Consider the following 234,398-nt stretch of genomic DNA (forward strand, 5'->3'; position numbering starts at 1 on the left):
CATTTTAACAATTTTGTAAAACTGCTATATTTTGGGGCCAAAAAGGGGTCTTACTGGGCCTACTCCTTTATCTGTGCATTCTATAAAGAAGGTTATCTAATTTAAATTTTAATTTTACTTCAGAATAGCTCAATACTGAACAATAATTAAAACCGAAATCTGTCTCCACCTATAATTATAAATTGTTTTTCAATAAGTACCACTTGTATCCTACAAGGATGTCATAGCGTTAATAAAATAAATATTTTAATGGAATGCAAAAATTTATATAGCCAATTACAGGGCGCATGGAGACAGAATGTGTGCAAACACATTAACTTGTTTTTGAGTCATACTGTTTTTATTATTAAAAGAACGCTGGATTATAAGTATATAAAAGACATGTCACACTGTGAGTACAAGACATTTACCGTTAAAGAATATCTAAAAATAAAAATTAACAAAAATGCCGAACTCTAAGGTAAATTTAAAAAGGGGAAGCTCATCAACACTGAAAAAATCAAGCGTTAGACTTTATCAACCATCGAAATTATTCGGATACACATAACCTCACATAACCTGACAAACTTAATAAAAAGCTAGCCTGATAAATACATACAACTAAACATAATACATATAGACCTACCTACCTGCGAACATAATGTTATGTACAAACACACCTGCATAAAATATCTACCTACCTACATACATACATACATACATACATTAAGCAAATTAAGGTATTGTAATTTGTTATCCGATGTTGCAGTCATTGAGACCTAAATATTTGTGATAATGTCATGATTTTTGTAATTTACCTTATGTTCTGGTTAAAACCATTAAATTATGATTACTTTTTTTAATAAAGAAAAAAAAAGAATTTTGATTTACTGATGTCTAAATGGCAAGCATACCATATCTCCTTATCTTCATAAAACAGTAATTTAAACGTGAATAAAAGGAGATGTTGAGTATAAGTGAATTACACAAACAAACCAACAAAACATAACAAAGACATCAAGATCGATGGTCTTTAACATAAGATATGTACATGTATAGTATGTCAGGTTCCTAATTGTTATGTACAGAGATTAAATGATAACGATTAACAAAATTATCCTTAAAAACCATTAAAATGTGATAATAGACAACTACTTGCGAAGAACTTGACTTCGAATGTGACATGCGCTTGTGGTAGGGTCGACATAATTTGTTTATTAATCTACACCCTCCCTCTTATTTTGATATTTTTTGTTTTGTTTTACATTGTTGTTAAACTGCTGTTTCGTGAATTTATAACCTTCATTTCGTTTAGTCACATTAACACAGGATACATTTTTCAACGTTTTGCACTTTATACACTATTAAAATCTACTTGCACCCGTCTCCTGTAACCCATGGACTGCCAATGATACTTGTGTTATGGTATTAAATAATCATTATTTCATATCTTAAGAGAAAAGACAAATTATCATGTAAACAGCTGTTGTGAAATCGGATAAATGTTATCCTCGATCAGGCGTTATTAGTTCATTTGTACTAGCAAGTGTTTTTCTTTACTAATGCCCATATTGCGTCTCTAATATTTTTCATTTCATTTAGTTCTTTCTTGTTTAAGGTAGCACAATACAAACATTTTTTTTTTACTTCCAATCTCCAACCTTTAAAATGATGTTACTTTCTTATGACTGCATACAAATTAATAAAAGAGGTATATATAGATAGATAAAAGATTAATCTTTTAAATGAATGCAATATTTTTGTTATGCAATCATTATGTAATCAATTATTATGCAATTAATGGCAAAATCTTGGTCAGTTCACTTGAATGAATCTAGCTCTGACATCTCTATAACTACACAAGAAATTTTAACGTTATTGTAATCAAAACAGCAGGAGCTACAAAAGGGTGTCTCAAATTATCGCTATCGTATTCCATTCTCTCATAAATCTGTAATTAGTGTAAATATCCTTACCACATAAAAGTAGAGATTATTTGATTAGGTGTAAAATTTTATCTATACATTCTATCCAAAATCTGAGACACCCTTTTGTAGATAATGGCTCTAGGAACAACATATTATAAAATCAATCCTCTCGGGGTATCCATGAAGAAGCTAATTTCAATTGAAAGTGGAAATTTCTTGTAAAATTTTGTAGACACAGTTAAAATTATAATTAATTACATAATTGTTGTATAATACTAACATTGCATTAATTCGAAAGAGTAATCTGTTAGCTATCACTAAATACCACTTTTATAAATTTTCAAGCATTATAAAGAAAGTTACAGCATTTTAAAACTGGGATGTTAGAGGTATAAAATCTTTGTATTGTGCTACCTTAAGAAGAAACTTCATATATTGATCAAAACATATGAATATTTTCAATCTTGTCTCTGCACTTCAACAATCAAAATTTAGTATAAATCACGTATAAAAAATCGGAGATTTGACTATGCATGAGTGATAACTTGTTGTTATCAAATTATTATTGAATGTGCTTTTTGAATATCACTTTAACTTGACTGCAAAAAATAAGATATTTGCTCTTGAATAAAAAGAACGGCCTTTGGAGCAGTCTATTTAGCTGGGCTGAGTTCAAAAATATACAAAACGCCTTCCATTTTAACAGCAATATGTGCTGCAGTGTCATGTCCGGTCAAAATGGGGACATTAAATCCAATGCCTCGTGTATAGGGAAGGTCACATTCTCTGCATATTACGGAACCCGTGCAACAACTTGTATGAGGGGCCCGTAGATAGTCTGTTGCCAGGCTTAATTGCCATTCCTATCAAATAAACCCTCAATTCCTAGTGGCTTTCGAAATTTTCAAATTTTTCATCCCAGTAATTCCCCTACAGGATCTATTACTTGCATTTATTAATAATTTTGTTTTCATTCTGAACATTTATGAAATATTTGCCCAGGTCTTAAAAACAGCTAAAATGATTAAGTGACCGAAATAATAAATATGGAATTATATAAAATTTAAACAAATACAAATTCATTTTCAATATAACAATAATTAAGAATTAAAATGTATAACTGTATTCAAAGACTTATCTCTGTCAAATCTTTCATTGAGGATGATTTTTGTCTAAACATTGAACTGTTATCCAATTCATAATAAACAGCTGCACCAAGATCGCATGACACGCCCTTCTTTTGCATATTAAAAATGATGCAAGAATAAAATGGGATATTTCGAAGGCATTTAATCACATGTTCACCAATTCCAACAAGTACGTAAAGTTTCCACTGAATCAATCAAAGCAAACATAAGTTATGGTATAATATGTGAAAAATGTATTAACATTTGAAATGTCCCATTACCATGGCGGACAAACCAGAAAATTAAAAAGATTAACGGGAAGCTTCATTTTGATCTATCCCAACAATAAAATAAAGTTTGTTGGAAATCAATTCAGGAATAATGGAGTTAGTGCGGTTTTTTTTAACATAATGCATTAAATGTAAGGGTCAAAGTTTATTAACACTAGAATTACACATCCTAAAATCAATTTAAATGATGTTTTCGGTTTGGCGGATAAAAACTTTTACATATTAAATAGTTTGGAGTAAAAGCGATTTATTCAAAGTGAAATTTGGGTTAAATAGTAGTCCATGCACAAATGTTTATGTAAGATATTATAAAGAATACAATTCATTTTGGGTGTGTCAATGTAAATTGCAGATCTTTGATCATTGATGTTTAATCATTCACAACATTAAATTTGACCTTGAAAAAAATAATGGACACCGTCTTCTTTTTTAAGATATTATGTTTAGCTGTGGATGGTTTTTCCTCTTTTTTGTGCCGTTGTGTATTGATCTCATTGATATATATTTCTTTAAAGAAACATAAACGAAAATCGTAGTGTCATAAATATATTGGAAATGATTTATTTAATCACTCATTCTGAAAGAACCGTAATACTGAGAAGATTCTCAAGATGTAGAGTACGGTCAAATGCCAGTACTATCAGAGGATAGACGAAGGTACCTAAAGGTTTCACTTCCACATAAATACAGCTGTTTGACAAACCACGCCTCTTTTGGGGAGATATAGAATATTATTCATAGATATTTTGTTTTGTTTACCTTCTGGTTCCCAGATATGATCTTTATTGACCATCTCATAGAAATACAACTTGGGAATTTTTACCACTACAAATACACATCGATAGCGGCCAAATTGAATTATGAGGAAGACCCAAAGTGAAGGGAGTGGTAGCACAGAATTTTAGTATAAGTTTATACTCTTAAAAGTTCGAGACATATAAATGTTGAAAATATTCCACACAGCCCTATATTTTTACCTTTGAAAAACATAGTAGCGCAAATGAACTTCTCATTCCGAGATATAATATTTTACGAAACGTTATAGCACAAGTGCCACAGTTTGAGCCGTAAACTGAGTTCTTATGGGAAACTGCATTGTCTATATTTACAGAAGTGCAACCTAAATAGCTTTATTAAAACCCCAATATTAATTCCTTTATTTTAAGATGATTAGTGTTTCAACTTAAAGTGAAACACTATTATTCCTTGTCCTTAAAGAACAATGAAAATTGACCCTCCATCATTGAATTTGTTAAAAAAAAATGTTTTGATTTGATTCATACAACTGACACTGTTCCGTAACGTTTTCAAACAATAATACTTATTTCATATTAAATTATTGTATGAACTATTATACATTTCATTAATGGCCTTTACAATCTATTTGAAATATTCCCTAGAATAGGAGCCATATTTGCTCGTTATTGAACATACATCAATTTCTCATACAAATTGTTTTAGCTAAACTAAATTCTGAAGTCAGTGTCGTTGAATAATATAATAATATATGAGCTAATAATAATTATATTTCCTAATATCTTCATTCAGAACCTTCTAAAAGACAAGAAGAAAAAGCACCTTGCGAAATTCTTTAATTTTACTTTCAGAAATATGGATGATGTCCTATCACTGAATAACCCATATTTCAGTCAGTACTTGCATCTCATATGTCCTAGTGAACTTGGAATTAACGATAATACTGATACTAGAAGGACTGCTTCGTACCTTGATCTTTTCCTCAATATTGATACAGATGGACGACTTCAGACTAAAATCTATGACAAACGGGATGATTTCAACTTCCCTATTATCAATTTCCTATTTCTCAGCAGTGACATACCCTCTGCTCCATCGTATGGTATTAACATATCTCAATTGATACGTTATGTTCGTGCATATTCACACCATACTAACTTCATATACAGGAATGTGCTCCGTACGCAAAAACTGCTCGAACAGAGTAATGAGGAGGAAAGATTAAAAATGACAATCCGTAAATTTCATGGACAACATCACGAATTGGTTGATCTATATATACGATGTGTCTGTGTCTAAACTAACTAACGACATATTTACCACGTCTTAGATTGTAGTTTACCATCTACGTTATCTGGTCTGCTAAGTACCGAACGTGACTTTTTCACGAATATGACTGTTTTGCCGAGTGTGAATTCGCATTGCTATACGACGTGTCTCGGTGTTTATACATCCAACATTCATGTATTTAGTTACGATGTTTCTTTTGTAAGTATGGTTGGATATTGTGTTATGTCTTATTGTTTATGGTATAAATTCTGTATTTTCGGTACATTTCACATATAGATATAAGAAGATGTGGTATGAGTGCCAATGAGACAACTCTCCATCCAAGTCAAAATTTATAAAAGTAAACCATTATAGGTTAAAGTACGGTCTTCAACACGGAGCCTTGGCTTACACCGAACAGCAAGCTATAAAGGGCGCCAAAAATTACTAGTGTAAAACCATTCAAACGGGAAAACCAACGGTCTAATCTATATAAAAAAACAAGAAACGAGAAACACTTATGAACCAACTCAACAAACGATAACTACTGAACATCAGATATCTTATTTGTCAGTATAGTCGAGTTACTCGTGGTTCCTCTACAGTGTTTTTGTCTCATGTTGTTTGTTTTCAAGTGTGTTTAATGTTTGTTCTTATACCATCTTGCCTCATATTACAGTTATTATATTTTCATTTCCTCTAAGAATAAAAATAAGAATAAGAACATTTATTGAATCCAATTAAAGGGCCCGTTTCCGAGCATATACATATATATATATAGTATTAATTACACAGTAACTTTTTAGATATATAGCATTAAAAATAAATGATTAAATAACTATACTCCATACCAGATGGCGTTTGAAAATAAATAAAATAGAATATTAGCCCTCTTTAATACTAGTACATAAGAAATAAACAACATTATTACTACATGTATATTTAGTTTCTGGAATGCAATTTTTCTCTTATTTCAAAACAAGTACTAATAAATCTTGAAATTTACATATTAACATTTTCAGACTCACAGGACATCAACCAAATAAACTGTTCATACTTTGAAATATAAGGGGAGTTTTTACTTTGAATACATGCTTCATTAAGAATAAAATTCCTTTCCTTTTCGTATGCAGTGCATTCCATTTAAACAATGAAACTCGTCTTCAACCTGCATATTTTTACACTGCCCACAAAATCTTTTGCCTTTTTCGATATTTTTATATCGACCTTTCTCAATAGCTAACTGATGAGAACTGATTCTAAATTGAGTTAAGCTTTGTCGATACTGAAATTTATCAACTTGACATGAATATGCTTCCCTTTTGAAGATGTTTTTAAATTTGAAATAAGTACGCAATTTTCCTTTTTTAACATTTGCATTACCATCTATAGTATTTTTCCAGTAAATCTTATATCTACCTTTTCAATGTCAAAACTTTTCAACATCAATACATCTTAAAATATATACAATATTAGAATACCAAGATGACTTATTACATTTGTGAGTGTCCATACTTGTGACCAGGGCTTGTTTTAGCAGATGATCTTCCTGTAAATCATTAATTCTTTGTAAAAATTGAAGAAGATAACAAATAATGTCAATATGCAATGGAGTACGACCTAGCTCTCCCATAACAGCTAAATTACATGACTTTTTATTTACCCCGAGAATGTATTTGTAGAACTTTAAACTTAAGTTATCGCAATCAAATTTACTTAACTTTTTCTCAATTTCAAGGAGGTTGTCTGTTTGACATTTCGAAAAATTAAAAGAACACGTTCCCCAAATTTCTGAGCCATATGTTAAAAACGGCTTTATTGTATGGTCAAAGATATGTAAACAACTATCAATTTTCGGGATGTTTTCACCGAAAGTACTTTTTAACTTGAAGAAAGCTTTTAACTCCCTTTGATACAAATCTTATCGAGCCGTAGAAAAACTTCCAGGAGCAGAAAAAATAACACCTAGATATTTATAATTTCTAACATTTTCAATTGGTTCATCATTAAAATAAAAGTTACATTTGATCAATTTACCACCTTTGTTAAAAATTACAATTTTTGTTTTCTTAAGTTTAACCTGAATACACCAACTTTTACAATATTCTTCTAATTTATTTAAACATCTACTCAATCCTGATTGACTAGTGGGAAAAAGCACAACATTATCGGCATACATTAAATAATAAAGTTTTGTACGTCCTATTTCAGCTGGTACACAGTAATCATCAAAAATACACGGCAAATCATTGACAAATATCATAAAAAGATTGGCACTTAGACTATCTCCTTGTCTAATTCCAGTGTTTGCTTTAAGTTTATCATTTAATTAACCATTTAATCTAACTTGTAAAAAAATATTATTATACATGTTCTTAATAATATTATAAAAATAACCCCCTATCCCAATGTTTTTGAGTTTTTACAACAAGGCTTCATGCAATTCAGAATCAAAAGCTTTCCTAAAATCTACAAAACATGTGTATAAGTAAGTTGTGTTTGCTATACACTTTTTCAATTAGAGTCCCCAAAATAAAAATATAATCTACTGTTCTTGGTTTTTTCTAAAAACCAATCTGTGATTCAGAAATTACATTAAACTTTGTCAAACAGCTATCAAATCTATTATAAAGAATGGAATTAAATAATTTTCCAATACAACTTATAATAGCAAACCTCTATAATCAGAAGGATCATATTTTTAACCTGACTTAAATATTGGTACAATATACCCTGTTTTCCGATGTTTTGAAAAAAAACAGTGCCTTATATACTATTAAACAGTTTTACATAACATGGAGGCAAAATTAACTCACTACATTTGAGCATTTCGTTTGAAATGCAATCTAATCCAGTAGATTTACCATTTTTTAATGCATGTATTGGCTTTGTCACTTCTTTCTCTGTGATTTCATAATCAAGCTCAGAAAAAAAGTCTGTCTTTGTTCTAAACTATAAAGCATATTCTTAAAATCTAGTATTTTCGATTGATATTTTGAAGAGACCGTATTTAATTCTTGAAAATGTTTAAACCACTCATCAGCTGAAATTGTACTATTACTTGGCAATTCATTTTCATCTTCATATTTTAGTTTATTTAAAAGTTCCCAATATTTTTGATGGTTTGTTTTCGAATAAATTATCCAACTTTTGAATTATATCCAGCTTATATTGCCTATACTATAACTTTCATTTTTTACTATATAATTTACGCAATTAAAAGAAATTTCCTCGTATAATTGGATCCTTTGGATATTTTGCTAGCATTTTACTTTTATGATCTAATTCTTTACGCATATTACTTAACCCCTTATCAAACCACGGCTTAGACTTAATGCCTTTAGGTCTGGATTTTGTTTTCCTTTTTAATGATTTATTAGCTGACATTTTTAAAATATCATGTAACGAATGTAATGCAGCCTCCACTTCATTTTGAGACTGAGTTTGAATATTTTAAAAATCTTGAATCTTAACATTTATCTCATCAGACTTAAGAGCATTTAAAAATAATTTGGGAGATATAGTTTCCTAATTGAAATTCATAGGGAAATCATCCAAATTCTCTTTTGAATAATTAACTTGAACTGAAGCCAATAGTCTTACAGAAATTTTTGCATGATCTGACAATCTAAGTATTGGATCATCAACAAAAAAATACAAAACATTTTCTATAAAATCCTCAGATACCAAACAGTAGTCAATTACACTAATGCCATTATATTGGTAAGATGTAAATTTACCTTCAAGTTGTTAATCTCCAAATGTTCTACCATTCAATAGACGAATTCGACTTGAAATACACATATACAATAATTCTTTACCTCTGGAACAGGACTTATTATCGTTACTCAATCGTGACTGCTTTATTTTATCCGATTCATAATTCCTCTATATGTATGTAAAAGTTCAGATAATAAATCAGCTATTTCATTTATATGATTTTAAATTTAAAGCTACCATATGCACAGGATTTTTTTGTTTATACACAGTTTTGATTTATGAGATGAACCGACATCGGTGTTAACATGTATATCTATTATACAGTCATTTTTATAAATTTACTGTTTGCAAAAGTATGAATTATTCTAAATACTAAGGATTTTCTTATCAAATAACCTTAGCCATATTTGGCACAATGTTTTGGAACTTTTGGTCCTCAATGCTCTTCAACTTTGTACTTGTTTTGGCTTTCGAACTTTTTTTATCTGAGCGTCAGTGATGGGTCTTACGTAGACGAAACGCGTGTCTGGCGTATTAAATTATAAACCTGGTACCTTTTGATAGCCATTATTTGTGTGTGTCTCTGTCCTGTATGTTCTCCCATTTATTTGTATTGTAGTCCTGTCATGTAATCTTGTCATTTTAATGATTTATTTAACAATGTCATAAAAGCGGGAGGTTTGGCTAGCCACAAATCCAGGTTCAACCCACCATTTTTTCTTAGAATGTCCTGTACTAAGTCAGGGAAATGGCCATTGTTATATTATAGTTCGTTTCTGCGTGTGTTGCATTTTAGTGGTGAGTTTCTGCTGTGTCGTTGTTCTCCTCTTATATTTGATGTGCTTCCCTCAGTTTTAGTTTGTAACCCGGATTTGTTTTTTTCTCAATCGATTTATTAATTTCGAATAGCGGTATACTACTGTTGCCTTTATTTAGAAAATACAAATAATAACATCATTACAAACACAATTCCATTTTAATACGCTTGTAATAGTTAAAAAATACATAAAATAACACCATTACAAACGCAATCCTAATTTTATATTCTTGTACGTGTCTACAATAAAACAAATCTATTCTATTTTTAGAAATTTACCTGTGATAATACAAACGTCACAAAATACGTCACTTTTTGTGGTGTTGATACATTCGTGTGACGCGCAATTTATACTTCGTTTATGGTGTACTGGTGTGGTGTACTGTCGTAAATTCATGGGAGGTGTCCGTTGTTATTCTGTGGTTAACATGTTGTAATGTACTATTATATTATTTATTTATGTATTTCTCTGTTCTAGGTGTTCTTGCGTTTATTTGTACTGTATTCCTGTCAAGTAATGTTGTCAGTTTAGCGGTATTTTTAGCATTGCCATTTAAACGGGAGGTTTGGCTAGCAATAAAACCAGGTTCAACCCACCATTTTTTCCTCAAATGTCCTGTACCAAGTCAGGAATATGGCAGTTGTTTCTATATATGTTGGCGTTTGTTTTTGTTTTTGTTGCAGTTCGGTGTTTCTGTTGCTCCGTTGTTTTCCTGTAATAGTTGACGTGTTCCCTCGGTTTTAGTTTGTAACCCGGATTTTTTTTCGCGTAATCGATTTATGACTATTGAACAGCTGTATACTACTGTTGCTTTTATTTAAAGTAAAATTTTTATTTTTATTTTGCTTTCGCGTTTTCACCTACTGGGTATATATATGTTTGATATACGGCATAAATGATATTAGCTAATCTGCATTAAGTTTTCAATGAAATATATAGCAAAGATTGTACTCTTATGTTTTCATTGTATAACTTGGCATTTGTCTCGAGTACATCCACCGTTACCCTCATAACAAGTTTTCCCTAATTAAAACGTAAACATTAATAAGCAAGACACTGAAAAGAGATGTCCACAAAGCGAGATAAATCATGCATGATTGTACTCAGCATAAGCATAGTATTTACCATGCCTTTGTAATTGCCAATGGGATATGTTTCAACTAGGGTTATCTCCCGTTTACCGGGAAAAAAATCTCATCTTACAAAAAACAAATGTAAAATACGTTCCATTGCAATTCTCTCCGGGCAAACAAAACAAATGGACTTATCACCTATCTAACTATTGTATGAACTTTTTCACATTTAGTCAATGCCCATTACAATCTGTTGGGAATATTCCCTATAATAGGAGCCAAATTGACGAGTTATCGAGCGTACATCAATTTTGCATGCATAATGTTTAAGCTCAAATAAATTCCGAAGTGAGTTTCGTTGAATAAAATAATTGATAATTATTGATGAACAATTTAATAATTCACTTTTTGAACTTATTTTTACAAAAAGAACTTTCCTTTCGTATCATTAACACATTTATTGATAGTTGTAAATTGTTTTGATTTTTTCGCTTCTCCTAAATAGTTTAGGGAGTTAATAATAATGATATTTCTTAATATCTTACAACAGTAATTATATGCACTATCTACAGAGTAGAAATATGATTTAAGACAGACAGTGTTAACATTTTTCAGTACAATCATGTTTTTTTGCTTTTGTTTTTTCACCTACTGTGTATGTGTTAGATATACGGCATACATGATATAAGCTAATCTGCATTACGTTTTTAATGAAAAATATAGCAGAAATTGTACTTTAATGTTTTCCTTGTATCACTTGGCATTTTTCGCGAGTAAATCACGTAACTCCAATGATTCTCTTCTCTGATTAAAACGTAAACATAAAATGACACGCCCTGAAAAGAGATGTCCAACGAAGCGAGATAATTCATGCATAAATGTAATTAGCATAAGCATAGTATTTACCATGCCTTTGTAATTGACAATAGGACATGTTTCAACTTGGGTTACCTCCCTTTTACCGGGAAAATTTCTCAACTTAAAATTATAAATCCTAAATACGTTTCATCGCAGTTCTCTCCGGGCACTCCGGCTTCCTCCAAGAATAAAAATTGGTCCCCACGAAATATTCAATAATGCAGAAAGAAGCGTTTAACACCAAAACAAAACAATAAATAAGTCAATCGAACCGCCTCGGTGGTCTCGTGGTAGCGTGTCAGCCTCGAGTGCGGGAGGTCGTAACCCCTGGAGGTCGTAACCCCGGCTGGGTTAAACCAAAAACTTTACAATTGTTATTCACTTCTTCTCCGCTAGTCACGCGGCAATCAGAATTAGAACAAAGACTGGTCGGCTTTGTTTTTCTTCAGAATAATGTGTACGGGAAGGGTAAAATGTCTCCTAGCGGACGTGAATTAGCACTTTAAAATCCGGCTCAGCGTGTCTATCTAGTATTCATGTTACAATGACATGTCCTAGTCCTAAATAGAGAAAAAGGAAACGGGAATGTGTCAAATAGACGAAAGAGCAGAAACAGCCAAAAGCCACCAATGGGTCTTAAACACAGCAAAAAAAAATCCCGCAACCGTAGGAGGGCCTCAGCTGGCACCTAAACAATAATGTATACTAGGTCATAGAAATGGACGCCACACTTAACTCCGAAACATACAAATGAACCACAATGAAAATAACACACAAGACTAACGAAGGCTAGAGATTCCTGTCCTTATACAGGCTCATAGGGGTTAAACATGGTTTGTGAGATCTCAGCCCTCCCCTTATACCTCTAGCTAATGTGGAATAAACAACACACAGTAAAACTCAGTCTAAAAGTAGTCCGAGTCCGATGCATTTAATTTGCCGCTTGATGCCACAACTACTAGTATACGGTCACATAAAGGGTTACTAGGGACTACAGTACACATTTTACGTGTGATTCATTAAAATCTGTCTTATGAATTTCTAAAAGAAAGCAACGTGGTTTTGGTTTACTTAAAGGACATTTCACAATTAATTAGTCAGACTGTTTTCATGCTTGACTAAATCTTGTCTGAATTTCAATGATGTATTACATTAAGTTCCGATTTTCAACCAATGTGTGGTTTAAACTTTAAATAGGTATACCCAGACAATCGTCTATTATAAACGAAACTAGTTTTATCACCAGTGAACGAAAAGTATTTAAATTTACTTATCTAAATAAAAACAAACTTCATTCAGACATATTTTGTGAAATTCGTCGTAGTTGAGAATAAATTATCTTTCAACTTACTCAAAAACAATATTGCATGTAAATGGGAGCCCTTAAAACGTTAAAGTGTGATCTGTGATGGTCAGCCCCTGTGTATGGAACACATATATGAACACAGAGAACTAAAATCAATTAAACTGTACAAATGGTAGTATTTATTCATGACAAAGAACGACTTGACGTGACTTAGAAGAAGCAACTTAATTTCAAAATGTTGACACACGTAATAACATGTAATACGCTCAACTGTTATGATATAAATTATTTACATTTAACTTTGGCATTTGTGTCGATTAAAATTAAAATTCGTTCAAACATTTTTTTATGTTTTTACCTAATCTGACGATGAATTTAAGAAACGGAAACATGATTTTGCCCAAAAAATCAGTGTCTACTTTTCGATTTGCATTTTTTCTTATAAATACTGTCATAAAATCCATGTATCATTACATTCAAAGACACTTTCTGGAAACATGTTGTAATTAGACAGATAAGGTCATTGTGAGATTAAATTATTTTTTGTATGTCCGTCTTTTTATGAGAACAGTATGGATTTTTTCGAGAAGGGTCCAGGTTTTATCGAGTGACTAAACAAAATTTCATCAGATTAAAATGTTATAACGAAACGCGCGTCTGGCTTATCAAATTATAAGCCTGGTACCTTTGATAACTATTTACACCACTGGGTCGATGCCAATGCTGGTGGACGTTTCGTCCCCGAGGGTATCACCAGCCCAGTAGTCAGCACATCGGTGTTGACATGAATGTCAATGATATGGTCATTTTTATAAACTCACTGTTTGCAAAAGTTGGAATTATTCGAAATACTAAGGATTTTCTTATCCCAGGCATAGATTACCTTAGCCGTATTTGGCACAACTTTTTGGAATTTTGGGTCCTCAATGCTCTTCAACTTTGTACTTGTTTTGGCTTTCTAACTATTTTGATCTGAGCGTCACTGATGAGTCTTATGTAGACAAAACGGGCGTCTGGCGTATCAACTAATAAGCCTGGTACCTTTGATAACTATTTACACCACTGGGTCGATGCCACTGCTGGTTGGACGTTTCGTCCCCGAGGGTATCACCAGCCCAGTAGTCAGCACTTCGGTGTTGACATGAATATCAATGATATGGTCATTTTTATAAATTCGCTGTTTGCAAAAGTATGAATTATTCGAAATACTAAGGATTTTCTTATCCCAGGCATAGATTACCTTAGCCGTATTGGGCACAACTTTTTGGAATTTTGGGTCCTCAATGCTCTTCAATTTTGTACTTGTTTTAGCTTTCTAACTATTTTGATCTGAGCGTCACTGATAAGTCTTATGTAGACGAAACGCGCGTCTGGCGTTTCAACTTATAAGCCTGGTACCTTTGATAACTAATTATATATTGATGCATTTACGTTACAAAATTTTTTTTTAAAAGTTCAAATAAGGACCTTTCAAAGACAACAACAAAACATAAACACATACATAAAAGTTACTTTAATAATGCTGTGTATTCACATTTCCTCCACAAGTTGTCGTTCACGTGTTTATATTATACTGTTTACATATATATTAAGTGTGTAGTTGTGTGCTTTTTTTTTTTACAGAAAACGAACAACAATTGTTATTTTTTATCTATCCAGCTTTGGAAAGAAGAACAATGTACAAATGTTATTATTGTGAAGTTGATTCCGAGTTGGCATATATAATAGTTGGTCATACTAACATGCTGAAATCGTTCATTTATATATTTTACGAAGTCATGCACGACAATGTAAATCGCAGAAGCTGCATATTCCATATATTTTCATAACCAGATGAGGGCAACTGAATAGGCAGCATACTAGAACTGGATATTTTTTATGTTATAAGGAAAATGTCAATGAGACAGCAACTAAACGACAAAATAACCAGAAAGGCATCTAGATGGGGGACAGTCAATCTTCCACAATATCCACTTGTCTATACAATATCTCTATAGCTCTAAATTGTCCCAGTTCATAAAGACAATAAATTTTAAAAAAGCAATTAGATATTTGGAATTAACACAATCATGTACTCATAATATTCGATGACAGTTGCATTAATCAATAAATGCAACACGATTGGCTTTATACTGTTGAGGTAGGAACTGCTGCCTCTTCCGGATAACATGAGTTAGTCACCTTGTTTTTAAAGATATTGTTGCTCAAGCTTTAGTTATCTGAATGTTATTTTTGTTCGTCTATTCAAGGTTCTCTTTTTGGCCATGGTGTCGTTGCTTTTCACGGAAATTAGGAACTTTATTTGTTGTCTACTTTCCGTTACAATTGACACAAAAATTTTATTCATTTCTAACCATTTTGAAGTTTTTTGTTTTTCAGTTAAAAAAACCAACTTGTTAATATGTTAATTCTACAGTTTCAAGCTTTTATAGCTATTTAGTCTTAAGTTCAAATAAAGTGAGTTATTTTATATCAAAAGTATACCTGATCATGTCTTGCGTTTAAAAAATCAACATACCTTTAATTACATATTTGATTTGAGCTCACTGTTTCCCGGAAGTTTGGAAATATAAAATCTTCTGAACTGAGCAACAGGTCAAATATGCCCGCCTTTCTTTATTCTATGTTTTTTATCATTCAAATGAAACTTTCAAAAAGGTTTTAAAGTGCTATGAAGTTCATAACTTTCATTTGAAACCAATATTACACGTACACGAAAAATGCTATAACAGAGTTATGAGGAAAAAAGACTGAAATCGATACGACAAAGTTTTACGATCACCTTCACGAATTGGTAGACCGATACGTGTTTCGATTTCTCAACTCACTAGCGACATGTGTTTGCGTTCTTAGAACTTTATATACCAGTAAAATCGTCTGATCTGTTATTTTACCGGTTGTTTCCTATTGCTGATTGTTACATTTTTGATTTAGTGTGATACAAACATCTTGCTCCTTTTTGAGTTCGTGTAATTCCCTCAGTGTCTGTTTTGTTACCTCACATTTTCTCTTCCTTATCGATGTTCGAGATTTGAACATTGGTAAACTACTGACGCCTTAAATTGACACAGCCATGCAGTCATATTTATTAACTTGATTTTCAGCTGCGCTCTTGTGTTTTCTCCTATTTTCCTGCACGTACTGTCGAATAGTTTCTGCACATGGTCCTGCTACCATCCATGTATAAATTCCCATGCATAATGTGTATGGTGAATATTTGTAGTCTAAATTCTACTTAAAAGGGCTACTTAAAGGCTTATTTTATCACAAATAAAGTTCTCGAATTTTGGACAAATAAATCGGTATATTACTTTATTCATTATATTAGTATAATCCTGTTTACTCAATCGATATTTCTTTCTTAAATATTCATAATACAATTTACATTCAGTATATTTAGTTTGGTGTACACAGAATCCATATAAAGACATCATTGTCTATCGACTTCATGTAATCGTACATGAAAACATTGCTTTTTTATCAATAGGAACGTAGTAGATTTTAGTTAATTTACTGAGGACACCAACACTACTAAATGATAGAGCTGGTTTTCTCATTCTACATATAAGTAATACATAATCATGTAGAAAGTATTACGTTCCTATTTAATCATTTTCTTTATATCGTTATGCAGGGAATTTGCAGAATATTTCCTATTGGACAAAAATATTAATGTATGACCAATAACAACCATTAGATGTTCCTAATGTGTTCCAAGTACTTTACATAGCTTTGGATAGAGAGATATTTTGCCAATTGATAACTCGATCATTCGAATAAGATACGTCATATTTACTGTAAATGTCCTTAACATCTTTTTTTCAATATCGACTTCTGCAACTTCCAAATAATATACCCGGTTTATTGTGTGAATGTTGATTATCTCTGAACATGTTACCATACAATCTTGACAGTGTTTTTTAAAGCAAGATAAAAACACATGCGACATCGTTTATTTGTGTCTTCGGGGCAAATATAAATGCTTGTTATAAGATTAAAGACATTTAAATTCAACATATCAGTTAACTTTCTTATGGTAAATCTATCTGATTTCCTATCTTTTATAATTTAAATGAAAATGAAAAGAGATGTCATTACGTGGAGAGCACTCTTTTATTAACCATAATACCAATAGAGTGTAAAAATCAATTCATTATATAATTTCATCCTGTCCCTACCATCATCAACATGGACAACTGGGAATACAAGACACATCCACATTTCTGGAACGAAAATACGAAAGTATATATAGATTTTTTCACAAAAAACTTGACTTATTATTGTCCCTCCGGTATCGTCTGCCTCTTTCTTAAATTATTTGTATAAACCTGTAAATGTGAATAATAGAAAATATGAGTTACAAATGAACTATCATATGCCTATCATTAAATGCTATCAGATTTTAAAAATAAGGGTTCTAGTCAATCAGCAAAACATTCAAACTACCAGTGAGTGTTACAATAAGACACCAAGAGTAAACATACCAACCCTCAAACATAATCAGGCATCTTACACCAAATAGAAATGATAAGAGAACGATATAGAGTAAAATAGTTCTGCTTGAACCACGTAAAGTTTGAAATGTTAAAAAACTTTTTTTTCAAATATACTTAAATTTATAATTTTGTATTTATTTGTTTACCCTAAAAATTGGTGTGTTAATCTAAGTTGTTTATATTAAACGAAGATTTGATATACTACAAAGACGAAGCTTCAGGTTGTAAGTGGTACAATCACGCTTTCATACTTACGCGCATTTAGCAAAGCACATATTTTTATATTGTATATTATCAGCACCACACACTGGAAATGGTAGCTCAGGGCATTTGCACAATTCACATGGGCAGGGTTTTTCACATTTTATGGTCACACCTCTAAAATATATAACAATTTAAGTGTAATTACAGGTGAAAACATATAAAATCATAACAGCAACATTCAAAACAAAATAAAGATAAGAACCATAAACTCATCATAGCTACCAGGCTTAAAATTTTGTTCTCCAGACTCGCATTTCGTCTATAAAACTCATCAGTGACGCTCGAATCAAAGAAGTTAAAAGCCCAAATCGTGTATCCTTTAAACCGAAAATAGCTACTGCCGAAGGAAAATTAGCCCCCTATATGATGTCCTTTTGCGTATCCATGAGGTAAAATATAAATAGTTCAGTTTTCTTATTTAATATTCCAAATTAATTTTTTTTGAAATTACAGGCATTATTTTTTTTTTTATATCTAAATTAATTGAGCCGTTGTGCGTCGTTATACCTATACGCATAAGAAAAGAACATCCCACTTTAATGTGATCGGTAAAATCGGATACAATTTCCTGCAAAGTTTTTCGAAAAAAAATATTTGTTGACGGTATATAAGTAAGATAATGCATCTTTTGAGGTTTGTCTTGTCGTATAACACACCTTGGCATGTCAGGGCTGTCAAAAAAAGGTTTCCCTACGGTCGGTCTTTCATATTAATAAGTCTGACATCCCTGTTGTGTTATACGACAAGAAAAATGCATTACATATAACTGAACTGCGTGAAACTTAATCATCGAAAAAAAACCGATTCTTCAACAAAAAAAGGAAAAATTTTATGTTTCATTTAGATAAGGGCTTTTGTATATACTTACGCACATCTAGCCAAACATTCGTTGTTGTAGGTCGTTCCGTCGCTTCCACAAATTGGTTTATAAGTGTCTTTACAGAAGGATATGCAAGATGTATCGCAAGGACATCGACTTTGACACTTTACTATAGCAAATCTGAAATAGTCAAACTTGTATTCGTTAATATAAAAAGAAAGCCATTTGTATATTCACTATTTGATAATCTTAAATAGGTGCTTAGTATGTGATTTACGAACGAGGTTTGTACTGCAACCTGATATTTCAATTAGTATACAAAATGTGTAATAGATCTAAATGCGCTCGGCATTTATAGTGTATGCCAAATTTGTTCAGAACATTAATATACATAAGGAATGATTGACTGAAAATTGAGTTCTTGTTCTGTAGCAAATATTGATACATATTCAGGCCGAATGGGAATTAAATATGAAATACTATTTTCTTTCTTTTTATCTACAAAATTGATTTATACTTACGCACATCTTGCATAGCATTCGTTAAAGAATGTTTTTCCATCCCTATCGCATACTGGTTGGTAAATATTTGAGCATACTGATGTACATGAATATTTACAGGGGCATTTCTTATTACACTCTATTCTTGTGTTTCTGAAAAGTATAAATTTATATTTATATCTAAAAATTATGAGTTGGTAGATTTCGAAACTAGAATGAAACTTGTTGCAACTCCCTGGGGCAAATGTCTTTGATGAATTATGCTACTCTGTTTATGTCCATTTTGATGCTTTTAGCGTTTCTACATATATATTCATTCCTGGTTTTCAAATATTTAGGTTTGAGCGTTCCTGATGAAGGTAAATCTGCATTTACCAGCATGGTACAGGCATTTTCTGAAGCATAAAATATTATGTGGTAATACGCTCTGGATCATCGAGAACATTGTATTATTTATGTTTGGAACGACACGATTTTTCGTGATTTAAGTGTCATCTTCATAATATTTTACATAAGTTACAGTGGAACTCATAAATAAACATCATATCCCTCAAAATGTCTTTTGAAATACTAAAGAATAAATGCAAAGCAAAAAGATATCAGACGTCAGTGGTCAATCAAAATAAATCGTATATAACCATCACCATGGCCAAAATAGAATATAAGGTAACAGTCATATAATATTCCATAAAACACTCCTGAGAAAAAGAATGACTGGGCAACAAACAAAAAACACAAACCGGGATAAAATTGGTTGCTCTAAAATAATCAGCTTAACTAAATTTACATCAGTTATGTTATTCCCGTTAAAATACATGTATACGTCATATTTGTAAGGCGGATAATATTAGTTATCTTGGTGTAATCAGGGGTGTACAGAATTTTACACCGTTGTTGAAAATTCATACACCCTGCGGCGCAGCCGAATGGGTGTATGAATTTTCAACACAGGTGTAAAATTCCGTACACCCCTGATTACACCAAGATAACGGATTTATTTCTTATGAACAATTCCTTTACTCATTTTTAAACCAGGATGTAAAATTGAAAAATTGTAATAAATAATTTCCAGTGTAACATTATTTCAACGTCGATGTTGCTGCGCATTATCAAATACTTTTTTCTTTATTTTTGGGAAAATTCAGAAAATTTTTGTGTTGTTCTTTTGAATTTTCAATTTTTGTCCTCAAATTTTTTTTTAATATTTTTTTTTTTTTTTTTTGGACATATTTTTTTTTTTTTTTCCTTCTTTATATTGGCCAAATTTTATTTTTTTCAATTTTTGGCCAAATTTTATTTATCCCGGGGTGAACAAGGGTGGGGTGTTATTTACACCGGTGTAATTAACCAATCAGATTGCAGTATTTTTGCAGCATAAGAAATAAGTATGTGTCTTTCTTCTATCCCAGTATTTACCAAATCAATAAACCATTGACAATTGTAATCATCTAACCTAAATACATGAACAAATGTTTGAAATGTATTAAATAAAAGTCTCGGTTTTTTTTTTACAAGACAAAGAATAAGCAAGATTGTTACGACTCGAAATAACACACAAACTGCAGAGCATAGCAATACGAACTCCTTCAGTTCAAATTTGCAAACACAGAAGCTCCTGAAGGGTGAGCAGTTCCTGCTCCATCAGTGACACTAATTGAAAAGCGCCGAGGATAATAAGACACCATTCCATTGCTTATTTGAATTTGTATTATCTGTAACCTTAAAACAACACCAAATATATAAACAATCAAGGATTATAAATCGTAATAGTCTTATATATAAACAATGTGAAAGTCTGAAGAAAAAACATAGGTTTTCTAGAAAACTACTGATAGATAGAATACAGACACTACAAAATATAATTTTACAAAATACAAAACAAAAGCAGAAAAATTTATAAAACTAAAGCTTAATCATTCAGAATCCCTTTTAAAAATACGGATGAACGTTGCGCTCCGTACGAGGTCTCAAGTTTTCTTAAATGTCAGTCTTACATTTACATTACCAAAAAAAAAAAACAGAAAAAGAATAACAAAAACAAATAACAAACAAATTATTTTATGGTATTTGCGGTAATATTTACTATTTTTCTTTTTTGTTAGATTAGTGGACCTAACAACTGCATTTAAGTGTAATGAATACGATTTTGTTTATTTGTCAAATATGGTTCTCAACGATTCTTTTCATACCAATCAAAATTCATTAAGCGAAGAAAAACAGACAATACCTGACCAAAAAGAAAAACGGCGAAAATACTCATGACTTATGATGTTTCAAGTGTCATTCGTACCCTAACATTGATTGATTGATTCATTTATTAATTGATTGAGGGTTTGACAGATAACTGAATTCCATACAGCGGGAAATAGTTCGTTCATACTAAGGATGATACCATAGTAATTAAATATGAATACTAGAACAACAAGTTAAGTAGAATTTTTAGTTTGGAAACTGGCAAGTTACAAGTGACAGTAAGACCATAAGACATATCACAGATCTACATAATGGTGCTGGCAACTGACTTGTGTCTGACCGACTGAAGCAGCGAATACCAATTTCAGTCTCTGGTTTGAACAGCTGGATTTTTCTACCCCAGGAAGGGATTACCTTAGCTGTATTTGGCTAAATCTCTCGGAATTTCAGGTCCTCAATGCACTTCAACTTCTTACTTTATTTGGTCTTTTTAACTCTTTCGATTCGATCGTCACAGGTGTGTCTTTTGTAGTCAAAACGTACGTCTGAGGTACACAGTTTAAGTCTCTTTAAACTACATAAGTCTACCATAATTTATACACTACCATAATACTTGAAAAATAAGACATGATTAACGCACATCGTGCAATTAACCTGTTCTTTCCTACATGTTCTATTATTGGATCCCTAAACAGGTTTGCATAACGTAGTAGATTCGTAGATAAACATGATTCATTATCATCATCCTCGAGTTTTTGTGGATAGTTGTCTCATTTGCAATCATACAACATTTCCTTCTTTATATTGATCCTAAAAAGGATATCAAGGACAGGAGATAATCCTAAGTGAAACAGACAAAGACAAGAATACGTATGATATTGCAATACATTTGAAGAAAGCATAATAATATAAAAAATATATTTGAAATAAAGTGCATTTATATATAAAATTATTTCTGAAGCATTATTTAGAAATAACGCAATGATAACGTGTTGATAAAAATTATTCTTCTTGTGAAATATTCCAAATGATCCTTTCCTACTTTTGCTGGAGTGCTGTTCCTTTTCCAAACTAAAATCGACGCATATTCTTTCTGTGTTGCCATGTATCTGTTCCTGACAGCGAATTAATTGACTAACTTAAAGGAAAAGTTGACCTTATGTGAATTTGGCTATTTTTGTACGTCTTTTGCGGTCATATAGATCTTCAACTGTTTCGGTTCTTATACAGCATTGGCTTTCAAATATTCGGCTTTGAGCGTTCCTGATGAAGGTAAATCCTTAAAAGCCCTCAGGACGCATGCAATTTATAACGTGTTGTTTTCATTTTTTAAAGGTAATCATCGTACTGAAATAGGACTTCAATAAATCAGAAAAATAAACGCTATTAGATTTATTGCAGAACATTTATCGAGTATAGTTTTTGGAGAAAAATGAATGAAGACCAACTGGCTTTCTTCTCTCCATCCTTATTTGTTACTCAAGTTGAACAACTGGTTAATTTCAAATGAAGAAGCAGGGAAAACAACAAAAAATGGAGAAAAAAAACAAAATAGAGGATGTATATCCAATGGATGTGTGTCACTAGCCAACCGGTTTTTTACAAACATTTATACTTACGCTCTTCTAGCAAAGCAGGCATTACGGTATGAGTTGCCATCTGCACCGCATACAAAGTTCACAGATGATGGACATGTTGGTACTGAAGCTTAAATATATATTAAACTCATAACTATAAAAATGAAGTGGATGTTAGCAATTTTATGCAACCGTACGGCCTTCAACAATGAGAAAAACCCATACCGTATGGTCGGCTATAAAAGGCCCCGACATAAAAAAGTAGGAAACAATTCAATTGAGAACACTATCGCCCTAATTTATAACAAAACAATTTACGAAAAACAAATTGAACCAACGACAACCACTGAACTACAGGCCCCTGACTTGGGACAGGCACATAACGAATGTGGTGGGGTTAAACATGTTTGTGAGCGCCCAACTCTCCCCTAACCTGGGACAGTGGTGTAACAGTACAACATAAGAACAAACTATAAAAATCAGTTTAAAAAACCTATATTCGGGTTTGTCAATAAGATTTATAAGATACACGTTTTATTTTACAGTATTTTAAATAACCTTCAATATGCGTAAGAACAATTTTTGTCTTCAGTGATATAAATAATCTTAGCTTTCTTTCAAAGATGACCTCTGCCGATTTTTTTTTTTTTTTTTTTTTTTTTCTGGTTCGGGTCATTGTTTGTTTTGACCTTCTTAAAAGTTTATTTATTCGCCTGATATACGTTTTGTCTTATAGTGAATAAACATGTATTGAAGGACCTGCATAACAATAGATATATGAAGTATAATCTGACTTTATTGGATCTTAGAAGTATTCTATATTAGTATTGAAAATAGTTCACTTAAAACCAAGTGATAATAAGAACAAAACACTGTACGAAAAACAAATATGACGGACATGAACCAACGACAACCACTGTACTACGTTACAGGCTCCTTACCTGGGACAAGCACTTACAGAATAGGCACATACATTTTCTGTTAGTTAGTTATGATTCAAACTTATAGATTCATATTCCAAAGATTAATCTCGTTTTTGTATTGAAATTCTACACATGAATTTACTTTAGCATTGTTCAAAATCGTTATTTCCTACACTTTTGATGACGTTGTTTAGTGATATGTACTCGGAACTTAAGCGGTTGGTATTAGCAGATGAAGTATTCACCATGCGGCTTGTTTTTTATGATTGTTAGCCGAGCATTCTTTGATGAATTAAATATGTTATCAAATATTGTTTATTCTTTTCTGTTTTTGCTGGCTTTGATATTGTTTGGCTGATGTCTCGGCGGCATGCACCTTTCATTCATAGTAAGTTGTCATCTTGAACACAACGAAACGAAAAGGTATGATTAAGCCACTTTTCTGTTTCGTGAATAATATTTCAATATCCGATCATACTTAAAGACATTTTTTAAAAATTTGGTGTTATTCAGTTACTCATGCGAAACTTTCTATTCGGAATATAAAGGGAACAAAATATCTACTCACGTGGCCAACGAAGTTGAGCTGATATATTTACAAAACATGAACACATAAGTAAAATGAACGCACACAGGATATTCATCATTATCATTAAATCAGTTCCTACAAAATAATTTACAATAAAAAATTGTTTATAAACATAACCGTATTTGTAAGGACTTATCGTTTTTTGCAAAATTATGCATTGGAAACAAATATGTAACCTTAAAGACCTCGTTTAATGAAAACATATGTGAACGTAGGAGAAAATTCATTGAATGATATCGAGCATAAATATATGGATTTACATGAAATTTAAATACATTTTTTAAAAGATGTTGCAAAATTTATCTTTTCTTCAAAGGAGTAGGTCCGGTAAAAAATTAATTCACAAAAATACTGAACTCAAAGGAAAATTCAAAACGGAAAGTCCCTAATCAAATGATAAAACACATCAAACGAATGGACAACAACTGTCATATTCCTGACTTGGTACAGGCATTTTCAAATGTAGAAAATGGTGGATTGAACTTGGTTTTATAGCGCTAAACCTCCCACTTGTATGACAGTCGCATCAAATTCCATTATACAACGATGCGTAAACAAAACAGACATAATAGGAAATACTGTCAAAATATGGCTACAGCAGTCATCACTGTGTCACAATCTCAAAACAAACAAACATTTAACAAAGAAGTGCAAAAAGCATCTATCAAATTTAACAATGTTTGACGCCAGAAAATGTAAGGGCTGATTTTGGCCTCAAAATTCAGGTTCATCTGATGAAAGATTTTGGACACTTTTTAAACACTTAAGTGTCTACTTCAGTCGATTCAATTAGTTTATGTGAAAGATTTGAACTGATTTAGTCATTAAAGACGCCCAAATTCAAGCTTAAATATGAAAAATCTATCAAATATGCCATAATATGTCACTTTTCAGATGATTTTTGTCAAAAATGAAAGTGGCCGCATCCGTGTTCATTCTCAACCTTTATATATGTTATGTATTATCATCAAATACAACCTATATTTAGATATTAAGAATGAACACAAATGCGGCCACTTCCATTTCAGACGGAAACCGTCTAAAATTAACCAAAATGCTAAAATTTCGAAGATTTCAGTAATTTAGCATGACTTAATAAGGCTAGTACCCGATACATGTGCATTGTATTGTCAAAAACAGCCCATATTTATGTAACAGAAGTATTGTTCTTTCCAATAAATAGCTAAAATTTTACATTTTAACAATTTTGTATTTTGGGGCCAAAAAGGGGTCTTACTTGGCCTACACTTGGAAAACATAAAAATCAAAGATATGTAGCATTACAATTAATGCAATGATTTATACTTTTTTAATATAGAAGTTTCAGTTATAAAACACGTAATGATACGTCCAGATTTGCGAAATAAAAACTTAAATCGAAACCACACAAGCTTGGCATTCACCATTACAAATTGGTTGACCGACACTTTGTGTCTGTGCCTCAACTCACAAAAGATATGTTCAAACTGTCGTATTCGTTCCAAATAGTCATTTGTCCTGAAAATTCCTGTCGACGTGCCATGTTTCGATAAGTTTTAGGTAACGCAACTTCAGCCGGCTTATTCTCTTTGTTTGTAATTTCCAATTTAATTTGGGACAAAGTTCAACAACTTATGTCTTTTGATTATAATATATATATATATATATATATGCGTCAAATGCGTTTTGTTAAAATATACTTTTTCACTTTTTTTGGTCTTTTGGAAATTGTTGTTTGTGCTGTATTTAGACCCCTCTAACAAGAAATTTGTTTTGCATGCACACGTATAAAAATTGCGGTTTTTATCCAACGCAATCATAGGTTTGAACGTTGTTTTCAATTTAGACTTGTATATAAATAAAGGCAACAGTAGTATACCGCTGTTCGAAACTCATAAATCGATAGAGATAAAAACAAATCCGGGTTACAAACTAAAACTGAGGGAAACGCATCAAATATAAGAGGAGAACAACGACACAACAAAAACACAACATTAAAATGTAACACACACAGAAACGAAGTATAATATAACAATGGCCATTTTCCTGACTTGGTACAGGACATTTTAAGAAAAAAATGGTGGGTTGAACCTGGTTTTGTGGCATGCCAAACCTCCCGCTTTAATGGCAACGTGAAACACAACACCAAAACGCCAACATCACATCACAGGACCACAATACAAATAAATGGGAGAACATATAGGACAAAGAAACACACGAATAATAGCTAACAAAAGGTACTAGGCTTAAAATTCAATACGCCAGACGTGCGTCTCGTCCACACAAGACTATCCAGTGACGCTCAGATGAAAAAAGCTTGAAAGCCAAAACAAGTACAAAGCCGAAGAGCACCGATGACCAAAACTTCCAAAAAGTTGCGCCTAACACGGCCAGGGTTTTCTGCCTGGGACAAGAACATCCTTATTATTTAGAATAATTTATAATTTTGCAAACAGTATAATATATATATGAGTCTAAAAGATTGTGTAACAATACCGATAAATAGATGGAAAACAAAACACTAAAAAGTGTTGAATATCATCGCACAAAGATGGAAAAACTGAACAGATGATATAAACTATACAATAATTGCAAATATTTCGGCTCAACAAATGGCCTTCCTCAGTGTTAAAAGTTTTAACAATACTGATATATAATGTATAAGGTGTAAACATAGATCAGTAATAATACAGGTAAGTTTTGGTCGATTGATTTTAATCCAAAATCTAATCTAACTTTGTTAATACATACAACAATATTCACCGTTGGATTTTGTCATCTAGACACTGAAATTATATTTGCCCCTCCTATCCCCTTTCTAAAATATTTAAATATTTAATCTCCAACTTTCTGCAATTATTGATTTGATAAAAGATCATTCACCGAACAAAAATCAGATGGGCTTAACATATATATATTGAAATACTTCCAATACTTAAGATACCTACTGTTGAAATCGGTGTTAGTGGTCGTTCTGAACCTGCAGAGTGGTGTGAGCTATTTGCCGAACAATTTTATATATATATTGCAAAAATGGTAGTTTATTGGATTGCATCGATAGTTAAAGTGTAATTGATGAGTACAAAACCATAACCCAATCTATGGAGTAGACATAATTTTAACTTTCTTACCTGCTAAAGTTGGAAAAGTTTTGTTTTATATATGCAAAGCTATGGTACACAAAATCGTTCAAATACTTCCTGTATTGATTGATTGATTTATAAAGCCGATCTAAACGTAAACCATTTTTATATGCAGATTTAACCATAAATGGTCTACATATGTTTATTTAAAATAAAAACTAGTAAGAATAATTTATTGTATATAAGATAGATCAATAGATGCAAAAATTTGTCAATAATAAAGCGAGTTTATGTCAATGGTCTTTGTTTTCGTTTCTTTTTTTTTTCTTCATATTTTTAACGAATTTATAGGCTTGAAATTTTTCTTTCTTGTTATATAGCTTTTAAAATAGTGTCCAGTCAAACTCTGGCATGCTAGAGTTAATTCTATGTTGTTATAATACCAATCATTATTGTTTAAGGTCTAAGAGTCACATTGTTAAGCAGCAGAACGGCTTTTTGAAATTGTAATAATGAAAATGACTTTGACAAATGATGATGGTACCGTAAAGTTACGTACAGAGAAACTAATGATGAACGTAACAATGATTTTATCGACACGTTTTCAATTGAATGATGATCTAGCCATTTTGAAAGGGGGTCCAATACCCGGAACACTATGAAACGTTCACATAATTACAAAACAAATCGGAAGACAAATGAAGGTTCCAACCCCCGGAACACTACCTTGGATCCGCCAATGCTACCTCACTCGACGATAATGTTTTGCATTTCAGAAGAACAGACTCAAACTACATTTCATGAATTAGAACGTCTGTATTATATTTATAGTTTTTTATGACATAGCGATATATCAACAAAAAAATGAGTCATATATTAGGATTTTCTGTTTATTCTAATTAAAATCAGAATCAGATTTTGAGGCAATACCAAAAGTCTTTAAAATTTTTGGCACTTGCTTCTTTATGAACCGGTCATATGCAACTGGTCTCCCAGAAATCGCCTTTTGATGGTAATCCTGTGGCTAAGAACATAATTTTATTCGTGTTATTCGATTTTGTCTTCGTTGTTTGATGTTTCTTCATTCACTATGTTACATACAATTGATGGTCTTGTACCGTTGTTGTGGGAGATATTTTCTCCATTGGATTGGCCGTCGCATATCGAGTGTGTGTCTTGCAAGGCTGATGGCCAGGACTACCAAACGCAGTGGCGGCAGTAGACGATACATCTCATGCAATTTATCTCCTCAAAATGAGCCACAGGAACAGTTTTATTCCGTACACATACATATGCACTGTCTTCACACCCAGGTTTTGATTGACAACCATAACCACATACGACTTGTACGCAGCGGTTTCCTGGGCCACCAAAATGATGCACAACAATTCAACTCGATGCCAGAAATAGGACAAGGACCAACTTGGTTTCATAGAGTTAATGTCGAACATTCTATTCGTAGACTTAAATGTTGCCACCTGGTACAATGTGGCGTCTTCCGCGCTGGAAAATAAATCAGATTGTTAGTCTTTGCGCTGGTTTGGTAGAAAGAGGGAACAATTTAATAGACTGATAAAAATAAAATCTTTACTTCATCATGTTTCATTTAACTTTACATAATGCATTATGTTATGATAGAAACAATCAGTACGTCTTTTGAGACGACCCCTTTCAAATGTTTATCGTCTCTCGACTCTCGTGTGTTTTTTGTCAAAAGTAATCATTCATCTAACACGTTTAATGGTCCATATTGCGTCGAGGAATATGATATTTACTACATATGTCGTACAATGGACCATATAGCAATCTTGTCTAACAGCAGAATATCAAGAAGTTGTAATATAAATAAGTAAACAGTTTACAAAACATAACCAATGCGAGAAATATAGAAAATACAGACAGACATGAAACACAATATATCTAAAATTTTGAAATAGAGTAACCAAATACCGAATTAATGGAATTTTATGTACCGGGAGGGTAAGCATTACTTATCATTACAGCAAATGTAACACAACTAATATTGACAATGAATAATCCAAACAAATATCGAGAACAGTTATAGAAAGTGAAATAAAAAAATATCTGAAAGACTTCTGACCAACAAAATAAACATATTAGATCAGAGGAATAGTAATAGCCTCCAGAACCCAATCACCTCTGGACCCGCTATTGCTTTGCTTTCCCTCACTCGTATTATTTCCCTTTCGTTTGCTAATTCACTGATTTTTTTGTAGAAAGTACTCATACTTTTTCGCAAAACTTTTAGCATTGTTTATTCTTGTGTCACTGAACGACTGAAACGAGCGACTAGCGTAAAACATTTTTAAAACTGGTATATATGATGACTTTATATATGACTTTAAAACGGGAAACTAATAACAGCTACCAGGTTTTAAATCTTGAGTTATCATCATCTGCAATATACTTTACAATAATCTTCGTTCTTTTTCAAAGAAGTCATTTAAGCTTTATTTCAATATCTTTTGTCGACTACTATTAATTAATACTTTTAGCTAATTGATTTGATTGTTGATTGATTTTTGGTGTTTTAACGCAACTTTTAGGCACCGCTTGTGGGCTATTTCGTGTTGGCCAGTTTTTACTGGTGGAGGAAGACGGAGTGCCCGGAGAAAACCACAGACCTTCGATAGGAAAACTGACAATCCTAGTCAATTAAGATTGCAGTCAAGTACACCACAAGCGGGGTTCCAACTCACAACCTCAGTGTTGACTGGCTAGTGATTACAGTAGTAACTACTTAGACCACTCGGCCACCGAGGACCCCTTTTAGCTTATCTGATTTCAAATTAATTTAAATAAAAATTTTGTGTATCTTTGTAAAAATTATAACGAACATGATGGAACATGAATGGGTGTATGGTGTAAACAGTATGTTGGTTTTCGGCGACTGTCATCTTGTAACAATAGTAACGTATGTTACTATTATGTCCAGATGGCAGAGTCGAAATAGGCTTGAAGTATTTTTCATCATTATAGTGCTTATTCAAATATTAAGCAGGCTGTAAATGATTATATGTTGGTATAATACCATTCATCATTGTTTTTGGTTTAATCTTTACTTTTTTAAGTAGAAAACATCTTTTTCTAAAAGAAATGCCAAATTCTAATCTAACAAAAGATGATCAAGAGGTTGATATTGGTAATTACACAAATGAAAAAAACATTATCAATCGGTAAAATAAACAATACACAAGAAACAATACTACGTGCCAATTATTATTTTGTGTGACATGGATTAAAAATAGTGTTTGGTTCCACAGGGGAGGGGTTCTTGGATCATATCTTTACCTTTTTTTCTCGGATTTGTATATTAAAAAAAAACATATTTTTTATTGATTTGTCTTGTTGCATAAAATATTTTCAATTTTGGTTTCTATTTTTGACCCTTTTTGCAACTAGTACTACTAAATTTTCAAGTTATTGTGATTTTAGAGGGGAAACTTGTGCAAACTTATCTTATGACACTTATCTTTCATTGAAAGTTGTAATGTTACATCAATATACATAATTTTTTTTTATTTTGGGTTGTTGAGTTGTATTTTGTAATTTACATAGAAATTTATCATTTATCAACAAAATATTCCGATGTTTGCAATTTAACCAGAAAAAGACAAGATAGTACAGCGATTCGTATTGCCATACAAAAGCAGTGAAACTTTGTCAATGTGAACACAGAAAAATAGACGCAATTAAGATTTCAAAAACATTTGCATTACATTTGGAGAATTCGATAAACTTACGAACATCTCACGAAACGTTGATAAAAGAAGATTTTTCTATCTAGTCCACAAACAGTCTTATTTAATTTTGAACACATTGACTTACAAGGACAACATTTGTTACACTTAGCTATGGTATTCCTGAAAAAAAAAACTTTTCTTATTAAAAAAAAATAACGATTCCTTTCATAAACTACAGAATAAGTCCGTTAATTTCTTTTTATGTCAGCATAACTGTTCCAAGTTATATTTTAATTTTTTGTTTTGTTGGCTTTTTTTTTTTTTTTATATATATATATATATATATTGTTTCCGTAGATATTGTAGGGTCGTCATCCAAAATAGACGATACTACCAAATGAACTGCAGTCCTAGATTTAGAAAAATTACAAAATTTCATAAATTAAAATTTATGAGAATGCATCATTGCAATCGTATCAGAACCGAGAGCTGGGCTGTCTTATATATGCACTTAACTTCATTCAGTATGTGATACGTATTATTCATTTTGCTAAGAATAGAAATACTTTCCTTTGAACAAAATCTAACGCTTGACCATATCAACAAACAGAACAAAAGGGAAACAATAAGCATATGCTTGACTTGGTACAGGTACTTGATAAGATCTCCTCGTCTGTCTCGTTTTCAGACTCGCTTTCATTTCATCATCATCGCCCTATATTTGATCAAATATCACTTTGCAGCTTTGCAGACCGACTCTTGGTACATATTAAGTGGAGGTGTACCACACTTATATGCTGCATTTCCTGACAAACAGTACGCAAACGAACACATTTTCAAAACGTGTTCTTCCACTCATATCAAATCCGTATTGCTTCCTTCCCGACAGATACCCCTTTAAATTTGGCTATGGTAAAGAAGGAACCATGTCTAAAGACCTTGACCCCACACAGGGACCGTATAATAAGACGACTCTGAATTAAGTGTAGTAATATGTTGCCCATGACGTAATTATGTTACAATTTCTCTGAAGATTGTACCGATATCTCAACATTATTGTGGTTTTGAAAGTAATTTTTGCTTTAAGTGGTAATGGTGTGAAAAAAATCAATCCCGAAAAATTTAATACCGAATTCCAGCTAAAATAATGTGTCCGTTCCCGCATCACGATATAACTATATCCCGAAATCCCGAAGATTATTCCCAATTCCCGCGAATTAAACGGCTCAATCCCCACGTCCCGAAAAAGGTCCTTCCGCCCTCATTAAAGGAATATTACAATGAAATTGTAATTTGAAATCATGGTATCAAAATTAGAAAAACATGGTTAAAACGTTAATGTAAGAATATAAGATAGACATATCAAAAGGAAATCGAAAATGTGCATAGTGTATAACAATCCAAACTTGAACATTTCATTTCGAAAATGACGATTGGGTGGAACAATGAGTATTAATATCAAATAACAAAGTTTCAATTAAGAAAATGAAAACGACTAAATTTTTAAATGTATAAAGAAATAAATACTATCACTAATAAAGAGGGTAGCTTTGGCTTCATATCGCATACAGTTAGTCAACAGTTCGAATCTTATAAATCGATTAAATCGATACAAGAAAAGGTAGCAAACGAATACTAATAAGGAAATCATATAAACTCCAAAGGGGCGAGACCCGGTGTGTCGACAGGGTAATTATCTCCTGCTATGCATGCATCACTTGACATGAAAATCCTCACTCAGTCAAATTATCACGGTAAAATTACTAATCAGACTGCTTTTATGGTACCTTAAAATCTAAGACCACGAAAAACGTCATGAGTTGAAACATAGACACATCGTATCGATCAACCAATTCGTGATGGTGACCGCAAAGCTTATATTTCGTTCTTTGTGACTTTATTCTAGTAGTTTTGTGTATGAAGCATGAACACTTTCATAAACAGTATCATTTGATTGAGAAAAGGACTGATGCAAAAACTTTGTTTCATTTATGAAATAACATTTTCAAGCGCAATATGATCTCTTGAAGGTGAACAATCAGATGGTTTCAGATATGGCGAATAATTCGGAAACCTTAATCAACAGACAGACAACGCTATGTTCAATGGCATCGGTTTCCATTGAACCTCTTGAAGAAAATCAAATATAATCAATGGTTTTTGAAACATAGAATTGAAAAGTTAACATATAAACCCCACTAAAATCAGGAGGCAATCAACGGCTTCAGAAAGGTGAGCAGTTCCAGTCCTATATATTGCACCAGCTATGTTGCTTGGGATGTTAGTCTGTTAATTTGATATCTACACAAGACCAGTAGATGAAACAGTTGGAGATATCAATAATCTAGCATTAATGCATGATCTGAGAATATTTGATCCACTTACACACATCTTGCTAAGCATCTGTTTCTTTACGTCTTTATAAATTTTCCGCACGCTTTTTTTTTATTCTTTCACTTATTCATGTTATGTGGTCTATATTGACAATTGTGACGGCGTTGAACTGTTAATACTGTGAATGTGGACAAATACACAATAGTGACATAGACTTTCCACCATTTGTGGATATTTATGAATGTATGAAAAGGTGACATGCTTTTAATATGAAAGGAAAAGCTATAGTTCATTTCAGCACATCGAGTGCAAAATATTTTGATGTATATTTGGCCATTCAAACCACATACTGGTCTGTTATTTCTGATAAACCCACAAGCTTGACGTATGTACCAGGACATTATCGTCTGAATTGTATAGCGACTCCTATGAAAAGAGAAAAAATATTGCATTACAACACTACAGATATATTGGGGCAAAAATTGTACCTGTTAAGAATGCATTGTGAAACCATATATTAAAGTAAAAAAGGAGATCCAAATGATTTAATTATGGGAGTCCAACTTATACAACTTCTTTAATTCCAAAACAATGATAAATATCAATATTAAAGAATAGAGTAGTGCCTTTATGCGAACTGCTTGTTATTTTAACCCAAAAAAAGATAGATAATTATTAAGATATAAATTCTACTTAAGAGGCTTCATAACTTCAAAGATTTTAACCGATCGGTCGTTGCTAATATTTTTCTGTGTAATGGTGGAGTTTTATATTTTTAAATACAGTGGGTACACAGGTCTGTTTATTTTGCCAGAATTTTAATGTACTGTACATTTTCTGTTGATGTTTTTTTTATTCTGAATTCAAGCAGTCATTGAAATGTGTACAACTATTTATATGATATATCCGAATAGTATATTTCAATTGCTGGGTGTAAATTTTATCAGAAAAATAAAAAGATACCAAGGGACTATCAAAATGCATAACCGCAATGCTCTTAAACTTCGTACTTTATTTGGCCTTTTAACTTTATTGATTCGAGCGTCACTGATGAGTCTTTTGTAGACGAAACGTGCGTCCGGAGTACATAATTAACAGCCTGGTATCTTTGGTTAGGTTTTTTTTATCTTAGCATCACCTGAAAAGTCAAAACAGTTAATTATTCAGTCATGTTCAGTCTTTAAGGCAATTCTCACACCTGTCCCAAGTAAGGAGCCTCTGGCCTCTGTTAGTCTTTTATGTTTTTTTTTTATTTAAGTTCATTTATATGTTTTGGAGTTTAGTGTGACGTCCATTTTCACTGAACTAGTACACATTTTTGTTTAGGAGCCAGCTTCAGCCAGCCTCCGGGTGTAGCATTTTCTGCTCTTTGGTCGGGTTGTTATCACTTGACACATTCCCCATTTCCATTCCTAATTTTATTATCTACTGCGATAAATTCAGTACTGTTCAGACAATTGCTTGCAGTCAATTCAGTATTGTTAAGTATAGCTTTTCAGACAATTCAGTATAGTGTTGATGTGTACAGTATAGGTAATTGCAACAACTGAAACGTCTGAGCATTGACTGGACAAATCTTAATTGACTGCTATCGATTGTCTCAAAAATACTGAATGTACCGAAGTGGATAAGTCTGATAATTGACTGGAAATAACTTGATAATATATTTTTCAGTCCAAGTCAGGAATATGACAGTTGTTTTCCATTCGTTTGATTTGTTTTCCGTTTTGAATTTTCCTTGGAGTTCGGTATTTTTGTTATTTTACTTTTTAAGAGGTATTTAAATTGAAATAACCGTTTAAGATCAAAATTGGTTTGCTAGTGTTGGTTTTTAAGTTTGCATTTATAAAATCATTGAGCAATCAACTCATATGCCATATAATCAGCTTATACGGTTTTTGCTCTTTGTTGTCTAAAAGTTTTGAATTTAGCAATCATATTTTAATGCTTTCAGATGAGTTGCTATACCATGCAGAGGAATGTGTCCTCGTCTCTTACATGCAAATTTTAGATGTAATATTTATAGACCAGTATACGGAGCAAAAAACCGAACCTACATTAGCAGATGTGTTGCTCAATTTGCCCAGTGATGACCTAGAGGGTTTATGTTATTTTTCAAAAAAAGGGGATATATCTGGAAGGAAAACACACTTTCCTGTGTCTGTGTTAATCGGAATAAATATTCCTAATCCACATGATATAAAAACTGAAAATACAATATATATCATATCATTAACCAGTGGCCAATACCATATCTTATAGAAAATAAGAATAAAAAAGAAAATCATATTTTTGAATAAAGCTAAAATTGATAAGAAAGTAGTCAAAACTATACTTCATAGTCATCCAGCAGCCTGAAAACATCGAATGAGACTTGTAATCTAATGTGTACTTACCGTGACCAACAAGACGGGTGCTGCATGTAGAGCAGAATCTGCTAATCCTTATGGAGCACCTGTAATCTAGTCAACTTTTAGTGGATTTCGTGTTGCTCAGTCTTTAGTTTCTATGTAAATAGTATAAAAAAAATCAAACTCAAAGTAAAATTCAAAACGGAAAGTCCCTGATCAAATGGCAAAATCAAAAACTCAAACACATCAAACGAATGGAAAACAACTGTCATATTTCTGACTTGGTACAATTATTTCCTCATGTAGAAAATGGTGGGTTAAACCTGGTTTTGTGTATTTGCTTGTCTTTTCTTTGTTTTTTGAGGGTTTTTTTCATGGCGCTGTCAGTATTTCTTGGACTTGTAAGTTTTGAATGTTCCCATTGTATCTTTCGCTTTTTTTTTTTTTTTTTTTTTAATCGAATAAAAAAATGCATACTGTTCACCAGATGAATTGTCATTAATTGAATGATTAAAAATAAACGGTTGCTACTTCTTAATTAAAAGTTGTTGGTAAAAATATTTTAAGTCAGTAAACAAATCTACTCACAAAGGTTCGACTGGTCCTGTGTCAAGTGAAAAATGAAAACAACAAAGTCGATATTATAAGAGACTTGGTCCGAAACATTCTAGGCAAATCCTTTTTTAATCTTTGACTCTTTCTTCTTTTGTTCTTATAATATCATTGGTTATTGATAGTACTTAAGTTCATAGACCGTTAAATACTCCATTGCAACATCATTCAATATACTGCAAGTGCACAATATGTGTGTAAATATTTGCATATCTCTGTTCAGTTAAGTTAGCATATCTTGAAAAATACATAATACTTAGTAAGAAAAATATAAGACTTAGTATGATTCAAATATATACACGATTACACAAGTTACGATCGAAACTTTCGGTTGTCGACATACACAAGTTTCAGATGTTGGTGAAATATATTTTTTATTTTAGTCTTATTGCAGATTATTTTAGATGCATTTTTATTGATATAGTATAAGGGATGACGAATAAAGATCGATCGGGCTGCACATTTACTATCTTGAGCTACTGAACTGCGCTGTAACAACGGTTATGAATAATTGCATTATTTCATTGAATGTTTAATCGAGATTAACCTTCATTTGGTACGCTCGATATCAAATGTTTGAAAACCAAAAGTTTTTGAGAGCTTAAATACAAAAAAAAGCCTACACAAAATATTCATAACCTTCCATGATTAACTTTTCTTTGGGGAGTTTGTAGTTTTTAACTATCGCAAACTTAAATGAACTGGAAACAAATCATAGCTGCTGCATTTACAATGTTCAACTAACCTCAGCATCTATGATTTGTGTACTTATTTATCAAATTTCAGACCAAATATAAAATTGAAAACAACGCTTTACAAATTGCATGTGTTCGAAGAGCTTTTCTGGATTTACCTTCATCAGGAACGCTCAATGCCGAATAATTGAAAGCCGAGGATGTATAAGAACTGAAACAGTTGAAGAACTATATGACCAAAATATTCATCTATCGTTTACTGCATAAATGTCTTTACATTATATCTAATAAGATTAAGTTATATTCTGAACTTCCGCATTACGAATGCAACTACTTATAAGCTTCTGTCAGAAAAAATATATTATTGATAAAATATATATTTATAAAAATGTTAATTTTTTACGTAAACGACAGATGTAAATACTTAATCAGATTCATGCAAAGCTAGACCTGTTCGCTTGTATAACAATTAGGAATTACAATGGGAGAAATTTAAACGAATGTTTACACAACTCTGAGATTTATGTAAAACAGTTGCAGGGAACAGCGTCTTTCTGAGGTAGGCTGTTGTAAATGTAAATATTAATGTTTAATCTGTATTTCACTCTACACATGCTATTAAATGATAATTGTTGTAAAAAATATCGTTACTCATGGCAAAAACAAGTACGGAATGAAACATTTTAGTACAATTGTATGTTGCACCTAAAAAAATATGAGATTCCTATAATAAATATGAAAAACGGCGGAGATACAGTTTTCTTTATTAAGGTGTCAGACCACCAATTCAAAATCCCTATCTATTCAACCAAATTTAGCAATTTTCACACTTTTCTTAATATTCTACCTCAAGTTTAACTTCATAGAAACCAGGTATATCCTGAATTGTACATGTATCACCTTTCTACATGCCAATTTTTAACCCAGGTTTAAAGTCATGTGATGAAATACTACCGTTCGAAAGTCAAGTACTACTAAAGATAACCCTTGGTTTTCTGTAAATCTTAAATAAGTATAATATGAACCCATCTGATGAGTTAAGCCTTTTCAACTGATTTTTATAGTTTGTTCTTATGTTGTACTGTAATACCACTGACCGAGGTTATGGAGGGTTGGACGCCCGCTAACATGTTTAACCCCGCCACATTCTGTATGTGCCTGTTCCAAGTCAGGAGCCTGTAATTCAGTGGTTGTCGTTTGTTTCTGTGTATCATATTTGTTTTTCGTTCATTATTTTGTACACAAATTAGGCCGTTAGGTTTCTCGTTTGAATTGTTTTACATTTGTCATTTCGGGGCCTTTTATAGATGACTATGCGGAATGGGTTTTGCTCATTGTTGAAGACCGTACGGTGACCTATAGTTGTTAATTTCTGTGTCATTTGGTCTCTTGTGGAGAGTTGTCTCGTTGGCAATTATACCACATCTTATTTTTATATGGAGCGCATCAATCCCCAATTTTTAATGCAACTCATGGACAAGTAAATTTTGACTTTGAAAGTACATTGAAGCGGGTGAATTGGTGGTCTGACACCTTAACAGTAACAAGGTTTCGAACCTGAAATTAAGAATATATCATAGAACAGGTAATTGCAGCGTTAAAAATACATTTAATTACAAAACAGCCAGTGACGCTTAATAGTTATTCTGCCAGAGCCTAGAACGTATTAATAAAATCGGATGAATTTTAAGCTAGATTTTAATTTATTTTGTATATCACATCAGTGATGATGTTTTGACAGTTAGAATATTAGTTATATATTTTTGGACTAAATGTTTAATTTCCCTTTCTTGTCATCTAGATATTTTGTTGTCTATACTAAGCTTAGTTTTTACTCGTGTTTACCGAAGATTTGTGATAGAATATTTAACGGTTTTGGTCTTTGTTGATTGTTAAAGGCTATACAGTAGCCTGGAGATGCGTAGGTAATCACATTTCCTACAAGATTTAACAATCTTTGATAAAAAGTTAAAGTCATCTTTATTGAACTTTGTAGTACAACCATCTTGTACTACTGTTGAAAAATACATTTGATTGTTGGCTTTGAAAAAAAAAGATGTAAATAGATATTTTTTGACAAAATAAATTTCCAGTTAAAGTATGAACCAGACTTTGTCTGTTTCGACTCTGTCATTAATTATCTATAGTTCATTTGGATTGACAAGAAATAACATTCTAAACCTGTATTGCTAGTAGCTAAAATTAAATTTACTAGCAAAACCGCTTATTTATTCATCAAAATCCTTTTTGGGCTATAAAAAATCCTTTTCTAATTTATGAATTATGTGGTACGGCTTGTATAATTGCATCACTAGAAATTTTCACTACGGCGGAATTTAATAGTTCTGTTATTATTTTGTTTTGTGTTGTTGGGTTGTTGTCGCAATTTTTAATCTAACCCACATTTTCATATACGTGTAACTATAGGTTTGTATTTTCCATAATTGTATTGTTGTTCTATATATCTTAATTATGTCATGTTGCAACGCTTTATAATACCTACATTAATGTTGTAACATTTGTCAATTTAACCGAAGTGTTATTCAATTATTTCTTATTGATATTGGTTTTACATAAACTTAACTTTATATTGTATTTATTTTCAAAGCTGATTATACAGATTGTATATATATTAAAGTACCTTTCATGCATTTATATGATTGGAAAATCGACTTGTGAATATCTATCATCAATTTGAATATACACAGTTCATCCATTCCGTAAGAACTCTTGTCGAATAATAGCACATTCTAAGAAAGACACACAAATTGTCCCATAAACTTTTTAGTTTCGAACAATGTATTTGAAAAATTAGCAAAAACAAATCATCTAACGAAACTAAATACTTGAAAGTATCGGGAAAAACATCTGATGCCCATCACGAATTTCTGCGCACGACACAATTTTCTTTAAAAGCTTAATCAGGTACGCCCGCGGCTATAAGCCAAGGAAAGCCAAATATAAAACTTTAATGAACAATAAAACCAATATGACTGAACAAAAATAGCCAATCCCTTCTGAGATTATCGTTGGCTAATGGAGTTGTAATCTCTGTTTTATTATAATCAAAAAATTATTTTGTAACTGAAAATGTATCATTTGAATCAATTAGTATAGGACTATCGGTCGGATGGTACCCGTGTGTTACTAGAGTGGTGGTAACCTCCAAGTTATCAGACCTGTAACTACCTTTTGCTTTCACATAGTCTTAAAGTTGTAAGCAAATTAAAAGGATAATTAAAGACAATCTAATTGAAATTAGTTCTCCGCACTTGCTCCTCATTTTCGTTCGGTTGTTTATATGTCGAAAATATATGAACGAACATGAGGAGCCAGTGCGGAGAACTAATTTTGATTAGATTGAATAAGGGAGCAATTGGTTTTAATTCTGAATATGCCTTTTCTATTATTTTTTTAGAATAACAAGTATAGCCTGAAATCTTTCGCATTGGTTTATGCCCTACGCATCCTTTTATTCCTATGGATAACTATCTTTCAATAGTTTAAAAATTTATTATATATACATGTAACTTTACAGGCCGTTATAAATAGCAGCACCAGAATATAATGTATTGCATTGGCTTAATTCTGCTCATCAGCTGTAGATTTGGTCTTTCACAGCGTAAGTGTTGTATCAGTTATTTACCTATAAGACGTTCTGTGTGTTGGTTGTGAACTTTTTCACATTTGATAAGCTTGATTAACCATTTTAAAGATAAATTACTAGCTGCTCAGAAGCTGAAGATATGAAAATATGATTTTAGAGATTTGCCATTACTTACGGTCATCTGTTGTCAAGATTTTGTTTGTATTAAAACAATTATCTGACATTTCTATTTACGGCCCATCTACGGTAGTTTAGTTCGAGCGGGGTCCGGTGTCCTATGGATACATATCCTTCCAAGTTGTAATTTATCTTCTAAATCATCTTTTCTTGCGAACTTACAACTAAACAAGAATTTTTTTACCGAACTAAATTCGTTACCTTTTAGATGGTCAAGTTATTTGGACTGTTATAAAAATAAAATGCATACAGTGAAGCCCCCTGTGTCCTAGCGGCCGGTAATATCGCGCATTACCTGATTTCGTCATATCGACAATGTAACACAAACAGAAATGCGAGTATCTGCAGCATCGTTGTAAATAAAACGCTGAAAGGAAGCGTTCACTGATTCGGAAAGGAGTCAAGAACGCCGATATTATCGGAAAGGAAGCGTTATGAATATACACCGTGATAATGATAGCAGTTGCTGAACAGCATGATTGAACTTTTTGCTTCGCATTTAGTACTCGTCAATTTGCCAAGGAGTTTGTGCTTGTAATGATTTTAATCTGATGTGAAAACGGGAGTGTGGAGGGAAATATGTCTTCAACCATTTGTCAAGTACTAGATATTTATTGTGTTTAACCTTATTATCAAAACTTATTATAAAAGGCACTTACCCTCCTCAATATCCTTATACTTTATATTCTCTCGTTGCCGAGGAGTATAACATGTAATGCAGGCGAATGGAAGAGATTAATACAAGTAAATTTTAACTCCACCACAGTATAAATGTGCCTGTCCAGGTCAGGAGCCTGTAAATCAGTGATTGTCGTTGTTTACTGTGTATCATTTTTGTTTTTCATCTATTGTTTTCTACATATATCATACCATTGGTTTTCTCGTTTCCTTTTTTATGTCGTGGCTTTTTATATCTTAATATAACGGTAAGGGTTTTGCTAATTGTTGATGCCCGTACAGATTTGAAATTTGCGCAAATAATATACTGTGTGTGGCGCAATCAAAAGACTTTTGTAGTGCAAATAAAAGACTAATTCGAGCAAATGTAAATCGCCGAAATATATAAAACAAGTAAAAAATGGCATAAACAGAACAGCCGAAACCATTTATGGTCACCTTTGCCTTATGGAGGTTCAACCTTAGATATAGTATAAATCAATATATTTAAACTGAAAATGCAATAATATGGAACGCCGTAACTGTCTTATAGTGTAAGTATTAAAGGTGTTTTTGTTGCTTTGTATTTACGTCCTGTCATATCTTCTTTATGTTATGTGTAAGTGCCTTTATTTCATGACACTGCATCTCTGTGTTATGTCAAATTAATTATTTGTTTTGTCAAACTATTGTATGATATGTCATTGTTATTCTTTGTTGTGTGCAATATGCATTACATTATGTTGTAATTACTGTATATTCTGTGTTTACCTCTAAACTTTATGATCAACCACATTAACGTTCTTTCACATTTCCTCTATGTTATGTTGAATGTTCTTAACGTTTTCTTTTGTCACATCTTTGTTCCATAAAAACCTCATGATATTATATTTTAATGGCTTTATGTTGTGTCTATACATATGTATCTTCTGTGAAAAATATGATATATCATGGTATAGCTTATATGCGTTTTGCCAAACAATTGATACTTTCTGGTAACATTCAATATGTCATGTGAATCTACTGGTACGTTATGTGCAAACACGTATTACATTATGTGCAAACACCTATTACGTTATGTGCAAATGCCTATTACATTATGTGCAAACACCTATTACGTAATGTGCAAATACTTATGACATTATGTGCAAAAACCTATAACGTTATGTGCAAACACCTTTTACGTTATGTGCAAACACCTTTTACGTTATGTGCAAACACCTATTACGTTAAGTACAAATACCTATTATATTATTTGCAAACACCTATTACGTTAATTGGAAACACCTATTACGTTATGTGCAAACACCTATTACGTTATGGTAAACGCCTTTTTAACACAGATTAAAACAAAACGCACCAATGATATATACCTTTACAGTAATCGAAAATTAAGGAAATCAAAAGAATGTAAATGCTAAAAAAAAAATCCAACCGCATTTCTTTACGGAGAATGTGAACGCAGAAAAAAATGATGCTTTTTTTCACGTTCGCCAACCGGGTAATTATATAGGTCGCTATAGTTTGCATACATACTAAATACATATGGTTTTGGAAGGCGGCTTACTTATATATATAAATATATAATAACTGCGCTTTAAATTCATAAAATATGTACATATACGTGGATATGCATATTATGTGTAGCCTACCTTCATTCCTCAGTATGGTTTTAGTATTACTGTTAAACATTTTCACGAGGGGGGAGGGGGCGGGGGGTCTCAACATGAGTTTTTTGGTATAGACGTGCAGCCGGGATTTCAAAAACACCCCCATTCATATATTGATGTCTTGTGAAATCACGGCCCATAAAATTATTTCATGGCAAAATTAGTACCCAATCATATAATCCTCAGGTCGACTGCGTTACTTTACAGTGAAAAAGCAAAATAAAAAACTAAAAACAACCAAAAACAACTTCAAAAGAAAAAAAAACAAGCAAAAAAGTACCAAAAACAAATGATAGGTCTTAATGAAATGTAAATTATTAACTGATAGATATTTCTTGAGTTCATGATATTGTTTAGAAATTGTATCATGTTGTTCACCTTGTGTCGTCCGTGATATAATTATAAAATTAAAGCATATATGGATAAAACATTAGAATAAAGGTCCCTTTTTGAAAGATTTCTCAGTCTGTAAAATCCTACTTTTAATTTTGGATGTCTATACTTTATCCTGGTAAATGTTTTGCGGTAGTTTCCAAGAATTGAAGCCGGAAGAAACAATAACAATTCCCATTGTTTCTCCCGACTGCACCCCCGGACAAGAAATATAACGGGTGTAAGGATAATTTAGTATTTAAGATTATTGATTATTGGTGAATAAGAATTGAATATGGCCCCTAAATTACCATCCCGGTAGGCTATTCTAGCAAGAAACGTGTGCCAGTTTAATGCTACCAATGCAATGACGTCTCCCACGATTGATGTAGCAGATAAGAATCCTATAGAGAATTTCGATTTTTCTACCGTTCATTTCCCATAACAGTCGTGTATATTATCCTGTATAACATTTTAAAGACATACTGGTATTTGGTGATTCCTCCGTCCCTGACGAGGAAAAATAAATTCTATCATCAGAGGCGTATTGAAAGGGGGCCAGGTGGCCCGCCCCCTCATATCATGGACTTTTTTTTAAATTAACAGGGAGTTTTGGCAAAATTTGGTCCGAGCCCACCACCCACCGAATCCAACTGCTTATAGGACCAAAAAATGTAGCGCCCTCCCCCTTTTCAAAAATTATAGTTCTGCCACTGGTCATTGCCTGAGAAATCACCTATACCTACACCCGTTATCGCCTATTTAAATAAATATACATGCAATAAATATAGAAGCAAAAAAAAAAACAGAAAAAAAAAGAATGTTCGCCTCTCAGTTTCAACATAACAAGCTTTTCATTACCCTGTTATTTATTGATAGGGGCTTGATAAAGGAGCAATTAAACAAAACAAAAAATAATATTGGTCCGTGTGTTTGTTTTCTAGATATTAGCCAATGATAGTTAAGCGGGAAAAATGTTCTCTCTTCATTTTTCATATCTTTTTCATTGACACGTTTTAGTTCTCAAAAAGTGTTAAAATATAACAAGGATTTTATTCTTTTTTACAAATGTCTTATTATCCTTGTTATATTTTAATACTTTTTGAGAACTAAAACGTGTCAATGATAATATATTGTACATGTAAAAGATTTTTGAAAAGAAAACTGGGAGTTAGCGGGTAAAATTTTTTATGGCACTTAAACGGATAAAACAAGAGGATTTCGAAATTCTAACAAACTTTCCAAAACATGACACGACCATCCTTAATTTATAATCAGTAGCAAGAAAATGAAATAGGAATTTAAGCCTTCCGTTTCGTCTTTAGAGTCTGTCCCAGTCATCTTTTCGTTAAATAGGTGCATTTTTTAAAAGAATTTTGCCAAAATATTTCGTCTATTTCAAGGCGATCCAGATTTCATCAATTTAAGAGGGATTGCGCCTTTTTAGGATAATTTTGGATTGAATCAATCGGACTAAATGCCTCGCTAGCTATTAAGATATTTTTTTCACACTTTAACGGCAACCGAGAAAAGAGGGACAGATATTTCTAAAGTTAGCAATATTTAACGGAAACTGTCAAAACAATGTATATTTTAGAATGATAACATGTAGATCCAATAGAATATATTTGTATGATAATTAATAAAAATTTAGTTGTTTCAAAATTTGTACTCTTTAAAGTCAGATTTCCCAGATGTGCAGCAAATCCCTTATATGAAATTTTGCATAAAAATGTGTATTTAGCTAAATTTGTCAAACCATTCGCGTTCATAACTTAACGCATTGAAGCTAACCGTTAATACCGTATCCGGCAATAATATTCATTAAATTTATGACTCTCTATTCGGAAAAGTACGTAGATATTTTAAATTTAAACAACGATATTCGTTGAAATGATGAACAAAAAGATAAATTAATTTCAACAACGGTGGAAAAATGTCTTGATTATATATAAGCTATTTATTGATTTCTTAATTAAACGAATAAAATTATTTAACTGTAACCTTTCTTCTAAAAACTTGATGAAAAATGAATTGAAGTAAAAAAATAAATATATTAGCTGACTATGTGGTATGGATTTTACTCATTGTTGAAGGCCGTACGATGACCTATAGTTGTTAATTTCTGTGTCATTTGGTCTCTTGTGGAGAGTTGTCTCATTGGCATTCATACCACATCGTCTTATTCTTATAGTCAACAAAAGAAACGATATAATACTTTTATAAAAAAAAATTATTTTACTGTTTGGTAGAAAACAATAACAATTAGATAGAATATGTATTTTTTTATTCATCTCTCGTTAGTTTTGTAGTAATAGTATTTCACATGGCATCTTCCGCTTGTTAATTAATCACGTAAACGTTAACTACATTGTACGTGGGAAAATGAAGAGAAAATATCTGGCTCAGAGCAAAAGACCAAGAAAACCAAATTTGACAACTTGTACTTTGAGGTGAAAAAACACTTTAATAAAATTGAGAATGGAAATGGGGAATATGTCAAAGAGACAACAACCCGACCGAAGAACAGACAACAACCGAAGGCCACCAATGGGTCTTCAACGCAGCGAGAAAATCCCGCACCCGGAGGTGGTCCTCAGCAGGCCCCTAAATAAAATAGTGTACTAGTTCAGTGAAAATGGACGTCACACTAAACTTCAAATTAAATAACATACAAGACTAACAAAGGCCAGAGGCTCCTGACTTGGGACAGGCGCAAAAATGCGTCGGGGTTAAACATGTTTTGTGAGATCTCAACCCCTCCCCCCCCCTTTAAACCTCTAGCCAATGTATAATAAGGAAACACATAGTAATACGTTTATTAGAAAAAATAATGTTCATATACTAAAACAAATGAAAGCAAAAATTAAAAAAAGTAAAATAACCAAAATACCGAACTCAAATGAAAATTGAATGTGAACAATCCAAAAAAACTTTTCCGAACGGAGAGGCATAGATTTAATGAATATTATTGCCGAATACGGTATTAACGGTTAGCTTCAATGCGTTAAGTTATGAACGCGAATGGTTTTATAAATTTAGCTAAATCTAACTTGCAACAATATAAATTTTGAAACAACTAAACTTTTATAAATTTTCATACAAATATATTCTATTGGAGCTATAAATATACATTGTTTTGACAGTTTCCGTTGAATATTGCCAACCTTAGATATATCGGTCCCCCTTTTCTCGGTTGCCGTTAAAGTGTGAAAACATATATTAATAGATAGCGAGTCATTTAGTCCGTATTATTCAATCCAAAATTATCCCAAAAACGCGGAATCCCTCTTAAATTGATGAAATCTGGATCGCCTTGAAATAGACGAAATATTTTGGCAAAATTCTTTTAAAAAATGCACGTATTTAACGAAAAGAAGACTGCGACAGACTCTTAAGACGAAAGGGAACTTCACGGCTTAAATTCTTATTTCATTTTCTTGCTACTGATTATAAATTAAGGATGTTCGCTTGTCATGTTTTGGAAAGTTTGTTAGAATTTCAGAATCCTCTGATCTCGTTTAATCTTTTGCCCGCCAACTCCCAGCTTTCTTTTCAAAAATCTTTTGCCTGTACAATATGTCATTGACACGTTTTAGTTCTCAAAAAGTATTAAAATATAACAAGGATAACAAGGCATTTGTGAAAAAGTATAAAATCCTTGTTATATTTTAATACTTGTTGAGAACTAAAACGTGGCAATGATAAAGTCATGAAAAATGAAGAGAGAACATTTTTTCCGCCAAATTTACTTGGCTAATATCTCGAAAACAAACACATGAACCTATATTTATTTTTTATTTGTTTTGCTCTTTTGTCAATCCCCTATCAATAAATAACAGAGTAATGAAAAGCTTGTTGTTTTGAAACTGAGAAACAAACATCCTTTTATTGTCTTTTTTTTGGCTTCTATATTTATTATATGTATATATATATATTTGAATACACGATAAAGGGTGTAGGTATGAGTGATTTCTCAGTCAATGACCAGTGACGGAACAAGAATTTTGGAAAGGGGGAAGGGCGTTACATTTTTTGGTCCTATTAGCAGTTTGATAGGGGAAGGGGCGGGGGGCTCGGAATAAATTTTGCCAAAAATCCCTGTTAATTCAAAAAAAAGAAGACCCAGATAAGAGGGGGGGGGCCACCTGCCCACCTCAATAAGCCTCAGATGACAGAAATGTTTTTTCATCGTCAGGGACGGAAGAATCACTAAATACCAGTATGTCTTTGGAATGTTATTCAGAATGATATACACGACTGTTATGGGAAATGAACGGCAATAAAATCTAAATTCTTTAAAGGATTCCTTATCTGCTACAACATTCATGCGTCATTGCATTGATAGCATGAAACTGGCACACGTTTCTCGCTAGAATAGCCTACCGGGAGGGTAATTTAGGGGCCATATTCAATTCTTATTCGCCAATAATCAATAATCTTAAATACCAAATTATCCTTACACCCGTTATATTTCTAGTCCGGGGTAGCAGTCGGGAGAAACAATGAGAATTGTTATTGTTTCTTCCGGTTGCACTTCTTAGAAACTACCGCAAAACATTTACAAGGATAAAGTATAGACATCCAAAATTAAAAGTAGGATTTTACCGAGAAATCTTTCAAAAAGGGACCTTTATTCTAAATTTTTATCAAGATATGCTTAATTTTTATAATTATATCACGGACAACACAAGGTGAACAACATAATACAATTTCCAAACAATATCATGAACTCAAGAAATATCTATCAGTGAATAATTTACACTTCATTAGGAATTATCATTTGTATTTGGTTGGGGTTTTTTTTATTTGCTTTGGTTTTTTTTTCTTTGAATTTGTTTTTGGTTGTTTTGAGTCCGTCATAGTTCATATAATTACTCGCCAAAAAGGATCGTCATTTCACAAGACTACAAAATATGAATTTTTGTGTGAAATCCCGGCTACACATCTGTACCAAAGAACTGTTGAGACCCCCCCCCCGTGAAAATGTTTAACAGTAATACTAAAATCATATTGAGGAATGAAGGTAGGCTACACATAATATGCATATACACGTATATGTACATGTTTTATGAATTTAAGGCGCAGTTATTATATATCTATATATAAGTAAGCAGCCTTCCAAAAACGTATGTAGTATGCATGCAATATATAGCGACCTTTATAATTACCCGGTTGGCGGACGTGAAAGAGAGCATCAATTTATTCTCCGTTCACAATCTCCGTAAAGAAATGCGTTTTTTTTTTTTTTTTAACATGTGACATTCTTTTGATTTCCTTAACTTTCAATTACTGTAAATGTATATATAATTGATGCGTTTTGTTTTAATCTGTGTTAAAAAGGCGTTTACCATAACGTAATAGGTGTTTGCACATGGCGTAATAGGTGTTTGCACGTAACTTAATAAGTGTTTGCACTTAATGTAATAGGTGTTTGCATATATCTTAATCGGTGTTTGCACATAATGTATTAGGTATTTGTACTTAACGTAATAGGTGTTTGCACATAACGTAATAGGTGTTTGCATATTACGTAATAGGTGTTTTCACATTACGTAATAGGTATTTACGCATCGTAATAGGTGTTTGCACATAATGTTATATGTGTTTGCACATATAATACCAGGGGACCTCGGTGGCCGAGTGGTCTAAGTTGTTATTACTTTAATCACTAGCCAGTCAACACTGAGGTTGTGAGGTGCGGATGCACTTGACTCCAATCTTAATTGACTAGGATTGTCAGTTTTCCTATTGAAGGTCGGTGGTTTTCTCGGGGCACTCCGGGCTTCCTCCACCAATAAAAACTGGCCGCCACGAAATAGCCCAAAAGCGGTGCTTAAAAGTGGCGTTAAAACACGAAGAATAAAATTAAATCATAACGTACCAGTAGATTCACATGACATATTGAATGTTACCAGAAAGTATTAATAATTATTGTTTGGCAAAACGCATATAAGCTATAACATGATATATTATATTTTTCACAGAAGATACATATGTATAGACACAACATAAAGCCATTATAATATGATATCAAGACGTTTTCATAGAACAAAGATGTATCAAAACAAAACGTTTAGAACATTCAACATAACAATCCCATTTGAGACAGGACGCAATTATTAACTGACTTACTTAAAGGAAATGTGACAGAACGTAAAGGTGGTTGGTCATAACGTTTAGAGGTATTCACAGAATACACGATAGTTAATACAACATAATGTAATGCATATTGCACATAAAAAAGAATAGCAATGATATATCATACAATTGTTTGACAAAACAAATAATTAATTTGACATAACACAGAGATGCAGTGTCAGGAAATAAAGGCGCTTACACATAAAATAAAGATGATATGACAGGACGTAAATTATACAAAGCGACAAAACACATTAAATATTTACACTATAAGACAGTTACGGCGTTCCATACAATAACGATGTATCTTTTTTATCATGTCAACACTATTCAAATAAGGGGACGACCATTTGATATTCTGGGGGGGGCCAGGAGGATTTTGAAAATAAATAACTCAGCCTTGATAATCACAAAAATAAATGGTTTGTTCTGTGGTAGTTTGAAAATAAATAACCTGACTTGCAATGTATTAAAAATAAATAACTCGGCAGGTCTATTTGAGAGCATGAGATTGCACCAGATTCTTCCTAAAATTCAACTTTTTTAAAAAAAAAAAAATCGGGAATCACTTCCCAAATCTTTGAATAATAAAAGTATAAAAATTATTTAAAATACTTGAAATGTCTGAAAAATGGGTTTCATTTAACTTGAGGTATATTGTCTCAGGAACACTTAACTCACTTTTATTACATATGGCAGTAACTACATTCAGGCAAATGCCTCATGTAGGAAATTTCAAAACCAAAAGCTTGTCTTCATATCAAATTGTTTTTGCGGCAAGAAGCAAGTTCTGTTCTCCCTCAGACGTAGCTCCTGTTTTTTGGGGATCAATGTTTCTTATTTATTTGTCTTTTGTTCATTGATTGCCTTCTGTATTCTGTTAGTGTTGCATTCCTTTTGTAATTTAGTAATTTTGTTATTAACTTGATCAAGAGTTTAAAAAAAAACAGCAGCCACATACTTAACTATGTGAATTAAATTTTTGCTTTATCTTTGTCTTTTGATGTTGTTCCTAAAAACTTAAGTCTTACACTGAATCTATACATGTTGCTTTGAGACCAAAATTTGTCAAAAAATTATTAAAACAGAACCTTCATTTTCAGATTAATAAAGGGTATGGGAAACACATTTTGCATAATTAGTTCTATAGCAACTTGGGGACTTCAGCGGCTCCAAAACCCTTCAAACTTTTTTTAGCCTCGCTCCGCTCGGCATACATCAATTGGAATACTTAAAAGACGCTAATTACAGCCAATCTTTAATATCTTGTATGTATGCAATACATGTATATGCAGTTGGGAATTCAGAAGATTCATTTCTACAGATGATGATGATTAATTCTGATTAAATGGTACATTATGATTGGACTATTCATGTATAATTTATAATAAAAAATGAATTTAAAAATTGTATGTTTTCAAATATTATAAATATAGTTGTGAAAATAAATAATCAGTCCCTTGCTTTAATGAAAATGAAAAATCTTGCTTCAACAGTGCAGAAAATAGATAATCTGTCCTCTTAGTTTACAAAAATAAATAACCGATCAAAAACAAATCCTCCTGGCCCCCCCCAGAATATCAAATGGTCGTCCCCTAAGAACACTTTTTTTTATTCGTAATTTCAGTTCCGCATGTCGATCCCGGTAAGCATATTTTTCTGAATGATACATGTATTAACAAAACTGAGTCAATATTTTTAAAAGCTTTTGAAATAATAAAGCATAGAACAAATAAGTCTATGAAACATATATATATGACTGCATGAATATATTAGGATATTGTAAATATGCATTGCACACTATATTTTATAATGTTGGGATTGTAAATGAAAATATGATGTACATCAAGATTTATACAAAATAGGTGTATAAGGAATAAAACCACTAACTCATAGCCCAATTGCTTTCTATATTAAATTCTGCCATTTCAAGCATTCATAGCTATGGTGTCTGAAGTTCAAATAAAGTGACATTTCATGTCAAAACTATACTTTATTCTGGCTTGTGCTGAAAATTCAACATATCTTTAATTGCATATATATTAGAGCGCACTGGTTCCTGGAAGTTTGGTAGTACAAAAACAGGTACTTCTGTTCTGAGCAACACGACAAATATGCCCTCCTATTTAAATTTCAATATAATTTTTTTATTATATTAAAGAAATTTTCAACAAGGATTCTGCAGTGATCCAAAGTCCTTAAGCTTTTATTTGATACCAAAATTGCCCAAATATTTTACCTATTGACAAAGTTACAGCTATGCGTAAGGATTATTTTGTTTAACATATATATTATGTACTACTTTGTATGTTCTTTCCGACTGGGTCGAATAAGTGATTGTATACCATATACCAAGTATTTCTGGCTGTACCATCAACTAGTATATAATATGTTGTTATTCGCTTTCTTTTTCATGTGACTACTTTTGGTTATCTATTGCTATCTTTTTCTTGTGATGTCACTTGCTGATCTATAAAAATAAGAAGATGTGTTATGATTGCCAATGAGACAACTCTCTACAAGAGACCAAATGATACAGAAATTAACAGCTATATATATATATGTCACCGTACGGCCTTCAACAATGAGTAAAACCCATACCGTATAGTCTGCTATAAAAGGCCCCGAAATGACAAATGTAAAACAATTCAAACGAGAAAACTAACGGACTGATTTATGTACAAAATAATTAACGAAAAACAAATATGAACTAAATATAAACTATTTGTGAAATTAATAGAGAAGTTTAAACGAAACTACTTGCCAGTTACAAATGTATTACATTTTGACAATATTTGAATGTTTATATGAATAAAAGGATATTAGGTGTATATTTTGTGCGCATAAGGCTTAAAACATAAGTTTAATCTTTGAAATTTTCAATATGTTTGTGTTTGAAAGTCACTAGATATACAAGTGAGTAGGTTGAGATTAGGGATATAGGTCAATGAGACAGGACCCCGACGACACAAAAAAAAGACATTCAGAGGTCAACAATAAGCAAGCTCTAAATCACCCCGAGTATAAAGGGTTGTAAAAACATTTAACAACCCAACAGAGACTATTAAAACTTTGTCATGAAAACCACAAAAAATATTAAGATTTTACAAACAACGGCCACCTGACCCGTAACAAGCGCACGAAAATGAAGCGGTGCCAAACTAGAGCTTTAAAATCTCATCCCTCTCCCTTTTAATTTCGATCAGTGGTGTACGCTTAATGAGTTATCATATTCAAATAATGTTATTTTTATTATTATTATCATTATTAGACTTAACTGTAAATTATAACCACTGATAAAGTAATCAATAAATATACCCCTTTTCCCCCGCAGGAAACTGCGCGTTGCCAAAATAGCTGGTTGGTATGTGTATGAACCAAAAATAACCCTTCTTCCCGCGGAAAACTTTGCTTAGGCAATATAACTGTTCTGGTAATGTACACGAAGTGAAAGTAACTTTTTTTTAAATTTTGAGTGCGTTTTGCACGTCGAAGAAATATCTAGTAGTCTAGTTAAAATGGCGGCGACCAGAAAATTCGGTTGCAGTTTTGATTTAGACATCGAAACAGATAGACTTTAAAACACAAAACATGTTACAAAAATAGCATTACCTTATATTTAGTTCAACATAAAACATTTATGGCCTTCATGAAAAGTAAAATATCAAAATTATTAAATCCCGAAAAGATTATTTTCCGTCGGTCCTGCGGACCTTGGTGAAAAAATAGCCTTTTTTCGATTCAACTCAATGAATTTGAATATTAACTGTATATGATTTTTTTTGGTACAATTTGTAAAAGAATGTTACAAACAAAATTTAAAATGACGATGTTCATCCTGTCGTATATATTTATAAAACAATGCATTAAATATTCAAATGCAAAAATGCATTGTATTTGTAATTTCAGGTCCGCCAATCGGTCCTGGTAAGTATATATTTTATTCTGAATCATTGACTGACAGTCGATTGTTTCTTATTTGTTTCAGACTTTCAGTATGCATGGAAATAGGTTTTTGAAATATCTCGTAGTTTGATTAACCGTTGTGTAACACCTGTGTTACCGATGACAACGGAGATGTTCCAATTGTCATAGCCAAAATTCCGTCCCCTTTTCCTCAATTCTCAATTAAGACACGTGACTTATTGATCATATTTCAAAATCGCCGGGTATAATGAATAAAAATATTCCTTTTTTATTCTCTCTGTCGTGGTATTTGCAAAAACGGATATATAAAACAAGGAGATGTGGTATGATTACTAATGAGACAACTATCCACTAGTGTTCAATTGAAGTGGATGTAAGCAGTAATAGGCAAAAAATGTGTGTCTTTTTTAATGGTTTCGTAGTAGATTTGTTCGCTTTGGGTAAAGGGAAACGTATATTCTAATATCCTTAACGATCTTCTGGTTAAAATAGCTATTTGCTACTTCTCCGCTATATGCAACTTTTAGGAGTATGTCGACTCGGAGTGAGAACAGTGTATCATAGAGGGAAAACATATCATCACGAGGACTCAGATCTAGCACGTTAAAAACGTAAAAATCCGAATTAGCGTATGGACAGTGTACAAATTCAGGTACGCTCAGATGAGATGACGATATCATTTTACGGATATGCATCGTTGTTTGCTGTGCTTCATATGTAGACTAGCATGATTATATTGGGCGTATCTAAAAACCAACCTTCAGTGATTACCGCCTTTGAGTGGTTAAAGTTTTATCGGTAAAGCATATATTATCATTACATGTACCAGAATCATATAACATTTTAGATAAATTATTATAATTATAACTTTCTGCTGTATCAGATTTTCTTTTTAAAGAGTATGGATGTATGATGTCTGTATTAGGTTTACAGAGAATAATGGACCAAAAAATAAAGAAAAGACAAAAATGACCAAAACATATGTTGAAAATAGAATTCAATAGGGTGAAAAAATACCTAAAATATTAAAGAATACATAAATAAAGCCCCCCATCCAGATCTGCATGAACTATCCTTTTGACTTATTTATTGGTTTCCGTAATTATTCAACTGAGAATCAAAGCATCATATCTGTGTTATTTCTGTGTAATTTCAGGTCCACCAATAGGTATTCCACCTCCTTGTAAGTATAACCACCAATAGGTATTCCACCTCCTCGTAAGTATAACCTCCAATAGGTATTCCACCTCCTCGTAAGTATAACCTCTTCTAAATGACCAATCAATTATAAGAAGTCGAGATTTCAACTTTTAAAAGAAGAGATATTATTTCAAGTCAAATCGAAGTAGAAAATGTTTAAATTAGTTGAGATCTTGAATTTATCTGAATTTGAATTTCAACATTTTGAAGGGCAAAATTTCTATTGAAAACAAAATCAAAAAAGCATAATAAAAGATTGAAAAGTTAGAAATTGTAAGTAAAAGACGCATCGACTTATTTTTTTTAACTTAAATGATGCCTATTCGCTCTAGCTATGTCCTGTTCTGCACATGCTTCCTTATGTATAACTGTGCTTTGACACTTGGTTTATCTTTTATTCTTTTCTTCGAGGGGGGAGCGGAGTACTTTATGCTGTAATGTTATTGTGTTGCTGCATTTATAATTCACGTATTACATGCGTTTCCTGTTGATATTCATATTAGTTATATTTACTTCATGATTATATTGCCTATATAATTACTGTTTCAGTGAAGAAATGTTCTAAAAATGCACGACCTGTTTGTGGTGCTGATGGAATCACACATTTAAATCTATGCGTAGCCAGACGATTGTAAGTGTTTGATGTATGGGTTCTGTTGATTCATCCAATTCTTCAAATTCCATTTCTATCATTGTGTTACCTTCAACTTCCATGACAATAGATGAACACTATGGTGTATTATCTGATTCTCGATATTTATTAAGTGAAAAGTGTAGGTAGTATGCAACTAGAATAATTCATGCCCTCGTCGACTCCGATTCTCTAAACCTTTCCTGTAGGTGGATAAAATTGTCGCTAGTTTGTTCCCTCGGTGAATTACTGCCCTCGGGAAACCAAGAGTATTCCTGCCACTGTTGTTCCTACAAAATAGGATAGTGAGCGGATTAAAACGACTGGATTATTCCAGTTAGTTAGGATGACGATACCATCCAATCACATTACGTCCAAAACAAAGGTTTCAAGTCTATCAGGCAAAGTATGCCTTAGGCAATCGCATGTCTTAGACGAGAGAAATAATGAGGTGACCTTCATTTTTCCTTTTGAATAGCGGGTTTCTGAACAGATATAGCATGATTGACATCTAGCTAAAAATTCGCTAAAACCAGTGCTTAAGGATCCGTCTTGAACTTGCAGCGAGGTATGAGCATGTGTTCCTTATTAAAGACTTTGAGTGGAAGATCAGCAATAAGACGGCTGTTCTTTTGATTTTAATTTTGTCAAGTGTGTGTAGTGAGTTTGTGTCATGTTTTTTAGTACGTGGTCGTTTCTGGTATACATGTTAATGAATATCGGTAAGATATTATAGCGTAGCTTTGTTATGAATATATGATTGATTGATTGGTGGTAAAGGCCACTTTCAGGAACTGTGATAATTCGTGGAGGTCAGTTTTTATTTGTGGAGGAAACCGGAGGTGCCGGAGAATCACCGACTTTCGGTAGGGAATACTGACAATCCTAGTTATTTAAGATTGGAGTCGAGCACACCTGCCACGCTCGGAATTGGAACTCACAACCTCAGTGTTGACAGGCTAATGATACAGTAGTTCGACTACTTTTTTCATGGACATCTAGAGGTTATCATACGGCTTAAGGACAACAAATTAAAAATCATCAGGAAATCTCTAGAAAAAACAATCTATTTCCTCCCAAGGAGAACAAAACTGTGTGATCCTTCAGCTCCGACAATAATAGACACAAAAAACAAAAAATTAACGATTTATGTAAGAACGTTGAATAAGTTTTATTAAGATAATGTGTACTTTATATTAGCTGTTATAACCTAATGTAAGCAGAACAATTTTCATGATTGCAGTAAATTCATGAACCATCACGGATTGCTGTTATGTAGAACAAGTTAATATTTGCGTTAAGACAGAATGTCAAGGTGCACTTACTCAATATACAAACTTTATTTGTGTGCTTGTTATTCGCTTGAATATATTAAAACAAAAAACAAGCAAACTATATGTGCATTATAAAGCTACAAAAATATTTTACAGCTTAGATAAGGACAACAAAACGGGATAGATATATTGGTAAATACACGTCATCATCTCTCATTATTTAATGTTATTGTGTCTTGCCTTCAGTTGGAATATTGGAGCATATTTATCGTTAAGTTACTGTTTTCAGAGGAATACCAGTACTTTGCAGAAAACAATGTCCGTGTCCCTGTAAATGCAACACCAGTAGTAAACCAGTGTGTGGAGTTGATGGCAACAATTACAAAAATAGATGCATTGCTGTACGCTGCAAGTAAGATTTATTTTAAATCGGCATCTCGTATATATTCAGCTGATCTGTAACAATTCCATCTTCATGCCTTATATATCATGTACTGTGTTATGACGCTAGATTAAAACTGACGAGGAAAGGTAACACCCGGCCACCGAAAGCTTAATTGTGTAGACATAGGTGGTCTGCATATTTACAGATCTAACATTGTTGGGCTGTGTTTTAGACGAATTATATATACAGAATGTGTTTTCAACCTTGTATCACCATCACTGGTGAACCGATGGATAAAATCTGTTGTAGAGTCGTCACTGGTTCAGACGTACTTATGATATAATTATTTCTGTGACTGCATCTTACATCAATTTGTAGGATCCTTTACAATAGATAATTCAACTGATCTGTAACAATTCCATCTTCATGCCTTATATATCATGTACTTATATCTATAATTTTATTTGTGTAATTGTATTAATCTCTGTACTGATTAATCTACACACTCCCATAGATTTGTATGTCATGTGTTGCTATTTATAGGCACTTATATATATATATATATATATATATATATATATATATATAATTCGTCTAAATAACAGCCCAACAATGTTAGATATGTAAATTTGCGTTAGCAAATTTTTTTTTGCTCTTCCCTGGCCGGAATTCGAACTCATGCTACTGAGATATCGTGGCCCCAAATCGCCTTGCACTGTGCCCGGCGCGCTAGACCACTCAGACACCCAGGCTCTACATAATAAAGCTTTCGGTGGCCGTGTGTTACCTTTCCTCGTCAGTTTTAATCTAGCGTCGTAACACATGTTAAAAGAAAAGTAACAGTTGAAGAAGCTGGGTTGAACAGTTAAAAAGAATTTCATTCCAACGGCTCATGAACCTTTTGGATTTATGTCCCGGTGCCTGGGGACTCACTTTGATGTTTAAACCTTTTGATACAGTTTTACTTTGAATGTAACCATCCATGGACGTGTCTTCTTTATATACCAACATTCCAAAAGACGAATGAATAGCAGCGTGTGAAGAGGCATGGAACACTCGTAGTGAAAAAAATCCTCCAACTGAGTGCCTTGTTACACTTCTGAAACTAGTGCTGGAGAACAAAAACTTCTCTTTCAGTGACAAACACTATCTCTAGATAGACGGCACTAGTATGGGCACAAAAATGGCCCCGTCATATGCCAACATATTTATGGGCCAACTTGAAAACGCCTCTTGGCTAGTGTTCCATACCAGCCATTATCATGGTTTCGATTCATTTGTTTTTAAATGGACAGATTCGCAAGACCATCTTAATGAATTTCTAGAACACTATAACTCTTTCAACCATTCAATTAAATTTACATACGAAGCATCTATGGAGAAAATAAACTTAAAATGATACTACGAGTTACATCCAGAACGGAACCATTATAACGGACCTTCATACCATAAAAACGGATAAACATCAATTCCTTTCTCCTAAAAGTTGCCATCCTAAACACTCTCCATTGGTATCCCATTCAGCCATGCAGGCATTGCGAATCAAGAGAATATGCTCTACTGAAAATAAGAAAAATGCTAGACTTGGACAACTACGTAAACATCTAGTTGTTCGAGGATACAATAGCAACATCATTGATACAGCTTTCGAAAGAGCAAACAAAACTATTCGCTAAGAACTTCTAGAGTACAAGGATAAGAACAAAGAAGTCAACAGAATACCTCTTGACCTCACTTACCATCCTGATTTTAAAAATGTGTCATTCATTATTCAGAAGCATTGGAAAATTATAGAAAACGAATCAAATCTAAAAAAGTATTTTCCTCACCACCAGTCATGGCCTTCAGAAGACCTAAAAACATCCGTGACAAATTAGTGACATCTGTATTAGCAAAGCAGCCTACTCCACCTCCCGGTTGCTACAAACAATGTGGTCGAAGGAATTGCTTATGTTGTAAAGCTGCCAATACAAGCAGTTCTTTCATCAGCTCCGTTACTAAACAAAATTATACCATCTACTCAAATTCCAACTGTAAAACGGAGAACTCAATTTATATATTAACATGTAACACATGTGGCATTCAGTATGTGGGAGAAACAATGGATAAATTCAATATTCGGCTCAATAACCAACGTTCATGGTAAAAAAAAACAACAAAAACTGTCCTCTCACAAGACATCCTCGCTCAAAGAAACATCCTTTTGATAATGTTACTTTCCAAATCATAGAAGTCAACACCGAGTGGGACACCACGGCGAGAAGGAGAAGAGAAAACTTTTGGATCCACCAGTTCCACACTTTAGAACCGGATGGCCTTAACGAAAAAGACGTGAAGAGATACAGAAAAGATAAAGAATAATTTAATACACAGCATCGTCCTTTTTATCCTTTAATATTGGCCAATGGACGTTGCAAACTTCAACCACCAATTTTGTAGATAATCTTGAACTTCATCCGAATTATGTATTATTTACAAGGCAGCTAAATTCATGTGCAACATGTACATTGAGCTGCATATTTCTTATCATCTACATCCGATTTCACCTGGATAGATGCACGCTTGATAAAGCTAGTTTGTCTAGCAAAATATTGCGTTTATTTTTATCGTTTTGTAAATATTTTACATACTAAATAGTGTGTTAAAATTACATTGTTAGGCAATCTATATATATATATATTTATATATTATAAGAAAAGAAAAATGACGAAAACACAAACGGCAGTAAAAAAAACACTATACATAAAACCAAATGTTAGCAATACGAACTCGTAGAAACTGGATGTGAGTTTTAGTAATTTTGTCGGTAAATTGATTTTCTTATTAATCGTTCATCTGTTTTTTTTAGAAAAGTCAAGGTGCAATGTAGAGGACGCTGTCCATGCAAAAACAAACCATGTAGAAAGTGCTCAAAACGGAGAAGAGACCCTGTATGTGGTTCTGATGGAAAGACGTACCGGAACGAATGTAAAGCAAAATGTCAGTACGTAAAAATTCTCTACACCTTTAAAAAAACGAACAACAACTCTGCGGATGTATTCTACGTGACCTGATTTAAGGCAGTCTGATTCTTCTTTATACCTTTGTTTATGTAGTACAGTAACTTAAACCTAGTCAAATATATTTATTTCATCTGTAATTTCGTGAGATTGCAAAGTTGCACATTGCTCGAAAAGGACAAGGGGTGCCAAAACTGAATTTTGAATGAATGACATTCAAAAATGTACTATTTGATTCATAATTAATGCTTATTGGCTGAAACACTTCACGAAAGGACAACTGAAACTCTAAATGACTAAATAGAGAAATATGACGTATAGTTTAGAATTGAGAATGGAAATGTGTCAGAAAGACAACAACCCGATCTAAGTGCAGAAAACAGCCGAAGGCCACTAATGGGTCTTCAACACATGCCAGCTCCAGACCTCAATTAAACTGATTGAAAGATTATGTCTTCATCATATGAAAATCAAGCACAATCCCTCCCGTTAGGGGTTTAGTATATACATCATAAAATATATGAGAAGAACATAACCCATATCATGCCAACATATGGTTTTAGAATAAATGTGTTTATTTCCGATGCAAAGACCCTATGAGTGAATCAATATTTATACCAAATTATGCCATCTATAATGACCTGACAACAGTATCGTAGATATATCCCTTCTGAATAAGTCTGTTTAAAGGTTTGGTTAGCTTTTGGGGTGAATGTCGACATTGTTTTGCTTTGTATAGAATATTACCATAAAATATTGGATGTGAAATACCTGAACGTATAAGATGTCTGCATGTTGATGTATATTTACGAATGATGTCCTTGTGCCGATGATAAAATTTAGTAAATGTTTTGACTAGTTTGTGATATCGAAAACCCTGGTGTAATAATTTTTCAGTAATACAGAGGTTTCTTTCGTTAAAATCAAATACGTTGTTACATACACGAGCGAATCGAACAAGTTGAGATATATAAACACCATAAGATGGTGACAAGGGAACGTCACCATCTAAAAATGGATAAATAACAATAGGAAATGAAAAATCATCTCTTTTATCATAAATTTTGGTATTAAGCTTCCCGTTAAAGATATAGATATCAAGATCCAGGAAAGGGCAGTGTTCTTTGTTAGTATTAGCTTTATTTAAAGTCAGTTCAGCAGGATAAATCTCTTTAGTGTAGATACTGAAGTCGTCATTATTGAGAGCTAATATATCATCCAAATATCTAAAAGTGTTATTTAATTTTTGTATCAGATGTTGTTTCGATGGGTGTTTGCTGATTTAAGTCATAAATTGTAACTCATAACAATACAGAAACAGGTCCGCAATAAGTGGTGCACAGTTAGTCCCCATTGGAATTCCGAAAACTTGACGATATACGGAATCTCCATAGCGAAAAAAAAAATGTTATCTAGTAGTAAAAATTCAAGGGCAGTTATCGTATCAAAGCAGGTCCAATTGACATAGTTCTTTTGTGTGTTGTTACTAAAACATGACCTAAAAGAGTTAGAACATATATATTCGCATTCTGACTATTTAAATGCCCATTTAATTAGGTGTGTGAAGTTTTTCTTAATAAGATTATGAGGCAAAGTGATATATAGGGTAGAAAAATCAAAACTTTGAACAGATTCGAAATCACCAATATAAGCATGCAATTTATCAATTACTTCCAACGAATTTTTAACACTCCAAAAGTAATTAATTCCACTATTTTCAAAGGCCTTATTTGAACAATTTATTGCCAGGTTTTTGATTTTACCAAGTGTACTAGTAAGTAGAATAGACAGTTTAGTAGTTGAACAATGTCTTGAAGACGAAATAAATCTATATTTGTAAGGTGTTTTGTGCAGCTTTAGAAGCCAGAACGTAGTTGGAACTTTCATTGTATTTGGTTCTGCTTGTAAAGAGGTAGCTAAAAGTTTATGTTTGCTACTGATGTCATTTTCCGAAAATGGAGTCAGTTTGAATGTTAGTTAATTCGTGATTTCCTTTTGCAGAACCTCAATGTAAAATTTACGTCAAACAATAATGATATTATTAGCAGCCTTATCAGCCGAGACAAAAACAAATTCCTTGGCGAGTTCTTTTAGCTTATGTTTGATATGAGAAATAGGGCTATTATGGTTGTTGTTAGGAGTAAAATGTTCTTTCAAATGTTTAATACGAATATCAACTATGTTCATTACTGAATTAAAAAAAGAATCTAAGGATTTTTTGTCAGCCTTTTCTCCATGTTCTCGTTTTATCCATTTTGAGCAGTAAGTACGGAGTGAGTCGTAGAGGATGTTACGATACTCATTCCAATTAATAATTGACGGGGGACGATATTTTGGTCCTTTACTGAGGAATGATTTCAACTCTCGGTCATGAACGATGTTAAGGTCTCCCGTTATAACATGGGAACTGGGGCCATACATGTATTCGGAATTACTGCAATTTCATGACGTAGGTGTATTGTCACTGATATTAACATCTTTACACACATCGCTATAATTAAACACATATTTCCGGATAGAAAATAAGAGGGAGTTCAGTATTATCAAAATAGCCAGGAATTTGTTCTTTAACAGAATGATCATTAAAAATACCGGCAATATTTACAAAATCAAAACCTTTATTGACATATTTGATTTTGATAAAATGTTTTTTATGATCTTCAATGCGATCAATTTTGGGAAACAGTTAAGAATAACAATATGCAATAATTTTAATTTGAACGATTTCATACTTAGGACTGCAATATGGAATTGTGTTGCAATCCTCTAAAATTTAATGTATTTTATTAACAGGTAAAGAACTTATGATATATTGCGATCAGGAAAAAAACGTGCACGTTTGTCTGTCCTAAATATATTTAATTTCAGGAATGTCAACTTTCAGTTTCCAAAGTTAGGCCGAACATATCTTACAAACTTTAATAAAAATATTTGATGCCCTTGTCCTTTGATCGCTGTCTGGCCTCTAGAGTTCAGGTATAGTATGTATTCAGTTTCCGTTCATTATCCATGAAAAATATGTTTTGGTAAATTTCCTTAACGTTTCTAATCTTCAAACAATTGTTTGATCTTAATGCCGTTGAAATCGCACACTGATCTCGAATGCAACGAAACGTTTACTTATCATTCTTCAAACAAAAAAGGCGCTCCAAAAGCATGCGTCAGTACCTTAGAAAATATCGCGCAATCATTTATTAGATAGCTTGCCAAGAGAGCTATGATTTTATAAAAATTATGCTGAAAAGTGATCAATAAATATTTTGAATACAAATAGAGATATTTCCTGATAAAATAGAAGACTGAATTAAATGTTAAATAAACACAGAAAAACATGTATAGGATATAAATGAACACTTTCTATCAATTCACTAATAAATGAAATAGCTTCCAAAAAAGCTTGAATGACCTCAGAAAAAAAATTGCCTGTTATCGCTTATTGATTCATTGCAAAACTATACAGTTCTATGCCGTAACTTGACCAATAAACATTTCAGCTTATATTGATAGTTATGTAGATTGATTTTAAAAAAAGACCAACTGCTGGAATTTTGCAAGTTTGTTTTAGAAAGCTTAAACTTAGTTAACCTTCAAATTGTCGTTAAAGGAAAGTGGAAATTAATTGTCAAGGGCCATGTCCGTGTCGTTGCTCACGCCTCTGTCCTCCAATACGTGATCCTGTGTGTGGAACTGACGGCAATACTCATGATAACAGTTGTGTGGCTATGAAATGTCGGTATTTAAAAAGTACAGCTGTTTGTGTTAAAATGCAAAAATTAAAAAAAATGTGCATAATGTTCAATTTTAATCATTTTTTTATAAAGTTTCATTCAAGAACTATGGAAGGTCTTTTTTGCCGAAGGGTGTGTTTTCCGTGCAGAAAACGTTGACCTTTTCGGAACTCATGAGTTCACAATTAGTTTTTGAAAGTTTTCTTTAGTTTTCTGTACTGTATGGTGTTATACAAACTGTTTCGTTCGTTTGTCTGTTCGTCATTTTTGCCATCATTTTTTTTCTACGATTCGCAGTTTTGATTGCCTCTGCAGTGTCTCTTCCTTTTTCAATGGAAACATGAGGCTCCTTCATTGATGTTTTCTTGTGATTTCATTTTATTGTCTGTTTTTTTAACTTCGCCTAGCTTTTGTTCCTTACTATTTCTTAACCTCACACACACCCTTTGTGTTAAAGGTATATATATGTTGTAAGAGCGTTAAAGGTTCATGCTTATTGTTAACTATATTTATGTGCAGACTCTTGATAAAATACACCTATTTTTTACTTACATACTTAGTTCAATAGGTATGGAAGATTAACTACAAACAAATCAAAATTCAGACAATCAAACAATTAAATAAAAAAAAAAAAAAAACCAATACAAAACAGGTAAATTTCGATATGTACGTAGACACTTAGTGTTCGAAATTATAAAAAAAAAACATAAGTTACGTGATTTGATCTGTCTTGGTTCAGTTAACAGAACTTTTCATAGTGGTAACGATTGGCCTCGGTGGTCAAGTTGTCTATGTAGTGCTGAAAGTGGTGTTAAAACACCAATCAATCAATTAATCATAGTGGTAAAGTTCAGAGCAGAGAAGAGTGTGTATGGTTATTAATATGAAACTGGTACATTCTTATAGAAAAGTTAATGTTAAATGCAAAGGACGATGTCCATGTGGGAAATGCGACAACTGTCCAAGGACAGTGGACCGTGTTTGTGGAACAAATGGAAAAACATACCAAAATGCATGTCAGGCAAAATGTGCGTAAGTAAGAAATTGTTGTTTAAGTTTCTCTCAATTATTCAAAATACAAAAAACATACTAACTTTATCAATGATCAAATTTTCAAAACCATATAAAACCTCCTTTTATTTGTTATCCAAATGTATAGGAATTTTAGAAACAAATACATCCTTTAAGCACGTGTTATTATTACCTTCATTTTTTCATTTAATTATCATGTAGGGAATAATCAGGAAAATTAATCAAATTTATTTTCATTGAATAAAAATGTATCAATCCGAGCTTAGATATAAGAAGATGTGGTATGAGTGCCAATGAGACAACTCTTCATCCACGTCACAATTTGTAAAAATAAACCATTATAGGTCAACGTACGACCTTCAACACGGATCCTTGGCTCACACCGAACAGCAAGCTAGTTTGAATAAAAAAAAATCGGACTTTTTGCTCTGTAAATATGCGATACAATTTGTTGCCGCTTAAAGAAACGGACCACTTACAATTCTGTCCTATAGTCAGCCCCTGGCCTTTTGAGATAATGTCCCGGTACTATGGCGTTGACCTTCAATTCATCAGCCATTTCTGTTTCTGACTGACAGTATTAATTATTAAGGGTAATCGAAATGGCAACACGCACTATGTTTCGAATTGTTTTGGTGAAGATAAAATTACACTATAACATCCTCTTGATTGATTGCCGGATTTTCATTTTTGTTTGCTAAAACATTTTCTTTTAAGAGAAACAAATTTGCATGTAATATTATACATATTATCATTTAGTTGGACATATCTAAAAAGCTAATTTTTCGTACAGACAAGGCAAATTTAAAAAGAGGAAAGTCCATAAAACCTTTCAAAACCAAACGCAGGAAAGTTGCAACCTTAGTTTTAACAACTTTAGTAATACTTCTTTAACACTAAAAGACACACAATAGATTTTTATTCTATATCTATTATGATTCAACTTAATGTAGTTAAATTTTCAAGTTTTAAGGCACAAGGCTGGTCAAACATTTTGAATATTTGAAATTTGAGTGTAGAGAAATGTCGTATAGCATGAGATGCAAAAATATTGGTAGAATGTGTTTGACATTTGACCTCAATTTTTACTTAAGTAGAACTGAGAACAAGTTAACCTTATTTTTTTACCTGCGTCGCCAAAGGCTAAAACAGGTCGGGTTGCCACTCGACACTGATCGTTCGTCCGTCAATCTATCCGAATGACCTTGGGTAGAAAACTTTCGTTTTGATCAACACACTTTTTGTATAAGTATTTAATCATTTAAAAATTAACTCTATTGACCATAAGGGGCTCATTCAAAAGGTTATTGAAACACATCATGTGATGAATATTAGTTTATAATATGCGATCAACGTGTATTGCCCTTTCCGACAGATCAGAGATATGAGACGAATACCATTATATACTGGAATGCCCGGAACTAAAAACGCGAAAGCAAATTGTGATTACCTCCGCATTTTCATGTTATTAGAATGTATTTAAATGGAGACAATTTCTATTTTTAAAAGACCGTGCTAACTGATGGAAATAATAAGGGAGCAACCATTAAACTTCAAGGGGTTTTCTGTCTGAGTCAGAAATTTGTTTTCGACGCTATCAATCAAATTATTTTTTTTCTTCAAAATTTAACACTAAAAGGTATGGGGAAAATCTGGATTCAGAATATTGTTTTTTTGTAATCTGCTTGACCACACTATTTATTTTTATCAAATTGGGGACCAGAATATTTTTTTTAGGAAAAAACCATAGCCCCCCCCCCCCCCCCCCTTTGCCCCCCCCTTTAAAGTTAAATGGTCGTTCCCTAAACGAAACAATCAGTCCTCCTGGCTAAACCACATTACCATGATGCTTCATATCATATCTCTTACTACATTAGTGTTTACTCGCCTTTACTTTAATATGCATTATTTGTATATCTTTATGCATATCATTCCCTTTACCTGGATATAAAGTTATACTTTTAATTGTCAACCTGGCTGTTAAGAAATTTCTACATTTGGACGTACACATGTATGTTGTCATGTTAACATAGTGTGTATAGACAAGTGTCTGCTGTTGCAGACCATGGTTAACCTATGCCTGTTTGTTTTGCGTTATGTTAGTGGTTTTCTTTCTCATTGACGTATACCTTTATTCTTAATAAGAATTAATACTAGAACACACCCGCGACATCCGCGGTCCGTGACTGCATCAAAGTATCTAATTATATATAAGCCTTACTTTTTCCTGGATTTTTAGTAGTCGTATTGTCATCTGATAAAGTCATGCTGATTATAAGATACACAGTTTTCTCTGCTCTCAAAATCTTTCTGTTTGAACCCGTCGATCTGGAACTTGTTGATTATTGGTAATATTCATTATTTGGAAAACAAAAGGGCCTGGAATGGTGTAATTTTTAATCAACACCATTGTCCTATTTTATTTATATATAAAGCTTATTTCTTTGATTCGCTGTTTTTACCTCATGTCGGCTAACAAATTGGAAACTACCTTCGCCGTATATATTTTGTTCTGGATTTTTAGTATTCGTATTATCATATTATGAAGTCATGCTGATTAAAATAATACAAACAGAAACTACATGTGCAAATTCCAACTACACCGTTTGGTGGTGCGCCTGACAGAGGCGAAACGTACAGATTATGTAATAGGTATCAGGTGACATAGACTGTTGGTATCGGTATCGGATTCGACCCGGAACTTGTTAATTATTGCTCATATTGGTTAAGTGGAAAACAAAAGGACATGGAATGGTGTAATTTTTAATCATCACCATTGTCCTATATTAGTTATACATAAAGTTGAATTCTTTGATTCGTCGTTTTTACCCCATGACGGCTAACAAATTGGACCTCTGTGTATTATAGATATATTGTTTTTGAAGGAATGTAAAGATTAAATGCAATAAAAAGTGCCCATGTGGTTCCACCACGTGTTCCAAGCGTGATTGTCCTTTTACTAAGCCTGTGTGTGGTGTTAATGGAAGAACATATGATACTATATGCGAAGCAAAGTGCAAGTAAGTCATTGATAACATGCTTATACTGTTGATACATTGATTTTCGTGTGTTTTGGGATTTTTTTGTTTTTTTTGTATCCACGAAAATAAATGAATTCAACGTAAAATAGTTTGAAGATAAAGATGGCAGATAATAACAATGATGATATTAAATATAACAACATTGAAGAACATTTTAAATAACCGTAAATTCCGAAAAGTTGTGCGAATACCACTAAGCAAACATTATTCAGAAAGGTGCAGGTTTTATCGTTACACAATCGCAACTGCTTTCAAGTAAATAAAGGTGCTCCGCTCCAACTCGTCATAATTATGACTAAAAGTGAAAACATAGGGTACATACACAAAGCCAAACACAAATATGTTTCTGGTATTATGATTAGAATCTTTTAGATATCTTTTGTATTTTTGTGTCATTTGGTAGCTGTCTCATTGACGTATTCTATGTATCTCCTTTTTCTGATATACATGTTTTCTAGTTTTACCGCAAATTAAGATGCAATTAGAATTGAAGTATTACAAATTGAGGTTATTTTGTTTAAAGACAATTGATATATATATATATATATACGTATGTGCAAATTGTTGACCGAAAAGAATTTCATATATTATTGATATTCATCGATATTTTGCGTTCGAAAAACAGCATAACTTTGTTTTTTGTACCCCAAAAAATTTCGTACTAGTATTTGGTATTCATAAATATGAGCACATGTAAAACTCATTAAATATTTACAGGAAAGGTGTTAATCCTATAGGCAAGAATCTTGGTAAATTATTCAATTGACAATTACATGCTACCTATATCTGCGGATCGAAAAGGTAGTTGAAAATTCAAAATAAATTAAAGCATTTTACATAATACTGCGTGGAAGGATCTTTTCAATGATGTCATAAATACATTTATCATGACGCCATTATCCTGTTTTTCCATCTTATATTGTCTCATCTTTAAAATAGGCATGAATGAAAATTTTGAATAAAAAGTTAGATTTCAGTGACAAAGTAGATCGAATAAGGCCCTTATCACAGATGGATCTTTAGCCGTCTAAGGTCAACATTATCTGTATGACGAAAGCACCTAGAAAGTACCAAATAGGCTGTTAAAATAAACAATTTTTAACTTTGAGCAGTACGAAATCCCACTAAAACCAAGAAAAGTATTGTCAGAAACTGAGATAAGTTGATATTCCTCAATGTTGGCTACTCGAGAAGAGAATATCTACTGCGGTAAGCATAACAAGCGTTATTCGTTCGATATTTATCACCAATAACTTCTACCAAAATCATTTTTAAAGCATAGCAATACATTCGTTTTCTTGATTAAAAAATGTAAATATATGTTGGCCTTAATGACAACAGTTACCAAGCAGTACATGTGACATGCAATCCTGCTCTTCGTTATGTAATACATTTATTGCAGGAGAGTCATGCATTTGCAAATAGACAAGTTTGTAATAATTAAGTCTCTGTGTGTTCACGCTACAACTATATGCATAGGGGTTTTTATTAAGGACATAAACGGTAGATTTATCAGCTAGTAAAGCATGCAAGTACTTTTGGTTTTTATTCTTTACTCGAAATGACTTATACTTGTAACAAGATACTGTATTAGAAAATAATTTAATGACTTGTAGTACATTGTCATGCATTCTAATAAAGGGGATCAATGAACGTCTAATACTCCTTTACAAACATGAAATTGTATACAAAGTACAACATCATTTCATTCTTTCTTTTAACGTAAACATTAAAAATAATTTTAAATATGACTAAAAGGAGATGCGGGGTAAAGCTAACGAAAACTAACCAAAATACATCCAGAGGTCAACATACATGTTTCCTATAGAGATGTCTATACAATATCTCAAACAATACATCGCCCCTAATCTGTCAAGAGGTCAACATGCATGCTTCCTATAGAGATGTCTATACAATATCTCAAACAATACATCGCCCCTAATCTGTCAAGAGGTCAAAATGCATGCTTCCTATAGAGATGTCTATACAATATCTCAAACAATACATCGTCCATAATCTATCAAAAATTTGAATGAAAGAAACAGAAACGATAAAAGATGTGCCATCAACTCCAAATTATTCAAAAAAGTTATGACGTAAGACAATCACATACAAGGTTCATGACAAAGCATGTTGGGCACTCCTGTTGAGGTTCATGCGATTTCCTCAGTTTTGTTTGTAACCATGATTTGGACCTTCTTAATCGGTTGATGAGATTTGAACAACGTCCGTAAACTACTGTTGCCTAAACTTATCACAGGCATATGAAAATGTGACAAGCTTGAACTGTTTTATATTATCACATCCTATCCCTTTTAATCTTAATCAAATCCGTTTTGGTAAGTCATGCCAAGATCCTACAAAATAATGTAATTTTAATCATGCTAATCATTATGTCCACTTCTAGGAATGTCAAAGCAGCATGTACTGGTCGTTGTCCGTGCAGGAAATGTAAATGTCCGAAATTGAAGTTTCCGGTGTGTGGATCTAATGGTAGGACCTATGATAATTACTGCAAAGCAGGGTGTGCGTAAGTATCTAGATATATATTATAAATTGTTCCATCGTGTTTTGGTTTATAAGAATGCATTCCATTCGTTGGTATACAAAATTATCGAATTCAAGACATTTGTTTTTTTAAGTAAAGACTTACTAGTAGTTCCTTCCTTCCACAAGGTAGATTTGTGTCTTTATAGGTCCTACGTTTTAGTTAGGCAAAATTATTATTTTTCAAACTATCCAAGAAATTATGCGAATTTTTATGTCATCATAAGTGGAATTGTTTTCTGCAGACATAAATAAAACAAAACGTGTTTTCTTGTTTGAAGAGTAGTTCAGGGGAAGCTACTCCTGCTACACAGAGGTAACTAAAAGGGTTTTATATTTGACAATTAAGAATTCATCACTTTTAAACGTAATGTGAGAACATTTATTTTTTTAAAGCAGGGTTAAGTATTTTTAGACAAATAAATCATTTTAGCAATTTCAATAATCTATTTGTAGTAGCAATATTCAGAAACAGCAATTTCACAAACCTTGGTTTCGAAAAAAATGAATTTTGCAAATTTTTCAAATATTCCCCTCCCAATTTTTGGTATTTTGATTTATTAATGGTTGAACTATGAAAAACTTTTTTACCATGTCTGAAAAATCTGGGTTGAAAATTCTCAAAGCTTTCAAGTAGGGTAAAATTGGAATCCCAATCCACAAGGAAATTGACACATTTTTGGGATAAGGTCTTGACATAACTGTTGAATAATATTTTTGACTGAATACATATTTTCAAACCAAACTAAGTCACAACAACAAAAACAATTTTCTTTTTTATTCTCTAAAAGACAGAATAAATTCAGTTGTATTGCATATTTTAAGCCTTTTTTCCCTAAAAACAATGGACCATAAAGTGCCCAAGCAGTTGTAAAAGCAACAAAAAATTACAAGTTTGAAACCAATTCTGTGATATATTATGTCCACATCATTTTGATGCTAACAGACAATGACTCTCAATATTCATGCACGTAGAAGGGGCATTGACTGTATGTACTCTAAAAGAACTTTGGATCGGTCTTAATCCACATCTAATTACTAGTTGTGCCAGTTTTGATTTGTTGATAGGATATGCTAGAAAATTAAATAAAAGTTTCATTGTACATTTGTCAAATTGAATAATTCAGCAATCTGATACTCTTATACAGATAAATCAAATTTTAAGATGATTATACAGAATGAAAATGTACGATTGGCTAAGCGCATTAATGACAATCTCTGTACAACAAAGGAGTTAATTCTTAACAAACTAAGTATTGGTAAAAAAGGAACACTATTTTTAATCTGATATTATCAAAATTTGTTTCTTTTCAGGAGAACAAAAACGTCATGCTTTGGTCGTTGTCCTTGTCGACGTGCTAAAAATTGAAACAGGCAAGTTCCTCAATATACAATTAGGTATATTCTTATTTTCTTTATATTTAGCAAAACTTGTGTATTGCTACTGTACCACAGCAAGAAAAATACAGGAATTAAAATAATTCTTTTTCATCAAAATGCACATTCTATTACAATAACAAGTGATTTTGAACATCAGCACTCCATACAAACATGTACATTTTGCCAGACAAAGCTTTTGATGGGACGACTAGCTTTGTAGTTTTAGCTTCCAATTTGTCAGCAGTAACATACCCTCTGTACCATCGTATATTTACATTTCACAAATGATACATTACACTGGTGTATGTCCACACTATACGGACTTCATTTCCAGGACTGCATGTGCTCTTTACACAAATACTGCTTAAACTGAGTTATGATAATTAACGACTGAATTGACGCTATATAAGATTTACCTTTACCATCACGAATCGGTTTACTGATACGATATGTCTGTGTCTTAACTCACTAGCGACATGCTTTCGCAGTTTAAGATCTTCCGATATCGGAATAATCGTCTAATCTGTAATTTTACCGGTTGCGTCCTTTTCTCGCTTGTGAGATTTTTACTAATCCTGGACCCGTATAACGGATGATGCATACACAACAAGAGACGCTTGCTTACCCTGTCGACCAGGGATGGGGGACTTGTAATCTGTTATCGTAATAGATTGTAGTTGATTACATTTTCTTTCAAAATAATCGACAGTTTTACTAAGTAACCTGTAATTGTTCAAATTTTCGATTACATGTAATCGTGATTTAATCGATTACAGCAAGCCAAAAAAACATGATGTAATCATCGATAACTTTTCGATTACATTTCGATTACTTTAGTAAAATAGTTTGATGAAATATAACCTAATTGAAGTGAAAATAGACAACTCCATGTTTTCTTCAGTTTATGATAGCTCATTTTAAATGTACAAATACAATAGAATAAATAAATAAATGAAATAGGTCTTGAGAGATCTATCTTGACAATCATTCAATGCCCTTCAACATGTTCAACTTCGTTCTTTTTTTTTTACCTTTTATAACTTTTTGTTTCCAGCATCCCTGATGAGTCTTTTGTAGACGAGGTCTCGCATACAAAATTTTAATCCTTGTATCTGAGATGAGTTTATTTAAGTCAAGACCTTTTATATTAACAATAAATAGTAGTCTAGGTTAAGATCTTTACTACAATAGAGTAAAACGCTTGATCGTATTTAAATTTCTTAAACCATAACAGTTTAAGTTTAGAAATCATGATGTTATGATATGATACAAAGTCCTTGTGGTACTAATAGATACATAATTATAGATTCCTCTTTGACATTAAAAGTATATAATTGTTTTAATTAAAGAGGAAACATATAAAGATCTCCACTTCCTTCAAGTCTTTACTGATTAGATAATCAAAGACTTTTAAACAATTATATGTAGATATATTAAAATATATATGTTTATAATGAGTACAAAACAATTAAAGTTAAGTCCGCATGTCAGCATGTGCAAAATATGGAGAAATTGATCCCAAAAACAGAAGTGAAAGCGCAGAAAATTGTTTACCCCTACCTCATCATTTTCGTATTGAAAACCAATATTTTAAGTATTTTGTAATTTATTTTGGTATAAGCATTCATCTAAAAAACAACAACCTATACCACATTTGAAAATAATGCCTTAAAAGAGGGACGAAAGATACCAGAGGGACAATCAAACTCATTGATCGAAAACAAACTGACAACGCCATGACCAAAAATAAAAAGACAAATAGACAAATAATAGTACAGATGACACAACATAGAAAACTAAAGACTAAACAACACGAACCCCACTAAACACTGGGGGGGGGGGGGGGGGGGGGGGGGGGAGAGGAGGAGGAGGATCTCGGGGGCTCCGGAAGGGTAAGCAGATCCTGCTTGTAAATGCATGATGTTTTTGTAAAGTTTTAATTTCCATTAAACTATGTTGAGCAGTATAATTCGAATTGTATATAATTTTCTTTACTTATCTTTTTTTTTATTTTGTATCATGTAATTTACAGTAATAGGAAAGTTATGTCATTACTTGGGATAAAGTAATCGATCGTAATCGATTACATATAAAAATCAAAACAATCGATTATTAATCGATTACACAAAAATCTTCCAAATTATGACTCAATTTCTTTTGACAGTTATCGTTCCAATCCCTTCTGTCGATGCACCCAGTCTCGCTCCTTTTGGAGTTCATGCTTTTCTCTAAGTTTATCATTGTTACCTTTATCGATTAATCGATTTATGAGATTTAAACATCGGTAAACTACTATTGCGTGTAAATTCGTGAGAAGTTCGATCGTGTTAAGGAAGTTAGCTTGTCATGTTTTGGGATTTTGTCAGATTTTCGGAATCCTCTGGTTTTATCCATTTGAATGCCTTTAAACAATTTGCCCCCTGACCCCCATTTTTCTTTTTAAAAATATTGTACATGCATAATTATAAGCCATCTGTAAAAGTCTTATAAAATCTTAATTATCTTTTAATAGTTTTTGATAACTTTAACTTGTCAATGATACAGCTATGAAAAATCAAGAGTGGTTATTTTCCCGCCAAAATTTCAATGGCTAATATCTCGAAAACAAGCACATTGACCTATATTTTATTTTTGCTCTCTTTGTTCCTTTATTGATCCCCTATCAACATATACTAGTGTTATGAAAAGCTTGTTATTTTGAAACTGAGTAGCGAACTTCCTTAAGAAATGATTGAAGTTTCTGTTGCTGAATTTAAACAAAATGTAGACTGAAAGTATCTAATCCTTAGATAACCACAAGGTATCTTTAATGTAAGATTATATTTGATAAATGTATATGCGGCTCTAAGAATAATATGATAAGTAAACTGTAAATACGTGGATTTTCCATAAAGAACTGTTGAATGGATACAAAAACAAAAAATCAAAACAAACATTCATTTTAAATTAAATACTCGTGTTTTGTTAACCACAATTGACTTCAAATGACTTCAGTGTTGTCTTTTGTTTTATTTGCTGACTCACTAACTCTACGCTATATCTACTTCCATTCATAGTATTACGATTAAGGCATCATTACCATAATTCTGGAATTTTAGGTTCGATATACTTGTAGAGAGCAATCGATGGTTCAAAAAATTAAAATCTAAATAAAGTGGGTTTTATTCCAAATTGAATATGGATCGAGGTTTTAAGAGGTAACAAAACCAATAGTGTAGCTTTATAAATAATGAACATAAGTGTTGGAACGAAATGCTTCAAGTCAGATATATCAGGATTCGTGTGTAACGCCCTAGTTTTATACGTTTTTCTAAAGCAATGTTACGGTTTACGGTCGCATTAAGCATTCATTTACCTTCATTATGACTTTCATGACGAGATTAACCAATATCAAGATCTTGCAGACAGAAATTTCATTAGTAGACGTTATAGTTTGTCGAACAGAAAGTTGAAAGGATCGTTCCCAAATTCCTGTTGATGAAGCGAGATCAAGATCCGTATTTCAATCAAAATTGGTATAACAGGAAGTAATAAAAATTGTTCAGATATCCATTTTGTTATTGTGATGATTAATACTATGTTTTTATTTTATTTCAGGTTATGTTGGAATTTCAGATAGATTAAATAAAGAATTGACAACGCAATAATTTCAGTATTATAATGATCCTTAATAACGTGATATGTTTTATATAACTAAAGACAGCAACTGACGAGGTTAAACTAGTTTAACGACACACAATAATCCCCCTCTTAATTTTAGTGAAATGAAGTTATGAAGAAACGCGTCTTGTTTCATTTAGGTGTTCCTGGTGAATTTTAGCTTCGAAAATAACATGAATTGATCTCACACATACATACAAACAGAAACTGCACGTTAGAAAATCAGTCTTCAAGTTTATTTTGCTTCCTGGTACCATATCGTAAATATCATTACGGTCAAATAATATTTGTTCGGTAAATGTGATGTAATTGGCATCAGGACTTAAATGTACAAAATGTATTAAATTACTTTCCACATATGCATTAAACCATCACAATGTTTCAAATTAAAAATAAGGAAAACATAAAATGAAGAAATACAGACAACATTCCACAGCGGTCTAGCAACTCATTAAGGCGTCCATAAAATTATTGAACAGATGACTTTAAAAAATTAACACAAAACGTTATAGATTTCATGCGTTTAACTGTACCATGAACACGAACACTAAATTTTGTTTTGTTAACTAAAAACTCATAAGTCGAAATAAACTGACAATGCCGTAGCAAAAAAAGAAGACGACCGAAAGACAAATAAATCTAAAATAATATAGAAAAACTAAAAACTAGACAACACGATGGCGTCCATAAAATTTAACTGAACCAAGTGGACATTCAAAACTCATAAGCCGAGATGAACTGACAACGCCAAGGCAAAAATAAAGAAAGGCGACAAAAGAAAAACATGTCCTCAAAACACCACATAGATAAATAAGGACCGGACAGCTAGAACCCCACCAAAAACGTGGGGTGATTGGGTACTCCCGAAGTTTAAGAAGATCCAACTCCACTAGTGGCACCAGTTGTGTTGCTCATGATAATTACACATTATGTGATATAACAATCGTGGAAAATAAAACTTGATTGTGGCTACGACAATTGGAACATATCAGTGGTCATCTATGACACAGATATCCCCAAAACGGCCAACCAACTCTTGATTGTGTCAGTACAACTTTCGAAGAGACGGATTCACATATACCACTTGGAAACCTAGGTTCAATAGCTTCATTGTAAGCAGCAACTGTCTATCAAGGAAATCGTTATAGAAACTCATGCTAGTATATCGTATATACACCATATACAAGGGATGCTACATAGAAATGGAAAGTTCAAAATTGGAAGGCTAAAATCATCCCATTTGTCGTATAGTTTTAATTTCAATCGTCCCTCATTGTCAATTTCTGATGTAAGTCAAGATATGAGGCAGACTTATCTGTATCTGTGGTATCCTTTATTTCATGATCTATGGGATAAATGCGTTTAACACAATCAGCAGACTTTGAATTATCTATTGAGAGAGCATCATCTAAATAGCAGAAGGTGAAATTATTTATTTTCCTTCTTTCTGAAAAGCTCTTCTATGAAGTCTGCCTCATATCAATAAAGGAACAAGTCGGCAAGACAAGGGGCACATTTGGTTTCAACAGGAACGCCGATATTTTGTTGAAATACCTGATCTGATGTCAATAATAAACTAAGCATTTTGATGATGTCATTCCCCGAAGATATTTGTATGATTCAGAATGTTTTACAAAGTCTGATTATCCCTTCCTAAAACAAGAAAATTGTATTTAAGTATGTAATTTAGTTTTGTTTTGTATTTTTATGAAACAGTATAAATAATTCATTCAATCTGTCTTTAAGTTTGGAATGGGGAATACTAGTGTAAAGAGTAGAGAAGTCAAAAGTTCTAATCTGTTGCAAGAGGAGAGAGACTAAGATGTATGTACTCTAACAGATCTTTGGAATTTGATAGTACCGATATCTGATTGACACCTCCCCTATAGGAACTTTTAGAGTAACTCGGAAACTCTGTTTTGATTGCTGATAAAATTGTTGTTAATAGTTATGAAAAAGGTTTCGTTGAGCACTTGGAAGACACAGCAATATAACATTGTTTGTTTCTAATGATACCTGTGTAGTGTAGTGTTTGGTATCCAGTATAGTGAAGGAAGTTCCAGTTCTTCACCTTTGGTTGAAGTTCAAATGAAACATGTAACAGACTATGTAGTCCAGTCTTTGTTTTTGTAAGATGTTTTCCTGCTTTGTGTCGATCTGACGAGTTCATTCCTTTTCAACTGATTTTTATAGTTTGTTCTTATGTTGTTCTATTATACCACTGTCCTGGATTGTGGGAGGGCTGGCGCCTTTAAACATGTAAATCCCCGCCCCATTCGTTGTGTGTATCCCAAGTCAGGAGCCTGTAGTTTAGTGGTTGTCGTTGGTTCATGTCTGTAATATTTGCTTTTTTGTAAATTATTTTATTATAAATTAGGCGGTTAGTTTTCTCAATTGATTGTTTTATTTTTTTCATGTCAGGGCTTTTTATAGCGGACTGTACGGTATATGTTTTTTTTTTATCATTGTTGAAGGCCGTACGGTTGCCTATGATTGCTAACATCCACTTCATTTGAACTTTAGTGGATAATTGTCTCATTGGCAACCATACCACATTTCCTTATTTTTATATTATGATTGTTTAGGATTTCCATTTTTAAAAGTGTACTGAAAGTATATGTTGAGTTTCCAAGTGAGTTGTCGACATCTAATTTCCATTATATGATTTCCTTTTTTTAAAAGTGTACTGAAAGTTTATGTTGAGTTTCAGAGTGAGTTGTCGACATCTAATTTCCGTTATATGATTTCCTTTTTTAAAAGTGTACTGAAAGTATATGTTGAGTTTCCAAATGAGTTGTCGATATTAAGTCTCCGTTATCAAACAGTTAATGTAAAGTTACAAACAATGTGGTTTTGGGCTTTTTCTGCGGGACTACAAGATATTTGTCATGAAGACTGGATAGTTGCTTAGCATCTTTTTTGTATTGAAAAATGATATGGCATAAGTGTTCAAAGACCAATTCTATTTCTTTTTTTTAAATTTTAATTTGTAAACGACTTCACAGTCTTAAGGTTCATCATAACATTTTGGCTAATATGGCTGTATTTACACCACACATTTTACTGTACAGACCAACCTGCGCACCTGGAAAAGTTTTAAAGCATGGCAGGAACTAGATAATTAAAATAAAATCTTAAATCCATTTTATGTTTCAGAAAATTATAAAACTTTCTGGATTTTGCGATATATTCTTTTTTCATTCCTGCAGAAGGTGCCAATATAAACTAAGTTGGGAAAGAGGTTTTAGAAGCTCCTTTCATTTAATAAATGTTGTGAGTAGTATTGATTTAAATGGACAATATATGCACAATAGACATCTGCAAACAATTGGTGATTTAAACTGCGTAACTGAGTGGACCGTATCAAATGAAACTCATGCTTTGGCCGCACGAAACTTACAAAGTGTTATTTTCATTTGTTAACAATTGCAAGTAGACCTATCGGACTGTCAATTGATATACATCTTATCTCAGACTTGCAATTATATCACTATGCAGCTATCGTGTTGCTTCTGGTTTGTCTCGTTCTTATAATGGTCGATTAACTGTACAGTATTCGCATTCAAATAATCAAGCATGGTTTTCCGAGCATTTATGGGGTAACAATTTTCACTTCCTAATTTTTAAAGCCATGGAGCATAATCGAAGAAAAGTATACATGAGTGTTTTACCATGTTTACTGATAAAAATAAGTTCCTAAAATAATGCTGAGATAAAGCCACACATAAAAAAATATCCATAAAAGTCAATTGTGTCATTAAAAGATTTTTTTTGACAAAAAATTCAAATTTAACAATTCATTTTAAAATATGTTATAAATTGTTCAATCGTATTCAAAACAACTTCCCGTTTGTTTCGGTAATACTAGATAGTTGTAGTGTTGCTCCTGTAATATATCTCCTGCATAAGGTTTTGTTTACCAGGTCTTACTTAATCAAATGTAAGAACTATTTGCAGTTCTAAAACATTGCTTTTCTACGATAAAATAATCGTATCAACTGTAACTTAACAATATTTTAGTTTTCATCTTTTTCACTTTCATTTTCATCTTCTAGACTGATCGTCTCCAAGTTGCTTTCTGTTGAACATTCTGAACCCATTGTCTGTGATTCTTGGAAAATATCTGTGACCAACCTATCAGTTAAAGCCTTGAACCTACCTACATCATTTGTGGACAAGTGTTTCCCGTTGCCAACCTCGTCATTAATTATCTCAATATCTATATCTGAGCTATCCATTTGATTCTGATATGATGGCTCCCTTACTTTTTTCTTCTTATGTTTATAAGAAATTTGGTTTAACATTCCGTTAAGACTGCTTTTAAATTCTTGTAGCTTCGGGACAACTATCTCAATTGTAGGATAATGCCGCATGCTGTCGGAAAGTAAGTCCTTCCATTGTAAGTGTTCCATAATACTTTCGGTAGTAGAGATCTGAACATTGGATGAGTCTTCCGATAGATCTTCTTCAGAACAAGACGAGAGTGTGCTGTTCGAGTCATCTTTACACGTTTCCTTATGAGCTCTCTTTCGCAAATTATATGAAGGTTCTATACTTCGGTGTCTGGTTAGAGTGTCAAATTGAACACCATTTCTACGTTCCCCCTCAAGTGTTGTTTTTGTAACGGTCTGTTCTTTAGTATTTGGAATTGCAGACAAATTTGTGTGTTCATTTGAACATGACGAATCGATGTTAGCAGCTGTCTCCACTAATGCGTTAATACGATAATCAAAATCAGACACGTCTGACCATGGACTCGAACTTCTTCTGTGGTATGTATACTTCGCAATTAATGCAGTGGGGTCGTTATCATCATTGTTGTTGCTACTTTCAGATTCTTCGCCTTTATTCAATTTCATCCATATTTCGTCGTCTTCATCAGACGATTCTGATAAAATTACAGATAAATCATCCGATAAATTAAGAATTGAATCTGGCGGTGGTGTATTTGATTCAGAATTTCGCAACTGCAAAGCTTCTATTTCGCGTTCTTGCCTTAATTTCTCATTAACAATCGCCGATAGATTATCACTTTCTAATTCTGAAGCATTTATAAGTATTGAGTTATTCGCGATTTTAACTTGCCTGAATTCATTATCATTTGCATCCACTATTCGCGGAAACAACTGAATCAGGTCCTTGATATCTGTTGGCAGCGGTGTACTCGTTTGCCCTGTTGAGTTATGAACCATATTTACGAACAAAACATTTTTTAATAACGTCATTATCTCATTTGTCGAAAAATCAAGATCTGTCAATCCTTTTTTATCACAGTCATATATCTGATTAACACAATTATCATTTTTGTTTCGTTCCTTTTCTTGCTTGTATTGCTTCATAATCTTTCCTTTTGATATTTTATTGCAGAAATCGGCTACAACCATGTCTCGGCATTCTTGCGTGCATGCCTTTATTTTTTTTGTATATATCTTTGTTGTCTTCCGACAGTTTCTTAATGAATCCAGAACAACAAAACATGGAGCACTTAATTTCGGGTCTATAAATTCTTTACAATTTCTAATGCCATACAATTTCATATTCCGTTTAAACTTATTTATAAAATATGAACGTTGTCTTTTCAAAAACCATTTACAGTGTAAAAGGTCGTCTTTTGCTTTGTCCGTTCCATTAGATAAAGAATACACTGATTCTACCACAATATTCAAATCAGCTGACTCTACTTCATTACCATTATGTAAAACATTTGACGGCATCGGGCCCTCATATCTATCTGCACAACATGTCTTTAGTCTATCTAAAACAAGTGGGTTTGTTATTGTGTACTTTCGTTTCTTCCCTGGCATGCGATATGATGAAGACGATTTCCACTTCTGCATATTTCCTAAACAATTTGGACGCCTCAGATTTTTCCAATTTATCTTCGGTCGTAACAGTTGCTCTTGTGTAACATTGTTAATCAACTTTTGTAGTGTTTCATAGTTAGCGTGATGCGGAGTTCCAATAATTTTGTCTAAGCTTAAATCGCCAATACTTTCATCTGGTGTATTCATGCCTGCTTTTGGTGCTGAAGAGTGAGTGGAAGACTCTGTTATTGTACCATTTAGCGTGAAATCTAAAGGTGAATGTTTTGCTTCACACTTTACTTGTGAATCATCTAAAGTCTCTTCCAATGGTAACTGACTGGAATTGTTTTGTGATTGTCCTGCTAAACCTTGTGACAACTGGTAATTTAATATTTTTCGATTTTCTGATGTAATTGAAAAACTGTCATTTGGCAGTGAATGTTTATGGTTATTTGCGTCAAAAGAAAGCGTGTGTGCCATGTTCCCAGGTGATACCTGAAATGACGGAATTTTAGATAAATGTTCCTGTTGGACGCTATTACCAAGTGAAAAAAAATTTGGTTGTAAGCCTACCGTATTTGATAAATATCCTAGGTTATTTATCGAATTAGGATGTATTGTTGGGTTTACAGGGGTACGGTTTACTACAATAACTTCTGATGAAGTATTCAACCTTTGTTCATCTGCTATTTGTTGCAAGTTTTCGCTAGAAAATGTTACCGGATTTGAGTGAGCTGACGATACCGGAAAATGCATACTGCCGAGAGGTAGCTGAGTTATAGCTGATTCCAGCGGGACAATCAAAGGAATATAAGTAATGGGCTGCATTGTAGTAAATAAATTGTCTGGTAGCATACTGTATGATTGGTTTTGACCCAAAAGAACTACATTATTCTGGAGTGAGCTGTGTGATAAAGCAGTCGGTAGAAATTGTAATGAAGACTGATTTGCATCTTGTTTTGCAGAGTCTTCGTCTGGATTTGAATACTGAGGAGGATTGTTTATTAAACTCGCCATGTCAGTTGCAGGTGCTGTTGGTAAATTTTGAATAGGAAGAGTTGTTGTACTTGCATTAGCTGCATTTTCGGGTAAGACATTTGGAACTGGTTTAGGTAGTATGCTCACGAGGTTCTTCTTTTTATAATCAGGTATCCGAGTCGGTAATTTTACAAATTCTGAACGCGCAAGTTGTGAATCCTTTCTTTTATTTCTGTCTTCAATATACCTTTTTTCTGCACTATTTTCGACATATACAATTCTATTGTTTTTGGAACCTTTTGATCCTATATCAGTTTGTTGTATTATCCTTGGAGTATCATGGTCAAAACTTTCTGAGTACATTACGATTTGTTCAGGGCATGGGACAAAAGGATCCGATGAAGTTTTTTGGCTCACAACTTGGTTGGCAGCGCTTCTATTAACTTTATCTAATAATACATTATCAGTTACTTGGCCATTTTGAACTTTTCCTAAACCATCTTGTAAAAACCGCTGTTCTACTTTCGTGATTGGTTTTATTTTCCTTGGGGCAGAACTACACTTCGGTACCTTGGTATGAGTTGGTTCCGATATGTTCTTATACCCAATATTCACTTTCCGTCGATGATTAAGAATTGATGGCCGTGACTTTTCTGACAAAAGCTTCCCAGTATTATTTGTGAACGTTTCAGAAGTACATGTACCAGGTGTCAAATGTATTTTATCGGAACTTTTAGAACTAAGATATCGTTGACGCATTTGACTTCTTTCATTATTTCCTGTGTTTTCCTTAAGTAAATATTGTACACTTGTACTTTTTTTAGGATTTTGATTTAGATTTGTCCTTAATCTTTTTAAAATGTCCGATGCTGATGTTACATTTTCTTTCTGTTTAATATTGGGGCAGGTCTCATTTTCATTTACTTCGTTTTCTGTGAGCTGAGATGAAGCATTCACAACATTGCATGACATTCCTGATTTGTCGACCTCCCAAAACTCCAGAACTACGTTAGATATTGGACCAGAAGAATGTTGGACCTTACATTTTTCTCCTTTGTTTTGCTCATCATATCTAGATACAGAAAGGTCCTGAAACAAATCTGTCGTTTTCGTATCAGTTGGAGCATACTCAGAAGATATTATTGGCGCATTTTCATTTGAAATTTCCTCCTCCACTTTATTGATCTGATTATTGTAAACAGTACTCTCCTGTTCAAAATTGTTAGGTATAACATCACTATCTTGTTCAGCTTTGATTTTTATTTGATTTATATTTCTTTGATTTAGATAATTACCAGTACTAATTGATAATTTAGATGCGTTGTTTAATGTATCGTTATATCGCACGAGATTACGCGCATCATTATAAGAAAAAAGATGCAAAGGTCTTAAAATCTCAGTATCTGAATTGTTGGTTAATTCGGAAGTAGTTCCATATCCTATATCGTTACTATGATCGACATTTTCTTCTTTTATACTGATGTTGATTACATTTCCGTCTCTAGAATCCATTTTGTAAATCCTTTTTTTATTCCGAATCTATGTCTTTCCTGTGCCAAAGATTTCTGTTCGCCTGAAATGTTAAGAGAACTATCAGTGAATGCATAAATTGAATGTGCAAGATTGACTGTGGGCTATTGTTTACTATTGAAACTGACCGCTTTAAGTATTCGTTAAACAGGATGAATGAGCGATTACTCTTCAAATGAATAACACGTTATAGCATGCTCACATAATGCATGATACCTAATTTCAAGAAGCACTAATTCGGAGCTGTTGTGAAAATTCCGACGAAAATTATATTGGACGGACGGACAAATATGGATAAAGTAGTTACCCCTTCATTGAAGCAGGGGTATAAAATGTTCACAAATAGTCTATCATGTCGTCAAGTAGTCCCATAAAAATTTAATCGTTTGCCGGTTGAAAAGAAATATGTCACACCACCATTCATTACATAAATCGTTTTATACTGCAGATAGAACACTTCCTGCTGTCTTTATCTACCAAATATAGTAACAAAGGGATATTTCGTGCAATGTTGATTTCATGTCACGTCACTTTTTCACAATTTGGGGTTCGTTAAGGGATGGATAATACGATTTATTTTTATTGTGTAAACATTTGCATAACTTTTTGCAGCCATTTTTTGCTGCACTATAAAAACACTAATAGGCCAATGTCAGAAATATATCAACTTTTTTTGTATTTGGCAGGAAAAAGTAGGTCTCGGTAAACCTGGCCTTTCCCCAGTTTCTAAGCCTCGTACAAAAAAGTTGATATTTTTCTGACATTTACCTACTTTTGTATATATTACCGCGAGTGTATCGGAGGCTAGGAATCATGTGCTGGCATAACATATCGTTGATGCGATGATTCTCTTTTAATCTTGTTCATAAAATTAAAATCATTCAAACATCTGTGCTCCTCCACGTGTCTTCGTAACTGGTGTTTTTTTCAGCTGTTTTGTTTCAAGCGATTCTGATGAATCTCATGCAGACAAGACGCGCGTCTGACGTATTAAATTATAAGCCTAGTATTTAAAAGTGCAATCAATCTGTTATCTTATATTTAAACTTATATAAACCCTAATCTTTGACTTATTTTATATGATCGTTGCCAATGACTCTGCCTTTTAAATAACCATTGCAAAAACGATCGATCATACCTATTTTCCAGTGAGAGTAAATATTTCCCACCCTCTTACAGGTCGACCTTCATATATTGTTTAAGATGTTTATTAGTTCTCGTACTAGATATCATAACATATTTGTTTGTCGACGTTGAGCAAGAAAACAATCAATCAATCATACAGCGTCATTATTAAATTATATTTTCAAAATGATTTTTCAATCTGCTGACTATTACATGACTTTTTTGTATATATGAATGGGGAAGTAGAATATATTTCACTAGGATGTTTAAGATCCTGCAGCACGTGTGTTCAATTGAAATTTTAGTTGCAATAGGGGTGTTTAAGGTATAAGGTATGATAGGGAAAGACTGATCTTTAAACATGTTAAAGTAGGGATGTTTTTATTTCGATTAAACGGATTTATTATAAAGGATATCGTCCAAGAGAAAAAATAGTTGCATCTTCTGTAATGCCAAGTGACAACCGTCTAATAAAAAAAGAATGTGGCGGGCTTTATCCGAGAAGATAGCTGAACATTTGAATGGTTATTTGTGACAGGTTTATTTCTAGCATTAGTTCTACCGAGAATGGAGTTTCAAAAGGGGTAGTAAATATAGCTTCGTGCGGATGTGATAAATGTCCACCAGCGTCTGTATAAAATGACAAAAGGTCGTTAATGGAAACGTCATGGAGAGTAGGTGGTGTAAAATGAGGATTGACCACAGTTGCATCTATATCGAGGAGCTGAGTTAAAACAATATATTAATCGCATTCACTGAGCTGAGTATAGAACACCTACAGTGGCGGATCCAGAAATTTTCATAAGAGGGGGCCCACTGACTGCTTAAGAGGGGCCCGCTCCAGTTCCCTATATAATCAACCAATTTTTTTCCACAAAAGGGGGGGGGGGCCTGAAAACCCCTCTAAATCCGCCTCTGACCTTTACCATTTTTGTCATTGCAAATATAGGGTTTAGCAGTTCCCAGTTCTCGAATCTTGTATACTTCTTTTTAGCTCACCTGGCCCAATGGGTCAAGTGAGCTTTTCTAATCACTTGACGTCCGTTGTCGTCGTCGTCATCCGTTAACTTCTCCTCTGAAACTACAGAGCTAAATTCAACCAAACTTGGCCACAATCATCATTAGGGTATCTAGTTTTAATAAAATGCTCCGCTGGGCGCAGCTTGATACGACCGCAGATGTCGAATCCTCAAAAGTTAGGGCAAGTATGGACACAACATTCAAGATTGACACAGCTCTGAATTTGGATTGTGATTAAATATTTGACACATCATAGGTTTCTGACACAGAATGAATGTGGTCTAAGAACTTAAATTTTTTTTATTTTACCTATTATGGTCCAATATCCAAAATCTAAATACATGGTTAGATTCAGCATATGAAAGAATCCAAAGAATTCAATTTTTGATGAAATCAAACAAAGTTTAAATTTGGACCCTTTTGACCTCAATGTGGACCAATTTGATAACGAGGCCCAAAAATCAAAATACATGGTTAGATTCAGCATATCAAAGAACCCCATATATTTAATTTTTGTTGAAATCAAACAAAGTTTAATTTTGGAACCCAACTTGGACCAACTTGAAAACTGGGCCCATAATCAAAAATCTAAACACATGTCTAGATTCAGCATATCAAAGAACCCCAAGAATTTAATTTTTGTTAAACTCAAACTAAGTTTAATTTTGGACCCTTTCGACCTTAATGTAGACCAATTTAAAAACGGGACCCAAAATTAAAAATCTAAATACACGGTTAGATTTGGCATATCAAAGAACCCCAATAATTCAATTTTTGATGAAATCAAACAAAGTTTAATTTTGGACCCTTTTGACCTCAATATGAACCAATTTGATAGCGGGGCCCACAAATAAAAAATCTAAATACATGGTTAGATTCAGCAAAGTTTAATTTGGACCCCAATTCGGACCAACTTGAAAACTGGACCCAAAATAAAAAATCTAAATACATGTTCAGATTCAGCATATCAAAGAACCCCATATATTCAATTTTTGTTAAAATCAAACTAAGTTTAATTTTGGACCCTTTGGACCTTAATGTAGACCAATTTGAAAACTGGACACAAAATTAAAAATCTAAATACACGGTCAGATTCGGCATAACAAATAAATAAATGTGGTCAAAGTTTTTCAAATCTACTGCGCCATACTGTGCAATTAAAGATTACTTCTTGAAATTTTTCAATATTTGAAATTTGAAAAAAAATTATATTTGAAGAATAATTCTTTTTAATTTCTGAAATCTGAAATGAGAAAAAATTGACCCCCCACAATTTCTCCCCCCCCCCCCTTTTTCCCCCCAAAAAATCTTTCCCTCAAGATATGGTCATAATCTCAATTCAAATTTCCAATGGAATTTGCAACCATAATAACCCATTTAAATTTACCATAGTGCTTACTTAATCTATATAGAATTTAAAATATGGTGCCAAATCTTTCATATAGATTTTTTGGTAGAAAAAAAAGATGCAACATTTGCAGATATTTTTACTGGTCTTCCTTTATATGCATTTCTTTAAACATAATTTAAAAGCAGTGTAAGGGAAGTAATCAAAACGTTGTATTTGGATTACCTCCCTTACACTGTTTTAAATTGTCTTAAATTGTTCATTAACCATTACTTTATACATAATTTAAAAGCAGTGTGAGGGAGGTAATTCAAATAATGTATTTGATTGATCTCCCTTACACTGCTTTAAATTATGTTTTGTACTAAAGTATTTGTCCATTAACCAAGACAACCTTGTTTTCTCCCTTTTTTGCCCCTAATTCCTAAACGGTTTGAGCCATAACCCCCCAAAGCAAATCCTAACCATCCCTTTGTGGTATGGAAACTTGTGGTATAATTTCAGAGAGATCCATACACCGTTCCACAAGTTATTGTCTGGAAACTAGAAAATGCTTATTTTTGGCCCCTAATTCCTTAAGTGTTGGTACCATAACCATCAAAATCAATCCCAACCTTCCTTTTGTGGTATTTAACCTTATGGTAAAATTTCATACAGATCCATTCACTTAAACTAAAGTTATAGTGCAAAAACCAATGTGTCTTCGGACGACGACGACGACGACAACGACGACGACGACGACGAAGCCAACGTCATACCAATATACGACCGCAAAAATTGTTTGCGGTCGTATAAAAATGTGTCCGATGACCCTGCCTGCCAAACAACATGGTCAAAAATAGGACATAGGGGGTAAAATGCAGTTTTTGGCATATATCTCTGAAACTAAAGCATTTAGAGGAAATCTGACATGAAGTAAAACTGTTTATCAAGTTGAGATCTGTCCGCCCTGAAATTTTCATACGAATCAGACAAACCATTGTTGGGTTGCTGCCCCTCAATTGGTAATTTAAAAGACTTTGCAGTTTTTGGTTGTTATCTTGAATATTATTATAGATAGAAATAAACTGTAAACGGCAATTATGTTCAGCAAAGTAAGATCTACAAATGAGTCAACATGGCCAAAATTGTCAATTGATCCATTAAGGAGTTATTGTCCTTTATAGTCAATTTTTAACAATTTTACGTAATTTTTTGTAACCTTTACAAAAATCTTCTCCTCTGAAACTACGGTGACAAATTTTACCAAACTTGGCCATAATCATCATAAGGGTATCTAGTTTAAAAATGTGTCCGATGACCTCGCCTGCCAACCAACATGGCCAACATGGCTAAATAGAACATAGGGGTAAAATGCAGTTTTTAGCTTATATCTCTGAAACTAAAGCATTTAGAGGAAATCTGACATTAAATATAAATGTTCATCAGATTTAGATTTATCTGAACTGAAATGTTCAGACGAATCAGACAAACCGTTGTTGGGTTGCTGCCCCTGAATTGGTAGTTTGAAGGAAATTTTGCAGCTTTTTGGTTATTATCTTAAATGTTATTATAGATAGAAATAAACTGTAACAGCAATAATGTTCAGCAAAGTACGATCTACAAATAAGTCAATATGACCAAAATTGTCAATTGACCCCATAAGGAGTTATTGCCCTTTATAGTCAATTTTTTCGTAAATTTTTGTAATCTTTTACAATAACCTTCTCCACTTAATCTACTGGGCCAAATAGAATTAAACTTAGCCACAATTTTCCATAGGGTATCTTGATTGAAAAATGTATCCGATGACTCTGCCATCCAACCAACATGGCCTCATGTCTAAAAATAGAACATAGGGGTTTACTGTAGAAGAGGGACGAAAGATACCAGAGGGACAGTCAAACTCATAGATCGAAAACAAACCGACAACGCCATGGCCAAAAATAAAAAGACAAACAGACAAATAATAGTACAGATGACACAAAATAGAAAACTAAAGACCAGGCAACACGAACTCCCACCAAAAACTGGGGGTGATCTCAGGTGCTCCGGAAGGGTAAGCAGATCCTGCTCCACATGTGGCATCCGTCGTATTGCTTATGTTATTACAAATCCGGTAAATAGTCTAATTCGGTAGGTCACATTCGTGAAAAGGGAAGGATATTGTAGTTACGACATAAGGAACATATCCGATATCATCTGTGAAACGGTCAACCAACACGTGATGGCGTCCGTAAAATTTACGAAGGGATGATTTCAACTTCCCCATTTGGAACTCTTGGTTTAATAGCTTCCTTGTGAGACAGACTTAACTGTATCTGTAGTATCCTTTATCTCTAGTTCGATGGGATAGATTCGTTCAACATAGTCACCAAATTTTGTATTATTTAGTGAGAGAACATCGTCTATATAGCGGATCGTAAAGTTAAAGGATATTGCTAACTTCTTATCTTTCTTCCTAAGAAGTTCCTGTATGAAGTCAGCCTAATAATAACAAAGAAAAAAGTCGGCAAGAAGAGGGGCACAATTGGTTCCCATTGGAATTCCGACAGTCTGTTGAAAAACACGTCCTCCAAACGTAACAAATATGTTGTCAATCAAGAAATCAAGCATCTTGATAATGTCAGTTTCAGAGAATTTTTTGTTTGAATCAGAGTGATTCTTTACAAAGTAGGATTAATCCCTCCCCAAGACATGATACTTGTATCTACGTTCGCCATTCTTTTTAATGAAACAAAGTAATACCAACTCTTTCAATTTGTCTTTTAGTTTGGAATGGGGGATACTTGTGTAAAGTGTAGAAAAATCAAATGTTTTAATACTATTGCAAGATGACAGAGTCTTAGATTGTATGAACTCTAAAAGATCTTTGGAATTTTTTAGTATCCATATTTGATTCACGCCACCTCTAGAATAGGCAGTTTCACAATAACTTTGGATCCCGGCTTTGATTGCTGATAAAATAGATGTTAATAATTTAGAAAGAGGTTTCGTGGAGCACTTGGAAGACCCAGCAATATACCGTTGTTTGTCAGGACACTTATGTAGTTTAGGTATCCAATACAGTGATGGAAGATCTAGTTCTTCATCTTTGGTTGAAATTCCAAAGGAACATAGAACAGACCTATGATTATCCAGGATTTCCTCCTTGGTAAGTGTCGTGAGGGTATATGTTAGGTTTCCAAATGAATTGTCAATACCTAATTCATTTATCAAGCAGTTTATGTAATGATATTTACACACAAAAACGATGTTGTTTGGGGCTTTATCTGCGGGGACAACAACATATTTGTCATGGAGGTAGGACAAGTGCTTTGCAACATTTGGATCTTTAAAATTTGACGTAGCGTGGGTATTTAGCCCATTGCCTGGCATAATCCTCGACTGAATCCATCAGTATTTTGAAGTTGTATTTCCAATTGATGGATTTAGGCTCACGATATTTCGGACCTTTGGATAACAAATTTCGCAGGGAAGTGTTATTGACAATGTTGAGGTAGAAGTCTAAGGAAAAATTGCCAAAAAAAAAAACCCAATTTCAAATCATTCTTTCAATCTCGTTAAGTGTAGTTTTATGGTTGTAATGGATAGAACAGTTGATTTGACCCGTCAAAAACATGTAATGTTTTATTTATTGTGTATACCAAATACAATTGTCCTTAATCTCCTAGTAACTAACAAAATGACATAGGCGAGGAAACTTAACGTTGTTCTTCGAATATTTAAATTTGGACAGGGGAACATAATTCGCAAACGAACAGTGATTATACGGACTATATAAACTGACATTCTTCTTGTATAAACTGCGAAAATGGTCTAATAATTATATCAATATTGATCGCTGAACAATAAATATGAGGTCAGGGTCTAATGACATCGGTCAGACATGTAGTCCTTGCAACAACAGTATACAAATTACAGATAAGCTATTACTCAATGTAAATTAAGGCGATAGTAGTACCAATGTTTAGATCACGTAAATCGATTAAAAAGAGACAAATCAAGGTAACCAATAAAAACTGAGGAATTCGCATGAACTCCAAGATGAGAGAGACGTCTCCTGCAATGCATGCATCACTCGCCATGCAAATTAACACTCGGTCAAAATGTCAAAATCTATAATAGTACACAATCGGTAAAATTACAGATTAGACGACTTTACTGGTATCTGAAAGTCTAAGACCACTAAAAACATGTCATCACTAAACTGAGGTACCGAGACATCATTTTGGGCAACCAAGTTGTGATGGTGACTGTAAAAATAATGTAAAGTCGACTTCAGTCGATCTCTTTGAAAAAAAGATCCAGCTCATGTAATTTCTGTTAGACTGGCGTGTACAACTTACACAGCCATTTTAAAAATTAAAAAAGGTTGACCTATATTGCCCTCAGTCCGAAAAAAAAGCCATAGAAATCGTTATAAAATATGGCATGTCAATTTCTTGTATTAGTTTCCTGCCAAAGGCCGGTGATTCTCTCTGGTACTCTGGCTTCCTCTGATAAATGCTGACCGCCATGACACGTAATATAACAATTTGGTTGACCTGGATTCAATTTTTGTATAGATAATTAATACTAGTATTAAGAGATGCTCTCACACTGTCTTATATGTTGTAAGGCATAACTAACTGCATGCTGATGAACTTAAATCCAGAAAATGCGATTGTGACGCACGAAAATTACAAAGTGTTATTTTCATTTGTTAACAACTGTTATCTTTCATCAATGCAGCATTTGGTTCTACAACGTTTTTAGTCTCAAGTAGTTTGAAAGCCAAAATGACTGACCTATCGGACTGTCAATTGATATACATCTTATCTCAGACTTGCAGTTATATATCCATGCAGCTATCATGTTGCTTCTAGTTTTGTCTCGTTCTTATAATGGTCGATTAAACTGTACAGTATTCGCATTCAAACATTCAAGCATGGTCATGATGGTTTTCAGAATATTTATGGGGACACATTTTTTTTACTTCTTAATTCTAAAATTCATGGAGCATTACCGAAGAAAAGTACTGTAAATTCAGAAAAGTAAGTTTTTATTAATGCGAATAATGCGACTGAATGGGTATCGCAATAATAAGAACTCGCACTCTGATACCTTATTAATATAACTGCATACACATTTTCCTAAATTCGCAATAATTAATCTCGCACTTTAGTTTGTTCTTCTAAATTCCCAATAATAAATGCACGCAATAATTTCTGAATTTACAGTATATATGTGTTTTACCATGTTTACTGACAAAGTAAGTTCTTAAAATAATGCTGAGATTACGCCAGACATAAAAATATATCATTAAAAGTCAATTATGTCATAACAAAATTTTTTTCTGACAGAAAAATTGAAATTCAACAATTTATTCAAAAATATATTATACATTGTTCAATCTTTTTCAAATTTTCCCGTTTTTTCGGTAATACTAAATAATTGTAGTGTTTCTCCGGTAATATTTCTCCTGCATAAGGTTTACGTCTAGCAGGTCTTACGTTAATCAAATATATAAAACTATTTGAAGTAGTGACTTGTCGATTTTTTTTTCTAAAACATTGCTTTTCTACGATGAAATAATCGTATCAATTGTAACTTAACAATATTTTAGTTGTCATCTTTTTCACTTTCATTTTCATCTTCTAGACTGATCGTCTCCAAATTGCTTTCTGTCGAAAATTCTTAACCCATTGTCTGTGATTCTTGGAAAATATCCGTGACCAACCGATCGGTTACATCCTTGAACGTACCTACATCATTTGTGGACAAGGGTTTCCCGTTGCGATTGTCAGCTACGTCATTAACTATCTCAATATCTATAACTGAGCTATCAATTTGATTCTGATCGGATAGCTCCCTTACTTTTTTTTCTTATGTTTATAAGAAATTTGATTTAACATTCCGTTAAGACTTCATGCTTTTAAATTCTTGTAGCTTCCGGATCGGGACAACTATTTCAACTGTAGGATAATGTTGCATGCTGTCGGAAAGTTAGTCCTTCCATTAATTGTAAGTGTTGCATAATGCTTTCGGTAATAGAGATCTAAACATTGGATGTGTCTTCCGACAGATCTTCTTCAGAACAAGACGAAAGTGTGCTGTTCGAGTCATACTTACACATTTCCTTATGAGCTCTCTTTCGCAAATTATATGAAGGTTCTATCCTTCGTTGTCTGATTAGAGTGTCAAATTGAAAACCATTTTAACGTTCCTCCTCGGTGTTGTTTTTGTAACGTTCTGTTTTTTTAATTAGTATTTGAAATTGCAGACAAATTGTGTGTTCATTTGCACATGGCGAATCGATGTTAGCAGCTGTCTCCACTGATGCGTTGCGATAATCAACACTAAACACGTCTGACCAGGGACTCGAACTTCTTCTGTGTATCCGTACTTCGCAATTAAGGCAGTGAGGTCATTATCATCATTGTTGTTGCTACTTTCACATTCTTCGCCTTTATTTCATCCGTTTCGTTTTCAACGTCAGACGATTCTGATAAAATTACAGATAAATCATCCGATAAATTAATAAAATGCTTCGCCGAGGGCAGCCTGATACGACCGCAGAGGTCGAACCCTGAATAGATGGGGCAAGTTTGGACACAATATTCAAGTTTGATAGTGTCTGAATTTGGATTGTGATCAAAATTTTGACATAATATACGTTTCTGACAAAAAATAATGTGGTCAAAGATCTTAAAAATTTGAAATGAGACATTTAATTTACCTAGTTTGGACTGATATCCAAAATCTTAGAACATGATTAGATTCAGCACATAAAACACACCAAAAATTTAATTTAAGTTGAAATCAAACAAAGTTTAATTTTGGACCCTTCAAACCTTAATATGGACTATTTTGAAAACAGGGCCCAAAAAAAATTCTAAATGCACAATAAGATTCAGCATATCATAGAGCCGCAATAATTCAGTTTTTGGTGAAATTAAACAAAGTTTAATTTTGGACCCTTTGGACCTCAATGTAGACCAATTTAAAACTGGGGCCCAATACCCAAATTAGTAATACAAGGTTAGAACCCCCAAAAATTAAACACTTAAAATTAATTCCACTGAAATTGGTTAAAAGGTTTGTATTTATTTTCAAATTGAAGATTTCTTGCTATTGCTCAATACCGTGCTATTGTGCAATACTTAGTTAATCTGTTATAAATAATAATTTACACAACATGTTTGGAGTGTATTACTTGCCATATCAGTATTTGTTGCTTTTATATATAAATCAGAAATAATCAATGTAAAAATCGAAGATTTTTTTGGGAAAAAAAACAAAACATTTATGAAAAAAAAATCCACCCAAAAACTTTTTTACGGTCGTATAAAAATGCGCTTTGGACGAACGAAACTTACAAAGTGTTATTTTCATTTGTTAACAACTGTTATCTTTTATAAAACTAAAGTTATTATCCGGAAACCAAATGCGTCTTCGGACGACGAAAAAGTCAAAAGGTCGTATAAAAATTAAATCTGGCGGTGGCGTATTTGATTCAGAATTTCGAAACTGCAAAGCTTCTATTTTGCGTTCTTGTCTTAATTTCTCATTTACAATCGCCGATACATTACCACTTTCCAATTCTGAAGCATTTACAAGTATTGAGTTATTCGCGATTTTCGCTTGCCTGAACTCATTATCATTTGTCTCCACTATTCTCGAAAACAACTGAATCAGGTCCTTGATATCTGTTAGCAGCGGTGTACTTGTCTGTCCTGTTGAGTTATAAACCATATTTACGAACAAAACATTTTTTAATAATGTCATAATCTCATCTGTAATAATATCAAGATCTGTCGATCCTCTTTTATCACAGTCATATATCTGGTTCACACATTATCATTTTCGTTCCGTTCCATTTCTTGCTTGTAATGCCTCATAATCTTTCCTTTGGATATTTTATAGCAGAAATCGGCTACGACCTTGTCTCTGCATTGTCGCGTGCATGCCTGAATTTTCTTTGTATATATCTTTGTTTTCTTCCGACAGTTTCCTAATGTTGTCTTCCGACAGTTTCTTAATGAATCCAGAACAACAAAACATGGAGCACTTTATTTCGGGTCTATAAATTCTTTACAATTTCTAATGCCAAACAATTTCATATTCCGTTTAAACTTATTTATAAAATATGAACGTTGTCTTTTCAAAAACCATTTACAGTGTAAAAGGTCGTCATTTGCTTTGTCAGTTCCATTAGAGACATTAGATAATGAATACACTGATTCTACTACAATATTCAAATCAGGTGACTCCACTTCAGTACCATTATGGAAAACATTTGACGGCATGGGAGCTTTATACCAATCAGCACAACATCTCTTTGATCTATTCAAAACAAGTGGGTTTGTTATTAATCTATCTAAAACAAGTGGTTTAGTTATTGTGTACTTTCGTTTCTTCCAAGACAGGCGATATGATGAAGGCCATTTCCGTTTCCATCTATTTCCTAAATATTTTGGACGCCTCAGATTTTTCCAATTTATTTTCGGTCGTAACAGTTGCTCTTGTATTACATTGTTTTTCAACTTTTGTAGAGTTTCATAGTTAACGTGTTGCGGAGTTCCAATAAGTTCGTCTAAGCTTATATCGTCAATTCTTTCTTCTGGTGTATTCATGCCTGCTTTAAATGTTGAAGAGTGAGTGGAAGACTCTGTTACTGTATCATTTAGCGTGAAATCCAAAGGTGAATGTTTTGCTTCACACTTTATTTGTGCATCAAAACTCTCTTCCAATGGTAACTGATTGGAATTGTTTTCTGATCGTCCTGTCAAACCTTGTGCCAACTGGTAATTTAATAATTGTCGATTTTCTGATGTGAGTGAAGAATTGTCATTTGGTAGTGAATGTTTATGGTCATTTGCATCAAAAGAAAGCGTGTGTGCCATGTTCCCATGTGATACCTGAAATGACGGAGTTTTAGATAAATGTTGCGTTGGACGCTATTACCAAGTGAAGAAAAAGACAAATTTGGTTGTAAGCCTACTGTATTTGATAAATTTCCTGAGCTATTAATCGAATTGTGATGAATAGTTTGGTTAACGGGTGAACGTCCTACTACAATAACATCTGATGAAGTATTCAACCTTTGTTCAACTGCTATTTGTTGCAAGTTTTCGCTAGAAAATGTTACCGGATTTGAGTGAGCAGACGATACCGGAAATGGCTTACTGCCGAGAGGTAGCGGAGTTAATGCTGATTCCAGCGGGATAGATTCTAGTGGGACAATCAAGGGAATATAAGTAATCGGCTGCATTGTAGTAATTAAATTGTCTGGTAAAATACTGTATGATTGGTTTTGACCCAAAAGAACTATACTATTCTGAAGTGAGCTGTGTGATAAAGCTGTCGGCAAAAATTGTAATGAAGACTGGTTTGCATCTTGTTTTGCAGAGCCTTTGTCTGGATTCGAATACTGCGGGGAATTGTTCATTGAACTCACCATGTCAGTTGCAGGTGCTGTTGGTAAATTTTGAACAGGAAGAGTTGTTTTATTTGCATTAGCTGGTGCATTTTCGGGTAGGACATTTGGAACTGGTTTAGGTAGTATGCTCATGATGTTCTTCTTTCTATAATCAGGTATCTGAGGCGGTAATTTTATTAATTCTGAACGCACAAGTTGTGAATCCTTTCTTTCATTTTTGTCTTGAATATACCTCTTGTCTGCACAATTTTTGACATATACAATTCTAGTGGTTTTGGAACCTTTTAATCCTACATCATTTTGTTGTAGTAGCCTTGGAGAATCATGATCAAAACTTTCTGAGTACATTTCGATTCGTTCAGGGCATGAGACAGTCGGTAAAAACTGTAATGAAGACTGGTTTGCATCTTGTTTTGCAGCGTCTTTGTCTGGATTCGAATACTGAGGGGGATTGTTTATTAAACTCACCATGTCAGTTGCAGGTGCTGTTGGTAAATTTTGAACAGGAAGAGTTGTTTTACTTGCATTAGCTGGTGCATTTTTGGGTAAGACATTTGGAACTGGTTTAAGTAGTATGCTCATGAGGTTCTTCTTTCTATGATCAGGTATCCGAGACGGTAATTTTACAAATTCTGGACGCACAAGTTGTGAATCCTTTCTTTTATTATTATCTTCCATATACCTCTTGTCTACACTATTTTTGACATATACAATTCTAGTGTTTTTGGGACTTTTTGGTTCTATATCATTTTGTTGTATTATCCTTGGAGTATCATGATCAATACTTTCTGAGTACATTGCGATCCGTTCAGGGCATAGGACAGAAGGATCCAGTGAAGTTTGTTGGTTTGCTACTTGGTTGAAAGCGCTTCTATTAACGTTATCTAATAATACATTATCAATTACTTGGTCATTTTGAACTTTTCCTAAACCATCTTGTAAAAACCGCTGTTCTACTTTCGTGATTGGTTTTATTTTCCTTGGGGCAGAACAACACTTCGGTACCTTGGTTTGAGTTGGTTCCGATATGTTCTTATATACTATATTGACTTTTCGTCGATGTTTAAGAATTGATGGTAGTGACTTTTCCGACAAAAGCTTCCCAGTAGTATTTTTCAATATTTCTGAGTTACATGTATCCGGTGTCAAAGGTATTTGATCCGATCCTTTAGAACTAAGACATCTTTGACGCATTTCATTATTTCCTGTGTTTTCCTCAATCAATGATTGTGCACTTTGTTTTAAATTTGTCCTAAAACATTTTAAAATATCCAATGGTGATGTTACATTGTCTTTCTGTTTTGTTTCAGGGCTGGTCTCATTTTCATTCACTTTGTATACTGTGAGCTGTGATGAACTATTCACAACATTGCACGACATTTCTGATTTGTCGACCTCCCAAAACTCCAGAACTACGTTAGATGTTGAACCAGAAGAATGTTGGATGTTACATTTTTCTCCTTTGTTTTGCTCATCATATCTAGATACAGAAAGGTCCTGAAACAAATCTGTTGTTTTCGTATCAGTTGGGGTATCCTCAGTAGATATTAATGGTGCTTTTACATTTGAAATTTTCTCCTCAAGTTTATTGTTCTGATTATTGTAAACATTACTCTCCTTTTCAATATTTTTAGATATAACATCACTATTTGGTTCAGTTTTGATTTTTATTTTACCTGTATTTCCTTGATTTACATAATTACCAATTAATGTAGATGAGTTGTTTAATATATCGTTAGATCGCACGAGATTGAGTGCATCATTATGAGAAAAAAGATGCAAAGGTCTTATAATCTCAGTATCTGAATGCTTGGTTTTTTCGGAAGTAGTTCCATATCCTAAATCGTTACTATGATCGACATTTTCTTCTTTTATACTGATGTTGATTGCATTTCTGTCTATCGAATCCATGTTTAAGTCCTTTTTATTCCGAATCTGTATCTTTCCAATGCCAAAGATTTCTTTTCACCTGAAACGTTAAGAGCACTTCAGTGAGCGCATAGATTTGATGTACAATATGAATTGTGAGCTATTGTTAACTATTGATATCGACCGCTATAAGATCATATAAGTATTCGTTAAAAAGAATGAAAGAGCGATGACTTTACACGAATCAGATAGTATAGCATTCCTACATAAGACATAATACAAAATTTCAAGAAGCAGTGATAATGAGTTCCCGAGAAAAATCCGACGAATATTATATAGGACGGAAGCAGTATTCCCCTTTCTTTGAAGCAGGGGTATGAAAATTATCAAAAATACCCTTTCATATCGTCAAGTTGTCTGATAAAAAATCATGTCCTGGCAGAAAAAAAATAATTCACACAACAACGATTTATTACACGTGAATGTATCAAGGCTAGCATTTATGTGCTGACATAAAATATCAATGGTGCGGTGATTTTCTTTTGTTTTTCATAAAATTGGAATCATTTAAACTCCATGTATAGATGGCCTTAGCAAGATTTAGCATAATTTTTTTCGTGCTCAGTTCTCCTTAACATCGTAACTGATTTGTTTTTCCAACTGTTTTACTGATGAATCTAACAGTGACAAATCACGCGTCTGACGTATTAAATTATAAGCCTCATGTTTTTGAAAACGTCTTCAATCCATTATTTTAAAAGATCGTTTCAAAGGACTTTGCATGTTAAATAACCATTGCAAAAAACTATGATTCAGACCTCATATTCCAGTGATAGTAAATATTCTCCACCCTCCTCCTGGTCGACCTATTTGTAGAATCTACTTATTGCATTATATGTTTATTTGTTCTCGTCCTAGATATGCAAAACATTTTTGTTGATCGACGTTCAGCAAGATAAACTGTTATCACAGAGATAAGTCTCGCCTTATTGTAATTTTGATAATGCAAATGTTGAAATTAAAATAGCAATACTTTAACATGTAAGTTATGCAAATATTCAAAGTCGATGAACCATGACTGAAGGTACATGGCTAAACAATATCCATGGAATGAGATGTGCCAATGCTAATACAACTGCATACCAAATACCATTGACTTATTATAAGTCGTTCCCTTTAAAACAAACCTAAACACAAACATTAACTTGTAAACTATGTAAAAGTTTCAAAGTCAATGCACCATGATCAGGGTTGGAGCTTTATAATAAATTTGCATACCAAATATCATTGACTTAACATTAACAGTTCATCTTCAACTGATCTAATCACAAACTAATACATGTAAACTAAGCAAAAGTTTACAATTAAATTGACCATGACTGAGGGGGCGGGGCCAAATATTATCCATGGAAATGAGATGTGCTAATGCTTATACAACTGAACACCAATCAACATTGGCCTACCACTAATGGTTCCCCTTGAACTGACCTAATCACAAACTAATACATGTTAACTTTTCAAAGTCTATAGACCATGACTAAGGGGGCGGAGCCAAATAATATCCATGGAAATGAGATATACCAATGCTTATACAACTGCATACCAAATATCATTGACCTACCACTAGTGGTTCCCCATAAATTGACCTAATCACAAACTAATACATGTAAACTTAGCAAAATTTTCAAAGTCTATAGACCTTGACTGAGGGGGCGGGGCCAAATAATCTCCATGGTAATGAGATGTGCCAATGCTAATACAACTGCATACCAAATATCATTGACCTACCACTAGTGATTCACCATGAACTAGACCTAATCACAAACTAATACATTGTTGACGCCGCCGCCGACGACGACGCCGGAAACAGCATACCTATGTCTCGCTTTTTGACTCCGTCAAGGCGAGACAAAATCAATCAATCAATCATATGAAATCATTATTAAATCATATTTTCAAAATGATTTTTCAATCTGCAGACTATTAGGAATTCCATAAAAGAAGGTAATTAAAAAGATTGAAATTTCAATATTTTGAGGATTCATTACGACGAAATAAGCTTTGACGTAAGTATAAAAAAGAAGATGTGGTATGATTGCCAATGAGACATCACTCCACAAGAGACCAAATGTCACAGAAATTAACAACTATAGGTCACCGTACGGCCTTCAACAATGAGCAAAGCCCATACCGCACAGTCAGCTATAAAAGGCCCCGAAATGACAATGTAAAACAATTCAAACGAGAAAACTATATATACAGATCACATTCACGTTCGTTATACATCTGTGACGTTTTCAAAAACTTTTGGCTTCCAACGTTCCTGGAATATTTTACTGCAGTAACGCAGGAATGTTCGTAATATCGTATCCGCCCATCCTTTAACCTAGTATATTTATATATGTCATCCGTTAACATTCTCCAATGTAGTACTTCATAGCTCATTTGGAAGAGAGGTGGCTAATAATTAATATGGAGATGGTCCCTTCTTCGACAATAGGTTTGTACATAAACAATGAGCATAGCAAATTCATTTGTATACTAGTATATATGGTTAATGGGTGAGAATCCTAAATACCTCAAATCTCCTTTTTCAGACAAAAACTATGTATGATACACTTAAAAGGCCTCGTCATGACAGGTTAGAATATATATACTTATAAGTCTGGAAATTTAAACAGTGTTTGATATATTTAACCTTTTACGATTAAAGGCCTATGTCATGATCCCCAATGGACAAAATTTGTACCAGTTTTGCCATGACAATTTAGAAAAATATATTGTTAAGGGTAGGGAACATGAACCGTTATCAAAATATTTAACAAGTAATGGAATGAAAGAGACAGGTAATGTACCCAGGTGTCAAAATCAATAATGAACAAGAATCAAAGAGCTGATAGCTCTGAGGTGGAAGAATGTGCATCTCACGGTAACTTGAATTACAGTGAAAGCAGCCCACACCAACCCAGCCTGCTCTGTCTCATTATTGCTTTCGACGTATTTTTTTCTTCCAAAAATAATATTCTTTAATAATACTCATGTCTCAACCAAAACTGACTATATTAAACTAAAAAATCTACCAATACTATAGATTCAATAAATGTTCTATAATTCCATACATTCGTCTCAGCATGGTCAACTTGATGCAAGCAATTATACTAGTAATTGATTAGGTTTCACTTGAACATTTTTCTGTAAAAGTAGATAGAACCACTAATTTTCTGTTGTTAATAATATTTGTTTTTCATCTAACATGGCTAATATTTTTACACAAAATTACGAGGGAAGGAATGCTCTTTTCCGTTAGGTGTCAAACGGTCATTTTCTGAAATGTTTCATGAATGATTGACGGCAACGAATTATTGGTTCCATACTCGAGGGTCGTAATGGGAGTACTTTCATGACTAATAACGGTAAAAAGCTGTACAATTTATATGTTAAATCCCGTTTTTGATCACTTAAAACTTTGAAACGTAAGGCAATGAAGGTAATCATTGGGGACATTCCGACAATGATTGACATAAAATCTGCGTACTTTTGATATTGATTCCGTCAACTGACATTAGTTCGTACATTGATAAAACTGACAGTGCATTGTTTGAAGCGAAAAGCACCAGCAGATTTACGTGTGCTTTTGACTTTTTATTATCGCAATAACATACTAAAATATTCTAACTTTCGTTTTAAAAAAAACGCATGTTTTCTAAAACCGGAATATGCCTTGGTTGCGTTAAAGATCTAAACACAGACGGAACAACTAAATCCGCGTATTTTTGTCAAGCATCATTGAGTTGAAGTCGTTCCTCGTAGATACTTGAAATTAACATAAGATGCATTGTTTGAATTAATGAAAATTCTGTTTATCATTATTTTGAAACTTTTGGATGCACAATTAAATTTCCCATTTATGTACATGCGCAGATACGAAACCAACGTGGTTTGGATTAACCCGAATAATCAAGTTGTTTAATTCCGATTACTCCAACGAGAAACGGCGGTGGATTGAGGGCGCTGAATCATTCGACTTAGTTTCTGATAATAATTAAATTAACGCATGCGTACTACCAAATCTACTTTAAAAACCTCCGGTTACAAGTAAATAATAATTAACGTACATGTAAAATGAGATGAAACCTTATAATTGACATAATAAAAAGGCAGATATAAAAACATGATTGAGAAATTATAACACTAACGATAGTGTTTGTTTTTCAAGTCTTACTGTACATTTGGTTTATACAATGATGCAGATGATATTTGACAAACTTGAACTGTTGAAACCGATCATGTGTATTAAAACATCGGTGTCAAGATATGGAACGGAAGTTATGAAATAGTAAAGAACGGAAAAGAATACGGCAACACTCCTGGTGACGGTTCAATGATTTGACAGTCGGCAGTATAAGGTTTCAGAAGACTTCAAAGTCTTCTTCCACCAAAAATCTGATCAAGACAATTTCATGTGCTGTACCAATGTGCTAAATATCAACAGCCCATGTTAACGATAACATGATGAGCATGACGATATGCGACAAATCGGCTTATGGTGATACACCTGCATGCCAAATAACATAACCCAGTTTCAAAAGATAAAAGTTCTTATCTACACAAAGTTCGTTAAGAACAAAAGGAAGAAAAAGAAGTACTACTAAAAACATAATGTCATCAGACATAATTAGAAATGTATGTCATATCCAAATTATTTTTATGCTGCAGGTTGTGTGAAATATCCCTTCTTTATAAGGAATATCCTTAATTAGTTTGTACATGTTGTATTGTATGCCTTAAACACGATAGTATGTTTGATAAAAGGATACCACAGATGCAGCAACGTCTCCTTAAAACCTCACTGCTCATTTAGTGATTGGTAGAGATGATTGGCGAAGACAATTATATGGTGTGTGACGATAATTATACTTAAAAGACATGACTTCAGTTTATTCATTGCGAAATTTCAATTTTCATGTAGCAAATATTGCAGCAGAAACTGAATATGTCTTCCAGATTATCCTATCTATGCAAGCTGGTGTCACCTATCAAACTTTTTTTTAAAGGGGATTTCTGTTAACAGAGTAGGCACAGAAGCAAAATTTTTCTTAACAATAAAGTTTTATAGATACATCGGAAATCCTTTATATAATTATGCGGTTATTTAAATCGCATCTTCATTTCGTGACTCGTGACTTAGAGGGGCAATATAGCTACAAGATATAAAAAAAATAAAATATGATTTCTTTTTGTTCAATCATTAATGAAAGTGAAATAGTGAAATAATAATTCGCTTTTAGCAGCCAGTTTAGTTCAATTTTGTCAAAAATAAGTTAAGAAACATCGCCGATGAATTATTCACTTGCAAGTGAATAATTCGACCTCAGTGAATCCGTCTTCATGTGACCTTCAATTTAACCCATTAGCTAGAGATTGGTTACTCATGTATTAGCCGTGTTCAGTCAGTGAAACCAGGAGACCGAGCCAATTCATTTTGTCGTAGATGAAACCAGTTGTTCCACACCAAATGCAAAACCGCCACCATCTCCAACAGAGTCGGAATGTACTTCTCCACTATTAGTCTCATCAAATGACTTAGAACCTACATCTTCAGACAATAACATAACGTTCCCAAAACCAGACAACATCAATATTTTACAACATGGGAAATTGTTGTCAGCTTTAGATTGTTGGAAAGCAGTCCAAGAGAAGTCACATGTTTTTGAAGATGCGCCACCTGGAAATAAGTCAAACACATGGTTCTTAGTTACCAATGTTGATAACATAAGTAGAAAGACAAATTAGCGTCATTCCAAATATTGTGATGATTGTGGCATATGGGAATCTTCAAAAGGGAAAGTCTTCCACCAAGACTACTTATTATCAGACAATTTCCGGACCATATTTCTAAAAAATGACCAATATAGCACAAAAGTTAGACAGGGTGGAAAGACATTATTTGTACCTATAACGCCTCAACCAGAATCTAAATCCATTGTTACTATGCACCGATATAGTACAGTATTTAAAGATAACAATTCTTTTATAAAACACGTCAAATGGTTTAATTCGTCCTTTGCAAATGATTTACCATCCATTGCAGTGTATGAATATTCCGGTACCTACTCTTTAGAAAATGCAAGAATTAACTAAGAACCCACCCAAAAACGTTAGAAAAAGTAGTTGACGAATGTGCATCAAAAGATAATAAAGAGGTTTTCATACAGATGAATAGAGACAATTCTATACATGCACCCAGAGATACCAAACAAATAAGAAATGCCAAGTATCGAAATAAACTTAAAACACAGCCTGCTTATGCCAATGTTGCGGATGAAATTCTTGCCGTTGTCGGGTTGCTCGATACACATCCGTTTGTACAACAAATTATCCACAACAAAAATCAAGTACCAGCAATAGTGTGTTACACAGAAAACCAAATAACAGATTTGAGACATTTACTAGCACAAACGTCCGAGCATCCTCTGGGTGTTGACAGAACATTCAATCTCGGAAGCTTTTATGTCACATCCATTGTTTACAAGAACCTGCGGGTAAATAGAAAAGAAACCAAAGACCATCCAATCTTTGCAGGACCAATGCTTCTACACAAGGATGCGTCATACACAACATACAGAGCCTTCTATTCACACATTTCTGCCACACTGGAACTAGCCATTAATGATGTAGAACTTCGTCTCCATGAAAATATAGAGTTCGGCAGTGATGATGAAAAGGCGATGACCAAGGCGATAGAAAAGGCATTCCCAACCGCCAAACGAAGATTGTGTACGAAACATTTAACAGACAATGTACAACATTACCTTCAAGATCGTGTTGGTGTCAGCACCCAAGAAAGAAAAAACATCAACACAATCTTTGGAGATCACGGAATTGCAAGTGCAGACGACACATTGCAATTTGCAAGGGCAGATTCAGAACTCAAGGACTTATGCGCAAATTATCCTCAGTTCCTGAAGTATTACGAACAAAGTATTAAGCCTAGAGTTCAAGAATTCGTTAATGCACCTAATAGGCGTTTGGGCACCAAACAATTGTGGACGAACAACAATGAAGAATCCATGAACCGGGTGATGAAAGTGGCAGTCATCTGGAAGCCCCAACATGCCCCAGATTTGGTTGATAAACTATTTGACATGGTGGACTTCCAGTTCATTAATCTTCGGTCGTCCCTTCATCATTCTGGGGACTACATGCTTGTTCATTCATACAAACAGTATACTATAGCTGATGCCATCTGGAAAACCAAATCAGATGAGGAAAAACGAAAGCTCTTCACTAATTTCCTACAGGACAGTAAGAAAAGAAAACATGATAATATCATAACTTCCTCAGATGGACTTTATTCTGTTGTCAACAAGGCTAAGTCAATAGCCAGGAAACCTATGCAGAGAAAGAGACCAAGAACAGAAAGAGCCGAAAAAAGACATTAATCACCTTAACCATGTATTTATTGAATTGTTTTGTTATTGATGTTATCAAATTAAAATTTTCCAATTAAATTTTATCTCTCTTATTATTGAAATTTGACCACAGACAAAGTTTATCTACACTTGTTTCTTGAATTTTACACTTGAAATTTGAGGAAGATACACACACACACACAAATGGAAATCAGTCTTCGAATTTTCAACAATTAAATACAAATACATGTAATCTATAATTTATAGGTTATTTAAAACATTATAGTGGTAAAATTCTTTGGTTTTCTCGATGATTGGTCTTACATTAATTTTTAGTATGGACCCAATTAAAGGCCAAGTCAATTGGGGCGTAATGATAGTGAGTCGACACTAGATTGAAAATTTTAATTTATTTGAATAATAAAAGTCATATTATAGACATAATTAGAAATAACAACAACTATAATGTCTGAATTGTTACTATTTCGGAGTTCTGTGGTATATTTTTAGTGTTCTGTGGTATTCTGTGGTGTTCTGTGGTAAAAAGACGCTCCCAGGATGAACCATTTTGTTGACTGATTCGATCCACAAAAAAATTATTCTTATACAGGTAAAAACGATGATTAACTTATTTTTTAACCTATAACATGAAATTAAACAGACCTAGAAAAGTCCAATTGCATGAGGTCGCTATCCATTTATATTTATGTTTATGATTATATCGGTTTATGTGACCGTCGGCAGTCTTCTTCAGAGGTAATCTCGATGGTTAATTAGATGGCGTCTAGACTAAAATACACACGAAATGCTGATATATTATCGAATACGTGCATTGTTAATTGTTTATTTCAGACTTATTGTAATTTGGATATACGTTTTAGTATGTTATAAATCAAATATGAGAATTTAATTCAAATCGGTGAACATGAATTTGACAGCTAATGCTCCTTTGAACCACATTTACGTTCGTATAAACTTCCCTATGTTTATAACAAAAGTAATCCCTACCTTGATGGGCGGTAACATTTTTGCCGTGAGAATCAATTTATAATATAGATTTTATCATTTTACTTCTAATCCAAAGAGTTACCATGAGTACGATCTTTCAATTCACCAGTTGCGGATTCAGCTGTACGTCCCCTTTCGTCAGAAAAGTTTTTTGAATAAAATCGTAACAATTTTTTTCGGTATATACCATATATATAACATTTTTGGAAATTATATGATTATTACAATCATCCCAATTACAACTCAACACATAGAAGCCCGCTTGCAAAATTGATTGGAAAGAACAGATATAAAGAAGTCATAGGACTAGAGGTCGTCAAGGTTTTTGTAAAGACGTAACTGATGACATGTCAGGTAATTCTATCCTATTCTATATTGATAACCCCTCAGTTAGTTTTACCTCTTCTTCAAATATTATAGTTTTATCAGTTAACTGGATCTGATCTTTTTGCTGGCCGAATAATGAAATCTAAACGTTCAATCTAAATAGTTAACTTTTTACTAAAGTATGTACTGACCTAATCCCGAAAATTCAACATCCAAAGGTGTACAATGAAAATATGTTCAGTCTGTTAAACCCTGTCGAAGCGACTTTAAAATGATTCTGTAGATACATTTCGTTTAAATGTAAACAAAAGGCTCCCAAGAGCCTGAATTGCTCATCTGGTAAAATAAAATTCTATTTTGGTATTAATTTTTTTCATTTATTGTAATCAGTTTTGTTTGCTTATTTGTAGATCTTATTTAGTGATGATCATTTTTATGGTTTACAGTTTATACCTATCTGTTAAAGTTTTTGAAATAAAAAAATATCATTTCATGGCAATAAATCCTGGTATCTAGTGTGACAATTTGGTTATGCTGTCTTACTTGTAGATCTTGTTTTGCTGATTTTTTTTTATTATTTATTTTTGATTTTTTTAGTTCTCTCTAACATGTCTAACTCCTATAGTTTTTGACAAAAATGATTAAAAAAAGGATAAAAATCATCATTCAGGGGAAATAACTTCTGTAAGGAGTCCGTTGACAATTTTGGCCATGTGACTGATTTGTAAATCTTATTGTGCTCAGGAGTTTTGTTTTTTCTGTTTCTCTCTATCTATTATAGTTTGTACAAATACTGCAAAAAAATTTAAATCATCTTTCAAGGGAAATTACTCCTTTCAGGGGTAAACTGACAATTTCAACCATGTTGACTTTGTTTGTAGATTTTATTTTGCTAAACATTTTTGTTATATATTGTTGCTCTCTATCTACAATGTATCTTTGTTTCTGCAAAAAAAAATATCATAAAATGGGAAAAAATGGTCTTTTAAGGGCAATAACTCCAAAAAGAAGTCAGTTGACATTTCGTCAATTCCGACTTATTTGCAGAAATTGCTGTGCTTAACCATGTTAACATCTTTGCTATTTACAATTTCTCTCTACATATAAGGAGTTCTACAAAAACTAAAAATGGATAAAATCTTCTTTCAAGGGCGATGACTACTTTAAGGGATCAATTGATAATTTCTACAAATTTGACTGGTTTGTAGATATTATTTTTCTAAACACTTTCTATTACAATTTGTTTTTTTTCTTTTAAAGTTTCTGCAAAAAAAGAGCACAAATATGAGAATAAAATGCTTTGCCGAGGGCAGCCTGATATGACTGCAGAGGTGGAACAGTTGGGGCAAGTTTGGACACAATATTCAAGCTGATTTTGGATTGTGATCAAATTTTTGACATAATATAGGTTTCTGACACAAAATAAATTTTGTCAAAGATCTTAAAAATTTGAAATGGGACATTTAATTTACCTAGTATGGTCTATTTTCCAAAATCTAACAACATGGTTAGAATCACCATATAAAAAAACACCAAAAATTGAATTTCAGTTGAAATCAAACAAAATTTAATTTTGGACCCTTCAAACCTTAATATGGACTAATTTGAAAACAGGGCCCAAAATTAAAAATCTAAATGCACAATAAGATTTAGCATATCATAGAGCCGCAATAATTCAGTTTTTGATGAAATCAAACAAAGTTTAATTTTGGACCCTTTGGACCTCAATGTAGACCAATTTATAAATGGGGCCCAATATCCAAAAAAGTAATACAAGGTTAGAACCCCCAAAAATTAAAGACTTTAAATTAATCCCATTGAAATTGGTTAATAGATTTGTATAATAATTTACACACCCTGTTTGGTGTGTATCTCCTGTCATATCAGTATTTGTTGCTTTTATATATAAATAAATCAGAAATAATCAATTTTAAAAATGGAAAAATTTTGGGAAAAAAACCCAAAAGTCATAAAAAAAAATCCCCCCAAAAAATGAGGGAAACTAGAAAAATGCTTGTTTTTGGCCCTTTTTTTGCCCCTAATTCCTGAACATTTCGGGCAATTACTCCCCAAACTCAATCCCAGCCTTCCCTTTGTGATATGGAACCTTGTGGTACAATATCAGAGAGATCCATACACTTACACACAAGTTAATGTCTAGAAACTACAAAAAATGCTTGTTTTTGGCCATTAATTCCTAAACTGTTAGTACCATAACCCCCAAAATCAATCCCAACTTTCCTTTGTGGTATTGAACCTCCTGGTAAAATTTCATAGAAATCCATTCACTTAAACTATAGTCATGATAGTTATTGTCCGGAAACCAAATGTGTCTTCGGACGACAATGACGACATGATAGCATTATACGAACGCAAATTTTTTGTTGTCGTAAAAAAATAAGTCTTTAAAGGTCAATAACTCCCACAAGGGGTCAATTGACAGTTCGTCCATGTTGTTATATCGTATTTTGTTGAACATTTTACTATCATAAGATTCTTTCTATTAATATAAATATAAGGAGATGTGGTATGATTGCCAATGAGACCAATATCCACCCAAGTTCAAATGAATAGCAACAAGAGGCTCTCAAGAGCCTGAATTGCTCACCTGTAATTTTTTGCTTAAATCTTTAATCAATGATTATTTTTGCTTTTCAATATATATTAATGAATGGCTTAAAACTTCCATTGAAATGTTCTTTGTACCTGTCATATTTTCTTCAAAATCAAAGAAATGCATTTTACCCCTATGTTTCATTTTAACCATAGTGGCTATGTTTCTTGATGTTCAAGAAAATAAAATTCAAAATTCATACTAAATACTCTGAAACTCATTAACCCTAAGTTTGGCTGAAATTGATTCAGCAGTTTCAAAGGAGAAGATTTTTTAAAGTAAGCAAACTAAATGAACAAATTGTGAAAAACTTATTTTAAAAGGCAATAACTCCTTAAGGGGACAATTGACAATTTTGGTCATCTAACTTATTTGTATATCTTACTTATCTGAACATTTTTGCTGTTTACAGTTTATCTTTATCATTAATAATGTTCAAGATAACCAAAATCTGGTTGTTAGATTCATCTGAAAATTTCAGGGCTGACAGAGCTTGGCCCAATAAACATTTTTACCTCTCATTAGATTAGCTCTAAATGCTTTAGTTTTTGAGATATAAGCCAAAAATTGCATTTTACCCCTTTGTTCTATTTTTAGCCATGGCGGCCATATTTTTTTATGAAACAGAAAATAAAACACAAACTTGATTATAGATACCCTTAGAATCACTCAGCTTAAGTTTGGTTGGAATTAGTTAAGTAGTTTCAGAGAAGAAGATTTTTTAAAGTTAGAAAACATGATAAACAAATTGTGTAAAATTGTACTTAAAGGGCAATAACTCCTTAAGGGGTCAATTGACAATTTTGATCATTGAACTTATTTGTAGATATTACCTTGCTGAACATTTTTGCTGATCACAGTTTATCTTTATCATGAATAATATTCAAGATAATAACCAATAAAATGCTTCGCTGGGCGCAGCTTGATACGACCGCAGAGGTCGAACCCTGAACAGTTGGGGCAAGTATGGACACAACATTCAAGCTTGATACAGCTCTGAATTTGGATTGTGATTAAATATTTGACACAGCATAGGTTTCTGACACAGAAAGAATGTGGTCTAATAACTTCAATTTTTTTAATTTACCTATTATGGTCCAATGTCCAAAATCAAAATACATGGTTAGATTCAGCATATCAAAGTACCCTAAGAATTCAATTTTTGTTAAAATCAAACTAAGTTTAATTTTGGACCCTTTGGACCTTAATGTAGACCAATTTAAAAAACGGGACCCAAAATTAAAAATCTAAAAACACGGTTAGATTTGGCATATCAAAGAACCCCAATAATTAAATTTTTGATGAATTCAAACAAAGTTTAATTTTGGACCCTTTTGACCTCAATATGAACCAATTTGATAGCGGGCCCACAAATAAAAAATCTAAATACATGGTAAGATTCAGCATATCAAAGAACCCCATATATTCAATTTTTGTTGAAATCAAACAAAGTTTAATTTTGGACCCCAATTTGGACCAACTTGAAAACTGGGCCACAAATAAAAAATCTAAATACATGGTAAGATTCAGCATATCAAAGAACCCCATATATTCAATTTTTGTTGAAATCAAACAAAGTTTAATTTTGGACCCCAGTTTGGACCAACTTGAAAACTGGGCCAAAAATCTAAAATCTAAATACATGTTTAGATTCAGCATATCAAAGAACCCCATATACGGTATTCAATTTTTGTTGAAATCAAACAAAGTTTTATTTTGGACCCCAACTTGGACCAACTTGAAAACTGGGCCCATAATAAAAAATCTAAACACATGTTTAGATTCAGCATATCAAAGAACCCCAAGAATTCAATTTTTGTTAAAATCAAACAAAGTTTAATTTTGGACCCTTTGGACCTTAATGTAGACCAATTTGAAAACTGGATCCAAAATTAAAAATCTAAATACACGGTTAGATTCGGCATAACAAATAAATAAATGTGGTCAAAGATTTTACAAATCTAATGCGCCATACTGTGCAATTAAAGATTACTTCTTGAAATTTTTCAATATTTGAAATTTGAAAAAAAAATAATATTTGAAGAATAATTCTTTTTAATTTCTGAAATCTGAAATGAGAAAAAATTGACCCCCCACAATTTCTTTTTACCCCCCCCCCCCTTTTTTTCCCCAAACCATAATTACCCATTTAAATTTACCATAGTGCTAACTTAATCTATTTTATAATAGAATTTAAAATATAGTGTCAAATCTTTCATATGGATTTTTTTGTAAAAAAAAAAGATGCAACATTTGCAGATATTTTTACTGGTCTTCCTTTATAAATATGCATTTCTTTAAACATAATTTAAAAGCAGTGTAAGGGAAGTAACCAAAACGTTGTATTTGGATTACCTTTCTTACACTGTTTTAAATTATCTTAATTGTTCATTAACCATTACTTTATACATAATTTAAAAGCAGTGTAAGGGAGATAATTTCAATAATGTATTTGATTTATCTCCCTTACACTGCTTTAAATTATGTTTTGTACTAAAGTATTTGTCCATTAACCAGGACAACCTTGTTTTTCCCCCTTTTTTGCCCCTAATTCTTAAACGGTTTGAGCCATAACCCCCCAAAGCAAATCCTAACCATCCCTTTGTGGTATGGAAACTTGTAGTATAATTTCAGAGAGATCCATACACCGTTCCACAGTTATTGTCTGGAAACTAGAAAATGCTTATTTTTGGCCCCTAATTCCTTAACTGTTGGTACCATAACCCCCAAAATCAATCCCCACCTTCCTTTTGTTGTATTGAACCTTATGGTGAAATTTCATAGAGATCCATTCACTTAAACTAAAGTTAGAGTGCGAAAACTAATGTGTATTCGGACGACGACGCCGGACGACGACGACGACCGACGACAACGACGACGACGACGCCAACGTCATACCAATATACGACCACAAAATTTTTTTTGCGGTCGTATAAAAACTGCAAAATTTCCTGAAAATTACCAATTTAGTGGCAGCAACCCAACAATGGGTTATCAGATTTAACTGAAAATTTCAGGGCTGATAGAACTTCACCTAATAGACACTTAAACCCCATGTCAGATTTGCTCTAAATACTTTGGTTTTTGAGAAAAAAGCCAAAAACTGCATTTTACCCCTATGTTCTATTTCTAGCCATGGCGGTCATGTTATTTGACGAACCAGTAAATAAAACACAAACTTTATTCTAGATACCCTAAGCATCATTCAGTTTAAGTTTGATTGGAATTGGTTCTGTAGTTTCAGAGGAGAAGATGTTTAAAATAGTTTACACCAGACTGACGACGATGGACGCCAAGTGATGGCAAAAGTAAAAATGTAATAATAACAAGCATTCTGTGAGTATTTAATGGCAATACATAGTTGCCTACCGGTTAAAATTTATTGTATTGGAACAAAATTCTAACTTGATCTATAACTTGTCATGGTGTAAACTACATGTAAATAACAAATATCAAGTCAATATCTTCAAGCATGACGAAAAAAAGCGTTGAAAACTGATTATTTAAGTGAATTTTTTAAGTCCAAGGACCATAACTCTGCACAAAATCATTAGACTGGAACAAAAATTCGAACTTGATCTGTATCTTGTCATGATAAAATAGTACACCAAATATCAACTCAATATCTTCAAGGATGAAGAAAAAAAATGTGGAAAACTGATTTGCCGCACAGACAGACAGACAAACAGACAGACAGAGTGCAAACCCAAAAAAAACTGTTAGTAGACAGCTCTCTCACATGCAAAAAACTCCTAGCTGTAAAATATAGTTTGCTTAAAAAATGCAATCAGCAATGGATTCTCTCCAACATTGCATGTAAACTAGAATAGAATTCATGACGAAAATATCTCTTTGACAATCTTGTATTGCTGGTCTTTTTTTATGTTAATGGTTTCTCTCTTAGTCTATCTTCTTTTACTTTTTGCCCAACTACAAAAAAGGTAAAAAAATCTTATTTTTGGGCAATCACTCCTATAAAGAGTATATTAACGATTTCGACAAAATTTGATTCACTCGTAGATCTTGTCATGCTGATCATTTCTCCTATAATGCATATTTAAAGTGTCTATCTATCCTTTACAGTTTTCAAGATAATAGGCAAAAACACAAAAATTGGTAAAGATGTTCATTAAAGAGCAAGAACTCCAATTCAATCCATCTTGACTTATTCGTAGATCGTGTCTTGCTGATCCCTTTTGCTTTTTACCGTTTCTATCTTATATATCTGTTACAGTTTCAAAGATATTAGGCAAAAATGCAACAAAATAGTAACAAGAGTGCACATGCTGAAATGTCTCGCCTTCTTTACTAACCATTGATTTTATGTTGATAGTCCTAAATATAAAGCTTTACTACAAGTAACACATAAACTTAACATGATCCAAGAAAATGAGGTCAAGGTCACATAAACCAAACGAGAAATACATGTACACCTTACAATCATTCAATAAACCAAACATAGTTGACCTATTGCTTATTGTTTTAGAAACAGTCTTAACCAAGAAAACTTAACTTAACCATGAAAATGAGGTCAAGGTCAGATGAACCATGCCAAACAGACATGTACACCTTACAATCAATGTATGCATTCAATATAGTTGACCTTTTGCTTATAGTATCTAAGAAACAAACTTAACCATGAAAACTTAACATTGACCAATGAACCATGAAAATGAGGTCAAGGTCAGATGATACCTGCCAGACAGACATATACACTTTACAATCCTTCCATACAACAAATATAGTTGATCTATTGCTTATAGTTGAAGAAAAACAGACCAAAACACAAAAACTTTACACTGAGAAATGAACAGTGAAAATGAGGTCAAGGTCAAATAAACAGTCAGAGATATAACTCTATAGGGTTATTACAGGAAATAACTTGCGTGTGTTATTACAGATACTTTCATGAGTTGTCTACTCTTTATTCCTTAAATTTTCTAAATCTGCAATAACATATGTTCGTTATTTGTAAAATATATCAAAAATATTTAAATTTATAATGGGCTCTAGGGAACTCTTGAGACTTTGCGCAGAAACTAAATGCATAGCCTTGATAATGAATTTTTTATTTTGATTAATACATTTTTGATTAACCATGGTAAATCAATGAGACGGGGCTTTTAAGGGATAAACTTAGCTGTAATAACATAGCTTAGTTATTAAAGGAATGTAACTTATTATATGAGACACTTGGGAATTACTGGGAAGCTTGCGCAGAACCTCATTACATGCTCTGGTCATTATTTCTTACAATAAATTAAAATACATTGTAATTAAGCATGATGTATGTCTGAAAAAATGCTTTGGAGTGATATAGAGAAGCTGTGATAACACCCTTTAGTTATTACAGGCATATTTTTTCTGTAATAACATATAGGTGTACTATGCAAAATTGGCAAACTATGAACTGTTATATCTTTCTATAGTTAAGTATACATAAAGACAATAGTAATGTCAATAGAACTTGTATGCATTTTAACTAAACTAGTGATGTATATTGTACCTTTGAAACATGTAACATACATATGTTATCACAGTTCTTTGATTTTTTAGTCCACAATAACAAATGTATGTTATATTTCTGTAATAACCCTATAGAGTTATATCCCTGACTGATAAAACCTGCGAGACGTGTACATCATAAAATATTTCCATACACCAAATATAGTTGACCTATTGCATATAGTATTAGAAAAAAAGACCAAAACTCAAAAAACTTAACTTTGACCACAGAACCATGTAAATGAGGTCAAGGTCAGATGACACCTACCAGTTGGACATGTACACCTTACAATCATTCCATATACTAAATATAGTATACCTACTGCTTATAGTATCTGATATATGGATTTGACCACGAAAAACTCCGCCGGATCACTATCCCATGTCGAGCTTTCTGCAACAAAAGTCGCAGGCTCGACTAAAATCGTTATTAAAGGGCAAAAAACACAATAAAAAGTTGCAGGTCAATTTTAGCTATGTTGCATTATTTCTAGATTTTGTCTTGCTCATTAGTTTTGCCAAAAAAAAGGTTTCTGACTCTATCTGTTATAGTTTTCAAGATAATAGGCAAACATAAAGAAAATAATAAAGGTCGTCATTTTAGGGCAATTACTCCTATAAGAAATTGTCTGGCAGTTTTGATGTATATAGACAGTAGGTAGATCTTAACCTTCTGAACATTTCTATCCCCGTCAGAATTTTTTCATTTATAGAAGTTTTCACGATAATAGACACATTTAGTATATACCCCTCCCTATGTTCTATTTCTTGCCATGTCGGTCGTTCTGGTTGGCAGGCATGGTCATCAGACTAGATATCTTAATGATGATTGTGGCCAAGTTTGGTAAAATTTGTTCCAGTAATGAGTATTTTCAGGGGAGAAGCTTTTGTAAAAGTTAACGAGGACAGACAATGATGACGGACGCTCCTGGAGTGATGAGAACAGCTCCCTTGGTACTTTAGGTCAGGTGAGCTAAAAAGGGTAAAGATCATCATTTAAAGGCAATACTTTCCATTTCTATGTGCAAACATTCAAGCAGCGCCTGCATACGGAGTATATATCTTTCAATTGATAAGATATTCCCGGGCTCAGTGTATTTCCTATCATGATTTCCTTGATAGAGGGTTGCTGCTCACAAGGAAGCTCTTAAACCAAGAGTTCCAAATGGTAAAGTTGAAATCATCCCTTCGTTAATTTTATGGACGCCATCACGAGTTGGTTGACCGTTATGGAATAACCGTTTCACAGATGATATCGGATATGTTCCTTATGTCGTAATTATAATCCACTTCCCTTTTCACCACGAATGTGACCTACCGAATTAGACTATTGACCGGATTTGTAATAACATGAGCAACATGATGGGTGCCACATGTGGAGCAGGATCTGCTTACCCTTCCAGAGCACCTGAGATCAACCCCAGTTTTTGGTGGGGTTCGTGTTGCTTAGTCTTTAGTTTTCTATGTTGTGTCTTGTGTACCATGTGTTCTATTATTTGTCTGTTTGTCTTTTTATTTTTTAGCCATGGCGTTGTCAGTTTATTTTATATCTATGAGTTTGACTGTCCCTCTGGTACCTTTCGCCCCTCTTTCCTATAAACGGGTCATTTGACGATTTCTGCCAAGTTGACCTATTTGTAGATCTTATTGTTTTTACGGTTTAAAAATTCTTTAACTTTAAAATTTATAGCTTAGAGATACTACATGTAACCAAAAACAGCAAAATCATTTGCAAAATAAAATGACATTTTAAGGGGCAATAACTCCCAAAATGGGTTGTCTTGATTTTTCTGAAAATTCAGAGATAGACAATTGACCTGCTGATCAAATCTATCCTTACCAAATGTACTTCAGTTTTTGACAAATAAGCCAAAACCGTACGACTACAGGCAGGAACTTGAAGGCATTAAACTGAGTTATAAACATTGATAAACAGACTCAATTACTTTAAACTTAATGTTGAACAATGATCCTCCGAAAAATACGGTTAAGTGTCGGGGTAACCCAGGACAACGGACATATCCACCTTACAATTATTATAAAGACCAATTAAATTTGACAACTACATATATATAACTGAAAGTGGTCCAATCAGAAAACCTAACGGTTAATCAATTGCCAAAGCGTCAGCATCGTATGAAGCCCACGGTCATATAAACCATACAACGGTTTTAAAGACTAGAGAGTTTACATATATATATATTTATATTTTGTAGGACTTTGCCTCCAGCAGAGCTATAGAAAAACAGTACAATAACGAGTGTAACATCCCAGCTCATTTGTTCTACCAGGGGTGATCTGAGCCGGATCATCCCTACCAGATCACCCCAGCTTGAGGTCCTTTGTTTTGCATGCTTTCCTTTGTTCTGAAACATTTTGGCGGGAATGCCTAATCCACAATAAAACTTAGAAATATTTATTGAGAAAAGACACACTCTCAAAATTTATGTAGAAAAAATCCATTGTCTATGCTGGGATTCGAACTCAAGACCTTTGGCATATCAACTCACGACACATACCGCTACACCAGGACAACTGGATACCAACTCTCAGTAATTTAACATATTTAAAGGAAGCAATATATTTTCATAAGTGGGGCAAGTTGGCAGACCTTTATTCAGTGGGATTTTAACCCTTTTCATCACTAAGGCGAGTTGTCAGACTGATTGCTCAATGGGATTTTATTCTTTTTCATAAGTGGGGTGAGTCGGTAAACAAGAGTGGGGCGATTTTTTAGAAAGTGGTGATTTAGTGTGGGCTGATTGGCCAGTGGGGCGAGTTGACATGGTTTCATATTTAAACATCATGTTAGGGGGTCATACAGGGTATATATTATATAGTAATATATAAAGTATATTATAATGGTTGTGTGGCGTTCTAAACTAGATTTTATGAATTGTAAATGGTTTTTCGTCTTATCTAAAACAGCTGGGATGTAAAATAGTTATCCTATTCGGACTTGGTGTGTCAGTGTTAGATCACCCTCTGGCCTCCGGGGTGATCTTACACTGACACACCGCATCCTCATGGGATAACTATTATTACAGGACACTTTGTATGAATAGAGTCACTCATGCATTCAGTGAGTTCATAGGCACTTTATCTACACCTTGTGACCTAATTACCTTGTTTTACAAATTTATATAATTTATATGAAAATGTTCATTAATATTATGTTAATAAAATAAGCTAACTATGCCCCAAAATACTGAAATTAAATAAAGTGTCTACGAAGTTACTCACTGCAAGAGTAACTGCAAACAAATGTTTCCATGTTTCTTCATGTTCAAGGAATTTGCTTAAGTCGAATTCTGATAGCACAAAATCAGTTTCAACGTCAATAAATATCCACCCATTTTTGATATATAGGGATGGAAAATGATCCATACTTGGGTCTTCTGGAACAGTCCAGGCAATTACTGAAAACTGTAATATTACATTAAATTGTAATATAACATAATCTGTAATATTACAAAAAACTGTAATAAAGGGTTTATATTACTGAAACTTGTAATATTATAATATTACTGAAAACTGTAATATAACATCAATATTACTAAAAACTGTAATATTATTGAAACTTGCTATCTTATCAAAAAATGTAATATAATACTAATTCCCATATATCTCATGAAATTTATGTTCCTGAGAGCATTTGGGTATCAAATTACATAGCCTATAAATAGTGCTGCAGGATTCATTTCATCATTTTGTTATAATAAAACACCCATGCAACCACGCATCCCATATTGCATGATAGGACCCGACACTACTTTAGTGTTTCAGCAGTTAAGCTTGGGATGGTCATTTTAAGAGGCATTATTTGAATATAATCAAATATGAAAGTTATTCATGTATATATTGATATATTTATATTTAAATTCTTCTTCAATAGATCTAGTTATTATGACAGATCTGCCATCATCAGGGGTCCAACTGTCAATTTTATGTTTAAGTCTTTAACTTTGATCTACAAAGCAATGTTATCATGGTTATCTCCAACACTTTTGTGTTTGCTATACGCAACTATTGGTGCTGTATTGAATATTTGTACACATTCTTCGTCAAACTGTAATAAATGCCAGTGTTTCATTATACGTTTCTTTATTTTACGTATATATGGATTATATTTAGTTATTAAAACTAATGGAATAATTTGTTTTTCTTTTGATTTGTTTTGTTGTAGTAATTCAGTACGGTCAATTGATAAAGCATCAGTAATACTATCATCTATTTCAACGTTATCATAACCCCTATCTAATAATTTCACTTTGAAATTAGTTAGATTGTTTATTAATTTGTTATGGTCACTTGTGTTTCTAATTTGCTGTATTGCTTCACCTTTAATAAATCCTCTGAATACATGCTGTGAGTGAGTAGAAACAGATAAGAATTGGTTTCTTTAAAATGTATTTCAAGGTCAAGAATGCCATGTGTTGTAAATCCTTGACTTTTAATTACATCAACATCTAAGAATGACATTTTATCGTTTGAGATTTCATAAGTGAACTTTAATAAGGGGTTATAACCATTTGCTAGATGAAACAAATCTATAATTTCATCTGATGTCCCATCATATATTATAAATCCATCGTCTCTATATCTGCCATGATAAAATATTTTGTCTTTATGTTGAAATGCAGAAATAATTTGATTCATTATTTCAAACATAAGTATGTCACAGATTTCCGGTGAAGGAACTGCACCAATTGCTGTACCTATTATTTGTTTATAAATTTTTCCATTAAATTCAAATACATTGTTTTCTAAAATGATTCTCAACAAATGTATTAATACATGGACCGGTGGAGCACTGACTTTGAAGTTTGATTTGTTAAAACTGTCATGATAGGCTAGTTCAACCGCACTCAATAAAGCTTCTTGAGGAAGATTAGTAAACATCTGTGTTATATCATACGAAACCAACAGGCTATTTGCCATAGGTTTTAATTTCTCAATGATATTAATGAACGATGTAGTATCTTTTATATATGTAGACTGATTTTGAACTATTGGTATAAGAAAATAGTCAACGTAATGACCTTTAAGTTCAGTTACAGAACCACACTGTGATATAATTGGTCTGCCAGGTGGAATTATATTTAATTCATTTAATCCATCATGTTGTATTTGTTTAAACGTCTCAGTTTCAAGGGTGAATTTTTTGGGAGAATATAAATTCTCCCTAAACGTGCATCTCTTAATTTTTGACCATTTGTTAAAAATTTGAATTATATATTGTCGATTATGCCTTGGTCTATAATGATTTAACATACTCAATGACCTGGATTTTCAGTTCTGCCATGTTAAATGAATCTAATTGGCAGTAATGTTGAGTATTTAGTTGTCTTGTGACTTCTGCTATGTAGTCTAGCCTGTCTAAAATAACACAATTTGAATTTTTATCTGCCTTATTACTATTGTTTCATCATTTTTCAAATTGCGTAGCACTATTCTTATGCCCTTAGTAAGATTGTTTTTTATATTTTTTTCTATTGGTAGAAAAGACAATTCAAGCTTTGTTAAATCTATATAATCTTCCAACGTATATCACGTAGAGGCAGGTTTATATCTTGTATTGCTACGAAATGGATGAAGGTCAGTTTTTTCTTGACTGAACATATACCGACATTTTTCGCCAACAGGATATATTCCTGATTTCATATGTGGAATGTCATATTACAGTCATGAGCATGAAATTAAACAAAACAAAAAATATGATTCCAAAATAAGTGGATCAAGAAATTTAAAACGAGACAAAATAAATTATTTTTCAATGCATGTTATTCCCCATAAAAAAGAGAAGCAGTTTTTTTTTTTATTATTATTTATATATATCTTATTCTTTATTTTATTGATTTTGACAATATTTATACATGTTGTATAAAAATTTAAGTTTGTCTGATTATTCTTTCTTATTTCATTTGCATAAGTCTTTGAATTTTTAAATGTCTTAAACATTGTAAAATCTGTTATTCATTTAGTTTTTTTTTGGTTTGTTTCTTTTTTGTTTTGTTTATTTTTGGGAGGGGGGAGGATTTGAGCTGGGGGAGGGGGTAATTACAGCGTGCGCCCCATCACACTTTCATAATGAGGGATGGAGGAGGCAAAACATATTTCTTTGTTTCACTTTGTTTGTATGAACATATGTACATGAATGTATGCTTTTTTCTTAGTGTGGAGGGATATATACATGTATAAATGCATGGGTGTAGGAGTCAGGAAAAGGGACCATACCCGCTTTACACATTTGCAAAGGTGAGGCAATTTATTGTGTTATTAAAATATAAAGTGGCTTCGAAAGTGGACATTAATTTATTTCTAGACTATGAGACTATTATGATAGAAAGTATAGATTAAAGGTCTTTTTATTGCTTTTTTCTTGTCACTTTAAGAATTTATCCCCTCCCCCCAATTTCTCAACTTTTCAATCTACTCCTACTTCACTTACATAGGCGGATCCAGGGGGGCCCTAGGGGCCCGGGCTTCCCTTTCGTGGGAAAAATTTGGTTGATTATATAGGGAATCACTGAAGCGTGACTGGAGCGGCTCCCCCTTAGGTCAGTCAGCGGGTCCCCCCTTACAAAACGCAAAATCCCTAATAATTAAAGACTAAATATCTCCAAACATCGTGGTACATAAACCGGTATGCACATTTTTTGTGTTCAATCTGTTTAATCATACAATGTCTTAAATGCAAAATGTATTACTTTCTAATTAAAAACGTCGTACAAGTCAGATACAAAACAATAGTAACATAAACTGTTATCACAGAGATATGTCTCGCCTTTTTGTAATTTTGATAATGAGATGTGCCAATGCTAATACAACTGCATACCAAATACCATTGACTTATTATAAGTCTTTCCCTTTAAACAAACCTAAACACAAACATTAACTTGTAAACTATGTAAAAGTTTCAAAGTCAATGAACCATGATTAGGGTTGGAGCTATATAATAAATTTGCATACCAAATATCATTGACTTAACATTAACAGTTCATCTTCAACTGATCTAATCACAAGCTAATACATGTAAACTAAGCAAAAGTTTACAATTAAATTGACCATGACTGAGGGGCGGGGCCAAATATTATCCATGGAAATGAGATGTGCTAATGCTTATACAACTGAACACCAATTAACATTGGCCTACCACTAATGGTTCCCCTTGAACTGACCTAATCACAAACTAATACATGTTAACTTAGCAAAATTTTCAAAGTCTATAGACCAAGACTAAGGGGTAAGGGGGCGGAGCCAAATAATCTCCATGGAAATGAGATATGCCAATGCTTATACAACTGCATACCAAATATCATTGACCTACCACTAGTGGTTCCCCATAAATTGACCTAATCACAAACTAATACATGTAAACAATGAAAAGTTTCAAAGTCAATAGACCTTGACTGAGGGGGCGGGGCCAAATAATCTCCATGGTAATGAGATGTGCCAATGCTAATACAACTGCATACCAAACATCATAGACCTAATCACAAACTAATACATTGTTGACGCCGACACCGCCGGAAACAGCATACCTATGTCTCGCTTTTTGACTCCGTCAAGGCAAGACAAATATAAAGCAGATGGTAACAATCAACCGTATAGTTTTTCTGCGCTTGTATTCAGGTCAAGGTCCTTGGCTTTCGCCTTGGACTTTACCTGACTACTCGTGCAGAAAAACTATACGGCAACAGTTGTTACCAGCTTGTTTTTTTTTTGTTACCTTTGGTTCTGTATCTAACGCTTACTACATGTAACTTGAATTATTGATCTAATCACCCAAAACTAAATTTTTACATGTGACGACCCTTGTATTTGATTTATCTTTGTTGTCATATTACGTGTCATGCATGCATGACACGTATCTCATCAGATCAGCCATGTCTATTACGGCTCTTTGTTTAATTCTAAAGTTGTTGGGCGGTCAACTTTTAGTTACAATTATACGTGACTATTTTACCTTTTGACCTTTATCAAACATGTAAAAGTAGGTCATATGGCATGTATGGTCACATGATCATTTAGTTGAAAACCTTGTGCTGCTTACTGTTCTCAAGGAATAACTGCAAAATTAAAAGTTAACCCTACCTTTTTTTTGGCCTTCATGCAGAGTTACCCCTCATTTGATCACCATGCACAAACAAAATATTCTAATGCATCACCTAAGCATCTAACAAAAAACTCTTACGTACATCTGACTTGTAAAACTCAATTGTTGTTGTTACAAATAAGTTTATCAAAAAGTCTTTTGCACTGAGGAGAGTGGACACCACACCTGCATAATCACTGAGACTACTTATGATAACCCTATGTGTTATAGTAGTCTCAAATAATCATCACTAGTTTTTTGGGTTTTTTTTTTTACTATTGGTATATATATATGATGTTTAATTAATATTTCATAATGTTTGCATTGTGTATATTGTTGTATTGTTTGCCTTCAACCCCTCAGGGTACAATCAGGGGTACTACTTGTACAAATCATTTTTTATATACTTGAAGAAGTAAATATTAATATACTTATATAAGTAAATGTGTAAGATACTTATACAAGTGTATTTTATTTACTTGTATAGGTAAATTATTTTATTGGCTTATTTATGTCCCTTAGACATTCAGATTATTTACTTATAAAAGTAAAAAAGTCTACTACATTGTACTATCTCTTTTCTTGATTTTCTCCAGACTTCTTTGCTCTAATATAACAGACTCCCAGGCACTTAGTTTTTCAATCATTTTAATGTCATTCAATCAATGTATAATGAAAAAAAAATTAAATTTCAAAATGGTATTAGCCATGACTTTATATCAACTTGTGGAGTAAAACAATGGATGTACTTAGCCCAACTTCATTTAACCTCTATATAAATGGCCTTGTCAATGACCTTAATCATGCAAACACTCAGCCAGCTGTAATAATGGATGTTAAACTAACATCATTATTATAAGCAGATGACATTATTTTATTATCAGAAACCCAAGAAGAGCTACAGAATGCACTTAATGAGCTAACTAAATATTGTTCCCTTTGGAAACTTGATGTCAACAAACAAAAATCAAAAATAATCATATTCAATTCTAATGGGAAATTACATTGTAATTATTCTATTAAAAGTAGAAAATGGGCATCTTGAGACTGTTAATTCTTATTGTTACCTTGGAATAACAATAAATTATTCAGGCAATTTAAGTCCTTCCAAAAAAAATCTTTTGAAAAAAGGAAGAAAGGCTTGGTAAAAACTTAAAATAAAAAGCTTCGCTGAGCGCAGCTGGATACGACCGCAGAGGTCCAACCCTGAACAGTTGGGGTGAAAATGGATACAATATTCGTGCTTGATACAGGTCTGAATTTGGATTGTAATTAAATATTTGACACATAATAGGTTTCTGACACTGAATAACAGTAGTCAAAGAACTTAGAATTGGTTATATGATTTGAATTTATATTGAATCTTTTGCTTTTGAGCAATACACTATCCTGTTGCGAATTGATCCCCACCCCCAAACATAAACAACAAAAAATTACCCCCCCTTTTTTTTTGCTTTGAGAAATACACTTTGCTGTTGCGTATTGACCCCCCCCCCCCCCCCCCCAAAAAAAAAAAAAAAAAAAAAAAAAAAAAAAAAAAATACCCCCCTTTTTTGGCAAAAAAAAAAAATTTGAAGAAATTTTCTTTTTAATTTCTGAAATCTGAAATAACTTTTATTTTTGGTACTTTCTGGAGTAATGAAAAAGGTGCACCGTAAAAGCCAGTTAAGTTTTTAATTTTCTAAAAGAGAAAATGTATTTGAATTTTATTTATCTAGAGCATGCTATGCCTTAAAATTTATCCAGATATTCAGGTTTGTCTGTACTCAGAGGTGAAATTGCAGCCATTTAACCCAAAGGGTCCACATGAACCTTAAGCTGATCGTGTATGACATAGTTTACCTTGTACGCCTTACCCACGTGGCCTTACCATTCATTTAAATCTCCTAAATTCTATAATTGCTAATCAACTTATTAATCTAGTATTAATAAAACAAATTGAAAAAACTTACCTTCATCACCCAAGTACAATCGCTTCGGTCCCTTGTTTTGTCCTCGCTAAGAGTACATCGACTCCATTATTGATCATTTTAAAACAAAGCCAATCGTGGTCATTTGAACGTTTGTTTACAACAGCTTTGAAGGCGGTGAATAAATCAGTTTTATAGTTTACCACTTGTATTAAAATACTTTGAATTTTTGTTTATGTATAATTATGAATATAATTGTGCTGTTTGTTAATTTCTATCGTATAATGTTTATATAATGCTTGGAGAATAACCCACGATTAATGATGTATATAAGCACTTGTGTGACAATCGTCAGTAATAATCTATTTTTTCATTGGTAGATATTTTTAACTTGCAGTGAGCTGTTTCCGTGGCGGGGTATTCAAACTAAATATTCGACATAGGTATATTGCTGTTTCTTTTCTTCATTAAAATAGAGGATTCATTTGCAACAAAAGTTTAATTTATTTCCTTTGTGCAACATTAGGCCCAATTAAGCTAGACAACACGTACGCAAATGGGTGAGCTCGCTGGTTTTTTTAAATTTTAGAGCACACTAACCAGAGACCTATATACACATGTTTATATATGTATCTGTACGAACCTGCCACACAGTGAGTATCGAAAAATGATCTATGTCAATAAATCTATTTTTTATACATTTCGAGATCAAGCAAAATTAATATATAATTATATTTGCGTATATCTACGCAGGGACTTTCTTTTATATACAGGACTTTCTATACTAACGTTAGTATAGAAAGTCCCTGATCTACGTTATTATTTTTATGTGTAAAGAATACCAAGAGCATTATAACTTATTATAAAAAATCATTTCGTAGATAAAGGATTTTAATTGTTTTTAGTTTTTAGTTTTTGTTTGGTTTTTTTTTCTGTATATAAAAATATTTCGTTAATCTGGGACATATTATATTGTTAGTTATATTATTCCCAGCGTACATAGAGCTGAAACATGTATGATCATGCATGTATGGTAGTATCTATGTCTCTGCATGGATACAGTTAGAATTCAATTTACGTATGTACAGAATTATTTTTTGGGGTTTATACAATAATTATTTCTGTATTATTATTAATGTTATCAGAGACATATAATAAAAATGTATCATATGTCTCTGATTGAATGTGTATAATTATGGTACAATTGTACATGTGCATAAGTCTTTTTTTTCACCTTGATACCCCGCCATTATAAGTGGGGATATCAATGTTAAAAATATATGAAGAACAAAACCTATCGCATCATTTCAAGGCCGATTGTTTTATGGTGTTCTCTTAATCGTCCATATTTTCAAGTAAGAGATGCATATGTTAAAATAAAAACAAAAGAATAATAAACAAACCTCTTTCCAGTATTATTACAATAGAGTACAATAAACTTATTTTATCACTAAATTTCGCATAGTTGCCAATCTCTTGTATTACAATGTATATGTTCCGGACCATATAAGTATTTGGACCATACGCGTACATACTCATATGGTCCGACCATACGCGTATGGTCCGGGTAATTGACAAGATGAACGTCGAAAAGGTGTCGCATAAATTAAGAGTTTCGAAAAATGAAATTTTGACTTATTCAATCATATGGTAGTCATATTTACATGATAAATTTAGTAGAGTGAATGTTACTTACAAGTAAGAATTATAGTAAAATTGATAATTTTAACATGGTCATTATCGATTTGTTCATACGAAAACGCAATATGTCGACTTTGGAAAATTACTTCAAGAAAATTAAATATCTAAATGAACTGTTAAACAATAAGTAAATCGCTTAACTCACAGGCACTTTGGTCATTCGTCTTTTGGTGTTTAAATTTGTTTTATTAAATTATAATTTCTTAAACATTTCTTATTGTTTTTAGTAAATTTGTTCATGTGTTCTAATCTTGCTCCTATTCATACGATCTTACAATGACAGTAAGATGGTATGAATAGAAACAAGAACACATCAATTTAATGAACATAAGTAGAAATAAGAAGAAATTTTGTTTCTGAAATAATAATTTAAACACTAAGAAAACAGAAAAAAATCCATGCCCCAAACGCATGTGGTTTCGACGAATATCGGCAGTATAAAGGAGATTAATTTGAATTGACTCTTAGCGAATGCAAGATATCAGACACACCAAGATTTAGACCATATGTAAAAGATAAAAGAATTCAGATATTAACTTGTTTCGTTTTTTGTTCAGAGAATGAGCTGTGTGTACCTGCAAAGAAAGATAGAATTATTCGAAAAATATCCATATGGTCTTAATACTCGTATGGTCCGGCCCGTTAATAAAATCTAATTAAAATATAGAACTCGGATTTCGTTATACTCGTATGTAGTATAAAGAAATCCGAGTTCTATATTTTAATTAGATTGGTTAATAACCAAACGAGTATAATACTCATATGGTCCGACCATACGCGTATGGTCGGACCATATGAGTATACGCATATGGCCATGACCATACGCGTATGCAGGCGTAGTTACGTTTACGTCAAAACGCACGGGCGTACACATGAATTTTGGGGAAAATATATTTTAATCTAAATACATTGAAAGATCTGGCTTAAAGCACATGAGCCTTGTAGTTCTTGATCACTGACTTGTAATTAAAGATAACAGTCGGAAGAAATTTACTTTTTAATCAAATGGTATCATATTATTTATTTGTTCGTTTCTGTCAAAATCTTAATCTACTGTGAAGTATCCTCCCTTTCCTATAGTTTAAAGCAATTCATTATCTGCTGAGATACGATATGCAGTTTTGTCGAGCCTGCGAGACATAGCAATCCTAGATTCCGTAATCGGCGTTGGCGTCGTCAATATTTATGTTCAGCCTGTAGTTAATTTTTTTTAAAAACATCAATAAATTTTGTCAAACCTTCATGAAACTTTACAGAATATAGGCAGAAACATTTTTATGATCAAAAGAGTATCCAGACCATAATTTACTTTAAATTTTTCCGCATTTTACTGAAAAGAACATTGTTTTTATTAGTTAACAAGTAGATACCGTTTGTTACGCATCAATTACTTTGTCAAAACTTCATCGAATTTTATGTAAAAATGGTAACACCAACTGAACCATTTTTTTTGCACCAGATGCGCATTTCGACAATTAATGTCTCATCAGTGATGATCGAGGCCGAAATATTTGAAAACCCAAAGCCTAATAAAACATCGGAAGAGCGCGCTAGCTGATCAAAATAAAACGTACCTAAAGTATAGCCAATTCCGGACAAAGAATCAGAGCTTTGCATGGGAGAGATATATTTCTTTATTTTAAAATGATTTCAAGACTTTTATAACAGTCAGCAAATTTCAGTCTAAAAATTATATATTTTTTTATTTTTTAGTATTTTACCATTTTTTTGGAGGGGGGGGGGGGGGCAATTAACAGACGGTATTGGATTAAATATTTTTCACCTGCTACGTACATTTGTAATCTTTCATAGATTGTTATGAAACTTGGACAGAAGCTTATCTTCCAAGATCAAGAAAAAACATTTAAAGAAAAGTTTGATTTCTTTTAAATCCTGTATTTGGCTGATAAAGTAAATGGATTCACTTTTTACAGTTTAATTTTTTAACCGACAGCAGCAATCCACGGAACCCATTGAGTATGTTCATATCACACCTGACCATCTATGAAAATTTATTATTGCATGTGTACATTAACGAAATTTGCGCATAAAGGGGAGAAAACTAGATTAAGTCATAATAATCAAAAGAACGACACCCTTGCTTATAGTGCTTTATTTTGTGCTATGTAACTTATTGCATGTGTATTAATTGTTATGTCTTGTAGTATGTCGGTTAAACACTCATTAGAGCCACAGACACTTGTCTCAGAAAAAGGTATATAGGAATTTTTTTTCTGAGACAAGTGCCTGTGATTAGAGCTTATGTTATGTCCGTATTTGTCATTGCGGCGTAGCTTACGTTGAGGCAACCGAGGCAGTTGCCTCTTTAAAAAAAGTATAAAAAAAAATAAAAATAAAGAAACTTTTCTTTATAATCTTCTAAACAATTTTCACAAAATGTAGCAGACTCGTTACTAAACGCTTACACACCGACTTGTATTGTCAGTCTTGTTGCCGTTATTGATTCATACCCTTTGCAAGTTCAAGACTTATGGAAACATTTCCCTCCTCTTAGTCTTATCAGAGACATATATACACACTCTGTGTATATATGTCTCTGGTCTTATCTCCTTGTATGAATCAATAACGACAACAAGACAATTTGGTGAAAATTGTTTTGAAGATTATAAAGAAAAGTTTTTATTTTTATTTTTTTCTTATATTTTTTTTAAAGAGGCAATTGCCTTGGTTGCGTCAAAGTAAGCTACGCCAATGTCATCGCGGCCTATTTGCATATGAAGACTAATTTCCTGGATAAAACTTTAAAATGGGTGGGCTTCAGGCGGCCGAATAGAGAATAAAGGGCAACTGAAAAGGGGGCTCCAGTAGGGTGTCCCGTTAAATCACAATGTCACGTTTAAAAATTGCTTCAGTTCACTATTATGTATATAGAGTTCTAAACTGATCTGTTTCTCGATTTCGACCATTTTAACTGAGCTACGTCACTGGTTGCAAGTAAGCATGTCGGATTTAGACATATTGAAACCACAAAAAGAATAGACAAAAATAAATGATGCAATAAAGTCCCAAAACATAACTTGAAGAATAGAGACGGGGCAAAAAAATAAAGAAGAAGAGAAAAAATGTCCCACAAAATTAAAGAATATAGAAATGAAGACCCATCGTCTCCATCCTGTCCAGACCCTCTTGCACATGCACTTGCATGTCTCTGAAAGAAATACATATACACCTTTATATAATAGACATCAGGGTGTAACGTGGGTCTCATTTGGGTCTAAGCGTGACCCGGGATTGCCGATTTTTTGTAAGCGTGACACGTGAAAGTCAAATTATTGTGCCGTGAAAACGGGAAATGAAGTCTAGCGGGACACGGGAAATTACAAAAAAATGAGAATTGCTTACGTACATAGTGTAAGCGGGATACGGGAATCTGACAAAACAGTAAGCGGGATCCGGGATCAGAACCCCCCAATGAGACCCCCTGTATAGAGAAAAACTTGTGTCTGTCGTATTCTGGTTAATTTATTTTCACGGAATGTTTGCCCGTTGCCGAAGTGCTTTTTAAATTTTCAAAAGGTAAGTAGAAAACAAGGTCACAGAGACAGCTAGTCACAGAAATGATCAGTTGAAATAGAACGTTGTATTTCTTAGTTAATCACTGATAAAAGGTACTAAAGGTTGATTAAATTTTAATTACAATGTATCCTACGCATACGATTGTAAACAATGCTTTCTGTTATTTACGGATACGATATTGGATGGGGTTTACAATTACAATAGTCAATAGACAATAGACAATATTTATTAGCACAAACACATTTACATTAAATGGTCATGGCATACAGTATTGAGACAATAAACTGACAATTAAATTGACTATAATTATATTAGAGTGACGGGGGTATTCACAGGGGAAAAAAAAAAGACCATAAATATGTGTGTATCGACAGTTATTTAACACTTCATGTATAAAAAAAAAAATTAGGATACATATTTAATAAAAGAAATATGAGTTATACAGATGTTCTCAATAAAAAACAATCATTAATATACTTTATGGTCATTTTTATAATGACTGGCAGACTGCTATTTAAAAGTGCGGTCATAATAAAGCCTCAGTGTTATAATCTGACTGAAATTTAATAAAATTGAAATTAAGATTTTTATTAATATTTTGTATATAGGTGTCCCTCAATGATATATAGCATGGACACGCTGAGAAGAAATGGTATTCATCCTCAATTTCTTGTCTATTACAGGATAAGCAAATGCGTTTACTAATCTTTCGATGTTGGTATAACACCCCCTTTCAATTGCTAGGGAATGGGCACTGAGTTTAAGTTTACTGAAAACTGATCTGTCAGTTTTGAATTTACATATATCAATATACGGGGGCCTTTTTCCAATTTTTTTAGTCTTACAAAAAAAAATTAACTTTTCACATTTATGGATAGAACAATTCATAATTTGATATGCCTGGTCAAAGATTCTTTGTTGGATAGTATTTATGTAATATTTTAAATTAATAGTATCAAAAGTAAGATGGCCAAAACCTAATTTATTTAACCAGTCTTTTACAATGTTAACCCATTTACTTGTTTTCTCTACATTATTATATATGTTGTAGACTAAAGAATTAGGTGAGTTCACAATGTGGTTTAGAAATTTTATAGCTGAAAGCTGAAATTTAAGTACAAAGGGGTTCTGTTTGTCTAAGCTAGACAAGCTACATTTGTTGTTTTGCACTGTACCCCTAAAATTTCTTTAATAAATTCGTATATTGGTATGACGTTGGCGTCGTCGTCGTTGTCCGGCGTCATCCTGCGTCGTCCGAAGACACATTGGTTTTCGCACTCTAACTTTAGTTTAGGTGAATGGATCTCTTTGAAATTTTACCATAAGGTTCAATACTACAAAAGGAAGGTGGGGATTGATTTTGTGGGTTATGGTAAAAACAGTTAAGGAATTAGGGGCCAAAAATAAGCATTTTTGTAACTTTCAGACATAACTTGTGTGTTAGTGTATGGATCTCTCTGACATTGTACCACAAGGTTCCATATCACAAAGGGAATGCTGGGATTGATTTTGGGGGTAATTGCCTCAAAATATTAGGAATTAGGGGCCAAAAAAGGGGCAAAAAACAAGCATTTTTCTAATTTCATGACAATAACTTGTGTTAAAACGTATGGATCTTTCTGAAATTGTACTACAAGGTTCCATATCACAAAGGGAAAGCTGGAATTGAGTTTGGGGGTAATTGCCCGAAACGTTTAGGAATAAGGGGCCAAAAAGGGGCCAAAAATAAGCATTTTTCTAGTTTCCAGACAATAACTTGTGTTCAAGTGTATGGATCTCTCTGAAATTGTACCACAAGGTTCCATATCACACAGGGAATGCTGGGATTGATTTTGGGGGTAATTGCCTCAAAAGTTTAGGAATTAGGGGCCAAAAAAGGGGCAAAAAACAAGCATTTTTCTAGTTTCATGACAATAACTTGTGTGTAAGTGTTTGGATATTTCTGAAATTGTACTACAAGGTTCCATATCACAAAGGGAAAGCTGGAATTGAGTTTGGGGGTAATTGCCCGAAATGTTCAGGAATTGAGGGCCAAAAAGGGGCCAAAAAAACACATTTTTCTAGTTTCCAGACAATAAGTTGTGTTCAAGTGTATGGATCTCTCTGGAATTGTACTGCAAGGTACCATACCACAAAGGGAAGGCTGGGATTGAGTTTGGGGGTGATGAATCATAAGGGGGTTCAAAAAATTTGGGGGGGAGATTTTTTTTTTTCTCCTTTTTTTTCTTTTTTTCCTTTTTTTTTTCTTTTAAAATTTTCCATTTTAAGTTGGTTATTTCTGATTTATATTTAAAAGCAAATAATAATGATATGGTAGGAGATACACACCAAACAGGATGTGTAAATTATTATATAATAAGTATTGTGCAATAGCAAAAAATTTTCAATTGAACAGTATTGCACAATAGCAAGAAATCTTCAATTGCACAGTATTGCGCAATAGCAAGAAATCTTCAATTGCACAATATTGCGCAATAGCAAGAAATATCCAATAGCACAATATTGCGAAATATCAAGAAATTGTCAATTGTGCAGTATTGGGCAATAGCAAGAAATATTCAATTGCACAGTATTGTGCAAAAGAAGATACTTCGTATAAATTGCTTATTTCTTGACCAATTTCAATGGGATTTTATTCTTGAATTCTTGGGGTTCTTTAATATGCTGAATCTAACCGTGTATTAAGTTTTTGGATTTTGGGCCCCGTTTTTAAATTGGTCCACATTGAGGTCCAAAGGGTCCAAAATTAAACTTTGTTTGATTTCATCAAAACTTGAATTATTGGGGTTCTTTGATATGCCGAATATAACCGTGTATTTAGATTCTTAATTTTTGGTTCCGTTTTCAAATTGGTCTACATTAAGGTCCAAAGGGTCCAAAATAAAACTAAGTTTGATTTTAACAAAAATTGAATTCTTAGGGTTCTTTGATATGCTGAATCTAAACATGTATTTAGATTTTTGATTATGGGCCCAGTTCTCAAGTTGGTCCAAATCGGGGTCCAAAATTAAACTTTGTTCGATTTCAACAAAAATTGAATATATGGGGTTCTTTGATATGCTGAATCTAACCATGTATTTAGATTTTTGATTTTTGGGCCCCATTATCAACTTTGTCCGCATTGAGGTCAAAAGGGTCCAAAATTAAACTTTGTTTGATTTCATCAAAAATTGAATTCTTGGGGTTCTTTGATATGCTGAATCTAACCATGTATTTAGATTTTGGATATTGGACCATAATAGGTGAATGTCAAATTTAAAATTTTTAAGTTCTTAGACCACATTCATTCTGTGTCAGAAACCTATGCTGTGTCAAATATTTAATCACAATCCAAATTCAGAGCTGTATCAAGCTTGAATGTTGTGTCCATACTTGCCCCAACTGTTCAGGGTTCAACCTCTGCGGTCGTATCAAGCTGCGCCCTGCGGAGCATTTTATTATTTTATATGTAAATGTTCAAATGGATCTGAATCTTTGAACACTTCGCTTACACCCAATACTTCACTTCCATAAAGAGTGATTGGGACAACTAAAGTATCAAATAGTTGAACTTGTCAGAAGAGACTTGGCAAAATGAAAAGAGAATTTAGAGAAAACTAGGCAAAATGGGCAAAACAATGAAAAGAAAGGACTATTTAAAATAAAGCATAGGGAAAATGGGCAATAAATATAAATAATGGATAAAAATTCTGAACAGAAATGAAGACCCAACTCAGATTTAAAACAAAGAAAATATGCAAATTTTGGTAATTTTAAATAACACACATTACTTGTTCTTAATTTACCAGGAATAGCTATCTGCTTTCTTGCAAGCAGGATGAAATCTATCACTCTTTCTTGTTCACACAGGTTGGCGAAGGGCATTAAGGGCATAAGATACAGTTACAGGGGAGGTAATGATGTTGCTAATGAAAATGTTATTTATGCGACGACAAACTGTGACATATCGGGTAAAGATGCATTTTTCGACTGATTTTTATCATTCAGACTGATTTAACTTTAAAACGAGTTCATGGACCCCTCTATTTTAAAATGACATTAGGTTTGATTATGTATGAAGATCATTTGTACCAATTTTTATGAAAAAGTCACTGATGGAAACTTTTTAAGTTAGATAAATATACAGCAAAAATGATGTTTTTTTTTCTAAAATCATGAAACTTTGATAAAAATTAAATATTTCCAAAGAAATTTTATACAAATTTAGAGCATATACTTATGTAAAGAAGATTTTCTAAATGTTTTTACAAAAATCCGCTTTTGTTTATCTTTTGAAACAAAAAAGTTAGGCATGTCTATCCAAAGGATAGAAATGTCAAAAAAACTGAAATTTTGAGTAAATGTATAAAATTTTGACCCCATTTATCTCTTAAAGTAGCACATAAAGGTATATTTTTTATTACATATTTGAATTGACTAGGTGAAAAATAGATTGTATGCCAATTTTCTTAAAAAGATCACTGTGGGATCAAAGCTGTATTGTATGCCCTTAAATGAGTATTATCCCCATTTATGGGTTTTCCCATACATACTCTGGTACATGTATCAATTTTCAGTAATAAAAGTTTGAAATTTGAATTTCAAGATATTTGCTGTCATGAGGCAAACATTCAGGTAAATGACAACATTTCGCCCAAAGACACCATGACTGAAATATCATCTGGACAAGTTCTTTATTTATACATCTTCAAAAAGTAGGATTTTTGGAGGTCATTTTCTTTGTATTCAGTGATTGATCATTTCAACTAGGGTGACTTTTTAAAGGAGAAATGTTGCCATATACATAAATGTTTGCACCATGACAGCTTTTATGATGAAATACAAAATCTTATGATTTTTTTTATCACATTGTAAGTTGATACAAAATGTACAAATCAAATCAAATAAAATAATTTTATTAGTGTAAATTCCAATACAGGAATGATATCAGCTGACATTTACAAAATACAATTACTAAAATGAGCAAAGACAAATATACAGAGGCATATTTGTACATGATTTTGGGTCAAGGATCCGGAAATTTTTTCACACAATTTCGGTCATTTTTAGATGATTGAAAAGTTGGTGCCCCTTTTCAAATAATTTTGTCGTCATCAATGTCGATGTCAAACTAGATTCATAGCATCAACGAACTTGAATTGCTGTCATGTGTTTCATCGCATTTACAACAAGTAAATTTCTTACCATTTTTCTAAAAACCTTCAAGAACAGTTTAGGGAATGCAACAGTTTAAAATAGAAATGATTTTAATGACTCAAAATGGTCAATTTCTCAGACATTGCTACCGTTTCTTTCGATTTGACAAAATTAAAACCGGAAGTGAACGATAATATTAAAGTACGGAAATTCCGGATTCATTTCCGGGATTCGTTTTGTTTATCAAATTGACAGGAAATCACCGGCTTTTTAATTTTATTACCTGTAAAAGTGTTTGAATATAACAGTTAATAGTTGCATTCGTTTACTTTAGCATGAAATCAATTTGCATTTTACGATTAAATATTTAATTTGCTGAAGACAACTTCACGCATGCGTATTACATAGTAAATAAAGCATGTGTGTTACTCGTGAAAAAAATACTTTTTTCTACTAATAGATAAAATTAAGGTTTAATTTTAAATCAGAATTGATGATTGTCTTTGCTGAAAAGTAATTAAATAATGAATACACTTGTCAAGGAATTTTAATTTCTTTAAGATATTATTCTGAGCTTGTGGTCAATGTCAGGTGTGAATTAAAAACTCAGGTAAAAAGTAATTAGTGATCATTAGCCAATGTTTCCCGGAGGCATTGATATAGTTACAAATGTATTAGGAGGGCCCTCAGGATTATCAAACTATACTGGAGTGGCAGTTTTATTACAGGAAAGGGATTATAAACAAAAACAAGTGATCACAAGTGCAAAATGGCGATTAAGAAATCTGATTTAAAACATTGAGTCAATGAAATGACCGAAATTATTTCTGTTAAAAAATGTGAAATTTGTCCTAAACCCCAATTACTCATTTAGGACAAATACTTTCAGTTTAGGACATGACTGGCAAATATGACCGTTTCCGGACCCTTATTTTGGGTGTAATGTACACATAGAATGGGACAGTAACCATTTATGACGATTTTCCCCAACCTGTTACATTATTTACATATATATACTGATGACAAATGGGGGAAGAAGCTGTAAGGACAGACAACCTTGTGCACCGTTAACGTTTACACTGAAACCAAATGATAAAGCAATATTCAAGACTTAACCACCCTAAAGCAATGATGAAATCTGTGGTTCTGGAAGTTGCATTAGCCATTACACAAAATTCCTAAGTAACACATAAAAAAAACAATGGAGCAAGGTTTTAATTGCTGTTCTTCATCTGTAAATAGTAAAGAAAAGAAATCATATCTCACTTTAAGTTCAAGATCAATCAAAAGCCTTTAGCCTTTAGCATTACATGCATGATTCATCAATTATAAAGACAACTTAACACTTTATTAGAGCAATTAGTCAAGAAATGCAAGAATATATGTAGAAGAAAATATTACTTTCCTACTTATATCCTGTAGTATTCAAATACAACCTAGATGACTAAGGGAAATAACTCTGCCTCAAAATTTTAGTTACCAGACTACCAGTACAAAGTAGGAAATACATTTACTTGTACAAGTCTTACCACTGAGTTACTGTATTGTTTTGTTGTTATTTAAAGATTGGCAATTATGCATATACTTTCTTAGACCATTATCATTAAAAAGTACCATCATTTATTTTGTTAAAAAAAGTAATTACTGTAAATTCAGAAATTATTGCTAGGTTTTTATTAATGCGAATAATGTGACTTGGTGATTAGAACTTGCATTTTCATATCTGATACAAATATCTGTATGCAGATTTTCTTGAAATCGCAATAATTGATGTCACATTTTTTTACGTTCTACAAAAATCACAATAATAAATGCATGCAATAATTTCTGAATTTACAGTATATGAGTGTTTACATATTTCATTTTACATAGCATATATTTGTGAGAGACACACAAAAAACTATGATTATAACATATTTTTTATTTTTATTGCAGAAGGTTACTGTTCATTTTTTTAAATTTTTTGTCTCATGTCCAATTTATTGAATAAGCCAATCTGAAGAACAAATTTTTGAACTAAAATGACTTTATAATATTTCTGAAATTACTTGTGCTTTCCTGTCATATTTCAGAATGTCCAGTGATGTTCAGGAAACAGATACAGAACCTCTTCTTCCGCATCATGAGCTCACAATTGGTGCTTCAGAAATATCAATTAATGATCCAGACTCCAAGAAGCAAAATCTGTGTTCACAAGTTTATACTTTTGTCTACATAAAGATAAAAAGTATTCTATTAACAAAGTATGTGCTGTTAAATAATTCAATGTAAAAATAAGAAGATGTGGTATGATTGCCAATGAGACAACTCTTCTCCAGAGACCAAATGACCAAGGAGTTAGAAACTATAGGTACAGCCTTCAACAACAAGCAAAACCTATACTGCATAGCAATTTAAGTAAAGATAGATTTGCATGGGTTATCTCCCTTTATATGTAACACTGATAACTTTTCTTGATTACCGGTATCTTTTATATCTATAGAATTTCTGTAACAAATGGCAAAAGCATATTTATTGCATACAGGTCACACTGTATTCATAGATTTAACAGAGACTAGCAAGGATCACCTTCAACACCAAATTCTTCAAACATATTCATGAGAAGATTTTAATTACCATGATGAAAAATAAGCTATTTAGCACCTGTTTATTAGTCCCCTACCGACGAAGTTGAAGGTGACTTTAGGTTTGCACTCTGTCTGTCTGTCTGTCTGTCTGTCCAGCAAATCAGTTTTCCACACAAATCAATTTGATATTTGGTGTATTGTTTTGTTCGGGTCTGATGATTTTGGGCATAGTTACGGTTCTTGGACTTAGAAAACTCACTCAAAAAATCATTTTTTCTCACTTTTTATACGACCGCAAAAAAATTTTTGTGGTCGTATATTGGTATGACGTCGTCGTCGTCGTCGTCGTCGTCCGGCGTCGTCCGAAGACACATTGGTTTTCGCACTCTAACTTTAGTTTAAGTAAATGGATCTCTATGAAATTTTACCACAAGGTTCAATACCACAAAAGGAAGGTTGGGATTGATTTTGGGGGTTATGGTACCAACAGTAAAGGAATTAGGGGCCAAAAAGGGGCCAAAAATAAGCATTTTTGTAACTTCAAGACATAACTTGTGTGTTAGTGTATGGATCACTCTGACATTGTACCACAAGGTTCCATATCACAAAAGGAATGCTGGGATTGATTTTGGGGGTAATTGCCTCAAAATTTTAGGAATTAGGGGCCAAAAAAGGGGCAAAAAACAAGCATTTTTCTAGTTTCATAACAATAACTTGTGTGTAAGTGTATGGATCTTTCTGAAATTGTACTACAAGGTTCCATATCACAAAGGGAAAGCTGGAATTGAGTTTGGGGGTAAATGCCGAAACGTTTAGGAATTGGGGGCCAAAAAGGGGCCAAAAATAAGCATTTTTCTAGTTTCCAGACAATAACTTGTGTTCAAGTGTATGGATCTCTCTGAAATTGTACTGCAAGGTACCATACCACAAAGGGAAGGCTGGGATTGATGATGGGGGTAATTGCCTCAATATTTTAGGAATTAGGGGCAAAAAAGGGGCAAAAAACAAGCATTTTTCTAGTTTCAGGACAATAACTTGTGTGTAAGTGTATGGATCTTTCTGAAATTGTACTACAAGGTTCCATATCACAAAGGAAAAGCTGGGTTTGAGTTTGGGGGTAATTGCCCTAAACGTTTAGGAATTTGGGGCCAAAAAGGGGCAAAAAAACACATTTTTCTAGTTTCCAGACAATAACTTGTGTTCAAGTGTATGGATCTCTCAGATTTTGTACTGCAAGGTACCATTCCACAAAGGGAAGGCTGGGATTGAGTTTGGGGGTGATGAATCATAAGGGGGTTCAAAAAATTTGGGGGGGGGATTTTTTTTTTTTTCCTTTTTTTTTTCTTTTAAAATTTTCCATTTTAAGTTGGTTATTTCTGATTTATATTTAAAAGCAAATACATGTAATAATGATATGGTAGGAGATACACACCAAACAGGATGTGTAAATTATTATATAATAAGTATTGTGCAATAGCAAGAAATTTTCAATTGCGCAGTATTGCACAATAGCAAGAAATCTTCAATTGCACAGTATTGCGCAATAGCAAGAAATCTTCAATTGCACAGTATTGCGCAATAGCAAGAAATATCCAATAGCACAATATTGCGCAATAGCAAGAAATTGTCAATTGTACAGTATATAGCAATAGCAAGAAATATTTAATTGCACAGTATTGTGCAAAAGAAGATACTTCGTATAAATTGCTTATTTCTTGACCAATTTCAATGGGGTTTTATTCTTTAATTCTTGGGTTTCTTTAATATGCTGAATCTAACCGTGTATTTAGTTTTTGGATTTTGGGGCCCGTTTTTAAATTGGTCCACATTGAGGTCCAAAGGGTCCAAAATTAAACTTTGTTTGATTTCATCAAAAATTGAATTATTGGGGTTCTTTGATATGCCGAATCTAACCATGTATTTAGATTCTTAATTTTTGGTTCCGTTTTCAAATTGGTCTACATTATGGTCCAAAGGGTCCAAAATTAAACTTAGTTTGATTTTAACAAAAATTGAATTCTTAGGGTTCTTTGATATGCTGAATCTAAACATGTATTTAGATTTTTGATTATGGGCCCAGTTTTCAAGTTGGTCCAAATCGGGGTCCAAAATTAAACTTTGTTTGATTTCAACAAAAATTGAATATATGGGGTTCTTTGATATGCTGAATCTAACCATGTATTTAGATTTTTGATTTTTGGGCTGCGTTATCAACTTTGTCCACATTGAGGTCAAAAGGGTCCAAAATTAAACTTTGTTTGATTTCATCAAAAATTGAATTCTTGGGGTTCTTTGATATGCCGAATCTAACCATGTATTTAGATTCTTAATTTTTGGTTCCGTTTTCAAATTGGTCTACATTAAGGTCCAAAGGGTCCAAAATTAAACTTAGTTTGATTTTAACAAAAATTGAATTCTTAGGGTTCTTTGATATGCTGAATCTAAACATGTATTTAGATTTTTGATTATGGGCCCAGTTTTCAAGTTGGTCCAAATCGGGGTCCAAAATTAAACTTTGTTTGATTTCAACAAAAATTGAATATATGGGGTTCTTTGATATGCTGAATCTAACCATGTATTTAGATTTTTGATTTTTGGGCTGCGTTATCAACTTTGTCCACATTGAGGTCAAAAGGGTCCAAAATTAAACTTTGTTTGATTTTATCAAAAATTGAATTCTTGGGGTTCTTTGATATGCTGAATCTAACCATGTATTTAGATTTTGGATATTGGACCATAATAGGTGAATGTCCAATTTAAAATTTTTAAGTTCTTAGACCACATTCATTCTGTGTCAGAAACCTATGCTGTGTCAAATATTTAATCACAATCCAAATGCAAAGCTGTATCAAGCTTGAATGTTGTGTCCATACTTGCCCCAACTGTTCAGGGTTCGACCTCTGCGGTCGTATCAAGCTGCGCCCTGCGGAGCATTTTATTTTCATCATGCTTGAAAAAATTTATTTGATAATTGGTATATAGTTTTATCATGACAAGTAACAGATCAAGTTCGAATTTTGTTCCGGTCTGATGATTTTGTGCAGAGTTATGTTTATTGGACATAGAAAATTCACTTAAATAATCAGTTTTCCACACTTTTTTTATCATGCTTGAAGATATTGACTTAGTATTTGTTATAAAGTTAACACCATGACAAGTAATAGAACAAGTTAGCATTTGTTACAGTACAATGAATTTTTAACCGGTAGGGGACTATGTATTGCCATGCAATACTCTCAGAATGCTGGTTATTATAAAAGTGAAAACAGTCATTTAATCAGGAAAAAAACTTTGAATCATTTACATGTATATCGATTTATGTGTATATTATCAAAAGTATGGGTAATGCATGTAAGTGGTATTTGTTTTTAGTGAATTATGTACAGGCTGCTAAAGTTATTCACAAATATATCGCCATTCATGCATAGCCTACTACATGCATTGGTATTATTTATTTCACAAAATTCTGAATATTTTCCTCACAAACAGTTCTCGTCTTATATTTTCACAGAAATCAACAGGATTTTTAAAAACTATACCATATTGAATATTAAAGTATACATGATTAACACTCTATCAAAGTATCTACACTTATGTTTATTTACCAACATATTTGTAATAAATATTAGGAACTAAATTTGTAATATTTTTTTATTTTTCAGATATTTTTGGAAATGTGTATTACTTGGACAATTTATTTCCTTGTTATTATGTGGAACAGCTGTGACAAGTGGACTGTTGTCTCGTAAAGGTGTTCATACACCCACAGGTTGGTCATGATATTGTTCTTCTATGAAAAATGAGACTCATCATTTACACTTGGTCAGGATGGTAAAGGAACATTTGCTTCTGAAAGTCAAAATAACTTTCACAAATAAGCAAATAATTTATTATACTCCACAATTAGTGAAAAATTAATATAGGATTATGTGCTCCTTGTAAGAAATTAGCATTTGAAAAATTAGAATAAGCTGGATTTGTCATATGAAATCATTTATGGACAGATAGGAATAATAAACTTGTTTTTATACAACTGCAAAAAAATTTTGTGGTCGTATATTGGTATGACGTTGGCGTCGTCGTCGTCCGAAGACACATTGGTTTTCGCACTCTAACTTTAGTTTAAGTGAATGGATCTCTATGAAATTTTACCATAAGGTTCCATACAACAAAAGGAAGGTTGGGATTGATTTTGGGGGTTATGGTACCAACAGTTAAGGAAAAAGGGGCCAAAATAAGCATTTTTGTAACTTCCAGACATAACTTGTGTGTTAGTGTATGGATCTCTCTGACATTGTACCACAAGGTTCCATACCACAAAAGGAATGCTGGGATTGATTTTGGGGGTAATTGCCTCAAAATTTTAGGAATTAGGGGCCAAAAAAGGGGCAAAAAACAAGCATTTTTCTAGTTTTATGATAATAACTTGTGTGTAAGTGTATGGATCTTTCTGAAATTGTACTACAAGGTTCCATATCACAAAGGGAAAGCTGGAATTGAGTTTGCAGGTAATTGCCCTAAACGTTTAGGAATAAGGGGCGAAAAATAAGCATTTTTCTAGTTTCCAGACAATAACTTGTGTTCAAATGTATGGATCTCTCTGAAATTGTACTGCAAGGTACCATACCACAAAGGGAAGGCTGGGATTGAGTTTGGGGATGATGAATCATAAGGGGACTCAAAAAATTTGGGGGAGGGAATTTTTTTTTCTTTAAAATTTTCCATTTTAAATTAGTTATTTCTGATTTATATATAAAAGCAAATAATAATGATATGGTTTGAATAGGTAAATTAAAAAATTTAAGTTCTTAGACCACATTCATTCTGTGTCAGAAACCTATGCTGTGTCAAATATTTAATCACAATCCAAATTCAGTGCTGTTTCAAGCTTGAATGTTGTGTCCATTCTTGCCCCAACTGTTCAGGGTTCGACCTCTTCTGTCGTATGAAGCTGCGCCCAGCGGAGCATTTTTTATAAATATAGAAATATCAAAATTTCAAAATGATTTATAAGAAATTTATTTTAGTTGAAAGTTGGCAAACATTGGGGTTTGCTAAGTATAATATTATTGCAGTCGTGTCACACCAGCTTATTTCATTAATGTGGGTACTGATTTGGATTTTTGGATTAACTAATATGATGTCATGAAGATCAATTGAAAATTGAAGTCTTTATATAAGAAAGTGTTACACTAAAGAAAGGTTGCAAAAAATTAAAACTCCTCATGTACTTGTGAGTTGTGAGTTGTTTCAGATTTTAACAGGCATTTCCTTAAAAACATGTAGTGTTGTACAGGTTTTTTGTTTAATTGGTAAACATTGAAGAAAATTTCCAAAAAAGAATTCCAGATGTCTTGACTCATTGTTGACTTTTTACTTCTACTGATAAAGCAACTAAATGACAGAATGTTTTAATAAGCATGGAATTTTTATGAGTTTTTTAATAGCCGATTGATTGATCAACTGTTGGTTTTTAACACCACTTTGAGAACACTTGGCTACAAATGTAAATCATAGCAACCAGCTGTTTTTGGTGGCGATTGCGGGAGTACCCAAAGAAACCACCCACCTTCAGGAAGACTGGCAATCTTGATCGATTAACATGAGAGTCAAAGGAATCTGGCAGAAACTGAGTTTAAACTCACAACCTCAGTGTTGACTAGTGAGCACTGTAGATGTACTGCTCAGACCAGTCGGCCACATAGACCCCTTTAGCTTATAATTGATTTAGCTGATGTTCAAATTGAAACTTATAATAAAACAACATAGCATTTTACATTTTGGCCCAAATAATGCAATTAACTCTCTTAAAATATCATGTTAAAATAAAATCACAAATTGAAAACAGTGAAAAGATACAATTTTGATATCTTGTTTTTTTTCCGTCTTAATCAGAACCAGAGCTGTTGAACTTAAAGCTATTTTTGTATCTATTTTCAGCCCAGTCTTTTCTGAATTATGTATTATTATGTCTGATATTTACTGTAAGCCTTGCTTGTCGCCGTGGTGATAGATCTTTAGGATACATTCTGAAGACCTCAGGATGGAAGTATTTCTTCATTTCATTGGCTGATGTTGAGGCTAATTATCTAGTCGTTAAAGCGTATTCCTATACAACTGTTACCAGTGTTCAGGTAATGTAATATACTGTAAATTCAGAAATTATTGCAAGGTTTTAACTTATGTGAATAATGCGACTGGGTGAATATTGCAGTAATAAGAACTCCCATTCTTATGTTCATACATATAACTGTAAGAAATATTTTTTAAATCGCAATAATTAACCCCGTATTTTCATCCTTTCTTTAAAAATCTCAATAATAAATGCATGCAATAAATTCTGAATTTACAGCATTCATATACTATATAAGACCTTAATATATCTGTAGGTTATAACCCAATGTTAGTGGTATTATTCCTCTATAATGAAAATGAACATTATCAGAATATAAATCGATTGTTCTTATCAGTTTAAGTTTGCCATATACAGTAACAGATATTGCATGAGTTGTAGTATTTGTGAACATTAGTGCAACTACTCATGTATACTGCCTGTGTAAATATGTAGGACAAAAAGTCATGTGACAAAAGGTCACAATTCAGTTTTGAGATTATTTTTCTTTGAATAAGAAAATACTTATTTTTTAAAACATTTTTGTATTTTTCACGAACTATTATATATACTGGTCAAGGACCAGTTACCATCAGTTACCAGCTACTGTCACCTTGCATTTTATGCAATAACGGATGTGTTGCATAAATACGGCATACTGCTATTATTTTTATAAAAATACTCTTATTTTATTTTTAAAAACTTGGTTTTGTTTGATCAATCATCTCTTAGAAATCTTGAATTTTTTTTTCTTTTACCATGCCTTGGGAGGATACGTGTTCAGGGACATTAGACTTTAGAAAACTGACCGTTTTTAGATAAAGTAATAGCAAAGCTTACTTTGGACATAAAATTTTCTTCAAAAGAATAAAAAAGGTTTCTTAATTTTAGAATCAATTTCTATGATACACTTCAATGCAGTGTAACTTTAATTTCAGGTGAAATAAATTCGAGATAAGTTCAGATTGATCGAAAGTCCGAGATATTCATAATTCACGGACAGAATGACAATATTGTTGGTTCATTTGACAAACCTCCATCTCTGTTTGCCCTAAAACTGAAAAATGTAACAATAATTTTCTAATTAATATGTCATTTCTATGATTTAGGAACTAGATTCGTAAGTGACGGTAACTGGTCCTTGTATCTATGAAATTTCATGCAAAAATTGGCATAAAGTCCTAGTCTATGGTCTTTGATCTAACTTTTGATAACCCTTTTTGTGTTAAAAGAATATTTCCATCAGTAGTTCCTGTTCAAAATAATTCGAGAAAAACTGTGAATTTCTGACAGTAACTGGTACTGCACCAGTAAAGCAACTTTGGAAACAAAATTTATTTTAAAAAAAATCAATACTGATCAAATAACTGTTAAGAGAAAAATTTGTTAAAGTTGCTTGGTACTTAAATGGCTTCATGGTGCCAAGAAATATATCCTTTTCACAATTAATATTCATTTATGGAGAACAGGAATAAAAGCCCTGTTCATTGATAATTTTCTATGTTTTCTATGTATTGTGTGCGATTTTGTCCCATGTACATTTACTCCATATCCTTTCATTTTCTATTTTATGAACAATTTCCTAAACTGTAAAATGAATATATGTAATAAAAAGAAATTATTTCAAGAAATTTCTCTTAAATATTCAATAAATTATAAGCAAATTATTTGTGAATTTTTGTCCTGTGACTTTTTGTCCTATCGAGTTTGTGACTTTCTGTCCTGTGACTTTGATCTGTGACTTTCTCTCCGCTTACCTAAATATCAGGTGTTAAAAGCAAAATTGCTCAGGTTGAACTTAAGTGAATCTAAGTTGATGACACCCTAATTCAAAAGAATACAAGAAAAATCTAAATTGATTTTTGTCGAGCCTTCGACTTTTGTCGAAAAAGCGAGACATAGCGATCCTACATTCCGTCGGCGTCGTCGTCGTCGTCGTCGTCGTTGTCGTCGGCGGCGTCCACAAATATTCACTCTGTGGTTAAAGTTTTTGAAATTTTAATAACTTTCTTAAACTATCCTGGATTTCTACCAAACTTGGACAGAAGCTTGTTTATGATCATAAGATAATATTCAAAAGTAAATTTTGTAAAAAAAAAATTCCATTTTTTCCCTATTTTACTTATAAATGGACTTAGTTTTTCTGCCAGGAAACATTACATTCACTCTGTGGTTAAAGTTTTTGAAATTTTAATAACTTTCTTAAACTATCCTGGATTTGTACCAAACTTGGACAGAAGCTTGTTTGTGATCATAAGATAGTATCCAGAAGTAAATTTTGTAAAAAAAAAATTCCATTTTTTCCGTATTTTACTTATAAATGGACTTAGTTTTTCTGCCAGGAAACATTACATTCACTCTGTGGTTAAAGTTTTTGAAATTTTAATAACTTTCTTAAACTATCCTGGATTTGTACCAAACTTGGAAAGAAGCTTGTTTGTGATCATAAGATAGTATCCAGAAGTAAATTTTGTAAAAAAATATTCCATTTTTTCCGTATTTTACTTATAAATGGACTTAGTTTTTCTGCCAGTTAACATTACATTCACTCTGTGGTTAAAGTTTTTAAAATTTTAACAACTTTCTTAAACTATCCTGGATTTGTACCAAACTTGGACAGAAGCTTGTTTATGATTAAAAGCTAGTATCTAAAAGGAAATTTTGTTAAAATATTTTTCCATTTTTTCCGTATTTTACTTATAAATGGACTTAGTTTTTCTTCCAGTTAACATTACATAACAGTTTAAGTTTTTATTTAAAACATTTATTAGATTCATAAACTATCCTGGATTTTTACCAAACTTGGACAGAAGCTACTTACAATCAAAAGATAGTATAGAGAGGAATATTTTTATTAATTTTTTTCCTCATTTTTGTTGAGCCTGTGATAAACAGCAGAAGTAGGCGAGACACTAGGTTCCGCGGAACCCTTACGAATTTTATTGATTTTTGCCATATGTTTGGCAAAAAAATTTCTGAATTCACAGTTCTGTGAATTCATAAATTTTTGGGAGGGTTTCATTAAGGCCAATGATACTTCTATGGGTATCACAATAATAAAAACTTGTATTCCGATGTCTGATACATATATCTGTATGCAGCATTTCCTGAAATCGCAATAATTAATCTTACATTTTGCATTCTTCAAAAATCGCACACAATAATTTCTGAATTCACAGTACCTTAACTGTTACATTTCAACATAATGTAATAACATTTGTTCATATGATGATAATCAACTGCAATCAGCTGACTAGATACTTTTTCTGAAGTTGACCATATTTAATAAATGATTGTATAGAAGTCCTAACTGCTCCATTACTTTTAATTCCTAGGATACACTTTATGAAATATAGGAGATAAACTCTGTACTTTTTGATATATATATTTCAGCTGTTGGACTGTTTTAGTATTGTTACTGTACTGTTGTTGTCGTATTTTGTGTTGCGTGTGAGATACCACTTTGTGAATGGTGTCGGTGTGGTGACATGTTTCCTAGGACTGATAGCACTTGTTTTAACAGATTCATTAACAGGGAATAATAAAGATACTGATGGAGGTATAATTCTGGTAAAATGTATTGCCTTTAAATGAAATCAATAAAACAATAATCTTTCCTGGATCTTATTCATAAGAGAGATAATCATCAAAATCCTGTTTCTAGGCTTAGCCAGGATCTGACACTGTTGTCTTTTAGTTTCTATTCCAACAACTTTTTTTCAGGATCAATAGGATTTGCCATGATGTAACATACTTTGAAAAATTTCATTGGTTGAAGCAATATTATTATTGCAAACCAAATGAAACTTTTCCCCAGATTCATCTCCTATTAGTCAATCTATTTAAACTTTTGTCAGCTCTATTGTCCCATTGAATAAATACAATAGCTATTGATCTCTGTGTAGTTTATTAACTGGAACCATTAAATTTCTATAAGAGAAATCCATCACTCATTGATTAATTTACCTGAATAAAAAAATTATCCTCTAAAATATTAAAATACATGTTTTAACTCACAAAACTGCATGTCATGTTGTATTTATTCAACATCAATAATATATTTTCAATCTGTACAATGTAAACAGTGATTCAAACATTAAAAGTTGATTTCTGACAAAATTTTGAAAATTAAGAAAAGGCTTTCCTATTCTGACATCGGACTCGGACTTCTCTTATACTGAGTTTTACTGTGCATACTGTTGTGCATTTGTTTTTACTACATTGGCTAGAGGTATAGGGGGAGGGTTGAGATCTCAAAAAACATGTTTAACCCCACCGCATGTTTGTGCCTGTCCCAAGTCAGGAGCCTCTGGCCTTTGTTAGTCTTGCATCATTTTAATTTTAGTTTCCTGTGTATAATTTGGAGTTTAGTATGACGTCCATTATCACTGAACAAGTATACATATTTGTTTAGGGGCCAGCTGAAGGACGCCTCCGGGTGCGGGAGTTTCTTGCTGCATTGAAGACCCATTGGTGGCCTTCGGCTGTTGTCTGCTCTATGGTCGGGTCGTTGTCTCTTTGACACATTCCCCATTTCCATTCTCAATTTTATTTAATTTTGAAAAGACATCAACACAATAGTTTAAGTTAGAGACCCAATGGATAAGCATTGATTCATCCCAACCGATTGTGAAAACATTGTTCTCAACACTAGTGAAATAACTTCTCGGCAAATGATTGGTCGAAATTTAATGACGTCAGACACGCGAAGCAATGAATGTGGGTCTTAATTTGATAGATGCTTTTGTGCTTTTTTTGTAAATATTTGTTTGTTTTGATATTGTAACACAGTGATGACTGCTGTACCCATATTTTGACTATTTTATTTATAATGTCTGTTTTGTTCACGCATCGTTGTAAATATAACGAAATTTGATAAGACTGTCGTACAAGTGAGAGGTTTAGCGCTATAAAACCAGGTTCAATCCACCATTTTCTACATTTGAAAATGCCTGTACCAAGTCAGGAATATGACAGTTGTTGTCCATTCGTTTGATGTGTTTTGTCATTTGATTTTGCCATGTGATTAGGGACTTTCCGATTGAATTTTCCTCGGAGTTCAGTATTTTTGTGATTTTACTTTTTATGACGTCAAATTTTCTTGGTTTCTTCTGAATTTCCTATTGTGACGTCATGAAAAAAAGCGACCATGCCTGATGACGTTACATATAATGAACACAATTTTCTGCAAATCTTTGAAAAGGAAGGATAAAAATCATAAGAGAAACAGTGATTACAATATTTCTCCACTCTCAACAGTTAAATTTTAATTATTTAAAAAGCTCGGCAAGCCTCACGTTTTAAATATTAAAATTTAACTGTCTCGAGGGAGAAATATCCTAATACACTTGTTGCAGTGGTGAAATCTATATATCTATAATATACATATTCATGTGCAAGTATGCAAGGTATGACCACAATTTTTTGCAGAAATCCTTAAAATGCTTTCTTTCCATGTAAAGACAATTTTATCATAAAGCATTTTGGACTACTGCAAAAAATTTTGGTTATTCCTGGAGATACAACATGCAGATTTGTTGATGACTGTTGAAACATTATTTTTGTTGTATTTTCTTAATTTATATCTTTGGACTAACTTACCTATTTCAATAATTTGTTTTTGTGTTTAAGAATTTTATTTTATACAAATAGTTTTAAATAGTTTTATTGACATTTCTTGTTATGAAACTTAATTTTAAATAACTTTTCCTGAACATATTATGATGTATATGTGCACAACTGACATCAGTATAAGTATATTTTTGTATATAAAGGGAGACAATTTGAATTGTTTTGGGTTACTGAGAGATAATTCTTTAACTTTCAAAGAAGAAAAAAAGGCAATATTTACATTAAGGGAGACATTTTTAATCATTTTCATTAGTGTATTATAATCTTCAATTATCAAAACAAGAAATTCTAGTGGGTTTCTGATAATGCACAGAAAAAAAGCTAAAATTAAGCCAATGATATTGTGTACCTATTATGGGTCAAAGTACCCTTTTCGAGTGACGACATCACTATGTCGTAGATGTAGATGTACCAATATTTGATTATTCAACAACAAAAAGTAAGGTAAAATTATAATTCATTTATTAGATTTTGAACTACAAAAGCCAATTTGTATTACTTTTTTAAAATTTTAATCTGAAGTTCTAATTTCAGCTTCCGACAAGGTTCTTGGTGATATTTTTTGTGTGTGTGGTGCTTTTTTATATGGAGTGTCAAATGTGGCAGAAGAATATGTTGTGAAAAACTTTGATAGAACAGAGTTTCTGGCTATGCTTGGATTGTTTGGAAGTTTTATAAATGGAGTCCAGTTGTAAGTTCATGTCACAGAATTTAAATGCATATCACTGAATTTTAGTTTTAATAAAATATTCGGGGTAATTAAAATTTGAATCGATGAGTTTTTAATTATCTTCAAGTAATCTAGGTTAAGTTGATGAAAAAAACAGTGAGCTATCAATGCTTAATTTTGGCATGCTCACACATCTAAAACATATACATTCTGTCTCAATCCCCAAATTAGTAAAGGGTAGCTCATCTTTTTTTTTATAGTAAAACCACCTGAAAGGTAGATTTGTTAACCACCAACGCTTAAATTTTGTTTACGAGTCTGTGAAGATGAGATTCAGGTAATAATTATAAAAGTACTTAATGTCTATTTGTCAAACAGTTTTCTAAACAAATTGTATACTTGAAAATATTTGAGGGTACTATCTACTCAAGGATTTTTTGCAGAAGATCCCAAATGTTAGATTTTTGATAAAAATTGAAAGTTTTCAATTTCATAATAAACTTTTTTTTTATTTCAATACCTAAAGCAAGCCAACATTATACACTAAATTAAAGACATCAAATAATCGATTGATCACCAGTTTGTAATGAATAGCTTATGATGACGACCTATTCTCAAGAGGAATATTTGATTCACTTTACATGTTTGTATAAAACGTCTTGTAGAAAAATATTTTTTTGGGTAAGGCCATAAAATTAATTCACTCATATCTAAATATCAATAATAAAATAAAGAGAAAGAATTCTTGCAGTTTTCAAAGTTTGCATGTAATGCAAGAAGTCCTTTAGACATAAATATATTTGGCTACAAGATGTTTTGTACAAAGGTGTTTGATGAATCCGATATTTCTTTTAAGTAAATTAAGGCAACAATATCTTTCATTTTGCAATAAGTTTTATCTAAGCTAAATGAGTCTTTTCATCTTTCAAATTGTTTACTAGATGTAATTTTTGTTCAGAACTTAAAATAATTATGCAATTTGGAACTTTATATTTGTACAAAAAATGTCCATTTTCACTTCTGAACTATATTTTGTTTAAGCAATTATTTAAACTTTATGTCTAGACATACAGCATGATATTCATATGATACACATTTTTCTAGGACATTGTATAACTCAACATAAATTGATCATTTGAGTTTAGACAAGTGAATAGTATATCTTATGTGCCAAATAATGACCTTCATTTAATATTGTAGTGCAGTATTTGAAAGGCATGAAGTTGAAAGTGTGAATTTTTATTCAGCAGAAATTGGTAATTATTTATATTTTTAATCAGTATTTTAAAAAAATCATCTCCAAACCAGAATATGTTGTTCCTTTAACTTTGTACTAGAAAAGATGAAAAAAATTTGGTTAAAACTTATGACATTCCAATGCCAGAAAGCACATAGAAAATTTCAATCCACCACTTTTCAAAACAATGCTAGTGATATTCAACTGTTTTTGTTGTTGGATTGTTACACTACTGTCCCATCTTAGATTGCTACCGGGTTAATTCAGTTATATATTCCTTTTCAGAGTTGGGGTCAATCTCAATAAAAATTTTGGTTTCACACAATTCCATTATTTTACTCTTCAAGCATTTACTTAAGCGATGATAAAAAAAAAAAACTGTGTACCATCCTCTTTAATAGACATATTAGAAAATACTAAATCTATCTCCCCCAAGTCTTTCTTCATATTTTTATATGCAGTTTGCTTTATTTTCAGTTTATTATCTGAAAATACTAGACATTATTTTCAAGCCATAAAATGAAAATAATACTTTATGAATTTGGGTTCGCCCTAAGCACTTGTGGATTTACCTTCAAGCTAAAAGAATTGAAAGATGTATAAATACCCAATTAAATCAGGAGCTATATGACCAAACAGGGCCCGAAAAGAATAGTCAAAATTTTCTCGGTCAACTTTGCCTGGGGGAGTTGAAACCTTAGTTTCTGAATAATTTCTAAATTTATCAAAGTAGAATTTAAGACAGTATGTTATAAATCATGTCAATATAGAAACACTAACTGTTCAGAGCTGATGATACCGTCAGGGACATACAGTTTACCAGCAGAGGTTTCAAATCAGTGCTAGAAAAACCAAAATAACACTATAGATATGATTTATTAAAAGTGATTTTCTTCATCAACAACAACATTTCTTTAGAACAAGTGGACAAATCAATCTTTAATTTTGTGTTTCTTAATGTTTTTCTATGGAAAGAGTTAAATAAAAGACTTTTCTTCAGATCAGACAAGTATTCTATTTACAAAGGTTTAAATACTTCAGAATATCCTTTGTGTGTTCTGATATAAAATATGAATAATAGACATGTGGTATACGTACAGGAAACAGCAAACCAAGAGACACATATAACCATAAGACATCTGCATACACTCACAATACAAAATGTCAAGCTCTAAATCGTCTGAAAATGTTTTGAATAAATTAAACAAAAATTATCAAAGATCTGCCGTCATTTACACATGATTAAAGATTGTGTTTCCAGTTACAGAAAATGTTTTGCTTCATTTTATACAGAAAGATTTTACTGTAATAATATAATAATAATTTCTTTTGGTATTTTTCAGTTATATGTTTTGTTGGATTTACTATATGTCAGTTTGCCTTGTATACATGTATGACTATAGTTATACAACAGACCAGTGCTACAACAGTCAACATATCACTCCTAACTGCAGACTTCTATACATTGCTCCTTGGACTGTTCCTTTTTAAATATCAGGTAAGGTCATTGGGTCAGAGAGACTTACATGTAATATTAGCACTTTATGGGTTATTGGGATGAAATGTAGTTAAATCAACTTGCAATAGTTGTTGAATAATATGTTTTGCAGTGGATGTTTCTTGAGTCTGCAGCATGAACTAAAGTTTCTTCTTATACATATAAACAAAGCTCTGGTTAGTGCCTTAAAGCTGAAAGGTAACAGTAAGACTAAAAAAATCTTTAATTTTCTATGCCAAATCTGTTAACAAATTGAGTCTTTGAACATTTTTATACATATAATCTGAGAATTTTCCCTTTGGTGTTAAAATTTCAAGTAACTGGTATCTTATGTAATTTTAGACTGAAACTTTGGGAAACTTGTCTCATAAAAGATCTAAGCCAGATAAAGATGATTTATTTTGTAAAATTGATTGTTTGCTTAATGTTTAGTGGCAAATATTTTAAACCTTTTCAGGACAAGAATCAATTGAACAATCAATTACATTTGTATATGCTGCAATCTTTTTCTGTAATTTGTACTCACTAGAAAAAGAAGTTATGTTGTATATTGATGAACAATTTTTCCTTGCAACAGGATACCTACAGACTTCTCAAAGAGTTTGGCAAGCAGAGAGTATGGCACTCTCCAAAAAAGGCCTGGAATTTAACCTCCAATACTGCCTGTATATCTTAAACAGCAAAATGGATACACCTTCAACATAGGTTTTGCTGCCAAATGGGAGAAATCCAGACACCAATATTTATATATCCAAGTCATTCTTGTGGTCAATTTTTTATAACCTCACACTTGAAAAGAGTAATTGATGACACACTCTTATATAAGCACAAATATCACATCATTTCAAATTTATTGGTAATTTTAATTTCTATTTTGTTACTTTTAAACAAGCTTTAATTAATATTTATTTAAAATCAACATTTAATCATTTATTTTTCTGCTTCAGTTCCATGGTTTATATTTTGGATCATTTGTGGTAGTTTTACTAGGAGTTGCTATTTATGCCACAAAGGAACCAGAAAGAAAGATTGAAGAACCAGATAAAACAAACAAGGAACCTGTTATGACAAACAAGGAACCAGTTACACAGTGATATTATTATTCTTATATTATAGTCAATTTTGTATGTTTACTAATTAACAAAAAAGTCACAATACTGAGTGCTGTATAACAGTTTTTGAAAGATGATCAAACATAATAACTGCCATTTGGCCCAAAGAGTCATGAATGATTAAAAATGTTATACAAATAGGGTAAATTGTTTAAACAGTCATATTTTATTTTTTCTGTCTTATTAATACAAAGTATTTTAGTGATATAATGTTGATGCTTTAACACTTGGTACAGAATACTTGAAAAATTAAAAGCAAATTGTTGTTATGGAATACATGGAAGTGAGAATATTTTTAATATTATGAAATATTTCATAATTTGCAGGCGATTTTTCTGAAGAAATTTTAGATTCTTTATTAATCTATGTTTCAAAAATTTCTTGTAATATTCATTCATAATATGAGCTGTGTCCGATAGAAATCGACCTTATGCAAATGAATATCAATACATCTGTTAATTAATTTTGGGTTTAAAAAATGTTTATGCAAAGTCTGTAACTGCATGAAAATTGAGTTGATATAAGAACCTTACCAAACAAACCAAAATTCATCTTTTATTTCGTATTTGAATGTTCAAAAATCAATCAAAGTCTCATATATGTACATTTATATGTGCACATGCAAATGGTCGATTTCTATGTGACACAGCTCATATTATGATATAATATGATCAATGACCTGTTGCTGTATTTATTAAGCATACATAAAGCAGTATATCAATAGATAATAAGAAGCAAGAAGTGATAAGTTAAATACCGGTATTTCTGGTAGAATGCACTTATGACAGACGGCATTGTACAATAAATTTTCTAGTCCGTCTGTCCATCCCTGCTTGTTAGCGCTCTCACGGGTACAATTCTTGCCAGATTTTTATAAAACTTATACTATAATTTAATATCAGCAATATCTCGGACAAGTTCTATCATGGTGGCGGATCGACTTTTTTTTAAAGAGTTATGCCCCTTAGAAATATTAAATTTATGGAAAATGGCCTCGTTAGCACTCTCACGGGTACAATTCTTGCCAGATTTTTATAAAACTTATACTATAGGTTAATATCAGCAATATTTCCGACAAGTTCTATAATGGTGGCCGGTCAACTTTTTTAAAAGAGTTATTTCCCTTGGAAATATAAAATATGTGCAACGCGGGGGACATTGGAACTCTGTTCTTTTATTGTTTTTATAACTATGTTATACATAAGACTATAATGTATTATCATACTTCATGTCAAAATGCCAGATTTTGATCTGTTAATACAAGGGAGACAATTTACTCTATCCCATGGCGAATACTCTATTCCCCTTCATGGGGACGTTTTTTTGAGCCTTTTAATAAATAAGAATGATTGTTATGTACAAGACTTCATAGTTTATATTACTTTGAATTTGAAATTTGATAGACAGTAATAACAGAACAGTCAGTTTAATAAATTAAATAACACATATCTGAGACGGTGATAGAGCAGATTGTTACCCCTCGAAAAGACATTGTCAACCTTGGCTTTGCCTCAGTTGACACTGTTTTCTCAAGGGTAACAATCTGCTCTATCACCCTCTCAGCTATGTGTTATTTATATATTGATGTATACATTCCTGTATAAAAATATGTTCTCAAGCTAGCTTGGCAACATTTGACAACTTTTTTAGCTTAATATTGCAATTATACTATTTTTTGCTATTTTAAGGTAAATTATGTTTATTTTTTAAATCCAATAGTTTATTTCATTATACATTTATTATGGACCAGGGGCCAGGTTAATGTGAAAAGAAAGATATCTGAATTTCTACTATATTCTGCTTTTGTGTGCTTCTGCTTTTATATATATATTATATTATAAATAAGACTAATAATTGTAAACTATGTTCAGAAAACTTTGGATTCAGTTATGCTGAAATAAATCATATCTATCCTAGAATCTCAAAAGAGTCTTGCAGGAAATATCCAATTCCTTATGAAATCTAACTCTGTGATGACCTAGACTTGGAAGACATTCTAACTGTAACTGCAAAGAGTAAAAATCCAACAGTTTTTATCCTGGATATATTTTTAATATGCATTGGACAGTTTTCTACACATGCATTGGACAGTTTCAGTTGCAGATCCAGAACTTTTTATAAGGGGGGCCATCTGACTGCCAAAAGAGGGGGCCCGCTCCAGTCATGCTCAGCGATTCCCTATATAATCGACCAAATTTTTTCCACAAAAGGGGGGACCAGGGCCCCCCTGGATCCGCCTATGAGTTTTCTACTTATGTATTTTTAATATACATTGGACAGTTTTGTACCCATGTATTTTTAATATGCATTTGATTTTCTACCAACGTATTTTTGTTCCCCACGTAACGCGTTGCGGGGGACATGGAACTAATGTCCGTCTGCTGTCCCGTCTTGTTAGCGCTCTCACTGGTACAATTCTTGCCCGATCTTTATAAAACTTATACTATAGGTTAATATCACCAATATCTCAGACAAGTTCTATCATGGTGGCTGATGGACTTTTTTTCAAAAGAGTTATGCTCCTTGGAAATATTAAATTTATGGAAAATGGCCTCGTTAGCGCTCTCACGGGTACAATTCTTGCCAGATTTTTATAAAACTTATACTATAGGTCAATATCAGCAATATCTCGGACAAGTTTTATCATGGTGGCTGATCGACTTTTTTTAAAGAGTTATGCCCCTTGGAAATATTAAATTTATGGAAAATGGCCTCGTTAGCGCTCTCACTGGTACAATTCTTGCCAGATTTTTATAAAACTTATACTGTAGGTTAATATCAGCAATATCTCGGACAAGTTCTATAATGGTGGAAGATCGACTTTTTTTAAAGAGTTATGCCCTTGGAAATATAAAATATGTGCAACACGGGGGACATTGGAACTCTGTTCTTTCATTAATATGCATTGGAGTTTTCTACTGATGTATTTTTAGTATGCATTGGACAGTTTTTTATCAATGTATTTTTTAATATGCATTGGACAGTTTTCTACAGATGTATTTTTAATATGCATTGGACAGTTTTCTACAGATGTATTTTTAACATGCAAAATGAAAGTTAACTGTCAAATTTTTTCTAACCAAATTTCTAATCTAAGTGTGAAAAACTAGCATGTATATTGTATACACAATGTTCAGTCTTTACCACATTTGAATAAGGAAGATGAATATAAAACCAATAAAACTGTTCTGTGAGAGGAGTTCAATCTCTTTAAATCATATCTGGTGTATACTGTTAATTCAGAATTTTACAAAGTTGTCATTATTGCTAAAAAACTGAAATTAAAATTTTGATACATTTCTTAATATCGCAAATAATTAATGAAAATCACAATAAAAGCAAGCAAGAATTTCTGAATTGACAGTAGTTAAATTAGTTGATTTATAACACTTACATGTATATAACTCTTGTACCTTTGATAATTTTATTATTTGTGAATGATTTTGTTTTGATTAAATATATTAAGGAATAATATATAATATGATATAGTAACAAGTATCATAGTCTGTAAATTCAAAAATTAATGTATGTGTAATTTCATAATTTTTTTTCTTTTAATTATAATAATAATTAACGAAAATAATCCTTTCACATACATTTTCCACTTAACAGTTAGTCAATATTAGTACAAATAACTCTGTAGTGTACTGTAAATTTAGAAATTATGGAGTGCATTTATTATTGAGAATCACTGATTATTGTGAGGTCTAATAAATGTGATTGCAAAAATTTTGTGAAATAAAATCACTACTGAAATTATGAATGCAAGTTTTTATCATTGCCAACCTGATATTGTAGCATTTTTCGCAACAATTTCTGACTTTACACTATCTGAATGGAGATTTCAAAGCAAGAATGTGCTATAATATAATCTTTGTGATATTTTTGTAAAGTAAATGATAAGAAAACTTGTTCATTGAAATTGCTAGTTGTTAATGTTTGCTTGTAACAATTTTGCTTTAATCTAGTTATTTTTTTTTTTACATAATGTTGAAATATATTGAATAAAACATTCCTTCTTTAACATTTTTATTTTTTGATGACAGACTCAGGATTTATAAGTGAAACAATCTTAGGAATCAGACATAATTATAATGGATGTATTGTGGTACGTAGAAAAACTAATTAAAAGCCTGTTTGTCCAAAGTCAGGAATTTAGTCAGTGGTTTGCTATTGTAATTTCTTACTGTTTTTGACCAGAGGTTTTTTAGTTGATGCAGATCTTATACAATTTTTCAGAACTTCTGCATGATTCCGATGAATTTCTATTTATATTTCACTTTTTTTTTATAATAGACACGTTGATGTTGAAGACCATATGATGACAAAACTTTCTCTGAACAAAATGTGATTCAAGAAAATGGGGCTATTGGATTCAGATAAAATGAAGATATTATTATCACAAACACATGAAGTATCTAACAAATGTTTGGTTCAATTTATCATAAATTTGTTGGTCAGGTCAACAGGCGTCCATTTTGTTTTCTTATCTTCATCTGGGTCATTGAGATGCTGTCAAATACACCTTATCGCTATTTGTCCACCATTACTGGACAACACGAAGGTTCCCGTAAAATTTTGACGTCACAATAGAAAATATGTGACACCACAATGGAAAAGTGATTGTTGTATGAAGTCAGAAGTTCAAGCGGCACAGATTTCCAAATAGCGATAACGTGTATATGCAGGTACACCACATCAAATAACATCTTACACCTTCAGAATTTATATGGGGTTGACTTTCCCTCATTATTATAAAAAGTTAGTAAAGGGTTCCAACTTCATTCAAGCTAGATCAGGTCTTTCATTCTGGATCATATACAGATGTTAACCTCTGACCTTAACATGGAAAATTATTAGGGACCATCAAGATGGTACCAAAGTTTTATCAATGTTGTATAGATTTCATCTTAAAAGAGGATTTTCCATTTAAGACTATCATCTGTACATGTCTTTAGTTATATCTTTAATTTTTTGGTCATTTGAGAAATTTAGTGTTGATGGTAACTCTTTGATCTGCGTCTTTTAAAAATTCATTCACAACAAATTAAGGGCAAATTATAGCTTTACATATTGTCTAGAAATGGGTATATTATTGAAGACTGTATGTTAACTCTAAATGTCTTTTGGTTTTTTTTTGTGTTGAGTTGCTATCAATGTGCACCCAGAATTTCACATCTATATTACCAGACATTGACATGCCTTTTAAATCTGATCTTTAAAGAGGTCATCTGCTTTTCATGATGATAATCATTACATCTATATATATACACAAGAGTGCACATGCTGAAATGTCTCGCCTACTAAACTGACCATTGATTTTATGTTGATAGTCCTAAATATAAAGTTTTATAAGTATCATCTTAACATTTATGATCCAAGAAAATGAGGTCAAGGTCAGATAAACCAAGCCTGAAATACATGTACACCTTTAATACAATCATTCCATACACTGAATATAGATGACTCATTGCTTATAGTATAAAAGAAACAGACCAAACCATGGACATTTTATATTGACCAATGAACCATAAAAATTAGATCAAGGTCAGATGAACCCTGCCAGACAGACATGTACACCTTAAAATCATTCCGTGCATCAAATATAGTTGACCTTTTGCTTAATGTTTAAGAACAAGAGTGCACAGGCAAAAATGTCTGGCCTACTATACTGACCATTGATTTTATGTTGATAGTCCTAAATATAAAGTTTTATAAGTATCACATTAACATTTATGATCCATGAAAATGAGGTCAAGGGCAGATAAACCAAGCCGGAAATACATTATACACCTTTAATACAATTATTCCATACAACGAATATAGATGACTCATTGCTTGTAGTATAAGAGAAACAGACCAAACCATGGACATTTTATATTGACCAATGAACCATAAAAATTAGGTCAAGGTCAGATGAACCCTGCCAGACAGACATGTACACCACCTTAAAATCATTCCATGCATAAAATATAGTTGACCTATTGCTTATAGCATCTAAGAAACAAATTTAACCAGGAAATGTGAACATTGACCAATGAACCATGAAAATGAGGTGAAGGTCATATGAAACCTGCCAGACTGACATGTACATCGTAAAATATTGCATACAGTATTAGAAAAACAGACCAAAACACAAAAACTTACTTTTACCACTGAACCATGAAAATGAGGTCAAGGTCAGATGACACCTGCCAGCTGTACATGTTCACCTTACAATCATTACATACACCAAATATAGTAGACCTATTGCTTATAGTATCTGAGATATGGACATGAACACGAAAACTTCATATCATAAGGCATCTATATATAAAGTATGAAGAATCCAGGTCTTCTACCTTCTGAAATATTAAGCTTTTAAGAAGTTAGTTAACGCTGCCGCCGGATCACTATCCCTAAGTCGAGCTTTCTGCGACAGAAGTCGCATGCTCGACAAAAACTGGGTAAACAATGATCTATAACTCATACAGCATGTGTCAAGTTTTGTCCCATAAAAATAAATGACACAATTTATCAAATGGGTTTTATTTGTACACTGGATACGGTGTAGATGTTTCAAGCTTTATTTTTATAACTTCACAGTTTTGACAAAGATCCTGAAGAAATGACAGTTAAAATCTTCACTAAAGATAAACATTTGTAAGGGTCGGTGGAACCCAGTGTCTCGCCTACTTTGGCTGTTAGTCGCAGGCTCAACAAAAATGGGGAAAAAATTATTAAAAATTTTCCTCTAGATACTATCTTTTGATTGTAAGAAGCTTCTGTCCAAGTTAGGTAAAAATCCAGGATGGTTTATGAATCTAATAAATGTTTTAAAAACTTTAACTGCAGACTGTATGTAATGTTAACTGGAAGAAAAACTAAGTTCATTTATAAGTAATATACGGGAAAAATAGGATATAAATTTTACAAAATTTCTTTCTAGATACTAGCTTTTGATTATAAACAAGCTTCTGTCCAAGTTTGGTACAAATCTAGGATAGTTTAATTTATTAAAATTTCAAAACCTTTAACCACAGAGTGAATATTTGTGGACGCCGCCGACGGAATGTAGGATTGCTATGTCTCGCTTTTGCCACAAAAGTCGAAGGCTCGACAAAAATACCTGAAAATTTGGAAATAAAATGCTCCGCAGGGGGCAGCTTGATACGACCGCAGAGGTCGAACCCTGAACAGTTGGGGCAAGTATGGACACAACATTCAAGCTTGATACAGCTTTGCATTTGGATTATGATTAAATATTTGACACAGCATAGGTTTCTGACACAGAATGAATGTGGTCTAAGAACTTAAAAATTTTAAATTGGACATTCACCTATTATGGTCCAATATCCAAAATCTAAATACATGGTTAGATTCAGCATATCAAAGAACCCCAAGAATTCAATTTTTGATGAAATCAAACAAAGTTAAATTTTGGACCCTTTTGACCTCAATGTGGACAAAGTTGATAACGGGGCCCAAAAATCAAAAATCTAAATACATGGTTAGATTCAGCATATCAAAGAACCCCAAATATTCAATTTTTGTTGAAATCAAACAAAGTTTAATTTTGGACCCCGATTTGGACCAACTTGAAAACTGGGCCCATAATCAAAAATCTAAATACATGTTTAGATTCGGCATATCAAAGAACCCTAAGAATTCAATTTTTGTTAAAATCAAACTAAGTTTAATTTTGGACCCTTTGGACCTTAATGTAGACCAATTTGAAAACGGAACCAAAAATTAAGAATCTAAATACACGGTTAGATTCTGCATATCAAAGAACCCCAATAATTCAATTTTTGATGAAATCAAACAAAGTTTAATTTTGGACCCTTTGGACCTCAATGTGGACCAATTTAAAAACGGGGCCCAAAATCCAAAAACTAAATACACGGTTAGATTCAGCATATTAAAGAACCCCAAGAATTCAAGAATAAAACCCCATTGAAATTGGTCAAGAAATAAGCAATTTATACGAAGTATCTTCTTTTGCACAATACTGTGCAATTAAATATTTCTTGCTATTGCGCAATACTGTACAATTGACAATTTCTTGCTATTGCGCAATATTGTGCTATTGGATATTTCTTGCTATTGCGCAATACTGTGCAATTGAAGATTTCTTGCTATTGCGCAATACTGTGCAATTGAAGATTTCTTGCTATTGTGCAATACTGTGCAATTGAAAATGTCTTGCTATTGCACAATACTTATTATATAATAATTTACACATCCTGTTTGGTGTGCATCTCCTACCATATCATTATTATTTGCTTTTAAATATAAATCAGAAATAATCAACTTAAAATGGAAAATTTTAAAAGAAAAACAAAAGGAAAAAAAGTTAAAAAAAGTTAAAAAAAAAAATCCCCCCCCCCCTAAATTTTTTGAACCCCCTTATGATTCATCACCCCCAAACTCAATCCCAGCCTTCCCTTTGTGGTATGGTACCTTGCAGTACAATTTCAGAGATCCATACACTTGAACACAAGTTATTGTCTGGAAACTAGAAAAATGCTTATTTTTGGCCCCTTTTTGGCCCCCAATTCCTAAACGTTTTGGCAATTACCCCCAAACTCAATTCCAGCTTTCCCTTTGTGATATGGAACCTTGTAGTACAATTTCAGAAAGATCCATACACTTACACACAAGTTATTGTCATGAAACTAGAAAAATGCTTGTTTTTTGCCCCTTTTTTGGCCCCTAATTCCTAAAATTTTGAGGCAATTACCCCCAAAATCAATCCAAGCATTCCTTTTGTGATATGGAACCTTGTGGTACAATGTCAGAGAGATCCATACACTAACACACAAGTTATGTCTGGAAGTTACAAAAATGCTTATTTTTGGCCCCTTTTTGGCCCCCAATTCCTTTACTGTTGGTACCATAACCCCCAAAATCAATCCCAACCTTCCTTTTGTGGTATTGAACCTTATGGTAAAATTTCATAGAGATCCATTAACTTAAACTAAAGTTAGAGTGCGAAAATCAATGTGTCTTCGGATGACGCCGGACGACGCCAGACGACAACGACGACGACGCCAACGTCATACCAATATACGACCACAAAAATTTTTTTGCGGTCGTATAAAAAGTGGTTTTTTGTTGGTTTTTGACATCAGATAGCATCATGAAACTTTTCGTATTATGCTTTATATTTCAGAAGGTGGAAGAGCTGCATTCTTCATATTTTGTATACATATACTGTGCTTATTTCATGGTTTAGTGATCAACCTCAAGGTTTCATGATTAATTTGGTCCGTTTCAAAGATCCAATAATTAATAGGTCAACTATGTTGTGTGTGTAAAAAATTATTGGAAGGTGATGTGTCTGCCTGACAGGGTTAATCTGATTTTTGTCCTCAATTTTATGGTTATTGATAATGTTAAGCTTGTGATACCTGTAGTATAAAGACTCCATCACAATGAGTAAAGCAGGTGAGATATTGCAGTAATGTCAATTGGTCAACATGTAATCAACTGGCCAATGATGAATGCAAATTGATGACAAATGTCTTAAACCATGAAAGTTGAGATGGGTATGGAGGTAGGAATGTAAAACTCATTTTGCAGTTGGTTTAATATTTAGAACTGCATGCATTTTTGGCTCTTGAATTTCCTGGGTTCAGTACATTTTGCAATACATGAATTTCTAATTAGATTTTCCTCTCTCACATTTACAAAAAAAATCCTCTTCAAATGTATAACCTAGAAGTATGTCTGACATAGTCCAGTTTTTAAAGCCAACACAACACTATAAATAATTAACAAACAGTTCACTTGTATAAGCTTTATTGTACCCATGTACATAATCATATACAGAAGTTGGCTCAATTAATTTATAATTAACAAGCTAACAGTTCAAAAACAAGCACGTCTCATATTAACAGCATGATTTGAAAATACAAAATCGAATGAAAAAATCAATTAATGGAAAGTGAAGATGACATAGATAAATATATCTACATAAGTGAATTATAAATAGATTAAGACAATATTTTCTTAATATTTAAAAGCTGATAATCTGATTGAATAACTAATATTTCCTTTTTTTCCACATACCACTTGGAAATCAAGAAAAATGGCAGCTAGATCAATATAAAAATGCTGCTACTATAAATGTCCATCTAAACATCTTAATCATATCTGGTAGCCTTTGTAATATCTGGATGTCATTCAACCTGAAATGATTATGCACCTACAGTACCCACTGTCCATTTTTAGAACTAAGCCAATGTTAACATATCCAAAATGGTTGCAACATTTACAACCGTAACTTAAAAGGTTATCATATCTCTATTATTCTTGATTTATTGAACACAAACATCATCAAAGTAAATATGCTATAAATAAAATTGTTCAATTATCAGCACACTATTTCATTTTACAAATTCCATTGAATCGAAGTACTTGTTAGTCAAGAAACACATTTTGGGGAGATACTAAATACAGACACAATAGGTACAAGGTTTTTTTATGATTTCTTTGTTTTATCAGTCATGCTTTTAATATTTCAAGCACACATATACCATTCATTTGCTATGCAAAAAGTCTGAAACCACAAATTAAAAAACCCACAAAATATTTCAATAAACCATGTAAACTTTCGACCAAGAAACAAAGATACTTTGGATTCATTAATTTTCGAGAGTACCAATTTTCGTGGATTGAGGAAAAATTGCATGTTCGTAGATATTTGATTTCGTGGTTTTGCCCATCTTTGCATACAAAGCCTATAGAAAATTTGTAATTCGTTGAACATTTGAATTCGTGGTTTACCTGTACCAACGAAATCCACGAAAATTGGTATCCAACGAATAATGTTGAATCCACTGTACTTTCACAGTATTCATACATTACCCTCAGACTACTAGAAGAAAACTATGACAGTCTCTCTTCAGTATCTTGGATACGGAAAATATTCAACGTCACCATAAGTGAGTTTAAATATAGTAAAAATTGTATTTTAATTAACTTCATTATCTAACATTCCAGCACTAATATTCAATTTTAAATGATATTTCTCAACATCTTAGATCCATGATGTGCATGTGTATACCATGTTTATGCAAAATCATACTTTAAAAAATGTGCTTCGCCGAGCGCAAAGGTCCAACCATGAACAGTTGGGGTAAAAATGGACAATATTCAAGCTTGATACAGGGCCCCTTTTTGGCCCCTAATTCCTAAACGAATGGGACCATCACCCCCCAAAAACAATCCCAACCTTCCTTTTGTGGTATTGAACCTTTTGGTTAAATTTTGTAAAGATCCATACACTTAAACTTAAGTTATTGTCAGGAAACCAAATGTCTTGGGACGACGCAGATGACGACGTGATAGCAATATACGAATGCAAATTTTTTGCAGTCGTATAAAAATTAACAAACACACTACCATAACATATGGCTTAATCAATTATAAAAATGAAATACTAGAAATACTATGCAAACATTCAACTTGTACATCAAAATACAAAATAACTCTGATTCCAGGAAATATCAAACAAGGAAGGATTTACTACATAATTCATGGAATTCAATAACAGCATTTTAAACATGCAATTTAAATACATGTCTTCCCCTTTAGATAGACAGGATTCCAAGATGGTTTTGTTGGTACTATATATGTATCAAAATTTTGTTGTTTTTTCCTTCATTTTTCAGTTGTAAAATGGTATCTCTGACAAGGAACAAACTATTTCTAAAATTTCAAACAGTGAAATTGAATTGGCTATGGTTCAAGTGTTCTCAGTTTGAGATTTGAATCTTGTTAGACACCTGTATATCTAGATGAGTATGGTACGTGGTTTAATTAATAAATGGAACAATTTTTCTTTCACCATTTTGCCTGTATAACCTCTCCCTAATACAGTTAAATGGAAGAAATAGAAACAAACAGAAAATTTGTCCATAGTAGAGACATGTGCATATCTTAAAATCAAAATCATATAAGTGTAAACCAATTTTCTTGCAAGTGACATATTATGTTAACTTTATAAAAAAAAAATTCCAAACAAAACTGCTATTAAAAGTGGAATTCAGCACAATCAAAAGTAAAGTCACCTAAAGCAGGCTGTAACCCCTGAACAATACAGATATATTACCTAACAAACAGTTGAAAGAGTTCTTAATAAAATTAAAACTGAATTGACCAGTTGAAATATCAATGAACACTTGTACAAGTTAGGGTGTAATAAGTGAGCAGTTTCAGAAAGAAATATATTGTTATGGAACTGTTTATTAATATAAAAAAATTTGTAGGTAATAAATTTCAAACACAAGTTTGTAATTTATTACTTACCTGTTCACATATTTATATACAATATTTTGCACCACAATATACAAAATTTTTTTTTTATATAAATTTCATTTTTACAATTAAATGAACATATACAAAAGTGCTAAGGGGAGTTACTAGATCGAGCTGCCTTATTTTTCATGGACATTAATGCCTTTTCTCTCAATTTACGCTCTAGTTCTTCTGGATTCTCATCTTCATCATCATCCTCACTGCCAGACTTCTGAAATATATATACATTCATTAAGATATAAATACTGACAACATCATAGAAATAAACTCATAGATACCAAGATTTGTTTGTACCCTTAACACATGTTTCTTCTATAAAAGACTAATCAGTGACTCTTGAAAGAAATTAAGTTTAAAAGGCTAAATAACGTATGAAGTTGAAGAGCATTGAAGACCTAAAATTCTGAAAAACAAATTTGTTTCTGGTGCAATTCCGGCATCAATTCATATACATTCATATTGACTGCTGATAAGAGTACAGACTTGTTCAATGAAATATTTTAATTAATGTTCACAAGACTGTAATTCTGTCAGATATATTTTTATTTTTAAGTGGATCTTCAATTAAAAACTTAGGTTAGTATGGTTGGCTGGTCCAGGTGTTTCCCTCCTAATCTTAAGAACTGTTCAATCAACCCTTTCCAAAAATAAAATATGTTTTGCAACTTATAACAAAATGGAGGTCAAGTTGGATTTTCAATATTTTTACTTTTGTCATTCAGGAGTGATGGTCCTTGTTAGATTAGAGCTATTTTCCTAATGCTTGTAGTTCAAAAGGTTTGGTTGATTTGCTTGCTTTGTTTGTATAAATATGTGTTCAAGCATTGTAATTAAGTGCCAATCTGCCTAAGAATCAGGCAGTGGTGAAAATATGACAAACAAAAACCCACTCAAGTTGACATTAATTTTTGTTCCAATTGTATAATTGGGCACGAATATAACATTCGTTTCCTTTTTCTGTTCTGGTAATATAATTTAGTTGAAATGCATTAGAAATTAAAAACTAAGGGGAGCTAACTCTGTAATCTGCTATCATTCTAACCAAAAGTTATCGAGATTTCTCGAATTACCAGACAAGCAGAAATGAAAGACCTACCATTTCTAACTCAGGATGAGGGTAACTTCAAAATAGGATGGTTAGGTAGGTGGTTTTTTTTCGATCATGTTTTGAATTTTTTCTATAAATTGCCCAATTCTTGCAATGACTGACATCAGCAATCAACAGATAGGTGGGGCTTTAGCTTGTAAACATTATTTTTAAATGTTATTGGATGTTAAGTATAATGAAGAGTATAATGTATACAATCTGAAGCCCCACCTGTCTATTGATTGCTGATGTCAATCTTAATTACAATGCTTGAACAAACATTTATACAAACAAAGCAAGCAAGTCAACCAAACCTTTAAACTACAAGCATTAGGAAAATAGCTCTAAAAGAGATATATAATTTCTGAGTTGTAACTTGAGATATATCATTTCTGAGTAGTAACTTGAGAACCTATCAACCAATTCTTTTAAGATTTCCATATGCTGTTTTTTTAATGACAAAATGGAGATTAAGTTCCATTTTTCCAAAAGATGTCTCAAAAAGTGATGATGTGAGAAAATACTAAATTTGATTAACTGACTTCCAATCTAATAGCAAGGCATGAAAAGGGGATGATCATGACATGATAACTGCTATAACAGAGATTCTTACCTCTTCTCCTTGTCCCTTGTCTTTCTTATGTTTATGTTTCTTGTGTTTCTTATGCTTCTTGTGCTTTTTCTTTTCTTTCTTTTTTTTCTTCTTATGGGCTACATCTGATTCTGAATCCTAAAAAAAAATATTCTTTAATCTTAAGTTTCCTTTGTTGATCTCCTTTTCTACAACCATCAATGAGTTATATTCATTTATACTTTTTCTAAATTAAATTCTTGAATAAACTAGTGATATACATCAATTTGATCTTCCCTGACCATAAAAAGTTTAATACAGTCGAACCTCTGTGTGCTATAAAATCTGGGATGAGTCGAGATAATTTCTCTCCCTGCCGGTAAAATTCCTGTTTGATCAATGGATTTTGACCTCTGATGAGTCGATTTTGGTTGATTCGAATTATGGGTAAAGTCGAGTAAAATTTATAGTCCATCAATGTAAAATTAATGTAAATTGGACCCCCAATGTGTTGCAGTTAAAAGTAAAAAATTCTGAAAAAATAAATAAAATAGGATGTTTTTCTTGTGAAATCTAATTATTTTCATAAGTTATGAAAGCTGTGTAAGCATATTTGTATAACAGTCAAAATGACATGTATATGATGACGTGTAATTAAAACCTTTGTTGGTCATCCAAGCAGAACTTTATCGTGTCACCTGATTAAAACGAAACGAATGAACCAAGCCGAGATTATGTAAAACGTTAGAATTAAAATTCATTGATTGCAATAATTAAAAGGATTAAGACAAATATGAAAAATATACAATAATTGAATGCAAAGTAGACAACCCTCATCAGTGATATTTAAGGACTTTGTTCAGCAAGTAATTCCATATTTTAGAGTGACTGACCTTTGTATATATTTGTGTATTGATTTTATTATTAGTATCTGTACTTGTGTGTTTAATTATGGGACTAAAAAATATAGAGCTTGAATACACAATTATAAATTGTTGTATTGAAAATTATATGGGGAATGTGTCTGTGGGACATAGATGATGCCCCCGTTTGCATATAACGTCATAAAGGGACATAACTCAAGAACAGTAAAAGTGACACCACCAAAATTCAAACTTGATCTGTGTTGTGTGGTAATAAGCATTGTGTATAAGTTTCATAACATTTGGTTGAGGCAAACTAAAGTTAGAGAACAGAAACGAAAAATTCAGCAGTTTTTCCATTTGTAAAGGGGCATAACTCTATAACGGTAAAAGTGACGCCACCAAAATTCGAAGTTGATCAGTGTTTTGTGGTAATAAGCATTGTGTATAAGTTTCATAACATTTGGTTGAGGCAAACTAAAGTTAGAGAACGGAAACGAAAAAATTCAGCAATTTTTCCATTTGTAAAGGGGCATAACTCTAGAACGGTAAAAGTGATGTCACATAAATTCAAACTAGATCTGTGTTTTGTGGTTATAAGCATTGTGTATAAGTTTCATAACATTTGGTAGAGGCAAACTAAAGTTAGAGAACGGAAACCAATTTTGGGACGTATGGACGTACGTACAGACGCACAAGGGTAAAACTTAATGCCCCTCCACTACGGCGGGGCATAAAAATGCACAATGTTCAAAGTATCTAGTTAACACATATTTCATGCTTTCGAAATTGATGACAACACACACAACCTCGGATGAGTCAAATCTTTAATAAGTTGAATATTTTTGTCAGTCCCTTTGAACATATGTTCAACTGTTAAAATTTGTCAAATTAAGGACACAAAAACAAATGCTTTACACATCTAAATATTACTTGGACATTTTTTGATAATTTCAAGAAAAATCATTTTTCAAGCTTTTGCATATACATGTATGCATTTTTGTGTTGCCTCAGCATTATAAACTATTGGATCAAGCATGGATTCAACAAAAATAGGGAGGTAATTAATCAGAATTTCAGTAATTTTTACATGATTTTATTAATTCTGAAAAAAGGTGGTTCCACCTCCTAAAGCAGAGATCATTATGTATTTCTATGAGGAACAATTGGCGGCTGAACTAAGCCGATTACTTTTTTTTTTTTTATTAATAACCATACCTCTGAATCACTTTGAGAAACATCTTTCTTCACTTTGACTTTTTCCTTCCTTTCTTTGTCTTGCTTTGAAGTTTCTCTGTCTCGAACTGGACTCCGTTCTTTTTTAACAGATACTACTCGATGATATTCCTCTTCAGCAGGTTGTCTCTTATCAGGACTAGGTGATGATTGTGATCGTTTAGAACCAGTAACATAATCTGGACTGACATCTCCACGACCACGTTTTTGTGGTGTTGGATGCCGTAATGAATCTTTGGACACTTTTTTAGATGGCGGTGGTGACTGTGAACCTTCAGATGAACTACTAGGGCTGGTATGTTTATGTTTTCTAGATTGTGCAGGTGAAGATGATGGTTTTCTATTGCGGGGTGATGGTGATCTATGTCTTTGAGATGGGGGAGGTGATCGTCTATCTCTCTGACGTAACTTATTTTCTCTTGAGTCTCTTATATCTGCAAACTTTTCCGGAGAAGATTCTGAATGCGGTCTCTGCCTTGTGTAATTTCTTTGTTTCTGTCGTGAGTCATACGAGGATTCAGAGTCACGCTTGGGTCGACGAGGTGACATCTGATCCTCTGATTGTCTATTTCTTTTTGGAGGGGGAGACTGTTCAAAAGATTCACGCCCTCTTCTTGGAGGCTGAGGTTTTCTTTGTGGTGAATTTTTCTTCTGTTGTGGATGACTTTCTTTGGCAGCTGGGGATTCTTCTCCTGAGGATTCATTTTCAGAACCAGAGTCAGATTCAGATTCTGATTCAGACTGCTTTTTACCATCAGATGTGTTACTTTTTTTTAGAATTCTGTTATTTCTTTCAGGTTCTTGCTCCTCTTCAGAATCTGAAGGTGAAGGACGTTTAACGTCATCTCTTTTTTTCCTTGGTCTTGACTCAGGAGATTCCTCTCTGAAGCGTCTAGCTGGAGGAGGTGGGGAACGTCTCCTTGGTGGTGGAGATTGAGATCCCCTTGAAGGACGTCTGCGTTCAAAATTTCCTGGAGACCTCCTTCTATAGAAATCTGGAGGAGACATTCTCCGCCTGGGCGGTGGAGGAGATTCAGACCCTGATCTCCTCCTCATCCTCCTAAAACATACACAAAAAAACATAAAACAAGATGTATTCTCAAATTTTTTACAAATCCATTTTCTTCTTTATACAAATTTATATGACAAAAAAACCAAAAAAAATGTTTTTAACTTATTCATACAAAAGAGGTATCATTTGAAAAATGAATGATTGTGATTTATCCTCTTTATGGAATCAGTTTATACAATATGTTTTTCATTCCTTAGTGTCATCAGTAAGCCATGCATGAATGACTAGCCTTTTAAAGAAATCAAATAATAAATTGCTTCGCCGAGCACAGCTGGATACGAAGGCAGAGGTCCAACCCTGAACAGTTGGAAAAAATACCTTATTAACAGGAAATGTTTTTCTTCTCAATATATTTGAATATGTTTAATTACTTTAATTATTAATGCTTTTGTATTTTGTACATTTGTGCACATTTTGTCAACTTAAACTAGTTTCATTTTTATGATATATATTTGTATTGATTTGTTATTTTCAATTATTTTCAAATTAATTACTACAAGAGATATCTGAAATTTCAAAAGCTGAATTTAAACTTCATGTAATTCTTTAAATTATTCCAATGCACCCAAGAAAATATAATTTCAACATCTAAAATATTCTTTTTAATAGGTCCTAATAAAATTGAAATAGATAATTTAGAATTTACTTGCAAGAATATTTGTTCACACAATGTTGATGATACATCTGTTGGTTCAGTTAAAATGGCCATTCGGGCAGTCAATAGTTAGCCATCATTTTTTTACCATCTTAAATGTTGTGTTAGGTTTACTGTATATTCAAGAAGCAATTGGTACTAGTAAAAGATTGAATGTGTTCCATTGGACCAAGGAAAGGGACTTCAAAATGTCAACAATGGGTTCTTGATATAAACAAAATTTTGCAGTGAAAATGTAAAAGTAATTCTATAAATAACATTAGTTGGTTACCCCCATTTTCAAAGTGCCTTCCCTGGGTACCATGTATGTTTAAATGGAACAGCCTTAAGATTTTAATCTTTCTTTTTTAGATCAGATTTAATCATAAGAATAATAGGTTGCTCTGCTCTCTCATGTATAATATTGAAAACACTAATGAGATAGAGACCTTGAGAGGAATCATACCTTGGAGGGGATCTCCTGAACCGTGGAGGGCTGTAATAACGTGGAGGACTTCTCCTGGGGTCGGAATATCTGAAAGATATAAAAAGAAACCTTAAAGTGGCTTCCTGATGAAGAAGATTCTCTTCAAAATACAGTAGACTCCAGCAAATTCGATACACAAAATGTCAGCAAAAAATATCCCATTACCTGATATATTCAATTAAAAGATAAATGTATATTTATTGAATATTCTGCAAAAAAAAAAGGGTTCACCTAATTCTGAGATGCAACTAGCCCTGACCACTGCTGTAGAAAAGGGTGAGGGTGTTTTTTCTTGATTTTTTTCAGGTACAACACCACAATGTTTGAGTAAAAAATTGATCAGCTGGTTATGTAATACTATATGTTTTCTGCTTTTGAATCCTTTGTTTATTTAAATAAATCAAATTTCCTAATTATTTATGTGAATAAACATCTACCATCCATAGTTTGTGTCTTAATTTGTTTCATAAACGAAGTAATATCCATATTCATGCATGTCTATTTATGAAGTGACAACACAGGTAACTTGCTATAAATAGCTACACCAATTTCTCAAAAGTACAGCAAAATCTTGCTCACACTCTTTGAAATTTTTATCAGCTTGTCTTATTAACATGATGACTAATTAAACTATTTCTTCTTTGATATTTAATTAAAAACTAATTTGTTTCTATCATTCAATAGAAACGATATGGAAAGAGGCTTAAATTTAGATTTAAAATGATTACATGTCTGAAGTTCAGCAAATTATTTTTCCACTATCATTTGTCACAGAGTCTCTAAACTGAAATCTTACTTGTTATATATTTTATTTCTTTAAATTACGAAATTTAGTTTGTTTATCAATGAAGATAATAAAGATTGATGAATAAATAATGCATCAAGTTTAAGTTTTCTAAAGATTCTGTTATTGTTCAGCTCATGGTTCTCGAAGCTACACATTAAAATGTAAACAAGGGAAAATGGCGTCCATGACATGTGGTCATGCACATGTTACATAATTATATCTGACAAAAGTCAGATTTCTCTGTTTAGAAGGGATTTAAATGTATATTGCAATAAATTATTCAGAAGGAGGTACATTCAGTTTAAAATTATATTTCTGATTCCGTGAACACACAAGTTTTATCAAAATTTCTCCCAATGTACTGCACTGGTATTTTTAAATAAAATTCATCCATTGTAAGGGCATCTTATTCACATTACAAAGGAAGACAATGAATAAAGACAACAATTTTATTAGGAAATAGTCCCTTTTATTAAGCAGAAACAAAAATTTCTTGTCTGCAAGATTGTACTTGCATAACTTCCGGCCTCATTTTCTGTCAGAAAAACATTGAAAATATCTGATTGTGCATGGTTTTGACAGATTCTTATGAATATTCCTATCCAATTTGCCGACATATTCTTATATCAGATATTCGTTTACCCGATAAAATTTACATTAAACATATAGGAGGGGGGTTTGGTGTTTTGAAATAATATTACAATAGCCGATATATTCATTTAGCCGATATCTGATTAGGTGGAGTCTACTGTACAACATAAAAACTTACCTATGTTTAAAATACTGAAATATTTAAACAAAAGCTTACTTTCACAGATGGAATTTGTTAAACAATGAGACACCTGTTGGACATTGAAATGTTCTCTAAAAAAAAAGCAAATATCTCTCTTTATCTAAAATGTTGCTACAGAGGTTCATTTTAAATATAAGAAAAAAAAATAGTACCTCTGTCTTTGTTCTGGAAAGTATCTTCCCCCTCTGTCATTATATCTGTTATATCTTGGTGGTTCCCATCTTGGCGGTGGGGATCGCCTGTCTCTTCTTGGAGGAGGTTTACGTCCTGTAAAAAAGACAGGATCCTTTTTTTTTACTGTGAAAACTAATTAACACCAATTATAATGTAATATATTAAATGTCATTAAAAAATGTTTGCAACCTCAAAATACCATAACACTTTTTATCTTTATGATGATTGATACTTGTTTCAACTACATATAAGTGTTATTCCAGAAAATGCTATGACCCACCTAAACAGTAAGGTGGCGACAATCTAAAATTAGCAAATATCTGTAGATTAAAAAACACCAACCACACTTAACAGATTTGATTGAATGAATGTTCTTTGTTGACATTACAGAGTTCTCGATAAGTGGTGGTCCTAGGGATTTGACCACCACATTTTTGGGAAGGACCAACACAATTTTGGTAATTTGCAATAGAAATGATGGTGAGGACCTTCATATTTTCTTCAAGAACCACCAAGCAAAAAAAGATTTCGAGAACTCTGTTATTATTACAATATAATCAGAACATTTATTCAAAAGAAATACCAGATCCTGCTCATTGGCCTCATGTCGCAAGATGGCAATGGCAAAATCTGACAATGAAAAAGTATCAAATATGATTGTGAAGTCCTTTCAGGTAATACCCAATGAATTTAAGCAGCAGAATTCAGATAAATACTGTAAATTCAGAAATTATTGCATGCAATTATCATTGGGATTGTAAAGTAATGGACATAAATGCAAGATTAATCATTGCGATGTCAGGAAATTCTGCATACAAATATTGCTATGAAAATTGATAATGCAAGTTTTATTTTTATCCTAACATGATTTTCGCAATAATAAAAACATCACAATAATTTCTGAATTTACAGTAACTGAACAAATTTAGTTCTTCTATTTGGACTCTGGTGGATAGTTGTTTCATTCACAATCATACCACATCTCCTTATATTCAAATATTTGTACAAGTTTAACACATCATTTGCCCAATCAATAAGCTGATGTGACCTTGAGAAATTTGCTTTTTCAGGTGTTCCACAATGGAAGTGGGCACTTCTTCCAGCTTGTCCAAACCATCAAACTTCATGGAATGAACATGCTGTTTCCTTTGTTTTATCAAAAGTCTTTCACAATCTATTGATATTATATTAGCAGATAAACATTGTTTTCAACAGTTCTTCAAAATTAGACAGATAGACGTGAGTTGAGATGGACGAGCTGCTAAACATGTTTAGGTGGAAAATGTTTAATCCACAGGTAATACTTACCAACTGACTCTCTTGAAGAGGAAGAAGAAGAACCTGAAGAAGAGTCAGAATCGTTACTTTCCTCATGCTTACGATAGTTTCTCTTAGCCTGGACACCAGTCTTCTCTGGTGATTCCTGAGTACTATTCTCCGTCTGAAAAAAGTACACAAAAAAAAAATCAATGTAAATACTCCTGTAAGCTAAGTGTCCTGTATAATTTATCATTGTATAAACAGTAAAATAAATCAACCTCTCAACATATTTCATTCTTCAATCCTTACTAATAAGCTCCTAGCAATAGATCATAAATTACAACTTTCACTAGATAGTAATTTATTAACTTTGACATAGTTGCTAACCTTAACAATCAGAAAATCATGTGATGTCAAAATGAGTGTTATATTTTTTAATAGGTTTTCTCAATAGGTTCTCATTCTGTTTAATTTTTAAGATCTGGGTACAAAAAATTGGTAGTAGCTTAGGATAATTTTGCCAAATTTTTCCCGCAATCAGAAAATAAAATGCTCCGCAGGGCGCAGCTTGATACGACAGCAGAGGTCAAACCCTGAACAGTTGGGGCAAGTATGGACACAACATTCAAGCTTGATACAGCTCTGAATTTGGATTGTGATTAAATATTTGACACAGCATAGGTTTCTGACACAGAATGAATGTGGTCTAAGAACTTAAAAATTTTAAATTGGACATTTACCTATTATGGTCCAATATCCAAAATCTAAATACATGGTTAGATTCAGCATATCAAAGAACCCCAAGAATTCAATTTTTGATGAAATCAAACAAAGTTTAATTTTGGACCCTTTTGATCTCAATGTGGACAAAGTTGATAACGGGGCCCAAAAATCAAAAATCTAAATACATGGTTAGATTCAGCATATCAAAGAACCCCATATATTCAATTTTTGTTGAAATCAAACAAAGTTTAATTTTGGACCCCGATTTTGACCAACTTGAAAACTGGGCCCATAATCAAAAATCTAAATACATGTTTAGATTCAGCATATCAAAGAACCCTAAAAATTCAATTTTTGTTAAAATCAAACTAAGTTTAATTTTGGACCCTTTGGACCTTAATGTAGACCAATTTGAAAAAGGAACCAAAAATTAAGAATCTAAATACACAGTTAGATTCGGCATATCAAAGAACCCCAATAATTCAATTTTTTATGAAATCAAACAAAGTTAAATTTTGGACCCTTTGGACCTCAATGTGGACCAATTTAAAAACGGGGCCCAAATATCCAAAAACTTAATACACGGTTAGATTCAGCATATTAAAGAACCCCAAGAATTCAAGAATAAAACCCCATTGAAATTGATCAAGAAATAAGCAATTTATACGAAGTATCTTCTTTTGCACAATACTGTGCAATTGAATATTTCTTGCTATTGCGCAATACTGTACAATTGACAATTTCTTGCTATTGCTCAATATTGTGCTATTGGATATTTCTTGCTATTGCGCAATACTGTGCAATTGAAGATTTCTTGCTATTGCGCAATACTGTGCAATTGAAGATTTCTTGCTATTGTGCAATACTGTGCAATTGAAAATTTCTTGCTATTGCACAATACTTATTATATAATAATTTACACATCCTGTTTGGTGTGCATCTCCTACCATATCATTATTATTTGCTTTTAAATATTAATCAGAAATAACCAACTTAAAATGGAAAATTTTAAAAGAAAAAAAAAAGGAAAAAAGAAAAAAAAGAAAAAAAAAAAATCCCCCCCCCCAAATTTTTGGAACCCCATTATGATTCATCACCCCCAAACTCAATCCCAGCCTTCCCTTTGTGGTATGGTACCTTACAGTACAATTTCAGAGAGATCCATACACTTGAACACAAGTTATTGTCTGGAAACTAGAAAAATGCTTATTTTTGGCCCCTTTTTGGCCCCCAATTCCTAAACGTTTCGGGCAATTACCCCCAAACTCAATTCCAGCTTTCCCTTTGTGATATGGAACCTTGTAGTACAATTTCAGAAATATCCAAACACTTACACTTAAGTTATTGTCATGAAACTCGAAAAATGCTTGTTTTTTGCCCCTTTTTTGGCCCCTAATTCCTAAAATTTTGAGGCAATTACCCCCAAAATCAATTACAGCCTTCCCTTTGTGATATGGAACCTTGTGGTACAATGTCAGAGAGATCCATACACTTACACACAAGTTATTGTCTGGAAGTTACAAAAATGCTTATTTTTGGCCCCTTTTTGGCCCCTAATTCCTTAACTGTTGGTACCATAACCCCCAAAATCAATCCCAACCTTCCTTTCATGGTATTGAACCTTATGGTAAAATTTCATGGGGATCCATTCACTTAAACTAAAGTTAGAGTGCGAAAACCAATGTGTCTTCGGACGACGACGTCGACGCCAAAGTCATACCAATATACGACCAAAAAATTTTTAATTTTTGCGGTCGTATAAAAAGGGATAAAATGAATCATCTTAAATTTGTGTAATCATTCTATTAAGTCTCAGGAATCTGGGTTGAAAACTACAGGAGTTTACACAAAATATTTACCCACTTTCCCTTTCCAACAACTCCCCTTAAATCACCATACTATTTATGAGCTTGTTTCGAATTCTGACTCATCCATTCCAGCCAAAAATGGAGAAAGGTCTATCATACTTTTATTATTTCAAGTCTTTAACAAGTTAAAAGATCCTGACCCTTACACCTAGTTTACCATATTAAATTTGAGGAATGACTAATATTTTTTCTGTCAATGAAGAAATAACATCAAAAATGAGGTGCACACTTACGCAGGTTATTCAAAAGTGTGCACCACATTTTTTAGGTTATTTCGAATAGACAGAAAAAATATAACAGTCATTCCTTGTAACTTAATTCTAAATTCCATTTTTAAGGAGTAAATTTTTGGTGACGTCACGGTCACATAAAAAAAATTATGTCTATGAGCTGATAGACAAATAAATCACTTTGAGCCAATCAGAAGACGTGTTACATCCAAAATTAAATTATTAAGAAATATTTGCATTCTCCAATTTTTTTATGTATAAACTTCATATATTTTGGTATTTAAAAAAAATCTCTAACAAAAATTCTTACCACAGGTCTTTTTTCTGCATTGCTGTCATCTGAATCAGAACTATCTGAGCCACTACTTGAAGAGCTAAAAAAGAGTTGATTGCATAACAATAAAATAACTATTACTTCAACAAGAGTTCACACACTGAAATGTCTCACCTATTTTACTTCATCCTTCATTTCATGTTGTAAGTCTGTAATATGAAAGTTTTACTACAAGTATCACATAAACGTAACATCATCAATTTTCTATGAAAATGAGGTCAAGGTCAGATGAACTATGCCAGACAGACATGTACACCTTACAATCATTCTATACACCAAATAAAGTGGTCCTATTGTTCATTATACATGAGAAACAGATCAAACCAATAAATCTTAACAAAGACCAATGAACTATGAAAATGAGGTCCAGGTCACACAAACCCTGCCAGACAGACATGGACACCTCACAATTGTTTCAATACACTAAGTATAATTGACCTATTGCTTATAATATCTGAGAAATAGACCAAACCATAAAAACTAAAAATTGTTCAATGAACCATGAAAATGAGGTTGATGTCAGAGGAAACCTACCAGTTGGACATGTACACCAGACATGGGGTAATTGAAATATGTAATTGTAATTGACCGTAATTAATTACAATTTCTCAAGTAATTGAAAGTAATGTGTAATTGAGCATTTTTTCAATTACAAGTAATTGAAAGTAATGAATTACAAAGCCAAAATTGTCTGTAATTGACAATTACTTTTCAATTACAACTCAATTACATTTGAAATTTTGGAACAGAAAGATTGAATCTTGTGTTTTCTCAAAAAATGATGACATAATATAGGTTTCTTAATTTATGTAGTCAAAGAACTTGAAATTGGTTATATGAATTGAATTTATATTCAATTAAAGATTTCTTGCTGTTGTGCAATACACTGTGCTGTTGCCCAATACTTAGTAAATCTGTTGTCAGACTATTAACAAATAAAGTTCAATTAATTCTCAATGTCATATTAGAAATTTATGAAAATATAAAGGGAGCTTACATCAATAGATATAAACAATTCACCAAAGTTTCATGAGAATTGCTGAGAGCATTTTTGAGTTACTGTCAGAAAACTGGAAAATCCCCCCTTTTTTAATGAATAAAATCCCACAACTCAGAAATGTAAAATCTAAAATATATAAAAATCAAAAGGGAGCTCATGTCAATAGATATAAACAATTCACCAAAGTTTCATAAGAACTGCTGAAAGCATTTTTGATTTTTTGTCTGAAAACTGGAAAATCCCCCTTTTTTTATGAATAAAACCCTGTAACTCGGAAACGTAAAATCTAAAATATATAAAAATAGAAAGGGAGCTCATGCCAATAGATATAAACAATTCACTACAATTTCTTGCAAGTTGGTGAAAGCATTCTTGAGTTATTGTCCGAAAACTGGAAAATCCCCCTTTTTTAAATGAATAAAACCCCATAACTCGGAAACGTAAAATCTAAAATTTATGAAAAACGAAAGGGAGCTCATGTCAATAGATATAAACAATTTACCAAAGTTTTATGCAAATTGGTTGATGTCCGACATGTTGACGACGGGCGGACAGACAGACGGATGGACAGACGGACAACGGTATACCATAATACGTCCCGTAAACGGGCGTATAAAAAAAGTCAAATGTAATATGTAATTTAATTGAAGATTTGTAATTGTAATTGAATGTAATTAATTACTTTCAAAAGTAATTGACCCCATGTCTGATGTACACCTAACAATCATTCCATACACTAAATAATGTTGCCCTATTGTTTATAGTATATGAGAAATAGACCAAACCACAAAAACTACATTGTCCAATTAACCATGAAATTGAGGTCAAGGTCAGATGAAACCCGTCAGTCGGACATGTACACCTTACAATCATGCCATACACCAAATACAGTTGACCTGTTGCTTTTAGTATCCGAGATATGGACTTGACCACTTAACTTTAACCTTGATCACAATTCCATGGAAGAAGGTCGAGGTCAGGTGAACCCTACCTGACCGACATTTAGATGTTGCAAGGAACCCATATACCAAATATAGTTATCCTATTACTCATAATAAGTGAGTATTTCACTTAACAAGAAAACTAATTTTTTTTCAAGCAGTCACTGAACCATGAAAATGAGGTCAAGAACAATGAACTGCCATTTCCAAAATGATAATAAGAAAAGAAATATTGAAGATCATGTTTTGGTATTTGAAACCAGTATATTTACTTCATAATATTGTCTTATCAGATGATGAATATTCCAAACTTTCTTGCTGTGCTGTTACAGTTTTTATAAGTTACAGCATGCATGTAAATGACTTGTTACCAAAATTTTTACTTATAGTGAGTTAACTAACAGTTGCCAGAAGAGGAGCAGGACATATGTTCACCCTTATCTTAATTTGTTTCATCTAGCTTTCTGTGTGATGTTTTTTATCTTTACACCTTTATCTTTTGATAATGATACATGCATTCCACCCCAAATCTAGTTTTTTGCCTGCCTATTTCTTAGAGAGTCTTATTACCTCTTAGGTCTACGATTTGGTGGTGATGGTTCTCTCTTGGATCTTTTAGGGCTTCTTGATCGCCTATATCTTGGTGATCTTGATCTCCTTCTTGGATCTCCTCTCCTTGATGGTATTCTATATCTATCTCTTGACCTGGATCTCCTTCCATATGATCTTTTTCTTGACCTATAAAACAAAATTGTGAGCTATATCAGTGATTTACATTGTTGTGATGGTGATAATTTCAAATTTTTTATTATAATATGAAAATTCAAATCATTTAAAGAATAATTTTTTAAACCAGCTTCACCATATCAAAATAAAATAACATTATGAAGTGGACCTGAAAATTTATGTAATTTGATAGAAGCAATGTATGAATAAGCTGAAACAATGTCACTTTGAAAGACTGACTATGTCACACCAAATAAATGGGGAATATGTCCATGGGACACAGATGATGCCCCCGCTTGCATATCATATAAATATATAAAGGGAAATAACTGAAGAAAGGTAAAAGTGATGCTACCCAAATTTGTACTTGATCTGAGTTTTGTGGTAATAAGTATTATGTATAAGTTTCATAACATTTGGTTGAGGCAAACATAAGTTAGAAAAAGGAAACAAAAAATTCAGCAACTTTTCCATTTGTAAAGGGCCATAACTCTAGAACAGTTAAAGTGTCACCACCAAAATTCAAACTTAATCTGTGTTTTGTGGTAATAAGCATTTTGTATAAGTTTCATAACATTTGGTTGAGGAAAACTTAAGTTAGAGAGCGGAAACGAAAAATTCATCAATTTTTCCATTTGTAAAGGGGCATAACTCTAGAACGGTTAAAGTGATGCCTCCAAAATTCAAACTTGATCTGTGTTTTGTGGTAATAAGCATTTTGTATAAGTTTCATAACATTTGGTTCAGGCAAACTAAAGTTAGAGCATGGAAACCAACTTCGAGAGGTACATACGTACGGACGGACAAGGGCAAAACTTAATGCCCCCTCCGCTACGGCAGGGGCATAAAAATGTTAAGATTTCACATAATCTTAAATATAAAGAAGGATTCTTTGGAAAATTTTGCTTACCCTGACCTTGACCGCCGTCTCCTACGATAATCTGATCTAGATCTACTTCTTCTTTGTCTATCATGGCTTGGTGACCTAGATCTTGATCTTTTCCTTCTGTCGTCTGTTTTCTTTTCATCTTCCTCATTTTCATTTTTCTTTTCATGACTCGCTCTACAATCATACATAACACTCTTAGCTGTAACAATAAACATTTAGCTTTTAATAATGGTTAAGGAAGAGAAAATTTTGCATATTGAAAAAAAATTGTTTGAAAAACCATTCTAAAACCATCAAATATTTAGTTAACACTTAAGAAACAAACTTATCAGTTATTGACTTATTCATAATTAATTTTTTTTTCTAATGTCAAAATCACTTTTATTTTAGATAGGTAATTCTTTTTGGAATTATAATCAGCACAAAATAAGTTATTATAAAAATTGCACAACTTATCAACCTTTGCAAAAGTACCATGGCACTGTTATTATAAATGAACCTATGCATTAGATGATTAGATTGTTATAAGCTTGAAGGATTTATGACCTCTACAAACAAATTCCACTAACTAACTACGTGTTTGTTTTGTTGAAGTTGACCATTATTTACTTATCGTTCATATGATTCCTAAAATAAATTCAAGTTTTACTGTTGGAGGATTACCTCCATTAGATACTAGTAAATCAAGTTTACCTTTAACAAATAACCAGAGTGAGACTTGAGTTCATGCAACAGATTTTGTAATCTGAATCAGAGTTCTCCAAAAGTGGTGATCCAAATGTTTAAAATTTGCAAAGGACTGACACAATTTAAGAATTTTGCCAATAAAAATAATAGTGAGGACCAGCAGATTTTCTTCAAGGACCACCAGGGGAAAGGATTTGAGAATTCTGTCTCAAGTGATTGGTTAACCAAATACTTAGACCATTGACAGCTGGTTACAGGTACAAATCAATTTTTATAAACCTACTCTTTATCATCATTTGAATCTTCCTTTTTTTCTGGAGACTGTGAACCAGACTTGTCCTCTCCTCTTTTCTCTGTATCACCAGCTGACAAATCTGTGCCATTTTCTTTTTCTTTCACATCAGATTCTTCTTTATTCATATCGTTAGGTTTTCCTTCTTCCTCATCAACCTGCTCATCATCAGATTTGGTTTTATCCTTGGTCAAATCTTTATCTTTAGACCTACTTCTTTTTCTCTCTTTTGATCTACTCCTTCGGTCTCGTCTTCTCTCTCTTGATCTACTTCTTGACCTTCTGTTCAAACATAAACATGTATAAAGGTATTTTGATTCAATCAAAACCCCCCAATAATGAGTTTCTCATCTTTTTTTTAGACAAAAAATAAATGGAATGTCAAAGTGAACAAAATTACTAGATTTATATTACAAATATTTTTTTAGGGAAATGAAGCCACACTTGCCCAAGAAAGTAGGCATGCAAACCACTGGCAAAACTACATTTGGATTTTTCTAGCACTAGACAGTTATTGATATTGCACAACGCTTTTTCTTGCACTATTTTCAATGTTATACATTTATATCAATTGCAATACTATCTAGAAGTATTGTGGCTTATATCAGATTATGAAAAAGGCACATTTTAATAATCAAAAGATCAATCAATTGCACTTTTCTATTGCTCTCTTTTCTTTTATAGATTTGTATAAAACACACCAGAGACGTACTCTCCCCTCCCTCGTAGTCCTCAACTTAATTTTTTTTAAATTTCAAAACTTCTTGGATAATAATTCAGAATACATAAACAGATTTTTTCTATGAATGCTGACACAAACTATGTTTGTATAATTGAAATCATGACATAACCAGTGATTTTGCTAGCGCTCGTCATTTTCGTCATTTACGAAACGGTTTTCAAAATGAGGAAAGTATTCCAAATCAATTTCGTCACTTAAATTTGGAAAGAGTAAAAATATTTTCGCATGAAAATACTATAATTCTACCTGTCTTCTTAATTGTTTCTGACAAGTTTATGACCCTCAGCTAATTAGCATTTACAACAGGTGTTATAAGTTGTGATTACAGATAATCCGCTTATCGCCATCGGATGGGTCACTAATCCGTTAATTATTTATCAACCTCATAATTGATCATCATAATTATTTTCCCCAGTAAAATCAGTCAGTCAGTATTTCAATTTCAATATTTATCAAACGAGCACAATTTGCAGTTCTTTTGTCGTAGTTTCCTCATTCGAGTTTTCCCTCGGACACTTCGCATTTTAATTTCAATATTTCTCAAACGATCACAATTTGCAGTTCGCTTGTCGTAGTTTCGTCATATTTGATATAACTTTTAATCAAAAACTTTCGACAATTTCGATTAAAAAGATAGAACCTTATTCATAACATTCAGAAATGTTTTCACGAGTCAAACAGGTGCTTCCTTTACAATGAACTGCGCATGCACGAAAGTATTCTTATGAATTTAAAGACACGAAAACGTAAAATACGAAATAATTAAGTATCAAACTAAATGAGAGAGACAAATATAGTTCTTATTTAGAAAATTTAATTTAAAAAATGATAATTTCCTGCCTTTTTTAAACACGAACCAATCCGTAGATGAATCCGGATTCATTCTGAATTTATTATCCACTTTGTCACTTCCCGTTTTCATTTCATTTGGAAATCGAAAGTAAACGTGATCTATTCATGATAAATTTACAATTTAAAGTCATTAGAATTGTTCCAACAATGATTTGTACAAATCCTTGGTTCCAACTTTATAGAATTAATTCTAAATATCGCTTTAAAACGTTTTTAAGGATAATGAGTATGAGTAATGAAGTGAAATAGTCCTTACAAGTTCATATATGCTGTGATTCCTGGTTTAAAAAAAATGAATCCCAACTTTTGCTGATTAGGAATGTACCCTGAAACTAACTGAAGTGAAATTGTGAACTAGATTTCTAGATCTTATATCCTAATCTTCTTATTAAAGTGCCACATCAATCAAATCATGCAGTAACTGTATAGTATGCCTAAGTCCTTCAAAGTCTGACAAATATATATAGATAGTAATATACATCCTAGATCCCTTGCTGCTACCCAAAATAAGGTTGATTTTCATCCCGTGCAAAAGTGACTAAAGCCCTCAAAATCCTAGCTTAAACCCTGACATAACCATAAATTATTTGTGTTATTTCTCAAATTTTCTAGCATTAACCCTCAATCCCAGCATCAATGATTTAAAACCATGTTATGATTCTTCCTACCTAGGAGAGCCTCTGTCTCTCTTCTCTTGTTCCTTCCTTTCTCTACTCAATTGTTCTCTAATCTGTTCTTCATGCTTTTTCAGATTAGCCTGGATTCTTTCTTGCTCTATCTGTGATGGTTAAAATAAAAAAAAATGCAATTTTTTAGAATATAAAACTTATTGAAAGAGAATCATTGCACTTTTAAAATATGTTTAAAATAGTGAGTTATCACAAAATATAAATCACAATACACATAAACGTTGACTCTTCCTAAAATCTACAAAACTGTACATTTCTCCAAACTTCTTTAATGCAATATTAACAGTGCCAATTGTACAAGACTCTTGAAAACATTATTAATGTAACACTCAATTTAATTGTTAACCATGTTAACTTTTCAGTTTTTAAACTGGACAAGTCGTAAAAGCACTGAACAAATACATTGTATGGAGGGCATGAAAAGCAAAATCATCAATGATTTACTGTAACTGATTAGCATTCTCACCTGTCTTTTCTTTATTTCTTCCTTCTTTTGTTCGATGAACTGTTCTGGTATGCCACTTACATGCGCCTGTGCACTTGCCAACAATTCCCATAGCTCGCCTAAGAATATACGGGCATTTCTAGGGTTCAGGAAACCAGTCAAGTTTATCTGTATTTCTTTCGGATCTGGATGCTGCAGCGAGACAATGGGGAAGAAAAACAAATGAAGCATGCTTTTTTTGTATTTAATACAATGAAATCTTAACCAGGAAAAATAAAATGAAGAACTAAAAAGAGTGATTTGTTATACAAGATTATAAAGACCTCAAACTTGTACATGCAATCGAAAATCGTATATTGGTTCAATGAATACAATACAGCGCAATATGAGCCATCAAATTGTTGTTAATTTGCCTTAGGCACGACATACGATACACACAACATAAACCATGAATACATTTTGTTTAAATGGTGTACATGTTTTAAAAGTATACATCTTTCGTGCGTATATCAATCTGACTATCTCTATCCATTTTGCTCATTTTTCTTTCATTTTCTATGTGAAATCATCCTTTAATCATAATAAAAGAAGTATTAGAGATAACAATATACATAGTTGACAATATAACACAAGAAGCATGGAAAGAAAAATTATTAATTTTGATAACTTTTTTTAAAACATCACTTCATTGTTATCCTCAATTTCTTTAGCACAATCAACGATAGATTTCAGTAGAACACTTATTACATTACAATACAAACATAATTTGGAATGATAGGTATACTTAACTTGAACTATTCAATACAAACCGATTTGCCATCGGTGTGCAGTCTTTGCCTCCTTAAGATTTATGTGTCGTAGCCCTTTAATTCTTGGACTTGAAGGGAGGTAATTTTATGATCATCGCTGATTGTTAAGAGAGGAAACATCAAAATATAAGTTAAACTTTCCATGAAAAGACAATCAACAAAAACAATACTTTTTCAACCAGAATATCTTTTACAGAAATAAGTGTAGTTTTTCATGTACTAATAAAATATATTAGAGATTCCTTACAATTTGCATATTGTCCAAGAAACTAAGAACTTGTTTGGAATATTTAAGAGTTTTCCATAAATGATATTTGCATTATGATTCAATTTTCTTTGTTGATAATTAACACTGAATTAAACTTTACCGACTGAACTTAAATTGCTGATCAAATGCTTTTTCTGGTACCTTAATTGAATGTTACTACAAAGTATTTAAATAGCAGATAGGAAGCGTAAAAAAAAAAGAGACCTCATAACAGCTTATGAGTGCACGAGACTGGTCGCTCACCTGGTTTGTTCATGTAAAAAAATTGAAATAGGACATTTATGCTATAGGTCACAGTAGTAAGTATGAAATGTTTGCAGAATGGATGGTTGTAGAATGTCCAGTGACAAATATTACATGCATATTGAGGATAAGAACATGTTAATGTGATATGAATATGAACTCTGCTTTATACAAGACTGACACGCTAAGTGGGAATTTAAATGTGTAAGTTCACAAGGCAAGTCTGCAGGTAGACATTTTTCCCTACACAAATACATTTTTCTGACTCCAAGACAACAAGTCCTTTCTCTTACCCCTAAATGCAGTATGCTTAGAGGAGGAGCAGTAAATACCAATTTTCAAGTCTTTTGTTGGACATGGCAAGGGAGAAATCTTTTCAAGAGAAGTAGGTCAGGAACAAATAACTTTCAAATATACCATCACTAAACTTGCTTTAAATGGTCTGTGGATTTTATATGGAATGTTTTCACATAGTTTAGTCTGTTAAAAACAAGATCTGTTCACAGAAATCAAAACTTAAAAAAGTCTTATTTTCATAAGAGGAGGGTAAAATAAAGATTACATTATTAAATAATGCAACTGGACCCAATATGACATTGTTTAAAGTGCAAGTTTAATCAACAACGGATGCCAAATGAAAGCAGCAGTACTCATGGCATTAAGTCAGGCGAGCTAAAAAATTATGTTACAAAGAGTTACATACATAACATGAAAATGTATTATACTCAGACCACAGAAAATTTTCAAAATACATATTGCATACAATATAAGAAATAAGGAAAAATCAGACAAAACAATAACGTTATAGCTTTATAACCTTATTCATGTTATTTGAACAATAATCTTACCTACCAATTTTTTTATTCTAACATAGACAAATGAAATAAAAACAAATGATTTTTAAAGTAGAAGAGCCATTTCAATATAATCATTAGGCAAAATTACCCTAGATTCTTCAAGCTGATTGTAAACAAATTCGACAACGACATCATCCTCAATGCCTAATAATTCTGTAACTCTTTTAGCAATCCATGGTTTTATGCTGTCTACATTTATTTTTGACATATCAACCTGAAAAAATGTAAATATCAAAGTTAATTTTTTCAATCTGGTACATATGTTCAGACAAATTTTAGATGCTTATCTTTTTCAATAACATCTAAATATACCTGTTGCTGTAATATCAACTTCACGCTTACATAATGTTGTTTATTTTTATGCCCCACCTACGATAGTAGAGGGGCATTATGTTTTTCGGTCTGTGCGTCCGTTCGTCCCGCTTCAGGTTAAAGTTTTTGGTCAAGGTAGTTTTTGATGAAGTTGATGTCCAATCAACTTGAAACTTAGTTCCAAGTTCCCTATGATATGATCTTTTTAACTTTAATGCCAAATTAGTTTTTTGACCTCAATTTCACGTTCCACTGAACATAGAAAATGACAGTGCGAGTGAGGCATCTTTGTACTACGGACACATTCTTGTTTAAACATGCTCTCAGCATGCTCAGTAAGAATTAGTTTCCTTTAAAAAAAATCTGCTTACTAGGCAATCGTTATTTTTTAGAGAAGACATTGGATTTATCATTTTTAGGATACTAATTTTTGCGCATTTCATGGGTACATGTAAACAACAAATTTTTATGTTCAACAAACACAGAAGTACATATTTTTATAGGTTGGTATTCAGACTTTGATAAAAACACATAATCAAATATCAACGAAAATTCAGTGTTTCCTTAAGCTCAATCCACATAAATGGGTCCCAATGAAAGTACATGAATCCAGTAATATGGCTGTTCCAGTGTAATTGAATAATATACATGTATCAATTCCAAAAATACCTCACTCCCAAGGAACTGGAAATTTTTTCACACAATTTCTGTCATTTAAAATTGACTTAAAAAGTTGGGCCATTTTTTTCAAATTGTCGAAATCACACTAGATTCATAGCATCAAGGAACTTGTATTGACTGTTTCATCGCAATTACTTCATGAATTTTCTTACCGTTTTTCTAAAAATGTTCAAGAACAGTTTATGGACTGCATCTGTTTAAAATTGAAATGATTTTAATGACTCAAAATGGAAATTTTCTTAGACATCGCTGACGTTTCTTTCGATTTTGAAAACGAAATTAAAACAGGAAGTTTTGAGACAATACTAAAGTACGAATAATTCTGGATTCATTTCCGGGATTTGTTCTGTTTATGAAATTGACAGGAAATCACTGGATTTTTAATTTTATTACCTTTAAAGATGTTTGAATATAACAGATAATAGTTGCACTCATCTATTTTAGCATGAAATCATTTTGCAATTTAAGATTGTCTTATCTGGTGAAGACATTTTGGCGCATGCGTAATACATAGTAATTAAAGCACATGTTTACTCGTGAAAAATTACTTTTTCTACGTAGATTAAAAATTTAATTTTTAAATCAAAATGGACGATTGTCTTTGCTGAAAAGTAATTAATAAATGAAGAAAATTGTCATGGAATCTTAATTTCTTTATCATAATATTAGTTCTGAGCTTTTGATCACTGTCAGGTGTGAATTAAAAACACGGGTAAAAAGTGATTAGCGATCGAAAGCCAATATTTCACGGAGGCATTAATATAGTTATTAGGAGGGCCCTCAGGATTATCATACTAAACGGAAGTGGCAGTTTTATTACAGGAAAGGGATTACAAAACAAAGAAAAAGTGCAAAATGGCGATTAAGAAAGATGATCTCAATGAAACGACCGAAATTATTTCAGTAAAAAAAATAAATTTGTCCTTAATCCCTATCTGTCATTTAGGATGAGTAGCTTTCAGTTTAGGTCATGACTGGCAAATATGACCCTTTCCAGACCCTTGCTCACTACCATCCATACCTTCAACAAATCTAATGTAAAAGAAATATGTACCTTAGATTCTAAAGCATCAGCAAATCTCATCTGCTTCATTAACTTCTTCTTCTTGTCTGAGAATCTGTTATCCTGGTCGGCACTTGTGCCCTGAAATAAGAAAATAAATTCATCCTATAATACTTCTTCATTTGAAGGTCAATTAATCATTGATGAGGCCAAACATGCCAAACGTGATTGTTTTTTCGTCCTTTGACAAATGTTGTACAACTGCAATCTACATACTTTGTCCAACTAAAGAGATAGAAAGGTATATTGGAAGAAACAGCATACCCCATGGCTTGACATTACAGTTTGTCCAAGTCAAGTGAAAATAGGCATCGAACAAGTAGAACTACCATTTCAGTTGTACAACCAGAGAAGGAAAATTCATAAAATTAAATCATCTTACTAACCTACAATTGTTTACATCATTTCCAGAGTGTATCATAATGTAATTATCTATTAAAATACATTTACAGTGGTTTGCAATCATTTGATAATCAATTGGCTTCTAGCTTTGACAAAGACATTGCCTGTAAACACATGCTCCAAAGTAAACAAATTTTGATTTCATCTTTATTTTTCACATTAGCGCTTGTCTGTCATGTGATTAATTGCATCATCTAATTTTCGTTTATCTCCTATTTTACCATTTTTGAAATAAGAAGATCTGGTATAATTGCCAATGAGACAACACTCCAACAGACCAAATAACATAGAAGTTAACAACTATAGGTCACTGTACAGCCTTCAACAATGAGCAAAACCCATACTGCATAGTCAGCTATATAAGGCCCCAAAATGACTCAGCTAGTGTAATTAAGAGGCAAACGCACAGGTATATGATATGGCACTTCCAGGTAGAAAATCATGCTACCAGGACGTATGTATGGGCCTTAAGGAGGAACTCTAAATTAAATTCCAAAAAGACATTATCATGATTATATAACAATATTGCAAACAATAAAGCAACTAGTGCTCAATAACCATAAAAATCAAGAATAAGTCTTCAACTGGTAACAAAAAAATTCGTAAGGGTTCCGCGGAACCCAGTGTCTCGCCTACTTTTGCTGTTAATCGCAGGCTCAACAAAAAAGAGGAAAAAAATTAATAAAAATATTCCTCTCTATAATATCTTTTGATTGTAAGTAGCTTCTGTCCAAGTTTGGTAAAAATCCAGGATAGTTTATGAATCTAATAAATGTTTTAAAAACTTAAACTGCAGTCTGTATGTAATGTTAACTGGAAGAAAAACTAAGTCCATTTATAAGTAAAATACGGAAAAAATGTAATAAAATTTTAACAAAATTTCCTTCTAGATACTAGCTTTTAATCATAAACAAGCTTCTGTCCAAGTTTGGTACAAATCCAGGATAGTTTAAGAAAGTTGTTAAAATTTTAAAAACTTTAACCACAGAGTGAATGTAATGTTAACTTACAGAAAAACTAAGTCCATTTATAAGTAAATTACGGAAAAAATGGATTTTTTTTTTTTACAAAATTTACTTCTGGATACTATCTTATGATCATAAACAAGCTTCTTTCCAAGTTTGGTAGAAATCCAGGATAGTTTAAGAAAGTTATTTAAAATTTCAAAAACTTTAACCACAGAGTGAATGTAATGTTTCCTGGCAGAAAAACTAAGTCCATTTATAAGTAAAATACGGAAAAATGGAATTTTTTTTTTCACAAAATTTACTTTTGAATATTATCTTATGATCATAAACAAGCTTCTGTCCAAGTTTGGTAGAAATCCAGGATAGTTTAAGAAAGTTATTAAAATTTCAAAAACTTTAACCACAGAGTGAATATTTGTGGACGCCGCCGACGACAACGGAATGTAGGATCGCTATGTCTCGCTTTTTCGACAAAAGTCAAAGGCTCGACAAAAATGGGAATGTGTCCATGGGACACAGATGATGCCCCTGCTTGCACATCATATAAAGTTATTAAGGGTCATAACTGAAGAATGGTAAAAGTGACGCTACCCGAATTTGTACTTGATCTGAGTTTCGTTGTAATAAGTATTGGGTATAAGTTTCATAACATTTGGTAGAGGCAAACTTAAGTCAGAGAACAGAAACTAAAAATTCAGCAATTTTTCCATTTGTAAAGGGGCATAACTCTAGAAAAGTAAAAGTTGAAAGAAATATTAAAATGTCGTTATCGACAAAAACAGATGAAGATTTTTACGAATAAAATAAAACAAGTTAAAAGATTTATCCTGTAAAACAAAATATTACTGAAAAAAGCATCAATTTAGTTTGATCTAAATATATCATTTACGATACTGGTCTGTAATTTCGTTGGTTCTACGTTAAATACAAATACATAATACATGGACTTGTCTTATTACAGGTCTATCTTCAATTACTACCAAGGCTAAAATCAGGAATATATAACAATTTTTTATGAAGATGAGATTCCAACAAAAACATGTTCAAAGGATCACGTAGATCTTATCGCAATTTGGGAATCTGCGACACTTGACCCAAGAATCAACACTTGAACTATTGATGTCATACAACAATAACTTTTCCTTTATGGCATCAGACATTTCTATTGTGACTTCAAAATTTTATGGGAACCTTTGTGATGTCCAGTAATGGCAGACAAATAGCGATTAGGTGAATCGTGCAATCAGGACTAAGGAAAAATATCTTGTAGTTAACGCCTACAAGTGAATCAAGAAATTTGGCAGCTGTGATACACTATGCTGGCTAATGATTTCAAACTGTCGCATAGTCTATTCAGTAATAAACAAAACTAAGATGCAGTAATTTCGTTTGTCTGGTTAGCATGTTCATTAAATGGGGACAAAGTCCCAAATAACAGTAGAAAAATCAATCTACTTATGAACTCGAAATCGTTAACTTTTTTTCTAACATTTTTTATTTTCCAGCATCTGTGCAGAAATCTTTTCCAGTATCGTTTATCTCGGGATTTGAGTAAAATATTATGGGGACGTGCCTTATAACATTAAGCAAATCAATAGAACTAAAAATCAATATAAAAATCAGCATACTAATGAAATCATAGCGTTTCTTTGTTTACATTGAAAATGACGTCACAACTAAAATCCCTAACAACAGGACCGACATCGGAAACGTTTCCGTATTCCGTTTCTTTTTCAACAGATTCTGGAGTAAAATATGCTTGAATTCTAAAATAATTTATATGGACTTCGTCCCCTTTCACAGGTAACACCTGCCTCAAATTAGTTGTTCACAAATGGAATGGATTTACCTGACAAACAAAATTGCGGTACTTTGAGGGTATAGGACATAATCAAGAAATGTATGCAAAGTTCAACAAATCAGCATTGTAGGTTTTTATCTGTTGCTGTAAATGTGAATTATTTTCAGTTTACTTTCGTTTTCGAAAACAGTAAGAAGTACTTGGACTTTCAGGTAAATATTCAAACAGTGCTATTAGTTTTTGATAAAATAATATCTGGGTGATTTTTATTCTGACCTTGTATGACGAAGAAGTAAATGGCAGTGACATTTTTGTCTATATTTTGTGTCGCTAGTTGGTTGATCGGCAGCTACCGTCTGGTTGTTTGTAGCAAGCTCAATGTGTAAGATAAACCCCCTTGACTTTTGATTAGTGCATATACGCTGATGATTGAATGAAGCTTAAAACAGTTCTTGGTGCTAAGTCTAGACCTTGAAAAAGCCGGCGTCTGTCATGTTAAAACTTTTGGTGCACGTTTCTGTTCAACAAGATGGACGCAACTTTAACCCAGAATGCATTTTTTCGGAAATATTGTTAACCAGCTTGATATAAAATGCGTACTACAATTTCCGAGTATGGTCCATAAATAATACCTTAGGTCCTACAGTAGATAAAATGTAACATAAATCTCAGCCGAAAAGCTTTGACTGCTAAAATTTTAATGACCACCTGGAATCTCTGCTGGAGTTTCATTTAAAAAAGGTCATATTTCAAACCAAGATCTTTACAGTAATATTATCGTTATTAAAAGCTTACATATCACGTTTATCATTTTTTTTAACCCAATGCACTTAAATTTTAATTTGTTATTTTATAGTTTGAAGCAAAACTAAATTGTTCAAATTCGAAATTCTGTGCTAATTTATTTTGAGCATTACACAAGAACTTGTCTTCCTGTTTTGTTTATATGGTCTATTTCAAAGTGCAGTCACCATTGATTAAATTATGCTATAGATTATTTTATGCTATCTATTGTAGAGCTATAATACATTATACAGCTGTGTACTTTTCCTGTACTGATTTATATTGTTCCTTCTTTATTTTTTTTTTAATATCTGTGACCTTGATCTTGGACAGGTTGATTCAAAACCAAATAAGAACCTTTTCTTGTCATTTAATATTTTATATTATAATTGACCAAGATAAGTTTTGCTCAACTTAATCCACAGGAAGGGATTCTAAAGTTACCATTAGGAAAAACCCCTTCTGTATATGTGACCTTGACCTCAGATGTGTTGACCTAAGAGTAAATAAGATTTTTTTCCCATTATATGTGACAACCATAAATAAACATAAATATAAATCCAACAAAGGTTTTCAAATTATCATAGTTATATAAATCTGGAAACCTTGACCTTTGCTGAACTAGATTTGGTCTATTGTCAGTATAACAAAGGGAAATTCAAACTCATCAGTCGAAAACAAACTGACAACGCCATGGCTAAAAAAGAAAAAGACAAACAATAGTACATAAAACACAACATAGAAAACTGAAGACTGAGCAACACGAACCCGGTTATAAGTATCTGTGACTAAGACCTTCAACAACTTGACCTATGTATCTATCTTGATGAGTGGATAGAATATCTTAGTCAGCAGGATATTGTGGTAGAATCTGTATATCTGCATCTATGTCCAATTATTGTTATACAAGGAATATATATCTTTCAATGTGTTTTTTAAACAATTTTTTGTCAAAAGAATATGTTTTGTTTTGTTTTGTTTTGTTTTTGTTTTTTTGTTTTGTGTGTTTTTTTGTGTTGTGTTTTGTTTTGTTTTGTTTTGTATTGTTTTGTTTTGTTTGGTTCAATAAGAACATACACAAATCATGCATTTTTTATTAACAATAGTGTATAAAAATATATAATCACATGAACAATTAAAAGAGATCACATTATCACAGTTATAAATGTTTTAAAAGATCTACTGCTATAAGTTTTTCACTGTATTTCTCATTTTTTTTTATTGAGTAAGAAAAATTTCACTACTGAAGCACTGATCTGCTATCAATGTATTGTATATTTTATTTCCAAAAGCAATAAATCCTTCAATGGAGATTAAATTAGTATTGCTTTTAACAATCGAAAGTATACTATTAATTTGTCCAGTTTTAAAAATCCAGAAAAATGAAAATGAACACACTTATACAATTGCAACTGGGTAAAAATCTTTTTTTAATTTTAGAAAACAATTTTTAAATTAATGCATTTCTTGCATATTAATCAAATTTAACAATTTAATTGCATTTTCCTATCTTCCAAATAAATGTACAAGAATGAAAAAAAGAGAACAGGTGGAATATATATGTATAATCAACAGTAATACATAGCATTTTCATTCATTAGGCTCAAGTTTTTCGTTATTTTCATTGCTTTTCAAATCAAAAATACCAAATTAAATGCATTTTTTCCATTTTTTTCCCATTACAAAGAAAATGATGTCAGTGTTAACCAATTTTCTAGCAATAGGTCAATAGTATTATAATCTTATGAAGAGATTTGTTTAAAAAGTATCAAATGTTCAAACCAAAATTACTCGCTGTCAATACCTTTGCTAGTGGACCCCAAGTGTGCCACATGCCAATTAACTCAGTACTTTGGAACTGGCATGAAAATATGGTAATTGCTTGTATGAAATTTGTATTGACAAATCTTAGAAAATTGTTTCAAATTAAGGAATGGAAATCCCTCATGCATAGCTCTGAAACTTTGTCTTAAGATTTGTTGATATTTTTAGTCCTGTTTCAGTTATATCGATCAGCAATTGAAAATTTGTTTTATGTTTTAGATTTCCAAATATTTTGAACTTGAGCATAACTGAAAAGACAGTATTTGTCCAAATTTCTATCTGGTGCAGTAAAATTGATACCTTTTTTTTGTGTTATTACTACCACTGGACGTATACCTCTGCTGACGAAATGTTAGTCCCCAAGGGTATCACAGGCAAGTGGCTCAGTCCTTTAATACTGGCATGAAAATACAGATATTGTTTTTATGAAATATTCAGTGATAAAACTTACAAAATCATTTGAAATTGAAGAGTTTATTTCCCTCATGATCATGCATAGCTTTGATTCATTGTCTGGGTGTGGTTATACTTTTGGTTCTTTTTGGTTATATTATCAGCTCTTTCAACATTCTTATCTAGTTTTGAAAAACCATCGATTTTGGCATCTAGCATCACTGAAAGACATATATGTCAGTAATAGAAATTAATAAAATTTCAGATTTAGGTGGGATGTAGACTAAGGGCTTATGCCACCCCCTTTTAATAAAAAAAAAAGTTTTTTGCCTAAGAAATTGTAACAAATTTTATTTACCAATATGTAGAATTATGCCCCCTCTTTCCTGAAAATCCTGGATCCACCCCTGAAATTAAATCTATCATAATGTCACCTGTAGCAACTGCTTCATCTGTACAATATGATTTCAATTTCTAGCAAATGTATAAAAAATTGAAGGTAAAAACTAACCTGAACTGACAAGATGCTAGAAAAATTGGTAAACATTGATATAAGTTTGGATTTGATTTTAATATGATCAATGCAATATCTGAAATACAAAACATGAAAGTACCACAAAAACTGGAATTCATGAATATAGGTAAATTCAAAATTTTAACCCCATTAACCAAAATAATAACTTAAAAACTTTACAGTACAGAACAACTTTGTTTTTAGTAGAATGGTGAAATTCTATTCCATTTGACTTTAACCAACAGCAAAGACTCTTTATATTGACAGAAATGACTCTCTCTAAATCATCTCAACACAAAAACTCAAGTTGTTTTGCAAAAATCATTTATCTTTAAGTCATTAAGTGCACATCATCTGAGAAATTATACAGGTACTGCTGTTTGAATGTCCCATTAAAACAAAGTTGCACTGTATTTAATTATCAACAACCTTGACCCATTGTGCACTTCAAACATTAACACAAACAGAGTATTTGGTGCAATCAAAGACTTTACACTTATAATCATTAAAAATGTTTGATTTTTGTGCGAAAATTCTAAATGACAAATTTGTGTATTTATAGTGTAACTCTTGATCACTATTAATAGTGTAATTCTTGATCAGTAGTAGATGTGTGTTTTTTTTCACTTTTTTTACATCAATATTATCTAACAAAAATTTTTTTTCCAGTGTGTGTGAAAAAATCACCATCTTGTTTAATGAAAATCAACATTAAATAATCATAATTATGATTAAATATTTTAAAAACATTGATTTAATTACAGTAAGATCATGCTGACACCTAATAATTCATTTTAAATATGATCTCTTAAAACAATTAGCACTAGCCTTTATTTATCTCTCAAGGCCACAAATTTGGAAGACATTTTTTTTGCCTAGGAAATTAAATAAAAAGTCAATGAAAAAGCTATTCTACTGCTTGATTAAAGATCATATTTAAACTTTGACAACTGGTATTATGCATACATTAAAAAAGAGGTACTTTTAGAATTACAATGAAAAAATATGCACCACAGATTCTTTCAAGATATAATTGTAAAAGGAGATATACATGCAGGTAAACCTGTTAATTAAAGGTGTTTAGGGGAGATAAATCCAATAACCCTTTGTCTATAACAGGCATAATTATTTTTTTAATATTTTATGTTTATTTTGTATTATTGTTTTTGAGCAAATATGATTTTCTACCATTCAAATATATGATCAGATAAAAATAATTTTGTTTAATCAAAAGTAAGTGATCTCAATATTTATTTGATATTAATTTAAATTTTGTTTTATAAATATAATTAAGTGAAACCTCCACAAAATTGAATGAGTCCTTTATTAGTAATTATGAAATTAGTCATGTTCAAAATGAAAGGAAATATTTTGGGTTCGAAAATAACCATTCAACATTTCTGGTTAGTTCATTGCACTACAACTGGGGAAAAACTGGTAAAGTCTTCCAAGATTTTGATTCAGATCAATAGTTTATGTATTTTCCCTGAAATTTGTATCAAAACAAACTCCTAAATAATAAACATTCATTATGAATTTGTCACAATTTATCTTCATCCCTGAAAATTTTAACTTCAGTAATTATTAAAAACACAATAACAACAAAATAATTTGCATCAATATAAAACTTATACATGTATAAACATTTACAACATTTAGAATAATAACAAATGTAAGCACTTGTCCATGTCCTCAACAATATCACTGGCTTATATGCAATACACACCATTGTACATAACATACATAAATTTATGGGATGCCAATTTTCATGCATTTTGTGGGTAGAGGGAATCTCAATTCTAAATACTTGAAAAGAAATAGTTTATAACTTTGACAGGAGCAAAACTTTTCTCAAACCACAATAATTGATACCAACCAATAGATGAATGTTTTAAGTAGCTTAATTTCAAAAAAGATAAATGTAGAATAACCGTACAAAAATGTCTTAAAATATTAAACAGCTTTGTAAAAGGGTAAGAAACAAAAAGAATGAGAGGCTGTGTCAAATATTTCTTTCCTGTTTTGAGACGAATATAATTTCTGTTTCAAGACAACTACAAATATAATTTCTGTTTTGAGACAATTACAAATATAATTTCTGTTTTGAGACAATTTATAGTTGTTCTAATTATCCTGCATCTCTTAAAACTGTTCCAAATGAAATATTCTGAGTAAAAATCACCACTTATATGTTATTAATAAATGTAAAGGTGAAATGTGACACAAAACCAAATAGTGCCATTATTTCTAGGATCATTAATAAAATCAACTTAAAGACAAATAAGAAATCAATTTAGTAAAATAATACGAGATAATGAAAATACTGCCTGACTTCTGTAAATTGAGGTTTTTTTCGAATTGAAATCTGAGCAGTTGAGATTGAGAAGATGGACAGGTGTGAACATATTGATGAACAATAATGCTGAATTTATTTTTTAAACTATAGTACTATTTAAAATTACACTTAATAGCTTCTATTGCACTAGTTGATACAACTGTCAACTTCAATTATAGCAGTCACAAGTAGACCTTTTACATAGGATACATATCCACCATTTTTTCACCACAAACACTTAACCATTTATCCATTTTTCACCACTCACACACTTCACCACTTTTCATTTTTCATCACACACACTATGCCATTTATTAAATTTTCACAACTCACACACTTCACCATTTTTCATTTTTCACCACACACTATGCCATTTATTCATTTTTCACCACTCACACACTTCACCATTTTTCATTTTTCACCACACACAGTTGCATTTGTTTATATGGTTTCTGATGTGAATGCCAACTGCTTCAATCAACAATTGACAAGTTAATCAATCTCAATTTACCTTTAAGGATGTACACCTCTGGTGAGCCAAAAATTTCTAGAATTAACTTTTTTTTCTTAACCTGATTTTTGGGTTTATATGACTGTAAAAAAATAATTAGCGAAGAAAAAATCATATGGTGGTGCACTTCTTTTTTTGCTACGGCCCTTTGAAAGTACCCAATTTTGATGATTTTTCCATTTTCATCAATTTTTACCTATTTTTGGGCTATTATTGTGAAAAAAATCATAGTTCCACAATTAAACTTTTTTTTATACTTTCAATAAAGATGAAGTGGACCAATTTGAATAAATTTAACTTAAAAAAACTATAGGTAGGTGTTAACCCTTACCATGCTGAATTGTTTTCAGAAATTGTCTAATTTTCGATTATTTGCAAAAATATGCAAATTATATGCAAATGAGCTGTACCCTGATGCTGATGCATATTGATTGCATTAAATCAAAGATAGGGGATCACGGCGTGGGGTGGTTGGGGTGAGGAGGTGGGGAAGGGTGGGCGGGAATTTGCCCCAAATTTGGTCCTCATGTGCAAAACGCGTCAATTTTTACGTTTTTACGTTCTTTTTCTCGACCTGGACGTCCGAGGGATGCTAATAGATGCATCCAACTGTAGTTTGCATGTAGAGTGGACCCCAGTGAACACATTAATCACAACAGTTGTTAGGTCGGAGTGAAACTGATCTGGGTACACCAGTCTAAAAAAGGTCATTTGCACCAAAATTCTAAAAATTTCCGACTTTTTACTTTAACTGGACCTGCAACCGGAAGTAGTCGTTGCCTAGGCGTATTTTGATAATAAGCACGATCAGTAGTTATATGCCTTGGGGTTTACACTATTTGTCCAAGTTTCAGGCCTCACAACTTCGTGTTTCAGACCTCGAAGGTAAGCCCACCCCTCCAAATAACCCAATTTTGTCCGATTTCAATTTTCCAAGTTCGTATTTGAGCTCAAAATGAACATTAAAAGTGAGAAAGATGACAATTAATGGTGTAAGATTGAGGAAACATGCATACACTTCGAATTAGATGGCATTACGTTGACCTCCAAAAAAATGGAGCGCCATTGGTGCCAAATAACGGTGGTCTGGGTACGGCCGTAATATTACGGCCCCCGCATGGTAAGGGTTAATATAAGAAAGTTTTATCATATTTTGATGCTTTTTTGTGTCAAATTTACCATGCTGTCAATTTTGTAAATTTATGATTTTTCTCTGTTTTAAGAACAAAATGCATATTTTTTCAACGTCTTTGTTATAAATGATAGAAAAAATACATATCTAAGAAATTTGAAAAGAAAAAAGTGATATGGGATGTACATGATTCTGGTAAAATCATTTCTTGTACCCCTCACCCATTTTCTCAAAATTTGGCTAAACAGACTGACTTGATTGGTAATAAAATTTGAAAAATTGATTTCTCAAAAACTACTCATTGTAAATACACAATTTTTTCACAGAGTGAAGTTTGATTATAACATTTTTTAAATTCATTTATATTTTCCACTTGTATCACATAATTTGGAAATAATTCCAGAACGAGATTTCAACGAGACTAAAACGTCAGAAGAATACATCCTTAATGTGAACATGATTAGATGTAAAGAAATAGTCTAAATTTCTAAACTGAAATAATGATGCTTAAGTGATTCATTTAAATACTGAACAAGCTATATGCTTAAGTTTTAATGAAATAATATATTCTGGCAAGTGGTCAAATTCTTTTAAGAGTTTGAGCATGTCTAATACACAATTAGATGTCTGGTAATCAAAATTGAGTTTTTTAATATGGCTTTCAATAATGGGCAACACAAAAAAAAATATGCAGCAAGCTCTAAATGACCCTGAGTATAGACAAGTCTTGGAATGAATTTAAAAATTATGACAGATGATCTAGTGTAAATCAAAACTCATAAACAGACAGATGAATGCTATAATAAATCTTGTAAATTTTGCCCAAATCCTCTTCAAGTATCCTATGGAATACATTATATCTAATAAACATTAGACTTTAATGTGAAGAAAAAGAACTGAATTATCAAACTTTTATTTTTTGTCCTGTTCTGATAAGTGTTTTAACTTTCAAAATCACATTCTAAAGAATAGATAAGATATGTAGCGGTTGTTTACCCATGTTCTTAAAAAGTTGTACTTCCATTAGGAATAAACCAACCAAGAGAAATGAAGAAGCTGCACCAACTCCAAATGGAGCAAGATGGGGTGTGGAAATAAATGATCTACCTTTAATCTAATATTGCTATTTCTTTCAATTTTCTTACAGTTTTTGTTGCAAAAATTTTATATTTTAATGAAAATAATTCTAACTATCAACTGATAAAATCATACAAATTTTACACATCAAAAATATTTTGGCACTTTTTTTCAACTTGATGAGCAAACTTGAATTCCTGTAGCTTATGGAATTAATGAAACTATCAGTCCATACACTAATACAATGCCTTGCTTACATGATAAATTATGACACATATTTAATAATAATAACAATTTCAACTTGGAAAGCACTAAAGACAATTTTGGCATAGCAAAATATCCTTCACCCAATTGCACTATGTACACATCTGGTTATGTATGTGTAGGTAAAATTTACATGTCACATTTAACATTGCACTCTTTTCTATAATATTACACAAGCTTTGGATTCATTTCCTCCTACCATTTTCTTTTTCTGTTTATCAATTGCATTAGCAGTGAAAGCAACATTTTCCATTTTTTGCTTCGATTTCTCATCTGCTTCATCAACAATTCCTGGAAGTGGACGGAACAACGAATTTTTGTCTTCTATCACATCTAAAGCATCATTTCCTTCAAGTTTTGCAGTTTCTTCCAATGCTATGATGTCTTTGGCTTCTTTGAGTAATATTTTAATCTTATCATCTGTGATTGGATGAGTATGAATATATCGGATCCTCCCTATCTTCACTCTGTTTACTGTAAGTAATATAAATTAAACATTTTACTTCTTTTCTAATACTGAATTCGCTTATTATTTTTTTTCAATTCACTTTTACCATTTATTACAAAACTAATTCCCCCTTTAGTTTATGATATAATTTTATGAATAAGAATTGACTGCATCATGCAGTTAAGTTAGCAAATCTCAATACAAAAGAACTACAAAACTGTAATAAAAGTGTTGTCAATATGAACAAGAATGAACATGTTGTCCTCTTAAACATATCCCTACTCGGAATTCAAAGTTTCAGAAAACAGGAAGTAGATGTCTGTGCAAATACATTACAACTCATCACTGTCAAATATGAAGTCATTCTGTTCAGTAGTTTCTGGGGAAAATGTGACCAAAATATTTGTTGGACAAACAGACGGACTAGATGATTGCAATATATCCGACTCCTATAGTATAATTATGACTATTTACTAAGTAAGATATTAGAAGGTAAAATTTCATTGATATTCTATAAAATGGACTTTTAACTTTGGTGATTGTTGAAGATTGTTAAGCTTTAGATTTCTTTTGGTTATTTGTGTTGTTGGGTTGCTTCGTTCATTGACACATACACCACATATTTTTTTACAAAAAACTTAACCAACCATATATATATCTTTGTGTGAACATAACTAACAGATAATAGTAAATCAAGCCCAAGTTACATTTGTGGCAAGGGATAAAACCTACGATCAGGGTAAAGTATACTGGATACCTGTAGCATAAAAAGCCATTTCGAGGTTCTTACGACCATCCTCATATATGTTAAGTGCCAGTCTGCCTAAGAATCAGGCAGTGGTGAAAACATGACAAACAAAAACCCACTCAAGTTGACATTAATGTATGTTCAAATTGTATAATGGTGCACGAATATAACATTCGTTTCCTTTTCCTGTTCTGGTAATTCAAGATATAATTTGGTTGAAATGATAGGCGAGTTTCTACGGTACATATTGGGACGCAACATAAAACCTACCTCCTGGATATAGTAAAACTGTTGCATAAAAACCACCTGGAGGTTCATATGATACCCTTGTCAGGGCTATGTTTCTGTTTATACAGAGATAGCAGATCACAAGTCTATTTTCTTTCTTTTCTTGTTCACTTTTTGGCACAATGATTCCCCAACCTAGTGTATCTCCAACTGATACTGATGATTCAGCTGAAATTCAAAACAAAGAAACTTGATATTTGTCAGAATAACTTTTTTTAATTTTGATCAGTATTAAATTATATTTTTCTTCAGTATAGTTATCCTTATTGTATTATGATTTCCATGTTGATACATAACTTCTACTACTAAAACATTATTGTAGCAAAACTTTTGTAAAACTTATGTGTCACCTATGGATGATGATCTGCAAGCATTCTACTTTTATTACTGTACACAAAATATGAGTGTGGCTTGCTCACAAAAAATAGCAGTTTGTTCAAGATAATTTTCTAAGAAACATGTTATGTTCAGTAGTTGTCGTTGTTGATGTGGTTCATAAGTGTTTCTTGTTTCTTATATAGATTAGACCGTTGGTTTTCCCGTTTGAATGGTTTTACACCAGTAATTTTTGGGGCCCTTTATAGCTTGCTGTTCAATATGAGCCAAGGCTCCATGTTGAAGATCGTACTTTGACCTATAATGGTTTACTTTTATAAATTTTGACTTAGATGGAGAGTTGTCTCATTGGCACTCATACCACATCTTCTTATATCTATCAATGAATTCAGTGTATGCATTCGTTAACACTAATTTTGTTAAACAAAATTTGTAAGGGTTCCGCGGAACCCAGTGTCTCGCCTACTTTTGCTGTCAATCGCAGGCTCAACAAAAATGAGGAAAAAAATCTATAAAAATATTCCTTTAGATACTATGTTTTGATTGTAAGAAGCTTCTGTCAAAGTTTGGTATAAATCCAGGATATTTTATGAATCTAATAAATGTTTTAAAAACTTTAACTGCAGACTGTATTTAATGTTAACTGGAAGAAAAACAAAGTCCATTTATAAGTAAAATATGGATAAACAGGTACAAATTTTAACAAAATTTCCTTCTAGATACATGTACTAGCTTATGATCATAAACAAGCTTCTGTCCAAGTTTGGTACAAATCCAGGACAGTTTAAGAAAGTTATTAAAATTTTAAAAACTATAACCACAGAGTGAATGTATTGTTTCCTGGCAGAAAAACTAAGTCCATTTATAAGTAAAATACGGAAAAAAGGAAATTTTTTTTTAACAAATTAACTTCTGGATACTATCTTAATTATGATCAAAAACAAGCTTCTGTCCAAGTTAGGTACAAATCCAGGATAGTTTAAGAAAGTTATTAAAATTTTAAAAACTTTAACCACAGAGTGAATGTAATGTTTCCCGGCAGAAAAACTAAGTCCATTTACAAGTAAAATACGGAAAAACAGGAATTTTATTTTTACAAAATTTACTTCTGGATACTATCTTATGATCATAAACAAGCTTCTGTCCAAGTTTGGTAGAAATCCAGGATAGTTTAAGAAAGTTATTAAAATTTTAAAAACTTTAACCACAGAGTGAATATTTGTGGACGCCGCCGACGCCGCTGACGACGACGACGGAATGTAGGATCGCTATGTCTCGCTTTTTCGACTAAAGTCGAAGGCTCGACAAAAATGCAATATTCCTCATGATTGAATGATTGACCATTGCTTAATGCCCCATCAGCATAAAAAAAAATGGCTTTATTGCGACAACATAGCATATTCCTGAACTAAAACTTTATCCTAAAGTTTTCATATATTTTTATTGATGATCATGATGGATTGGTGTTTTACATCCAATGGCAAATATAACATGCATATCAGGACAAGAACCTGTTAATTTGATTTGAATATGAACCCTGGTTTGTACTAGACTTATAGGTTTGGATGGATTTTTAACATGCTAGTTCTCAAGGAAGACATGTCATCTGACACATTATCCTGATGCCGAGTCATTGCTCATACTCCTAAATGCTATGTGCTTAGCAGAGAAGCAGCAATTACCAATTTTTAAATATTTGGATTGACCTTGCTTGGAATCAAACCAGCAACTGCCTGCCTTTGAGTTAAGGGAACTACCACAAGACCACCATGGAAGTTTTTTTCATTGATTTTGTTAATAAGACTAGAATGCACATTAGAAACAAATTTCTGCAAATGGAAGAAATGATTGATTTAATACTGCCTAACATTCAGCAGTTTTTTGGCTGTAATAAGGATCTCCAGGTTTGTGTTGGTAGTTTTCTCTCAGTTTTCACTGCCAACAGTCATACTTGCTCTGCTATTGTTTTGGAGGCTCACTTCCACAGTAGTAGAAAATTCTTTGTTTCTGTTTTTTTAACATAGCTTTTTTTTACAAATTAAGGTAGCCCTAAGCTAAAGCTCTTAGTGGAGGGTTGGGTTTTTCTGGCAATGGTGTCCACGGCAGCAAGTAAGTAACATTCAGCAGCAAATAAAACATGCTCATTCAGGATGATAACAGATATAGTAATGAGTGTAATTAAACTTTGCATTGAACTAGATGAACATGCTTGATTGTGTCTTTAACAACAACCACGCTCGATGCATTTACACAAGTATTATCTTTCTACAAGCTGACCATTCCTTGCTCTTTCTCCTAAATGTTGTGTGCTTGGTTGAGAAGTGGCAAGTACCAATCTTAAGAGTCTTGTATGATGGCTTAAAACCAACAACCACCAAGACTTCAAGCAAGTAGGCAACAACAGTTTTTGAAAAATATGTGACCTGGTTCAGATTGCATTATTAAAACAAACATAAACATTTTCTTGTTATCGTGCAAATTCAAAACAAAGGTCTATTTACATCATGTTTAAAGATTTTGTTTATGTTAACTTTTGGTGATATACAGTTTTTGGATCTACAGTAAATAACCATGTTTTTGTGTCTTTCTTTACATACCCTCTCCTTTTGCTAAAAATCTGATGAAATCTTGTCTAAAGTTAGATGACATGGTGACACTGATATCCTGAAAACATGGAGATGACAAAGCTATCCCAGGTGGTGGTACTCCATCTGCCTTGGACCCAAATTTATCTACAATCTGTATCTCAAAATAGTTGAATTCTGTAATAAAAACAAATAAATATATAAAAGCATTGGTCCTTTTCATTTGAATTTTGTAAATTGCATGTGGGGATTTTGAGTCACAAAACAATGCATATTATCATAGTGGATATTATCACAGTCAACTCTATCCCAGTCAACACTATTACAGTGGAGAATATTACAGAGGACACTACAAAGTAAACGCCTTCATAGTGGACACTATCAAAATTCAGTGTTACAGTGCACAATTGTAATAGTGGCCTCGGTTCTATTCTCCACTGTAATACTCTCCACTGTAATACTCATCACTGTAATACTCTCCACTGAAATACTGTCCACTGTAATACTGTCCACTGTACTATTCTTCACTGAAAGATTGTCTACTGTACTATTTTCAACTGAAATACTCTCCACAGATAAACTCTCCACTGTAATACTCTTCACTTTAATATTCACTAGTGTAATACTCTCTACTGAAATATTCTCAACTGAAATACTCTCTACTGTAATATTCTCCACTGAAATATTCTCCACTGTAATACTCTCCACTCACTATTAAGAGAACAATATTACAGTTGACACTACCACAGATGACACTATTACAGTGGATACTACAGTATTACAATGCGCAAGGGAATATTTTCAAGATTTTAATTTAATTGCGAAATTAGTAAAAAATAAACCCATTGTTAAAATTTATCACTTTAGAGTAATGCAGGTAGCAGGATAAGATAGTGTATGAATTTTTCAGGTGTGTTTTTCTATAGAAAATTATAACATTGAATGACCATCTGAGTGACATTTATATTCAGAAAAGGAGAAAACTTAGCATTAAGCTCATGTAATGTGATTAGTGTATTTTTTTTCCTAGTGTTCTGAAAGGCACAAATGGGATAAGTAAAAAGGCATAAACTATTGATCGTCTGGAAGGATTCCTGCAATGATTTTCACCAATATTACTGCATAACCCACTTAATATAGCAAACTTTTTTAGCTTCTGCACTGTATGTATCAATAAAAAAATAATGCATGGCTCAACCAGAAGAAAGCCTTACTAATTTCTTCACTGAGTGGATATGGACATTGCAGGACCTCTGCATCTGTATGTTCTGGTATTGTTACCACTTTTTCTTTCTCATTAACCTTTGATCCTTCTGGGATAATCCAATAGTTCACATTATCCTAAAAAAGGAAACGAAAAACATTAAAACCTAATTAGATATAGTTTAGCTAACAGTTCTGTTTCCCTAAATATACTACTAATAGGTTTTTATTTTTTATTAAAGGAATAGCTATGTAACTTTGAAAGGATAACATCAAACTTAAAATTTTACAATTTTTATAGCAATTTAAAACTACTGGTCCAATTTGTGATCCAATTACATTACAATTTGTGATCTAGTTTTAAATCTTAATTCCATTGTCACGTAGACAATACAAGTTAATTTTGCGATGCTGTATCTTAACATATATTAACAAATTTCAGTACAACTAAATAACTGTTATTGTCTACTATTTAATCAATTGTGATGTATTTAAAACAAATGTTTTGCTTGGGTCCTTATCTTAGAATTACCTGGGTTCTACCTGAGCGATCTTAATTACAACAACTGACCTTTTTTTAAAACAGACCTTGATAAAATTGAAACAGAATTGGTTAATTAACTCATGTAAGATTTTGGTTGTAAACTTAATGATTTTAATAGAATGAAACCATTCTAATTTTTACACATACTCACAATTTCAAATGTAGGTCCAACACATAGTCTGGTGTGCCAAAAAACATCAACTACAACCTCATAACCATTTCCACAGACGGCAATAGTAGGGAAATATTGACTAGGATCATTAGCCATTAGGTATCTTAATCCTATAGGATGATAGTTCTTTGAAAACAAAACTACTGGAAGACTACTTTCAAACACTGAACAATCTAGTCCAACTGTATCACCTGAAATTAAATGTATGCATAAAAATGTATTTAAATTCATTCTTCAAACCTATGATTTAATCTTCTATATTTAATATGAATTGACTGTTAAGTGTTTCACTCCACCTATTGCAGTTCATTCAAATTTCTGATCCACTTGTTTATTACACTACCGTTAACTTCTATCACTACTTAAGGTGTTCATTCATCTTATATAATCACTATTCTATAAAGGTTAATTTCAGAACAGTTTCATAAAAAGTGTTAACATATTATCTCCCTTTACAAAATGGAATTATGATTCAGCTTTTTGGTAGCAATAGACCAGTTCTTAAGGCAAAAGGTATAAAACTCTGCTTAAACTAGATAATCAATACTTTTACAAGATCCAAAATGTAAGATCATACCAATATCTATAAACTACACAGTTAGTTTCTTGAATTTATTTAAGTTTTTAGTACAAGCAACCAGCGATTTCTCAGAGAATATTTAGGTTCTTGAATTTATTCAAATTTGAAAAAAAGCAAAATAATGCAGAAGTTCTTGAATTTATTTAAGTTTTGGATACAAGCCAGAGAATGTTTCAGACTTGATAAATGTATTGCCTTAATGCATGTTATAAATACCTTCTTCATATCTTTGCCCATTCACATTGCCCTCATATCTAGTGTTGTAGAACATGCGACCATTTTGTGACATCCAGCCTACTGTGTTTTCTGTTTTACCAGGATGCTTACTCAAGTCAAATTTGTTGTCGGCAATGCCAATAGTTACAACGGAATCCTCATCTGAAAATAATTTTTAAGGTTCAAACATTTTAAAAATTAAAAGAAGAATGTGACTAAGGAAAAGAATGCCTGTGTGCGATCAAGCTTGCTTTTCAAGCGAAAACGGGACGGACAGAAGGACGGTCAAGGGTAACACTTAATGCCCCCTTCGCCTTGTGGCGGGGATAAAAATCCTTTATTTTAAACTTAATGAATCAGTTCAATTGAGGTTCAAAATGATGACTAAAAATAAATACTCAGTCAACACTTGGTCACCATGGTCACTTTTCAATTTTGACTACCTCAGCCTGATAGAAAACAAACTACAATGTATCTCCAAACTCAAATATTGTTCATTGTTTCCTTGTTCTTACAAATTAATATGAATAGAATTCTTTTTAATGGTTAAAGTGAAACTAAATAATACAATATAATAAAAAAAGAATTCAAGCCAGTCTTTGATGGAATATATGATCTTCTAACTTATCCGTAACGTTAATCTTGTTTTTTTCTTTCATTAATAATGATTTTTAGAAAATTAGCTATTTGAAAACAAAAACTTCAAATATGATCAACAATTACATACTGAGAGTTTTTATATCTAAACAGAAGTAAGAGTTGTCTTCTGTTAGAGGCTTGCAAAACTGTATGGCATGAATTCCCATAGTCTCCGCAGGTAGTGTTATTCTACAGTACAATTTACTCAGGTCAATGTCTGTTGACGGTTCCTTGGGAACATCCAAAACTAAAGCATCAGACTTACGGAACATTTTTATATGAATTTCTGCAAAAAGAAAAAGCATTGTATTAACTTATTTCTGTATGTTTGTAGGTTAATTTCTATATGTTGTTTCTATTTTCTATGCTTTCATAACATATCATTTGTTAAATAATATTCCTTTAAATTTATTAATTAAAAGAAGAATCCAATTGCTAGAAAATAGAAATTTACATAAACGCTAGTTGATAGTTTATATTTGTTTTGCATTGATTGTTTTAGTGTAAATCAGGCCATTAGTTTTTTGTCCATCTAGAGCCTTTTATACCTTACTAAAGGGTATTGGTTTCTTTGGCAGTCATAACACATCTCCTCGTTTATATATTTGAATAGTGCTGAATTATTCTCAAGCATATATGACCAATATTTGATTTTTTCAAATCTTTTTGGGTTGAAACTGTAAATGTTTAATATGCATTCATCCTTCCATACTTCTGATCTTAAAGCATCCCTAATGAAATGCATTGTATCATCTGCCAAAAATTATATCCCTTTTCTACATATATATGTTGTGTACAAGTTATCATTTTGTACAAATTATAATTTGTATTTTGACTTTGTACAAATTGTAATTTGTACAGAAAGTGCCTGTACAAATTACAATTTGTACAAAATTCAACTAAATTTCACTTATAACTTTTACAATAATTTATAGTATGGATTTTGTTATAAAAAAGCATTGATATACACTATAGAATTTTTATTCAATGACCACATAATAAACCTTATTTACAAAATACAAAAATACCCAGATGGAGACAGGAAATGTAATTGATACATGCATGCCAGTTAATTCTGTTAGTACCATAGAAATTGGCCCCATTGACAATTCTGATAGAATAATATAAAAATTGGCCTCAGTGACAATTCTGATAGTATAATAGAAATTGGCCCCAGTGACAATTAGGATGACACTGTCGTTGAAACACCAATCATATGTGTCAGGAACCGTGCGATGTCTGGCCAACAGATCCATGCCGAAAACGAAACAGAAATTATCAGAACTTGCTGTGGGGGATAATGTCATTATACCAATTCCTCAGTATGATGGTGCTCCAACAGATCCTCGAAATATCTTATGTGTAATTATTGAATCTGGAGAATTTGGGTACCGCATTAGAACAGCTGTAGGAATTTTAACAGGATATTTTTCGAGAAATCAAATTGAGGCTGTTAAAGACACATCTGTATTCGCAGCAACGGTTTCTGAGCCTAAACTTTCGCTATGTGAAGCAGTTAAAAATCTTCCAAAAACTGGTGGCCAGGGTTTTCTGTCATGTAAATGCAAAGGGGGAGCAGAACTTCTAAATGTAAAAGTAAAAAAGCAAAAGATGTTGTGCAATTCCCAATGCCATAACTCTCTCACATGCTCAAACGAATGATACAGAACTATTTTTGTATTTTGTAAATAAGGTTTATTGAGTGGTCATTGAATAAAAATTCTATAGTGTGTATCAATTCTTTTTTTTATAACAAAATCCAAACCATAAATTATTGTACAAGTCATAAGTGAATTTTAGTCAATTGTGTACAAATTGTAATTTGTACAAGCACTTTTTGTACAAATTACAATTTGTACAAAGTCAAAATACAAATTACAATTTTTACAATTTTTGTGTACAATTATAATTTGTACAAAATGATAACTTGTACACAACATATATATAATGTTATCTTTATTAGCAAAAAGGAGCAATTTCAAATTTCTCTACTCTATTGTCAACAAACCTCTCTTTATACAATCTTCAATGATATGTTTGGTAGCCTCTTCTACAGCCTCTTTAAATACTCTGTCTAAATTATCATACACCTCTATCATTCTGTTGGATTCAACATCTACTGAAACTTTTCGACCTAAAATAAAGGACATTCTAATGTAATTTTTATGTAACAATTTTTTACATTGGCTAAATTCATAGTCAAATCCACAGTTGACATGTCGTAACTAAGGAGCAACTATTGAATGATTAGAATAACAAATGATACATTACTTCAATATAATTGAAAATAAAACACCTACTTAAAAAAAACATTTTGATGTGATTTCTATACAAATTAGAATCGTAGGAGTAATATAATATCCATCAGTTTGATATTTTTTTCATTTGTATGACATCATGCTTAGCCATAGACATTAATGCGCCTAAACCATTCATGAAGTTTCGCAGAATTTTATATTATGTCAAATTGGTCATTTTTCCAGCTCTAAAGTATATTTTTTGTTGTAATGCATTAGATTTGTAATCACAGCACTGTAGTTGAAGAGGTGCGGCCATCAATAGACTATTTTCATATCACTGTTTTCAACTTCTAAATACATAATTTTCCAACAGGTTACTCTGTGGTAGGAAATTCTTGTACTTGGTCAAGTGAAAGCAACTAAAAAGAGTGAAAATCAAACTTACAATCAGTGCAATTTTGGGGAAAAATTTACTATTTTCCAATGATTTTGTTGTGTATAGAAAACATAAAACAGTTGATTTTTTTCCCCTGCAAAACCCTGTTCCATTCACAATTTTTCAAAATAATAAAAACTTTGCAAGAAGAGTTCATTATTATTTTTACTCAATTCAGATATTTGTGAAAAGACCCAAAAAATGAACCAACTTTATATGATACAAAATTTGTATAAGTAGCCATATTCTTACAGTTTTGGTCAAGCAGCACCAGAGGATAGAAGCCTCCCTCGGGTTGTATGATCATCTTTGCATAGATAGTAACGGTATTCTTGGTAACAAAACACAACACCAACTGTGATTCTTTGTCATTGTATGCCGGATTATCTCTGGAATCTGGATGGTAGTGTACTCCCATACCAACTCGGTCATTTTCTTCTACTGTGTTTACTAAAATTTTACAACATTTTGTTTAAGCTTATCATTAAATATTATGAAGTAAGGCAGGACTTCATAAATTACAGAACATTAATAAGGTCCTTTTTGATTTTATCAGCTCTTCAACATTTGTATTAGCTATTGGATTTTCAAATATTGTGACCTCGTTCATCACTGAAAAGACATTAATTGTGGAAATGTGTATTTGGTGCCGTCAAATTGGAATTGTTAAGTTTATTAAAGAAGTTATTTGTTCTCCTTGATTACTCTAGTTTATTACAAGTTCTTCTTCTATTTTTTCTATATCTATATTAAAATAGTTATGTAGCCTTTTATCTATCATATTCAAGTAATTTCCGTTTTTTCTAAGGTCTGCCGAACTTCTGCTATAAGCTTCTGAAAATACTTTTCCAAATTCAAATGGTCCCAGACTTCAGAATAACAAATGTATACCAAATATCAGTCTTTTAGGGCATTTCCTGACTTTCAAATAGGCAAGAAGAACAAATATTATCTTTCCAATTACAAATTTGAACACTCATAGGGTCAGTCAACTAATTTTTGTGTAAACGTGAAAAACTAAATTTTATTTCTTTTGGACTGATTGCTAGTGTTTATTAATATGTAGTTCTCACTGATATAAATGGAAATAGTTTTATTCATTTAGATATTCTGTAGAAGAAAGTTTTTTTAGTTTTGAATTCAAATTAACCCTTCATGATGGAGGACAATTATACTTAAACTCACCTTTGCCATCAGCAGTCCATGTCATGAAGTCCCGTAATATTTCACATGTTGGTGATGGCTTTAGAGGACTACAATCACCAATTCCTACTGATGCTGCAGCCCCATCAGTAGTTTCTTTGATGTATACCTCAAAATGAGAAAAACCTGCAAATAGAAATAAAATAATAATAATATTCAATTACTATTCCAGGCAAAAAAATAGTCATTCATGATTCACTTTCAAGAAATGAAGGGGAAAAAAATGTTATCAAAAGTATTATAGAACTGAAAGTTCTGAGGGATTTAAGTGGCCAAATATTCTTGGTTGCATCTTTTAGTGCAAACCCCTTTCTATCTTTTGTTTTATTATTATGTCATCATTTGCAGACGTTTTCAACAAAAGTAGCCAGTTTAGAATGACAATGATTTTATTGTTATATACTTTGAAGTTAAGTACATTTGTCATTCACCGTTTAAGAATCTAAAGCATTTTGAGTATATTTTCAATAGCATACACCAAAATTTTGTGATTGGCTTACAAGACTTTAACAAATAGTCTGACATAATTCTTGTTTTAGAGTAAGATTCATAAAATTACCCAATGTCCTTGAGATTCTGAAACAGTTAATTATTCAAGTCTTTCTAGCATAGCTCCTGTCATCTGCAATACTGATCATTGATTAGTATGCGATAAAAAATGAGTTAAAGATTTACCCCTGACAATTAACATTTCTTCCATCAGCAACAATTCTACAGTCAAAATATAGAAAGTGGCAATTTGATTACCCTTCAAACACTTTTTCATAAGTTTTAAGGTCATATAAAAATATTTCTAAGCAAAATCATTTAAAGTACAATAAAAGTAATTGCCTTCATTTTTTATCAGTTCTATGCACAAATTTACCTGATTGTCATTAAGTTATATAAAATTATTAAATCCTTTAAACTAGTCTTATAAGGGGAGATAATTCAGTGATTATTTCACCTCATTTGTATGCTTATGAATTACATGTTTCTTTCAGAATAGGGGACGGACAATCAGACAGACTAATGGATGGACAGCTGCACAGACAGGAAAACAATATGCCTTCATCAGAAATGCTAAAAAATAAACATTTCAGAACCCGGGAAACATTTATACACAGAAAAAAATAGTTGTTTCAAAAACACACAAAAGATTATATCTATAATGTTTTAAATAAAGAATCAAGTTTGTGACCTACATGATTTACAAAAATTTTATATAGCTTACTCATAAAGAGTGGATGGTGACATGTTTCCAAAAAGAATGAAGGCTTTGGAAAATAACTTACCTGAACACAATGGCTGAGGACTCTGTATTGGTGCTGTAGCAATAATTTTATCTTTTGCCTTGTCTAGAATAAACATGTTGTTTGACATATCAAAGTGTACTGAAGGGTCAGACATCCAATGTAGCATATTTTTCTGTAGAAATAAAACAAATTAACCCGGTAATATTTTTTATCAAGTTTGAAGAAATGTATTCATTACTTAAGGATTTTTTTATAATACATGTAAAATTAAGTGAAGCCTCAGTAGTAAAATGTAAAATAACAAAAATACCTACCGGGTAACTCCAAGGGAAATCCAAAATGGAAAGTCCTTTATAAAATGGCAAAAATCTAACTATTGGAAAACAACTGTCATATTCCTGACTTGGTACAGGCATTTCCTTATGTAGAAAATGGTGGATTAAACCTGGTTTTATAGCTAGCTAAACCTCTCACTTGTATGACAGTCATATAGAATTCCATTATATAGTAACTGACACTTTTCAAAGTTAATGTGGATTCATTTATTTTCTTCGGTACAAGCACCAAATTTTGTGGTTTATATATTGGGAAAATTGCATTTTGAATTCCTGGATATTTGATTTCGTGGGTACAAATAACATAATTCTCATGGATTGAAGAAAACTGTATGTTCATGGATAATTGATTTCATGGTTTTGCCAAAGTCTGCATACTATATAGATATAGGAAGATGTGGTATGAGTGCCAATGAGACAACTCTCCATCCAAGTTAAAATATATAAAAGTAAACCATTATAGGTCAAGGTATGGCCTTCAACACGGATCATTGGCTCACACCGAACAGCAAGCTATAAAGGGCCCCAAAAAATTACCAGTGTAAAATACTAGTCTATTGAAAACTTGTATTTGTTGAACATTTAAATTCATGGTTCACATATACCTCAGAAATAAAAAAAATTATATCCAACCAATAATAAAATTTATATCCAATCAATAATAAAATTTATATCCAATCAATAATAAAATTTATATCCAACCAATAATAAAATTTATATCCAATCAATAATAAAATTTATATCCAACCAATAATATAGGGTTATTGCATGAATATTGGGGAATATTGTCCAGAGTAGAATTTTATATTGCACGAGCTTGCGAGTGCATTATATGTTCTACGAGGGACAATATTCCCCAATATTCATGCAACTTTTTATTGTATAGCAATATAATATTTGAAAGTAAAAATTGGTTTAAACTAAGATTTTGTCGTTGATGACGTCATAAATTTTGAAGATTTATTGCACTAGTGCAATATTATAATTTATTGCACGCTAACTTGTGGTTACTTTCTGTGGGAAATATTATATTGCTATGCAATAATAAAATTTATATCCAATCAATAATAAAATTTATATCCAACCAATAATAAAATTTATATCCAATCAATAATAAAATTTATATCCAACCAATAATAAAATTTATATCCAATCAATAAGAAAATTAATATCCAATCAATAATAAAATTTATATATCCAATCAATAATAAAATTTATATCCAATCAATAATAAAATTTATATCCAACCAATAATAATGAATCAACAGTAGATAATATATATCATTTATAGTTAAAAGGCCTTATACAAGGTATTCAAATTCTCAAAAAAACAACTTTGCAAACTTAAATCAAAACTAGATATATAGTAGCACAGGAAAACCTGTGTCACTCAACTGGTATGGTATGGTCAATGTTAAGAATGGATCTCTCCAAGCTAATAAACCTTATAATAACCTTTAAAACTCTGGAGGCAGTTGAAAGTTTTAAAAGGACTAGAAATTGTTGTTTTAAAACAACCTTTAGAATAGTAATGATTATGCAAAAAAAAAAAACAGTTTACAACCAAAGTGAATTCCAAGTAATTTTAGAAAAGCTCTCATTGCTAATGTTTAAGGAAAATAACACAACAGCTATGAATAAGTTTTAACATAATATTATATTTAAGATGAAATGGTTTCATTACTATGCTAAAAACATAGCAGTCAACTTTTGAGAGGAAGCATACAGATAAATTTGTAATTATAATATGAGCACACCTATTCTAGCAATGCATATATACTGTGGTTTCATTTATTTTTGTGGCTACCAAATTTCATGGATTGATGAAAATCATATTTTTGTGGATAACTGATTTTGTGGTTTCCCTCAATAATAATTAATCAATGGTATGTTGCATTTACAATCCTAAGAAATACATACTTCATCAAACTGTGGACTACCAAAAACTGCTTGTGGCCACATGATCCCTAAATCTATTGGTCCATTCTCAAGTGTTATGGTAGGCAGAAACTTACTGTGGTCTGTTTCAAAGTGGTACCTGCATAAATGATAACAGAAATTCATACACAGGATCTAAGGAAGGTACTTCAAAATGTCAACTATGGGTGGGTGTCCATTTTTTTTTGTACAGTAAAAATGTAAGTGAAAATTGCTTCTCTAGGTGGTTTACCCGGTACATTCCATTTTCAAACCCTGGTACCCTATATGTTTTGATGGAACAGCCCTAAGGAAAATCTATCATTTTTGTTTATATATCAATCACATTACTTGTAATTAATATTTTACGAGGAGTCATGTGAATATTAGAAAATTATGTAATCTCTACACATGCAGTGAAACCGGTCTTAACCCATGGCCAATTGAAGCTTCACTTACCAGGATATGAAAAAAATCTTTTAAAGTTACTGTTCTGATAGTTATTTACACCAACCAATGAAATTTCTTCTTCCAAATTCTTGAGTGGGTGTATAATTCAAATAAAACTAGAGTATCCTGAAAAGGTCTTCAGAACAGAAAGTAGAAAGGAGCCTTGTCAGATCTTTGTAAATGAAGCATGGACACAGGATCTGTATTCCCGATTTTAATCATATTTTTCTTACCTTGTAGCTACAGGTTTTCCATTCTTCACAAATGTAACTGTTGACATTTGTTGTCCAAAGTAGGTTACACATACTCCAAACACATCACCTGTCAGAAACAGAAAGTTTGATTCAAAAAATGATTTTGAAATAGATGATAGAATTTGCAGGCAGATCCCTTGTTTTATATACAGTTTATATTGATTTACTACTGAATATGCACCCAAAAAATATATGAACATAATGCTCAAAAAGGAGATCAAATTCTAAATTGACATGTACTTGGTGTAATTTATCAATTTGACCCTAAATTTTATACAAATAATTTGTTGGTTAACCTTGAAACCATATTATCATTATTTCAAAACTTTTTATGAACCAATCTCCAGTTGTGTTTTATGAATGAGTTTCACCGGTTGACAAAATAACATAGGCATTGTGACATAGGAAATGTGCCGGAAAGTTCATAAATTTGAAAGTCGTCTATTGCAATACATACCTATACCAAACTTTTCTCCATATGTGTTTGCAATCTCTTTGTGTGATGTGTAACATTTTCCAGTATCGCTATGGTAACCAACAGTGTTGTTCCAGTTACCTGGATGAGCATCATCTTTGATGTCTGGGCCAGCAATACCTATAGTAACCTTGCTTTTGGTTGCTATGAAAAAGAAATAAGAATTATTAATGACAGAAAAACTAACAATAACTTTGAAATCATTACAAAAAAGAATTGAACTGGTAATGTGGATTCTGTTAAATTTGTTTTCCAATTCTGATGAAATCATCTTTTATATGAATAAAAGACGTTGGGTATTCACTAACTGGACAGCACCCAATGACACCAAGAACAAAACAAATCAGTCTTCCACAGACAATAGACAAGTGGCTTATACAATATGTCAATCCCTAAATTACCCTATCTATACAAATTTCATTGTTCTGTATTCATAAAATTTCAAATTCACAATTTTTTTTTTCATTGGACTTTGGAAGTTCATGTTTTGTGGTTTCCTCAGCTTTTCAAAAAAAAAAACCCAAAGATATAAGATTACTCATATATTAAAAAAAAATATATTCATATATAGTATATCATATATCAGATCAAAATATATACATTTCCATTATATTATAAGCATGGTTTTTTTTTAAATGTTCCTTATCATATATTTAAATTATAATATATGAATATCATAATATATATATGAATATTAATTCCAAAATATCAGAAGTATTTATAATATATCAATAACATTTTATTATCATATATATCAGAAAACAATATAATACAAATATGTTTTAAATATATCCTTGTCAACACACCATATTTGACTCCTTTTATAGTTCAAGCTATTCTCTCAGTCTTTGATTTATACCTTGATAAGTATTTTCTCAATGGATTTATGAAATTTGAATATTGGTTATCAGCTGCTGCTTCTAGTTTATACAAATATGTGATGAAGGTAAGATATCCTTTTTGTTGCAAAGGTGTGAATCATAAATTTACTAAAATCAATGTGTTAAAATACCATTTAGGTCAAATACATCAATTTCGACATATGTATATGATGTCATAGTGACAGAACAATAGATATTTCTGCCCAAAGTGTTCAGATGATATCATCCTGTGCATTTATCAAAATAAGATTGAAATGAATATGCAATTTTTGATTTTTTGCAATTTCCTGCGTAAAATATAAATTGCTCTAAATAATGCCTCCTCCTTTTAAAACTGAAAGTTGCCCTAAACATAGAAGACATATTTACCACTTGACATTAAATAGGCAGCAATCAATCTATCAAACTCAAACGTATACAAGCAGTAAAATATTGTTATGCATATTTAACCAATATCCTTTCTATTCTGTTATAGGGGCCTTTAAGTGGCTGAGTGGACTAAATACTTCACCTACTGCATACCACTAGTCACTAATAGACTAGGATTATAAGAATGTGGTATGATTGCCAATGAGGCAACTATCCACCAAAGTTCAAATGAAGTGGATGTAAGCAATTATCCACCCATACCATATAGTCAGCTAGGGATTGCCAGTTTTCCTGCCAAAGGTCAGTGGTTCTCTCCGGCATTATGGCTTCCTTTCCCCCCAAAAAATTGGCAGCCACAATATAGCTAAGATTGCCAAAAGGGGATTTTAAACTGTAACAATCAATCAATTAATCAATCAACATATTTTGTCTTTAAACTCACACAGTGATCTAATCTGTCCAAAGAAGTAAGGATTCTGTGGTGTAAGGGGTTTAAGATACTGAAGAAAGTTACTGGTCTCTGAGTACATCTTAAGCTGTACATCACTGATGTGTCCTGGTACTGGCTCCTGGTCATTGTAAATTATGTCACCAGCGCAGCGATATAAACCTGAATTTTCCATATTTTCAACCTGAAACATGAAAAAAATTGATAGATTATAGGAAATGTTCTGTAAACATCAATGGGACAGCAAACAGCACAAGTTTACCAAAAACAAACATTCAGAACTATTTTGTGAAATTATTTCATTAGAAATGAAATAGCACAGAAATTCTCTTCCAATTCATATTAAAAAGTAATAAGGTGCAGAATGTTGTTCTTTAAAGACACTCTATCAGAAAATTAAATACAAATTTTACTTTCCAAAAACTGGGACTTTACTTTTGCATTGATGGTGATGATATATCTATCAGCAATATCAAGTTTTGCACTGGATAATTATCCTGTTAAAGTTGAAATTTGCATATATGTGTAGGAAAACAAAATTTTTGCAGTATGATTAACCTGTAGAGACTATAGAAAGGGATTTTAAGCATTGACACTAACAAAGACTGAAAAAGTGAAAAGTGTTGTAGTTGCATAATGTTAATACTCTATTAGATGGGGGTATGCAACCATGTTTTTAGCACATACCATCAGCCGAGACTAGACACATTTTCAGTCTCTTTTTTTGTTTTTTCCTGTTTCCTCTCATAGCAATATTTTTCAAAACCACTTGAAGTCCAAAAATGCAATACAGTTATGATTGTTTAATGGATCTAAATGAACACCAAAAGTTATCTAAAAAAATTTATATTTCAAGGAATGACAAGCTTTCAGAATTCTGTGCAGGGCACTTGAACATGCACATTATAGAAACATTTGAAAACTTCCTGGAATCTATAATGACTTGAATAAAAACTTTGAAGACTGTACAGATATATGTCTTTAAGCTTTAAATTATACTTTTATCATCACATACTCCCGAATGGAACTGAAATGATAGATGGGTCTATTTGGGTCTGTGGTAATAACTATGGCCCTGAAAATCATTCAACATAAAACTTCCAGTCAAATGATGTTGTGTAAAAATGCAACAAACATGGACAAAAGATATAAATACATGTATATACAACAATCTGTTCATCCATTCTTTGAAGACATACTTTTCTTAAATCATAATATTCGAATAATATATAGGACTGTAAAAACAGAAGAATTTGGTGAGCACCTTAGGTGACAAGTCATTTGACACTGCTGCAGACAAGTAAAACAAACATGCAAAATCCACTTGTTAAAAACAAATACAATGTACATTATAACCTTTTGAGAGCTCATGATGCAGCACCATGTACATTATAACCTTTTGAAAGCTCATGATGCAGCACCTGCCTTATGTTATAATGTTTTGTGGTTAAATTCTACATATTAATCATATACATGTACACTTAAATTGATAAGCCGTATAATCTGTGTGTTTTCAGCATGTAAATATAGTGTTATTGTGTAATTTGTATTTATCTCCATTTATTTGTAGATGATCATGTCAATTGCAACCTTAACGCAGTGAATCATTTCTTAGGTTATTTGGAATATTCAAGGGAGCATCTTATCCTTTAATTCCTTAATTTAAGCTTTCTTTTTAAAGTTATCTATTTTCAGGACAATTGTCAATGCATTACAATCAAGATCATCACTTAAGGAGATCTAGCAGACATCATGCTTTATACTTCCTGCATGGAGTTGGATTATGCAGAGGGTCTCTTTGGTTTAACTGGCCAAATAATTAAATATCATTACATTCTTTTAAGAAATCTCTGGTTTTTTAAACAATTCACTAGTATCAGTTTAGTTGTCACAAAATCTTGAATCAAACTATTAAGATATTTAAAACGTACTCAATAAACCTAAAACTTCTGTCAATTTTTTTACTATCACTATCAGCAGGTGCTCTGTTCTGTTACAAAATCAAAAGTCTATAAAAAATCTTCGTGTTAACATTGTCAGCTATAGTGCTGTTATTTAATTTTCCATAAATGAACTATTGAAATTAAATCTAAAACGTTCATTGTTGTTTAAATAGGCTATGAAATACGATAACAAGGAATTTCCCTTGTTGCTACAACAAGCGGAAGTAAGCAAATAACCGGAACTAGTTACAGCTATTCTAATTCGGGAATGATACCGGATAAGTAGTGCTAAAATCATAGTAACAAATCCGAGTAAGACTCCAAATTGCTGTTCTATTTTTCCTTCTGCCGTGTTAATGGCTTCCTTTAGCTTTAAGTAGAGAGCAACATTTGGTGTGAGGGAAGGGTTTAAACAAATTGTTGTAACAAAAAAAAAGCACCCCATAAAATCAAATGGTTGTTTTCTCGATTGAATGATTGATTGATTGAATGATTTATATTGATTGATTGAATGGTTTATATTGATTGATTGATTGAATGAATGATATCTCACGGTTGATGTCTTTTACCGTTATCCATGGTCTAATCAAATGATTGAGTGATTGGTTATTTGATTGATTGATTGATTGATTGATTGGTTATTTGATTGATTGATTTATATAGCTCATAGTTGATGCCTTTTATCGTTGTGTAGCATACGAAATTTGATTGTCTTATCCATGGTATCTGCCATGCAGATGACACACACCCAAGAGGTGAAGATGGTTTGCCATACAATTTAGATAATCGTTAATAACTGTTATAGAAGCAATCAAGAGTATACGAAAATATTTAAACGATAAGGTCTGATCGACTGTAAGGGACTGTCCATATTAATTTTATGATAGAAAAAGTCTCAAAACCAATTGAGGAATTTTTTTTGAAAGCTAAATCTGAACGTGTATTTGGACAAAATATAAATAACATTTTCTTCGTATTTTGGAATATTCTTTTAAAGTATGAACAAAATTTGGTCTACAAATGCGGATCGTTCAGAAAAAAACAACAATATCGAGACAGGACGAATTGTAACTGGATTAACTTTACTTAGCCCCGAAATATTCTTAATACACTGCAACAAGTTAAGATTCAGAAACTCTTTCATAGACAATAATACATTGTAACACAAATTTATTCTATAAAATAGTTTTGTTCCATTTAAACTCTCGGTGGCCGAGTGGTCTAATTAGTCGAACTACTGCATCACTAGCCAGTCAACACTGAGGTTGTGAGTTCGAATCCCGCACTTGGCAGATGCACTCGACTACAATATTAATTGACTAGGACTGTCAGTTTTCCTACCGAAGGTCTATGGTTCTCTCCGGGCACTCCTGCTTCCTCCACCAATATAAACTGACCGCCACGAAATAGCACAATAGCAAAACACCAATCAATCAAAAATTAAACTCTTTCTTACAGTTTTTCAATTTAACACCGAAAATCTTTGAATATTGTATTATCGGTACTAACATTGATTTTTAATCTTTTTATAGTCATAAAAAATTATGATCCTAAATCCTGTCGAACTTACTATATATGTACTTTTATTTTGTCATTGCACAAGGTCATGCTTTTCTCAGACTGTGTATAATACGTCCTAATACTAAACCCAACGAGAAAAATTATCGTGAAAGATTAACCAACGGTGGTCAAGCATTGCGATTGGATCGTGAAAGATCTGGTATCGGATCGTGAATGCAATTAAGTGAAATTCTACTTCAAAATCTGTGAACAATCTGCTGTATTTTCAAAAGGTGGAACAAATCAGAAAAAAAAAATTGTGTCTGTCAAAATAATTCAACTTCCTAAATAATACTGTGCACTACTTTAACGAAAAACGCAGTATTTTTCAAGAAAATATAAAAGGCGATATACGATCCAACGAGAATCATTAAGAAAAATCACGTTTTGTATCTATAATGGTCACATTCCAATAGATCTTGATATATTGGAAACTTAATTTTTAGTGTGTCAGATTGTCCAGTAAATAAAAGTATGCCATTACTTAAAAGAAATAATATCATTTTTGAAAAAAAGTATAATTTTGTTGATTTTCAATCAAAATTGATCGTGAAAGATCAGGCATCGCATTATATTGATCATGAAAGACAAAGCGTGACCAGGCTTAATGATCAGAAAACAACATTTCTTTTACACATTGATATACTTGTAATTGATTGAAGCGTGTAAGCACTTACTAAGAACGTAAATTAACGCTTTTTTGTGAAATATGATTATATACATGTATACATATAGACCCATATTTAGACATGTTGTCATTTAAGCGGCAGCGCTAACTAGGAATCCAAGATAATAAGATCTCCAAGAACGCAAATTGTCGAAAAGTGAATATCTTTTGTATGTGAAGCAAGAGGGGATCTGGTGGTCTTCCCTGGAAATATCTTAATTGTGTGCGTTTTTGTTTTGGTAAGGGTTAGATCAAAGAAGCTATATCATTTAATTTTACATACAGGTATAATGAAGATGTAATTTTCATTAACAATACAAGCCTTTCTGATTGGGTCCCAGTAATTGTCCTGAACTAGAGATTACGGACACCACATGTACAGCTTCCTAAACCTCATATTTGGACTGCATATATACTCATATATACCTCGAATTTGACTACATCGGTCATCTCAATACCTGAATCTATGACAAACGATAATTTCAAATTTGAAATTATAAATTTTCCTCACCATAGCAGCAATTTTACAACTTCCTCCGCGTATGGATTATACATTGCTCAATTCAAACGATATTCAAGAGCTTGCAGCTGCTTCTCAGAATTTGTGAAAAGTCCTCAGTGCATGTCTGAAAAAGTAAAGAGCCAAGGTTTTGTGAAAGAATGTCTCGTCCTTTTTCTCAAAAAGTTAATTGGAAAGTACCAAGACCTAATAGATAAATATTCAGTGTCTACTTCACAAAGAACACAGTATGGTCTTAAATGATAGATTCTAGGTGCTGCTGAATCTGTGTAGAATTTATCTACTTTACAGTTTTACCTTTATTTGTCTTTGTACTAGTATGTTCCATTTGGGCGTATGACTCTTGACGTGGTTCGGTATATGCGCATCCAGTTTTCAGGTTGTTGGCTTTTGGCGTTTCTAATGCGAGTGAGTCCAGAGATGCGATTCGGGCACATGAGGTGTTTATAGTGCTGTTTTCATTTTGTATAGTACCCTTGTATTTATATTTTACTTATTTTGTATTCTATTGGGAAAGTGTATGTCATTGTGCTTGACTATACTGACTGCACTATCAACTACAAAAACTTTTTTTGTTGATCGACGTCTTTGTTTGATTTAATTGTAAGTGTGTTTGAACGTTTAATTCAGTTGTGCTGTATGTCTGTGATGTATGTTTACACTGTTTTGCTTGATCCCAGTAATGGCAACGTTTACCAATTATGTCTGTTTGGGTTGCTCAGACACCCAATTTGGCTAATTACGGAATATAAAAAAAAACTGTCATTCAAGTGGGCGTTTTAGCTAGCTAGAAAACCTGGTTTAACCATCCATTTTCCGAAGAAAATGCCTGTTCCAAGTCAGGAATATGACCGTTGTTTTCCTGCGATTTTTTTTAAACAATGTTTTTTTTCCAATTTTTTTATAGTTATGACTGTGCATAAAAAATAATGGAAATCAGATGAGACAATCTGAACTTTTCATACGACATAAAATTTATGCAGGACGGGTAGACGGACTTGTATTATTATAAGGTAACTAGTCGGTGTAGTATTATCAAATGGCATTGAACGTTACCATCATAGCCCTATTCAGAAAACAAAAGTGAAGCGGAATAAGTCATGCAAATCATATCTTTTGCTATACCAATTACAAATATAAATTACCATGTCACCCCTTTAAAGAATGATTTGATCGTAATAACGAATGAGCGGCAACAGATCTTTCGCGATCCATTACGATCATCAAAAAGCGGTACCCGATCTTTCACGATCCGAAATATCAAATTTTTACAAATATTCCCATTTTTTCAAAGTTTCTGATTAAACTTAAACGACATAACTGTAACACCATTTAAAACAGTAATATGGAACGATATTTTTAAGAGAAATGTTGTTTATGCATTAAAAATATGAAAACAAATTATGTTTGTTTACATTTTTTGTTATTGAAATGTCGATGAGCAATTTGCCTTTTGTAGTTTTGTAAAAACGGTGTACATTTTTTATTTTTTCAAAATTTGGCATTCATAAAATTTAGATTTTTTATTGACCTTGCATGTCTCCTCTCGATAAGATTTCCTTCACGATCCTATACCAGGTCTTTCACGATCCAATCTCAATACTTGACCACCGTTACTTATTCTTTCACGATCATTTTCTTGATACATACCGAATGACAGCCGTGAATCCGTTGGATGTGTTCTGATCGATACTTCTACCTGGGAGATCATAATTTATCTATAAGTTGCAATTGACTTTGAACTATACATGTTTTTTTCTGCTTCCTGCCAATATTATGAATCAAGTATTTCCAATTGTTTTTTTTTTCTACAGTTTTTCTAATGTTGTGCTATATAATCGCTATCCCCGGTTAGAGGAGGAGAGTTGAGCGTTCATAATATAAAAATAAGGAGATGTGGTATGATTGCCAATGAGACAACTATCCACCAAAGTTAAAATGAAGTGGATGTAAGTAATTATAGGCAACCGTACGGCCTTCAACAATGAGAAAACCCATACCGTATAGTCGGCTTTCAAAGGCCCCGACATGAAAAATATGAAACAATTCAATTGAGAAAACTAACGGCAAAATTTATAACAAAACAATTTACGAAAAACAAATATGACAAACATGAACCAACGGCAACCACTGAACTACAGGCTCCTGACTTGGGACAAGCACATAAAGAATGTGGCGGGGTTATTAGTAGACAGCTCTCTCACAATAAAAAAACCCATACCTGTAAAATATAAGGACATACACTACAACAATCTAATTAAAATATAGAACTCTGATTTCGTTATACTTCATACGTATGGAATCAGAGAACTATATTTTAATAAGATTGACACTACAAGCACGGGGACGCATTCTACAGCATCCACACAACACGAGCAACAAACCCTGCAATCAATATAAAAATATTGAGATGTGGTATGATTGCCAATGTTTAACCTCGCCACATTCGTTATGTGTCTGCTCCAAGTCAGGAGCATGTAATTCAGTTGTAGTCGTTGAAGGCTGTCTGTAATACTTGTTTTTTGTTTATTTTTCCACCCATAAATCAGGACATCGGTTTTCTCGTTTGAATTGTTTCTCATTTTGTCATGTCGTGTCCTTTGTATTTTGGAATTGTAAGATTGTACAAACATTCGTTGATAAAATTGACTCTTGATTTTGTCTAATGGTATAAAAGAGAGGCGAAAGATACCAAAGGGACATTCAAACTCATAAGTCGAAAATAAACTGACAACGCCATGGCAAAAAATGAAAAAAGACCAAAAGATTAACAACAGTTTACAAAACAAAGCATAGAAAACTAAAACCGGAGCAATACGAGCCCCACCAAAAACCGGGGTCGATCTCAGTGCTTCAATTTACTATAAAGAGTTTTTTGTTCGGGGATTTTACATAATCATTTATGGGGATGCTGTAAATTTGACATATCTGCAAATAAAAGCCATAAAACAACATATTAAGTACTAAAAAGAGCTTAAACATTGCAGGCAGTGCAGAGTAAATTAAAGCATTAAAAACTAATTGATCTTTAAAATAAAAGAGTGAATAATTTTAACACGAGTGGGAATGCTTTTGCAATACTTTTCAGTGATTGAATAGTTATTTTTACCATGTGTATGTACATGTGTACATAGTTTAGTAGAAATAGAATTGTCATATGCTATATTGGTTCTTATAAGGGAAAATACCACTTCTTATAAGAGAAAATACTACAAAATTCATCTGTGCAAATACAAAACCAAAACAAACAAAACAACGTTTAATAAAAAAAAATTCTTCGGTTACTTAAAAACTTACAGACATACTCAAAATTTATATCTTACCACTAAAACTACACACACTTTATATGTTTGATGATCTGTTCATTTGTTATACTAGATAATTATGTTGAATAATCTTAATGTTAAGCTTCTAAATTGATATTTCTGACACGTTTTATATTTTTTTTAAGTCACCTCATTGTATACCAACATACCTCATGATGACGGTATACAATCGTGTAAGGAAATATGGGACTCCCGCAACATTTTAGAACCACCCACCGAATGTTTAGTCCAGCTGCTTACTCTGGTTCTGAAATGCAACAATTTCATCTTAAATGGTGAACATTACCTTCAGATAAACGGGACAGCGATGGGGACGAAAATGGCACCGTCTAACGCCAATATTTCCATGGGTAAATTAGAGAAACACCCACCAGTCAATTAAATTCACACATGGAATTTCCGACTCTAAAATATCTTTCTTGGACACAGCTACATCTATAAAGGACGATGTCATGTCAACAGACCTCTACTGTAAACCTACAGATAAACATCAATACCTTTCTCCCCAAAGCTGTCATCCCAAACCCTGTACAAAAAGTATCCCGAACAGTCAAGCTCTCAGAGAAAAGCGGATTTGCTCCTCTGAGGAAGCTGTCACTAATCGGTTACAGGAACTTCGCGGATTTTTTACCAAACGAGGTTATAAGAAATGGGACATAGATAAGGGGTTTGCGCGTGCTAACAATAACAGCCGCAATGACCTATTACATTACAAACAGAAAAGGCGAAGCGAAATAGTTCTGTTTGTTTTAACATACAATCCCGCCTTTACTAACCTTTCCCATATCATCCGTGCCAATTGACAGATTATTGCCAAACACCCAAAATTATCCAAGTTCTTTCCCAAACCTCTTATCTTAGCTTTTCGGAGACCCAAAAGTATGAAAGACTTATTTGTGAGAGCCGATGTCTCCTCTATTAAAAGCTCTTCAACTGCAGGATGGTGCAAATCATGTGATAACAGACGATGTCTGACTTGCCAACAAATACCGAATACTCAAACATTCACTTGCCACTCCACTGGGTCCGTATACACTATATATTGCAATGTATCTTGCAAAACCCAGAATGTTGTATACCTTCTTCAGTATCGATGTGGCATGCACTATGTTGGCGAGACAGAACAGCCATTCAACAAACGCATGAATGGTCATCGAAGTGACTACACCTGCAAGCCCGACCTCCCCGTAAGTCGTAATTTGAGATCACATGGGCACGCCCAATCTGATCTCAAAAACCTTACCATCACTATCATAGACCACAATGAAGGCTGGTCAAGGGCCGACATACTTGCTTGGGAAAGTTTTTGGATAAGAAAGTTAAGGACAGTTTCCCCAGAGGGCATTAATGAAAAAACATTAAATGAGTCTCTATCATCACTTGTTTCCTGTAACTCAGGCTTCAGTACAGGACTCTCACAGTTTTAAGGAATGTATTCCTCCTCCCGAACATCAATATTGAAAAACTTTACCAGCGTATTGATTCGTGATAATTTGTATGATGTTCAAGATCATTATTTCAGTTCGACTCCCACCTGTTAAGATAAGAATCATTTGACATCTTACTGATGAAGGATATTAGTTATCCGAAATATTTGATATTTGTTCATGATTTTACTATTTTTGTTTTGGTGATGTTGTACCCTTTTAGACTTGCTTATTATATATATATATATATATATATATATTCAAGAGTCAATCCCAAATTGAGGTAAATTATATGGCCTTCCAAATACCGTTTCGATTCCTAACATCACTGAAGAGACATTAATTGTCGAAATCCGGATATGGTGTACTAATTTTTGCACCTTTTGTTTGCGGTATACCATCTTTTCCGCAAGTTTATTGTTTTCTGTTTGATATTGAATTAATATTTAAGATCCATTTTGTTACATCTGGTGATCATTTTATTTGGCAATCGCCAATGGCAGTCAGCAGGGTTTAAGAACATCCGTTGTTCGATCTGCTAGTCAAATGCGTTTTGTTAAAATATACTTTGTCACTTTTTTGGTCTTTTGGAAAATGTTGTTTGTGCTGTATTTAGACCCCTTTACTAAGAAATTTGTTTTGCATGCACACGTATAAAAAATGCGGTTTTTATCCAACGCAATCATAGGACTGGTTTGAACGTTGTTTTCAATTTAGACTTGTTTATATTTTTTCGTTTGGGCTTGTATTATATTTGCCTTCGGGATTATATGATCCGTTCATCCTATTTCGACTCTTCAAAATTCAAGAGTCTATCCTAAATTGAGGTAAATTATATGGCCTTCCAAATACCGTTTCGATTCCTAACATCACTGAAGAGACATTAATTGTCGAAATCCGAATATGTTGTACTAATTTTTGCACCTTTTTTTTGCGGTAAACCATCTTTTCCGCAAGTTTATTGTTTTCTGTTTGATATTGAATTAATATTTATGATCCATTTTGTTACATCTGGTGATCATTTTATTTGGCAATCGCCAATGGCAGTCAGCAGCCAGGGTTTAAGAACATCCGTTGTTCGACCTGCTAGTCAAATGCGTATTGTTGAAATATACTTTGTCACTTTTTTGGTCTTTTGGAAAACGTTGTTTGTGCTGTATTTAGACCCCTTTACCAAGAAATTTGTTTTGCATGCACACGTATAAAAAATGCGGTTTTTATCCAACGCAATCAAAGGACTGGTTTGAACATTGTTTTCAATTTAGACTTGTTTATATTTTTTCGTTTGGGCTTGTATTATATTTGCCTTCGGGTTTATATGATCCGTTCATCCTATTTCGACTCTTCAAAATTCAAGAGTCTATCCTAAATTGAGGTAAATTATATGGCCTTCCAAATACCGTTTCGATTCCTAACATCACTGAAGAGACATTAATCGTCAAAATCCAGATATGTTGTACTAATTTTTGCACCTTTTGTTTGCGGTATACCATCTTTTCCGCAAGTTTATTGTTTTCTGTTTGATATTGAATTAATATTTATGATCCATTTTGTTACATCTGGTGATCATTTTATTTGGCAATCGCCAATGGCAGTCAGCAGGGTTTAAGAACATCCGTTGTTCGACCTGCTAGTCAAATGCGTTTTGTTAAAATATACTTTGTCACTTTTTTGGTCTTTTGGAAAATGTTGTTTGTGCTGTATTTAGACCCCTTTACCAAGAAATTTGTTTTGCATGCACACGTATAAAAAATGCGGTTTTTATCCAACGCAATCATAGGTTTGAACGTTGTTTTCAATTTAGACTTGTTCATATTTTTCGTTTGGGCTTGTATTATATTTGCCTTCGGGTTTATATGATCCGTTCATCCTATTTCGACTCTTCAAAATTCAAGAGTCTGTCCTAAATTGAGGTAAATTATATGGCCTTCCAAATACCGTTTCGATTCCTAACATCACTGAAGAGACATTAATTGTCGAAATCCGGATATGTTGTACTAATTTTTGCACCTTTTCTTTGCGGTATACCATCTTTTCCGCAAGTTTATTGTTTTCTGTTTGATATTGAATTAATATTTATGATCCATTTTGTTATATCTGGTGATCATTTTATTTGGCAATCGCCAATGGCAGTCAGCAGGGTTTAAGAACATCCGTTGTTCGATCTGCTAGTCAAATGCGTTTTGTTAAAATATACTTTGTCACTTTTTTGGTCTTTTGGAAAATGTTGTTTGTGCTGTATTTAGACCCCTTTACTAAGAAATTTGTTTTGCATGCACACGTATAAAAAATGCGGTTTTTATCCAACGCAATCATAGGTTTGAACGTTGTTTTCAATTTAGACTTGTTCATATTTTTCGTTTGGGCTTGTATTATATTTGCCTTCGGGTTTATATGATCCGTTCATCCTATTTCGACTCTTCAAAATTCAAGAGTCTGTCCTAAATTGAGGTAAATTATATGGCCTTCCAAATACCGTTTCGATTCCTAACATCACTGAAGAGACATTAATTGTCGAAATCCGGATATGTTGTACTAATTTTTGCACCTTTTGTTTGCGGTATACCATCTTTTCCGCAAGTTTATTGTTTTCTGTTTGATATTGAATTAATATTTATGATCCATTTTGTTATATCTGGTGATCATTTTATTTGGCAATCGCCAATGGCAGTCAGCAGGGTTTAAGAACATCCGTTGTTCGACCTGCTAGTCAAATGCGTATTGTTGAAATATACTTTGTCACTTTTTTGGTCTTTTGGAAAATGTTGTTTGTGCTGTATTTAGACCCCTTTACCAAGAAATTTGTTTTGCATACACACCTATAAAAAATGCGGTTTTTATCCAACGCAATCATAGGTTTGAACGTTGTTTTCAATTTAGATAGAGAAGTCTATAAAAAGGACCAACCAGCAAATTTACTATGTACCGGGTCGTCTAGAATAGACGATACTGCGCAGATAAGGATTTTTTTTTATACAAGTCTAAATATTTGCACAACGGTACTAATATAAGATGGTAATATACGAAGATGATGTTATAAAATCATGTTGATAAATATTTCGGCTTAACAAATAGCCTTCGTCAGTGTCAATGAATTTAACAATACTAATTGTATGTAAAAAATAGCTCAATATATATATATATACATACATAGAAGTCTATAAAAAAGACCAACCAGCAAATTTGATATGTACCGGATCGTCTATAATACTAGTAGTTGTTCTTACGTTGTGTTATTACATCACTATAGCTGTCCCCGGTTAGAGGAGAGTTGAGGGCTCATAAAGATGTGTAACCTCGTCACATTTTTTATGTGTCTGTCTCAAGTCAAGAACCTGAAATTCAGTACTTCTTGATTGTTTATTATGTTGTCATAAATCAGGCCATTGGTTTCCTCGTTTGAATTGTTTCACATTTTGCCATGTCGGGTCCTTCTATAGCTGACTATACGGTATGGGTTTTGCTCTTTGTCAGTAAAGACCCGTGGGTGGTGATCTAGTGTTGCTGACATGCATCAACGTAGTTTTTTACTCTGGTGGATAGTTGTCTAATTGGAAATCACACCACGTCTCCTCATTTCTATATAAATACAGTTTAAAAATCAGACATTGGCCGGGTTTTGTCATCCCTTTTATCTAAATCTACCAACTATCATCTACCAAACTTGTGCAGTTCCAATAACTCGACTTTTTTATATCAGTAATTCTTTCCTTCTGCTTTTTCTCATGCTCTGGGACAAATAATTCATACCTACGCCAAATTTAAGTTATATCCATACCTTTAAAAAGTCTTAACGGAGGTTTCGACAAAATCATGATAAGCAATTTATTTATACTTTTCATTTTTTTTTTATGATTTTTTTTTTTAAGAAAGCCTTTGACTAAGATATATATATCAATAGAGAAATTTGAAAATTTTCAAATTAGTTATAGGAAAATATTCAGTGACAAAAATCTTTACTTGCGGTACATTAACAGGCGTTTTTCGGAAATTCATGAGAAAATCTGAGATTTTTACTCAATTTTCAGTCATGCAATTTTGTCAGTTTCCGGATGAACAATCATTATTGTTATCTTTAAAAAAGAGTTACATTTGACAAATTTTCCGGTTTCCGTTTTTACATGTTTTAGGAGATCTTAGCTTTTATCTTTAAATACAAGTTTCTGGTCATATGTTTAAACAATAAACTGTTGACACAAATATATGT

At 32.4% G+C, this 234,398-nt stretch overlaps 6 protein-coding genes across 16 annotated transcripts; 2 read left to right on the plus strand and 4 right to left on the minus strand.

Annotated features, from left to right (window-relative positions):
- Positions 1-17,237: 17,237 nt before the first annotated feature.
- On the minus strand, positions 17,238-36,695 carry LOC127724036 (serine protease inhibitor dipetalogastin-like). Its single transcript, XM_052230802.1, has 9 exons — positions 36,526-36,695; positions 35,983-36,092; positions 33,937-34,012; positions 24,466-24,561; positions 23,017-23,104; positions 19,226-19,357; positions 18,753-18,884; positions 17,876-17,998; positions 17,238-17,347 (listed from the first exon to the last, which is right to left on the minus strand). Exons 4-9 carry the CDS (start codon positions 24,548-24,550, stop codon positions 17,308-17,310), a joined length of 600 nt encoding a protein of 199 aa, XP_052086762.1. The 5' UTR covers positions 24,551-24,561; positions 33,937-34,012; positions 35,983-36,092; positions 36,526-36,695; the 3' UTR covers positions 17,238-17,307.
- A 979-nt stretch (positions 36,696-37,674) lies between these two features.
- Positions 37,675-72,032, plus strand: LOC127724032 (serine protease inhibitor dipetalogastin-like). 7 transcript variants are annotated; one of them, XM_052230789.1, is made up of 13 exons: positions 37,675-37,803; positions 40,783-40,866; positions 51,496-51,513; positions 53,778-53,795; positions 54,952-54,978; positions 55,545-55,626; positions 57,190-57,312; positions 60,134-60,268; positions 63,889-64,017; positions 64,919-65,044; positions 67,930-68,064; positions 70,493-70,615; positions 71,947-72,032. In XM_052230789.1, exons 2-13 carry the CDS (start codon positions 40,812-40,814, stop codon positions 71,999-72,001), a joined length of 1,026 nt encoding a protein of 341 aa, XP_052086749.1. In that variant the 5' UTR covers positions 37,675-37,803; positions 40,783-40,811; the 3' UTR covers positions 72,002-72,032. The 7 variants fall into 7 exon arrangements, with proteins under 7 accessions (XP_052086749.1, XP_052086750.1, XP_052086755.1 ...); XM_052230790.1 differs by lacking the exon at positions 54,952-54,978 and adding an exon at positions 54,989-55,013 and having other exon boundaries at positions 53,778-53,797; positions 71,947-72,017; XM_052230791.1 differs by having other exon boundaries at positions 37,803-37,819; positions 71,947-72,017.
- A 7,298-nt stretch (positions 72,033-79,330) lies between these two features.
- On the minus strand, positions 79,331-125,917 carry LOC127724021 (uncharacterized). 2 transcript variants are annotated; one of them, XM_052230769.1, is made up of 2 exons: positions 125,666-125,913; positions 79,331-84,027 (listed from the first exon to the last, which is right to left on the minus strand). In XM_052230769.1, the coding sequence occupies exon 2, from the start codon at positions 83,964-83,966 to the stop codon at positions 79,689-79,691; it is 4,278 nt and encodes a 1,425-aa protein (XP_052086729.1). In that variant the 5' UTR covers positions 83,967-84,027; positions 125,666-125,913; the 3' UTR covers positions 79,331-79,688. The 2 variants fall into 2 exon arrangements, with proteins under 2 accessions (XP_052086729.1, XP_052086730.1); XM_052230770.1 differs by lacking the exon at positions 79,331-84,027 and adding an exon at positions 92,807-98,849 and having other exon boundaries at positions 125,666-125,917.
- Positions 125,918-130,869: 4,952 nt separating this feature from the next.
- LOC127724027 (solute carrier family 35 member F2-like) lies at positions 130,870-158,848 on the plus strand. Of its 3 annotated transcripts, none has more exons than XR_007992297.1 (10): positions 130,870-130,953; positions 138,070-138,240; positions 142,227-142,333; positions 144,505-144,698; positions 148,070-148,235; positions 150,842-150,998; positions 152,178-152,233; positions 153,558-153,712; positions 154,660-157,435; positions 157,596-158,848. XR_007992297.1 is itself a non-coding variant. In XM_052230777.1 (9 exons), exons 2-9 carry the CDS (start codon positions 138,071-138,073, stop codon positions 154,804-154,806), a joined length of 1,152 nt encoding a protein of 383 aa, XP_052086737.1. In that variant the 5' UTR covers positions 130,870-130,953; position 138,070; the 3' UTR covers positions 154,807-158,848. The 3 variants fall into 3 exon arrangements, 1 of the variants encoding a protein (XP_052086737.1); XR_007992298.1 differs by having other exon boundaries at positions 154,660-155,876; XM_052230777.1 differs by having other exon boundaries at positions 154,660-158,848.
- Positions 158,849-164,590: 5,742 nt separating this feature from the next.
- On the minus strand, positions 164,591-194,469 carry LOC127724023 (serine/arginine repetitive matrix protein 1-like). Of its 2 annotated transcripts, none has more exons than XM_052230774.1 (15): positions 194,384-194,469; positions 190,734-190,823; positions 188,775-188,900; positions 186,531-186,701; positions 186,044-186,153; positions 183,773-184,063; positions 182,824-182,976; positions 181,758-181,925; positions 179,223-179,286; positions 176,140-176,272; positions 174,810-174,924; positions 173,057-173,125; positions 170,867-171,944; positions 168,828-168,944; positions 164,591-167,338 (listed from the first exon to the last, which is right to left on the minus strand). In XM_052230774.1, exons 1-15 carry the CDS (start codon positions 194,405-194,407, stop codon positions 167,219-167,221), a joined length of 2,829 nt encoding a protein of 942 aa, XP_052086734.1. In that variant the 5' UTR covers positions 194,408-194,469; the 3' UTR covers positions 164,591-167,218. The 2 variants fall into 2 exon arrangements, with proteins under 2 accessions (XP_052086734.1, XP_052086732.1); XM_052230772.1 differs by having other exon boundaries at positions 194,190-194,469.
- Positions 194,470-195,772: 1,303 nt separating this feature from the next.
- Positions 195,773-222,898, minus strand: LOC127724025 (uncharacterized). Its single transcript, XM_052230775.1, has 16 exons — positions 222,680-222,898; positions 220,743-220,932; positions 219,033-219,194; positions 218,555-218,642; positions 217,875-217,992; positions 215,659-215,791; positions 214,367-214,510; positions 213,434-213,631; positions 212,514-212,639; positions 210,594-210,791; positions 209,867-210,028; positions 209,050-209,261; positions 208,366-208,492; positions 207,164-207,328; positions 204,213-204,398; positions 195,773-203,220 (listed from the first exon to the last, which is right to left on the minus strand). Exons 2-16 carry the CDS (start codon positions 220,921-220,923, stop codon positions 202,907-202,909), a joined length of 2,514 nt encoding a protein of 837 aa, XP_052086735.1. The 5' UTR covers positions 220,924-220,932; positions 222,680-222,898; the 3' UTR covers positions 195,773-202,906.
- Positions 222,899-234,398: the final 11,500 nt, after the last annotated feature.

This window comes from Mytilus californianus, unplaced genomic scaffold, assembly GCF_021869535.1.
Source record: "Mytilus californianus isolate M0D057914Y unplaced genomic scaffold, xbMytCali1.0.p SCAF_14, whole genome shotgun sequence".
Taxonomy (NCBI): Eukaryota; Metazoa; Mollusca; class Bivalvia; order Mytilida; family Mytilidae; genus Mytilus; species Mytilus californianus.

Coding starts and splice junctions, on each gene's coding strand:
- LOC127724036 (XM_052230802.1), bottom strand. CDS start 24,550: ATGATAATGATGAATATCCTGTGTGCGTTCATTTTACTTATGTGTTCA. Junction 23,105..24,465: donor AGCTCAACTTCGTTGGCCAC/GTGAGTAGATAT, acceptor TATATATTTAAG/CTTCAGTACCAACATGTCCA. Junction 18,885..19,225: donor GAATGCTATGCAAGATGTGC/GTAAGTATAAAT, acceptor TGACTATTTCAG/ATTTGCTATAGTAAAGTGTC.
- LOC127724032 (XM_052230789.1), top strand. CDS start 40,812: ATGTATTGCATTGGCTTAATTCTGCTCATCAGCTGTAGATTTGGTCTT. Junction 54,979..55,544: donor AATAGGTATTCCACCTCCTT/GTAAGTATAACC, acceptor TTACTGTTTCAG/TGAAGAAATGTTCTAAAAAT. Junction 64,018..64,918: donor TGTGTGGCTATGAAATGTCG/GTATTTAAAAAG, acceptor ACATTCTTATAG/AAAAGTTAATGTTAAATGCA.
- LOC127724021 (XM_052230769.1), bottom strand. CDS start 83,966: ATGGATTCTAGAGACGGAAATGTAATCAACATCAGTATAAAAGAAGAA.
- LOC127724027 (XM_052230777.1), top strand. CDS start 138,071: ATGTCCAGTGATGTTCAGGAAACAGATACAGAACCTCTTCTTCCGCAT. Junction 144,699..148,069: donor CAACTGTTACCAGTGTTCAG/GTAATGTAATAT, acceptor TATATATTTCAG/CTGTTGGACTGTTTTAGTAT. Junction 148,236..150,841: donor TAATAAAGATACTGATGGAG/GTATAATTCTGG, acceptor TTCTAATTTCAG/CTTCCGACAAGGTTCTTGGT.
- LOC127724023 (XM_052230772.1), bottom strand. CDS start 194,222: ATGTCACTGCCATTTACTTCTTCGTCATACAAG. Junction 181,926..182,823: donor AGACGGCGGTCAAGGTCAGG/GTAAGCAAAATT, acceptor TTTGTTTTATAG/GTCAAGAAAAAGATCATATG. Junction 174,925..176,139: donor CTCTTCAAGAGAGTCAGTTG/GTAAGTATTACC, acceptor TCTTTTTTACAG/GACGTAAACCTCCTCCAAGA.
- LOC127724025 (XM_052230775.1), bottom strand. CDS start 220,923: ATGGAAAATTCAGGTTTATATCGCTGCGCTGGTGACATAATTTACAAT. Junction 217,993..218,554: donor GGAAAACCTGTAGCTACAAG/GTAAGAAAAATA, acceptor TCATTTATGCAG/GTACCACTTTGAAACAGACC. Junction 204,399..207,163: donor ATTTTTAGCAAAAGGAGAGG/GTATGTAAAGAA, acceptor TTTGAATTTCAG/CTGAATCATCAGTATCAGTT.